General features: G+C 54.8%; 8 protein-coding genes across 26 annotated transcripts; 5 read left to right on the forward strand and 3 right to left on the reverse strand.

Annotated features, from left to right (window-relative positions):
• Positions 1-3366: 3366 nt before the first annotated feature.
• Positions 3367-54515, forward strand: MYO15A (myosin XVA; the record flags this gene model as incomplete). The annotated part of the gene is made up of 64 exons (XM_082708523.1): positions 3367-6966; positions 8987-9069; positions 9672-9735; positions 10313-10422; positions 10767-10841; positions 11103-11193; positions 14879-14982; positions 15110-15173; positions 16262-16375; positions 16811-16972; positions 18259-18372; positions 18831-18889; positions 18980-19103; positions 19339-19434; positions 19860-19991; positions 20441-20566; positions 21193-21270; positions 22070-22218; positions 22333-22378; positions 22583-22707; positions 22978-23095; positions 23375-23550; positions 24055-24139; positions 24794-24847; positions 24944-25025; positions 25111-25241; positions 25732-25827; positions 26799-27034; positions 28384-28565; positions 28850-28922; positions 29130-29321; positions 29631-29782; positions 29889-29983; positions 30441-30561; positions 30784-30851; positions 30926-31003; positions 31163-31343; positions 31464-31596; positions 31928-32033; positions 32174-32246; positions 33553-33674; positions 33907-33966; positions 34426-34501; positions 34848-34963; positions 35048-35166; positions 36175-36316; positions 36943-37054; positions 37140-37214; positions 37657-37835; positions 38453-38568; positions 38842-38914; positions 39174-39246; positions 39485-39558; positions 39807-39889; positions 41349-41479; positions 42514-42608; positions 42789-42866; positions 43185-43281; positions 44478-44638; positions 45029-45162; positions 46774-46907; positions 47218-47351; positions 48556-48696; positions 51496-54515. The coding sequence occupies 64 exons, from the start codon at positions 3367-3369 to the stop codon at positions 51595-51597; spliced, it is 10575 nt and encodes a 3524-aa protein (XP_082564649.1). The 3' UTR covers positions 51598-54515.
• Positions 54516-55866: 1351 nt separating this feature from the next.
• ALKBH5 (alkB homolog 5, RNA demethylase) lies at positions 55867-81683 on the forward strand. The gene is made up of 4 exons (XM_082706864.1): positions 55867-58221; positions 67184-67264; positions 76502-76657; positions 77464-81683. The coding sequence occupies exons 1-4, from the start codon at positions 57452-57454 to the stop codon at positions 77639-77641; spliced, it is 1185 nt and encodes a 394-aa protein (XP_082562990.1). The 5' UTR covers positions 55867-57451; the 3' UTR covers positions 77642-81683.
• A 6858-nt stretch (positions 81684-88541) lies between these two features.
• LLGL1 (LLGL scribble cell polarity complex component 1) lies at positions 88542-105374 on the forward strand. 7 transcript variants are annotated; one of them, XM_082706873.1, is made up of 24 exons: positions 88566-88721; positions 92062-92792; positions 93202-93299; positions 93514-94380; positions 94469-94599; positions 95552-95710; positions 95790-95952; positions 96031-96166; positions 96499-96553; positions 96716-96870; positions 96953-97176; positions 97391-97458; positions 98531-98684; positions 98761-98865; positions 99674-99966; positions 100318-100465; positions 100695-100848; positions 101891-102183; positions 102678-102942; positions 103137-103251; positions 103429-103541; positions 103820-103940; positions 104098-104174; positions 104733-105374. In XM_082706873.1, exons 4-23 carry the CDS (start codon positions 93976-93978, stop codon positions 104171-104173), a joined length of 3333 nt encoding a protein of 1110 aa, XP_082562999.1. In that variant the 5' UTR covers positions 88566-88721; positions 92062-92792; positions 93202-93299; positions 93514-93975; the 3' UTR covers position 104174; positions 104733-105374. The 7 variants fall into 7 exon arrangements, with proteins under 7 accessions (XP_082562997.1, XP_082562995.1, XP_082562996.1 ...); XM_082706875.1 differs by having other exon boundaries at positions 88636-88721; positions 96034-96166; XM_082706871.1 differs by lacking the exon at positions 93202-93299 and having other exon boundaries at positions 88542-88721; positions 92062-92159; positions 94299-94380.
• FLII (FLII actin remodeling protein) lies at positions 105334-119350 on the reverse strand. Of its 3 annotated transcripts, XM_082706867.1 has the most exons (31): positions 119291-119350; positions 118172-118544; positions 116473-116583; positions 116086-116157; positions 114822-114902; positions 114413-114498; positions 114130-114291; positions 113820-113923; positions 113231-113406; positions 112978-113135; positions 112258-112342; positions 111710-111857; positions 111389-111525; positions 110976-111188; positions 110513-110692; positions 109737-109819; positions 109526-109600; positions 109197-109280; positions 108924-109095; positions 108272-108376; positions 107991-108182; positions 107666-107854; positions 107416-107555; positions 107084-107330; positions 106790-106944; positions 106641-106701; positions 106425-106553; positions 106236-106342; positions 106036-106141; positions 105876-105941; positions 105334-105788 (listed from the first exon to the last, which is right to left on the reverse strand). In XM_082706867.1, the coding sequence occupies exons 2-31, from the start codon at positions 118232-118234 to the stop codon at positions 105654-105656; spliced, it is 3822 nt and encodes a 1273-aa protein (XP_082562993.1). In that variant the 5' UTR covers positions 118235-118544; positions 119291-119350; the 3' UTR covers positions 105334-105653. The 3 variants fall into 3 exon arrangements, with proteins under 3 accessions (XP_082562993.1, XP_082562992.1, XP_082562994.1); XM_082706866.1 differs by lacking the exon at positions 119291-119350 and having other exon boundaries at positions 118172-118799; XM_082706868.1 differs by lacking the exon at positions 119291-119350 and having other exon boundaries at positions 111389-111522; positions 118172-118787.
• A 150-nt stretch (positions 119351-119500) lies between these two features.
• Positions 119501-124574, forward strand: MIEF2 (mitochondrial elongation factor 2). Of its 7 annotated transcripts, none has more exons than XM_082706890.1 (5): positions 119501-119740; positions 121734-121888; positions 122076-122256; positions 122533-123627; positions 124055-124574. In XM_082706890.1, the coding sequence occupies exons 2-4, from the start codon at positions 121745-121747 to the stop codon at positions 123585-123587; spliced, it is 1380 nt and encodes a 459-aa protein (XP_082563016.1). In that variant the 5' UTR covers positions 119501-119740; positions 121734-121744; the 3' UTR covers positions 123588-123627; positions 124055-124574. The 7 variants fall into 7 exon arrangements, 5 of the variants coding, with proteins under 5 accessions (XP_082563016.1, XP_082563017.1, XP_082563019.1 ...); XR_014304813.1 differs by having other exon boundaries at positions 119509-119740; positions 122533-123962; XM_082706893.1 differs by having other exon boundaries at positions 119542-119710.
• A 5320-nt stretch (positions 124575-129894) lies between these two features.
• On the reverse strand, positions 129895-157657 carry TOP3A (DNA topoisomerase III alpha). 4 transcript variants are annotated; one of them, XM_082706877.1, is made up of 19 exons: positions 157002-157657; positions 152607-152666; positions 151577-151650; positions 150660-150735; positions 149403-149511; positions 148416-148559; positions 148096-148266; positions 147728-147828; positions 145539-145613; positions 144266-144348; positions 142633-142840; positions 141078-141263; positions 140755-140884; positions 138050-138163; positions 137784-137949; positions 136091-136234; positions 134577-134699; positions 131856-132517; positions 129895-129956 (listed from the first exon to the last, which is right to left on the reverse strand). In XM_082706877.1, the coding sequence occupies exons 1-19, from the start codon at positions 157179-157181 to the stop codon at positions 129916-129918; spliced, it is 2847 nt and encodes a 948-aa protein (XP_082563003.1). In that variant the 5' UTR covers positions 157182-157657; the 3' UTR covers positions 129895-129915. The 4 variants fall into 4 exon arrangements, with proteins under 4 accessions (XP_082563003.1, XP_082563002.1, XP_082563005.1 ...); XM_082706876.1 differs by having other exon boundaries at positions 129895-130583; positions 157002-157641; XM_082706879.1 differs by lacking the exon at positions 151577-151650 and having other exon boundaries at positions 157002-157137.
• On the forward strand, positions 157464-171021 carry SMCR8 (SMCR8-C9orf72 complex subunit). Its single transcript, XM_082706887.1, has 2 exons — positions 157464-160527; positions 165851-171021. Exons 1-2 carry the CDS (start codon positions 158168-158170, stop codon positions 166302-166304), a joined length of 2814 nt encoding a protein of 937 aa, XP_082563013.1. The 5' UTR covers positions 157464-158167; the 3' UTR covers positions 166305-171021.
• On the reverse strand, positions 170834-195706 carry SHMT1 (serine hydroxymethyltransferase 1). Of its 2 annotated transcripts, none has more exons than XM_082706889.1 (12): positions 195610-195706; positions 187256-187370; positions 185243-185388; positions 182144-182259; positions 181624-181784; positions 177907-177988; positions 177032-177244; positions 175477-175593; positions 174306-174428; positions 173049-173165; positions 172419-172529; positions 170834-171883 (listed from the first exon to the last, which is right to left on the reverse strand). In XM_082706889.1, exons 2-12 carry the CDS (start codon positions 187346-187348, stop codon positions 171711-171713), a joined length of 1452 nt encoding a protein of 483 aa, XP_082563015.1. In that variant the 5' UTR covers positions 187349-187370; positions 195610-195706; the 3' UTR covers positions 170834-171710. The 2 variants fall into 2 exon arrangements, with proteins under 2 accessions (XP_082563015.1, XP_082563014.1); XM_082706888.1 differs by having other exon boundaries at positions 195491-195692.
• Positions 195707-202984: the final 7278 nt, after the last annotated feature.

Genomic DNA, 202984 nt, shown 5'->3' on the forward strand with positions numbered 1-202984 from the left:
TCCCAAGAGCTCCTCTAATGGGGTGTTTCCACACACTGTTTCCAATCCTTTTTCTCTCCATTTTCGCTTTTCCTTTTTTCAGATGTTAGTTTTTTGTTTGTTGGAATCAGAAATGCACTCACATGGTTCAGAAATCCAACTGATACAGAAAGATTTACAGCTGGATAACCATTTTCATCAATTTCTTGAATACTTTTCTCAATATTTCTATATGCACATGAAAGCAAATAGCAATGTATATGCCTTCCCCTACACTTGTTGCAAGAAAGAAGGCCTGGGTATGAACCATAGTCAGCACTGTTCTCCACCAGCAGATTCTGGGGATTGTCCCCTATCTGTACACAGAGATCATCTGAGCTCTTTTTTATGGCTGTGTAGTACTCCACAACGGAAGGCACTATAGTGTAGGTACCAAGGAGTAGCTCGGTGTGTATACCGTTCCTGTGTGCGCAACAGGGCTCTGCAGGATGGAGTCCTGGCCATGGGCTCCTCCCTCCCTTTCTTTTTTCTAACAGCTTGAGATACAATTCACATGCCACATGGTTCACCTATAAAAGTGCGTCTGATGCAGTGGGGTCTGATACGTTCACGGGCATGCACGCTCTGTGACCAGAGCATTCCTGGCTTCCTTGTACCTTCTCCCATCAGGCTGGGACGACCCTCACCCCCGCTGCTCCACAGGGACCATCCTATGGTAGCACTCAACTCTCCATCTTTGACCAACATGCCCCGTGTGTCCACTGGGCGCAGCTGCTCTGCCCTCCTCCCCAGTCTACTTTCCCTCTCTTTGTCCCCAACAGTGTAGCCTTGTGGGGTTCATGCCTTCTCCTTCATCTGCACTCATTCCCTGGTGTCGTCCTTTGGAACAGTCCTTCAACACTGCCTAGGTGCTCCTGATGCCTAACTGATGTCGTTAGTCCTGATCTCTGTGGTGCACCCCCACCCATGCCCCCACTGAGTCCCTGGAGATGCCCGATGGACACCTGAGACCAACAGTACAAAGCTGAGATGTCTGGCCATTAGGCCTCTACCTGTTCTGCTCACAGTGTTCCTCATTCAGCCAGTGGCATCTCTATCCTCCCCCTTGGGCAGGAAGGAAACCTCAGAAGTACTCACAACGTCCCTGTAAATCTTAGTGACTGTGCCTGCAAAAGGTACCAACATCCCACGACTACCCTCCAGCTCTGCCTCTGGCCCAGGCTCACCCTAACCACCATGCTGCGGCTTTCACACCAGTCTCCTGCCTCTGCCCTCACCCGCTGCCCTCTATCCACCTGAAGCAGCCAGAGTCATCCTGGGAAGACCAAGGTCAAATTCCACCCCTTCTCTGCCACAACGCTCCCACTGCAACACCCTCACTTGCTGTCAAGGCCAAGTCCTCACCCTGACCTCTGACCTCACCTCTCATCTTCTCCTCTCACTGCACTCTAGTCACTCTGGTCTCCCTGCTTCTCCATCACATCAGGGCCCTCCTGTTCCCCCCCAGGGGTCCCTCCAACACCTCCTGCAGCTCTTGCCACCCCCCCATGTCCCTTCCCAGTGTCACCTTCCCCAGTCCCTATTCAGTGTTGCACACACACAGTCTCTCCCTGCTTTATTTTAACCCACAACGCTCATCACCATCTGAACAATTACAGTCCTTCCTTATCTTCCTTGTTTGTTGACAATCCCCCCACCCCTGTATGTCAGCTCCCCAAGGGCAGGGTTTTTCTGTCTCCTTCTTACCTGTATCCCCAGTGCTCAGCCCATGAATGAACAAACAAACTAGGGCACGCTGGCTACAGCACCTGAGGGACAGAGGCCAGGCTGGCTGAGGAATCCAGGAGGGAGCCCCAAACAGGGACACGGCTGGGCGATCGCTATTGGCATGTCAAGAGATAAGCATCATGGAGGCCTTGGTGCCTGAGGGATGGAGACCTGACTGGGTCTCTGGCTTGGCCAGGGGTTAAAGCAGGGCCTTCAGCATCCCCTCTGGGGTGAGCTCAGTTAAGCCCTTGCCTTCATCTATCAGTAACTGAGGATCTGTCTTCCCCTGCTCTGAGTCCCGTATGTCCTGGTCTTTGATCTTTGGGCCAAGAGGGTAAGAGGACCTGAGGCCTCAGGTTTCAGAGCTGCTGCCCCTGAGTTCACACCCCCCAATGCCCCCTGACACCCACTGTCTAACAAGCAACAACCTATACCACTTATGACGCCAATTCTCAAAAGTGGACTGGTCATGGGCTAGATGGTGGGTGTCTGGCCTTGGGGCCAAATGTCCACACTGGAGCAATGAGCTGCACGCAAAGAAGGCAGCAGCCACAAGAGCATGGCCTTCTCCACAAGGGCAGAAACTGGGAGGAGATTCCAGGGCTGGGGAGGCATCCCAGATACGAGCCACACATGTGGCCCCTCTAGCCACTTATGCTTCCCAGCAACTCCACCAAGTCTTGCTTCCTCATGGAGAAGACAGGGCATGGCTTACCACTTCCATCCTACAGATGAGAAAACTGAGGCCCAGAGAGGATAAAGGGATTTCCCAAGGCCACGCAGCCAGTTGCTGGCAGAGCTAGGAGTCAGAGCCATGACTGACCCGCCCTCTGTTTCCTATCCCAGCCCCCTGGTATGCAGCTTCACAAGGCCCTCCTGGAGTTTCCTGAAGACACCCCCACTTTTTCCTGCCTTCTGAGATGGCTGCCCGTTTCTCCCCAATGCATTATTCATGTTCCCGAGAGCTGTCCAGCTCTGGTTACACTGACCACAGCCCTGGACACCTGCTCTACCCGCTCTCCTCCTCCATTGCCTAGGTCCTCCTGGGTCCAAGGTTCCCGTCCAAGGTAATTCGGTGGGCTTTGAACCTCCCACGCTGGCTCAGGAGAGATGGCTCCCCTCTGGAGCAGGACGCATGTGCCAGGTGGATTCCCACAGGAGGCTTCCCTGCTCTGGGACTCAGAGTCTCCCTCTGTGGAGTGGCAGTGGTCCAAGCATTCACTTTGGTGGGCTGAGGCGGGTGAGCCATAGGGAGGGCTTGACCCCTCAGCTCGGTTGTCCTCCTGGCGATTCTAAAGCCAAGGTGGTCGCCCAGCACAGGCCTGGGCCAGACCTCCCCTGCTGCCCAGTAAACAACACCCACACACTTTCCACCGCCGCTGGGGTGAAACCCAAGGCGGCTCTGGAGGAGATGAATTATGGATCCGCCCTCCCGGAATCTGGTCACAGCCAGAAGCAGCTTGGCTGTCCCTTCCAGGGCCACCCGGGCCAGTGCTGCCTGCTCCCAGCCCGAGGAGGCCGCATGTCCAGCGGCGGGCAGGAGACACAGCGTGTCCCTTTACCTCCAAGTCCCAGAGCGCGTGACACAGGGCGCAGCCCGGTGGGGAGCCGGCAGCCACCATGGCAAAGGAGGAGGAGGATGAGAAGAAAGCTAAGAAAGGGAAAAAGGGGAAGAAGGCCCCGGAGCCCGAGAAGCCCAAAAGGAGCCTGAAGGGGACGTCGCGGCTGTTCATGGGCTTCCGCGACCGCACGCCCAAGATCTCCAAGAAGGGCCAGTTCCGGAGCGCGTCAGCCTTCTTCTGGGGCCTGCACACCGGCCCGCAGAAGACCAAACGCAAGAAGAAGGCACGCACAGTGCTCAAGTCCACATCGAAGCTCATGACGCAGATGCGCATGGGCAAGAAGAAGCGGGCGATGAAGGGCAAGAAGCCGTCCTTCATGGTCATCCGCTTCCCGGGCCGGCGCGGCTACGGCCGCCTGCGGCCGCGCGCCCGCTCACTCAGCAAGGCGTCCACAGCCATCAACTGGCTCACCAAGAAGTTCCTCATCAAGAAGGCCGAAGAGTCCGGCAGCGAGCAGGCCACGCTGGACGCCTGGCTCAACCGCTCAGACTCCCGCGTGGGCTCCCGCAAGCTGCCCTTCCCGTCGGGCGCCGAGATCCTGCGGCACGGAGGTCGCCTCCGGAGGTTCCCCCGCAGCCGCAGCATCTACGCGTCCGGTGAGCCGGTGGGCTTCCTGCCCTTCGAGGACGAGGCCCCGTTCAGGCCCTCAGGCTCCCGCAGGTCGCTGTATGGGCTCGAGGGCTTCCAGGACCTGGGCGAGTATTACGACTATCACCGCGAGGGCGACGACTACTACGACCGGCAGTCGCTCTACCAGTACGAGGAGGAGGAGCCTTACCTGGGCTACAGCGGCTACGGCGGCTACGGCCCCTACAACCCGGCCTGGCCGCCCTATGGAGACCACCCCCACGGGTACCCGCCCGAGGACCCCTACGACTACTACCACCCGGACTATTACGGCGGCCCATACTACCCCACGTACCACTACGGCTATGGCTACGAGGATTACGAGCCCCCATATGCGCCCCCGGGGGGGTACGCTTCCCCCTACAGCTACTATGATGGGTACCAAGGCGAGCCGTACCCGCACGGCTACTACCTGGATCCCTACGCCCCTTATGAGGCGCCATACCTGCCCTACAACCTCCCGTACGACCTCCCGTACGACGTACCCTATTTTGATCCCTACGGAGGGCCCTATGGCGCCCCCTACGCAGAAGGCATCTATGGTGGCGCGGACCAGGCTCTCTACCCTCCGGAAGCGCCCTATCTTTACCCAGAGGAGCCGGCCTTCGCCTACCCGTGGGCACCGCCGCCCATCCTGTCGCCCCACAACCCGTACGCCCACCCCATGGATGACATCGCGGAGCTGGAGGAGCCAGAGGAGGCGGGCGGCGAGCGGCAGAGCACCTCTTTCCGCCTGCCCAGCGCGGCCTTCTTCGAGCAGCAAGGCATGGACAAGCCCGCCAGGTCTAAGCTGTCCCTCATCCGCCGGTTCCGCCTCTTCCCGCGGCCCCAGGTGAAGCTGTTCGGGAAGGAGAAGCTGGACGTGTCCCTGCCCCCGTCCCTGGACATCCCCCTGCCCTTGGGGGATGAGGACGAAGACGAGGACGAGGAGGAGATGCCCCCGGTGTCCCGGGTGCCCTACGCCCACCCCTTCTGGGGCTTCCTGACGCCGCGCCAGCGCAACCTCCAGCGCGCCCTCTCCGCCTTCGGCGCCCACCGGGGCCTGGGCTTCGGCCCTGAGTTTGGCCGCCCCCCACCCCGCCCGGCCACCTCGCTGGCGAGGTTTCTCAAAAAGACGCTGTCGGAAAAGAAGCCCATCCCGCGGCTCAGGAGCAGCCAGAAGGCCCGGCCGGGCGGCCCGGCGGTGCGGGAGGCGGCCTACAAGCGCTTCGGCTACAAGCTGGCCGGCATGGACGCGGAGCGGCCCAGCACGCCCATCGTGCTGCGGAGGGCCGAGGCGCGGGCCCGCAACAACAACAACTCCCGCCGGCCCCCCGCGCCCGCGCCCGCGCCCCCGTCCGCGCCCGCGCCCGCGCCTCGTCCGCCCTCGCACTGGAGCGCGCTCCTCTCCCCGCCCTCAGCCGGGCGGCCCCCCAGCCCCAGCCCCGGCCCCGCGGCCCCGCCGGCCCCGGCCCCGGCCCTCGCAGGCCTGCCCCGGCCCGTGTCGCCCTATGGCTCCCTCCGCCGCCACCCACCGCCTTGGGCCGCCCCAGCTCACGTGCCCCTCACGCCGCCCGCCGGCTGGTGGGCCTTCATGGAACCTCCTCCCGCGAGCCCGGAGGTGGCCCCCGACCCGCTGGCATACCCGCGCCCCCGGCCCTCCTTCAGAGGCTCCCACCGGCTACCAGCGGCCTTCGGCCTTCCCTGGACCCCACTGCCCTCTCCCCAGGCCTCGCTGAGGAGCCTGCCGGGCGTGGGCTACCGCTCGCCCGTGGGGGGCCTGTCGCCTCAGCCATCCCTCCGCGCTCGGCCCTTCCAGCCTCCCTTCTCGCCCCCACCCCGCCGGCCCCGCTCGCTTCGAGAGCCCCTGTCCCCGCGCCGTGGCTCTGGGCGCCTGGGGCCACCGCGCTCGCCAGTGCTGGGCTCCCCGAGGCCGCCCTCGCCGCCCCCTCTGTTGGGCCACAGCTCGCGGTGCCGGTCCCTCAACCTGCCCTCGCGCCTGCCGCACACGTGGCGCCGGCTCAGTGAGCCCCCAACCAGAGCGGTGAAGCCACGGGTGCGCCAGCCCTTTCCCGGGCCTCCCAGTGCTGGGCCCTGGCCGGTGGCCGCAGCTGCCCCTGAGCGCCGGGAGAGCCAGCAGGAGTCTGAGGACTCAGAGACACCCTGGACAGTGCCCCAGCTGGCCCCCAGCTGGGACGTGGACATGCCTCCCGCCCAGCGCCCACCCTCTCCCTGGCCAGGAGGTGCAGGCAGCCCCCGGGGTTTTTCCAGGCCACCCCCGGTGCCAGAAAACCCCTTCCTCCAGCACGTGGGCCCTGTGCGGCCCCCTGCTTCCCAGCCTGAGGACCCAGCCTCGGACATGACCAATGTCTTCCTGTGTAGACACCATGACCCAGGGCCTGGACAGTTGCTAAAGTCAGCCAGCCCAATCCCTGAGAAGCCAGAAGAAGAGGCTGCTCTGGCGGAGCCTCGGCCACCAGCAGAGCCTGAGCCCTCCAGCCTGACACCCCCCAAGGATTCCCTGCCAGAGCGGAAGGCACTAAGGCTCAGCCTCTCCCACCCGCTGGCCACATGTGATAAGATGAGAGCCACGGGACCACCATGGCGCCGCTGGGGGACACTGCCCAGCGCCCCAGCCCCCTTGGCACCCTCTGGAGCCCCAGCACCCCTGCCCAAGGCAGGTGAGCGGCGCCAGGCAGGCCCTGGGCGCTTTGCAGTGGTCATGCCCCAGGTACAAAAACTCAGTGCTTTCCAGCGAGTTCGTCCTGCCACCCTGCAGCCCCCTGTCCAGGTGACCCAGGACCCAGAGTCCCGCCCCAAGCCAATAGCCTGGAGTTTGCTCTTGTCCTGTTTCTCGCTACCGGAGGAGGCCCATCGACCCTGGCCACAAGTGCTTACCAGCCCCCAGTCCTGCCGCCTGGGCCCTGGAGCCAACTGCCTGCCCCATGGGGGCCCCTGGGAAGAAGTTGGCCCCCAAAGCTGGTGGAACAAGGTATGAAAACATAGGTCAGAGGGAGGGTTTGGGGGTTCTGTCCTGGGAAGCAGGACAGGAGACAGCTTCACGATCCTGGTGAGCTGCTGCCTGCTTGGGCCTCAGTCTTCCCATCTGTAACCCGAGGAGAACAGCATTTGGGCTTCCAGAGCTTTTGGAAGATCGAACATGAAGGATGCCCAGCACAGGTGCACAATACAGAGACTCTGGAAACTCCTCCCAGTCATTTTAAAGGGAAGGGATCTTGTCCTAGGCCTCTGGGCAGCCCTGTCCTGGGCCAGTCTAGATGGCGCGTCTGCCGCCAGCAGCCCCTCAGAAATCTTATCTGAGTACAGAACTTCAGGACATGCCTGTCCCCCCTTTCCCATCCTCACATCCATGTTCACACTGTTTCTGTTGCCACCTCCTGACCCTCCCCCGGGCTGGAGTCTTCCTCTTTCAACTTCCTGCTGAAGGGGAGTCCCTTAGGCTGCAGAATTCTGAACTATCCAAGGGTGAGAGGCTCAGGATCCAAACTTGCCGTGTCCTCATGGTATGGGGAGGAAACTGAGGCCCAGAAGGCCACACAGTGGATGAAAGACTGACCCAGGAGTCTGCCTGGGCCCCCCGTGGGGTGCAAGGCAGGTGGCTTGTCTGAAGGGTGCCAAGCTCATGCCTGGCTACCACACGCATGGCGGAACGCGAGCCTGATGCTGGGTAGCCGTTGGTGGAGGGGGGTGGTCACCGGAGACTCCCCCGGGACGCTTGGGGTGGGCGGGGCACGCAGGGCGGCCGGTGTTTCTCAGCCTCTGCACACGGTGCCCCGGGGAGCGGGCGGCCAGCTGGCCTGGCAATGGCGACTGGGGCAGCCTGGCTGCTGGGGGGGCCCTGGCCCCGGCGCCGGGTGCCCCGTGCCGTATGGGCTGCAGCATTGTGGGAGCGGGGCGCGGGGCGCCCAGGGGTGAGGGGCAAGGATGCCTGGGCCCTCCTCACCCTGGAATACGTGAGTGGTTGAATTATTCAGGGTTTGTGGCCACTGGTGCACATGGCCAGACGGGTGGGCGGGAGGCCAGGGCCTGCAGGGTGATACTCTCTGTGCCCTACTTAACAGCCTGGTGACAGGGCTCCCTCCTGGTGTCCCCTTCCCTTGCCCGCTCAGAGGAGGGTGCAGGGAGGCTGGGAGGGCAGGATGCACACACGCTCTCACAGTCGTGTGGGTCACAGGCAGGCCTTTGGACCTGGTACACGTTCTTAGGTGTACTGCAGCCAGGCTTTGAGCAAACGTGGCATCCTTGGTGTCATGAGTGTGCACACAGATGGACATGGTGGAGATCCCACAGCCCACGGAGGGGCGGGGGAGGCGGTGCACAGGATCTTTGTCTTGAGACCCCTGCCAGCTGTGATCGAGAGAGCCCCAGCCCTCCATGCACTTGAGAATGGGTCAGACGGACCCTGAGAGTGTGTGTGTCTTAGCCAGGCAGGCTAGGCCCACGTGCATGTCCACAGACATGTTGCAAGACCACTGGTGTGGGTGAGAGTTGCATGAGCTACGAATGCCTTTGCATATGGGTCTGAGCGCAGGGGTGTACGTGTTTGCCCTGGGCTGGAAGCAGAGGTGTGGTGCTGAGGGGCACAGTCTCAGTGTCCGCCCTCCACCAGCATGTGGATGTTCATTAGATGGTCACATAAGCAAAGATGTGGGGTCCACCCAGGGCCAGGATGTTGTCACTGGGACAGCATAAGGTTGGGAGGACTTCCAAGCAGTCAGAGGGAACAGTATGTGCGTGTGCTCAGCTCCAGGTCAAGGACACGGGAGCACCTGCCACAGGGGACACATGGGCACAGGGCAGGCCTGTGTCCCTGAGTTGCAGGCAGACTCCATGGGCCACAGTATTCCACAGCAGGGAGGCCCCAGGACCCAGTCTGGCTTTGGCCTTGGGGTTCTCTCCTCCCCAGCTGGAGCAGGTCCCAGGGGTGTGCAGGACAGGCGGCCGTGCACAGGTGCCCTCCATCTGGGCTGACCCCAGACTCTCTCTGACAGATGCACTCCATCCGCAGCCTGCCCCCCACAAGGTTCCGCGAGCAGTGCCGGGACGACGGCGTGGAGGACATGACGCAGCTGGAGTGAGTGGAGTGTGGGGGTGGAGGGGTGGCCAGGGGTCACCATGGGGTGGCCCACTCCTGGCCAGGGCGCCTCCTCCTGCGAAGGGGGCCTCTCACCTCCTGGAATGTTTCCAGAGCCTCCACATCCTCACCTGTGAAGTGGGGTCATGTGGCGTCACAAAGCCAGTGTGTGCTTGTCAGAGCTGTGAGTCATACAGGCCTGATCAAATCCCAGGCCCACCACCTCCTGGCTGGGAGACCTTGGGCAGATCGCTTTGCCTTTCTGTGCCTCAGCTTCTCATCTGCAAGATGGGGGTGGGTGGCTGTTACTGTGAGGGTGCCGGCACCTTGGAGGGGCCCAAAATGGTAGGATTGGTGTCATTATCGGTCGCGATGACTCAGCCCTCACATCTGCTTCCCCAGAGGATCCCCTTACCCAGGGAGGTAGAGACAGTGATTAGTATAGACATGGAGAAACCAAGGCACGGAGAAGTTAAAGACCTTGCCCAAGGCCTCACACTGGGTTGGTGTCAGAGATGGGACTCGAGCTCAGGCCTTTCTGACCAAGGCCCTGCCGTGAGGGGGAAGGTGGGCCTTGATGTCTCCTCTTTGCGCCCTCCCAGAGACCTCCAGGAGACCACCGTGCTGTCCAACCTCAAGACAAGATTTGAACGGAACCTCATTTATGTAAGTCCCAGGGCTGGCCCTTTCCTGGGCTCAGAGCACAAAGGTGGCTGCCTCTTGGGACCACAGTGGGAAGCACAGATTTCTCCTGCTGAGCTCCCAATGTAAGGCCTCTGGTTGGAAATGTGGGCTTTCTACCATTTGAGTATAACATGCTAGAGTCTAGGGTTCTAGATGGTGGATGTCACCCACAAGGGCTCTGGCCACCTTAGAATGCCCTGGGCTCCTGACTCCCTCCCCACTCTAAGCAGGAGAGGTTTGACCTCACCTTGAGGCAGAAGTTTCTGGAGCTTAGTCCTGACTATGTATAAATGGAGTACACAACTGCTGACATGGCCACCTTTGCAGATTTCGTGGCTGTGGGGTTTTGCTCACTTGAGCCTTCTCCAAGCCTCAGCCTGGTACAGTGTCTGAAATCCTTCAGCCAGAGTAGAGGACCCATTGAGCTGTCAGAGGGTCTCAGGTGTGAACACAGAGGCTAGGCGGCCAGAGACACCTGGCTCTGTGGAAACAGGCTCCCGGAAGCAAGGGAGGAGGTCTATGAGGAGGCATAGCATTAAAGCCACCGTCTACCCAGCAGACCTACATCGGCAGCATCCTGGTGTCTGTGAACCCATACCGAATGTTTGGAATCTATGGGCCTGAGCATGTGCAGCAGTACAGCGGGCGGGGCCTGGGAGAAAATCCCCCGTGAGTGTCTCTGGGGCTGGGGCAGCAGGGGGTGGGGGGGGGTGCTGTCCTGGGGTCTCCTGGGTCACTCTGCCTGAGCTCGGCAAGTCCCTGCCTGTGCCCAAGCCATGCATAGGGTCAACTTACCTGTTCAGCCCAATGGTCTCTCCCCGAGTCTGGCCACAGTCCTCTCTAGGTCAGAGGCCTCCGTGGCTCCGACCAGAAAGGGTGCAGGGAGCATTTTCCCAGGATGAAGGTAGAGCAGAACTGGCTGCTTGGGTGGACAGAGATGCTCTCCAGCTGACCCCCGAGGGGTTTGAGAGGAAAGGTCCTGTCCCAGTGATACCTGTGGCCTGTCTCTCCAGGCACCTGTTCGCAATTGCAAATCTTGCTTTCGCCAAAATGCTTGATGCCAAACAGAACCAGTGCATAATCATCAGGTGGGTCAGGCTGGGGACCTGTGTGGGGACCGTGGGGGCAGGGTGGAGGATGGGGGAACGTACGGGAGGAATCTCAGATGACAGGTCTGCATCAGGCCAGACCTGCTGTGGGAGCTGGGGTAAATCACTTGGCGTCTCTGGGCTGGGCTGGCCCGCCCACGTCCTCTTATGTCATAGGAGGTCAAAGAAAGGTAAGGGTAGGGGGACCCCAGAAGAGTCTGTGACCTTGTGGATGCTCACTCGGCTCCTTTGCCCGGTCAGCGGAGAGAGCGGTTCTGGGAAAACCGAGTCCACCAAGTTGATTCTGCGCTACCTGGCTGCCGTGAACCAGAAACGAGGCATCACACAACAGGTGAGTCTGTTGCGTGATCTGCCTGAGTCCCCAGGACTCCCGAGCTTAGTGCTCCCCCTGAGATAGGCTCCTAGGCCCCACTTGGAAGATGGGGAGGCTGAAGCCAGGGTTGCACTGGGAGGGCTCCTAGGTCTCTGGCTTTTTCTGCCACCACCCTCCCCACCCAGGGCATGGCTGCAAGGGAGTCCCTTCTGCCCGTGCTCCAGAGCGGCTCTGGTTCCTGCCCTGCCGGGCCTGGCCAGAGTAGAAGCCCCATTTCTCCTGCCTGGCCTCATCTTCCTGGTGGTGTAAGAGACAGGACAGGCCTAGGCATGGGGGTGGGCTGCAGAAGATGCTGGGGCACTGAGGACATGGAATCTGGGAGATGCAGGCTCAGAGCATTGTGGAGCATGCTAGGTCCTCCAAACCTGAGAGTGTTAGGCCCTCAGGAAAACTTTCTCGAGGACATACTGTGTGCCAGGCCTGGGCTAGGAGATGAGGAAGTAGGCAGCAGTGATGCAAAAAAATGTTCCCGCGCTAATGGGAATTTCATTACAGTAGAGGAAACAGAAGGAAAGAAATACACAAGGAAATTACATCTATGTGAAAGGGTGGGAAGTTGTGGACAAAATAAATAAATAAATAAACAGCAAAACAATAGAGGAGGTTGGGGGGGGCTTGGGGGTTTGTAATTCGAAGCATCATGGTCAGGCTCCACTGAGAAGGCGAGGGAGTGGGCCATAAAGACATCTGGGGAAAGAGCAAGCAGATGGAGGGAAGGGCAAGTGCAAAGGCCCTGGGGTGTGAGGAGGTCTGGTGTGTCCACGGGATGGCAAAGTGGCCTGGGGGAGTCCAGGTGAGGGAGGACAGTGGCTTTGACCAGGGAGGTAGTGACGGAGGTGGTGAGCACAGCTGGACCCGGGAGCAGTATAAAGGTCAGCCAATGACTTGCTGAGGGACTAGATTTGGGGTGTGATAGGGGATCGGTCCAAGGGCAACCCCAGGCATTTGGCATGAGCCATAGGCAGCGTGGAGCTGCCATTAGCTGCATGGGCAGGGCAGCAGAGAAAAAACAGGTAGGAGTCTTTTCTCCCGGGAAGTCTGCTGGGCGTCCCTACAGCGGTGGTGGGAAGATGGTGGATATGCCACCAGCCTGGAGCTCAGGGAAGGTGAGGCTGGAGGCAAAGGCCCAGCAGCTCAGACTCCAGAACCTTCCTTTGCCCCAGGCTGGGCTTTCAAATCCTCTAAGTGTGGATTTCTAGAAGGACTGTCTAGGTGGGCAGGGCAACGTGGGCTTTGAGCACCCCTATGTCCAGTGTGATACGGAGTCACACCAGGGCGGCCCAGCAGCCCTGGAGGCAGGTGCGTTTGTGTCCGTTTACAGACTGGGAATCTGGGGTCTGGGAAGGGAGAGCACTTACCCAGAGTCCCAAAGTGTGGGGGTGGAGGAGCTGGGGTTTGAAGCTCAAGGCAGAGAGCTGTCTCGGCAGGGATCGGGAAGGACGATGAGAGTGGTAGGATGTGGCTGGGTCTGGGAGTTTCTGCACCAGGCCTTCCATAGACATGAGGATAGGCCTGCCAGCTGTGATGCTGTGGGCTCATTTCCTAGCTGCTGCTGGCCCCGCTCACATAATCTGAAAGTCCTTACCTAGGGTCGGTTTCAGGTACGGCTGGATCTAGGGTCTTAAACAACGTTCATTGTTTTGGCTCCATCCCCATCTATGGCCATCATTCATTCTCAATCTCTCTCCCACTGATCAGCAAGATAGGGCCACAGTGTGCCACCTGTACCTTCTAATGTGCCAGGAAAAGTCTCAGGGTTCTCTCTTGTTGGACTATTTTGGGCCTTGTGTCCTCCCTGGGCCCAGCTGTGCCTCAATGGGCCACAGCCTGGGCCAAAGTCTCTGCCTCTGGGCTGGGAATGCGACAGGCATTCCCCAGGGTGGAGGGTGGTTGGATTCCACCCAGCCCAAACTTCAGGCCGTCACCCCACCTGCGGTTGAGCTAGGGGGCGCCCCAGGACCCCACGTTCACCCAGCCAGCCCAGCAGTCCTCTTCCCAGCCCCTGACTGTGTGCTAGGGACAGAGGAGTGGCTGACTTCCACTCAGACACCCTCAAGGGGATTCCAGAGTAGGGGATAGCGTGGGCCAACATCCAGGCAGACACCAACTCACTGAACAACCCCAGGCCAGCTCACACTCTTGTCTGGGCTGTGGTCTACTCCTTTGTGCGATGGACATGGTATTTCCTGACTAAACGGGACCATGACCATGAACAGGTGGAAGGAACTGGCGCCTTCCCCCAAGTAACATTTCTGCAAAGAGCAGGCCTTCCAGCTGCTTCTTTCCTAAGAATTCATCCCGAGGAAATGACTCAGCCTGAAAGTGCTGTGTACACAGTTACCCACATGCTTGGCACGATGTTGTGATCTCACTCGTGGGACTCTGCAGTCCCCTGGCTCACACCTCACCTTTCCATGTGTTTCCTGATCTGTGAAACGGGTGCATCAGTACCTACCTCCAGGATGGTTCGCAGCCATATAATTAGGGCCACTAACCCTGTAATTCTGGCACGTGGTAGGTGCCACTGGCTTTGCCTTGGGCAGCTCTGCAGTCCTAAAATGCTGGTCTTCGTGTCGTTCATTCAGCACATATTTTTTGAGGGCCTCTGATGCTCCTGGTCTCGTGTAGATGCTGGGGACCCAGAGATGGCACGCAAAGATTTTTGCCTGTGGGGGCTGACGTTCTAGGGTGGGGGAGACACGATGCAAGGAAGTGAGGGGATTTGCCTGGTGCTGAGGGCTCCAGAGGGAGAGAACCCTGGTCCAGAAGCTGGCGTGGGCCTGGATCAGGAGGGCTTTGCAGGGCGAGGGAGGGAAGAAGTGAAGATGGAGCCAACCAGGAGCTTGGCTGTGCAAGGCTTGGGTTTGAGCCTGAGTGACGTGAAAGCCTGAGGGGAAATGTGACCTAACAGGTGTTCAAAGGACCCCTGGAGGGAGCAGGGCCAGGATCAGGAAGGAGACTCCCCTGGGAGCCCAGGTGATTGACAGGTGGTGATGGTCATGGGGACGGAGTAAAGAGGACATCCCCAGAGCTTTTTGGCAGGTAGACCCAGCAGACTCCCACACCCTGGGGCCACACGGCAGGCCTCATGCCTAGACAGCTGGGGTCTTAAAGATTCTTGGGTTTGCTCTCACCTGGCAACCCCCCTGCCCAGACCAGGGGCCCAAAGGGGCCAGTGGTCGCTCCATGCCCCTGGTGTCCTGGAGGGAGAGGGCTTCAGTCTTATAGGTGACCTGCTTCTGTTCTTATCCCTCTCTCCTCCTTCTCCGTCCTGGGCACTCCTGAAGATAAAGGTACTGGAGTGTGCCTGTGTGCGTGTGCATGTGCATGCGTGTGCGTGTGCGTGTGCGTGCACTCGTGTGTGACGGCAGGATGGGCAGGGAGGGGCATCCAAAACCCTGTCCTGGCTGGAGGCTGCTGTGGGAGGGGCCGGGGGCTGGGAGAGTGTAGCTGTGGCCTGAGTGTGGGGGCTGGCAGCATGAGGGGTGTTGGGGACACTGGGGAGACTCAAGGATTCTACAGAGAGCCCACCAGCAGTTGCGCCTCACATAGGGGGTTCATATCTGGGAAAACCTAGGGGTGGCCCTAGCTATACTCCCTACTCCGGGCCCCCAGAACAATTCCCGCATCTTCTGGGGTCCAGATCCTGGAGGCAACACCCCTCTTGGAGTCCTTCGGTAACGCCAAAACCGTCAGGAACGACAACTCCAGCCGCTTTGGGAAGTTTGTGGAGGTCTTTCTGGAAGGGTAAGTGGGATGGTGGTAGGAAGACCCCGCCCCAAGATTTTGCGGTGCACCACATGTTTTAGTGCAACCCCTCAGAGCCCATGCCGGCCACCACCCTGCGTAAGCTGACTGAGCTCCCCCTTTCCAGGGGCATGATTTCTGGTGCCATAACCTCCCAGTACCTGCTTGAGAAATCCAGGATTGTGTTTCAGGTGGGAAAGGACCTCCAGGGGCCCTTGTGCACTGGGAGGGGCTGGGGGTAGGCAGATATGCAGAGCCTCGCACCTGGTGGGGCTGGGGGAATGTTGAATTAATGAACAAAGACATGTTTCTGTGTGAGCATGTGATCTCCTCTCCTCTCTCACCCCCTACAGCCACACTGACACCTTCTTGTCCCCGAAGCACACCACCCATGATCCTGCCTCAGGACCTTTGTACCTACGATTTCTTCTCTCTGAGCACTCCTCCCCACCAGACACTCACGTGACCCAACCCCCATCTCCTCCAAGTCTCCCCTGAAATGGTACCTGCTTGGGGGAAGCTACCCCATTTAAGATGCAGCCCCTCCACTTGGGTGGCTCGGTGGGTTAAAGCCCCTGCTTTCGGCTCAGGTCATGATCCCCGTGTCGGGTTCTCTGCTCGGCAGGGAGCCTGCTTCCCTTCCTCTTTCTCTGCCTGCCTCTCTGCCTACTTATGATCTCTGTCATAAAATAAATAAATAAAATCTTTAAAAAAAAAAAGATGCAGCCCCTCTCCACCCCTCCCCCAGAACTCCCACCCCCTCCCTGCTTTATTTCTCTCCAGAGCACTCTGTTCTATCTAACATGTCTTATTTTCACTAGCGGTTGGCAGGGTGTCTATCTCCACAGCTAGCAGGTGGGATATCAAGGGCTTCTGTGTCTCTTGTTCCCCACTGGGTCTCAAGGGCCAATAAGAGGGCCTGGGGTGCAGTTAGGGCTCAGCCCCCCAGGCTGAGAAACCATTATGAGGCCCGACATGTGCACCTCTAGGCCTTGGACACAGTACAAGTAGCTGGGTATGCCCAGCGTACACATGAGACCTTGGTCTCATTCCTCCAAACAAAATTAAATCCTGACCAGAGTCCCCTTCCTACCACCATTCCAGGGCTTCTCTGCCCCTGCACCCACCCCCAATCAGAGCCAGGCTGGGGGCTCACTACTCACAGGTGCCCGGTCTCACCTGTATCTGTATGGGCAGGCACACCTGGCCTCGTATGTGTGTGGGGGGGGTCACCAAGGTGGGTGGCTCCCTTCTCTGCCCCTGCCCACCCCCGCTACAGGCCAAAAATGAGAGGAACTACCACATCTTCTACGAGCTGCTGGCCGGACTGCCCGCCCAGCTGCGACAGGCCTTCAGTCTACAGGAGGCTGAGACCTACTACTACCTGAACCAGGTGAGCCCTGGCAGGCATCCGAGGGCCCCCAGGCCTGGTATCCCTGCCCCATCACCCTGGGCAGGCTGAGAGAACCAGCTCATGGTGTCCTGATAGCCAGCGAAGGGGGTGGGGATTGGCGGGGGGAGGGCACAGCTTTGGATTTAAAGTGTGTCTTATCACAACAAGGTGACATGCATCTTTGGCGTCCAAAGTGGGGGTAGAGGAGGCCTACCTGACTTCATTTCTCTACAACCTAAACAAAGATAAGCAGCTGGGAGTTTCGGCACTTCTGGTTTTGTGCCTCAGTTTCCTCATCTGTGAAATGGGGACAGCATAAGACCATGTTTTAGGGTTATAGTGAGGATGAGATGAGCAAATGTATATACATGGGAGTGGGACAGAGTTAGAGTGCCTGCCCAGGGTCCCTGACCCCCCGCCCCTGCCCTTGCCCAGGGCGGGAACTGTGAGATCTCAGGGAAAAGTGACTCTGATGACTTCCGCCGGCTTCTGGCCGCCATGGAGGTGCTAGGCTTCAGCGGTGAAGATCAGGACAGCATCTTCCGTATCTTGGCATCCATTCTGCACCTGGGCAATGTCTACTTCGAGAAGTATGAGGTGAGAGCCCATAGCCTGCAGGTCCTCTCCTCAGAGGTTTGGGGGCCATGGATATTGGCCTTTCAGGGCAAGCCATGCGCATTTCATATGTTCTCTCTCCCACCCCTGCCCCAACCATTGGGGTCACTCCTCTTTTTCTTATTGATTTATGAGAGCTTTTTATATATGAGAAGGAGACCAACTCTTGGTTCCTGGTGGAAACTGCCAATATATTTTCTGGCTTGTCATTTGTATTTTGATTTGTATCGAGGGTGTTTTGTTTTGGCGCTTTCTTTGGTGGTTGGTTGGTTTTGTTTTGTTTTATTTTTTGCTGTGTAGGTTTTTAGAATTATTTTCAGGTATTTTATTTAGGAACATTTTCTTGTATAAATTTTAGACTTTGTATCATTTTTAGAGAGGGACTTATCTCCCTAAATTGTAACAGCTGGGGCACCTGGGCGGCTCAGTGGGATAAACCTCTGCCTTTGGCTCAGGTCATGATCCCAGGGTCCTAGGATCCAGCCCCAAATCAGGCTCCCTGCTCAGTGGGGGGACTGCTTCCCCCTCTCTATCTGCCTGCCTCTCTGCCTACTTTTGATCTCTGTCAAATGAATAAACAAAATCTTAAAAAAAAAATTGTAACAGCTTTCACCCAGCACTTTTTCAAAATGTGTTACAGGGTGTGTGTGTGTGTGTGTGTGTGTGTGTGTGTGTTCACATTTAATCTTCGGTTCATCAGGAGTTTATCCCAGTAAAGCATGAAGTAGGAATCTGGTTCCTTTTTTTTTTTTTTTTTCATGTGGTTACTCAGTTACACTAATACTGTAATTCAAGAAATAGAAATTTATTTTGTACTAAATTCTCACATACATTTATGCCTAGTTCTTCATTTCCTGTTGTGCTTTATTAACTTATGTATTGTGTGTCTATTTCCCACTGTTTTATTTGTTTTTTAAAGATTCTATTTATTTTTTTGAGAAAGAGAGAGAGTGTGTGTGAATAGTAGAGGGAGAAGGAGAAGCAGGCCCCCCACTGAGCAGGGAGCCCGATGTGGAGCTCCATCCCAGGATCCTGAGATCATGACTTGAGCCGAAGGCAGACGCTTAACTACTGAGCCACCCAGATGGCCCTAAAATCCCCCTCAGTGCTTTAATTATTGTAACTTCATAACACATCTCCTTGTGCTCCTCCACTCCCCTTCTATCTCAGAAATTTCCTGTTTTTTCTAGCTTATTTATGCTTTTTACATGAACTTTAAGTCAAGTTATGTAGTTTAAAGCATGTTGCTGTTGATATTTGGCATATAGACAGATGCGCAGGAAACGGCCTCGGTGGTGAGCGCCCGGGAGATCCAGGCCGTGGCAGAGCTGCTCCAGATCTCCCCTGAGGGCCTTCAGAAGGCCATCACCTTCAAAGTGACCGTGAGTCCCAGGACTGCAGGGCTGTCAGAGCCTCCCCCCCCAAGCACCTGGATGGTATGGGCTATTCCTTCTGCCTCGAATGCTATTCCTTCTAGTCCTTCAAGACCTGATGCAAGCATCCCCCATCCAAGGCGCCACCCCTAAGCCCTGGGTGGGTCATTACCTCCCCTGGGGCTCCCACAACTGTTGGCCCTTCATCCCTTCCCAAAGCTATCTCGCTGGGTCTGTCGCCTTATGCATGTGTCTCCGCTTTAGACCAGTGGCCCTGCCCCCACCCGCAGCATAGTCAGGCAGAAGCGGGGGTGAGGGTGTCTTATTCCACCTCTGGCCAGCCATGTGCCTGAGACCAGTCACACCAACATTCCTGCTCTATTCCACGTGCTCCCCCCAATCCTCCCGGGGGCTACCTGGAGGCGGCAGCCAGCCCGCTGCCATTCAAGGGCCTCATCCTTCTGCAGGAGACAATGCGAGAGAAGATCTTCACCCCACTGACTGTGGAGAGTGCTGTGGATGCCAGGTGAGGCCTTGCCCCTCCCTGCCTAACCCCCAGATGCCTGCACCCCACCCCCGCACCTTCCCACCTGTCCCAGCACCATCTCTGCTCCAGGGACGCCATCGCCAAGGTGTTGTATGCACTGCTCTTCGGTTGGCTCATCGCCCGGGTCAACGCTCTGGTGTCCCCTCAGCAGGACACGCTGTCCGTAGCCATCCTGGATATCTATGGCTTTGAGGTAGGGCTGCACGTTGGGTGAGGGGCAGAGGACATTAAGCCAGCTCTCCCTCCCTTCTCTGCTGACAGCCCCCCCCCCCCGCCATCTCCTCTCTCCTCCTTCACATACCACCCGGAGGCTGTGGAAGGCAGGGAGGGCACTGGGCAGCTGGGGCCAGTGACCGGGGCCCTGGGTGGGGACATGTGGGCTACTGGCCAAGGAGGGAGCCGGCCCAGCCTCACCACCCACCTGGCAGGACCTGAGCTTCAACAGCTTCGAGCAGCTGTGCATCAACTATGCAAATGAGAACCTTCAGTACCTTTTCAACAAGATTGTCTTCCAGGAGGAGCAGGTGTGCAGAGCCTCCCTGAGCACTCATGTCCCCTCCTGATGGGCCAGTGGGCCTCCTTGGGGCCAGGCAGGGCAATACTGGTTCTCAAAGGGCAAACTGGAAGTGGTCAGGTGGAGGGGAGGGAAAGGTGTTCTGGGCCGGGGGCCAGCACATGAAGGCTTGTGCTCTGGACACAGAAGATGCTGGGTGCTGAGCTGACAAAAGCCCTCTTGGTGTTGTGGGGGATCCTTCTCCCCCACTGCAGGGCTGTCCCAGGGGGAGGGTGGAACCGGACACAGAGATGGTTCGTGTTGCCCTCCCGGGGAGTGAGCTCTCTGTGGGAGCAGAGGTGCCCCTGGCCAGACCCTTTCACGGGGCTCCAGCCTAGGAGGCAGGGTGGGTGCAGCCTGGGCAGGGGAAGGAGGCTAAGCGCTGTATGCCTACAGGAGGAGTACATTCGGGAACAGATCGACTGGCGGGAGATCACCTTTGCCGACAACCAGCCATGCATCAACCTCATCTCGCTGAAGCCCTACGGCATCCTGCGGATCCTCGATGACCAGTGTTGCTTTCCCCAGGTGAGCCATGGGTGCTGTGTGAGCCTGGTCAGGTTGGTCAACGTCTCTGAGCCTCATGGCCTCATCAGGCCCAGGTCCTGCCTTCTTATCTGCTCTGGCCTGGGGGACAGGAGCTCAGGGCACCCAACCTACAATTCACAACCTGGGTGACGGAGGCTGGATAGGGGGCTGTGGGTGTCCAGAAGAGGGTACCAGCCTGGGAAGTTATGGAAGGCTTCCTGAAGGAGGTGACCTTGAGGCTGGACCTCAGACTTTGATTGGAAGATGCAAGCCAGGGTGGGATTCCGCTTAAGCCTCCCCAGTCAGGGCAGTGGGGCCACTGAGGGCAGCTGTGACTTGCTGCTCCCCAGCGCTCACCCGGAAGCAGTTTGGGCTGGAGGATTTGCCACTAGTCCCAGAATGGGGTGCCCGGCTCCCCTGAGCACCCGCTGACCCCCGCCTGCCCGCAGGCCACAGACCACACATTTCTACAGAAGTGCCATTACCACCACGGCGCCAACCCGCTCTACTCCAAGCCCAAAATGCCACTGCCCGAGTTCACCATCAAGCACTACGCAGGCAAAGTCACCTATCAGGTGAGACCCAGGACAGCCTGCACAGCGTCCGCAGTTGGAGACACAAGCACACCAAGGGCTGCAGACACTCCCCCTTGGTTCTAGTTCTGGCCCCCTGCCGATCCTCAGCTTTGTGACCTTGGGCAAACCGCTTTACCTCTCTGAGCCTATGTGGGGACATCTGGAAAATGGGGCTAATGATAGTGCCCATCTCCTGCGCTGAATGTGATAAGGAGTAGCTGTTACCAGTAACAACGCTGATGCCGTCGTTATCTCAGACATGTCCCTGCCCCGTTTTCCTCATCTGGAGGACAGATAGAGGACAGGGTTCTCCACCAAGGATGGGGCCAAGACCCAGACTGTTTATATGAAGCTATGGCTGGTGCCCCATCCCCGGAAGATGGGAAGGGTATTGGGGGCAGAAGGGGAGGGGACCACAGGAGGGGGAAGGGTCCCCTATTCTCTAGGACAGATAGGGAGATAGAGGCCCGGAAGGGCAGGGACAGAGAGCCCCTGACCCATTGTAGGGAAGAAGGAAGGAGGAGGGGAGCAGACAGACTGAAGCACACTGGGGTAGGTTATCCCTCTGCCCTGCCCCTAGGCTGCATGGGCTCCAACCCAAGCTGCCCCTTGTTACCCCTTTGCAGGTGCACAAGTTCCTAGACAAGAACCACGACCAGGTGCGCCAGGACGTGCTGGATCTCTTTGTGCGGAGCCGGACGCGGGTGAGCAAGCTTCACCTCCTACCGCTCTGTCCCTACCCCCCACACCCTCTACTCCAAGAGCAACCAGCCCACCATCAGGTCCCTCTCTCGGTCCAGGAAATGGGGAGGTCCCCTAGGTACCCAGGTGCTGGCTCTGCCTCTCGCACACCCCAGGTCCAGCCAGGCTCTGACCCTGATCTCAGCCCTAACCCAGAGTCTTGCCTTGCTCTGTACTTTCTCCCATTGCTGGTCCTGACCCCTGAAGAGCCATGCCCTTAGCTGGTCCCACTGGATCACCCTGCCTGTCCCCCGGCCCTACCCACCCAGCCATGCCCTGCCCTGTCCCTTCACTGAGCAGTTTTCCCAAATAGCCCTGTTGTTTCCAGACACCCTCCCCCATTCCCTGGGTGTCCACCTTCTTCTCTGTCAAATGGACACCCTGCTGAGGTTATTGCCAGAGTTCATGACCATGTGTGTGGAAGGTCACCTCAGGATCAGCTGCACAGTCAGACAGAAGGAAAAAAGTCAGCCCGACCACAAGACAGGTCACTTGGAAGGTGCTGAGCACCTTGACTTGAGAGGGGTGTGGTCCAGGAGGACAGGGGCCTTGCAGAGAGGGCAGGGGCCCAAGGAGGTGGTTTTCTGATCCCTGTGGTCTGGAGATTTGGCTCATTTTGTTTTTAACTCCTTTTTCCCCCCACCCCGGTCTCACCACCAACCTCTGTTTCCTTGTTTCTGTCTCTCGGCCCCTACCCTGCCGTGTCTCCCTGTTTCTCGGCACCTGGACCACTGCCCCGGCCTGCTGCCCACCCCTGCTCAGGTGGTGGCACACCTCTTCTCCAGCCACGCCCCACAGGCTGCCCCTCAGCGCCTGGGCCAGAGCAGCTCTGTCACCCGGCTCCACAAGGCACACACAGTGGCCGCTAAGTTCCAACAGTCGCTCCTGGATCTGGTAGAAAAGATGGAGAGGTGAGCATGTAGTGGGGTGGGCATCCAGCTTCACCTCTGACCCACACCACCACCTTTATGGTCAACACTTCCCTCTCTGGGACCTCACATGGCCGTCCTCCTGCCCCTGCGCAGGTGTAACCCCTTGTTCGTACGGTGCCTGAAGCCCAACCACAAGAAGGTATGTGAAGAGCCAAATCCTCTTCCCCATGATGTGTGACCTGGGGCAAGTGGCTGTGCCGGGCTGGGCGGATGCAGGCCCCCTCCCGCCCCCTCTCTGGGCCTCCATCTGCCCAGCCCACTGTGGGGACTGTTTGTAACTGCTAGTGCCTGGGGCACATGGGTGGACTGGTGTGCAAACTCCCTATCTGGGCCGTTCTTACAGGAGCCAGGCCTCTTTGAGCCAGACGTGGTTATGGCGCAGCTGCGCTACTCGGGGGTGCTGGAGACTGTGCGAATCCGCAAAGAGGGCTTTCCAGTGCGTCTGCCCTTCCAGGTGTTCATTGACAGGTACCGCAGTGGGGTGGTTCCTGAGCTCCACAGATCCTTCAGCTCCCCCGCGGCCCCAGAACCCAGGCAAGACGCAGCCTGCCATGCACAGTTGCTCAGGTTGTTCACCACCCAAGCTCATCATCGGCCAGCTATCACAGAGCAGATTTATCCTTCCGCATTTTTTCCTAGTTTCACCGCCTGTGTGTGTGTAGGTTCTAGGAGTAATTTGAAGCTATTACAAGTTTCCAGCAGGTGGCAGTAAAGTGTCTTATTCCACGGGAACCTTAGGTACCGCTGTCTCGTGGCCCTCAAGCACAACCTGCCAGCCAGCGGGGACATGTGCGTGTCCGTGCTGAGCCGCCTGTGCACGGTCCTGCCGAGTATGTACCGCGTCGGGGTCAGCAAGGTGAGCCCCACCCCACGCGCCGCCCCTGGAAGCCACAAGTTCAGGGGCTTCAGAGTGAGACGATGGAATGAGAAACGGCGCGACCGAACATTCCTGACCCAGAGAGCAGCGCGGTGGGGCTTGGTCCCGTCTGGGGACCGTTACTCGGGCCGGGCTCTCCACCCGGTTCCCGGTCGCAGCTCTTCCCACCTCTCCGAGCTCAGCCCGCCCCGCACCCACCCCAGCTGGTCCTCCCCCGCTGCCTCCCGGGAGACCCTCATGGCCGCCTGCCCTCCACAGCTGTTCCTCAAGGAGCACCTGCACCAGCTGCTGGAGAGCATGCGGGAGCGCGTCCTGCACCTGGCGGCCCTCACCCTGCAGCGCTGCCTCCGCGGCTTCCTCATCCGCCGGCGCTTCCGCTCGCTGCGGCGCAAGATCGTCCTGCTGCAGAGCCGGGCCCGGGGCTACCTGGCCAGGTACCCTGCCCTCCCGGGGCAGGGCTCCCCGGAGCGGGGCGGGGTGGGGGGGAGGGTACGACGACGAAGCTCCCTGGCCCCGAGGCGTGCAAGTAAGAGCTGAGCCTCAGCCAGTAGGATGTTCCCACTATGGCTCTGCCTTGGGCCGTCCTGCCCACCGAACCCATGGCCCTCCTGATCTCTCCAGCCAAGAGGGGCCCCAGTCTGCATCTTAGGAGCCCTGGGAGGACAACCCATTGGGGTGGGCCTGCTCCCAGCAGTGTGGTCCTGCTCCCAGCAGTGTGGTCCAGGCCCTGCCACTTAATTGGCTGTGTGACCTTGGCCAAGTCACTGCCCCTCTCTGAGCTGTACAGGGCTCCCATACTGAACCCTGGGTGCTGATATCCTGGCCGGGCTGGTGTGGGCATCTCTGCACCTTGGCCACCTGGTGATCCCAACCCCTGCCTGCCCCATTCCCTCCCCCACACACTTCTTTCCACCCACCCATCCCCCCACTCCCTCCAGGCAGCGGTATCAGCAGATGAGGAGGAACCTGGTGAAATTCCGGTCCCTGGTGCACACATACATGAACCACCGTCATTACCTCAAGGTGCAGGCCGGCCCCTCCACCTGCTCCAGGGAACCAGGCGGCAGCGGGAGGGAGGAGGCACTTAGCACCCAGGAGGGGACTACTGGCCTCACACAGTCCTGGGTTCCAATGCCCACTCTGCCACTCGCTAGCTGTGACCTTGACCTTGCCCATCCTCACTTTACCCGCCTTCCCCAGGGGTTGTGGAGGGGGTTCCGTGAGATCTTGCTCATGAAGGATTTGGCCTGTGCCGGGTTCACAGCAAGGCCTTCAGTCGTCGGGTATGACAGAATTTGTCGACTGAAGTCGCCCTAGATACAGTTTTCCTTTTACTTCAATGCCTGTCTTGGCCTGTTGTCATATAAACCAACGATGCAAAGGACAAATGTAGTCCCAAAGCCTTGAAGAACTACCCGGCTTCTACTGAAGGCTTTGTGAAGGGAGAGGAGGGGACCACCTATGGGTCTTTCCCTTTCTCCCAAGTATTACTCCCTCTGCCTGGTGTCTCTGTCTCTCGCTCTTCCCTTCCTGTTTCTCCGGCCATATCTTTGCCTCCCTCTGCCGCCTGCAAGGCGCCAGCCACCCTCTGGGAGCCGGCTCAGGCTGCCCCCAGCCTGGGGCCTGCCGTCGCCTCTGCCCACCATTCCCCTGCCTTGACCATCTGCTCTCCTGCAGCTGAGGGCAGAGCGGAGGCTCCGGGCGGAGGAGGCGCGGCTCCGGGAGTTGGAGGTGGGTGTGGGCGCTGGGTGGCAGCAGGGGTAAGAAGGGAGGCTGGCTGGCGGGCGTTGTGGCGGGCCTGCCCCTCACTCGGGGCTGTCCCTCCAGGAGCTGAGCAAGCGGGAGGTGATAGCTGTGGGGCACCTGGAGGTACCTGCTGAGCTGGCAGGACTCTTACAAGCCGTGGCAGGTCCGTGAGTGCTGGACCCTGGGGTGGGGGGTGGGTGTGGGTGAGTGCTGGACTCTGGTGCCCAACAACCTCCCTCTCTCCACAGGCCTCAGAGCAGCTCAGGTGCCCCGGGTGGCCCCTGTGCGGACTCCCCGGCTCCAGGCTGAACCCCGTGTCACACTGCCCCTGGATATCAACAACTACCCCATGGCCAAGTTTGTCCGATGCCACTTTAAGGTAAAAGCTGGCGTGGTCCCACGTGGCCCTGGCCAGTGGGCACTGACAGACGAGAAGCCACACTGATGTCAGCCTGGGGCAGGCTCCTGGCCGTGCCCTGCGGCGTGGGGTATGAGCCCTTGAGTTGCTGGATCATGAGGAGGCTGGGGGCTGCGGGGGAGGGCTAGACGGAAGTGGGGGCCCTCGGGGGCTTAGGAAGTGGCTGTTTGCCCACCAGTTGGAACTATTTCAAATGTCTAACAACCGGTCGAGCCACGGGACATCATCCCGTTTTTCATTTCCGACTCTCCAGGACGCTTAGATGGTCTCCACTCCCAGCTTGCTGATGGCCATGGTCTGCCCCCTTTCAGGCCTCAGTAGCCTCATCCACACCCTGGGGAAAGGAGCCCATAGCTCTCTGGCTCTTGTCCCCCTCCCTGGCACAGAGCAGTGTATCCAGATGTGCCCACAAGCCCCAGCTCGGTCCCCATGCCCCGCCCTGTGTCCACAGGAACCTGCCTTCGGGATGCTGACAGTGCCCCTGAGGACACCCCTCACGCGGCTGCCAACAGAGTGCCACGCGGAAGCCGTGAGCGTCTTCAAGCTGGTAAGGGTCCGCCCAGGCCGCCTTTGAAGTCTCAGGCTGTGAGGCTCCTTTTGCTATCCTCGGTCCTCCACTAGCCCAGGCCATTTAGCCCGGGGCTCTTCTTTGGAGAAAAGACTTCTGGTGTGGGATGGAATCTGGGCTCCACTCTGGGCTAGGGCTAATCCCACTCGGGGGATTGGGAGACTTTCTTCTCCCAGCCGTCTTCCTGGCAAAGAGCTTCCCAGGGACACCAAGAATAGATCTGGTTCCTCTCCTCGAGGCCTTCCTAGTCCGAGGGAGAAGGCAGAGTACACCTGACCAGTGACGATTAGCATGGACAGAGGTTGGGCACAGAGGCCAGGAAGTCTGACTGGAGCCCTAATCCCGTTCTGGATGGACAGAATCAGAGAGGGCTTCTTGGGGGGAAAGTGTGGGGTTGGGGGGGGGTGCATCATTTGAGCTCAGAGTCTGCTAGCTGAGACAGATGGAGAAGGCACAGAGAGAAGAAAAACTTGATGTCAACACATCAGTTGGTGAAAGTCAGAAGGGCAGAGGCAGGGAGGGGTCCCAAGGGCCTGTCTGCCAGATCTGGAGCTTGGAGTTCATTCCAAGGGCCCTGGGAAACCAAGGAAGGTGCTTGGTCAGATGTGGTTGTTATAGAGTGCTCTCTGGGGCCTGGAGCAGGAGGTGGGGGCTGGCTGGAGGCCAGGGATGCAGGCTAGAGCTGGGGCTATATGGAAAGTGCTCGTGGAAGCTTCATGAGCATGAGAGAAAGTCAGAATGCACTTGGGATCCCGACCTTTATCGTAGTTGGCACAAATCGCCTGGTCATTTGGCACGGGGCATGGCAATTATACTGTGACACAGGGGGCTGTTATCTGGGCTTTCCAGGAACATGGGGAAAGGATGGGAGAGGGGTGCGTGTTGGGGGTGGTGGGACCCTGGCAGGAACCACCTTCCAAGAGGCCCAGGAGAGTCTGTTTGTGGCCTAGATCCTGCGTTTCATGGGCGACCCCCACCTGTATGGTGCCCAGGAAAATGTCTTCGGGAACTACATCGTGCACAAGGGGCTGGCGATACCTGAACTCCGGGACGAGATCCTGGCGCAGCTGGCAAACCAGGTGTGGCGCAACCCCAGTGCCCACAATGTCGAGCGTGGCTGGTTCTTACTGGCTACCTGCCTTGGCGGCTTTGCACCTTCCTCGCGCCTGAACAAGTACCTGCTCAAGTGAGTGGACCCGGCCAGGGCATGAGGATGGTGATGTGGGCATGAGGACCCTGGGGCGGGATGTAAGAGGTCAGGCCGGGCGGGAGTGAGGTCTCTGTGCTGGGAAGCTCAGGCACTGGGGCTGGACCAGAGGCTGGTCTCTGTCTCCACCGGGCTCGAGCCAGAAACGACTGCAGGTGTTCACTCTGGAGGGTAGGGCTCAGGCAAAACTCAGACGATGGCTGAGACCAGGGTCTGGGGAATTTGGGGAAAAGGCGCTGATCTGTCATGACATGGGAAAAGGGCCAGGTAGTTAGGAGTGGAGAGGCTGGACACACGACAGTCGGGGTTCAAATCCCAGGTTCAACCTATAGAATACTGGATGTGGTGTGTGGGTGTAGGTCTTGTTGGCATCCTGATCATATTGGTGATGCTGATGACAATGATGATGCCAGGTGAGAAAGGTGATTTGCAAAAGAGCGAGCTCAGGCAGGCCCCGGGTGCAAAGCCCAGCTCTGATACTTCCCTGCTGTGTGACCTGGGGCAAGTCAATGCCCTTCTCTGAGTCTCTTTCCTCACCTGTGAATTAGCATTGGTAACAGGACCAATGGGTTGGGGGCTGTGAGCCTCAGTGTGCAGGGCCACTTCTGCTCAGAGGGTCAGTGGGCAGCTCAGAGGGTCAGTCTTGGGAAGCTGGGGCAGCAGGTTAGGACCACTGCCTGCCTGTCTGGGGCTTCCTGTGGGCACAGCTCTGGGTTCCCTCTTGCGGCCACCGTGGGCCTGCTCCACGGCTGTTCCAGCAGCAGGGAGGGAAGGAGCCAGAGAGCCACGTATGTGGGGCACCTACCTCTGGAGGGGATCAGTCTGATTGGGCCTGGGTCAAGTTGAACCCTTTCGGCCATCTCTTGTATGGATAAGAAGCTGGAGGCGGGCTCAGAGGGGGCAGATGACCCCATGGGAGGCTTGGTGAAGGGATGGGAAGAGTGTTCAGAGTCCGCATTCTTGCCCACACCCTGCTGCAGAGCCCACCTTGTCAATGACGTTTTGCTCCAACAAGCTTTGGTGGGCCTTCCTGGAACCTGTTTGGCCTTTCGTTGGACCTCTGTGCTGGCTAAAGATACTTCTGGTTAGCCTGGGACCCTTTCAGCTTAGTCCTGGGACTCTGGGCTCTCAAGGGACCCCTTCAGTGTCATCCCAGAGCTCTGGACTATAGCCGGGGACCCTTCCGAGCCAGCCTCAGAGCTGGGGCCTTGTCAGTTTCACCTCACAGCTCTGGGCTAGCCTAGGCCTCCCTCAGATTAGACTTAGAATCCCCCTCTATCTAGCCACAGTCCCCTCTTCATCCTGGCTCCAACTCCCCTGCCCATCAGGTTTGTGTCTGATCACGGGCAGAATGGCTTCCAGGCTGTGTGTCAGCACCGGCTCATGCAGGCCATGGGCCAAGGCCAACAGCAGGGTTCTGGGGTGGCCCGCACCTTCCCGCCAACCCAGCTCGAGTGGAGAGCAACCCAGGAGAAGGCCAGCATGGCGCTGGACGTGGGCTGCTTCAATGGTGAGCTGTCCTCTCCCCACCACGAGCTGCCTTCCCTAGTCCCTCTCTCCCTCCAGAGGGGCCACTGGAGTCAGCAGGCCCCAGTGCGCCCCAGGGATCAGGAGATGCTGGGGAGGGGCCCTCTGGGTGTGTCTTAGGAGAGAGGTCAGGACCTGGAATGGGGGAAGGGAGCGGGGGCCAGGAGGGTGCAGATCCAGCGTCCAGGACAAGAGCGGGCAAGCAGGCAGGGAAGGAGCAGGCCTGGGCCGCCGATGCATCCTGGCTGAACCCAGCATCTGCCCCAGGCGACCAGTTCTCCTGCCCGGTGCACTCCTGGAGTACGGGGGAAGAGGTGGCTGGAGACATTCTGCGGCACAGGTTGGCTCCTGGAAGGCCCCACCCTGGAAGGCACCCAAGGCTGGTGCAGAAGGAGGGAGGGGGAGGAGCAGGAGACCAGACAACCCCTCCCCCCACCATGGGGTCCACTCTGGTCATGCTTAGGGTCTGGCTCATGTTCCATGGTTTCTCCAGACAGTACCTTTTGGCTCCGCCCCTCATCCCTGCTCCTCCATGTACTGTCTCCAGGGGCCTGGCAGACGGCTGGCGGGGCTGGACGGTGGCCATGAGGCATGGGGTCCAGTGGGCAGAGCTGGCAGGCCACGACTATGTGCTGGACCTGGTGTCCAACCTCGAGCTGCTCCGGGACTTCCCGAGACAGAAGTCCTACTTCATCGTGGGTGCAGAAGGGCCTGTGGCCGACAGGGGAGGCCCCAGAGCGTAGGTGGCTACCCGGGCCCTTCACGCAGATGGCCTCTCCTCGCACACGGTTTTTCTCCCAGCTGCTGGTTCAGAGCTGAGTTCTAAACCTAAGCTTTAAGCAACTTCTACACCCAACGTGGTCTCGCACTCACTATCCCAAGATCAAGAGCCCGATGTTCTGCTGCCCTCTCCAGGTCCCACCTTTAAAGGGAGGGAGTCACCCATTTCCAGAGCCCAGAGAGAACATGGTGGTGGGATTGGGGGGTGATTCAGGGAGAGCCACGATCTTGTAGGAGGGGAGCTGCTCCAGGGCCCCCTTCCCTACAGGTTGTTTGGGAACAGCTGGGACTCGGATGAGGACACAGCCACCAGGCCCCAGGCCCAGGGACACGTGGCCAGAGTAGCTGACTCCGATGGGTACTGCAGCCACAACGAGGACGGTACAAATGGGACCCAGAGAGGGACAGCGAACTACCAAGGCCAGCCAGCAGTGGCCACTGTCTGGTGGGGAGGGATCCTGGAGGCAATGGGGAGATTAGCAGGAGAAAAGAACTTGGCTTTTGTGTCCCCCACCCTCCCAACCAGACTCAGACACCCCGGGAGAACCCTCTGTGCCCCACAAGGGACTGGACGGCTACCTGGACAGCCTCTTCGACCCCGTGCTGTCCTATGGGGATGCGGTAGGGATTGGCGAGGGTGGTGTTTGCAGACAGCTGGGACCACAGGGTGGTTCAGGAGCATCTCACAGCCAGGGCTGAGGGTGTCCCCGAGGCTCAAGATGCTCCAGGCTGACCCCAGAAGGACCCATGGGCCCCTCCTCCACCTCCAGTGGGAGCCAGCCCCCTCAGGCACCCTTGCTCATTCTGGGAACTTCCAGGAGCCCCTCCGTGGCATGATGTGGGCCCTGAGCAGGGCATAGCATCTCCTGGAACCTGTTCATTCACCTGTGGGAAGGGGGATGGGTTTGGGGAGTTTGCACCACTGTGGGAGTACTGACTGGTATGCTGCATGACTGGAGGCTGGGCATGGAGCAGACGCCCCAGGGACAGAGGAGGTGGCTGGTGTCGGGTGCCCGTTGCCTTGGTGTCTGAGGAGCATGACAGTGAGGCAGACACTTGAGCCACCTGCTGCCCCCAGGACCTGGAGAAGCCAACAGCCATTGCCTATCGCATGAAAGGGGGAGGCCAGCCTGGTGGCAGCGGTAGTAGCAGCACTGAAGACCCCCCCAGGAGACCCCCAGAGCCAAAGCCAAAGCCAAGTCAGTGCCTGCCCCCAGGGTGGTTCTGGAGTCGGGCGAGATGAGGGGGGCTCTCCTGCTGGTTCTCGGGGCTCCTCTACCTGCTAGGATGGAGGCAGCCATGGGCCTGGCGGGAGGGGGTGAGGGGGACAGCGGCAGGGTGGGGGGATAGCTGGGGAATTCCTATTTCCCTCTACCTCCCGTCCCTTGGGATCCACGCCCTCCGACTCGGCTCCCCCCCAGTCCCAGGCCTAGATGCCTCCACGCTGGCCCTGCAGCAGGCCTTCATCCACAAGCAGGCCGTCCTCCTGGTGAGTGCCGGATGGGTGCGGGGGGTGCCCTGAGTTTGGGCCTGCCAGTCACCACCGCCACCACCTCTCCCCAGGCCCGGGAGATGACCCTGCAGGCCATGGCACTCCAGCAGCAGCCCCTGGGCCCTACCCCAAGGCCCTTGCCCCCGGAGGTGAGCCTGGCCTGCCCAGCCGAGAGGCGTGCTGCTCTGGGGCATTTTTGTTCCTCTCTGGGGCAGTCGCCCCGCAGCCCATCCTGGGCGTAAATGTGGGGTCCCTAAGAACAGGCGGGTGTGTCCCAGGAAGCACACCCTATCCCCTGTTCTCTGCAGAAACCCCTACCACCAGAGGCACGGCCGCAGTTTGTGGGCACTGGACCCCCAGCCAAGCCTGTGCTCCTCCGCTCCTCTCCAAAGCCTCTGGCCCCTGCCCCTCTGGCCAAGGCGCCAAGACCCCCCACCAAGCCCGTGGCTGTCCCTGTTCTAGCTCAGCACCGGGTTTGTCTAGAAACCAGTGAGTGTCCTATCCCTGTGGTTGGGGGTAGGGGGGGCTTCCCGGGACAGGACTGGGATTGTAGTGTGTCCCCTGGGGCCTCACCCTGTCCCCCACCCCCACCCGCCCCCTTGCCTACAGCTGCACCCTGTCCAGATCTGGTCCGGTATTCCACACTCAACTCAGAGCACTTCCCGCAGCCCACACAGCAGATCAAGAACATCGTGAGGCAGTACCAGCAGCCGCCCCGGGGAGGCCGGCCTGAGGCCCTCAGGTCAGCTCTGCCCCTGTCCCCACCATCCAGCACTCTGGACGGTATGTGGGGGGGGGCCCTCCTTGCTGTGGGCCCGTCCACCTGGGGAGCAGCCCCCTGCCCGGCACCCTGCAGGGAGTGAGTCTGCTCACGCAGATGGTCCCAATGATCCTTCAGCCAGAGGAAGACTGAGACCACTCTCTAGGTTGTGCTGTGTGACCTCAGGCCAGTCTCTGACCCTCTCTGTGCCCTCACGTGTAATGATGGGGGTGGGGCTGGGGGTGGAGGAAGAAGTTCCCTGTTACAGGTATTTGTAGCTGGGAAGAAGAAAAACTCCTATCCAATCCATCAGGAAGGATGGCGGAAAGATGTTTGCGAAGCGGCCAGATCCCCACGAGGAGGCGCTAATGATCCTCAAGGGGCAGATGGGCGACCCAGCGGCAGCAGGGGGCAGCCAGGTGAGGGACACGTTTGGGCTGTGGCCCTGGAGTGCCTCCAAAGCCAGCTGCCCCTATAAGCGGCTGCCCCTGCCACTGCCCCCTTCCTGGCTCCCCGCCTCCGTTCTGCCCCCTGAGCACTCTCTTTGTGGTGGGAACAGGTGCCCAGAGAGGCTGTGGCCTTGGTCAAGCCAGTGACCAGCACACCAAGGCCATCCGTCGGACCCACTCCAGGTGAGAGGCCAGGAGGAAGAAGGGAGAGAGGGGCATGAGGGTCCAAGGGTATAAGCCTGTGTGAGCACAGGGGAGTCCCAGTCTTCATGTCCGTGGCATGTGTGTGTTTGTGTCCCTGAGCCCTTGTGGACCTACTCTGTGCAGATTCATGTAAGTATATCAGCACTTATGTAACACTGATTTCAGGCTAGACCTGCTCTGGCCTCAGTAAATCCCCACTCAAATCCTTCAAGGAAATACTGCTCCGGTCTCTATGTTACAGATGAGAAAACAGACACAGAGAGGTTACGTGACTTGTCCAAGATCACACGGTTCAAAGGGTCAGACCAGGAATATAAACTCAGCCCCCCTAGACTCATAATTGGAACCCTAATCTCTATGTTCTCTGCCTCATGGCAACCACAGTATATCTTAAAAGCTTACATCATGTTGGGGCACCTGGGTGGCTCAGTGGGTTAAAGCCTTTGCCTTCGGGTCATGATCCCAGGGTCCTGGGATCAAGCCCCGCATTGGGCTCTCTGCTCAGCAGGGAGCCTGCTTCCCTCTCTCTGCCTGCCTCTCTGCCTATCTCTGTCTTTGAAATAAATAAATACAATCTTTTAAAACATGTTTTAAAAGCTCACATCATGTCTCTGCCAAGAACTCTCCCATGATTTCTAGGATGAACTCCAGACTTTTCACTATGGCCTATGAGACCCTGCACAATCTGCCCACCTCTACAACCTCATCCCCTCCCACTCTCCCTTTGGTACACAGCAAGCCCACTCCTACCCCAGTGCCTTTGCACTTGCTATACCTAGAATGCTCTTCCCCAGAAGATCTTTGCATGCCTGGCCCATCTCATCATTCAGGTCTTGGCTAAGTGTCATCTCAGAGAGGTATGCCAGGTCACAGAGACTGAAGGACCCTCACAGACAAGCCCCTAGACTTTCTCCTAAATACACAAGATTTATTTCCATCCCAGCTCCTAGAACTGAGACCTTTGTTATTTCTTGCTGTTCCATCAACACCTAACACAAGACTGTCAACACAAGGACAGGAGTTTTGTCTCTACTGTTCACACCCAGCCTCTAGCACAGACCGGCTTCATACACTAGGTGCTCTGTATATGCATCAAATGAAAGACTGAGCCAGAGCTGAGCTGTTATGATTGTTCCTGTGCTCTCATGACTGGTGTGTCCACTGTCAGGGGTGTGGGAAACCTCTTAGCCCTGGTCCCTTACCTGACAAGAGGTCGCCCCCAGTCCCTTCCCTCATCGGCCCTGTGTCTCTGACTCATGCCTACCCGACTCACTGTGCTCCCCAGTGCCGCCTTCGCGGTCTCTGGAGCCCCCTGAGGAACCCCGGCAGACGCGGCTGCACCGCCTAGTGAACCCCAACTTCTACGGCTACCAGGACGCCCCCTGGCGGATCTTCTTGCGCAAAGAGGTACTTGACACTGTTGAAGCCAAGGGAGGGGCTGCATGGGGGGGAAGCCCTCTCCCCTGCAGGGGGCAGGGAGGAGGGGCGGAGCTGGGGCTGGGGCACAAGAACGTGGTCCATGTAAGGGGGCGGAGTCAGAGCCAGAGGATGGAGCCCGCTGTATTTAGGGGATGGGGCCCGGTGGGAAGCAAAGCGAGGGGACTGTCCCAAGGGCCTCACTGGAGCCCCAATCCCACAGGTGTTTTACCCCAAGGACAGCTACAGCCATCCTGTGCAGCTAGACCTCTTGTTCCGGCAGGTGAGGTCTTCTCGTCCCTTTCTGCCTCAGTGTACTCACCAGGGCAATGGGTACATAGACTAGCTGTCTGCAGATTTCATTTCTGTACTCTTGGATATGGGGTCCTTGACCACAGCGAGGATGGGAAGTTGTTCTACTGAATTTCCCACCTCCACTGTCAAGGTCAGTAAGCCCACAATTTGGATTTAACCAGATACACCTGATTTGTATTGGGTTGAGCGGGATGGTATTCAGAAATCAAATCTCAGCCCCAGTAAGTACAGGAGGAAGCTACGGCCCAAGGGCAGGAAGAGAGGAGGAAGGAGAGGGGCCTCTGTAACTGGGATCTGATTCACACAGATGACCCCACTGCCACATAAGTAGAAACCTCTGCATTCCTACTCCCACTAGAACAGTCCAGCCTGGGTTCCCAGCTGGGGGAGTCTCGCCAGCCACCTGCATTGGGGTTCATTCCCACAGATCCTCCATGACACGCTGTCCGAGGCCTGCCTGCGCATCTCTGAGGACGAGAGACTGAAGATGAAGGCCTTGTTTGGTACCATGGGAGACAGGAAAGGACACGGATGGGGCATCCAGCTAGAGTCAGGCTAGCCCCTTCCACAGGGAGATTGGGGATGACGAACCCAGCCCTGATTGCCTCCTGGACAGCTCCCTTGGCTCTGTTTCTGGCATCTTCCCTGGCCAGGTGTCAGGCTGAGTTCAGATTTGCCTAACACACCATGTGTCCCCAGCCATCCTGTCTGTCCGTGGATCTTGGTTCCCCTTGTAGACACTGAGAACACAATTCCAGTACCTTCTTGCCAGGTGTCAGCCTCCCTCCCTGCAATGTGGGCTGGCAGGGGAGGGGAGGGAGGATTCTGACCTGACCTGGCATCCCTTAGCCCAGAACCAGCTGGACACACAGCGGCCCCTGGCAACGGAGAGCGTGAAGCGGGCAGTGGTCAGCACCGCACGTGACAGCTGGGAGGTCTACTTCTCCCGCCTCTTCCCCGCCACGGTGCGAGCCCCCTGCTGGCCCCCACTCACCCAGGGGCTTCAGGGAGAAGACTAGAAGACTCACGTGTCCCTCATCCCCACCCAGGGCAGCGTGGGCACTGGCGTGCAGATCCTAGCCGTGTCCCACACAGGCATCAAACTCCTGCGGATGGTCAAGGGCAGCCGGGAGGCTGGCGGGCAGCTGCAGGTCCTGCGCACGTACAGGTGACCTGGGGACAGGCGGGTGAGAATGGGGCTGGCTGGAGGTGGGTGTGGACCAACAGCAGCCTCTCCTCCCAGACTCTTGCCCCAGCCAACTGCCAGCTGCCTGTGATGTGCCAGGCTCTGGGCCAAGTCCATTTTACAGACAGGGCAACTGAGGCTCTGTGACAGAAGTGGCTTGTCTCAACTCACAAAACCAGGACGTGGATGATGCTAGCAGCCCGCCACCCTGTCCTGCCTCTTAGCCTACACCCCAGACCTGCCCTCCCAGAGCTCACTGTGCAGTGCGGGCGTCTGTGTTGTGAACAGCCGGGAAGGGCAAGGGTGCTCCAGCATAAGACATCACGGAGTCTGCGGACCCCTCCTCTGCCAGCAGCCCCTTTTGTCCTCTGTCACACAAGCCCAGAGAAAGAGCCTCGCTCGCTGGTTGTGTGAAAGCTCCTTGCTTTGAAAGATGCAGAGAATTTGGTCAGTGGGTGAAAGAGAGGCATTTCTGTGGGCAAGACCTAGAAGGCTGGATTAAGAAACAAACAAACAGGGGCACCTGAGTGGCTCAGTCAGTTAAGTGGGTAAGCCTCTGCCTTCCGCTCAGGCCATGATCTCAGGAACCTGGGATAGAGCCCTGCATGGGGCTCTCTGCGCAGCAGGAAACTTGTCTCTCCTTCTCCCTCTGCCACTAGACCCCCCAACTTGTGTGCATGTTCTCTCTCTCAAATAAAATCTTTTTAAAAAGAGAGAGAGAGAGAAAAAGAAACAAACAGAGCAAGGCAAAGTGTAATGAGGGCTGGAGTGTGAGTTCACAGGGGCTAGGAAATGAGCAGGAGCCACAGGCAGGATGGGGTGGGGAGGCTAGGCAGGCTCCCAGGTCGCGTGGGGGCAGGGGGCAGGGGGCTGGGGTGGGACTGGGCTTTGGAAACCATACAGGGCAGGAACAGAAGGACCAGGATGGGATGGGAGGACGGCATCCTCCGGCCAAGGAGCCCTGCCTTGATGACTCTCCCCGTCCTCCAGCTTTGCGGATATCCTCTTTGTGACCATCCCCTCCCAGAACATGCTGGAGTTCAACCTGGCCAGTGAGAAGGTCATCCTCTTCTCAGCCCGAGCTCACCAGGTCAAGACCCTGGTGGACGACTTCATCCTGGAGCTGAAGAAGGTCAGGGTCCTCCTACAGATGCCCTTTCCTGAGGGGCCTGGGGGCAGAGAACAGGGCTCTTCTGCATCATGGACATGCCTGCTGCCCGGCCTGGGAGGCATGGGTGTGAGTGTGTGTGTGTGGGTGTGTGTGCGTGCCCGTGTCCACAGACATCTGGCATCTTTCGGGCCTTTGCATAGGCCGTGTCTGGGACACCTGTTCCCACTTTTGCCAGCTCCCTCAAAGCCTTTCTTAATGCCCTCATCACAGGTGTCACCCCAGCCCCACCCCGAGCCCCAGGGCAAGTACCCACCTCAGCCTCCGCAGCCTCCCTTCCTCCCCACCAGGCAGTCTCAGGCCCAGCAGCTGGCCTCAGTGGGGCACCTTTGGGGGGGGGGTGGGTAAGGCCTGTACACGTCCTGACGGCCACCCAGTGTCCCTCAGACTCTCAGCTCCAGCCCTTCACATTTTAGGAACCCCTTTGACTCACACAGCATCCTTCCCTCTTGCACTCGCGGAATGTTCAGAATGTTGCCCAGGAATCAGGGAGGAATACCTGTGGGAGAGAGGAGCCAGGGCATGGCCCCAGGCTTCGGGGGGGGGGGGCGGGATGAGACCACAGCCCCTCTCCCGGGCCCTCCTCCCAGGGCTCGGACTATGTGGTCGCGGTGAGAAACTTCCTGCCCGAAGACCCAGCGCTGCTGGCCTTCCACAAGGGCGACATCATCCACCTGCAGCCCCTGGAGCCTCCCCGAACGGGTCAGGGCCTTGAGATGCTGGGTACTGGAGGGGGAGGCCGGGCCAGGGGGCTCCTGGCCTGTGCTGACATCAGCTTGACCCCCAGGGTACAGTGCCGGCTGTGTTGTCCGCAAGAAGGTGGTGTACCTGGAGGAACTGCGACGCAGAGGCCCCGACTTTGGTGGATACCCCCAGATTTCTGCCCCCTCCCCGTCTAGCCTCCCTGGCTCCCAAACCTGGAAACCCTAACTGGCTTCATGAGCTGGCACTACACAGGCTCAGTGGGGTTTCTCCTGCCCCAGAGCGGTCCTCCTGGCAGCCCCCTAGCCCAGCCCTCTGTCTTCATGTCAGGCTGAGGGGTCTCTGCAAGTGTTAGTGTTCCCCTGTATGTGGCCTGGGTCTCTCTCTGCCCGAGGGTCTACAAGCACCATGTCTTCTCGTCCACCTCCACTGAGGGAATGTCTTCCCTGTCCCCGTGTCCGCATCTGCAGATAGGCTCCCGGTAGGGCTCCCTCACAGACCCTGGGCCAAGGGCAGGAAGGAGCTCGATTACCCCTTCAGGGGCCCCTTAATCCCAAGACAAGACCCTTCTGTTTGTCTCAGACCCCTTACCTGGCCCCTAGGCTGGAGGTTCGGGACCATCCACGGGCGTGTGGGCCGCTTCCCTTCGGAGCTGGTGCAGCCCGCGGCCGCCCCCGACTTCCTACAGTTGCCAGCTGAGCCAGGCAGGGGCCGGGCTGCAGCTGTGGCTGCTGCCGTGGCCTCCACAGCCGCTGCATGGGAGGTGGGCCGCAGGAGGGAGGTGAGACCTGCTGGGCTGGCCATGGGGCTGGAATGCAGGGGTTGCTCAGCCTGATAGTGGAGGCAGAGGGGAGCAAGGTCAGCCAAGAGTGTGACCAGTTCCAGGATAGGAGAACCTGGTAGGGCTAGCCAGATGTGTGGCCTAGGGGATGGGACCTGAGAGGGCTGGAGGTATGGCCAAATGGGGTTGGGGTGGTGGGGGTCAGCAGAAGGATTGTGATGAGGCCCCTGGAGCAGGACCAGCCTGGGGGCCAGTAGGGGTGGGGCCGGCAAATGAGGCGGGGTTGGGTGTGTGGAATGGAGCTAGCAAGGGGTGGGGTGAGGTAAAACTAAGGAGTGAAGGACAAGGTCAGCCACAACCAGGCAGCTGGGGAAGCTAACCCTGTACTCAGATGGGGGGCGTGGCCAGGTGCAGCAGGGGGCGAGGTCAGCTGGGCCTGTGGAAAGTGGGGCCAGGAGAAGGGCGCCAGGACTACTGAATGGGGGTGGGTTTCGATGGGTGGAGGTTAGGGGTAGCCTGAGAGGCTCAGGACAGAGTCAGCCTGGAGTTGGGTGTGGCAGCTATGAATGTGACCCCGTGTGGCAGGCCAGGACCTCTTAGCTCTGGCCCTCCTGCAGGGACCCCCGGTCAGGGCTGGCTGCCCTGATGGTGCGGAAGATGGCCTGACTCTCCCCCCGTACTCGATGCTTGAGTTTGCCCAGAAGTATTTCCGAGACCCTCAGAGGAAACCCCAGTGAGTGGTGGCCTCATCCTTTATCCCCACTCTGAGGAAGATCCTTCTGGGGCTTCTTACAGCCATCCACGTGGGGGCACCCACTTGTGATGGGGGGGGATGAGAAACCCCGCCAGATGTGAGGTCCTCCTGCAGCCTCTGCTTCTGGGAGCCTTCCTGCCTGGCCAACTGACGTGGGGTGGAGAACATTCTGGGTAGGAAGGGGATGTCGCCAGAGGCTCAGAGGCGATGCTAGTCAGCAGCGCCATCCCTGCAACCTATCTCCTGTTGCAGGGATGGCCTCAGGCTCAAATCCAAGGAAGGCCGGGAATCCAGAACCTTGGAAGACATGCTCTGCTTCACCAAGGTATCCAGCCCCAGGCCTGTTTCCCCAACTGTAAAATGGTGATGGCAAGATTCCCCCTTCCAGGCCCCTCGGGAAAACAGCCTTGTCCTCAGTGGGCCCCCTCCCAGCTCTCAGCACCCCAGCCACCTGATTCCTCCCAGGGGCAGGATCTGTCCCCATTGCCGAGCAAGCCTGGCACCTCTTCTGTGATGTGGACTCTTCCGTCGTGAGACGGGAGGCACCCCCTGGCCCTGACACAGCTCCCTTCCTCCCCTCACAGACCCCACTTCAGGAATCTCTTATCGAGCTCAGTGACAGCAGCCTCAACAAGATGGCCACCGACATGTTCCTAGGTGTGCGGGTGGGATGGAACCGTGGCCAGGCCCCCGGGACCAGCTGGGATCCAGCACCCCGTGACCCTGCCTATCCCACCCCTCTGGTCTTGAGTCTTCCCCCTCCCCTCAACTCAGACTTGGGGCCCCATTAAGCCCCCAGCTGCCTCCTGGGGACGGACCCAACCTTGGGGTGCCATGGGGGTAGAGCGGGCAGCTAGGTGTCTGCTGGCCTCAGTGGGGCAAGTCTTTCTTATAGCTGTTATGAGGTTCATGGGCGATGCTCCACTGAAAGGCCAAAGTGAACTGGACGTGCTTTACACCCTCCTGAAGGTCAGTCCAGCAGACTTCGCCAGATGCTCCCTTTCCAGCTTGTGTGGCTCAGTTTCCCTATCTGTTACCCAAAGTTGCAAGACTTTGGGCAGAGGGGAAGCCCAAAGAGGAGTGCATCCTGCAGGTGGGGAGGGGGCTGGGGAAAGGACACCAGGCCTTTCTCCAAGCACACACCCTGTTTTTTTGTGTCTGGGGTGTGGCACGGGCCCTGGCCTGGCCTTGCCATGTAATGGCCTGCCCGCCTTCAGCTGTGTGGGGACCATGAAGTCATGCGGGACGAATGTTACTGCCAAGTTGTGAAGCAGATCACGGACAACACCAGCACCAAGCCGTGAGTGAGCTGGGCCTTTCCCTTTGTCCCCTATTCCCACGCTGCGTCCTTGCTCCAGGAGTAACCAGTTTAGACTCTCACCCCCTACCCAGGTCTTCCCTCCTAATTCTCTTCCCCTCATCCTCTTCCTCACCCAATGGTTAGAGTACACATGTTTGGAATTGCTTGGTCTGAGACAAGCTGCTGCTGCTCTCTCAGCCTCATTTTCCTCGTCTGTAAAATGGCATTGATCATGTGATAAATCCAGGATCTTGGTTGCAAGTGACAGAAACCCAGTTCAAGATGGTTTAACCAAAAGAGGATTCAGGTGACTGAAAAGCCCAAATATGGCTTCAGGCATGGCTGGATCCAGGTGTCATTGGGAACAGGCTTTCTCTACATTCTAGCCCTGCTGCTCTCCGTGTTGTTAGCGTTCTTTAGTAATATCTCCCATCCACTGGCAAGATACCAGTTCTGAGAAGACATTTGCCAGTCTAGTATTCTTAGGGAAAGCCAGATTGACCCAAGTTTTTAGCAAAAATTCCCAAATCTAGTCTTTTTGGCTTCAGTTAGTCCCATGCCCATCCCTGAACCAACCACAATGACTGGAGGATATGGAGCTTTGACTGGCTAGAACTGGGTCAGATTTTTGTCCCTCAACCAGTCACTGGATCCAAAGGAAGGTTGAACTCTGATTGGCCAGACCAAGATCAACAAACCATCCCTAAACCAATCACTGTGGCCAGGCAGCTACAGTGTTCTAGTTCTAGGCCAGACCTGGCTCCCATGTCTGTCATCAAACCATTGTGAACTGGGGAGGAGTGGGTGCTTTCTTAAAGGAAGCCCAAGTGTTGGCCACAGGCCCCAGCTGGCCCCAGAAATGAAACCTTGCCTGCGGGGCAGTGGGAAGGTGAATGTGTCTTACATGGAACTGGCACAGAGCAAGTGGCCAGCATGGGACGCTCTTGCTATCACCAGATCTACCCTCCTGTCCCCATCTGGTCTACCTCCCCCACTGGCTCTCTACTCCACCCCCAGGACTTTTAGAAGCACTCAGCATATCCTCCTGCCCCTTCCCACCCCCTGGCCCTCCCTGCCATCCCTTGTGCCCAGCCCCAGCAGGGCCTTCCTTCAAGGCCCTCCACCCAGGAGCCTCCCCAGAGAGATTACACCCAGAGAATACTTGTGGGTTTTTTTATTTTGTTTTTTGTTTGTTTGTTTGTTTGTTTTGTGCATGTCTGGCTTGTCCTGTCAAGGGCCTCATCTCCTTCTTTCCCTGTCTCCCACCTTGTCTTCCCAAGCACAATGTACTTTCTACATGGCTCTGGGGCCCCCGCCCTCTCTCCCTGGCTGGGGAGCACCGTCAGCCAACAAGCTGTCTGAGAGCCAGAGACATCCAGCCCCATCCCTAGAGTCTCCCAGCATGGCCCTCCAGGGCTGCGGCCAGCTGTGATGTGGTCCTGTATGCGTTTCCCCATAGGGACAGCTGCCAGCGAGGCTGGAGGTTACTATACATCGTGGCTGCCTACCACAGCTGCTCCACGGTCCTCCAGCCACACCTCGTTCGCTTCCTCCAGGACGTGAGCCGGACTCCAGGCCTGCCCTTCCAAGGTGAGGGGCCAGTGAGTGGCAACCCTGGGTAGTGAGCACACGGAAGGGATTTCTAGGTGGGCCAAGTGGCAGGAGCAAAGGCCTGGAGGTGGCACTGTGTGGCATGCGGGAAAAGGAAGGGGGTAGTGAGGGCCTGGAGTGCTGGGTAAGGCCTCACTTCTCTCTTGGCCATTGAGAATCCCCAAGAGTCTTGAGTGGGTCTGTGCAGGGGTGAGACCCAGCTGGTGGCAGGGTCTCAGCCTTTCCTCCCTTGGAGACTGGAGGAAAGGGGCTTGTCCTCAGCCTCACCCCTACCCTTGTTTCCAGAGCAACCCCTGGGTTCCCCTTAGGAAAAAGGTCATCAGGGACGCCTGGGTGGCTCAGTTGGTTGAGTGGCTGCCTTTGGCTCAGGTCATGATCCCAGCATCCTGGGATCAAGTCCCACATCAGGTTCCTTGTTCGGCAAGGAGCCTGCTTCTCTCTCTGCCTCTACCTGCCACTCTGTCTGTGCTCGCTCGCTCTCTCTCTGACAAATAAATTAAAAAAGAAAAAAATATTTTAAAAAAAGTATTAAAAAAAAAGAAAAGAAAAAGGTCATCATAGCAGTCATGAAGGAGATAGCAGACCTCTTTGTCCACCCCCTGCCGAGTCCTCCTCTTTCATTCGGTTAACATTCCCAAAGAAACAAAGGGTGGCATCTTCTGCACCCAACTCTGGGTGAGGGAGGGGGATTGGGCAAGGGGGTCTCAGCTGACAGGGGAACATACCCCCGGGGCAACAGTGGAGGTGACGGCTGTTTCCAAGGCCCATAGGTAGCTGGGGGACTGTGGGCTAGACAAAAGGCTTTAACCACATGGGCCATGAGTTCGAATGCAGCTCTTGTCTTTGGGCAAATTCCTGCCCCTCTCCGGACTGTTTCCTCAGCTACCACCACGTTGGGGAGTAGATACCCTGTAGATTTTGGAAAGAAACCAGTAGGCTGGTGCTGGTGGCCGGAAGAGCCTCTTTCTTGCACTGCCTACCCTGGGCAAGGCCTTGACTCTCTGTCTCTGCAGGGATTGCCAAGGCATGTGAGCAGAATCTTCAGAAAACCTTGCGCTCTGGTGGCCGTGTGGAGCTCCCCAGCAGTATGGAGCTTCGGGCCATGTTGGTGAGTGTCAGGTGGGGTCAGGAGGAACAGGGGGGAAACAGGAGCCCAGCTCAGAGACGCTGTGGGCACTCAGCCCTCGCCAGTCCAGAGCCCCTTGGCTTGGGCACTTTCGTGGCCGGGGACAATGGCTGGCCCACATCCCAGTACACGGCCTCTCTCGTCTCCTCCTCTCTATTCCAGGCGGGCCGCAGTTCCAAGAGGCAGCTCTTTCTTCTCCCTGGAGGCCTTGAACGCCACCTCAAAATCAAAACATGCACCGTACGTGAGGGAATGTTTCTGGCAGGCAGGGGCAGGAGGGTGGTGGTGGTGGGGTGCCCTAGGGTTCTGAGTACCGCAGGGCAGGACTTATATCTCAAGGAAGCAGACTAAGTCTCCAAGAGGTAAAGGGTCATACTGCCGAGAAAGAATTTGAATTCCAGAAGCTGTGCTTCTTCCTGCATGAGGCCGTTTCTCAGAGGATCCTTCACGGCTCTGCAGAGGGCCTGAGGAACTCTGTGCTTGGCCTTGCAGGGCCTGGGCCACCAGGAGGACAGGGGTCAGCTCAGCTGGTCTGGCCTCACCCTTCCCTTCCTCCAGGTGGCCCTGGATGTGGTGGAGGAGATCTGTGCCGAGATGGCTCTGACCCGCCCGGAGGCCTTCAGCGAGTACGTCATCTTTGTCGTCACCAACCGAGGTGAGGGGCCAGGGGGACTGGGGACGCTGGGCCCAGCCCTTAAGTCCCAGGTCAGATGCCACTTCTTCTGGGTAGTCCGGGCTGCAATGCCTAAGAACTCTTCTGTGCGCCGAGCACCCCAGCTCTGGATGTTGGTTTTGCCTACCAGACTGGAAGTTCATGGAGGACAGTGGCCTGCTTGGCGGGAGCCCATGGGCCCTGCCTTCAAGCAGCTCACATCCTGGGACGTTTCCTTGAGTGGACCCTGGCTTCTGGAGCCCGCCACACATGCATTGCTTCCTGTCTCTCAGGCAGTAGCAGCGGTCTCCCCCAGCCCTTCTCACATGGCCCAAAGCCCCTTCTGTCTGCTGCCCACTCTGGACTGTGGTCTTACCTCCCGCCACCCTGGGCTTGGTGCCAGCCTCCTGCCCCTAACACTTGTGGCTGCCGGGTGGGTTCTGAACTGTGTGTCCTCGGCCCTGTCCGCCTGAGTCCAGCTAACACAGGGGGCAGGGGATGGTGGTAACAAAATCGTCCTCATAACGGAAATGTATGGACCAGATATGGTGTTCCAGGCACAGTTCAAAGCATTTTAATTATAAAAACTCCTGGAGGGGGTCCATTGTTCAGTGGAGGTTAAGGGGTTTCCTGAAGGTCACACCATGGAGATTTGAACCTGGGCACTCTAGCCTCAAGAGTCTGGACTTTATCATCACGCCATACCTCCTCTTTGGTAAAATGTTACTGAAGACCTGGGATGGGCAGCAGAAAAGTCCATGTGAGAAGGAAGAGCTTAACCCTCCCTCAAAGACTCAGAGCTCCCCCCCCATTGCCAGGCCCCCATCTGCCCCACCCCCCACCCATTCCAGGAGCCATTCCAGGCAAGGGGGTCTCCCCTGAAGGAGTTCTGTAGGAAGGCATTCATGGGTCTCAAGCCCTGGGGCCTGTGGTACTTCTCCGAGTCCCCAGCCTCCTCCGGAAAGGGGCTGGGGTTCCTTGAGGCATGACCTGAGGCACTTTCCGAGACCTAGGTGGGCTATAGCTTGGAAGCTTGGATTGGAATTATTCCCACCTCTGCTGATCTGCATTTCAGAGGCACGGGGCACTGTGTTCCATACACATGCTCCCCTTCAGGGAGGACCCCATGTCCTGGAGCAGGGAGGGGCCCTGCCCGGGCTCTGCATGTCTGCTCTGCAGCTACCCCCGTCTCTCCACAGGCCAGCACGTGTGTCCACTCAGCCGCTGTGCGTACATCCTGGATGTGGCTTCAGAGATGGAGCCGGTGGATGGGGGCTACATGCTGTGGTTCCGGCGTGTGCTCTGGGATCAGCCCCTCAAGTTTGAGAATGAGCTCTATGTGACCATGCACTACAACCAGGTCAGCACATGGGCTCTGGAATCTTCTACGCTTGCCTATGTGAAGTTGGACTCCACAGCCTTGGCACCTGAGACCTTCCCGGCTATAGTGACTCTGGTGCAGACTCTGTTTTCAGAAACCCCGGCCAGTTCCCAAATGCCGCAATGCGGATGTCCAGGACACTCTTCTCCCGCCACTGTGGGGACTCCCATGTGGGCTTCCGGGCTATGGCCCTCCCCACTCACCTTCTTGTACGTCTCATCATTCCCCAGAGCCCAGAAGGGTAGCCGGTCCCCCCCAGAAGCAAGCGGGACTGGAATTATTGCAATCGCATGTGTTCACGTGTTCCTCTGAGGAACAGGTGAGTGCAGGGTGACCTACAGCCCCTCATTGGAATTCTCAACCCTGCAGGTCCTGCCCGACTACCAGAAGGGCCTCTTCAGCAGCGTGCCAGCCGGCCAGCCCAGCGAGCAACAGCTGCAGCAGGTGTCCAAGCTGGCCTTGCTACAGCACCGGGCCAAGGGCCACTCCCACCTGCCCAGCGTGTAAGCACCTGCCACCTGTCAGCCCCCCACCTCACCACCACCAAGCTGGTCCTCCCAGGCCCCAGCGCTCTGCTCCTGCACCACTGTCTGCCAAGCTGGCTGGGAAGTGGAGAGCGGTTCTGGCCCTGGGGCAGAAACATTCACTGCGGTACTGCAACCCCAACCCCCCATGATAGGAGATCCCTTAAATAAATCCTGGGTGTCAGGCAGCCTTTAAACTGAGTTCCCCAAAGAGGCGATACATTGGTCATCCTAAGACTTTCGGCCTCAGAACATTTTTACTCTCTTAAACATAGGACCCCAAGGAGCTTTTGTTTATGTGGGTCATACTTACTGTACTGGAAACTGAAATTGAGAACCGCCTTAAAATATGTATGGTTTGAAAAATAAGGATAATGTATTACACATTAATATAAATAACCATATAATAATTGTAGTTCTAAAAACATGTGAGAAGCATTTGTAACTCAAGCAGTAGAAATTAACGTTACGTGCTAATGCAAACAACTTCTAAAAACCAACTGTGCTTCCCCAAAAAGATCTAGTGAGGAGAGTAGCACTGGTTTACATTTTGCACATCTCCTTACCAACTGGCGTAATGGAACACAGCTGGGTTCTCAGGTGTGCTTCTGTGGGTGGGTGAACTGGGACCTCACGGGTCATGGGGTCTCCGGCAAGTTCCACTTGTAAAAGAACCCAAGGGGGAAAAGTTCAACTAACATCTTAGCTCTTCAGATGTTATCAGGGAAATGGCTTTGACCTCCTAGGCCCTCAGCCACACCCTGAGAAGCCGTGGTATGAATAATATAGTAAGATAACATAGGTATGCTCTATGTATTTCCAGGAACTCATAATAAGGTAAGATCTCCGAATATAAGGCTCTTTTTATGTTCTAATTTTAAGAAAAAAGGAAGGATGGACAGCTATAATCCCAATATTGGGGGAAAATAAATCACTGAGTTTTACTTTTTGGAAGGTACTTAACATCTCAGCTAATCTTTATTTTCCCCCTTACAAACAAGGAAACTAAGGCCCAGAGAGGTTACAGGGCTTACCGAAGCTTACCCAGCTAATAGGTGGGAGAACCAGGATCCAAACAGAAGGGACAGAAGTGTAGGGTCTGTTGGCGCAACGGGTTCAGCCTGGAGCCCCACGCTTCTCTGCTCCATGCTCTGACCCACTGCTGGTGGTCGCTTTGCTCCCTGCCCCCATATTTCCCCCACCCTAGTGCATCTCACCCTCATGGCCTGGGCTTCCCCTTGGGGAGCGGGGCTACAAAGGACTAAACCACCTTGGGTTCAAGTCTCAGCCCCACAGTTCACTCAGTCACCGTGTCACCCGGGGCCAGTCAGGGAACTTCTCAGAGCCTCCATCCCTGCTTCCTCATGCAGGGACCCTACTGGTAGCGGCCACGGTCATGGAGTGCCTGCCGTGGACCGGGGCACCGAGTGAGCCCATTGGACAGGCAGCACTGAGCCGTCTAGGGAAGTGCAAAGATCATATCCCTTTGGCCTAACACCTGCCTGGCAGCGAGGATGGCAGAGACTGCATGCAGGGCGTGAGGAGCCTATGATGCCGGGTGCTCAGGACCATCCTTCCTTCCACACACAGGCGAGAGATTCAGGACTACATCCCAGCCCAGCTCTACCGCTCCCTGGCCGGCTCTGCCTGGCTCGGCCTGCTGGGCCAGCACCGACAACAGACACAGGCGCTCAGCCCCCACCAGGCCCGGGCCCAGTTTCTGGGTAAAAGTCTGCAGCTGGGGTGGATAAGCGAAGGGCACCCCACTACGGAAGGGGTTCTAGAGGCAGGGGAGGGAGGCACCTTTTTCTTTGCACAAAGGCATTTTCAGTGTTAGCAGAGCTGAGCAGCTGCCTGGAGAAAACACCTTTCCAAGAAGTTCACCAAGACACCACTGAGGCTCTGGGCAGCTGTGGGCAGATGCAGGGGGGCTGGAGAGGAGGAGGAGCCTTGGGGTGAGGACACAGATGCTGGACACAGCGGAGGGAGGACACAGGCAGCAGGCTGACTGACCACCCCCTCTCCCCTCCCTAGGTCTCATCAGCGCCCTACCCATGTTCGGCTCCTCCTTCTTCTTCGTCCAGAGCTGCAGCAATGCCACGGTGCCAGCCCCCTGCATCCTCGCTGTCAACCAGAATGGCCTCAACTTCCTCAGCACTGAGACCCACGTGAGTGGCCTGAGCCTGGCACCTACCCCCTGTCCTCCGAGCGTACTCCCTGGGGTGGGGGACACTGAGCTGGGCAGCGGTGGAAGCCAGCCCCAACACACCGCAGGCCCGCTCTGAGCCTCACGTGCCCATCCGGAACATGGGTATGATAGCAGAACCCAGCCCTCGGGCTGTCCTGAATGTTAGCATGGTGGGCGCTCACATCTAGCACATGGGTCTGCTCCGCCTGCCTGAGCAGCCGCAGACTGATTTCTCGAGGGTCTGGAGGCCCCAAGCCAGAGAGCAAGGACCTGGTGGGGTTCGTTTCCCCTGAGGCCTCTCTCCTTGGCCTGTATAGATGGCCGCCGGCTCCCTGGGTCCTCACATGGACTTTCCTCGGAGCGCACATCCTTGGTGTCTTCCTCACATCCAAGTTCCCTCTTCTCCTAAAGACTCGGGATGGATCTGAACTATGCCCACCCACCCCGATGGTCTCATTTCAACTTAGTTCCCTCTTTCAAGGCCTTGTCTCCAAATATAGTCACGGTCTGAGGGACGGGGCTTTAGGACTTTATTGGAGGTGATCTAGGAGATGCTGGAATGAGGAAGTGAGACCAGGAAGGGACAGGCTCACGCACCTTGGGAACACACCTTCTGGAAGGTTGTGTGAGCAGCCAGTGGGAACTGGCGCTCAGTGGGGAGGGGGAGGGGGCGGGGCTTGAGACAGTCTGGGACACACCCCTGGCAGGATGTTCTGGGGGTGAGGGAGCTGGGGTGTCTAGGCACCTTGTCACCCCCTGTCACTAATCATGGCATTAACTCCCATTGCCCTGGCTTTCTATGTTTGGGCACAGGGTTTGCTTCTGGGGGCGGAAAGAAAGCTCCAGGCAGAGAGGGGCCGACTTAAGAGGCAGCTTGGGTGGGAAGGTCAGGGCACCGCTGGTTTCTACCGCACTCTGGGATCCCAAGTATTCAGAACAGAGCCCAGCACCATGGAGATGGGTGCGTCCTATTTGTAGAATCAGTTTCACAGGGGAGGAAACCGAAGTCCAGAGAGGTAAAGTGACTTGCTTCATGTCACACAGCAAGTTGCTGGGGAACTGGCACTCCTGCTCCGGGGGTTGGTGGGGGGGTCCTGCCTCCTGCTGATCTGATCTGCAGGGGAGAAGTAAGGGTGGGTGAAACTGTCCCACCCACTGGCCTGTCTCCTCCCCTCTCCCTCCAGGAGCTGATGGTGAAGTTCCCCCTGAAAGAGATCCAGTCAACTCGAACCCAGAGACCCACAGCCAGCTCCAGCTACCCATATGTGGAGATCGCGCTGGGGGATGTGGCCACCCAGCGCACCATGCAGCTGCAGCTAGAGCAGGTGGGCCCAACCCTGGCCCCAGGCCTCAGCCTCCAACCCAGCCCCTCCCTCATTAGTTCTACCCACCAGGACCTCTGCCAGGCCTGCCTCCATGGTAGGTCAGGTCCTGGCCATACCCCCCCCAGGATCATCCAGCCGGGTGCTGGGGACAGAGCTGACCCAGTTAACCCAACTGAGCACAGAACTGTGGGTCATTAGGGTAGTCTGGCAATTAAGCATCTTAGTGGTGGGCTCATGGGAAAGGGCCAGGTTATTTGTAGAAGATTGAAGAGTTTGTTGGGGAACTAGGGAGACACAGCTGTCCTAGGGCAGGTCTTAAAAGCCCTTAAATGTCAAGATAAGACTCTGGGGCATTCCGAGGGCACTAGGGAGCCACAGAAGGTTGGTGAGAGGGCAGGGACACAGGAAGTCTGAGGAAGCTCACCTGGACTGAGGCTTGGAAGATGGATGATGAGGTCTGGGGTTGAGGGTGGAAAGGGTGTGTTCCCATGTGACAGAGGGAAACTGAGGTCCACCTGTCCTGTACCTTCCCATATCTGGAGCAACTTTGGCTGCTTCTTAAAAGGCATGGCTGATCTCTAGACTCCTTTCGAAGTCTCACATCCCTGGGGAGAGAAGATTGAGGCCCAGGGAAGGTCTGGGACCTGAGCTAGGACATGCATGTCTGCGCCTGCCAGCCTTCCACAACCCCCTCAAGATCTGGGCCCATGACCAGCACCCACACCGGGGCCTCCCTTGGAGGGGCTGACCTCCCAGTGCAAGACGGAGGGACTCCCGTCGCCCTGGCCCTGCCTCTGAGGGACACAACAGAGCCCTCCATGTACCCCTTGCAGAGCCTGCAACTCAGGACCAAGCCCCCTGGTCTGCTTCCCACCACACTCCAGTCCCGCTCCTGCCAAGCTCACCCCCAGTCTTGGCCTTCCTTTCTGGCCTGGCCTGCTTCCCAGAACCTTCCTTTCTGAGCTCACACCACAGCAAACTTACCTTCCATATCTTCCTGGGCTCCTTTTCTGCTGCCCCCTCTTCTGGAGGATGTCTAAGTATGGCTGAGTCTGAACCCCTCGCCCCTTCTGGCCCTGAGGCCTCCATCAGTGCTGTGACAGCCCCCATATTTCTGGCTCCTGCCCTCACCCCTCATCTCCCTGGAGACCAACAGTACTTCTCAGAACCCTCACAGGCACTCGGGTCCTAACCCAGGGGCCCTTTCCATCCCTCTTGCCTCCTCTCTCTAACTTTCTGGCCTCTGCTCTCACCCCCCTCCCCTCTGCGCACAGCCCTGGCCTCTTCCAGCACCCTGATGCCAAGCTTGCCCTTGCTTTTCTGCCCCAAACCCTTTGCACTCACTGTCCCGTCTACCTGCAGTGCTCTTCCCTGGTTCATTCCTTCTCTCTATTTGGGTGGCAGCACAAGCATCACCTCTTTCCAGAAGCTTTCCCTGACTCTCCTCCCGGATGTATTACTGTCTTCACCTGGGCAGACCTCCCTATGGCATGTAGATCTGTCACTTGTTTAAATATTGTCTGTCTCCCCAACCAGAACACCAGCCCCCAGAGGCCCAAGCTGTGTCTATTTTGTCCACATTGGGTCCATAGCACAGCCCCTGGCATGTAGTGGATGCTCACTAAGTGGTTGGTACCGTGGATGGTTGGATGGGGCCTTTTTGGCTTTTCCACTTCCTTGCAGACCTCCAACCCTTTTATGCTGCTGCCTCTGCCTCTGGCATGTTTGACTGAGGGGTGGGGCGCGTTCATTCAGCACATAACCATGGAACGTCTCTATGTAGCGGGCTCTGCACTGGCTACAGGGATCCCCTCAGCCCTTACCCCCACCAAGCCCGGAGTCAAAGAATCTTTCCAGCAGACCCCATGATCAGTGCTAAGGACGATGTAGCTGAGCTATCTGGGATGTAATTAGCGAGGGCTTCCAAGAGGAGGTGATACTGAGTATGGTGGCAGTGCAGCCAATAGACCTAGGTCCCTGCCTCGCCCACCTCTGACAGGCTGCTTGAGGAAATCTCAAGGCACCCCCACTTCTTACTGAGCTTCAGTTTCCACATCTGTCAAGTGGGGCCACGGCTCCATGGAGGCCTCGCTTGTGGCACGTGGGTGGGAGGGCTGGCTAGGGCATCGGCTGGCATGGTGTGGACCAGAAGGAATATGGTGCAGGAAGCTTTCAGAATGGTGCCTGGCACACCGTCCCGTTCAGTCAGCATCCTTTCTCTACCTCTGTCAGAGCAGCTCCCGTGGCCCCTTGGAGATCCCTGTGGGGCTACCACCACTGCCTGCGGTCTGAGAACCATGCTCAGGTGGATTTTCCACACTTTCTGCTGCCTCTCCTCCCCACCCCATCTGGGAGCCCTGAGGCTGGCCCATGGCTTATTCTCGGCCCTGGGTGCCAGGTGGTAACCACGGCAACACATCACTAGACGCTGACCATTCATCTACTACACTAATATTTTTTCCTTGCAAAGGGTTTACATGTAACAAAACGTCACAGAATTCACGTGCCCATCCAGAACATGGAATTCTCCCTGCAGCCCTGTGAGGCAGGCCCTGGGAAACTGAGACCCTAGTGATGAGGCCGCTGAGACTCTGAGAGGTGAAGTCACCAGCCCTAGGTCATACGCGTCAGGTGCAGCAAAGCTGGAAGATGCACTAGGTCTTCTGCTTACTGACTCCTTTCAGCCTAGAGGTGGGGACAAGGGTGGGACCTGCCAGTACTCTCCCAACCACACCTCACCCCAAGGCGAGAGCTGGGGAAGTGTTGCTGGGTGCGGGACTCTCACCATCTCTCCTGCAGGGTCTGGAGCTGTGTCGGGTGGTGGCTGTGCACGTGGAGAACCTGCTCAGTGCCCGGGAGAAGCGGCTCACGCTGCCCCCCAGTGAGATTACGCTGCTTTGATCCAGCCCCCAGCCCTCCTGCTGTCCTTTACCAGAAGGCTTGGCCCCAGGGGACTTACTGGGCCTCTGTGGGCCAGTGACCCCTGGAAGGGGCCAGACCCTTGATGCGGAGACCAAGATTGGGTAGGACAAATGACCTAAGTCCCTGGGAACACAAGAAGACAGATCCACAACTGGGATGGAATTGCAGTATGCAAACTTGGGTCAGATAACAGGAAGAACTTTCAAAGGCTGGCCCATGGGGACTGGAGTCACATACCCCATATGGGCCTGGCCCTGACTCACACCCATGGCAGAGAAGCCCCACACCAATGGCCTAGTCAAACTGGACTGTGAATTTGGTTTACCGCAGGTCTGATTTTTTTTTTAAGATTTTATTTATTTGACAGACAGAGATCACAAGTAGGCAGAGAGCCAGGCAGAGAGAGAGGAAGGGAAGCAGGCTCCCTGCTCAGCAGAGAGTCCGATGAGGGGCTCAATCCCAGGACCCTGGGATCATGACCTGAGCCAAGCGCAGAGGCTTAACCCACTAAGCCACTCAGGTGCACCAGGTCTGATGTTCAAGTCTGCCCCAGCCCCACATCTCAGCCCCTCACGTGTCCTCCTTGAGTGCTCCATGCACTGCTGGTCAGCTGGGATTTGGGACCCTTGGTCATGTCTGTGCACATAAAAGATGTGCCTGGCAGCCATCCCCCCCCCCATGCAGTTGCTGAATAGCTGGAAAAGCGGTGTAAGGGAGGAGGCAGGAACTGGAGGCCCAGCTGGGCCCCTGACTCACTGCCCGTGATTACAGCTTCTAGCAGAGACCTGTCCCTACTTCTCCCTGCAGACCCCTGTCCCCCAACTCCACACTCATTAGGTGGCCTCGACCCCAGGGCCCCATTGCTGAATGGCTAACACAAGGTTTGAGGGGTATAGTGGTGGGAGAGAGAAGTTTCATATCAGAGTCTGGGGAGGAAGAAGTCTGGGAAAGGCTTCCTTAGAGAAGGGAACATTGGTGTTGGGTTTTGAAGGATGGGTAGATGTTTGCTAGGAATAGATGGAAGGAAAGTGAATGAACGTTCCAAATAGAGAAAACAGTGTTCGTTCCCTACTGTTATCCCCCCAGAGCCTAGGACAATGCCTATCACAGGGTGGGCACTTAAGCGTTTGTTACACGGATAAAAGAATAAATAAATGTTGATGGAAAGTGTTGGTGTTTTGGGGAACTTGGGGAGGACAGAAGCACTAGGCTTGCAAGAAGAAGGCTGGATAGCTATGTGAGGGCTGGAGCCATGGTGCCCTGAGGACCAATGTATTTACTCATTTGGTACCTATTAAGCACCTGCTGTGTACTTGGCAAATGCCAAGCCCTGGGACTTGCTCACAGTGAAATGGCTATAAACCATGACAAGGTCTGTGAGTGGGACTTAGGCAGGTGAGGAGGGGAGGGAACAGCATGTGGACATTACTCATGGAAGACTTGAGACTGAAGAGGCCAGCGTGGGTGGATGGAGCCAGGCTTGCAGGCTACGCTAAGGATTTAGGATTTCATCCCAAGAGTAATGAGGAGCCTTCAAGGTTTTTCAGTGGGAGAGGGGGTAATCTGCTCAGATCAGACTTTGAAGTGGTCATTTGGACCACAGAGCAGAGAGAACGTAGGGGCCAGGGAGACCAAAGTGGGGGCTGCTGTTGTGTCAGCCAGGGAACTCTGTGGTGTGGACACTGGTGGTGGTGACAGGTGGGGAGAAGTTGGCATCTCAAGGAGATCAGTCAGGCTGTCCTGAGACAGAGAAGGTCAAGGAAGAGCCCTTCATACGCCATGGGGCTGTCCTACTTGTAGCACTGTCGGGCTGGCTTTCCCCAAAGCCAGGCCAGCGCATGTAGCTGATTTGGGAGGTGAGGGAAGTGGAAAGGGGCCAGAAAGAGTGCGTTATCCATCAGGCTACCCCTGCTGCAATTACTCTGTCCAGGTGAGAGGTGAGAGGCCTTCTGGGTTTCAGAATCCAGGTGGGCCATGTGAACATGGCCCCTTGGAAGTGGCTCCTTGAGGTTGAGCAGCCCGGCTAATGCGCATGGAACCAAGAGGAGCCTTCTAGCCCACCCCTGGCTGGGGTGCAGATCTGAGCTGGAAAGGTGACTGAAGGCTAAGTTTTGGGGGTAGTTTGCTATACATAGCATTGGATAACACCAGAGCTTTGGGGATTTCAGGACCTACCAATTCAAGCCCTTGTAAAAGGAGGTCACAATCTCTACAAGGCAGAGAGGAGAGTCAGGGGTGACAGGAGAGTCAGACCCTGCTGTGTCCCTCAGGCACTGTAGGGGTATGACACTGGGTCCTTCTACCTAGACCGGGCCCTAGAAAGGAACTCCAGGTAAGTGTGGGGAGATCCAGAGCAGAAGGGACCAAGCCTTAGGGTCCCTGGTTGAGCGTGTGGTGAGAACCATACAGTAGATAGGTCTAGGTGGCCCGGGAACCCGACAGTCAACTGGTACAGGCTTGAGGTCCCAGATGGGTATGGCAGGAGGCATCATATTTGGGCACCGAAAAGTAACCAGAAGGACTTCACTGCATCCCCTGTGTGGGACAAGTGGCTAGACTTTGCAGGTTCCGGTGTCCACATACTCTCCTTGCTGGCTCCCCCTGCCTGGGGGTGCCACCTGCTGCCCAGAACCCACAAGCCTATTAAGAGAATCTTTGCTGTGGAGCCAGAGAGGACTGTGTTCAAATTCCACATTTCCTGTTTAGCTGTGTGGCCTTTTGTCTCTTGCCCACTCTGAGCCTCTGCTTCCTTCTTTGTAAATGGGAAGCACTGACAGAGGTGTTAGAGCAAATATTTCCTAAGGGGTATTATTATGTCCAACACAGGATACAAATACATGTCTGGGGTGGGGGTGGGGAAGACATTTTTTCCTTTAAAAAGCTAAATCTTACCAAGTTTTTACTCTGCACCAGGCATTTTACATACACTAATGCACTTAACCCTCAAGTACCCCAGTGAGGTGGGTACTATTATCACTGTTTCATAGATGGGAAAACTGAGGCCCACAGAGATGAAGCAGGTAACCACTAAGTGGCCTAGGCAAGATTCGAACACAGGCAGTCTGGTTCCAGAGTCGGTGGCTGTCTCTCACTAAGGCTCAGAGAAGGGAGGGCCCTGGCTCCAGAAGAATCAGAAAGGAGCACGTGGAAGCTTACAATGAGGGGTCTGGGATGGGAGGGGTCGTTGAGACCCAGAGAAGAGGTGATCCTCATCCTTGGCTGGGTGAGAGAAGCTGGTCTCTGCAGAGTCGTCTCTGGAAGGATTTTCTTATGACTGTGTGATAGTGACCTCCCTGTTAAGCAGGTGTGTGGACAGAATCTAGTGCCCCCCCCATGTTAGAGGGCAGTTTAAAGGTGGGTGGGTGCTGGGTTCTGAAGGGCCTGAGTCACCACAGGCCAATTGCTCATTATGCGGGCAAGGGATCCCTGCCAATGCGTTCACACAGCATGGCCCAGGCACAACTGAAACGGGAGCCCCTGGCTGACCACAACCTTGCCCACTGGCCACCTTCTCACAACCTGCAGCTGCCTTCCTACCACCACCACCATCAGCGCCCCCACTACGCTGTGTCAGAAAGGGGCAGGAGCCAAACTTACTATAGGCTTCAGGCATGCCGCATTTTCTGTTGCACCTGCTGCTGCTTAGGAAGGTGGCCCAGCAGGGAGCTTGGGGACAGCTCTAGAGTCCCAGCCATCAAACAGGCCCTGCCAGCCTAGCTTTGCCCAGCAACACAACGCACACTTCCCAATAGCAACTGGCAGGCCCTTCAGTTTGGAAACTGAGACCCTGAATACCGGTGTACAATCCCCTCCGCTCAACATACATGACCTCGTTTAGTTCTCACAACTACCAAATGATGGGGTACTAAGGTTATGCCATTTTACAGACCACTAGTCTGAGGTTCAGAAGCTAAGTCACGGCCCGGGGTCAGAGAGCCCATCCACCCGTCCAAGTTTCAAACCTCTGTCAGTCTGGTGCTTTGGTAAGTTGGGGGTCGGGTGGTGGGTCGTGGTGAGCAGCCGTGGAGAGGATGCAGACACACACGTGGGCTGGGAGCAAAATGGCTAGGGAGGTGAGGCTGAAGGCAGAGGCCGAGGCCAAATCACGAAACCAAAGACGCATCTCATTTTAGTGCGTGTCCGGGAAGGCTGTAGGGAGGTGAGCTGAGGCTCAAAAAAATCAACATGAAGGAGATGGGTGGAAAGGAACTGGCATTTCAGGAGGAAGAAACAGCTTGGGCGAAGGCCAGGAGGTGTGACAGAATTTGTCTGAGCAAGGATGGCGCTCAGAGTTCGCGGGGAGGGTAGAGGGGGCGAGGCCCAAAAGGTCTCAAACAAAGGCTTGGAACGCCAAGCAAAACAGGAGAACTCAATCCCGGGAGCCACGGGAGGTTTTTGAGAAGAAACCCTGGCTGGGGACCCGGCCCTCGCGGAACCGCCACGCCATTGCCCACGCCGCGCACGCTGTCCGAGCGCACGGCTTCAAAACTTTGGAATCGTCCCCGGTAATCAGCTATAGTTTTGCCTTCACCGTGAGTCTACTTGTCCCCTTGAGTTTCCTTCTGTCGTTTCGAAGAGGAGCCCCTATACCCATCTCTAACGCGAAGGAAAACCGACGCCAAATCCCTGCGCGCTCCGCGGCTGCGCACGCGCCCACCGCCACCGGGACGTGACTCGTGGAACGTCCACTCCGGACGACGGGGGTGGGGGGGGCTGGGAGGTGCCCCCTGAGTCCCGCTTCTGCGGCCGTCGCCGTTTGGACTTAGTGCTGGGACCCAGTGCTCTCAGCCCAGCAGTTTGAAAAGTTTCTTCTGGTTTCATAAGTTTCCTAAGGAGTCTGAGGGCTTTTCTCCGTTGGCGTCTACATTCTGGCACTTACATAGCCACCCATTTACCCTTCAGGGGTCCTCGACGCCCTCCACGCAGCTAATTAAGTGACGGACTCAGTAGCCAAGGCGACCGCTTGATCGACAGGCTTGCATGCAAACCAACTTCCGGAAGCTGCAGTCTGGGCCCGCCTGGCGCGTGGCCGGTGACCCAATGAAAGAACTGGAAACGCCAAAGGGGGCGGTGACGGGGCACCCTAGGTTGTGGCGGTTCCCCGGTGGTTGCGCGTTGAGGGCTGAGGCGTTTTCGAGCATTTGGACGATGCCGTGACGCAGCATAGCGACAGCGTTGACAGCGTGAGCGCACCCCTGTGGAGGGAGCCATTCGGTCGCGGAGGTGGCGCGTCAAGAAGGCAGGTTGCTATTTGAGGGTGCTCCCTCGGAGCCCTTCAGTGAGTGGGGGAGGGGCGGCGGACGCCGAGCGGTCCCCGTCTGCGCTTGCGCCGGCGCCTCCGGTGACCCGGCCTACACGGACGCGCATGCCCGCTGCGCGTGGAGCCGCGGTGGCCGGCGGTATTGCGCGTGCGCGCCGAAGAGCCCGCTGAGGAGCGGCGCTGGCGGACGTCGGGCGGACGGCCCGTGACGTCGTGAGGAGCGCTTTAAAGTGCGGGCTGGGCCGGGCGTCTGAGGGTCTGGCTGGGAGTCGGGTCGGTCTTCCGCGGCTGCCCTCCGCGGCATGAGGCGCTGCCGGCGCCTTTGGTCTCTGGGACGTGGAGAAGGTGGAGGAGGAGGAAGCCCTGTTGCTGCCACCGCTGCATGACCCCCCACCCCTGAGGCCCGACCCCGCGCCCGGTCCCTTGACGCCCCCCGCCGGGTCCCCCGGTCTCGCATGGGGGCTTGGCGCTGAGGAACACTTTTTCTCCCGGGGCGCCGGGGCGCGTTCTCCAAGAGCCATGCCCGGCCGCCCCTCCCGCCCCGGAGGACCCTAGAGCAACGTCGCGGGGGCCATGGCGGCCGCCAGCGGTTACACGGACCTGCGTGAGAAGCTCAAGTCCATGACGTCCCGGGACAACTATAAGGCGGGCAGTCGGGAGGCTGCGGCCGCCGCCGCCGCCGCCGTAGCCGCCGCTGCCGCTGCCGCCGCCGCCGCCGAGCCTTACCCGGTGTCCGGGGCTAAGCGCAAGTACCAGGAGGACTCGGACCCCGAGCGCAGCGACTACGAGGAGCAGCAGCTGCAGAAAGAGGAGGAGGCGCGCAAGGTGAAGAGCGGCATTCGCCAGATGCGCCTCTTCAGCCAGGACGAGTGCGCCAAGATCGAGGCCCGCATCGACGAGGTGGTGTCCCGCGCAGAGAAGGGCCTGTACAACGAGCACACGGTGGACCGGGCCCCGCTGCGCAACAAGTACTTCTTTGGCGAGGGCTACACGTACGGTGCCCAGCTACAGAAGCGCGGACCTGGCCAGGAGCGCCTCTATCCGCCGGGCGATGTGGACGAGATCCCGGAGTGGGTGCACCAGCTGGTGATCCAGAAGCTGGTGGAGCACCGCGTCATCCCCGAGGGCTTCGTCAACAGCGCCGTCATCAACGACTATCAGCCCGGCGGCTGCATCGTGTCTCACGTGGACCCCATCCACATCTTCGAGCGCCCCATCGTGTCCGTGTCCTTCTTTAGCGACTCGGCGCTCTGCTTCGGCTGCAAGTTCCAGTTCAAGCCTATCCGGGTGTCGGAACCGGTGCTTTCTCTGCCAGTGCGCAGGGGAAGCGTGACTGTGCTCAGGTAACCCACCTGGGAGGAGGGGGCGGCCCTGCATCCTGCTGCCATAGCTGCCCACCCTCAGCCGCGGGGCAGCAGCAGACAGGAGCCCGCGCTTTACAGTTCTGACCCATTCGTCTGGTTTTGGGGGGAGGAGGGTGTGGAGGGAAAAGGGGTCTGTGTTTAAAACACGTGTAGTAATAAAGTAGGGATCGGTCAGGATAACAGTCTAGAATTTTGTATCCCGAGGGCAGGTTTGTCATGATCACACAGGCTTGACCAAGAATTGATACAAAGGCGTCTTTCTAGAAGGCTGAGATTTAAGGAGGCTGTTTCCGTGTGTGATTTTAGCAAGTCACTTTCCCTTTTTCTGGGTCTCTTTCCAGATCTGTGCTTTTCTGAAAAATAAGTTGAACTCTTATCTGAAAGTCTCTCCAACTCTGCCGTTTTCATGTTTGTTAAAAAACAAAAACAGAAAAACGAAGGACATGTGTGAGGATTTCTTAACAGAGAAAATGTGGAAGGAAGGTCCCTGAGAGTAATAGATGCACATTCTCTCTTCCTAGCACAGGGAGTGACTTCGCTGGAATCAAATAGGTTAGTGGCTGGGGCAGAAATAGGGTGCAGCAGACTCTGAAAATTCAGCCCCTTTTGTCTGCCGAAGAGCCTGTTGGGCCTTTGTAAGAATGTGTTACCTGTTACCGGGGCCCTATGAAACCAAATAAAGCAGATCTCTTTACCTGGTATTTGGCTTTGTAGTTGCATCAGCCGCAGAACTTAGGTTCTTGGCCTATTTTGGGTCTCAGATCTTGCTGAGAATTCACTCAGTACCCTGGCCCCCAAAAAGGTTGCCTGCTGGAACCCCTTTGTTGTTTATATAAAGTGGAATATTTGTTTGGAGGCTGCGTCCTTCCAGCCCTAGAACAAGTAACCTAGCACTGTACTTCAGTAATCCCCAAAACCTCTTAGGAGCTCTAGATTGTAGCTTCTCAGAGCCACTGCTTGACCGCCGAATTCTAGTATAGGATCAGGACATGCTGAGTTTTTGTGATCTGCTTAACCTCTGAAGTCTGTGCCATGGGCCCTGGTCCTGGGGAGAAGCGGGTACCCTGGAGCCCTCTTAATATGAGGCAGGCCACCAGTCTCATTTAACAGCTGAGGCTGCTTCTGTATTTGAGGGTGGCAGCAGAGCCTTGTGATACCCCAGCGTCTCCTCACGGGGAAGTTTGGGAAGTCATTGGTAGCCAAAACAGCCACTTATCCTCAGGTGCCCCTTTGTCATTTGGGCTTCCGAGCTTGTCCTTATCTAAGTGGTGATCCCAGATTGGTGTCTTAGTAGACCCCTTTAAGGTGGGATTTCCAGGGCAGACCCTCACAAGTGGCTTACTCTGTAAGGCAGTTTGGTGTCTGACTTCGTTGAAGGGCTCTTGATGCTAAAAGGACCTCACACAAAGGCCATTTAGTCTCTTAAGGGGATAGTAATTTTCCACATAGTCACAGGTCTTTAAGGTTGTCATGAGCTGTAGCAGTGGTTGGACGTGTAATGGGTGGTCATAAAAAGTAGTTTGTGACTGAGGCTTTCCTGTTCCCCAGCATGCGTGCACACACACATTCCGCTGTATTGAAGAGCAGAAGTTTCAAGTTCTTAAAATGCAGGTCTGCTAGTGATCAGTAACAGGATTGCATCATCAGGAAAATTTTCTTCATCTTTTCCTTGGGATAGTGAAGTCCTAAAGCTTTCCCAGTCTCTTCCAGCTCCCTAATTCTGACTTGGCTGTAGAGTTAATGTGGGAGGCTCAGCCATATCCTAAAAAGTGCTGCCCCAGGCTTTGAATCCAGCTCGGCTGTCATTTGCTTTGGCACCTTGTGGGTGTTCTTTGAGCTGGCTTTCCCGTCTGTAAAGTGGGGGTAATGCCAACTTCAAAACCTGTTAGAACTAAACACGGTGATTGGGTGTTTATACAGAGCCTGGCACGGAGTGGGCTCCTAAATGGATATTTGCTTTCATACACAACCTTTTAATGATCCCTTGCTCTCTTGTTGGGGAAAGGGCTAGGCATTTGGTGGAGCCTACAGCATGGCTCTTCCCTTCATGGAGTTCACAGCCCAGTGGAAGCCACGGGCAGTTACAGCCCAGGTAAGTAACTGCAGGAGTACTTTGAAGGTGGGAGAACCCATTTTGAAGTGTTAGGAGTTTTTAGGAGGAAATAAGGTAGAACTTGAAGGGTGAGTAGAAGTTAGCCAAGCAAAGAAGTTAGCAGGGAGATCACGGAAGCTTTGGTGGCAGTAGCAGAGAGTAGCCATAGGTAAGGAGCGGGGACAGGTAGATGCTAACTTGAGGCTGATGGAATTCAATTTTAGTTCTACCTTTCAACCTGGACATGAAGTAGAGAGTCTGGCGAGGCTTGCCATGGGAAAACACTACATCAGATCTTCTCCGTAGTAATACTGTTGACATATTGGGTTGGCTGATTCTTCGTTTTGTAGGGGCTGGTCTGTGCATTGCAGAATGTTTAATAGCAGCCCTGGTCTTTGTCTACGAAATAGCAGTTTCATCTTCATGGTGACCAAAAATGTTTCCCAAGTATTGCCAGCTATCCTGGGGTAGGTAGGGCTGCAAAAATCCTTCCAATTAAGAGCCACTGCTCTAGGGTTCTGGATGCCCCTACTAATTTTAATTATCTAGCACCTGCTTACTTAGTGTACTCTGTTTACTTGGTATTCAGGTGGGTGAACACCTGTCTGTTAGTAGTGCCTCTTTAAGTGCTCCTTGGGCTTTTCCCCAGGCTGGTAAGAGGGGATGCTTTCTTTGACTTCCGGGTATGTATCCCAGCCCAGAAGTGATAAGCTGTAAAGCTGCAGATTGGAACATGGGGGCTGATGAAGATAGTGGTTCTCTGCAGGTGGGGAGGATTTTTAGTAATTCTCATGTGACTCAGACATTAGTTGTTGGTGGCAGTACAGTCTATACCCGTTCCAAGGCTACATGGCAGGAATACTGTTTTATGTGTAATAGTTGTCAGCGTAGACGTTAGCATGTGGCAAACATTGACTCAGCAGTGTCCAAATGTGGGCATTTAGAGCATTGCCTCACAGACCCCTCTGAAAGTGCTTTAAGTGTCTTTCCAAACCCAGTTTTTGTTGTGGTTGTTTTTGTAACCTTCCCATGTTGGGCCTGGTTGGGTCCCTCTTAATACTGTTCTCCAGGGAAATAAGAATCTTTCACCTCTTTCTATCAGTTCTTTTCACATTCTTTCTCCTGTTTTCTGTAGGGTGAAGGGGCAGATTAAAACACATTTTAGTTGGATTAATTAGAATAATTACCTCAAGACTAATTGCTTACTTGCTGCTACTTTAATCACTGCTCCATGGTCTGTGGTTGTGGCCGCATGCCCAGAGACCCAAGCCTTATTAGCCACCTGTTTGGAAATGACTGTTACCACCCAGCCATGGGACATGCAGAGGTGGGCATAGCCTGTGCCTTCTAGGTAAAAACTGATATTGGGTGGAATGGGCACCCCTGTTCATTCTGGGCTAAGGGCTGATCTTATTCAGCATTTGAAAGCAATATTTAGCTTTCTGGCTTAAAATAGTTGGGAAAGTAGGGCAGATAGGTCCTGGGCCACATCTCTTGTGTGCAGTCTGATTCCATGAAAGGGGGAGGAACCTCAGGATGAAGTCAGGGCTGTGCTCTGCGTTCTTAGGAGGAGCTCTGGGCCAAGGGGATTGGCTGGCTTTGGTTGTGCCAGGCCTAACAAGAAGGCAGCAGCAGCAAATGGAAGGAGGCTAGCAGGTAAACCATGGTCTTAATCATGAAGCTCAGAGCAAGCAGAAAGTAAACAGGCCGCACAGATTTCAGGGCTGGGTGGCCATTTTCGCCTGGGGAGTTGGTGTTCAGCCTTTGCTGAGATACGGTGCTAGCTCTCTGGAGGCATGGGCTCGTCTTTGCAGACTTCTTCCTTGGGGGTGGTAGGTATTAAATGTCCTTTTCTAAGGCCAGTGAGGTCCTCAGGATAGATTGGACCTTGTTACCAGAAAACACAGATGGGCTTTTCTCTCTACACCTTATTACCTACCTCCTCCCCCAACCAAGAAACCAAAAACCAGGATAGCATAGATACTGAAATCAAGAGTTTGATTAGAGTTCCAGCGTCACCACTTTAGCTGTTTGACCTTGGGTAAGTAACTTAACCTCTCCGGGCCTTAGTTTTTCTCTGCAAAATGGACTATTGATGGCATAGAGTTGTTAATGGAGATTGAATTTCACGCTGTTGACTGCTTGAAGTTTAGGTAAAATGTCTTTGGAGATGAGCTACTTTCTGTGCTTAGCTACTCTCTAATTATACCTTGATGTGGAGAGAATTGGGACCTGGAACAGGTTGACCTTCCTTCTGTATTCATTCCCAGGACTTCTCATAAAGCTAGGCCATGTGTCCTCTTAGAAGGTTAGGTCTGGTTATAATGAGCATGAGCTCACAATCCCACCCCTGTGCCCAGGTGGCTGGCCTGCTGTTCCCCAAAGCCCAAGTTTCTTAATCCTCTAGGCTCATTAGGAATGTGAGGCAAGCTTGTGGGGGCTGTCCACAGAGCAGGTAGCTATAGCTGAAGGAAGGTTGTTTGGCAGTGCTAGTGATCTTGGCCAGTCCCTCCACCTCTGGTTCTGTTCTGTCCCGGGCAGGGCACAGAGTGGATGGAGAACGGTCACTGTCTTGGAAATTCGCCTTAACACTGTCTCCAAAACTGTTCCCTAGAGGAGAGATGTACAGTCCTGCACAGTCCCTTAGAGTTTTTCAGACTCATTTAACTTGCACCTAATCCTCTAAGGAAGGATTTGCTGTGAGAACTTTTTTTTGTAGATGTAGGAACAGAATAGTTGAGTCCAACACACATTTCATTTAGTGTCCATTGAGTGCAGAGATGAATAAGGCCTTTGCAGCACTTTGTCTTACAGGGAAAACACAATTTCCACAGGGCCAGACATAGTAGTAAAGGAGGGTGGGTGGGTGGGTGGTTGGTGTGGGGGAAACCCATCCTGGGGGATTTGAGGAAAGCTTCCCTGTGGAGAGGAAAGACTCTTAAGAGTCACTGTAAGGCATAGTGCTAGTGGGTTACAGAGCCAGGTCTGTCACTCTTGATGCTTGTGCTGGTCACTGCTATATGGGGTGGGGGGAATTTGAAAGGGCTCAGCCCAGGCAGGGAGCAGAAGGCTGACCAACATGAAGTATTTCCTCTTCTTTCCCTGTGAAAACAAAGAGCAGGAGGCACTGAAACTTTTCTTCATGCCAAGGGTAGGGCTGGACCCAGGGCATATTAAATTTCAAGCTGGCAGACTGGGACTTGCAGATAGTTTCTCTTGTGGTAAGTAGGTTCCTTAGCAGTAAGTAATCCTCTGTGGTCTCTGCTGGACATTTTCTGTTGAAGTTTAGCCAGAAGAGTTTCCTTGGCCAGGACTTAGAGCCTTTTGCTCCCAGAGGAGCCTGAGATACTGAGGAGGGGTCAGTGGGCCATGTCACAGCTGCTTGGAAGTTCTAGAAGACCAGTGCTAATGAGCTGTTCAGGTGCATTCAGTGACACAGTTATTTCTGGGGTTCCAGGTGGTTTTACCTCCGCACTAGCTCTTTTGAGGCCTGCGTTCAGTGGCACAATTCTGGAGCCCTTGGGGAGTGGGGGCAATTAAGATTTATTTGTTTTTTAATTTAAATTTTAATTTTTTTATTATCATATAACGTATTGGGCAGATAAGTTTTTTTTTTTTTTTAAGATTTTATTTGTTTATTTGACAGAGAGAAATCACAAGTAGATGGAGAGGCTGGCAGAGAGAGAGAGAGGGAAGCAGGCTCCCCACTGAGCAGAGAGCCCGATGCGGGACTCAATCCCAGGACCCTGAGATCATGACCTGAGCCGAAGGCAGCGGCTTAACCCACTGAGCCACCCAGGCGCCCCGGGCAGATAAGTTTTGACAGACATCTGGGTTTACTCCTTCTGCATTAAGGGGAGTGGGTCCTTGCTGAATATGGGAGGTGGGGTCCCCAGTTGCCTATAGCCGTGTCAAACAGACTGATACTTATTAATAGTAGGAAAGATTGCCTGTGGCCAGTACTTCAGGTTCAGGCTTTAGAAATGTGCCTTGGATTACCTTTGGGGAATTGGACTTAGCTCTTTGGGGGAAGTCCTATGTTCATACAGGACTCTCGTGCACCCTACACCTGTATTTTCCCAGTTTAGAGTGACAAGAGCCTAGAATGAGCTCTAGAACTAGTCCTGGCCCATGAGGCCTCCTCTGCTGGCAGATCCCCACAAGAGGAACCCAGATCTCATTTCCTTCGCGTGTACTGAACCCAAGTCTCTAGCTTCCCCCAGGGTGGTCCAGGGCCTCTGGCTTGTGTCCTGTGCTTAGTAAATGGGAATGCTGTGCCAGGCACAGTGCATTATCTAAGTTAATTCTCACAACAGCCCTACAGTTTTCAGGGGGTGCCAACCATGTAGTCATAGAACTCTAATTCTTTCTTCAAGGGAAGAGGCAGTGTCCCCCTTTTTAAAATCTTAAAATTGGGGCGCCTGAGTGGCTCAGTAGGTTAAGCATCTGACTTGATTTCAGCTCAGGTCATGATCTCAGGGTCATGAGATCAAGCTCGGTGTTGGGCCCTGTACTCAGTGCGGAGTCATCTTGGGATTCTCTCTCTCCATCAGCCTCCCCTCTCCACTTCTGTGCATCGCATCCATGGTGTCTCTCTCTCTCTCAAATAAGAAAGAAAATCTTATTAATTGTTAGTGGTCATAAAAGAATACCTAAGTTGTAAAGCATAACAAAATAAACACCCAAAAGCTACTGCTGTCCTTATTACAGATGAAGAAACAGGTTTAGGTGCCCAGCAAGTGAATTCCCTAAGGTCACAACGCTAGTAGGCAACAAAACTCAGATTCTCACTCAGGCCTCTTCAACTCCTCCAGCTCTGTGTGGCATTTTTCACTGTAGGCCTACAGATATTAATAGGTGTTATCTGAGAGAAGGTTCTTTGGTCAGTGCTCAATTAAACAAAGTCAGCAGATTCTTTTGCTGTAGTAATTCTCAGATCTCTTAACATAGTCGTGCTGTTTTTTAACTCTTCAATGTTTTCCACGTTGATTTGATTGTGGACACTTATCCTTAGTCTCTTCTAGGACTTATGTTCACAGAGAAAATTGAAAACCTCTGGTCTAGGAGCAGCTCAGAGAAGGAATCTTTAAAAGTTCTGGGAGCGCCTGGTTGGCTCAGTCAGTTAAGCATCTGCCTTTGGTTCAGGTCGTGATTCCAGGGTCCTGGGATCAGGCCCCATATCAGGCTCCATGCTCAGTAGGGAGCGTGCTGCTGCCCTCCCTGCTTGTGCTCGTGTGCTCTTTCTCTCTGTCAAATAAATAAATAAATCTTAAATACATAAGGGGCGCTTGGGAGGCTCAGTCGTTAAGCGGCCGCCTTCAGCTGGGGTCGTAGTCCTGACCAAGCCTCACATTGGGCTTCCTGCTCCGTGGGAAGCCTGGTTCTCCCTCTTCCACTCCCCCTGCTTCTGCTCCAGCTTTCACTGTCTCTGTCAAATGAATAAATCTTAAAAAAAAAAAAAAAAAAATCATTTAAAAAACAAGCAAGCCACAAATAAATAAATAAAGGTTCTGGGGATGCCAGGGTGGCTCAGTCGATTAAGGGTCTGCCTTCAGCTCAGGTCATGATCCCAAAGTCCTGGGATGGAGTCCCACATCAGTCAGGGAGCCTGCTTAAACTCTGCCTGCCACTCCTTCTGCTCGTGTGTGCACGCACGGTCACATGCATGGTGTGTGTGTGGGTGTGTGTGTCTCTCTCTGACAAATAAATAAAATGTTCAAAAAATAATAATAAAATAAAGGTTTTGTCTCTCCCAGCATGGCCTCAAAGCAGAGGGTTTTTTTTCCCCCTCTTGGACTTATTTTTTTATTTGTCTTGCTTCTAGTTCTTATTCACATTGGGGCAACCTGACCATTTTGAGGAGTTCCTCCCAGGCCTGCAGTGTTTCTAACAGTTACATGGTTGTATTTTTAGTTGCCCTTGAGAAGGGAGCTGATGAGCAGCCTTGGAGAGGAAGATTTGCGGTCTAGGGGTGGCCAGGGAAAAGCTGAGCGAGACCAGACGAGGTGTTCACCTCCCACTATGCCTGTGGCTGAGCGTGGGTCTGGCTGTGTAGAGCCCTGCCTCAGCTCCGTGGAGGAACTTGGGGTGGGAGTGCCTCTTGGGTGACAAGCTCCTGGCGAGGGCATGTGAGGAGGCTCAGGATGCTGAGTTTGCTTCCAGAGTTTCAAATCGGAAAGATGGTAACTGTGAAGAGGACAGTCATCTACCCACATTCATTGGTCTAAGCAGTTTTTTAAATTGTGTAACTTGATGAAAATAAATAGATATTCGAGTGTGATGGGAATTCTTAAAATATCCCAAACACAGCTGTCTTCAAGATTTTTGGATCCCCCCAAATGGAGGTTTTTGAAAGCTTGTTTTCAAGTAGACAAATTGTCTTTTTAAACATTGCAGCCTTAGTTCTCTCTGGTGACTCAGGGCTGTCAGTGTCTGCCTAGGCTTCCTCTTTGTGCTGAAGGGTGGGTGGCGGGGAGAAGAGGAGGAGGTGGAGTTCTTGTCTTCTCACCAAGGTTTGGCCTGAGTCACTCTAGCTGTCTCCAGAGTGATTAAAGGTGTATCTTCTTGGGGGCCCTGTAAAAGAAGGGCTCTTGGCTTGTGTGGAGGGAGAGATTGCTACTGTGGTTTATACCTTCAGGCTTGTCTTTGCCTCATCCCAGGTTTTTTTCTTGACTGGCACAACCTGGATCTTAACAGATGAATTCCCTTTCCATGTAGATCCTTGAACCTCTCAGAATAACATGGCAGCGGTGTCCATAAAACCTGGACCATATTTCTCTCTCTCTACCCTCTGGGAACTTCAGTTGTCTGTTCACTTTCCAAGCTCATATGCTCTGTGTTTATTTTCAGTGGATATGCTGCTGATGAAATCACTCACTGCATACGGCCTCAGGACATCAAGGAGCGCAGAGCGGTCATCATCCTCAGGAAGTAAGTGCCCCGGTGTCTGGCACCTGCAGGCCTGTCTGGAGATGTAGGTCTGGATTCCCTTAGAACTTGGCTCCTCTGTATCAATAGCATAGCAGCATGAAGCCTGGGAGAGGAAAAAGGCTATCAGGTCTCCTACTTTTTTATTTTAATTCTTTGAGGAAAAAGCTGTTTTGTCTTTTCTTCATTGAAAAATTAAGTTCTGTGGTTGTTTAACTAGGGAGTTGGGGGCTGAGCAAAAGCGTATGCTCCCTGTGTTTATGGATACAGTCTTGAGACAAGATTTAGGGACCCCCCTCTTCCAGACCTCCCTTCCCCCTCTCTTTTTCCCCATCTCTTTGGTTCTGATTTGTCACATGTGATCTTGCTGATTATTTTTAGACTGCGCCTTAGCAGCCTGCTTTAAAAATGCCTGGGTTTTCACTTCTGGGAGGAGCAGGGAGTGAGAAGAGGAAACGAAGGTGGGAGGTTAGGCTGCAGTGTTTAGCAGGTGTATAGCTTGTGGCTGTCTCTCCTCTCTGGCCAGGAAGTCAGGGATATATTGACCTATATCACCAGTCCTGGCCTCTTCCGCACTTCTGGTTTTCTGCTCATGGGATGAATGGACTGAACCAAGCGGATGCTGGGTCAAGACAGTCTTGTCTTTAGAGTGGAGTGCAAGAGCCTAGATGATTGTCCAGGGTTGTACAGATGACAGTGAGGAGAGCAGAACCAGTGCCGGGACATCCCCTACCCTACCCTCCGCACCGGCTAGAACACAGTGTCCTATAGCTTGTCATCTTTTTTTTCTTCTTTTAATTTAAATAAACATTATTTTTAGAACAGTTTTAGATTTACAGAAAATCGTAAAAATAGTACAGAGTCTCTGTATTCCAAGCACCATTTCCCTGATATTAACGTCTCGTATCAGTAAGATATGTTTGTCATAGTCCAGAAAGCAAATTGATATATTATTATTAACTGAAGTTCCTATGTATTGGGATTTCCTTAGTCTTCTTGTGACATACTTCTGTGCCGGGACCCCACATTACATTTAGTTGTCAATCACCTTAGGCTCCTCTTGGCTGTCACACTTTCTCAGACTTGCCTTATTCATGGTATCACTGGTCAGATATTTTGTAGAACATCTCTCCATTGGAATTTGGCATTTTTCTCCTGGTTCTACTGGGGCTCGGGGTTTGGGGGAGGAAGACCACGAAGGTGAGGCCCACTCGTCTTCCATCCTATCCAGGGCACAGGACTTCTCACTGTTGACGGCGACTGGGAACACCTGGCTGAGGTTGTGTCCACTGGCTGCGCTCTGCGCTCTAGAGTTGTTGCTTCCCCTGGGGTAGGAGGGAAATCTCCGTGCACAGCTGGCCCATAAGCAGTGGGGAGTTAGCTCCAGCTCCCTGAGTGGGGAGTCGCCGCCCAAATTACTTGGAATTCTGCAAGGAGATTTTGTTTCTTCTTCTCTTGTTCATTCATTATGTCTTTATTCAGTTGTTTACTTACATCAGTATGAATTTATGGGTATTTGTTTTATGCTCCAGTTATGCCAGCTTTGGCCATTAGGAGTTTTTTCTCTTCTTTTTTTTCTTTCTCTCTCTTTTAAGTACATCCTTATTTTCTGGTTTGCCATCTTTTCTTTATTTACTTATTTATTTTAAAGATTGTATTTATTTATTTGACAGCGATCACAAGCAGCAAAACAGCAGGCAGAGAGGGGGGAAGCAGGCTCCCCGCTGAGGAGAGAGCACAGTGTGGGGCTCGATCCCAGGACCTGAGCCGAAGGCAGGGGCTTAACCCACTGAGTCACCCAGGTACCCCTGACTTACCATCTTTTTAGCTTCAGTTTATAACTGAAAGCATCTTGGCCTTTTGGGTCTAGAATGCCAACATAATGTGGTGGATAAAGTCTCTTTGGCATGTCTCTGCCACTTTGTCAAGTCAAAACTTCGAGTATTTGTTGTACCTGTGTAGCATGGAAATGATAGAGACCTTAAGGACGATCCTGGGGTGCAGGTATAATAGCACCAGGCACATGTGGGAGCTGCAGACGGGAGTCTGTACAGGAGCTGGCAGTGTCTTGCCTCTAGCCTACAGATATTCCCAGAATTCATCAGAAGAAGGGTTTTGATCTGCCTTTCTGCTTTCTTTTCCTGTGGTTCCCAGCACAGGCCAAAACCCAGAACATGGAAGTGATGCTGTCCAGAGTGTAGCTCCCTTCTGGCCTCTTCTCCCCAGTCATTTCTTCCTGGGCTGTACTGGCACTTCAGCTACAGCCAGGGATAAGTGCCCCACCTAGGCCAGGAGCTTGGAGAGGAACTCCCAGGGTGATACAAAACCAGAGCAGCAACTTCCCAGGTGTTCCCTGCAAGGCTCTCAAAATAGTTTATCCCAGGGAAATCTTCACTGGAGGTGCAAATGAAGTGGCCATAGCTGGAGTGTCAGATCATTCTTCCAGCTGTTTCCTTCCTCTTTGGCAGTTACTCCCTTACTTGACATCTCAGGCTGGCTGGGTTGGATGCTTCTCAGTAGAGTTAGGAGCCTACACTGTTAATCAGGTCCCCTGGAAGCTCTTTGGCTAGCCGGGCTCCTGGCAGTGGTCTGACTTTGGAGAATGACTGTTGAAAGGTCAAAGAGCATCAGTCATCTACCAACTTGAATGGGCCCAAGAACCAACCACAGCCTGGGTTAGATGGCAGAAGCACAGAGCTTTGGAATGAGGGGGCTGGAGAGGAATGGGAGGATGGCCTTCCGCTTCCCTGGGTCAGCTGAGCTAGAATACCGCCCAGCTATAGAGAGACAACTCAGGACCAGACGAGAGGCCCGGGATAAACACTAGGCTCCTTGTTGGATTTTGCCTGTCCATCCAGCCTAACCTTTTGGAGTTTTCCTTGTTGTCTTGTCCTCCACACTTACGTTAAAGTATTGCAGCTCCTAGTGTGGTCCACGGGCTTGGATCCTTGCAACAGTGTGACCTCTGTTGGAAATGTTTTACCATCAACATGTTCATCTTCCTCCACATCCTACCCTGCAAATGACCCACCTATGCACAGTGAAAGTTGGTTGACCTAGCCATCCCTCAAGGCTCAGGTGCTGACTGTTTTGACACGCAGAAAGCATCAGACACATACCTGTAGCCCTGTCAGTGTATCCCCTCCCTCTTTAGATTGTTAGAGCCCGTATACTTGCCATTGTGAATTTCCAAATCTGCATTTTGTGGGGACGGGGACCCTACTCATCCAGACCCAGCACTGAGGCCCAGCCCAGAGGAGATACCAGAGGGGGACAACGCAGGTGAATGAGGAGCAGCTCCAGAGTAGCTATATGGGCTGTTCTTAGAAAAGGACAAGCTAATGATGGGATGAAAAACGGAGCATCCTGGCCCAGACACTGCCCAGACATTAAGGATGTGGTCCTGATGGGCACCTGGCTGACTTGCTTGCTGGTGAGGCCACATCTGGGTGGGTGGAATCTGGGCATTGAGCCTGGCCCTGCTCCATAGACAGAGGGGATGGAGCCAGGCTTGCTTTCTCTTAACTTTGGATAAAAATTGCACAGGCTCTTGTGGGAGGGCCTAGGGCCAGTCAGAGCTGGGACAGTCCTAAACGCCTCATGGGGGGAAATGGGTGGGTAGCCACCAAGTGCTTTTTGATTCAACACAGTATGGCATCTTTGAATGTGAGTCTTCAAGTGTGTGGCACCATTGTTTGTCACAGAGAAGACTCGAGGCTAGGAGTGATCACCTGAGAGTTTCCCCATGAGTGGAATCCTTGGGCTGCAGCTCAGTGTTAACAGTCCTTTTGGGGTCACAGCCGGTAAATGGCTGAGGAAGACCTTGAACCCGGGTCTGCTGGTGTGTAATGGAGCTGGCATTTTGCATGCTAGTACACCACCATCAGAGTAAACACTGTCTTAAAACCACAAAGTGTATCTGCTGGAGCCCAGCAAATAGATTTAGCAGTTATATCCAGCTTGGTAGGGGTTGGGGATGGGCTGGGACAGGGTTGGTGAATCTGACTCCTGAGCTAGAAATTGCTGGCCAGGCAGAGATGGTAAGCCTGGGACTACTAGGTGGCTCAGCTGGTTAGTGTCTGCCTTCAGCTCAGGTCATGATCCCAGGCTCCTGGGTTCATGCCTAGCACGCATCAGGCTCCTTTGCTCAATGGGAGTCTGCTTTTCTCTCTCTGCTCCTCCATGTGCGCATTCTCTCTCTCTCAAATAAAAATTCTTCAGAAACACAAAAACAGCTCAAAGGCTAGAAGGTACAAAGTATAGAGGATCTCTGTAGTTGCAGGGAGGTGTGGGAAGGAGGTCTTGGATCAACACTTGATCATCAGAGATGGGTTGTGGGCCTTCAGAGCCTTCATTTGGTGGCCAGGGCACCCAGTCCCTTGGCCTTCAGGAGACACCCCGGGCTGCCCTGGTCTGCTTATAAGACCTTATATTCCTGCGCAGCTAATCTCCAGTTAATCAGATAAAGTGGCTCAAGGCAGTGTTAATCGCCCATTTCTTTGCTTTTGGCTAAGTGAGCTCAGCGCAGTGGGTTGAAGCTGGGAAGAGCAGCTAGAGGTTCATTTGCCAAATGTTAACCAAGGCTGGTGTGTGCCAGGAAGCAGTGGGGTGAGGGATTTGCATGAGAGAGATTGTAGGCAGCCGAGCTAAATGGCTTATTTGGTCCTTCAGACCAGGGGTTTGCAGGGGTCAGGGGGAGACTGTTCCTGAAAGCAGAGTAGCCCAAGTATGAGGCTCTGTGATGAGGGGAGGGTGGGAATGGAGGGTGTATTCTGGGCTTCGTCCCTTGGGGCAGGGGTGGCCAGCTCTTGGCTTCCCTGACTTGGCCTGAGATATTGCCCCCATCAAGACATGTGCCATTGTTTTGTCTCCAAGATTCTCATCCCCTGGGCCAAGAGTTAGCCCACCTTAGTTTCCTGGTCCAGTGAGTATGTGTGTACATGTGCATTTATCCTGCACAAGGAGTGGGAGAGCATTAAGACCACCTGGAGGTGAAACTGACTTAGGCTCCTGGCCGGCCTTGCCCTTTCTTCACTGAAGACAAGCTGGTTACTTGAGCCCTGTGTTTTCTCATAAATTGGGGCAGCATTGGTGCTAGGGATGGCTAAATCGAAGAATGCCATGCCTGCTTCTCTGAATTTGATGAGTTAGTGGTAGGGGATGAAGAAGGCTGTGTCCAGTCAAGGTAGGATATGAGTACAGGCACAGCGAATGAGAGGAAAGGGAACCTGGAGATAGGTTGTTTACTGGCCCAGGCCAGGGAAAGCAAGCTTGTTGTCTGACTGCCTGGTGTTGTGGAGGATATCAGTACCTTACCAGGCCTGAACGGGAGCTTCCTGGGCACCCACGATGCTGGCCCTGTTGTCTGGCTATCATCTGTGCAGCACTGGCTTCTGGAGCCCTGAGTTACAAGTATGTGGTATGACATGTTGGTAATCAAGTTGAATGATTTGGAGAGGCCCTTGGGGCCTCGTTATCTTGCAGGCCTGGGTATGGAGGTATTCTGGAAGCCTTGCTAAGACCATGGGCCTTGGGTGCCCTCTCTTTGGGTTATACCCCTCACATGCTTTTTAGACTCTTTGAGACTGGTGTGGAAGCCTGCTAGGGTCAGAACTGCCTTGTAGGCAACAACGTGTGATGTTGGAAGGAGTTTGGTGGAAGATGGGGAGTGGTGGCAGGAGGTCTGAATGCTGTTGCAGAAGAGACAATGGTATAGGTCTGTGCTTTGTGGGAATCTGACACTCTGGTGCTGGAGCTTAGACCTAGAGGCCCAGGTCACTCAGTAGGCAAGGGTTGCTCAGACAGGCTTGCCACACTGCCTCTCTGCTCCATTGGGAATGTCCAGCTTTGTAAGCACAAGGGTGCTTGGTGTGAGGGTGGAGCCAGAAGTTGAAGCATGGTTGGCCTGAGGCGCAGGCTGGTTCCTGGTCTCCTAGAAATGGTGTCTGCCTGGACAGCAATCTGTTCTGTTGCAGTGCAGTGAGCGCACCTTCAGAGGCCTTCATGGGATAGTGGCTGTGTGGTTTAGGCCAACAACTTGGTCTCCAATTAGTATTGCTTTCCCATCCTTACAGTGGGAATAGTCCTCCTCAGCAACTTCTCCAGAAGATTAGAGGATTCAGTGAGTAATAAAGGAACAAGAGGAGAGCTCCTGGGATGGTCAGCCCCCTCTCTTCACCCTCAGGTCACATGTTAATGTGTTAATATTAATGCTCAGTCATCCTCCCTTTGGTTTGGCTTCCTAAGTACCTCTGCCCAATCCCTGCTTTTGTCCTGGGGGTGTCCTGATGCCTGGGTGACCTGGTATACCTGGGGTGCCTTTCTGTAACCCTGTTGACTCAGATCTTAAGCCAGGTGTCTTTGCCTCTTGTCATCTGAGGAGACCCAGGCCCAGCCCTTACTGCTAGAACTTCCTGACTTCAGAAGTTTATGGATATGTTTGCTGACCCTGAGGGGTCTAGCATGCTCCTTGAAAGTTAGCTGCCTTTTAAGTGGCTGTTCTCAGAAATTAAGCTACCAGTGGGCACTGGGTTTGGGATCTTGCTTTAGCCTGGCTTCCTGCAGCATGGTAGCTTTTTGGAAATGGAGGGAGGGCGGAAACTCCTCCAGCTATTCTGAGATGTACTTGTAAAGCCCCAGGAGCACTTTCAGGCCCCAGAACTTATACTGTCCCAGAAGTAGGTACAGGAGGCAGGGATTTTTTTAGTAGGGCCACCTCCTGATCATCTCTTCTCTTGAGGCTGCATCCTGATGGCAGTGGTATTGTCATGTGCAGAACCCCCTTCCCCTCCTTCAGGCAGTGAGAGAGGAGCAGAGCCAGTCTGTGTTCTTGGCCTGACTAGTCTCATACCTGTGCCCCTAACCTCTCCAGCGGCTCTACACCCATAATGGGGGGGGATGAGGCCTGACCTGTTAAAGAGGAGGTCCTTGGGCTCTAGTGATTTCTGATTCCCACCCTTGTGTCTGGGTGTTACCTGGCACCTTCTCTTCCCCTTAACCCCTCTCAAGAATCTTAGACTTGAGGGGTGCCTGGGTAGCTCAGTTGGTTACGTGTGCCTTCAGTTTAGGTCATTACCTCCAGGTCCTGGAATCCAGTCTGGCTTCCTGCTCAGCAGAGAGTCTGCTTCTCCCCCTCCCTCCCTCTTTCTCTCCCTCCCCTCTGCAACCCCTCCCCTTTTTAAGTAAATAAATAAAATCTTTTAAGAAAATATTTTTTAAACTTTTTTTTTGTGATTTTATTTATTTATTTTTAAAGATTTATTTATTTATTTGACAGACAGAGATCACAAGTAGGCAGAGAGGCAGGCAGAGAGAGGAAGGGAAGCAGGTCCCTGCTGAGCAGAGAGCCGGATGTGGGGCTCAATCCTGGGACTCTGGGATCATGACCTGAGCCGAAGGCAGAGGCTTAACCCACTGAGCCACCCAGGTGCCCCAGCGATTTTATTTATTTTGGGGAGAGAGAAAAATGGTGAGCATGAATAGGGCAGAGGGAGTAGCAGATTCCCTGCCGAGCAGGGACCCCGATGTGGGATTCCATACCAGGACTCTAGGATCATGACGTGAGTCGAAGGCACACCGCTTAACCAGCTAAGCCACCTGGGCGCCAACCCCCTGCTTTCTTGAAAGTCCTAGCCTTGAAGGAGGCCACTTGATTTCTAGACTCTTAGAACTGAAGGAGGACCTAGAGACAGCCACATTTCTCCCTACTTTGTTTAGATGGAGAAGGCCCAGAAAAAGATGGTGATTAGCCTGGATTCTAAGTGGCACCATTAGGGTTGGATCTTCTTCCTTTTGCTGCTAGATAGGTCTTGGTTCCCTGAGCCTGGAGGGCTCAGAGTGGAGGCCGAGACTGGTGGGCCAGTGAGTACAGCTGACCGTTCTGGTTTCCCTGTACATAAGGCCAAAGCAGGGAGGCAGGCAAAATTGCTCTGCTGGTCTGCCCACCACTTTGGGCCTGAGGGTGTTAGAATGTTGTTTCCCAGCTAGAAGGCGTCCCCTGCTGGCTTCAGGAGAAAAACCACTGCCTGGCATCAGAGCCCTGTCATTCCTGCTTGTTGGCTTGTTTGGAATCTCACCTGGGCTTAAACTTTTTTCTCCCACGACTTCCAGGACCCGTGAATTACCATAACCTTTGGGATCTAGTTTTCCCCATCTGTTTACAGCAGGTTAGTCAGTTGGGGGTAGGTAGAGGGATCTGTGAGTTTTGCATGCAGTTGTTAAAAGAACACTGTGTGCCTTAGGCCAGGGCAGCTCTTGGATTTCCCTCCTGCTGTCTTCCCTGCAGTGTTCTTGTGAAGGTGCTCTGCTCTGACCACAGCACCTTCCTCAGAACCAAGTGACTACTTTGTGCACAGCTGCCTACAGGAAGGGTGCCGTTAGGGCCTTCTGCCAGATGTGTTCCCATTACTCCCCAAACCAGGCTTCTCCTGCCCCTTGCTGGTACCAGCCTGACTTGCCAGCCTTCTCTGTATCACACAGGAGTCGGGGTTTCTTCGAGGTTTCCCAGGCTTAACTTCCTCTTGGCCTGGCTTTATAAAGGACTCCGATCACTGCCCCGTCCATACTTCCATGTTTTCCCTTTATTGGGCAGCATGTTCCTTAAAACTTAGGCCTAGTGCTCAGCGGGGATTCTGTCTTCAAAAGCCCTTTGGCCTTGACTTAGTTAGCATCCCGTAACCAGCAGAAGCTGCCAGGTGGCTGTAGTGAGATCAGAGCCAAGTGTGTGAATGTTGAGTTGGGCCTGGACTTTCCTGGCTCTCCCATAGCTTTAGTGTTACTGTGTAAGAGAGTAGAAGAGTCTCTTTTCCTTTTGTAGGCCTGGACCAGGTGAACCTTCCTTCCTGTCTTGATATTTCAGGAAGGATGAGGGCATCTGCTGGAGTATTTTGGGGCCCTCAGGACTCTGGCAGGTGGAGTAGAAGCCCCTGGAGAACCTTTGGGCTGGAGTAGGGTGAGTGGGGCTGCTTGTCCAACTGAGAGAGCGAGCCCTGGATCTTTCCCCTGGTGTAGCAGATCCCTATCACTAGAGGCCTCGAAACAGAAATGTTCCTCTTCCTACTCCTAAGCCTGAATATAAGAAGGTAGGTGTTTGCAAGTCAGCCAGATCTATTTGAACTAGGAAGAAACTGAGGCACAGAGCGAAGGCTGCTGGCTCCCCTCTCCCTGGCCAGAGAATGGGTCTCATGGGGCCCACTCCCTTCCCAAGGCCCACTGGTGACCCCATGCGTGTTTCCTTTGCAGGACGAGATTAGACGCACCCCGGTTGGAAACAAAGTCCTTGAGCAGCTCTGTGTTACCACCCAGCTATGCTTCAGATCGTCTGTCAGGAAACAACAGGGACCCTGCTCTGAAACCCAAGCGGTCCCATCGCAAGGCAGACCCTGATGCTGCCCACAGGTACTCAGCTTCCGGACCTTCAACAAGAGCCAACAAAGCAGCCCCATGGCCCGGCTGCAGGGTGAAATAGGTGGGGGAAACCTGGGGTATGTGGTTAGAAGCATGGCATTGACCACTTTTCCAAGCCTTAATGTCTGCTTCTAGGTCAGTGGAATTGGCGGCATTCCCACCTAGCCCGTGACCAGCTGCCTGCACCCTTAGAGAGCAGGGCTTGGGCTGAGATTCTGACAAGTGGGAAGGCTTTGTGGGCTTCCCATGACTTCCTTGTTCCATCCACCCAGACAAACGCTCTCATGAGTACTTAAATGTTAGGAGGGAAGCTCAGGATGTGGAAGATAGCAGACCAGGGATCCATTTCAGAAGGGTTGGGGAAGACTTCTGGGAACGTGTTTAAGCTGTGATGAAAAGGATAAGGAAGCCATACGTGAAGTCCCATCTAGGCTAGAGATACTGGCCTGAAACCCCGAGGCAGGAAGAGCTTGCTGGTCAGGGGCTAGTGGAGTGGGTGAGCAGAGCACGGGGAGGTGATGGCAGGACCAGGCAGGGCCTTTAGGGAAGGCCGCCTCCTGTCTGGCAGCCTTGGTGGTGTCCTCGACTCAGCAGACCCCCCAGGGTAATTGGGAAGTGTTTCCGAGACTAGGTGTGGCTGCTGCACTTAGTGGGCAAAGAGACGATGCCAGTGTTTCTGCCATTACCATCCCTTCTGCAGAACTGCCGAGCTGGAGCGCACCATCCTGCAGATGGTGAGGGCCCAGCACAGACACAGAGGTGTGAGGGAACGCTTCCATCCACCCCTTTCCTTGCAGGCCTCGGATCCTAGAAATGGACAAAGAAGAGAACCGGCGCTCGGTGCTTTTGCCCACACACCGTCGGAGAAGTAGCTTCAGCTCTGAGAACTACTGGCGCAAGTCCTATGAGTCCGGGGAGGACTGCTCGGAGGCGGCAGGCAGCCCCGCCCGCAAGGTGAAGATGCGGAGGCACTGAGGTGTGCTGTGCGCCTCTGGGAACTCTGGTTACTCCTCACGTAGTTGCCCCCTCCTTTTGTTCAGTTCAGTTTTTTGGCGTTTTGTTTTTGTTTTTGTTTTCATTTTTTGGTTTTTGTTTTTTTGATCCTGAATTTTTTTCCTCGGGTTTGTTGCCTGTTAAGGCTGAAGAACAGAATTGGCTGGGACCTGATTCTCGTGTTCTCGGTTTTCCTACGAAATGGAAAGGCTGTTGGCATCTATAGGGGACAGAAGCTCATGCTGGAGTGGCCAGTAGGGATGTGGGGTGCAGCTGTCCTCAAGTGGGGCTGTCAGGCTGGGTTTATTTAAAAGCAACAAAATGTTTTGGTTAAGAAAATTCTTGTTTTGCTTTAAATGTAAATCTTCTCAGTGTTGTAAATGAAGTTCAGTCTTCTGCCCCTTCCCCTCCCACCTGTGTCTGCGTGCTGGGTTGAGGTCTCATGCTCCTTATTGGTTCTGCCGGAGGCCTGCTGTCCTCCCACCTCTCACCTGTTCTCCAGGGCCTGGAAGCCTACACAAGTACCCTTTCCTCCCGCAGCAGAGTTGTTCAGGATGACTGGGTGGAGGTTTAAACAGTCCTCTGCCACCCCAAAGCTATTGGCTGAGCTCCTGGGCTTCATCTGTGTCCACTGGCCTGCTCTGCCCACGGGTCCCTGAGCTGCTGAGGGGCTGGCTACAGTGGTCCTGACCTTTCTTGCCAAGAGCACACGTCTTTGCTGGGTTGCTTCTTTCAAGCATATGCGTGTGATTGTATGGAACAGTTAGACTTACCATGTTGGGGCAGTTTTAGGAATGGTTTCTAGCTAGAGGGACTGGTGTCCTTCCAAGTCTAGCATTTGGGGTATGGAAAATTGTTGTGGTGTGTGGTAGGGTTTTTGTTTTCTTTTGTTTTTGAGTTATTTTTTTCATTTGATCTCCAGACTTTTTCCTAACCCTTTCCTTTCTCCTTCATTGGCCAGCTTGGGCCTTCTCTCCATGTCATCCCCATAGGAAGGTGCCTGCCCACCTGCTCTGTCTGCCTGTAGCATGCATCCAAGGCCAGAGCTCAGGTCTGCAGACTGGGTTGGCGCCTCCTCTGCCTCAGGGGTGTAGGAGCTGGGGAAGGGGCTTTTAAAAAGTAATAAAAGGAAAAAGATAATAAAGTTTTTGGCAGTTCCCACCTACTCAGATCCTTGAAGGTTGCAAGGTTTTGATGATGTAGGTTCATTAGGAATGTCTCCTTGCCAGCCATGGCTGAGACCCGGGCCTGCTGAGAGCAGAGGCTTTCCCAGTCCCCAGGCTGCCACCACCCCAGGGGGCCTTGTCTTACAGAGGCCCAGGCCTGAGGCTGCAGAAGTCTGGGGCAGCCATCATCAAGAAGTCCCCTCTCAGGGGCCAGAACTCCTTTGCCAGCGTGGATTCAAGTCGGACTGCATAACTAAAGCAGTTGCAGGTTTATTTTTCTTACAGCTTTTTTCCCAAAAATGATTTGTAGTTGTGTGTGCAGCACTTTGCCCTGATATGTGTGCTCTACAATAAAAACCAAATCTAATATATTTTGAAACAGTTGTCTGATACTGTTAAAAGAGAGGATTTGCCTTTGGTGCTTCCTTAATCCCCTTATTTTCTTAACTCTGAACCCGGGCTGGGGAGGCCAGACAGAGTCCTTTGCCCATCCAGGTCCTCACAGGAGATAATAGGGCTGAAGGCCGACAGTGAACTTGCCCTCTGCTTACTGTGCTCTCTCCCACTCCAAGGAGGATGGACCAGGTGCCCAGGATGTCGTGGTCCTGCAGGAGCCAGGATCATACCCTGCTGAATTTTGAAGCCCTTCCCCCTTGGTGTGATTAGATAGGGTGTGTGCCAGTGAAGGAGGGACAGGGTGAACAAAGGCAGGGAGAGCCTGGCCTTTATAAAAGATAGGCAAGTGGTTTTGCTCGTTAAGCAAATTCTTGAGTTCCTACTATGTTCTGGCCAAGCCCTCATTGTGGCCTCATCAGTGAGCAAAAGTCTTGGTCCTTGCTTTCAAGATGTGTACTACAGAGTTGTGGGATACAGTTACAGGCTTCAGCCAGATGTGTTTGTGTGGACTGGCATTGGGGCCCAGAGGGTTTTAGTCCCTCCAGGTCCTGGACCTGGCTGCCAGATTCTGTTCAGCTTGGGTGTAGAGTCTCCCTCATTGATTTCCAGTGCCCAAACCAGTCTGGCCAATTCTTTGCTGTGGAGACCTGGCAAGTCACTTACCTGCCCATTTCAGAGAGGAGAAGAGAGACTCTAGAGGGAGCAGGTGACCGGCTAGGGCTCAGTCCTGCAAATCGGTGACAAGATATGAAGGGCACTGGGGGAGAGCCTCCATATGCTTTATAGCTAGTTGGGCCTCCGGGGGTAGACAGGGCCACAGTTGCCCCAGAGAGGAGACATTAGAGCTGAAAGGGATGGTAACTTGCTCAAAGTCATCTAGACTACATGGCAGAGGGGGACACCTCCCACTCTAGGGCCCAGGCCCCTGACTCAGACATAGAATGGGCACTCATATGCAGGCCTGGGGAGCTGAAACTCTACAGTAGCTGTGACAATCACACCTGGGCTCTTCCTAGTTCCAAAAAGGCTCTTTGCTCTGCAGAAATAAGGGACAGAGAGACCAGGGGAAGGGGCTTTGGCCCTTATGGGTCCTGCTGTATCACTGGCTTTAGTCTCTGCCCAGCAGTTCCACAGCATCCCATCTCTGGACTAAACTAATTTTCTGAGTAGTCCCTAAGCCTCTGGGGATTCCGTACCTGACTCCATGAATCTGACTCTGCCCGCACCCCAGTCTTGCACACAGTGGGTGCTCTAACAACATCTGGCACCAGCCCTGCCTTCTTAGGTACCTCATCCCATTCCTTCAAGCCTCCTGTGCTGGGGGAAGTTGAGGCCCAAAGTCCCCTTCATTCAAAAATATGAGTGCCCTACTGTGTGCCAGGCTCTGTGCAGGGTACTGAGGATACAAGACCCGATATAGATCTCTCACACACACGGCTGTTCCAAATTGTGCCAACATGAAAGATGTGTAGCACAGAAATTACGAATAAAATACACAGTACATTCTAGCTCTGTATAGCCAAGTGTTCTTATAGAAGCCTTTTGTTGATCTTTTTTGATAGGTTCTTTTATTTGTAGCATGCCGGTGGTTGTAATTCAACCGTGATACGGCAAATGGAGTTGGATCCCATTGCTGATAATAGTTTTCCAGAGCTCCTGTAACAAATTACCACAAACTTTGTGGCTAAAACATCAGAAATGTATTTCTCACAGTTTGGAGGTCTGAAATCCAAAATTATGATCACTGGGCTGAGATTACAATTCAAACCACGCTCCTTCTGGAGGCTCTAGTCCTTGCCTCTAAAAGCTTCTGGTGGCTGTTGATGTTCCTTGATCGTGGCCTGGTAACTCCTGTCCCTGCCTCTGTGGCCACATGACTGCCTCTTCTGTGGGTACCAGATCCCCTTCTGCCTGTCCCTCACAAGGACACTAGTGATTGGATTTAGGGCCCACATGAATGATCAAAAATAATCTGCCCATGTAATGATCTTCAGTCACATTCACAAAGTGAAAAAATGTACAAATTCCAAGGATTAGGAGCTGAAATCTTTGGCGGGGGGGCACTGTTCAGCCTACTACACTACTCTTTTCCAGATAGTCTGTCACTAAATCTTATACATGGCCTACTGATTTCTCATTGTTGGAACAAACTATGTTAATTGGATTGAAATTTCTCAGCCTCAGCACTGCTATTAAATTTGATCCACATTATTTTCTCTACTGATTTCTTAAATCTAGACCTGTGCTGTCCAATATGGCAGCCACTGGACAGTTTGGCTGTTGAACACTTGAAATGTGGCTGGTTTGAATTGAGATGTGCTTTAAGTGTCAAATACACACTAGAATTTGAAGTTAGTATGAAACAGAATGTAAAATATATCATTAGTTACTTTATATTGATTACGTGTTGAAATGACAATATTTTGGACATACTGGGTTAAATAAAATACACTTTAATTTCACCTGTTTCCTTTTACTGTTTTAAATCTAGCTACTCAGATTTGAAATCACATATGTGGTTTTTACTCTGTTTTTATTGGATGGCACTGGTCTAGAAAGTCAGCAATAAATTCAGCCTGATCCGCGGCATTTGCCGATCTCTGTGGTGTAAACATTCACTTGGTGGCTGACTGAAAGCTGTCAACGTGAGATCACAACACGGAGTCCTGAAGACAGGTGGACAGAGCACATGATTGTACAGGGTCTCAACCCCCCAAATCCCACAGATGGAAGGAATGAAAGTATACAGTCTGTAGCAAAACCTTAACATAGGAAGTGCTTTGTTTTGAATACTATCTTTGTTTTTAACAATATTTTAAGTAATTTTCAAGAACGTTTAGCAAATGAATTGCAAAATTCCGTAAAATTTGACAATTTGACTCTTGCGAGTAACTTCCCATGAGAGGGTTTTGAGCAGAGGGCATGATCAGACATAGGATCCCTCAAGCTGCTATGTTGAAGACAAGTCAAAATCATTAAAAGATTGGTATTGGCAGGAGATTAAGGGGCTCCAAACCCAAGAGCTGCCGCCTACCATGGGGCTGGGAGTCTCCCTGCTGGGTGTCCACATGCTCACCAGTGCAGTACCCCCCCATGCCCACAGGGTGGCAGCAGAGCCCAAGCAACAGTGCTTGGTTGCGGGGTGAGGGGTGGGGAGGGGTTGCAGGGGACTGCTGTCTGGTTGGGGAGCTAAGGCCCCAGAGGCAAGAACTTAGGTTCCCCACTGCATCTGCCTTGCTCTGCCAGGACCCCAGGCTTAATGGGTGTGTGGAGGGGACCCAACTCACCTCACCAGGGCATGATTCTGTGAATCATGTGCCAGTGCCCACTGCCGTCTCTGGCCCCCACCCAGATTCCTCAGGGTTGCCTCTGGGCTCCCCAGACCCCTGGCTGGCTTCAGCACAGTCCCAATTATGCTGTGTGGTCCCACTGCTTCCACTCCAGCCTGGGAGACTAAGACCCAACTCTCCACCCTCTCCTGGACTCTGAGTGTGGCCCTTTACAAGCTATCCCAGTTTATTTTCAACACAAACTCTGATACCTTCCTTGGGTCCTGGGCTCAAATCCTGACTGCTGCATACTAGCTGTGTGACTTTGGGCAACTTACTTAACCTCTCTGGCCTTGGTTTCTTCTTTTGTAAGATGGGCATAGGATTAAATGAACGACAGTAGTGCCTGGCACAAATGAAATACTCAGTGCTAATAAATGGTAGCAATTAATATTTCCTCTGTTCTGCAGGCAAGTAAACAGGCCTAGAAAGGTGCTGTGGCAGAGGCAGGATTAGAACTTGGGGGGCCACAGGAATGAAGCATAGATGAGCCTACCCACAGGGTCAGGCTGAAGCAGGAGGCAGGTGCACGTGAATCCCACTGGCACAGCATGAGCTGAAGAAAAGCCCAGCTCAGGATCCAGGCTCGGAGAGGATCAGGAGTGTCAGGGCTGAGTCCTGCACCCAGAAAAGGAGCCCTGTGAGCCCGTTTCCTCCCTGTAAAATGAGGACAGGCTGAGTCTGCTCCAATACTCTCCCTACTTGTTTGGCCTCTTTCTTTCACGGAGGCCCAGCACACTGTTCGCCTTCTGCGGACTGAGGGCCCCAGATCCGCTGGCCCTTCGCCTGTCCGGCCCCTGAAGAATGGCCCTCAGAGCCAGCTTCATTTTGCATGCTGTGCAGGATGAGGGGGTTTCTCCTCCCCACCTCTAGGCCAGGCTCCCCTGTGGCCTCTCAACCCCCGCCCACCTTTCTCCCACCCTAGGCCCTGCCCACCCTGGGCCCCAGCCCACACTCTGCTCCAGGAATCCTCGGGCCTGCCAGGTCCCTGGAGGGGCCGCCAGGAAGAAGCTGCGTGTGTGGTTTGGGCAGCAGAAGAGGGTCGTGGCCTCAGCCGGGATCTGGGCCAGCTCCTGGAAGGCAGGGCCTGCCTCCCTCAGCCCAGGTTTTCCTCCCCCTCCCTCGCTGCCTCTACTCTGCCTTTTTGGGGCTTTCCCATGTCACCCCTTCTTCCCTCCTTCCCCACTCAGGGTGGCCTTGGGCAAGTCACTTCTCTGACCTTAGCTTCCATTTACACTCAGGGACACCCCTCTTACCCTCCTGCCTCTCCGCATGCCATCCACTGCCCTTTTCTATGGATTTGACTCCTAAGCAGTGTGGATTATTATTTTTTTAAGTTTATTTTATTAAAGATAGAGTGTGGGAGCAGGGAGGGGCAGAGAGAGGAGAGAGAATCCCAAGCGGGCTCCATGCTCCCCAGGGACCCTATCACAGTCCCACGACCCTGAGATCATGACCTGAGCCAAAATTGAGAGCCAGATGCTTAACAAGCTGAGCCACCTGAGCATCCCAAAATCAGGGCTCCTGTGTTTTACCTTTAAAAAAAAATTTATTTATTTATTTATTTAGAGAGCATGAGCAGGAGGGCAGGGAGAGGAGAGAGAATCCAAAGCCAACTCTGCACCAAGCATGGAACCTGACGCAGGGCTCCATCCCATGACCCTGAGATCATGATCTGACCTGAAACCAAGAGCTGCATGCTTACCAGACTGAACCCCCTGAGTGTCCCTGTGTTATATATATATTTTTTTGAAGATTTATTTATTTATTTGACAGACAGAGACCACAAGTAGGCAGAGAGGCAGATAGAGAGAGAGGGGGGAAGCAGTGTCCCTGCTGAGCAGAGATCCCGATGCAAAGCTTGATCCCAGAACCCTGAGACCATGACCTGAGCTGAAGGCAGAGGCCCAACCCACTAAGCCACCCAGGTGCCCCATTTTTTTTTTTTTTAAGATCCTGTGTTTTATATTTTTAATGAATTATTTCAAACACATTGAAAAATACTCGAACAGAGAAGCCACAGGAGCACCCACCGCCCACACACGTTAATATTTTGTTGTACTGGCTTCAGATCTTTTTCAAATTTATTTTATTTACCTATCTATTTGTTTACTTTTTTTTTTAAGATTTTATTTATTTGTTTATTTGTCAGAGAGAGAGAACACACACAAGTAGTCAGAGAGGCAGGCAGAGGTGGAGAGAGAAGCAGGCTCTTTGCCAAGCAAGGAGCCTGATGCGGGATTCCATCCCAGGACCCTGGTATCATGGCCTGAGCTGAAGGCAGTGGCCTAACCCACTGAGCCACCCAGGCGTCCCTTTGTTTACTTATTCTGGGTACAGTGGACACAGCAGTGAACAGAATTAACCAGAAAGACCTTTGGGACCCCTGGGTGGCTCAGTCGGTTAAGTGGCTACCTTTGGTTCAGGTCATGATTCCAGGGTTGTGGGTTCAAGCCCCGTGTTGAGCTCCTTGCTCGGTGGGGAGCCTGCTTCTCCCCTGCCTGCCACTCTCCCTGCCTGTGCTTGGTGCGTGCTCCCTCGCTTGCTCTCTCTGTCAAAAAAATAAAAAACAAAAACCAAAAAAAACAAAACAGCAAGAACTTAGGGAGCTCACTCTCAAGGTGGGGAGACAATATACACATAAAGAAGTCAAGGGTCTCCTGGGTGGCTCAGTTGATTGAGCATCCAGCTCATAAATTTAGGGTCTCGGGTTATGATCTCAGGGTGATGAGATCCAACCCCGATTCTGGCTCTGCATTCAGCGGGAGTCTGCTTGAGATCTCTCTCTCTCTCTCCCTCTTCCTCTACCCTGTCCCCACTCATTCACACTGTCTCTCAAGTAATTCTGTAAAAATGAAAAAGTCAAATAGATGGTGGTTACAAAAAGGTCATCAGAAGAATCAGGCAGAGAAGGGCATCACAAGTGAGGGAAATAGGCTTCTCTGAGCAAATGTTATTTAAATTAAAACCAAAAGGATGTGAGGGATTTGGCTAAGTGAAAACCTAGGGGCAAAGTGTTCCAGACAAGGAATCGGTGAGTGCAAAGGTCCTGTGGCAGAAGCATGTCTAGCATATCTGAAGCATGGTGAGGCATCCAGCAGGTCCTGGAGAGAGTCCTAAAACCAGGTGGCTCACTAAGGTCCAGAACCTACCCCATGCTTAATTCCTGTTTGGAATAATTTCATATAGTCCTCGGTATATTTTACAGATGAGGATGGGGGAACTGAGGCTCGAGCTGGACAAATGGCTTACTTGAGGTCATCCAGATAGCAAGGAGATGTCTTGGGATTTGAAGCAAGACCTGAGTCTCACCTCAGAGCTAGGCTAGGGCCCTGGAGTGCCTGAGGAGGAGGACAGAGGAGGGAGAGGCCACCCCACCCAGGAAATGCCGAGAAGGGAACAGTCCTTCCCTGGCCTGAGGTTGACCCAAGGCTGGAAGATTCCAAGGAGGGACCTGCTTTCCCTTCCAGTGCTCCCAGGATGAATACGGTGCCTGAGATCACCAAAGGTCCTGTGTTCACGCCCTTGCCCGGGCTCCCCAACCTCTGTTTCCTGCATCAAGCAATGAGCTGGGGTGGGGTAGGGGCCCTGTTGCCTTGGGCTACTGTAGTAATCACAGGCCTGTTGCGGAGGAGGCTCTGGGGGAGGGGAGTGACAAAGAGTCATTAGTGCCCCAGGCCCTCCCAGCCTGGGTTGATACCCTCCCTGGTGCCATTCCTAAATGCTGCCCTGTAAGTGGTTAGGCTGGACCAGTCTGCTTGCATCTCAGTTTACCCATTTGTACCCTAGTGGACCCCCTGATCCCCCTTCAAACCGATCGGATGAAGCCAAGCTGGTTCTCAGTCACCTGAGAAAGCGCTAGTTTAAAATCCACATTCTGGGCCCCCACACCACAGGCACTCAAATTTGGGGGACCTAGAATCTGCATTATTTATAAATGTGGAGGGTGCATTCTGACACTTTATGTACCCCTCCTTGCTGCAGGACCCTTCTCTGTCTACCCCCAGACCTCCAGGACACTATCTCAGGTCACTGGGCTCCCGCAGCCCCCACACATTTTCCATCACAGCAGAATAAACCCTGGGTGGTCATGGTCTCCACTCAGCTCTGCACCCCACCCCCCTGCAATTGTGAGTTGGGGGTGGGGTGGGGAGGCATGGCTGCTCACAGCATGATGACTAAGTCCCCTTTCAAAGAGAACAGGAGACTGAGGAAGGGCAGGGACTGGCCCAAGGTGATGAGGGGAAGAGCTCCCTTGGCAATTAGCAAGAACTCTCGGAACTGCTAACACTCAGAGGGCCCTGCCAGTCTGCCTGGAACTTCCTAAGGGCTTTACAAGTCCTAATTCATTTCATCTCCATAGCAACCCCTTGAGGTAGGTACTGATAGTCTCCACATTTTCACAGGTGGGGACTGGAGGCACAGAGAGTTTAGGAAACTTGCCCCAGGCCACACAGCTTCTAAGCAACCTTGTGGGAATGTAAATTAACAACTTCACACTTCCCATTGTGAGGCTTCCATTTTGCGGAGGAGGCAATTGGGGCTCAGGTCTTGTCACTCAGTCAGTGGGGGGCAGGGCAGGGACCAGAACCTGGGCCTCCCAGTGGCCTGAGCAGCCTGTGTTGGGGTGTTCAGTGGGCTCTGCGGCCACTCTGTCCAGCCAGCTCTGCCTACAGCTCAGGTCAAAGCCCCCACTTGCCTTTGCCCATCAGTCAGCTTCTTCAACAGTAAAGCAGGGAATACTGCTTCCTCCCTCACAGATAAATTGAGAGCATTAAGTCAGTTGAAATGAGAAAGGCTTTGGAGTAGTGCCTGCCACCCGGGAGGTACCCTTCAACTTTGTTATGATCATTTTTCCCTGCACTCACCTCCCTGCTCTCCCACCCACTCCTCTTCCAGATGTAGCCCCAAGCCCAGGAAAGGGCTGAGCAGGGCTGCTCTGAGCGTGGGCGGGCGGTGGGGGGACAGCAAGGCTTCAGTCACTTGGCAGCTACTTCGGGGTCAGAAGTCAGGCCTCCTCCCCTGACCCAGCTCTATGGGGCTGGGCCCTGGTCCACCTGTCCCACCTGCTCCTGGGAGTTCCCTCCTGCCTGCCCAGAGCCCAAGTAGCCTATTCTCAGCCTTGGAAGGAAGGATTCAGCCTTGAGGCCATCCTCCAGATGAGAAAAGGCAGGTGGGAGGTGGGTGGGTACAGGCCCAATGGTCCCTCGGAGTCTGGGGGCAGGGTGCAGCTTTGTTTATACCCTGTTCCTGTGCCGGGGTGGCCCTTCCCCCATCTTGGAGCGGCCCAGATCCAATCTCAAGATCGTCCCAAATGCCACTTCCTGAGAAAGGGCCTCTTACCTGCCCCTCTCGTTAGCTGATGGCCTGCCTCAGAATCCCGTGCTGTTACACAGAGCCATTGATGGTGGACCCTGAAGGATGTGTAGGAGTTGCCCAGGGGAGGAGGGCATTCCTGACTGACCACCCAGCCAGAGTGAAACATGGCGGTGGGAGGTGTTCTGGCATACAGGGGAACAAATTGGTGTCCCGTGAAACTATAAATATAACTCGGCAATCACTGAACCGTGTCGTAGATGGGGAAACTGAGGCTGAAGAGTCTGGGAGTTGAACCAGTCGGAACTCTCCTGGCTTTCGGGACAGGTCTGCCTCAGTACCTGAATAAGCACGCTGCTCCTCGTTGGAGGACGGAAAAGTCCTCCTCCAAGTTCGGGAACACCCGCCGGCCCCCTTCGAAGCTCATCCCCAGCCGCCCAAGGAGGCGGCCTGGCTCATGGACTACAAATCCCGGCAGGCCCCGCGCCGCGGCGCATGCTCGGCGGGAGTACTTTCGCGAGCCCGGCCGAGCCCGGGGGCCCAATCTTCCCCCATTGTCTGGCCGGTGGGGGCGGGGCGGACAGCGCACGGGCACACCCATTGGTCGGCCTGCACGTCAGTCGCTGTCTGCGTCCGCCCCCGTGCAGGCCCCGCCTCGCGCGCCCGCGCCCGGGCCGCCTGGCGCCCCGCCCGCGCCTCAGGACCGGCGGGGCCGCGCGGCGCATCCTGCGGGCGGCGGCGGCGGCGGGCGCGGCGCCGGCAGCCGGACGCAAGATGATGAAGTTTCGGTTCCGGCGGCAGGGCGCCGACCCGCAGCGCGAGAAGCTCAAGCAGGAGCTCTTCGCCTTCAACAAGGTGCGGCGGCGGCGGTTCGGGCATAGGACGGGAGAGGGCGGGAGGGGGCGGGCCGGGGGCCCGAGCCGGGGGCCCGGGGGCCGGAGCCACGTCGGGCCCAGAGGGAGGGGGCGCCCAGCTGGGGCGCGGCGCGGGGAGCGGGCCGCGCGCCCCTCGGCGGATCCCACTTCTCGTCTTCTCCCCTGCTCCACTCTCGGACTCTGGGTGGGTCTGGGTCCCTCGCTGACTTTCCAAGTCAGCTCCTCCTGGTCCCTGTGGGCCTCACTGGCCCTGGCTCTGCGGGTCTCTGTGTACTTGGGTCTGTGTGTGTATCTGTCTCTGTGCGACTCTTTGCATGCCTCTGGGTCTCTGCCCGTCTCTGCCCAGGATCACCTCCCTATCCTCAGCCTGTCTGCTTCTGTCCCTGTGTGTCTCTGCGTATCCCTTCTCCGCCTTCCTTCATCTCTTTCTGTCTTTTCATCTCTGAATCTTCGCCTGTCTCTCCTGCGTGTGCCTCTGCCTACATGCATCTCTGTGCAGTCTTTGGGAACTCTCCCCCTGGCTCTTGCTATCTCTTTCTCTCTCTTCCTTTGGGGGAACTCAGCCCCTGCTCAGCCCTTGGGGCAGCCCAGGGCCCCAGTTTGTTTTGTTTTCGCACCCAGGCGGGTGGGGAGGGGTGAGGAATGGAGGCAGATGTTGGGGGAGTGGGGCTGGGAAATCCGGTCCATGTTCTTTTCCTCTCCTCCCCCAAGGCCCTAGGCTGTGCCTTCCAGGGCTCTGACCTGCCCTGCTCTGCTGGGGCCTCCAGGGAAGATGCCTGGCTGTGTAGGCAACTACACTTCAACTCTTGGGGCCTCAGTTTCCTTTGCTATTAAATGGGGCCACCTTTTCCCTGCTGTGGGCTCTGGCTCCCTGTGTCACATGGTGCAACTGACCTATCCTTTGGGCCAGGTGGAGGTGGTTGCTCCTTCCTTTCTTTTCCTTGGTAGGGCAAGAGGGAGCCATGGGAAAGGGGCTGCCTTCAGCTCCCTCCTCTGCCCAGCTTTTGCACTGATGTGTGGTAGATCCAGGCTCCCGCCTTTCCCTTGCTAACTTCTAGGGTATTTCTTCTATCCTCACTTTTATTCCCAACCTCTGATTGCACAGCCCCTCACTGTTCTCAGAGATTAGAGTTATTGTTCCCATTATACGGGTGAGAAAATTGAGGTTCAGAGAGGGATGATGACTTGCCCAAAGTCACAGACTGCGCTGGGGCTCTCTGTCCTTGTGGCCCCTTGTCGACAAGATATGACTTGAGTCTTGAGGGGCAGGGATTTTTGGATGGGCTGCTGTGGTCCTGAGCCAGACGCGAGGAGACCCTTGTTCAGGAGAAGGCTCCGGAATGGCTAGAGGTGAAGTGGCTGAGGTGGGAATGTCTCTCAGGGCAAGCAGGGTTTCCTGGTGGTGGTGGGGCTGCCAGGGCCTTCAAATGTAGTGGCTGAGAACTTGCCAGGGGCCTGGGGAGCCCAGAAGGGTGGCTGGTGTCCAGTTTCTCCCAGCTGGTTCCCTTCGTGCGCTGGGTGACAGTGTGAGTGAGCCCCTGTGAGGTGTGAGGTGGATGGTGGGGACAGGTGAGTCAGGGACTGTGAAGTGGAGACTGGAGATATATGGTGGGTCCTCCTGGCTGGATCTGGGTTGGCAGAAGCCAAGGGCTCCCTGCTCAGGAGAGTGAGGCCCCATTCCGAGTGGCAGCGTTGGTGTAGTTTGGGGCAAGGGGCTTGGTCACAATAGGAGATAGGTGATCACTAGAGAACAAATGGGTCCTAGATCCTGAGTGGTGGCAAGCGTCAGAAGCAAGCGTGGACTTTGGACTGCCTTGCATCCAGATCCCTGTCCTGCCCACACCGTGCCCATGGGATGTCCAGTCTATGTCACTTTATATCCTGAGCTCCTCCTGTGTGAGGGCCCCCTTCTAGGTATTGAGGACACACCACAGTGACCCAAGAGGGACAAATGCCTCTTCACTTGGGGTGCTGAGGTACTTGTCGGGGAGGCAGTGAAAAGCCAAAGCAGAAGAGTGAAATATGCAGCAGTTAGGATGATGGCCAATGTTGGGAATATAATAAAGTAGGGTGAGGGTAGGGAGTGTGGGGACAGGGAGCCGCTAGAGCAGGGTGATTCAGGGAGGGCTTTGAGGAGGTGACTACTGAGCTGAGACCTGAGTAATGGGGAGGAGCCCTCCTTGGGGAATGCTGGGTGAAGCACTTTCCAGGTAGAGGGGCAGTAGATGCAAAGGTCCTGAGGCAGGAGCCTGCCTAGTCAATTGGAGAGCAGAAGGCCGTTGGGCCTGAATCAAGTAAGCTGGGGGAGAGAGAGAGGAGGAGGACAGAGAGGGGCCAGGTGGTGAGGTGGGAGCTCGGAGAGGGCCCTGAGCAGAGGATGGGACTGGCTAGACCTGGTTAGCTCTAATACAGACATGGCGAGGCTGGTGGGAAAGGGAAGGGCACTCCCCCGCCGCCCCCCGCACTGCCAGCCAAATGGGCGACTCTGTCCTCAGGTACCCTCACTGCCCCTAGTGCCCACATGGGAGACTGAGGCTTAGAGAATGTGGTGATCCAAGCAAGCTGCATAGAGGGCGCAGTCTCTGGCCTGGATTGGTTGAGGCAGGAGGGAGGCTGGGGCAGCAGGCCTGGGACCACGGTTTCTTTTGAAATGTGTGCCTTACTGAGGCACTGGTCAGGAGATGCCTGTGCCCACTTGTGGTGTCCCGCGTTGGTGTTGAGGACAGGGTGGGAGCCCCTTCAGGCAGGCCTCTGGGGATGAGTGGGAGTTCCATGGTGGATGTGGGAAGGTGGCCGAAAGCATGAGCCAGTGTAAGGAAAGACTGAGAACCCGGAGGGCTGGAGTCTGCCGTGGGACAGGCCTTGCCAGAAGGAGAGGCCCTGGGGGAGCCGGACGAGCTGATCCCGGGTGTTGCCCTCCGATCTCCAGTCGGGCCCGTGAGGAGTGCCACACACATCATACGGGACCTCAGAAAGCATGGCAGCTCATCTCCAGGAGTGGGGCACAGAGCCCCACTCTGTGAGATGGGTAGGGTCGACTTCTGTGCCTGCACCTCGGGGTTCCTGCTTCTCTCTGTTGTCAGAGCTCTGCACACGGCGGGCCGGATGTGGATGCAGAGGAGGACAAGGCCTTGGCTGGGGGAGGGCCTGTGAGGTGTGGGTTGCAGATGTGATCACCTGTTTCATCGAGATGCTGAGCTCAGATGGACGGGTGCCCGTCCTCACTGTGCAGCTATACTAGTCTGGAGGCTGCCTTGGTGTGGGCCTCAGGTGGGCCGGGGGCTTCATGCCGCTGCCCATGCCCTCCCCTCCCCCCACAGACCGTGGAGCATGGCTTTCCCAACCAGCCCAGCGCCCTGGCCTTTGACCCAGAGCTCCGCATCATGGCCATCGGCACGAGGTCTGGGGCCGTCAAGATGTATCCTTTGCGCACCGAGGCCTTCAAGGCCGGTCGGGACCTCCTGCTCGTAGCCCCCTGTGTGCTGACTCCTGGGGCCTGGCCCACTCTGGGAGGCCACAGTTGGTGCCTGGGTCCTGGTGGAGGTTTGTGCGGCCTCTACCCCTGAGACTTCTTTACAGAAATGGTTGTGGGGGAGGGATCAGCTTGTAGTGGTCACAGCTGTCCCTAGCTGTGTTTCAGCCGATGAGTTACCTAGGTGACCCTGCCACTGCTCCAGCAACTGACCGGGAACACTGGGCCGGGAGACTGGCCAGGCGCAGTACCCAGCAGGGGTGACGAGTGGGCCAGGGTCGCCTAGTGGGCCTTGCCCTGATGACCAGGCACACACGCGTGTGCGAATGTGAAGATACATGTGTGCGGCCGAGGGCCTGGGGGCCGTGCCAGGCTCAGCATGGTGAGCACGGCAGGGCCCCCACCTGGGTGCTGGCGGCTGCACAATGGGCCGTGTGAGCCGCACAAAGCGGGCATTTTCCTGCCAGGACAGGGTGGGGGCTGGGTGGGGGCACGCCGGCAGCTGACTGCCTCCCTGCCTGCTATGGAGGACCCCATCCCTGCTGCTCTCCGGGAAGCCCCTCGAGTGGGGAAACTGAGGTGAGGGCCCACTGGGGGCTGCCTGCTCTTCCCCCCGTGCCCCGTGATCCTCCGGCTCTCAGTACCCTCACTGGGGACGTTGGTTGGCCAAAAAATGAGTCAATGCCTGGAAAGGGGTGGGGTGGGCATGGGGGCCTTCCCACCTCTGGGCCGGTGGCCGGGCAGGGGTGGGGGACTGGGCCTGTAGTTTGCGAGTCTGCCTTCCCTAGGAAGTGTGGTGGGGCCAGGGTGCCCCTCTCCCATGGGCTCCCAGGGAGGCGCTGTGGAGCAGGGAATGGGGTGGGGAGGGGACAGTGCTCAGATCCCTTGCCCTGAACCGCCCCCCACCGGCCCTGGCCTGCTCCCGCCCCTCTGGTTGCTGTTGTACCCTCCCTGCACGTGTATTGTGTTCCCGCAGCCCCTTGCTCAGTCCCGTGTCCAGGCGACTCTGGTAGCCGCTTGAGCTGTCCCTCCATGGTTTTTTCTCGTGCACGGCCTCTGTGTGCTCACAAAGAACCTGATGTACTGGTGAGGAGACAGCCCCAGAGGAGGAGGCTGGGGTCCTCCTCTTTCCCCTCCTTCCTTCCCCCAAGCTACCAGAGCCCTGGGTTGGGAAACTGAGGCTGGCCACAGCAGCTACCCCTCCCCCTCAAGGGCAGCCGTCTCCTTGGCAACCCTGGTTCCCGCCCAGCAGCTCCTGCCCTCTCTTTTGTCCCCTCTTCTTGTGTTCTGGTTCCTGCAGGGAATCCCAGCTCTAGCTCCAAAGCAACCAGCCCCTGTGTTGTTGCTGGGCAACGCTGACCCCTCCCTAGCCCTCCCTCCTGACTCCCCTCCCCCAACTTCGGACCCCTGTCGGACCACTGTCGGACCTGGAGCTGCCTGGAGCTGCCGTGACTCTGGCACTGACCCCAGGGACTTGCGGCAACTCACCCAGCCTTCCAGCCTCCATGCAATGTCTGTGAAATGGGCTGGTCGTGGCCTCTCCCTGATCACAGAAGGGGCTGCTGGCTGCCAGCTGCAGGGGGAGTTTGATGTCCTTGCTTGCAGCTGGAGGTTGGCCTGGAGTTGTGGGAAGAGGCAGCCTGGACTCTGCTGTGCCTCAGGCTTCTGTGCCCAGGCCCAGCCTGCCCTCTCTGCCTGTGTGATCCCAACCTGCGGGGCCCAGCTCCTAATGTACACAGACATGCTCTGAGGCTGACACAGAATGGGAGCCTGGCCACGTGCCAGGCCTGGGCCAAAGGTGCTGGGTGTGTTTGTATTCTCACTTGCATCAGCCCTGCAAGGTGGGAGTGGGACTCAAGCCCATTTTACAGATGAGGAAGTAAAGGTCACACAGTACCAACTTGCAGTGCAGAGTGAAGCCTGCTCTCTGATCCTGGGCATATCTTGGGGGTACAGACTTGTGCTTCTTCAAGGATGGGTGTCCCTCCTTGGACCTTGGAGGGCAGGCCTGACTGGGGTCCGTTGGAGGGTTCTTGGAAGGGAGGATCTCCTATGCCTGCTTCTGCCCTTGACCTCTGCACTCAGCTATGGTGCACCTGGTGTGGAGTTTACCGGCCTGCACCGGGACACAGCCACTGTCACCCAGATGCACTTCCTGCCCGGCCAGGTGAGCCTCTCCCCTCCTCGGCTGCCCCAGCCTCTGTGCCCTGCCCAGCTCCTGCCTAGCCCGGTCTCTGTCTCTGCTCATCCACCAGGGCCGCCTCCTGACCCTGTTGGACGATAGCAGCCTGCACCTCTGGGAGATCACCCACCACAATGGCTGCGCCCACCTGGAGGAGGCTCTCAGCTTCCAGCCACCAAGTCGGCCGGGCTTTGATGGGGCCAGGTACCAGATGACTTGGCTGGGAATGAGCTGTGGGGCCTGGGGGACCCTGGTGGAGGTGGTGGGAGCCGGCCTCTGCTCTGGGCCTAGGGTGGCAGAGTCCATCGAGCTGCGCCTGGGTTCTGGTGGATTTTTCGGGTGTTAAATAGGGGGTCCCGGCTGAGTCTCAGGTGATGCTCTGGTGGCAACTAGAGCCATTCATGGTTGGGGGTGGGGTAATGGGCCGTAAAGTGCATGGCTGACAGGGCAAGTTTGGGGGCAAGGAGGGTCCCACCAGGCTGTGTGAGGTGCCAGAGAGGACCCTCTAGGAGGCAACCGAGTGGGCATGGACCCCCGGTGAGAGTGTAAGGGGCCTCTCGGTCCCCGGCCCTGCTGGCCCTTGCTGAAACTGTCTGTGTGGGCAAGTCCTTAACCCTTCAAGAATCCTGTACTGCCTAAGTGGGCGGCTTGTCCTGCTCCTGCTGAGGGCTGAGTGAGACCCCCCCAGACATCTAGCCCTCCCCCTGGGATGTGTCCCCCAGGGAGGTCTCTCATCTTCTGCAGGCAGGGTCAGTCTGGGGCACCTCCAGTGAAGTCAGGGGGCCATTCGTGGGCTGGTGATTGGGGACCCCGGGTTGGGCTCAGGAGGGTCGTGTGTGTCCTGGAGCCCTTGGTCCTGGCCTGGGCACTGGCCTGGTTCGTGCCTTCCCCTCCTAGTGAGTGGGAGGGGCTCGGGAGTCTGTCTCCAAGACCTGGGGAACCTATTTTTATCCCTCTCCTTCCCAACATCCTGATGAATAATTGAGCTAATTACGAGGCCCGCAGCCGTCACCGTTGCCTTCCCAGTGCGCCAGCCCACTCAAGAACCAGGGCTCTGTGAGCGCAGAGGGGCCATCGTGAGCAGCCCCACCCCATCCATACCCTTCCTTAGCAGGGCCTGGGCTCGCCCTCACCTGCCTCCCCTCCTCCTGTGCAGTGGCCCGCTCAGCCTTGCCCGCGTCACAGTGGTCCTGCTGGTGACAGCTGGTGACATGGCAGCCCTGGGCACTGAGGGCGGCAGCGTCTTCTTCCTGGATATTCCCACCCTGACACTGCTCGAGGGGCGGACTCTTGTCCCAGACGAGGTTCTTCGCAGGTGAGAGGCAGGCGGATTCCCCCGGCAGCCAGTCCAGGCCTGGGGGTGCTCCTGCCAGCTCACATGAGCCCCTCCTCAGCGTGCCAGACGACTACCGGTGTGGGAAGGCACTGGGACCCGTGGAGTCACTCCAGGGACACCTGCGGGACCCCACCAAGATCCTCATTGGCTACAGCCGCGGCCTGCTGGTAATCTGGAACCAGGCGGCGCAGTGCGCAGACCGCGTCTTCCTGGGTAACCAGGTATGTGGGGGAGGCCGGCGGCCCCCGCCAAGGCCCTCTGCTCACACCCCTGCTCACACTCCCCCCTCTGCCCAGCAGCAGCTGGAGAGCCTGTGCTGGGAACGCAGCGGCAGCACGCTGGTCAGCTCCCACAGCGATGGCAGCTACGCCGTCTGGTCCGCCGACACCGGCGACTCCCCGATGACCCAGCCCACAGTGGCCACCACGCCATATGGTGAGTGCCGGGAAGGCCGAGGGCGGCTCCTGCCACCTGAGCATGGGGTTGGCCGGTGACTCCAAACTCAGGCACTTGGGGCTGCCTGGCCTTGGTGGGGATGTCCAAGAGGACTGGTGGAAGGCGGCAGTGCCAAGCGCCATCCTCAAAGGTGAGACCGCTGGGGGCGTGCACGGTGGGATAGTGGGCCTTCCCCTCAGGGAGTCAGGAAGCAGCTGTGAGGTGGGGAGCGATGGAGGCAGACTAGGAATGGGAGAAGCTTGGAGAAGTGTGACCTGGGGCCCTTCCGGTCCTGGCGAGCGAGTGAGCCCGACACTGTCCCACCCCTCCAGGCCCCTTCCCCTGCAAAGCCATTAACAAGATTCTGTGGCGAAACTGTGAATCTGGGTAGGTGGGGAGCGGGTGCTCAGACGTGGGCTGGGGGCTGTGTCTACAGCGGGGAGCAGGGTGGGTGCGGGGGCGCAGGGACGGCCTGCATCGCTCTCCTTGGGCTGGGCAGTGCGCACCTGGGGCCCTGTGGCTCATGCGACTCCCCTGTCGGCCCTGCAGGGACCACTTTATCATTTTCAGCGGAGGCATGCCCCGTGCCAGCTACGGTGACCGCCACTGTGTGAGTGTGCTCCGGGCCGAGACCCTGGTGACGCTGGACTTCACTTCCCGCATCATCGACTTCTTCACGGTGCACAGCACACGGCCTGAGGATGGTGTGTGCCCGCCCTGGCCTGTGCTCCGTGCCCTGTGCCCCATGCCCCCTGCCACTGGGCTCACCTAGCCCTCATCTCGCAGAGTTTGATGAGCCCCAGGCCCTGGCTGTGCTGCTCGAGGAGGAGCTGGTGGTGCTGGACCTGCAGACGCCCGGCTGGCCTGCCGTGCCCGCCCCGTACCTGGCCCCACTGCACTCGTCCGCGATCACCTGCTCTGCACACGTCGCCAATGTCCCCGCCAAGCTGTGGGCCCGCATTGTGAGTGCTGGTGAGCAGCAGAGCCCGCAGCCTGCTTCCAGCTCCTCGGTATGTGCCCGGGGCCTCCTGCGGGGCCAGGGTTGGGTGGGGGATGGAGGATGGCAGTGGTGATCCAGGCTCTGACCAGGCCCAGGCCTGGAGTGGGGAATATGGCAGACATGCATAGGGAACTCAGAGGCAGTTTGGGCCCTGGGTACCAGGCCCAGGGTTAGAAGGCCTTGTCCTGACCTTCCGCTTCCAAATCTCTGCCTCCCTCTCCCAGAGCTGGCCCATCACTGGGGGCCGGAACCTGGCCCAGGAGCCATCCCAGCGAGGGCTACTGCTGACCGGGTAGGCAGACGTGTGTTCCGTGGTCAAGCACAGATGTGACGTGTGTATGTGTGCGTGTGGGGGGGGGGGTGGGTACGTATGCAGATGGGGCCTGGTGTGTGTGTGTGTGTGTGTGTGTGTGTGTGTGTATGCAGATGGGGCCTGGTGCAGACCCCACAGGTGCAGGAGAGCCTGTTTAGGGCCTGGTGGATTCTGATCTGCCTGATGAGCCAGGCCCCGCCCCTGGTGGGACCAGGACACCCCCTCTCCTGCAGGGTGGATTAGGATGAAGCTTCCTAGGCCCTGGTTTAAGGCCCCGCCCTGCCCTGCCTTTTGGTCTGGAACTGAGCGCCACCCACCCGGCCTGCCCTGGGACCGGAAAATCTGGGCTGGCCCACGCGCGGATCTGCCCTGGGCAGGTGCTGCAGAGCCCAGCCTGGGCCTGGCGGGCGCTGACGTGCCCAATGACTCAGGCCCTAGCTTCCTGCCTTGCCTCTCTCTGCTGGAACCCTCAGGCCTCTGGCTCCAGCGTCGCCTCCCCTGCTGGGGAACTGATCATGGCTCTGGAAGTGTCCCAACCAGCCCCTGAGACTCAGGCACCTTTTCACACCCTGGCTCTGGGCTCTCACCACTGTGCGGAGGCCCCTGACGTGGGCCCTGCAGCTGTGTCCTGAGGCTGCACCCCAGATCTGTCTGCTCCTTCCCCCTATTTCCCCTCCCTGCTTCCTCCCAGCCTCCCCAGGCTTCCTGCTGCTCTGCCTACATGGCTGCCTCATGCCCCAGCTGATCCTTCTGCGCTGTGGCTAGCTCCCGAGGGCCTTTCCTGGATGCGCCCGTAGTCCTCTCTTCCCTGCATTTTCTCCTCTACCATCTCCTGCTCATCACACTGGTGATTATTTCCAGGTGCATGGGGTCTGGCATACAGTGGGCGCTCAGTATGTGTTTGCTCGCTGCAGTTGATGTGTCCTTGTGTGCTGTGGGAGTCTGGTCAGTGCTTGGCGTCTGCAGTGGGTGCTCAGTGAGTGGTCGCAGGATGAGTGGCCAGGGAGGCGCAGGGGGACCAGGGGTGGGGCTGATGTCGCCTTCCCCGCAGCCACGAGGACGGGACTGTGCGGTTCTGGGATGCCTCTGGTGTGGCACTGCGTCCGCTCTACAAGCTCAGCACAGCCGGCCTCTTCCAGACAGACTGTGAGCACGCTGACAGCCTGGCCCAGGCCGCCGAGGACGACTGGCCCCCCTTTCGCAAGGTGGGCCCCTCCCCGAGCTCTGGGGACCTGGGCCCTACTCTGCCCTGAGTCCTCACTCCTCCATTCTGCCCCCCAGGTGGGCTGCTTTGATCCCTACAGTGATGACCCTCGGCTTGGTGTACAGAAGGTGGCCCTGTGCAAGTACACAGCCCAGATGGTGGTGGCTGGCACAGCAGGCCAGGTACGGCAGAGGTGGCTTCGGGTTGGGGTCTCCAAGGGCTTTCTGGAGGAAGTAGATCTGACCCAGAGTGGGGCTCCAGGTGAGGGTGGCTGGGTTGAGGCCGGCCAGGGAGGTGGAACCTCTTGGGGGCCTTGAGGCTAGACACTGGCTCTTGGGGAGCCATGGAGGGTTGGGGCTGGGAACAGGAGCACAAGTGTAAGGTGAGCTCTGGGAGAATGGGGACCAGCAGGGCTCGGTCTCTGCGGTGCCCCCAGCACCCCGTGCGATACATATGTGTTCCACGGGCACTTACTGTTAAATGGGAGACTGGTGAGTGGAAAGGAGTTTGCTCCAAAGGCCAGTGGCTCTTGGTTACTGCTTTGTCACTGGCACTCATGCAGTATACAGAAGGTATACTCTGTATACCTTATACTTTGTAGACCTTACACACCTTATAGCTTATACCTTAAGGTATACTTAAGGTATACCTTAATATATATAAGAACATAAGAACTTAGTAAGAAAGTACACTCTGTATACTTTATGCCTTGTACTCTGTATAAACTCTGTGTTTAATGAAGACGGACTTGGGGGGATAGGATACTTGGCTGATAAAAAACAAGGAAGCAGGTTTTGGTTACCATTGTGTTCCCTAGTGCTCAGTGAAGGTCCTGGTATACAGCAGGCATTCAGTAAGTGCTTATTAAGTAGATGAACTAGAGACGATACCACTGGGACCACCCTGACGGCCTTGGCAGGCTTGGGTGGGGCCTGGCTACTCCCATCCGCCTTTATGCTGACCCCTCCGCCACCCTGACTATGGGCTCAGGTGCTGGTGCTGGAGCTAAGTGACGTGCCCTCGGAGCAGGCGGTCAGCGTGGCCAGCGTGGACCTCCTCCAGGACCGAGAGGGCTTCACATGGAAGGGCCACGAGCGGCTGAGTCCGCGTACGGGACCGCTGCCGTGGCCTGCTGGCTTCCAGCCCCGAGTGCTTGTTCAGTGCCTGCCACCAGCTGCTGTCACCGCTGTCACGCTCCATGCTGAGTGGAGCCTTGTGGCCTTTGGCACCAGTCACGGCTTCGGCCTCTTCGACTATCAGCGCAGGAGCCCAGTGTTGGCCAGGTGTGTGGGGGGTGGGGCTGGAGCCTGGTGATGAAGGGTCTGTACTGCCCCCCTTACCCCTACCCCCGACCCCAGCCTCCTGTAGGGGCTCTGATGTTTCCCCACACCTGTCTGGGCCTCGCTTTCCCCTTTTAAGGTCTGAGATGATGGAGATAGGGTGCCCTGAAAGCCCCCTGCCCCTCTGGCAGCCCTGTTCTTAGGGGAAGTGCTGCTGGGGAATTTAAGCCCCAGCTGCTGGGATGGTGGGGCAGCATCCCTGGGCCTCTGGTTCCAGACCCCTGGGGCTGGCGGCTGCATGGTGGCCACTCCCGGAGTCTGCTCTGGACCCTCGCTGATGTAGCCTGCCTGCAGGTGCACACTTCACCCCAATGACTCTCTGGCCATGGAGGGCCCACTGTCCCGGGTGAAGTCCCTGAAGAAGTCTCTGCGCCAGTCCTTCCGGCGCATCCGCAAGAGCCGAGTCTCGGGCAAGAAGCGGACTGCTAATACCACCAGCAAGGTGAGCTGGGGCTCGGCTGCCCGGGTGCCACCCGGCTGCCTCTGCGGGCTAGGCATAGCTGCGGAGCCAGGCCCCAGCCCTGGCCTGGGCCCTGGGCCCTGGGCCCGGTGTCTGGTCGCCACGGTTGCCCCGGCCAGCGTGATGAGGACAGGGCGGGAAGGGTGCCGGGCTGTTGGGCACTGGGCTGTGGGGGAGGCGGCGGGCGTCCTGGAGGCCGCTGCCCCTCCAGTTGCAGGAGGCCAACGCGCAGCTGGCTGAGCAGACGTGTCCCCACGACGTGGAGATGACCCCGGTGCAGCGCCGCATCGAGCCCCGCTCCGCTGATGACTCCCTCTCTGGCGTCGTCCGCTGCCTCTACTTTGCTGACACATTCCTTCGAGATGGTGAGATGGGGGGGTGGGCTGGGGGATGGGCCTCAGCTGGCCATCTAGGCCATGTTGGTGGAGGGCACTGCACCTTCCAGGAAGCAGGAAAGCTGACCGCATGCTTCCCGGAGCTGGTCCCCCATGCACACTTGGTTCCTGGTGCCTTTGTCCATTCATCTCAAGAACACCTCCTTATGCTTGGTGTCGGGTCAGCATCTAGTCAGGCCCTGCTTGGCATCTTTCTTATGGAACTTCCAGTCTCTGGGTTTGCGAGGGGAGCACCCCCTCCTGGTGTCATTTTTATGTCGGGGATCCTATGTCCCGTGGCTCTTCTTACTGGATGTGGCAGCCCTCCTTACCGCGTTCTGCTGTCCCTGTGAGACAGCCGATGGGTCACGGCTTCCTAGCGGCCAGTGTCCCTTGTCAGGGCCTGCAGTGAGCTGCTGACTTTCCCTGGGGGTTTGGCTCCCCCTGATGGCTGCTGCAGAGGCCAGCGGTTCATCAAGTGCTCATGGCAGTGACTGGCACTTCCTGCTGGCTCCTGCCTCTGATTCTAATGGAGGGCCTGTCCCCAGAGTTGCAGCTCACACGGGCCAAGCTGGCGAGACAGTGTCCCCAGGGGCCCCAGTGTCTTCCAGCCCTGGCCTGAGGGCTCCATGTGTGGCTGTGAGGCAGCAAGCACCCCGAAGGGGGTTGGCCGCAGCCAACTGGAGCATGTCTGTAGGGTGAGGGGGTTCTGAATCTGTCGCTGGGACCGGTGATGGTGTACGGTGGCCTTGGGGAACGCTCAGGGCTGGGGTCCCTGGTACGGAGCTGGGGGCTGAGGGTGCCACGGGATGGGGTTTAGAGGCCCGGGTGTATGTGGGAACCTGCATGAGGCCGTTCCCCCTCATGCGAGGGCTGTATCTCAGGCCCCACATTTCATCAGCAGCACAGGGTCTGTGTCTTGCCCTCTGGGGAGGTCTGGGTCAGGAGAGGCGCTTCTGGGGCCTTGGGAGGAGAGAGGAGGCACCCGTGGGGCGCGGCCGGCAGCCCGCCTCACAGGTCGGGCCTCCCACAGCGGCCCACCACGGACCCACCATGTGGGCAGGCACCAACTCGGGCTCTGTGTTCGCCTACGCGCTGGAGGTGCCAGCAGCGGCGGGTGGTGAGAAGCGACCCGAGCGGGCGGTGGAGGCCGTGCTGGGCAAGGAGGTGCAGCTGATGCACCGCGCCCCCGTCGTGGCCATCGCCGTGCTGGATGGCCGTGGCCGCCCGCTGCCCGAGCCGTATGAGGCCTCCCGGGACCTGGCACAGGCTCCTGACATGCAGGGCGGCCACGCCGTGCTCATCGCATCTGAGGAGCAGTTCAAGGTAAGCCCCAGGGAGACACTCCAGGCTCCTGCCCAGACACCATTGGACCCTCTAGAAACTGCCCTGTACCCCTCATCTGCTGAGATCCCTCCCTCTCCCCGAGACACCCCCGGCTAGTACAGGTGCCCCCTGCAGAGCCCAGGTGGCTGTAGTCCCTCAGCACCCTCCTGCCCCCCTGAGTCCCCACCAAGACCCTCTGAGCATTCCTTGGGGCTCTGCCCGGCTGGAGGTTGGGATCTGAGGGGGTAGCAGCCACCTGACCCTCACAAGCCAGTGTGGCTGGTTTGGCCATAGTTGGCGGGGCCCTGGGTCCTCAGCGTGGAGCCTGGGTGGAGTGTGAGCAGAGGGTAGCTGGGGGCGGGTGAGTCCTGGGCGAAGGCGGCCCTGTGGCCAAGCTGCACACGCCCCGCTCTCGCAGGCTGGGTCCAGGGTGGGGGCTGCTGCCTGTGCTTGGGACTCCAGGCTCTGCTCATTGGCTGCCTGCCCGCCTCCAGGTGTTCACGCTGCCCAAGGTGAGCGCCAAGACCAAGTTCAAGCTGACAGCCCACGAGGGTTGTCGCGTGCGCAAGGTGGCACTTGCCACATTTGCCAGTGTGGCCTGTGAGGACTACGCGGAGACCTGCCTGGCCTGCCTCACCAACCTGGGCGACGTGCACGTGTTCTCGGTGCCTGGCCTGCGGCCGCAGGTGCACTACTCCTGTATCCGGAAGGAGGACATCAGCGGCATCGCTTCTTGCGTCTTCACACGCCACGGCCAGGGTGAGGGCAAGGCTTCCTAGGGCGGGCAGCCTGAGCAGGGCTGAGAGGGTCACTGGGGAGTGTTGGCAGAGAGGGGCCCCAGGGCCGGCGCGGGACTGGCCCCAGAGGCTGGGGGGAGGGAGAGTCTGCTGAGGGGCTGGGGTTGGAGTCCCAGTCCTAACTGCATCCCTCTCCTCGCCTGCACCCCTCTCCAGGTTTTTACTTGATTTCTCCGTCTGAATTTGAACGCTTCTCTCTGAGTGCCCAGAATATCACAGAGCCGCTCTGCTCTCTGGACATCAGCTGGCCCCGAGATAGCACCCGTGCCAGGTGCATGGAAGGCCCGGCCCAGGCGGCCTACCATGGGCGCTCTCATCCCTGTGCCCCAACTCTGCATGGAATGAGGGTGGCCCTCCATGGTGGCACCCCTCTCTGTCCCTGGGGCCTGGGAGAGGGCAGGCAGGGTCTGACATGTGTGGGGTCCCCATCATGACCCCGTCTCTGCAGCCACAGGCTCCAAGAGTCACCCAAGCTGAGCCAGGCTAATGGGACTCCAGGCATTGTCCTGGCCTCACGGAGCCGCGATGGAAGCCCGGATCCTGGCCACAGCAAGGGAGCTGGTAAGGGGTACTGGGGTGGGGAATAAAGGTGGCCAGACTCCACACAGCTCAGACCTGGGGGCAGGTCTCCGTGGGAGGCAGTAGCCTGGCCCTGGCTAGAAGCCCAGCGTGGGGCAAGCTAGGTAGGAGAGGGCTGGAGGTCAGCCCGTGGTCCTGAGCCTCACTGTGGGCTGGGTTTGGGTCTGGGTCCTCAGGTCTGTGGGGATGGAAGGTGGAGGGCTGAGGGTGCTTGGTGCCGTGGAGCTCCAGGCAGGGGCCTGACCACTTCATCCCTGCAGACACCCCGGAGCCGCCTGAGGCCATGCTCTCGCCCATGTCCATCGACTCGGCCACTAGTGCAGACACCACACTGGACACGACAGGGGACGTCACGGTGGAGGATGTGAAGGATTTCCTGGGGTGAGACATGTGGACAGGTGGGCGTGCGGGAGGGTCTCCCCAGGCTCCCTAGCCTCCTGCTTGCACCCTCTGGCTTCCCTTCTGTCGGAGCTGGGCACGGAGGTCTGAGGAAGGGCCCAGTGCTAGGACCTTCTGATGACCATCCCTTTCCCCCCAGCTCTTCAGAGGAATCGGAAAACCTGAGGAACTTGGCAGAAGATGAGGCTCGAGCCTGTGCCATCCTGATCAAATAAGGTGCTGACCAAATAAGGCCCTGAGTCGGCCTGCTCCGTGCCGTTTGACAGCCCTGATTTTCATACCTGAGTCTTAGAAAAACAGGGCCAGCCTGTCAGCTCCTGGATGTCATAGGTGGTGTGTGGAACCAGTCCAGAGCAAACAGCTTTGCAGTGCTGGCAGCTGGGAGCTTGGGGGCTGGCTCGGCCAGCACATTTTGCAGATGAGATCCCCCAGGCTCGCGTGGTTGGGTCTAGCACGGTGATCCCGGGGAGCAGGACCTGGATCTGGAGTCTGCGTCTGGGGGGTCCCTAGGTCTGCCCCACCTGTTGGCTGTCTGGTGCCCCCACCCAGTGTGGCCCAGCACTCCAGCTCCCACTTCCTGTTGTTGGGGTTACTGCTGCCAAGCCTGACCCCGGTGGGGCCAGATGTGCGCAGTGCTCCGGCTCAGCAAGCCCGCCTCCAGCTGTCACTGCAGGTCTGGGGGGGTGCAGTCAGCGCGGTGGCCCCTGCAGCTGGGCTGTCGGCCACTCTGGGGCTCTTTGCCTTTCTCTGAGCCCTCTTCTCTTCCTTTACCAGGAAGGCCAAAACTACGTGGCTCCCAACTGCCCTGCTCGGAGCTGGCATCCAGGACTCCCTGGGCCCTTTGCCTAGACCCACATCTGCTAACCTGTGGCCTCCACCAGGACCTGCCTGCCCGACCCCGGGGCGGTGCGGGACTGTGGGCCTAGGGCTCAGCCCTGAGCCTCTGGGGCAGATTCGCAGCAGCCCCTCCTATGGGCACCTGTTGGCCAGCTGCCATGGGGAGAAGACAGCTGGGGCTGGCAAGCCTACACCACCTCCCATCAACACACCGTCCTTTCCCAACCCCTTTGCAAAGAGTATTTTTCTAACGCCTGTGCTGGGCTGGACGGGCATTTCTAAAACTATTTTGGTACTTGCTCCTGGGTCAGCACCCACCTCCACCCCCCAGTCTGTGCACGAGTGCGTGTGTGTGTGTGTGTGGGTGACCGCGTGATTGGGGTCTAGTTAGAGGTGAGTGTATGTGTGTGTACACGTGTGTGTGCACGTGTTGGGAGGGGGGTCAGTCAGGATGGGTTTCCCTGTAGATTGTACCTTGGGGTTTTTTTTTCTTGTCATTTTGTTAAGATTAGCGCTGTTTTAATATTAAAAATACTGATTTTTAATATTGAAAATAAAAGCATTTAATATCTCTTAAAAGGCAACCACACTGCTTTCTCTGTGGTAGGGAGGGGGCATCACACAATAGCTCTCCCCAGAGGGACTCCAGCTGCCCAGACCCCTGAGGGCCTGGGTCGGGGCGTCCCCCCTGGTGCTGCTCAGGCTGTGCAGCTGGGGACCGTGGCACTGGGGGCCGGGTGGCCGAACAGGGGCTGCCACCTGCGCACAGCCTCTGCCACTGGCAGTGGACGGATGGGCCACCCTGGCCCCGAGCTCGGGGCTGCGATGGGGGTGCTACAGATGGGGGCGCTTGCTGTCCTAGGCCAGAGGCTTGCGGAAAGTGCTCCAGGCGTGGAAGCAGCGGGTGAAGGCATGCTGCTCGTTGCCCTTGCGGACCAGGCGCAGGCGGCGTGGCTGCTCATGCTCTTTGGATCGCATGTGCTGGATGTACACCTGGCCAGCCGGACAGGGCATGAGCTGGGGGCAGTCCTCGCAGATGCCCCCCTACCCGGGCTTAGCCCTCCCCACCAGCTGGCTCACCTGGCAGGCCTTCAGACTCAGTTTGATCTCCACCTGGCTTGTCTGGGTCCCCACCCACATGTAGACCTGTAGGGACAGTAGGGCAGGGGGTCTCAGCTTCCCACCTAGCAGTGGGTGGGCCCCCTGGGCAGCCGGATCAGCGGGAGAGGAGGGTCTGCACCTCTTGACCATTGTCCAGCAGCATGATATCGTCATCCGCCAGGTCGTCCTGACAGAAGTCTGAGCACTTCTCTGTTACCGCAAAGTAGCCCTTCTCGTTGGAGCACCTGCAGGTCGAGGGTCAGGGAGAGGCTGTGGGTGGCAGGCACAGCCAGCCCCAGGGGGAAGCTGGGGGTTGTGGGGTCTGGGTCCCAGCCTCACCGGAAGAGCCTGGTGTGCTTCATGTACTCGGCGTCGTCATCGTAGGGCTTCTGGGCCCCGATGCCCACCCAAAAGAAGTTCTCGGGCTCCTCACCCTCATTGATGACCTGTGGGAAAGGGTCTGTCTGGCCCAGGGCTCGGGTCTGCTCCCATAGGACTACCTGCGTGCCCACCACCTGCCCCCGTCACCTGCTTGCTGTAGGAGGCGTCAAACATGGTGTTCAGGATATCTTCTGCCAGCTTGGCCTCATCTGGGTCTGATGCCCGGCCCACCCACGCGTACACGATGCCCTGGTTGTCCTCGCTCTCAAAGGGAACCTGAGAAGTGTGCAGGGGAGTTCAAGTTGGGGCCAGCCCACAACCCGTGACCCTGCTCCACAGTCCCCGCCACACCCACAATCCCACCTTGAGGATGAAGCAGAACTCGGAGTTGAGGAGGCTGGAGTCAGTGTTGATCTGGATGCACCTGCGGGGTGGGAGGTGTCAGCGAGGGGTCCCTGCTGCCCACTGACCCCTGCCTGCCCACCACACGCGCCCTCCCACCAGCCAGGCACCGGGTGCAGAGGGCGCTGCCATTGGTGCGAATCTGGTAGAGGCTGGGCTGCTGGGCAGCCTGAGCCACCTTCCTCTTGCCTCGATGGATGATGAACTTTCTCTTGAAATGGGACAGGAACTTGGGGTTCTCCTGCTGCTGTGTCATGCGTACCACCTGGAGGTGTGGAAGCATTAGGGGCAGCTCCCCGGACACCACCTCCACCCCCCCACCCCTGCCACGCCTCCCCAGTCTTTGCCTGCCTACAGAGGCTATGGGGGCACGGCCTGGAGCAGGTAGGGGCGTGCAGGCACACCTCTAGTTTGCCAGGGAAGAGGCTCTCGAACTTCTTCTGCAGGCTGAAGGTGAAGGTGAGCCAGCCCATGTTGGAGGCCTCCCGGCCCTGCCAGAAGTACACGATACACTGGAAGTCCTCCTCGGGCTGCTTCTCCTCTGCCTCAGCCGCTGCCTCCTCGCCTTCTTTGCCCTCAGCTCCCGCTTTTTCCTCTTCCTTCTCTTCCTTCTTCTCCTCCTCCTCCTCGTACTCCACAGGGACCCAGTACCTGGGGGGTCAGAAGACGGTGAGCGGGGGTGGAGCTCGCACCCCTAGCATCCGCGGAGGAGCCAGGTGGCGCGCCGAGGCAGCACCTGCAGAGGAAGACGTAGCAGTCCTGCGTGTAGAAGTGGCCGAACTCCTCTTCTGGCAGCCTCGCGAACTTCTTGCCCTCCAGCACGAAGCCCTCCATGCCATCCAGGTCCTCATTCCACTCCTCCATCAGCTGCTCCGCCTGCACGGGGCAGCAGCGAGTCACAGGGCAGGGCCCCCGCACAGAGCCCCCTCCCACTACCGCAGGGTCCTGCCCCGGGCCAGTCCGCCCCGCCCCCGGCCCACCCCCACCTCTGCCAACGCCATGGGCGGCTGCCGCGGCAGAAACAGTGCGGTGAGGTCAGCCTTCATCTGATCTTTCTTCTCCGCGTCGCGCTTCACCTTCCCGGTGAGTCCCGGGCCCTGCAGTACAGACTCCGCATTGCGCGTGTAGTCCACCGTCAACACGTCGTCCCAGTTCTTGAACTTGGCCTTGAACACCTGCCAAGCATGGATAAAACTCAAGCTGGCCGGGCGGCTTGGGGGCGGGGCCTCACCGTGGAAGGGCGGGGCCTGGCTGGGCCGAGGGGTGGCTCCCAGGGGCCATAGCCTGTGCCAGCTCGGCTGGACTCCGCACCTGCGCCTCGGTGCCCTCCAGGCTGCGGCTGACCGTGGCGTGGCGCGGCCTGTGCAACATCCCGCACAGCTCCTGGCCCAGCTTGAGGGCGGCGGCGCGCACCAGGCGCGGGGATTTGCGGCCCAGCCAGATGAACACGTCGGACCAACAGTCCAGGATGTATACGCAGCGCGTGTCCAGCAGGCTCTGCAGCTGCAGGGCAAAGGCTGGAGGTCACAGCCCACACCGGGCCACCAGCGAGAGATCCCGGCCCCGCACCCTCTGCCCTCCATGTGTCTCACCAGTCGCATCTTGGGCAGCAGTTCCACCTTGGGACGGGTCTTATGTTCCACAGAGAGCTTGTAGTTGATCTGCGGCAGCTCCAGATAGCCCAGGCCAAGGCCCACCTGGCAGCAGGAAGGGGTGGGCGTGGCAGGGGTGAGCTCCGGAATACAGGAGCCCCACCCCCAGCAACCCCCTGCTTTGAAGTCCAGCCCTTTCCCTGCTGTGGGAGCTCAGGACCAGGGCCTGCTCCTCTTCCGACCTGTTTCCTCCCTCCACTAATGTTTGAAGGACATTCTATCAGTGGAAGGGCTTTTAAATGATGCCTTCCCTGCCTGCCCTCTCCAGGTCCTTATTGTCATTCCCAATTCTCTGTCTTCTTGCTCGCTAAACCCCTAGGGGCTTCCTATCACCTTGAGAATCAAGGCCAGGTTCTCAGGCCTGGCACCCAGGCACGCTGCAGCTTCCCTCTTCCGCCCCACCTTCCTGGAAATGCACAGTCTAACACTACTTCTCCTGGCCTCACTCAGAGCCAGCCTCCTGATCTTTGCTCTATTTCCTGCCCAGAAAGCGGCACCCTCTCCCCACCAAAGTCCAGATGAAGACCACAGCCACCATCATGGTGCCAGCGGAGGAAGTCAGGCCAGCACTGCCTCCCGCACCACGGCTCACCTTATACAGCTTGGGCTGAGGTGGCCAGAAGTCATCCGGCACGTGCTTCTTGATCTCGGAGGGCTCCCCGCCCAGCACTTCCCAGAACTCTGGGGGCTCCTGACCTTGCACCAGCAGTGTGATCTCTGCCTTCCCTTTCCGCTCGTTCTTGTTAATTTTCTCCGCAAAAAGCCTTGTGGGGGGAGTGGGAATATGCAAAGCCTTTAGTGAGTCCCATGTCCCTTCTTAGGTACAATCTGTCTTTGCAGAAAATAGCCCACTGTGTCCTCATACCTGGCCTTGGTAGTGCTACTCAGTGTGGCCTGGGTCCCCCGCCACACGTAAATGTCCAGCCCTCGATCCAGCAGGAAAACAAACCTGGGCAGGAGGGGCAGGAGGAACAGTGATGGACAGGGACAGCGACTGCCCTCATGCCCTTGACCCTGGCCCAAATCCCTCGTTATGGGGTTTCACGCCTTACTGGTCCTGCCAAGCTCAATGAGACAGGGGTTAAAAGGGTTTCTGAAGGTCTTTTTTTGTTTTTCTAGAACCCAAAACTGCTCCCCACTAATGGGGAGGGAGTGTGGGCTCAAGTACTCCCCCTGGAGGCATGGGTGGCCTACCTTGGATCCAGAGAGGACCCCTTGAGAGGCACGGGCTCCAACTTGATGTTCTTTTTCCCATAGACACGGTACATCCTGGGGGCCAGAGCAAGAGTGACTGGGGAGGGGGCCGGGGAGGGGCACAAATGGGCCGATTCAGCCCTAACACCCTCTGGCCCCATCCTTCCCACTGGAGTGCAGGCCAGCGCCAGCCACGCCCACACCCCCTCACCTGGTGATGTAGTGTGTGTCCTCCACAGTGTAGAAGCCACTGGCTGTTCCACCCTCGATGTAGGAGATGTCATTGTCAAACACCTGTGTGTGTGAGGGTGCGGGCCTTCATCACTGAGCCACCCCTTCCCCCACCAGACACCTCCCACCCCCGTCAGAGGGCAGAGCTGTCTACAGGTGCCTCACGAGCTATATATCCGGGATGAAGGTAGGGTAAAAAAAGGAATAAGATCTGTGTCTATAAACAAACACGTTAGAGCGTTAGGATGTGTAAAAATATGTGTTTGTTGGTGTTAAGGTTTAGGAATGCACAGCATGCTTAGATACGCCTGCATCGGGCACAGGACCAAGCAGATTTATGCAAGAGGGCAAGGGGTGAATCAGGGTAGAATCTTGGGTGGATGGGTGTCTACATACGAACAGCTGGCCGAGAGGACAGCACAACTCCCTCACCCTACTCTGACTCAGGGTCCAGCCCTGGGCCCGCCTTCTTGGTGTCCAGCCGGCAGCCCCACCCCCTCGGTACTATAGCCCCAGCTCCCCATCTCTCTCTCGGCTCCCCCTAGCCCAGGCTCCCCACCTTTGGCGGCATCTAGCCCTCCTGACCCTGCTGTCTGCCTGAGGTCTCAACACCCCCCTACCTTTGCGCTCAGCACTGTGAGCAGAGTTCTTCACCCTGCCCACCAGCCCCGCCCACCAGCCCCGCCCCAGCCCTTGCCCACGCCCATTCTCCCACCCCACCCTGCCCCGCCCTGGGCCTTCCCCTCCCACAGGCACCTGCAAGAACTCCTCGCTCTCTTCGCCCATCTCTTCCCGCACAGTGCGACACTCAGCACCCAGGTAGTTGCGCAGGTTCACGGCATGGATGGCAGAGCAAGCCTTCTTGTCCAGAGTGGCCTCCCCGCCGATCCAGTAGTAGATCTCCCAGTTCAGAGAGCCACTGTCATCCAGAAAAGTCTGGGGGCAGGGCACAGGCCGAGTCAGGCCTTGCCATGGGGTCCTGGCTTCCTGGCTCACCCCCAGAGTCCTCTGTAGCTGCCACAGACTGCCCCGCCCTGGGAGGGTGGGGGTGATGCACTGATGCACCCTGGCCTGGGCCACCACCATCCTGCCCCCTGTGCAAAGTCCTCTCTCTCCCACCTTCCCTCAGTGAACAAGAGAGTGGAGCTACAGACTCGGGGTCATCTGAAATAAGGTTTCTGGGGGTCCCACAGCCCACGCCAACATGCCCAACCCTCACCTTGAGCACAATGTAGCAGTCAGCCTCATAGAACTTGCCATGGAAGGCCTCCTCCACCAGCACAGGCACGAAGTTCTCGATTTGCCAGATGGTCAGACCAGGCAGCTGGCCCACGTCCTCCGTGAAGAACTCAGAGTAGTCAAGGCGTGGCTTCTCCAGGCCCTGGTCCCAGCGCCGTGCCTTGCCCCCAGGGGCTCGGGCATCAATACTCTCCTGGGGTCACAGTCAAAGGCATGGCTTGCCTTTATACAGCCACTCAGTCTGGCCTCTTTATTTGCTACCCACCTCAGGACCTTTGCACAGGCTATTCTTGCTACTCAGGACCCACTCTCCCTCTTGGCCTAGGTTGCACAGCCTGTTTTAAGCAGAGCCCAGGATCACTTGCCCCTGTCCCAGCCCCTGGCCTGGCTTACCTCCTGCTTTTTGTTCTTCTCCTGGGCCACATCCGACATGCCCTTCAGCACCTGCTTAGCCTGGTCATCCTGGGCTGAGTCCTTGCGCCTCCGGAGCCGCATCTTACGAGCCAGGGGGTCCTTGGGCCCGCTTCCTGCTTAGTTGGGGAGTAAACGGCTGGACACTAGCTGGGCCCACCCCCTGGGGCATACAGGCAACCAGGGGCCAACCCGATGCACAGGGATCCAGAAGCCATGTATGTCCCACCCAATGTACAGATGGGTAAGCTGAGGTCCGGAGAAGCACCCCCTTGGCATCCCGGCCAGACCTGCTCTGCTTACCAGCTGCTGCTGCTGCCACTGTGGCAGGTGAGGCCCCTGCCAGCCGCAGCTGGTTCTGCAGCGAGAAGTCGATGTTGTACCACTCAGCAGCGCGGTCCGCAGGCTTGGGAGGCATGACCAGGCTGGGGTTCTCCCGCACGTCCAGGACCTGCCTCGCAGGATGAGGCAGAGGGGGCAATGAGCTTGAGATCTACCTCGCAGTCACGCTGGCCCGACTTTCTGGCTCTTGGCAGCCAGGGGCCTGGGCTTGCATCCCAGCTCCATGGCTGGCCCTCTGGGCTCTGCTTTTCCTATCTATTGAGTGAGACCTTGCAGGCTGGCCGCGGGGCTTAGAGGATGCTGTCACGCACAGCATGGACACCGGGGTATGGTTTGCCCTCTTTCTGTGGCACTGTCACCACCTCCAGGGGCCTCTGCCAGATCCACACCCCCCTCCTCAACTGCAGTGACACCGCCTTGTTTGGTTTTTCCCTGAGGGGCCATTGTCACCTCCAGCCTCCCCCTCAGGCCCCTCCTCCCACTCCGCAGCAGCCCTGGCCTGCCCGGACCTCGATCTCCGTCAGGAAGTGGATGGCCTCTGGGAGGGTCACCAGGCGGTTCTTGTTCAGTACAAGTTTCCTCAGCTTTGTGCACCTGTGTGGACAGAGCCAGAGCCTCAGGGAAGTGACAAAGTGTGGGGACAGGCAAGGAGACCTCCAGTCTTGGAGACGGGGGACCAGGGAGGGCCAGAGGAGCTGACAGCCCAGCTAGCAAAGACACCAATGGGTTTAAAGTAGCTGCACATGGAGGGAGAGGCCGTGCAGCTAGAACAGGGTGCCCGCACAGCTGAGCGGCTGGAAAGGACTTTCAGTGACTGCTATGGAACAGCACTTTTCAGAGTGGCCTTCTGCAGAAATAAAGACCCCTGGGTATGAACCACAGGATGCTAAAACACATATTCTATCCTCAGATTAACTTGGAAACCGCTGAAAGGCTCTCTGTTCTGAGTCCTGACGAGGCCAAGCTAGCGGGCACTGTCACCACTAGAGGGAGCTGTACATGGTGCCGTGTCCCAAACTCTCATGGACAGGGAGGCCCTCCCCTGCCAGTGTCCTCCCACACTGTGCTGTGGTGCACCCACATTGGGAATCACTGGCACAGGACTGTGTGGGCTTCCTCCCTAAAGACAAATTAACCCATCCGTTTTGCATGCTGTGCAGCAGGCGCAGGGTGGGCTCTGGCTGAGACGCTGGGGTCTTCTGTCCCCCTGCCCCCACTCGCCCTAGTACCTGCACAGGCTCTCAGGGATCAGCTCCAGGTTGTTGTTGGCGGCCATGAACTCCTCTAGGCTGGTCAGCTTGCCGATGCCCGAGGGCAGCCCGTCGAAATCCAGCTTGTTGGAGTTCAGGTACAGCTTCTTCAGCTTGGTGAGCTTGCAAATGGCGGACTGGAGAGGTGAGCCGGGCATGGGTTAGGGGGGTCAGGGGCAGGAGCCAGGGCAGCTCAGCAGCCTTCCCTCTCCCACCCCAGGCCTGCACGTACGGGCAGCGAGGTGAGCTGGTTGCGGGACAGGTTTAAGGTTTCCAGGTGCACCCACTGGTCGATGCACAGGGACAGCTCAGTGATCTGGTTACTGCTGAGGTTGAGACGGCGCAGGCTGGGGAGGGTGTACAGGCACTCGGGCACCCGCGTCAAGTCATTGCAGGACAGGTCCACATCTGGGGTGTGAGGGTGGGGCACATCACCAGCGGCCCCGTGGCCAGCTCCAGGAGCAGAAGTCCCAACGTGAGCCCCACCTCTGCCCGCTCCAGGCTCTGTGGTCTTGAGCAAGTGACTTAATCTCTTTAAGCCTTGGTTTCTCTGTTTGGGAAAACCCACACACGGGGAGTGGGGGGGGTGGGGGTGGGGGGTGGGGGGGTTGGTGGGGGGGGGGTCGTCTAGGCATCAAGCCAGTGCTTGTAACTTAGAGTTAGCACTAGTTGTCACAGTAATGAAAGAAATGATCATAATGTAACTGTGTACTTTTCCCTCTGGGAGGTGGCCAAGAAAGCAGGGTCAGTGCCTTCCTGCATAAGGAAGCCGGGGACCTGAAGGGGCCAGAGCCTGTGGAGACCACCCAGGGACTGCCCACCTGCGAGGTTGCTCAGGCCCTCCAGGCTGGTAGGGAGGTTGCTCTGGGTGCGCTGTGTGTTCCTCAGGTGCAGGGTCTGTAGGGCCGTCAGAGCCGGAAGCTGCCTGCAGGGAGAGAGCACGGGGCTGAGTGGGGCTGAGAAGCCCAGGTCAGGGGCAGCTGTGGTGTGGGAAGGGGGCTGGGGGACAGAACACCGAACTGAGGTAGGGCCTGACACTTTGGAAGGATGGGGTCTGCCCCCATTGGAGGGGTGGGGGTGGGGTGGGGCCGGGGCGGGCTCTGCAGAGGTGTGATGTGTAGAGGCACCCACCGGAGCTGTGCGTGTAGCAGCGGGTTCCCGTTGAGCACGAGTGTCTGCAGGTGCACCAGGCGGCGCATCTGTGGGGGCAAGCTCTCTAGGCGGTTCTCACTGAGGTCCAGGTACAGTAGGTCGGTGAGGTTGATGAAGAGCTGGTTGGGGATGGTGTCGATGCTGCGGGCGGGTAGGAGTGAGGCAGGCAGAAGGCGTCAGTGCAAGGTGCACAGCTCCGGGCCCAGCGCACCCACTGAGCCACAGTCGTCCCCCCACCCCCACCCCTGCCGCTGACCGGTACCTGTTGTGGCTGAGGTTCAGCACCAGCATGTTCTTGGCGTTCTCCAGCTCCCGCGGGCACTCCGTCAGCTGGTTGTAGCTCAAGTCCTGGGCAGAAGTGGAACAGCCAAGCGAGGGGTCTCAGGCCCAGTGCCACCCTGCTGGGCCTCTGCCAGCCTTGGGGATCAGGAAGAGCACTGAGCAAGGAGTGGATGAGGGGGTTTCAGAGCCAAAGGGAGACAGTTGGGACCCTGGGAGAAAGGGTGCCTGGGTTAGGGCTCTGACGCTGTGAGTGGGCTCGGGCAAGGCACTCTACACCTCAGTTTCTCCATCTGTAAAATGGTATACCAGGGGCTGCAGGGACCACTCTAATAGATGAGGACTGTCTCATGGACCAGCACAGAGGCCAGGTGGGAGGGGAAACCACTGACCAGAACTGAGAGGTCGTCCAGCTTGAAGATGTCATCGGGGACGCCGGAATTCTTCAGGCTGTTAGCTCGAGCCACAATGGCCTGGGAAGAAACCACAAGAGTCTGTGATTTCCAGCTTCCACCCCCAGGAAGCAGCAGAGAGATCAAGGAAGGACAGCATCTTGGGAAACCCACCAGAGGCCCAAGTGCTGTCCCCGCCTGGCCTTTGCTCATAGTCCCTCCACCTGGCGAGCTCTTCCTGGCCTCCTGATGAGCTCCTATCAACACCTCAAAGCCCAGTTCACGTGTGTCCCAGAGCCCAGCATGGGGCCCTCAGGGAACCTGAGGAAGAGCTTCCCCATTCCCGAGGGCTAGATAAGGGAGTAGCTCTGAGGCAAAGGTTCTAGGACAGAGGGAGAGGGGTGGACCATAGTGAACTCAGAGTGTGGACCGAGAGCAAGTCTGTTTTGTATCCTGTCAGGACTAAAACCTCAGAAAGTCTGAAGGGGAGAGAGGACAGGCCACAGGATGATGCCACGACCGTAAGCACCAATGGGGCTGCTGCCACCTTTCCCTCCACCACAGAGTCTGTGTAGGACCACACTGCGGCTTCGTAGCTGTCACCAGCTAAACCCTCCCCAGAACGTGGAAGGAACTTGTCCAAGGTCACACAGCCAGGAAGCAGCGGAGCCCAGATCTGAACTCAGGCCGCCCTGGTCCAGAGGCTGTGCTTTTAACACCTGAGGGCTCTGGCCTTGGATGGGAACAACCCTCACCCAGGCCCAAAAGGTCTAGACGGGCCTGAAGTTCTGGAATGTCAGAGGCTCCGAGGGGCGATAGGACCACCCTGACTACTTTTTGTCAAGGCCAAACCCCACCCTACTCCAGTTCTCCCACTGCATGGCTGCGTGACCTCAGCCTCGGTCAAGTGACCTCGGGCAAGTGACCTGGCTCTCTGGCCAAGCATCTTCATCTGTGATCTTGGTGAAGGTCAGGATTATATGGAATCAACCAGGAGGAAGAATTGGAACCGTGCTCGGCTGGTATCAAATGTTCTTATGACACTTGTCTAAAAGCGGGTGGGAGTTTGGGTTTTTTACCTTTTTTCTCCATGCACTACTGACCATGGGGCATCATGGTATCCCTTCGCCTTTAGAAACAGGCACGAGAATCTGACATTGGACAGGCAGCGGGGCTGGTCCACATGGGGTCTGGACCTGCCCTCACACCACCCACTGGACTCCAGCCCCCACTCCCGGGCTCGACGGCCCATCTCAGCACTCACCCTCAGCGACGGCAGGCTGGACAGCTCCCCGTGAAGCGTAGTCAGGTTGTTGTGGCTCACGGACAAGTGCTCCTGGGCCAGGACAAGGGAGGAGAGGCTCAGCACTGTGGGTAGGGCACTACGGAATCCCCATCCACCACCAAAACCTTGTACCACCCAGGGGGCCCTCAGCCACACAGGCCTAGACCACCATCTGCAGCCTCCTTCCCCTACACAGCCCGTCTTTTCTTGCACATCTCCTGGGACAGGGTGCTCACTCCCTTCCTGCCGGTTCTTGTTCATGGTTGTCAGCGTCTTCCTCTAGGTCATTTCCCTTCTGCGCTGGCTCTGCCCACTTGGCCCAGCCCCATCCCCAGGGTCCCTCCCTGACTGCCCAAAGCCCCTTACCAGCTTCTGCAGGGCGGCCAACTCCTCTGGCAGGTAGCAGAGGCCCGTGCGGTTCAGCTTCAGCCACCGCAGACTGGTCATGGCCTTGACATTCTCAGGAAAGTAGCCTCCCTGGGAGGGTGGATATTATGATGAGACTGGTCTGGGCGAGGGGTTTTCCTGCTCTACCACCCTTAGTGGCCCCCACGCCCATGGGAGCCTTTGGAGGACAACAGAGTCACCTCTCACCAGCTCCCTGGACAGGCCACCTCGCTACTCTGTGCCTCAACCTCATCAACGGAATAGGGCGAATAAAAGCCCCCCATGCCGAAAGTGTGAGGACAGACTAACAATCATGACGGCTGTTGGCCTAAAATCTCTTGTTGGATTCTGACCCCTGAATGGGCCAGGATGGAACTGGCTTGTCCCCAGCTCGGGTCAAATACCTCTGCCTGCCATTCCAGGCCCTCGCTAGGCCACCTAAGATGGGGGTACCCCCGAGCTTCCACCAAGGCCGTGCCTATGCCCCCACCTGGCCATCAGCATACAAGCCGTTCTTGGCAACGTCCAAGCCCATGTGAGGCCCCAGGTCCCCACCCGCACAGGCACAGCCTCGTACATACCCTCATGAACACCTTCAAATGCCCGCTGCGGTACCCCCAGCCCTTAAGGGCAGGCGATCTCATGCCTTTGAGGCCTTTGGCCAGTGTCCCCAGCCCCCTACAGCCACATTCCAACCTGGTGACTCAAGACTCTGGCGAGGTCAGTAAGAGGTCAATGAGACCCCAGGTGAGGACGGTGGGGATGGGGGCAGAGAAAAGTGGCATGTGCACATGTGGGTAAATGCAGGAAGGCCCCACTTGCCTCTTCAGCAGTGGCCCAACCAAACCCCAAGGAAAACCTGGGCCCCCCCACACCTGCAGATCCAGGCTGACCCTCCCTGTATTGGGCCAGCTCTCACTTCCACTTCTGCCCAGCCTGCTCTGGTCACCAGCACTGTTCACCTCATTCCTGCCCCTCTAGAACCGTCTCCTCGACCAGCTGCCTGTAGGCTGGGATCTAGTTCCCAGTGGCCCTCCTCTATCAGTTCCTACCACCTGCCGGAGGCCTCACACCTGCAGGACGGTCTCCACACCAACTAACCCATGCCCACAGCAGGGCTACTTGATTGCCCCTTCACCGGATGAGAAAACCCAGGCTCTGAGAGGGGAAGTGACTTGCCCAAGACCACACAGGATGGAGTGGCGGTGGCAAGGACGGGGCGGTGATGAGTGCGCTTCAGACCCGCCCCCGTCAGCCCGGTAGGAAAGCCGGCCATGAGTCAGGGCCTGGCCTGGGCGTGTGACCTCAGAGGGGCGGGGACGCAGGGCCGGGGAGGCGGGAGCAGAAGCTCGCAGACCCCCAGGCCACTCTCCCGCCCGGGTGGGGCCCAGACCCCCGGACTGGGACTCTGGGTGGGGGCCCCCAGTTCTGCCCAATCCCTGGCGTGTCTCCGCCCGGCCCTGGCCTGCCCCGGTCTTCCCGTGCGGGCCCGGAGCGGAGCCACTGGGGTCTGTTCCCGGCGGGGTCGCGAGCGCCGGGAGGAGCCGCACCCCGCGCCGTCCGCGGTTCAGGGCGGCGCAGGGCCCGGAGGCTGGCGGGACAGGAAGCGGAGACCGGCGCGGGCCAAAGCGGAAGAGGTGGCCTGGAGGGAGGTCGGCCCCACGCCCGGCCGGCTCACCTTGAAGTCGTTGCCGCTGAGGTCCACGCCGCGGACGAACGGCAGCACTCCGGTGGCCTCCATGGCGCCGCTCTCGCTGCGGGGCCGGACAGGGCGCTGGGGGCGGTGGGGCGAGGCGCGGGCTGGGCCAACGCCGGCCCCGCCCCTTTAACCCGCCTCCGTCCGGGCCCGCCCGGCAGGCGGAGCCCGGGCCGCGCCCCTAGCCAGCCCGCGCACCCGCGCGCGGGGGGGAACACCGGGCCCGCGGGGGGCTTTGGGCCTCCTTGGGCGTCAGTGTCCCCGTCTGTCAATTCGCTGGCCGGGGGGCGGGGGGCTCGAAAAGTCCGGGCTCCCTCTGTGCTCCCGCAGCTTTCCTAGGCTAAGTTCCAGCGACCTATGGGGGAGGGGTAGAGTATCAGACCCTGCAGGTCCAAGCACTGTCCCCCGGGCCGCTGCAGCAGCTGGCCACGGCGTTTGGAGAGATTATGGGCCCAGGCCTGGGGGCGCACGGATCCGGGAGTCTCTATCCCCTCACTGGGACCTGCATGGCGACCAGTGGTAGCAGAATGCCTCGGTCCTTGGGTCTTAGGGCTCTGGGCAAACCCCAGGTCGGCTCCTGGCCTGTTCCCTCCTGTGTGAAATGCTTCCTGAGGTTGTGGCCGGAAACAAACGCAGGTGTAGGTCGTGGCATACAGCAGTCACTCAATAAGTGGCATGTTACTATTTCTGCTTAAAGTCAACACTCACCCCCTCTCTATTTCCTCGATCCTCCATCAGCCGGCACATGGTAGTCCCCAATAAATAAACGAGTGAGCCCCAGGTTACAAGCACAATCATCCTTCGTAGGGGAGGAGGGGGCCTGTGATACCCATTTCACAGGAAAGAAAACTGAGGCCAGAATGGAAAAGTGGCCCGTACACGGGCACATGGAGCAGGCGACAGGGGTAGCCTTCTGCGTCGCGCTGTGTGCATGACTGGCCAAAACATAAAATGACAAAGCCCCCATGGCACACTCAGGGTGACTGAAAGGGCCAGGCAAGTGGGCCTTCGGGCCAGGTATCATCTGTTTGCCTCGCCCCGGAAACAACGTAAGCCCAGACTGCTTTCTCTATACCGCTGCCTCACACGCAGCACACGTACCTTCACAACGGGCCCTAGGGACCCACTCATTCTGAACTCGAGTCACCGCCCCCACACCGCCTTCTATCTAGTCCCGAATTCCGCTCTGCGCCTTTAAACCTAGAGTGTGTCCGAGAGTCCCGCCCTCCAGGAACCCTGTTTGTCGGCGAGGGGGCGTGGCCGGCTCATCATTGGTTAATCCGCTCAGTATTTTGGAACGTGGGAGGGGCCTCGGGCGCTCCGATTGGAGCTTGTCTGCGAGCGTCGGGGGTCAGCGGCCACCCGCGGGGCCTCGGTTTTGGGTTCCCGGGTCCTCCGTGTTCCATTCCCTGGCGGGTCTGGGCTCGGGCGCCCAAGCACAGCCGCCGTGTCCTCCGGTCGCTGTGCTGACGCCGCGACGCACGTACAGCCGGGTGTGGCTGGGCTGCCCTGGTTACCCAGGTCCGGACTTGGAGCGTGCGTCGGACGCAGGTCGGGGGCGTGGTCTCCGCCGGGGCCCAGCAGTCGAGGCCGGGGTAGGAGGGAAGGGCTTTGGGACCCAGGCTCGATTTCGAATGTCTAGCCTGCCCCTTCACGTCTTGGGCACATCACCGCGTTCCTCGGGACCTGGGTGCTCTCTCCGTGAACCGGGCCATCACGGGCCCACCAGGGGTTGCTGCGCGGCCTGCGCAGCCCCGGCCCCGGGCAGCAGGTGTGGCGGAGGAGGGGAAGGACGGGAGGCATCTCAGGGCGCTGAGTGGGGTTATTTTTAACCACCCGTGCCCTCTCGCCCTTCCCGGAGTTGGAAGGCTTCAGTTTGGGCCCTGCGCGACCCCGCCAGGGGTTGGGCTGAGTCCGGTTTAGGCAGAAGGTAATTAAAGCGCTTTACAGTTTGCAAGTGGATTCTTGGTTCGTCTTGCAGTATTGATCAGCGATGAGGAAATTAAAAGTGGCTGCTGGGCCTTGGTGGGTCACCCGCACCACCCCCCCAGCCTTTGACCAACCCAGGCCCCAGAGCCCTCCTGTCCTATTTTTAGTCTGGGCAAATTGGGGGCGGGGGTTGGGGCTGAGTCCGGCGATGATTCAGGCTTCAACTGCTCTAGGCATCTCGGCACCTGACAATGGAACCCTAGGCACCCACAGCGGAGCAGACAGAGCACAAGTCCTTGGTGCCTGAGCTGGTCTGAGCCCAGGGTCCTCTGCTGAGGCATCCGCAGACAGACAGCTCTGCCTGGTATCTGACTTTCCCTGAGTTTGCACCTCGGACACCCCCTCCCCCCAGCTCTCAAGGCCGGAGGGCGGAACCTGAGGCTGTAGCTGGTGGCCTCCGCCTGGGAAAGATATCTATCTCCACTTCTCAAGCTCCCCGCCCTGCCCAACTTTACAGTCTGGGCTTCCCACTCGTAAACCCTTTTTCACCACAGCTGTGCCATTTTACAGTTGAAAAAACAGCTTCGGGCTCTCATCTGCCCTTGTCTGTTGCTTGGGCTTCCAGCCTCTGAGGACAGCTGCTTTCCCACTCCCACTGCCCCTGCTATTGTCCCAAACCTTAGGTGCCCAGAGAGTCCCCTGTCCAGAGGTGCTGGGCCAGTTCTCTGTTGGGGGGGGGGGGGAGGAGGGAAGTGTCCTTTATTATTTATTTATTTTAAAATAATCTCTATGCTGAACGTGGGGCTGGAACTCATGACCCGGAGATCAGATCAAAAGTCACACGTGCTCCCTACTGAGCCAGCTAGGTGTCTCGTTGGGGTCTTTAGAGTTAAATAGCTTGCTGCCCCCATAGCCAGGCTTTCAGCCTTGACTGGCATGTACCTTCCTGGGCAGCTTGGGCCCCCTCACCCACCCTATCCTTTGGGTCGATTGCTTTCGACCCTTTGGGTAGCCCCCAGAGGGAGATTTGGAGGGGAGATTGTGGCCCCCTGAGCATCACTGAAGTCCCCTCAAAGGCCTGAGGGGCCCTCCAGGGCAGGCTGTCTGGGACCCCCTGGTTGTGTCTTCTCCAGGCCTTGGTTTCCTCCTGCCTATGCCAGCCCTGGTTAGGAAGCAGGATGAAGCCGCCTGGCAGAGCTAGCTGCAGGCCCTGAGACTGAAATCCGGGAGTGGGCCAGAGTCAGGACGCTTTGCAGTCATGGGTCCGGGTCTCTAAAATGCAGTTAGCAACGATAAGACTCACCTCGCAATCTTAGGTGATGTCAGGGGTCCCTGAGGGTGGGATGGAGAAGCTGGGTCTCCTTTTCTGAACTGCCCCAAGTCTCAGGGCCTTTCTATAGGAGCTCCCCTATCTAGGGTGTGAGTGACCTGTTCACAGGTTTGGGGGAGGGAGCTTGGGCAGCTCCCCATCTCCTAAGAACCCCCTTCTAAGAAATTCCCAGGAGCGCCCTTCACGGGCTCTACCCATGGCAGCCCCAGGATGATGGGGTCTGCCCTGCTGGCCATCCGGGCCGCCTCCCTCCAGAGCTGTCTCTGCACCTGGGCTCTCTTACAGGCAGACGGACCATGGCAGAGTTCTCCCAGAAACGGGGGAAGCAGCGTGACGAGGTGCTGGGCGGCACCGTGGACTTCCTCCTGGCTAATGCCCGCCTGGTGCTGGGCGTGGGCGGGGCTGCTGTGCTGGGGATTGCTACCCTGGCTGTGAAGCGGGTAAGGCTGGGCTGAGCCATGTACCCCTGGGGCTCCCAGAGGAGGACAGCAGGGCTGGGCTGCCACCGGTGGTGGGGACAGGGTGCACACCTGCTTCTCCACCCCAGCAACCTGCTTGACATTGGCCCTGGCTTTGGCATGACTACCCAGACCTCAGAGGCTCTGCTCTGTATCACTCTGCCTGCAGCTAATTGACAGGGCCACCAGCCCTCGAGATGAGGACGATGCCAAGGGAGACAGCACATGCCTGGAGGAGAGCTGGAAGGAACTGAGCCTTCTCAAGGCCACACCACGTCAGCAGGCCCGGAGCCCACCTGCTGCTCTCAGCCAACCCGTGGCACTCCCTGCCCCGTCGCCGGCTGCCCCACGTGAGTGGCACCCCTTCCCCTCCGGCCTGGGTGGATCCCCCTCTGGTAGTCCCATTTGGGAGATGGAACCCAGGTTCTGTATTGACTGATTGTGACCTGGACAAGTCCCTGCTCCACCAGAACTGTGGCCTCTTGGCATGTTTTACAGTGACCTGTTTTCTCTACCCTCCTAAGCTCCGGGGTTGTGCCAAGTCTCCTGCCACTGAGACATGGGTAGAGCTCTCTTGGCTCCTGATGGGGTCTGCTAACGTGGTCCCCGACCCCTTCGTTCTGCAGAGGGGCCCACAGACACCCGTCCTCAGATGTCGCCTCCGCTTAGCTCCCCAGCACCGCTGTGCCTGACGTTCCAGGAGAAGCTGCTGGCATTCGAGCGGGACCACGTGACCATCCCAGCGGCCCACGTCGCTCTGGCCAAACAGCTGGCCGGCGACATTGCCCTTGAGCTGCAGGCTTACTTGAGGAACAAGTTCCCGGAACTGCCCTTCGGGGCACTGGTGCCCAGTGGGCCGCTCTATGATGGGCTGCAGGCAGGGGCGGCCGACCGTGTGTGTCTGCTGGTTCCCGTGGTGCTCGAGGAGGGCTTGTGGAGCCTGGTGCCTGGGCTGGACACTGTGGCCAGGGACCCTCGCTGCTGGGCTGTGCGCAGGACTCAGCTGGAGTTCCGTCCCCGCGGGAGCAGCCCCTGGGACCGCTTCCTGGTGGGCGGCTACCTCTCTTCCCGCGTCCTGCTGGAGCTGCTCCGCAAGGCCCTGGCCTCCTCCGTCAACTGGCCGGCCATTGGCGGCCTCCTCGGGTGCCTGATCCGGCCCAGCGTGGCCTCGGAAGAGCTGCTGCTCGAGGTGCAGCACGAGCGCCTGGAGCTCACGGTCACCGTGCTGCTGGCAGTCCCTGCTGCTGCCACTGAAGATCCCTTCCTTCTGGCCTGGCCCCTGGAGGGGCTGGCTGGGAACCTGTGGCTGCAGGACTGGTATCCCGCAGAGGCTGCCAGGCTGCGGGCCCTGGATGACCGCGACGCCGGGACCCGCCGGCGGCTGCTGCGGCTGCTGTGCGGGGTCTGCCGCGGCCACCCGGCCCTGGGGCGGCTGGACCGGTGCCACCTGAGCCAGGTGGTGCTGCGCTTGGGGGAGGCCGAGGCAGACTGGGCCGAGGCGGCCTTGGGGGAGCGCTTCCTGCAGGCCCTGGAGGCACTCATCGACAGCCTGGCGCGGGCCAGCCTGCCCTGCCACTTCAACCCTGGCGTGAACCTCTTCGGCAGCCTGCGAGCAGAGGAGATCGACGACCTGGGATTCGCGCTGTACAGCGGCCTGCAGGCCCCCGAGTGGCTGCTCTAGCTGGGTGGGGACGGGGCGGCTGGCAGGCGTTCCGACGCGGGTGAGCCCGGAGCACCTCCCCTCCGGGCCTTTGGAGAGCACTTTCCCTCCTGCTTTAGCCAGAGTGAAAGAGGGTGCGTTCTGTGAGCCCATGGGATTAGCATGCACGTGGGCAGCGGTCACAGGAGCCCCCCACTTCTCAGTCCCTGAGAGCTCAGCTGGCTGTCCCCAGAGGCAGCCCGCAGCACCGGCCACGCACACATGTCCCGTCAGCCCTCGGGGCTGCCCCAGGACCTTGGGCCTGGTCCTTCGTCACCAGCAGTGAACGCATGGACAGAACACGGCTTCTGCTGTCCTAAGCAGGGGATAAAGGCAGCTCCGTTTTCTGCCCAGAGGGTGAGTTAGTGCTTTCCTCGGGTGCCAGCTCCAGGCATCTCGAGGCTTCCGGTGCTGGATGCTAAAGACTATGTGTTTGTTTCATCTGCCAGGGGCCGGAGTCACCTGCTACCCTGTCCCCCCACCGGATTGCAGCTCTGGGGCGGATTTGAAGGCTGTGTCTCCTGATGCCACCTGCGTGTCCAGGTGGCTTGTCGCGCTGTTCCCTCTAGCCTGGAGCAGGGCTCAGTCTGACGTGCTGCCCACCTCGTGCCTCTGGGGAAGGCCCTTTTCTCTCCACCTGGGCTGTTGCTCTTTGGGAAGCAGAGGCCCCTGGGGGGATGGAGGGAGCAGAGGTTCCCTGTGCTGCCCATCTTGCCTGGAACCAAGGATGCCCCACAGCCAGGGAGCAGAGGCCATGCCCCGCCCTCCCCACCCAGAGAGGCCACTGGGGCAAGCCTGGCCTCCACAATGCCACCATGAACTGCTTCCTGCTGAGTTCTCACTAAAGCCTGGCATGGGGGCCGGGGAGTTCTGCCTTGCCTCCCAGGTGTCCTTTCTGGCTTTGGTATCCTTGCTGAAGCAAAGCTATGCCTCAAAGAATGTGAGTAAGAATAAAAGGAAAACTTCCTATATCTGTGTGATTGGGGCTGGGCTCTTATACACAGCTCTTTGGAGTTCTGGAAGCTCAGCCACAGGTCTTGGGACCAGCCTGGAGAAGTGAGGGTTTATTTTTAAAATTTTATTTTATTATTTTTAAGATTTATTTGACAGACAGAGATCACAAATAGGCAGAGAGGCAGGCAGAGAGAGAGAGAGAGAGGGAAACAGGCTCCCCACTGAGCAGAGCCCGATGCGGGCCTCCATCCCAGGACCTTGGGATCATGACCTGAGCTGAAGGCAGAGGCGGGCCTTGGTATTCTTTTATTTTAAGATTTTATTTATTTGACAGAAATATCACAAGGAGGCAGAAAGGCAGGCAGAGAGGGGGAAGCAGACTCCCTGCTGAGCAGAGAGCCTGATGCGGGGCTTGATCCCAGGACCCTGGGATCATGACCCGAGCCGAAGGCAGACGCTTAACCCACTGAGCCCCCAGACGCCCCTGGGCCTTGGGTATTCTTGTCAGAAAATGGGGGATTGTGTAATACCAACTTCTCCGGCAGCTCTGTGGCATAAAGACTGGTATGCAGTGTTAGCTCAGTGCCTGGCCCAAAGGAAAACACCCCTGAACCCGACTGTGGGCCCCTGCTGCCTCCCCCACTGACGAGCGTCACAAAGCCTGAGCGTGGCAAGGGACGCTGGTGCCAGGCCTGTGTCTGACCAAGGCCGTGTTCCCCAGGACCCCGGCGAAGGGCTGATAGGGCATGGCCAGGGGCAGCAGTCTGGGAGCCAGCTGGGCCCAGACCCCCACTTCTTTGATGATCATACCCCAACACGCGGTCCCCTCTGTGGGGGCCTCGTGCTTCAGGTGGCTTTGAAGTTCTCAGACCACCATTCCAGTAAGAAAAAATCAGGATGAATTAAAAAGGGAGAGAAAGGAGGCACTTGCAGTTACATCACCTCCCTAAGGTTAATAATGTCTGGGACTTTGGTTTCTAGCTGGAAAACTGGAAACATCATTATTTTGCTAGGGGCTTTTTGGGGCCTTGTGTGCTGGGCCGTCCCATTTGGTGCCCAGAGCAGCTGTTCGGTCCTTTGCCCTTTCCTTTGCCCCTTTAATGCAAGGACGACTCCAAGTCACCATGGTCTCAGCACATGGTGTAAATGTCTTAATACTTAGACTCTGGCCGTGGTGGCATACAAAGGCTATCCATGTCCTCGGTGTAGCTTCTTTACCAAGGGACCCAAAGCTGGGGTACAGCAGAGATGACCCCTGCTCAGAATGAAGGCATCACCAGTACAGATAAAAGACAAGCCCCCCATGGCAAACAGAAACTTACTAATATGAAATACGCCACCACTCGCTCTTCTACCCTAACTCTGGAATAAAATTTACCATGTAGAAAAGGTTTCCTTTCTGTACACCCCTTGTAGGCCCTTCTCTTCCTAGCTGTAGGATAATCTCTCAAGTGGGGTTACTGTTCATTCCCCAGAGCTGGCCTGCCTGGTTGTTCCGATCTTTGCTCCGATGGCTGTCCGCCAACCTGCAGCTTCCCTTATCCGCTGTCTCAGTTTTGCATGGCCAACTGCAGACCAGGAAGAGATGATCCTCCCCATGTATCGTGTCCATAGCAACGCCTCACGCTGGGGCACCACGCGATCAGTCTGCCATCATCCCGCAGGCACTGCGCCATCTCACGTCGCGACGAGGAGTGGATACCGTATGATACGGTAGTTGGTAGAGGGAGAGCCCACGTTCACAAACGTTTTATTACAATATATTGTTATGGTTTTATTATTAGGTATTGTGACTTTCTTACTGTGCCTTATTTAGACATTAAACTTTCTCATTCATATGTAAGTACAGGAAAAGACATAGTCCAACAGTGTATATAGGGTTCGGTACTATCTGCGGTTTTAGGCATCCACTGGGAGTCTTGGGACATATCCCCCAAAGATAAGAGGGGAAAACTGTACTTAAACCAACACACCCTGGGGCGCCTGGGTGGCTCAGTGGGTTAAGCCTCTGCCTTCGGCTCAGGTCATAATCTCAGGGTCCTGGGATCGAGCCCCACATCAGGCTTTCTGCTTGGCGGTGAGACTGCTTCCCTCTCTCTCTGCCTACTTGTGATCTCTGTCAAATAAATAAAACCTTAAAAAAAAACAAAACAAAAAACCAACACACCCTGAAGAAGTCTCTGTGCACACAAACTATGGCACAGACATTCCTGGGAGTGGAAAGTATTCAGTGTCCAGACCCTGAAGGAGCCAAACTGCATTCTGAAAGGACTTCGGTCAACAGGCCAGAAAACGAGCCCGGAGCCCCAGGCGGGCAGGAAGGGGACAGCAGGTGCAACTGAGAGGCAGGAGCCCAGGGCGGTGAAGAGGCAGCCCGTCCACCCCCACCCCTGCCGGCTCCCAACCCCCTTTCTGCAGACTTGACGACTTTGAGCAGATAGTGGAAATTGAGGCACACTCCTCCGAGCTGTGCCTGCTGTCTGCAGCTCGCCACACCTCCCTGGAGTGCAGGGCCAGGGTGGGGCAGCAGAGGGGAAAACTATCACTTTGGCGAGGACCACTGGTTGCCCGAGCTGGCATCTGAGGCGGGCAAGGAAAGCACTGCCTGAGTTTTGGTGGCGAATAGCCCTTCCCCTTCAGACAGGAATTTGGGTAGCTGACCGTGTGGGGTCCAGGGGCTGGGGTGGGGCTGGAATGGCTTTGCTCCAGCTTGGTCCTGCTCTCCCTAAAACGAGGGCCTTCAACCTGGTCCATCACCTGTGGTTCATGCACTGGCATTTACCAGAAGTACACTTTTGGAGTCAGAAAAATAAGGATAATAAAAAAAGAATAACCACCATCCAGCACCATTACAGTTTGGTGGTACTCGACGCAGGGAGAAAGCCGGGAAGGCCGCAGTGGACCAAGCCCAGACAGCACGGTAACGGTCTGGGGAAAGCGCTCTTGGGCCCTCTCCGCATGGGCCCGGGGCACCACCTCCAAAGCAGAACGGCAGTGGTGTCAGGCAGGGATGGGTGCACACATCTGTCCCTCAGAGGGACAGCCAGTGGACAGCAGTGATATCCCCAGGGGGGACCTGCGCCGCCCTGGTGGTCTAGTTCAGGGAACTTGGGCTCCATGATCCCGCAGTCTGAATAGCAGCTGTTGTGGGCTGCAGCAGGCCTCGGAAGAAGGGGCTGTGAGTTCACCCCCACAGGGCAGCAGGGTCTCCTGCTGTCCCAAGAGCTAGGGCCTGATGGGGTGTGGTGCTGTGGGGGGCACAGGGCCTGGTACACGTGGTAGGGGCAGGGCAGGGGGCTGATGTGGCTTGCGGCTGCTTCAAGACCAGTAAGCATCAGAGATGGTTCTCTCCAAAGGCAGCAGCTGGGTGGGGAGGCCCCTCTTGCAGAACTTCAGACCAGGGCAGCACAAGGCAGCAGTGGGGATGTGTGTGCACAGGCCAGGCTTCCTCTTCTCTGGGGGTAGCAGGGGGCTCCGCCCCAGCCAGTGGGCTCCCACCTCAGGTGTAGATTCTCCGGGAGCTTCCAAGGCTGGGCGTGGCAGCTTACATGGGAAAGCATTTCCCGTTGGAGTCTGGGTCTCCACCAGCAGATGGCCCCGGGCACTGCCTCTTGGGGAGGCTGGATGAGAAATGTGGTGCAAGACCCACCTGGCCTGGTGCTCAATAAGCCGGGGTCACTTTCACCTCAGTCCCGCACAGCACAAGCTGCAGACGGGGGTCATTTCAGAGGCTCAAACCTTTCCAGGCACCATTAGGTGGGGGAAGTTTAATTTCTCATCACCAAACGCTGTCAACATTCCCTCACGGGTTCTGCTTGGCAAGTTCTCCCGCCATCGGGCCCAGCCGTAACCTTCTACCAAAGAGCCTCCAGGTGAGGGCCACAGGCCGCTCAGGCTCGGCGGCTAAGGCGCAAACCCAGGGACAGCCAGGACCCGAGGCGGGTCTGACGTCACTATAATCCACCCCCACAGATTTTGGTCTTGGCACGCATGGGAGTTACCTGTGGGAAGACTAAAATCCCCCAATCCATCTAAAATCCAGAACCTACAAAACATAGCAACCAAACCACCCAGTGGGAAAATGGGCGAAAGACAAAAAGATGTTTCTCCCAAGATCCACATGTGGCTTGTCAGTACATGAAGATGCTTGGCACCCGTGGTCATCAGGAAAATACAACTCAAAACCACAATGAGAGAACACTTCTCACCCCTTAGGATGGCGCTAACAAAAAATCAAGGAAAATAGCACTGGCAGGGAGGTAAAGCCTCAGGCACTGTTGGTTGGAACATGAAACAGGGCAGCTACTGGGAAAACTGTTCACACAGAATTATCATTAAGAGCCCGTGGATCTAGTCCCAGGCATGTACCCCAAAGAACTGAAGGCCGCTTTTCAAGTCTTGCACGTTTGTTTATGGCAGCACTGTTTGCAACAGCCATGATGTACGAAGGACCCAAATGCCCACCCAAATGCCCACCAACTGGGAAAACTGTTCACACAGAATTACCATTAAAAGCCTGTGGATCTAGTCCCAGGCATGTACCCCAAAGAACTGAAGGCCGCTTTTCAAGTCTTGCACGTTTGTTTATGGCAGCACTGTTTGCAACAGCCATGATGTACGAAGGACCCAAATGCCCACCAACGGAGCGGTCATCCGCGGGCCTGGGCTCAACTCAGTCGCACAGAGGAATCACACGCCAACCCAGGCTCATGGATGAGCCTTGCAAACGATGCGCAAAGGCAGAAGCCAGGCAGAAGGGCACAGGCTCTGTGATCCCATTTATACGAACTGTTTGGAGAGGTAAAGCCACCAAGACAGAAAGTAGACAAGGGGTGGCCAAGGGCTATAGGAGAGGGGGCTAAAACACAAATGCGGGCCACAAGCCACCCCACTGCTCAGATGCTCCAAGAGCCACTGTGTAACTGGAGGGCACGGGCCAGAGTCTGACAGTGAGGACAGTTCATTTCTTCACCAACCAGCAATGCGTCTTAGGACAACCCACACCCTTTCCTGCTTGTCTCCTAACCAGCAAAATAAGGCCATGTGGTTATGTATCACGGGACTGCTGTAAAGACACACAAGGGATGGGGCCACCTCTGTGCAGCACGGAAGCACGTGGTCTTATCCGGTCCCTGCTCTGCTCTTCAGGGCAAGCTGTCCGTGGGGCTGGGAGCAGCTCGGCTCAGCGCCTGCCGTGTGGACAGGGAGGAAGGGCTGGGGCTGGGAGGAGAGGCCAAGAGGGCCAGAGGTCGGCGAGAGGTCACCCGAGCACGGGCAGTGGTCTGTGCCTGCCCCTCTGCCACCTGTCGCTAGACACTGCACCACACCCACCAGAGCAGAGGGCAGGATTCTTTATTCAGGAACACGAGCTGTGGGGTGTCCTGGCCACAGTAGTGTCTAGGGAAAGAAAAAAAAAAGCTTCTTCGATAGACACGATTTTAGGACAAGAGCCACGTTCTCGACTGCACCCTCCTTTCTCAGAATGTCTGCGAGCGGAACCCTGTCCGGGCTGCCCGGAGCCTGGACCAGGCATGCAGGTCCCTCGAGGGGACCTTCCAGAAGGGAAGAAAGCCCCAGAGGCCACAGTGTGGAATGCACTCAGCCCGCCACTCAGTGCTCCGCAGCGCCAGCAGCGAGGAGCCCCAGGCGGAGGGCCACCATCCACCTGAGACGGATTCTCCCGGCGGCGGTCTGGATCCTGATTCCCCAGCACAGGCAGACCAGGCTCCAAAAGCCACCACTTTCCTCAAGGCCTCCAGGGCAGGGAAGGTTCTAGTGAAAATAGCTTATTCCCGAGAAGAAAGGGGCAGGTCTGAGGAAGCGGCCCTTTCTTCCCTCCCCTGCCTCATCTGTTCTGGGGACAGAAGGGACGGGTGTGTCCAGGCTGGTGGCAAAGGCTGCATTTCCGGGGTTTCTTGGGCATGGACCCTGAGTCTGTGGAACCGGCCCGGGCTCTTTTGCTTCTGGCCTCTGGCCCCTGGGTTCCTCCTCTGCTTCCCGGCCAGCTCAGGGCTCTGAAAGTCCCTGTGGGAAGAGTCAGGGGAAGGCTGAGTTCAAAACAGACACACCGAGGAGGCAGAGTGTCCCCCCAGCCTTTGTGTGGCCGCGACCACCCACAGGCCAGGCTGCCTTCCCTCCTGTCACCTTCGGGGGTCCCGATGCCACTCCCTAAAGAACCCGGAGCCTTTGGGCCACAATCACTACCCTGGTAAGAAGGGTAGTGCCGTCACTTCATGCACCTCTTTTCCACCCACTTGGCAACACCCCGTGACCAACAGACTGCTTTCCACCTTCCGTGCAAGATCACTGAGCTCTGGATCCTTCCAGGCCTCAAACAGGCCTCTTAATTCTGACTGCCCTGTCACCCAGGACAACTGATCAGCTGGCCTGGAGGTCAGACAATGCTTCCTTCCAATGGGGGGACAATGCGCCTGAAGGGAGTGCAAGGCTAAACCACATCTCACACACTTTGAATGTGAGCCTGTCGTGGCAGTGACGCTGTCTCTGTCCCCTTGCCGGCACCGGTAGCCAGCCCTGCGCCTTACCAAGCCTTCTGGGTTCTTCCTGTATGTTCAGAGCTAGCGGCTTGTATGTCAGAATCATAGTCTGAGACTGTCTAATGACTTTAAAAAGACAAGAACCCTGAAAAAGGCAAGCAAGTGCTCATCCTACTGAGCAAACTGGGAGGCCGTGAGGTCAAGCCCTCTGTTCAAGGATCCACAGCCATGCTTTGTGCCCGGGTCTGCCACAAAGCTCCCACCAGGCCTCTCAGCTGCTCTGGCACATGAACTAAGCGTCTGCCGTGCACTGGAGCGGGCAGGAACTGTTTCCAAGGGCCTCTGGGTGCATTATCCACCTTGCTCCAATGTCTGGGGGCAATTCTCACCATATCTGGTTTGGGGGCACCAGGCCCAGGCTGTGGAACCCCGAGCAGGTTCCCAGACATTCCCAGGGCCAGGCTCCACATCTGAAGGAGTGCGGCCGATGACGAGGACCTCCTGAGCCTACGGAGGCTAGAGGAGACCAGGGCTTGTGGGGTCAGGCCGACCTCAGGCCGCGTGGCTATGAGACCCCGAGCACAGGCAGCTCGTTTCCCTGGGCCTCAGCGGCCTCATGGTGCTGAGCTGATGGTGGTGAAGACACACAGCGGGTGTCCTTGGCACACCACCGGGCACCCCGCAGGCTGCTCCAGGGGCTGCCCCAGCCTTTCCTTTGGAACCTCCAGCCCCACCCCTGCCTCCCTCCCTCCCCCGCCTCTGGGCTCTGCCTGGTCCAGGGACCAAGCCCCTGCCTCACCTGGAGCCATGTTCTCGTCCACCCACTGAAAGAAGCCGCACTGCTGCTCCCTGGGCTTGGCGCACGTGTGGAACTGGCGGCCCTTGTTGGGGCCGTCCTTCTGCACAGTCCGGGTGACGGCAGGCTGGCTGCATAGGCAGGACATGCTCCCCCCGCCGCCGCCACCACCACTGTCATCCCCGGGTCGGCCAGACCTGCCCCGGCGGTCCCCTGTGGCAGGCGGGCGGCCCATTGAGCCACCAGGGGGTCTTGAGGCGGAGGAGGGAGGCCCCCCAGCTTCTGGGGGGCTGCTGTTGGCCCATAGGAAGAAGCTGCAGCCGCCACCATTGCACTTGTAGAACTGGCGGCCCTGGTTGGGGCCCTCCTTTCGCACTGTGAGCAGGACGGCCTCCTGGCCGCAGTTGCAGGTCACCGAGTTGCTGCCCCCCGCGGCGGTAGCAGGTGGTGGTGGCATCCAGGGGGTGCTGTCCATTCTGTTTAGGGACTGGCTAGCCTGCAGGTAGTTCGAGGGCTGGCTGGCTGACTGGGAAGCTCTGGGAGGGCCCCGTGAGAACCTCAGGTCCAAGATCTCCCGCAGCGTCTCGTCGCATCCGCCAATGCAGCCGACAAACTCCAGGGGCATGGTTGGGGGAAGGCTGCCGCGTTTGAACTTCAGCTTCAACCTAGCGGGGTCGGAAGATGAGAGAAAGTCTTACTACCAGCCGCAAGCGTCTTCTCCTTGTCCACAGAGGGCTGCACCCACCAGGCACCTGCCAGCCATGAGCCCCTCCAGGTGTCGAGAGCGCGCAGTGGAGACAGAGGAAACAGTAGAAACAGAAGAAATTAATCAGGAGACCCTGATTAATCTCCAGAACAGACAGCTCAGGGTGCCGGGGGGCTCAGTTGGTTAAGCATCTGCCTTCGGCTCAGGTCAGGATCCCAGGACCCTAGGACTGAGCCCCACGTCGGGCTCCCTGCTCAATGGGGAGCCTGCTTCTCCCTCTCTCTGCCTCTCCCCTCTGCTCATGCACATGTAGGCACAAACACTATGTCTCTCAAATAAATAAAATCTTAAAAAACAAAACAAAGGGGCGCCTGGGTGGCTTAGTGGTTTGGGCTGCTGCCTTTGGCTCGGGTCATGATCTCAGGGTCCTGGGATCGAGCCCCGCATCGGGCTCCCTGCTCCGCAGGAAGCCTGCTTCCCTCTCTCTCTCTCTCTGCCTGCCTCTCTGCCTACTTGTGATCTCCGTCTTTCAAATAAATAAATAAAATCTTAAAACAAAACAAAACAAAACAAAACAAAAACACAGAATCCTTGGAAAGGTTCACTTCCTATAACCAGCGGTTCTTGGGCACGTGGACCTTCCTGGTGAGGTCAGAACTATTTTGTAACAAGGCTAAGAAGTTATATCTGTTGTGCTCTCGTCCTCCCATGTTGTATGCATGAGTTTGCAGGAGGCTACAGCCCATGAACCAGCCCAGCAGACTGACTGGGAGCAGACACGAGAGCCAACAGTCTCCAACGAGCCAGATGTTAGACTCAGAAAGATGGAATACGTTTCCTTTCTGTTTTCTGCTTTGCAAGTAGGCATTTTCTTATCTTTCTGCTTTAAAATAGGTAGAAATAACATATTATATATGTTAGTATGCATATTATAAAATTTACAAGTACATTTTTATTTAACAATTGTTAGATTTTATTTATTTATTTGATAGAGCAATAGTGACAGAGGGAACACAAGCAGGGGGAGTGAGAGAGGGAGAAGCAGGCTTCCTGCTGAGCAGGGAGTCCGATGGGGGCCTCGGTCATGACCTGAGTTGAAGGCAGACACTTAACAACTGAGCCACCCAGGTACCCCAGCAATTATCTTTTTAAAATGTTTCCACTTTGGGGCACCTGGGTGGCTCAAGTCGGTTAAGCCTCTGCCTTCGGCTCAGGTCATGATCTCAGGGTCCTGGGATTGGGCCCCTCATCAGGCGCTCCGCTCAGCGGGGAGCCTGCTTCCCTCTCTCTCTGCCTGCCTCTCTGCCTACTTGTGATCTCTCTCTGTCAAATAAATAAATAAAATCTTTAAAAAAAGCCCACAAAAAACACGTGTCCACCTTAATGCAGAATACGGTAGTACTGATAAACTTAACCCACAATGAATGATCTCTGGGTTCCTTCTGTAATGATTTTTAAGAGTGTACGGATCCGGGGCACCTGGGTGGCTCAGTGGGTTAAAGCCTCTGCCTTTGGCTCGGGTCATGATCCCAGGGGCCTGGGATTGAGCCCCACATCAGGCTCTCTGCTCAGCAGGGAGCCTGCTTCCTCCTCTCTCTGCCTACTTGTGATCTCTGTCTATCAAATAAACAAATAAAATCTTTAAAAAAAAAAAAAAAAAGAGTGTACGGATCCTATGACCGAAAGGTTTGAGAACCAGTTGTACAGAGGGCTCTGGGCTCTTGCGAGGAGCTTGGAAACGCTATCCGACAGCAGGATATTCACTTCCCGAGAGTCTACTGGGCAGCAATCTAGCTGGAAAGGTCAGGGAAAGGGCGTCCTCATGGTTCTTCAGATTCGTGGAGGGCGCCTCCTGAGCTGCCCAGGAACCTGTCCCCAGGCTCAGCTTCCACACTGCAAAGGCAGGGATGGGACCCAAACCGATTCGAGACCACCAACGCAGCTGCTGCTGGGCATGGCGAGCACCCCGCAGGCTCAGCTCACCTGTAAACCGGCCAGCTCACCTGGGCCCAGCTCACCTGTAAACCGGGTGCGGCTGACACACTGGACACACGCTCGCGTCCCTGCTGGCCTCCAGCACAGAGTCAGGGAACCACACGGCTGACCGGCATTCTGGGAAGCCCGTGCAGCTGAGGTAGAACCTGGGGAGGGAGCACAGGGAGCGGGGTTGGGCTGGAGCCACCAGACTGCAGGAAACACACATTCCTGGGGCACTGCCCGTCTGGCAAGGAAGCTTTTCACTGGCCGATTAAAGGACACATTAGCTTTTTTGGAGGATATATGAATGGATATATGCAGTCACTGGTACTGAATGACTGAGCAAAACTGGCCTGCATTTATTTTTCATCTCCCTAAGAAAAAGAAACCGCCATTGCTGACTCTGTTTTCTACGTAGAAACCAGCAACCTACAGACCAACTAACTCCTGGGCCATGGCAAGGTCCAGTCCCAAGGGCTCCGTTCAGGCTCCGGGCTGTGTGCTCTCACATGCTCCCTGACTGCCCCACACGACAGAACTTAGGTCACAGCAAGGCAAACAGGCGGGGGGTGGTCTGGAAACCTGCCCAAGGAGGCAGGTGTGTTGGGTGGGGTCGCTGGGAACAGCACCCTGATGACGGGGTCTTCCCTCCTGACACCTGAACCACATTGTTCTTGGCCAATGGTTTATGGCTTCCAGTCATGAACTTTAGAGCCAGAGAAGCCAATGGGAACACCATTTACGACATCCTCTGAGTGTGCCTGGGCATGACTGGACCAGGGAAAACCAACCCACTGAACCTCAAACCCCAATTACTCAAACAGCAAATCTACAAAGTCAGAAATGGAAACTGCCAGATAACCCCCGGAGTGGGAAATCCCCCAGGACAATCTCCAGACCTCCCCGGGTGACCAAGCACTTGGAGCACATACGGGTTAACCCCACAGCCCATGGGTAAGTACTTACACGGGGCTACCGTGCACTGGGCTAAGCCCGCCCCGGCACTGGCTTCTGTGCTTGTGGGCAGCCCAAGCCCCAGGTCAGGCCTACTAAACTCTGGCTTCTGAGAGCCAGGCTGGCCACCTCTGCCCCCGAGCCAGTGATGTGTCGGCAGTCAGGGAACCCAAGGGAGTCAGAGAAATGAAGGGGTGGGAGGACCTGGGATCAAATTCTGCCTTTCTTGACCGGGACACATTTCACTGAATCTTCACCCTTCCCCCGGTAGATATCACTGCCCTAGGCTTATAGCAAAGAAAATAGGGGCACAGTAGCTAAAATCTGCTCTGGGACACAAAACCTGGGTGTGTGGTAGAAGTACACAGGGTAGGTGATGTCCTATCCACAACGGATGCGGCAGTGCCATCATCCCACACCTCCTCTGAATCCCAGAGTGCCTGACGCCTCCAAGGCCAGGTCCCCGTCAGCTACCCTTCTCTCCAATACCTAGTCCAGCAGCCACGGCAAGCCCACCCTTAAATATTGACACAAATGACAGTGTCCAGCCAACCCAACAAGTGCTGGGCAAGCAGACGTACAGTGCAAGTTGGGCACTGACCCGCCATTCTTCTTGGTCTTGAGGACCATGTCCTTGTTGCACTGTGGACACTTCTTGATGGGCTCCGGCATGCTTGGGTAGATGGCTTCCTCCTGGGCCACCTCGGCCCCTTCCCCAAAGTACTGGGCTAACGCTTCATCCAATCTGAAGAAAGAGCAAAACACTCACAATATTCTTTGTGGGTTTTTTTTCTTTCCAATTTTATTTATTGGGATGCCTGGGTGGCTCAGTCAGTTAAATATCTGCCTTCAGCTGAGGTCATGATCTTGGGGTCATGGGATCGAGCCCTGCGTCAGGCTCCCAGCTCAGGAAGGAGTCTGCTTCTCCCTCTTCCTCTGCCTGCCACTTCTGCTGCTTGTGTTCTCTCTCTCTCTCTCTGACAAATAAAATCTTTTTTTAAAAAATAAAGATATTATTTATTTGAGAAACAGATAGCATGCATACACGAGCAGGGGCAGAGGGAGAGGAAGAGGGAGAAGCAGACTCCCCACTGAGCAGGGAGCCCGACGTGGGGCTCTATCCCAGAACCCTGGGATCATGACCCAAGATGAAGGCAGATGCGTTAACCATCTGAGCCACCCAGCTGCCCCTACAATATTCTTATGTGCACATAAGCTGAGTGTGACCAGAGACAGCAGCTGGCTGTTCACCACAGGCCTGATGCAGAGAACAGAGGCAGAAACGGCTGGGTCAGCCAAGCAGCCCTGGCTCCTCTCTGGCCCCCGGCAGCTCCCAGGAGGGACCCAGCTATGTGCAGGTACTTCCGCTTCATCACACCCCACATCAAACAAAACTGTACAGAGTCCCTGCACACGCTCCTGAAGTGTCTGTCTGTCTGGGTTTACATTTAAACGAGCTCATCTGTTTGTTTGTTTTTTAAAGATTTTATTTTGGGGGCGCCTGGGTAGCTCAGTCTGTTGGGCGCCCAACTCTTGATTTCGGCTCAAGTGCTGATCTCTGGGCTCACGCTCTGTGTTGGGACTCTACCCACAGTGTGGAGTCTGCTCGAAATCCTGTCTCTCCCTCTGTCCCTCCCCGCCTTGCACGCGTGCTCGTGTGCACTCTCTCTCAGGCTCTAAAAACAAACAAATAAATAAAATCTTAAAAGATTTTAAGTAATCTCTACCCCCAACCTAGGGCTGACCTCAATCCCCACATCAAGAGTCACGCGCTTTACCGATGCAGCCAGCCAGGCGCCCCTGCTTGTCCATTTCTTTCCCGAGGTGGCACAAGCAGAAAAGGTGTGTTTTCCTGATGGCATGCACACATACTGCCTGCTACACGGCCACCTCCACACACTCCACTGGACACAGTGTCGTACAGCAGCCCTGAGTTTACAGACTTGGGACTGTGTGCCTGTTAACTCAAGACAGAACTAAAATTCAGAGGATGGCATCTCTAGAGCCAGCTGCCTGGGATAACCAGCCCAGACTTTTCTGCTCACCATTTCTAAGCTGCCACGGCTTTCTAGGAAGGAAGAGGACTCAGGAGGAAAAGCGGAAGGGGGAGGAGCTGCATGTGGACTGCCCTGCAGAAGGTGAACTGGGCTGGGGGACAGTCAAGCACCCGCGGGCCCACCACCTGCTTTCTGCTGAATCGGTCCCACCCGCTCCCCCCCTGCTCAGGGAAAGGTCAAGGCCCAGGAGGCAGAGCTGAAAGACCTTGCGTGCAGGCAAGCGGGGTCTGGACTCACTTCTTAGCTTTGGCCACCGCTTCAATGAAAACCTGCTTGTATTTCTGGACTTGCTGCCTTAGAACCACCCACTTGTCCTTCTTCCCTTCACAGATCAGCTTCAGGTCAGCTTCCAGCTCGGCCCGGAGGTCAGGCTTGGACATCTCATAGCCCATGGAGTCATAACCTGCAGGGAGAAAAGCAGTGTTCCGTGGGGCCCCACGCAGCACTCCTCGGGGGCTCCAGCCGCACAGCTCCGCGACCACCCACCTTGAGCTCCTGCTCACCTTCCACGAGCCCCATGCCCAGATGCCCCGGGAGAAACCGCTTGTCCGCAGTGAGCCCAACGTACATCCGGGCCTTGATTGTCTCGATGTGCTCCGCGTGAGTGGCATCAGTCCCTGAAAGCCACTTACGGTTACTCAGGGCCATGCAAACTTTGCCCCTGCTGTCCCATGGGTACCTTCCTCTGCCTGGACTCCTCCACTGCATTGGGCCCACGCAGCAACCGCATCTCCCCTCAGGCCCGCTCACTCACTAGAGCTGTCCACGCCAGCAACGAGCCTCCTCTACGTCTTTCTCCTCTGCTCCGCATGGCAGACCCACGGCTGGAGCCCACATCACGTCCTCTGCATCAGGATAGCGTGCTCGGCCTCCACCTTTCTGGTTCTATCCTCCACCCAACCCCTTTCTTACACTGTGGCTGTAGGGATCTCTGAAAACAAGTTCTGTCATCGAGGAGATATAAAATCAAAACCACGAAGAAATGCCACTTCACACCCACTGGGCATGAAGCATCAGCAAACAGCACAGAGAACAAATGTTGGCAAGAATGCATGGAAACCTCAACCTTCGTGCGTGGCTGGAAGAGCGTAAAACGGGGCAGCCCCTGTGCAGATCGGTCCAGAGGCTCCTCAAAACATAAACCCAGAGTGACCACCGGACCCAGAAGGTCTATCCACGTAAGGGAACTGCAAACCCATCCACACACAAACCTGCACACAAGCGTGTACAACTGCCCCAAACCGGAAATGACCCCAATGTCAATCCACCGATGAACGGAGAAACCAACTGTGGTCTTAGCACACAAGGTAACAGTACAGGGAACGGAATGGAAGCAAGTACTGATTCACACTACCGTGAGCATGTCCCTTGAGAATACATGGTTGAAGAGGCCAGCTACAGAAGACCACATGCCTTATCACTCTAAGTACACAAACTGTGTAGAACAGGCAAATCTACAGAGGCCGAAAGATCAGTGGTTGTCCAGGGCTGGAGGGATGGGAGGGAAGGGGGAATGGGGTGAGACTTCTAAGGGATACGGCGTTTCTTTCTGAGGGGATAAAAACATTCTAAAATTAATTAAGGTGATAGCTGCATGGTTTTGTGACTGTACTGAGCACCGACTGTATATCTTAGATCAGTGAATCGTACAGTACATGTATTATGTCTCAACAACGCCGTTAACATTTTTAAGAAATGTAGCTCTCTTTGCTCCTTTCCTCAGAAATCTTAAATGGCTCTCTGCGAGCCACAGGCCAGCACCCAAGCCCCTCAGGTCAGTGTGCCAGGCCCTGCAGTTGGGCTGCAATCATCTTTCCAGCCTCGCCTTCTGGGACCACCCCATCTGCCCCCGGCCACAGGGACACATGCTCCCAGTCCCTCTGTGCTCCCTCGGACTCTGCCTGTGCTGGGCCAGCTCAGTCCCCAGGAATTCTTACTGTGAGGTTTCAAGGTCCCTGCCCCATCCCTGCAGAGCCCAGCAGGCTGTGTTTGTATTGCTTTCATCGGTTTCTCCTGTGAGATGAGCTCTTAATGGGAACAGGATGCCTAGGCCCTATACCTCACTATGTCCCAGGGCCTAGACCAAGGTTTTAATGAGTACATCCAGATGGGCACACAAACTCTAATTTGACTTAAACAGACAGGCTCTCTGGACAGTGCAACAACAGCCACCGGATTCCAGAAGGGGCCCTTCTTGCCCGGAATGACAAAAGCCACTAATGGGTCGTGAGGGGGCCATGCCCCGGGGAACAGCTTGCTTCCGGGACACGCCCAGGGAGCCCCACTTCCCCTTCCCAGCACTTCCCTCTCCATCATGCTGCTGCCTCTCTGAACTAGGTTTGGCAGAGACTCTCCTCAGCGTCACAATAAAAATGGACAAGGGGCAGCAGATCAGTTACAAGGGACCTGCCTGTAAACTGGGGGCCAGGGGACCTATTGTGGAAAAACAATTCTGGCCCAATTTCTTGTTTAACCTCATTTCAATTTCTAAACAATTAGGGGAAACGCTTTAACAAAAACTCAGAACACAGCCACTTGTGGCTAGCTGCAGGGTGGCTGACCCAGACGCCACAGGGGCCTGACAGGGAACGAGCAGTGAGAGAAGCCAAGTGAGAAGAGACAGGTGTCACCCCAATTCAACCGACTGCTTCTACCTGGGAGGGAAGGCTTGGGCTGCCAGACCTCCCAACACTTCCCAAGACAAAAACACAGACGTTTATGTGGAATCCCTCAAGTTTTAGATATTGGTACCTTATGCAAAATAAAAACAAACCCTTGCATGGGCCCAAAATCCTGAGTCCACGGACAGGACATGGCCAGGGTGCTCCCAGTCCAGACCTCCGAGTTCTGGGACACATCCACATCCCTATCCAGCTGGCGTGGAGCAAAGGTTAAGAGCATAAGTGTGGACTTATTCAGTCCAAGATTTTAATAACTTGTACAGTGGGGCGCCTGGTTAGCTCAGTGGGTGGAGCGTCTGACTCCTGATTTTGGCTCAGGTCACGATCTCTGGGTCACAGGACAGAGCCCTGCACTGGGCTCCATACTGAGTGAAGTCTGCTTGGGATTCTCTCCCTCAGCCCCCTGCCTAAATAAATGAGCCTCCCTTCAGCTGTAGAGGGGGTGAAGAAGAGGACACCTATGGCACAGCTGCTGCAAAGGCCAGAAGTACAAGAGCCACTGGTCACCACGGCAACAGGCTACTGACCAATGCCGTGCTTCTCCATGAGGGCGATGAGGTCGGCTTCGGTGAGCAGCTGGGGTGGGCTGGTCTCCCCGTCCACCATCTCCACAGTGCTGGGCTGGAAGCGGGCGCCTCTCTCGTAGACAGGGAGGGTCTACAGGGAGCAGCAGAAGCGTCAGTCCAATCACTCCTCGTGGCACTGAGGCAAAAGACAACTGCCATTTCAAAGAGCATGGCCCTGCTCCAGTGGACCGCACCAGGGCTGGGAACACGACTGCCTTCCCCTCTCTCTGAAGACCCACGGGGGACGTGAACTCTGACCTCTGACCGGGCCTGCGCTTTATTACCTTGTCACTCCAGTGGTCATACGGGTACACGTCCAGATAGTTGCGGGCCAAAATCACGAGGCCATGAGCCACGAAGCGTTCCTGTGCGATGTCGATCTCCACAGTGGTCTCCTGGCCCTGAGCATCGTGGGAGCAGCAGGCCAGGAAATGGCGCACTATGAACTCATACAGTCGCTGCTCGTCTCCCTAGAAAGACAAGAGAAGAGTCTGCAACTTGCTCCAGAAGGACTGCAGCCTCACTGGTAATCTGGCCTGGTTTACACCACCTTCTTGCCTCGAGCTCTGCACAGAAGAGGGCACAGGGCTCCTATGTAGGTCCTGCACCCATGCAGAGTGCCAGGCTAATCTGTTTATGTAAACCCATTTTTTTTTTAAAGATTTTACTTATTTATTTGACAGAGAGATCACTGGCAGAGAGGCAGGCAGAGAGAGAGGAAGGGAAGCAGGCTGGGAAGAGAGCCCAATGCAGGGCTCGATCCCACGACCCTGAGATCATGACCTGAGCCGAAGGCAGAGGCTTTAACCCACTGAGCCACCCAGGCACCCCATTTTTTTTTTTAAAACTGAGCTCAAGGAGAAAACGAGGAAAAAGCAAAACAGCTAACAAGAGACCCCTTGTATATTAGATGCAGGAAAGTTGTAGGTGGCAGCCCTGGCTCCCAGCGTTTGTGGTGATTTTCTACCAAGTAAGTAATCAAGGGCCTAGTGAGGCTCGATCAGTCACACAAACATTAACTGTCATCATGTCTCAGAATGCTGGAAGCAATTTATTCTTAAAGAACCGATTTGGCAAAATAAATTATGGTACATCTATGCAATTGTTAAGTGTTGTACTTGAAAATATTTCAGCATACGGGCAACGGCAAATGCCTCTTCCTTATAATCTTTTGAATTTCCTAATATATGATAAAATGAACATATCATCACATTTAAAGCCAGAGAAGGACCGTGTGTATTAATAAAAGAAGGAAACAAAGACCAGACAGGACTTAGCTTTGCGCTAAGCCTGCAAATCGGCCCAACCAGCTCGGCCTCATGGAGCGCATCCCCCCGGCCAAGGGCCAGAGCAGGTGAGACGCCTGAGGTCTCTCAGGGCTGCCTCAAAGCCCTGCCACTACTGGCCCGTGACAGGAGGCCACCTGTGTTAGGATGGCAGTGGAACCCGGTCCCGTCTGGGGAGGCTGGGCGGTGGGGGATGCATCTAGTTAACGAGGGGCCGAGAAGACCAAGCAGTTCTGTGGGGGCCCCGTGGGAGCTGTGCAAGGACACGGGGAAGGGGAACCGCCCAGCCCGCTGTGGAGGGTTTGACAGAGCAGGAAGTGCGGCTGGACAGAGTAGAGGCCACCCCGGGACGGGCATGGGAGTGTTCAGGGAGGCCAAGCGGGACGGTGAAGCAGAATTTTGACACTGACGTCTCTTTGCTAAAACAGGAGAGCTGTTTCAAAATAACTTAGTTCCTAAAGTAAGAGCCCGCAAAGTACATTCAAGTGCTACTGGCCCTTTGTTTCCCCTTCCCCTTGCTGGGTTCCAGGAGGCAGGAGTTAGGGAAACCTACCTGCAGGCTGCCGGTGTATTTGGTGGGGTGGATGGGAGGGTGAGCTTGATCAGACTTGTTCCCATTGCGTGGAGTGGGGCCACCCCGTTCCAGAATGCTCTGGGCAAAGGCGCCCCAGCGTGGGTCTGGGATCTGCTGCTCTACCAGCACAGTCAGGTTCAAGTCTTTGGGGAAAATGTTTGTTTCAGTGCGAGGATAGCTGATGTACCTAGAGCAAAGGCAAACAAATAGAAGAAATTGCTACAGTTGCTCTGGAAACAACTGAATTAAACTGGAAACCCCCAGAGACACCTGCCGTGCCCCACCTGCCCTAGCGGGCTCACCTGAAGGCAACCTAGCTTCCCTTTGCTGAGGGAAGTTCTTACATGGGGCCCCCAGTGGAGTGAGCAACGGCAGGGTTGCTTGCTGAAGATACTCCAAGAAGCCAAAGAATAGTGAGAGGGACGGCACGGGACGGGACACACTCCTACTCGGCTCACCAGCGGCTGTGTGGCTGGGGACATGGTTCCAGCCCAGCATCGTTGCTCTGCCAGAGACCTCCACGGCCTCAACCGTGGCAACAAAGCACGTTTCTATGACTTTGCTCTGAGCAAAGAATGAATAATGCTGGGGCGCCTGGGTGGCTCTCAGTTGGTTAAGTGTCTGCCTTCGGCTCAGGTCATGATCTCAGGGTCCTGGGATCAAGTTCCAGGTTAGGCTCCCTGCTCAGAAGGGTGTCTGCTTCTCCCTCTGCCACTCCGCATGAGCCCTCTCTCAAATAAATAAAATCACTAAATAAATAAATAAATAAATAATGCTAAAAGAAAAGACAAAAATAATGAATGCTGCCTAATAAACCATAATGTGGAACCTCCATGTAATTTGACATTTTTTTGTTGGCCACTTAAATGGCATTAATGAGATCATTTACGTTCTTGTTTCCATACAAGTGTTCGAAACCAAATGTGTATTTTACATTTAAAGCACGTCCCAATGAGCACAACTCCAATTTCAAGTGCTCAGTAGTTCCCTGTTGTGAGCAGCTGCCACACTGGTTAGTGTGGACCACACTGTCCCCGGATGGCGTACAATGGGAAACGACTCCTAAAGGTGCTATGTGCCACCGGCCAAGGCCCTGGGGCCAGCTGCTGAGAAGTCAACGGTGGGATGTGAATTTACTCTACGGGCTCGTATTTTAGGAAGTGATTTTGAAATGCCTTTTCCGTATCAGAGAACCCAGCGTCAAAATTCTTCTACTTCAGAGCTCAGGGGATGTCTAGACAGTCTGTATTTCCCCGTAAGCTCTAAAATGTTTTACTCTGGGGCCCCTGGCTGGCTCAGGGGTGGAGTGTGTGACTCTTGATCTCAGGGCTGTGAGTTTAAGCCCCATGTTGGGTGTAGAGATTCCTTAAACATAAAATCCTTTTAAGAATTAAAATAAAGTTGGGGGTATCTGGGTGGCTCAGTTAATTGTTTCTTGATTTTGGCTCAGATCATTGTCTCAGGGGTGTGTTAGGCTCCATGCTGGGTGTGGAGCCTTCTTAAGACTCTCTCTTTCTCTCCCTTTTCTCCCTCCAAAAAATAATTAAAAAAATAAATTATTTCACCTTGACAAAGATGCACTGAATTCTATTCCCAAGTGTGGAATATTTACCCTTGAGTGTAGAGCTTTTCGGCAATCCTCATGGTTTCTTTAGCATTTATTCTCAACTTTCGAGAAGCCAACTTCTCAAGTTCCTGTTAAACGTGTTACAGGCAAGTTAGGGTGTAGTGTGGAGTCAGAAGGCACGACACAGCCACACAACTAATCTACACAAATGCCTCGCCCGTCACTCCGGCTGCTGTCATACAGAGGGGGAAAAGGCTGTGCTGAGGGAAGCTTTCTCGGCCTGCCAGGCAGATCTGATGGGCAGAAAAGCAAGCATTACCCAGGAAGCTGACAGATTCCCAGACCCTGAGCACTGGGGATTCTGACAGAGGAGGATTGGGATTGAGGTGAGAAATCTATATTTTTCAGCAAGCCAGCTAATACCCAGATTCTAATACAGGTAGCCTGGGAACCACACTGTGGGACAACCACCCGGGCCCTAGTAACTTCTCCTGGATGATGAGTACCATTCGTCAAGAACTCTGGGAGGTAACTGGCAGTCCTGCCCTTGGAGACATTCCACCAGTGCTGCTGGCTATATGTCAAAGCATACTTAGCCAGTGAGGAATATTACACTTACATCTGCTATAGGAAATCAATCCATAACTTGTCGATCCAACCACACACACACACACACACACACGTCACAGATAAAGAACACCTTGCCCACCAGTCCCCGCACATTTCTTTTAGCTGCTGTTCTGTATTTTCAATCTCCAGAGTGAATTCCGACAGAAACTATACTCTGAATTTTCCTGCAAAGTGGTCACTGGGAAAGGGCACCCCCCACCCATGGTAGTTAACTCCAAGCTATGTCTTGGAGGGCTCTTCCTGGATCTCAAAATTTGAAAAACTCTTGTTGCTTTTAAGGTAGGCTCTTAATGCAGATCTTTAAAAATGATGCTTACACAGATAACACAGAAACATTAAAAAAAAAATGCTTAGGCAGAAAATAAAAACCAAGCTATTCCAATTACAACGATGTAAAACACAACCCATGTGAAAAAAAACAGAAGACACTCAGAGGGGTGATGGGTCTTCCTCTTTTTGTTTCCCAAACCCCACAGAAAGCAGCTATATTGCATTTATTAACTTAGGGGGAAAAAAGCCAACCAAACAAACCCAGCATTAGAAGACTAAGTGGGCCCTGTTTCGGGGTTTTTGTTCTTCCCAAGCACCTCCCTGCATGGCCCCAGGAAGGGCGATGCTCGCTGCCACCGGGTCCCAACCACGGGAAGTCAGAGCTCCTGCACGCCTGGCGCACTCTTCTGGAACATACCACAGTGTCCAAAGCTTGAGGCCTCCACTTGCTCTTTGCCTTAGACCTGACCTCCACCACGGTTGCCCTGGGATCCTAGAAGCCAGAAAAAGCAGAGGCCATATGAACCTGTTGGTGCACCTTCTCCGGCTTTCCTGGGCAGCCTCAGTTCACCATTCTGGACACCACTAGCAGAGGGCCCTGCTTGGGCGTGAGAGGACCTCGAGGCAGGTCAGTTTGTAGCCCACAGTATGGTGAAGACATCACCCCTTCCTGCTCAAACCAAGGCTGTGAGGGGCGACTGCACCAGCCCTCACAGCAGCTGGTGCATCTCCAAAGAACTGTTTCCTATCTACGCAAGCAGTGGAGAATTTTTTTTTTTTAATTCAGAATTAATACCAAGTTAAACTTAGGAAAAACTACATACTACAAGCTGGAGAACTCAATCTTTTTTTTTTTTTTTAAAGATTTTATTTATTTATTCGACACAGAGAGAGAGAGAGAGATCACAAGTAGGCAGAGAGGCAGGCAGAGAGAGGGGAGGAAGCAGGCTCCCCACTGAGCAGAGCGCCTGATGCGGGGATCGATCCCAGGACCCTGAGATCATGATCTGGGCTGAAGGCAGAGGCTTAACCCACTGAGCCACCCAGGTGCCCCGGAGAACTCAATCTTCAGACTGACTTCGCACTTTTTTTTTTTTTTTGGAGAGAGAGTGAGCAGGGTGTGGCAGGGCAGAGGGAGATGGAGAGAATCTTAAGCAGGCTCCACGCCCAGCGTGTACCCCAATGCAGGGCTCAACCTCTTAACCCCGAGATCCTGACCAGAGCTGAAATCAAGAGCTGGATGCTTAACCAACTAAGCCGCCCAGGAGCTCTGCCCAACTTCACACTTTTAAGAGACTATAAATGGACAAAGAACTCAGCCTAACTGATTCATCGATGAGAACATTTGTGTTTCAAAATCCGTATTTCTCTGCAAATAGGAGTTGGTCCAGGTGCTCTTTATGAGAAACTCAAAATATCCAACTGGCTAGGTTTTCCTGCACCGTATCGCAGTAAAGGAGAAAAAGGACAGCTCTCTTCTATCGAATAGATACATGCACAGTGTCACAGACATGCAGGGTGGCTGTGTGACCTCGAGGGTCAAAGGGTGGTGCGGTGCGGAGCGTGACTCCTGGGAGGCAGTGTGGTCTTCGGAACGGGCTGGAGAGCCTGATACTCTGGGATCCAGCCATGCTCTGCTCCTTACTGGCTGCAGAGTGTCTGGGCACAAGCTACTCACGTCCTCATGCATCACCTGAAAGGTGGGGACAGTACCACTGCACCCACAGGCACCATCTAGATTGAATCAAATTACATAACATATGGAGTGTCTGGCACTGTAGGAGGTGCTCACAAGTTACCATACCCCCCATCAAATAGACAATAAACCTGCCAGAGGCACACGTGACTCATCCAAGTACAGATATTTGAGCTTTCCTTGGCATCACTGCACGCAGCTGCCACGGTTAATGCTGTCAAGTATGCGCTGGCCAGACAGCAGCAGCATCACAGCACAGAAGGTGGGTCTGAGGGCTGCAGCTTGGCCGCTGACTGGCCGGTGGCCCTCTGACGTGCTGCTGCCTCCTGACCCGTGCTCCCCCCAGGCCCTCCTGTGGCTGGCCGCCTCCTGCTAATCACCAGCACCTTCACTGTGAGAGGCCTTCTATGACCACACGCCGAGAACAGTCCCGTCCCTGTTCCCGGGCTCTGTTCCTTTATCCTTTTACTTGCTAGCATCAGTTCCTGCAGGAAATTCTTGTTTGTGACTTTCTTCTCTCTAGATCTCCTCATCTGACCAGTGGAAGAGGGAGCTTGACCAGATACTGTCCAAACTCCTTCCAGCTCTAGGAGTCTCTTGTTCTAGACTGGTCTAGAGGCTTCTGAGTTATCTCTGGTGACAGCATTCTACTGCAGGGAGAGATTGAAGCTATACAGTTCTTAGTTTCTGACTTTATCTAAAAGGTCTACGGACCCTTTACTTTCACACTGTTTAGTGTTTTTATGGACTTCCAGTCTTACTGGTTCCCCAAAAATGATATCCTAAGAAGCAAGCAGAAAGCTTTGGTTCAGTGGGAAAACGGAGCAGGACCACCTCTGCTAAGAGAAGGAGCGGCTTGGGAACCTGCAGAATGGTCTTCCCAGATCATTAAAATTCCAAATATTTCTTACCTCCATGCACAGCTGGTAGAGGACAAGACAAGCCGTGTGGTTAAAGAGACGATGCCTTTTCCAGTTGAATTCTACGACTCCATCTTTATGGTCATGAGTTACTGTATTGGGGACAAACAGGAAGGCCATGACTTACAGAAGCCGCATGATAGGACAGACAGGACAAAGTACATTGCAGTAAAAGTCCAAAGGAATACAAAACATTGCTTTGGGAATATTCTGGGTCTCTAAGAAAACTAAGTGTATTCTGAACCCCGTAATGGGGTGGGAGGAGGGACAGCAAGGCTGAAAGACTCACACATTAGCACCATTTATGCTCCTGGGTCTTGCCGGGCCCTTGGGCTCCATAAACAACTCCCCAGCCTTACCTTTAATTTTGTGGAAGATTTCCGGCACAAAAGCCTGAATGGCTTTGAATCTCTCCACCACGAACCCCAGGGTCGGGAACTGGCAGCTGCCGTAACTGATTAGCTGCTCTGCCAACACCTCGGGAAAAATCCTCTGAAGCCTCAGGGTCTGGAACCTAGTGAAGGCGGCTCCTACAAAGGGAGGAAGAAGGAAGGAGAAAATGGGGGACCACAAGGGCAAAGCCAGCTGCAGGTGCTTACACAGAAACCTCATTCTCAGTTCCATAACCCGACACCCACTGGGCCACGTGGATCCCCAAAGGAGCTAGCTGGCGGCTCACCGATTCTCAGGTCCAGCTCCTGCCTCACGTCCACGGCATCGCTCACTCTCTGATCGGGCTCCGTCAGGTTTTCACAGGCCGCCCGGACGGCTCGGGGGGTGATCTCTGAGAAACGGGCTCTCAGTACCGGCAGATTGGGCTTCACTGTGGAAGTCACCAGGGTCAAAGTCAAATCACGGGGCCATCCCAGCATAAAAGGCTCATTTTTCTTAAACCACCTTGAATGGAAGGTAAACCATCTCGAGATGCTGTGAGGCAACCAATTCTCTGATTAGGTTAAATAAACAGCACGCTAGCCACCAAAGAGGAAAACTCCACCATGACTGCTAAATTTAGTGCAATCAGAAATGTTAACAGTGGTGTGAATTTTAGCAATTCAAGTGAGTTTCAGCTCTTCCCTTGGTGAGCCTCTCAGGATCCTCATCTCACCTGCTCTCTTCGACTTTTATGGAAAATTAGAATACTGTCAATTAAAAGATCCTGGGGGGGAATTTCATGTCCTGGCGTGGAAATATCACAGGACGCCTACACTATCCCTGAAAGTTAATGTACTTAAATTCTCAGGAGTCGTAACAGCTTTCAACACAAACATATTTTGGGAAAATGGAAACCGTCCACTCTCAGAAGCCTGAGAATGGGCTGTGCATCACTTCCTCTAAGTTACCCTAAATCATTGGTCCTGTTCGAGTCATTCAAGTTCATTTCAACAAGTATGTGTTAACATCCCGGCACTGTACAAAGAATACAGCAAACAAACACAACATTCTAGAATTATTCTTTGTGTGTCAGACTGGCCAGACTTTCCAGAAAGCTGAGGCTCCTGGGAGTTTAGTAACTTGCTCCAGGGCACACAGCTGGGGAGAACTGATGGATCCAGGGGTCGGGGGAGACTCTCTGGGGAGGAACTCAGCCACGGCCCGTCCACGCAGGGGAACCATCTACTTCTGTGGTCCCAAACTACAGGAACTCGGAAGCCACAGCACTTACCAGCCCTGCACACGTGGATAATTTCAAACCCGATATTTTCACCTTCTCTATCACAGTCGGTCCAGATCACCAGGGCCTGGCACTGCCGAGTCTCTCGTTCCAGAGTTTTCTGAAATTCCCAGTGGAGAAAGAGCAGTGAGAACACAACTGCAATCACTTGACACCTCTATGCTAAAGAGATTTGACAAAGATTAGGGATGTTCTTGGAATATGGCAACTTGGCAAGACAGAGAGATCTGGGACACTGCTCTTACCTCCTCTAAGGATGCCAAGGCCACTAGTACAATCCTCCAGCTCAGAATCACAGACCTGTAAGCAAGCTTCTAGAAGCCTGAGGGTTTAATACAACTACCCTAGTCTGACAAAACCTGAAACTCAGTTCTAACACACACTTGTAACTCTCACGGTTCTGATAATGTTCTGGTAAAATAAAATAAAATCCCTAAATTGAGTTTTACCCCAAGAAGGCTTCCTAGCCAGCAGTGAACTAATTACAGGCACCCTGAGTGCTTGCTGTCAACTGACCTTTCACACCTTGTTGTCTCTCCATGCTAATAAGGGCTAGAGTCTAGGATTAATAACTTAACAGTATTATCCCCAGGATTTAAACAACTGCTACTACAAAAAGGCTTACTTTAGTTCCTTGGCTACATAGTTTAAATGGCTTCATTTATATGATAAGTGGGAGTAATTTTTAAAATCATGGTACTGGGGCGCCTGAGAGGCTCAGTTGGTTGAGCATCCGACTCCTGGTTTCAGCGCAGGTCGTGATCTCAGGGTTGTGGGATTGACCCTAGAGTGGGGCTCCACACTTGTGGGGAGTTTCCTTGGGATTTTCTCTTCCTCTACTCCTTCCCCCGATCACATTCTTTCTCTAAAATAAATAAAATCTTTAAAAAACATGCTAAAAAGGGGTGCCTGGGTGGTTCAGTGGGTTAGGCCTCTGCCTTCAGCTGGGTCATGGTCTCAGGGTCCTGGGATCAAGCCCCGCGTTGGGCTCTCTGCTCAGCGGGGAGCCTGCTTTCCCCTCTCTCTCTGCCTGCCTCTCTGCCTGCTTGTGATCTCTCTGTCAAATAAATGAACGAAATCTTAAAAAAAAAAACTATGCTGAAAAAATAAATAAAATCATGGTACTAAGAGTGGTGGGAAACTTGATCTCTGAGTTCTAATGCATTCTGAACACAGGAATTGCAGGTCAATTATTTTCTACTCGAAGCTGCTCAACTCCAGCACCACACGTCTTCCAGAACATCCTACCTTGATGTCTACAAAATTCTCCGGGCAATACTTTTCAATTTCTGCTTCAAAGAGGACCAGGGGATTGCAGCTCTGCCTAGAAAAGAAATGAAAACAAAACACATCCAACTTCAGCACGGGACAGAAAGTCTCCCATTTTCATGAGAAAAAATTGCTCCAGTGTCCTCTCTGATAGACCCCCAACAGAAAAAGACCTACATGAGACCGCCAGAGGGGTAAAGGCAAGGCTACTACCCTCTGCACAAAGTATTTTCCGCTTTCTGTGACAACAGGAGTGGCCTATATGAAATTCTGGAACTCTTCTGTGCATGTCTGCAACAGTGTAAATGTAATCCAGTGGCTACGTGAAACAGGTCTGGTTCCTTTAAGGGAAATACACATCCGAGTGGTTGTTCGTTCTAAACGTACAGCAAAAATTCACAATGGTTCAGCTGATCTTAGGCCACCACTGTGGTCTCTATGGTTTGCCCACTCAACACACCCATGTTGGAATCCTAACTCCAGTGTGATGGTGTTAGAAGGTGGGGACTCTCCTAGGTGATGATGTCACTAGGGTGATGGTACCTCATGAACAGGATTAGTGCTCTTAGAAAACAGGCCTCACAGAGCTCCCTAGGTCCTGCTACAGGTGAGGCCACGGTGAAAGGTTAGCAGTGCAATGGGGAAGAGAGCCCTTCACCTGACTGTGCTGGTATCCTGATCCCCTACTTCCAGCTGCCAGAACTGGGAGAAACAAATTTCTATCATTTACGAGCCCCTCGAGTTGATGACATTTTGTTAAAGCAGTCTGAAAGGACCGAGACAGTTGCCCGAGTATTGTAAGCTCTGCAGTGAGATCGACATGCCTCAAAATTCCTGTAGCATTTCGCAACTTACTGTAATAATCAGAAAGTTCTTCCCCCGGGAATTGTACTGACCATTTGCGAAACTGCATCTGGAAATCATGAGCCAGCAAATGTCCAGAAACTGAAGTCATTATCATGGTAACATTCTGAATGGTAACAAAATTCGAGTTAGTCTCCTAGCAACCGTATTTTCCCAAATCATCCAAATAAAAGGGAGAAACATCTATTAAAGAAAAAAAGGCAGGGGGTTGCCAGGGCCTTGGTGGGGTGTGGGGAGGGAACAGACGGAACACAGAGGACTTTAGGGACAGTGGGAATATCCACATGATGTTATAATGACGGATACACGTTACACTTTCATCCAAACCATAGAACGTACAATACCAAGAGGTGACCCTAATGTAAAGTATGGATTTGGCTGCTATGATGTGTCAGTGTAGGTTCGACGGTACAAACACATCGCTCTGGTAAGTGATGTTGATCATGGGGTTGGGGGAGCTGGTGGTGTGTTTTGTGTGTGTGGCGGTGGTGGGCGGGCGGGGGTGGGACAGGAATTCTATAGGGAATCTCTCTACTGGCCTCTCAATTTTGCTCTAAAAACCCAAAATGGCTCTTGAAAAAAAATTCCTTTAAAAAAATAAAACCAAACCTAGTTGATCAATAAGATATGAACATAAATACACTATCTTTGAAGCCAAATACCACAGGAACACTATCACCATTCTGATTCTAGCACTGGATGACTTTGATGGGATTTAAAGTTTCCTCAAACTCTTGTGTATTGGCTTCTTTCTTATTATAAAGAGATGGGACCACATTTAATTAAAAAGTGGGACTTCCATATAAATTATAAAATGGTCACCTGTCATTAGAGATCTTTAGGTCTTAACAGTCATTATTCTTAAAAGATTATGACTTATTCTACAGCGGCCAGGATCATTCTTCTCAATCAAGTAACTCAAGACAGAAACAATTTAGGGATGACCTGTAGTAAACAGCTGCCCTTTTTATAGCCACAACGAAAAACTCCAGAATGTACCCCCAAATGGCCCATGGATCTTAAAGCACATTTCAGCTATATGAGAAATATTACAGCACCTACCTGGCCATATAGATGATAATCAAATTCATAGATCTTGTTGAATTTTGAAAATCCTTCCCTCTATAACAAAACAAAAATATAATAGATCGATTGAAAACAAGAGATTCCTCAGCCTTAAAGGTGAAACAGAGCACTAGTAAGCGGTAAGACTGTACATCCTAAATTACGTCCTAAAGACAAAAACTAGGCTACGTTACTAAGACCATTTATGAAGTAGGTCCTCAAAATAGTTCCAAGCACGACTGGTGGAATCCATGGAGTTTTTACGCTGGAAGGTAACCTTGAGGTCAGCTAACGTCACATCTTCTCATAAGTGAGAATGGAAGTGTCCAAGGTCGTATCACAGATTAAAAGCAGAAGGATTAAGACATAATTCTCTTGACAATTTTCTCCTTCTTCCCCATTTACTTGTACTACTTTCCGGCTGTCCAATTATACCTGACAACTGTGAGCACAAGTAAGTCGTTCGCTTTTCTGAACATCAATTTGTTTTTGAATAAAGTTACCTCTGGGTTCTCCTCTGGCTCTAAAATCCAGTAATACTGGGGCGCCTGGGTGGCTCAGTCGTTAAGTGTCTGCCTTTGGCCTGGGTCATGATGCCAGTGTCCTGGGATCGAGCCCCACGTGTTCGGCAGGAAGCCTGATTCTCCCTCTCCCACTGCCCCTGCTTCTGTTCCCTCTCTCAAATAAATCAATAAAATCTTTATTAAAAAAAAAAATCCAGTGATACTATGAGCCCCAGTCAGAACTGGAACCCAGTCTATAAAACAATTCTTCAGCTTGCAATCATGGATGACTAAGACTCTCTCTGAGTAGATCCCACATTCCTCAACAGGGATATTAACAGTAGTTACACATGTGAGTTTTGCACCAACACTACCCAGAAGATAAGAAAATGGCCTACTGGGAAGTGGAAAAATATTCCAGGGCCAATAAGGGTCAGTGTCGAGAAGATTCTCCTCTGTCTCACTATTTTTTTTTGAGTGGAATTTTTCTGAGTGGAATACTAAATGAGGTTCTCTTTGAGGCATAATCACAATCCTTAGAAAATATTTAATTAATTTATTTATTTGCAAGAGAACACATGAGCAGGGGAAGGGGAACAGGGAGAGAGAACTCTCAAGCAGACTTCCTGCTTGAGGGCCAGACATGGGGCTCGATCCTAGGACCCCAAATCACTACCCAAGCTGAAGGCAGACACCCAACTGACTGAGCCATGTCAGTGTCCCCAGATTGACAAATTTTAAGAGGGAATTTATTTTAGTATCAGATACTTAAGAGTTCACTGGTTGCCAATATCACCAAGAAAAAAAATCCCCCTTTACAAACTCTAGTTGCTAGTTAAGCCTTTTAGTAATAGAGATCAGAAATTGTCTAATCAGTAGTTTCTGACTTTTTTTTTTATCAGAAGCAGTGTCTGCAGCTTTTTTCCCCCAGGAAAGTGGGACTTTTTAAGAAAGTGGGACTTTTTCTGACTTTTTAAGAAAGCTCTGAAGCCTTCCTTAACAAACAATAATATAGACCCTGATATATAACAAGGCTAAAATCTGCTTACTCAGCCTCTCCCCAGCCTAGCCGCAAGTAATTCCTAAAGTGCGCAAACCCATTGTCCCTCGGGTCTCTTGAGAACGCAGACAAAAATACCACTGTTCTAGATACATCTTTCAAGAGAAATAACTTGTCTTATAACATTCGTATGACCCCAAAACAGGGCTCATCCAGGTGGTTTCCTCTCCCAGTGTTAGCCTCGAGGATGTGAAATGCTTTTCCTGAAATTTCAAACCTGCCCCCCAATAATTCCCATTTAATAGAACGCAATTATGTGCAAGTCCCCATTTGTGTGAGGTGCTCAGGGAAGGGTGGATGATCCCAAATTACAGTATTTCTGGAGTCTGGAGAACGAAAAGAAAAAGAAAAAAAAAACAACTGCCTGGTAGACCAAGAATATAGCTTTTGTGCTTTCTTTTGCAGTGTCATCCACTCTGTTAAAAAACAAAAACAAAAACAAATCCTTCTCTAAGTGCACTGTAGGAACTGTCACACTGCTGCCACTAAATGCACCGCAGGATTAAGACTTATCTTTCTGGGGGCGCCTGGGTGGCTCAGTGGGTTAAAGCCTCTGCCTTCGGCTCAGGTCATGATTCTGGGTCCTCAGATCAAGCCCTGTATGGGGCTCTCTGCTCAGTGGGGGGCCTGCTTCCCTGTCTCTCTCTCTCTGCCTGCCTGTCTACTTGTGATCTCTATGTCCAAAAAAAAAAAAAAAAAAAGATTTATCTCTCTGAATATTAAAAAAACATGAAAAAACTGTATACACATAGAAGGTTGTAGTTTTCAATTTGTGGGTATTTTTGTTTGTTTGTTTTAAAATATTTATTTATGCTGACAGAGACATCTAGAGAGGGAACACAAGCAGGGGCAGAGGGAGAGAGAGAAGACTCCCTGCTGAGCAGAGAGCCCAACTCAGGGCTGGATCCCAGGACCCCGGGACCATGACCTGAGCTGAAGGCAGACACTTAACAACTGAGCTACCCAGGTGCCCTTCAATGTGTCTTTTGTTTTTTTTTTAATAGGCAGAGAGGCAGGCAGAGAGAGGAGGAAGCAGGCTCCCTGTTGAACAGAGAGCCCAATGTGGGGCTCGATCCCAAGACCCTGAGATCATGACCAGAGCCGAAGGCAGAGGCATAACCCTCTGAGCCACCCGGGCGCCCCCCCCACGCCATGTGTTTTTGAACGCTATTGTAAACGGAATTGTTTTCTTAATTCTCTTTCTGGATTGTTCATTGTTACTAATTTGTGATCTTATATCCTACAACTTTGCTGAATTTATTAGCACTGATGGTCTTCTGTGGCTTCTTTAGGATTTCTATTCTATAAGATTATGTTGTCTTCAAATAAACATATTTTTAATTCTTTTTAATTTAGATTTCTTTTTCTTGCCTAATTGCTTTAGTTAGAACTTCCAGTAATTTTGGATAGCAATGGTGAAAACAGGCAATCTTGTCTCATTCCTGATCTCAGAGGAAAAGCTTTCAGTTTTTCACCCTCTGGCTAAAGTTAGTAATAGGATTTTCAAAAAATACCTTTTTTCATGAAGGGGATTAAATTTTTATCAAATGCGCTTTCTGCATCAATTAAGACGAACCATATAGGTTTTAAGTGGGGGATTACTGGGGTTGTATCTGTGTTTTATAAAGTCACTTTGGCAATGGAGAATTTCAAGAGTGAAAGGCGAGGGAGAAAACTACTGGAGTTTTCCGTGTGAGGGGTCAGGGGCCTGAACTCTACAGATACAATGGCAGCTCTTGCTCCCACTATCCACGAGCTAGAAATGGAGGTCTAACAACCTTGGGATGTTTAAAGAGAAAAGGGCAGGGAACTTCTTCTGCCCCATACTCTTAGAAATGACCTTCAGAAAACCATTTCACGATCCACCTTATATATATTTTTAAAAGATTTTATTTATTTATGTATTTGTCAAAGAGAGAAAGAGCACAAGCAGGCAGAGAGGCAGGCAGAGGCAAAGAGAAGCAGGCTCCCCGCTGAGCAAGGAGCCTGACAAGGGACTCAATCCCAGGACCCCAACTTGAGCAGAAGGCAGTGGCTTAACCAACTGAGCCACCCAGGCGTCCCTCAGGATCCACTTTAATTGGACAGATTTTTCTGAACAGTTTTGCTGCCTCTGTGCCAACCCGTATACAAAATCTTTTACTTTCCCCTTCCTTTGCACCTGCAGTGTGTCTAGGACACATACTCATTCCTTACTTGCCTGTTCTTGGAGTTTGTACTAGTAGGAATAGGGCTGAGCTTCCCTCTAATCCCAAAAAGCTAGTTAGTTGGTAATGCTCGGACAGGGCTTGACTGCCAAGTTAAAGGACTCTGTTCAGTGGTTCCCAACAACCTGAGTTTTCGAATCACAGGGACCAATGCTAAAATACAGACTTCTCTGGGACACCTGGGTGGCTCAGTGGGTTAAGCCTCTGCCTTCAACTCAGGTCATGATCTCAGGGTCCTGGGATCAAGCCCCATATCGGGCTCTCTGCTCAGTGGGGAGCCTGTTTCCCCCTCTCTGCCTTCCTCTCTGCCTACTTGTGATCTCTCTCTCTCTGTGTCAAATAAATAATAATAATAAAAAAAATACAGACTTCTCTGATCTCACCCCAGACCCACAGAACAGGCAGCGCCCCAGCTGGTTCCGATTATCAGACAAGTTTGGGAACCGCTGCTGTGGACAAGGAGCCACAAGGTTTTCAAGTACACGGGTGAAGCGTCGTCTTAACTATATTTTTGCATGCCTATCACTGGGAAAAGACAGGAAGCGAATGCAATGACCCAGGAGTGAGAGAAGAGGGGTCGGCTCCCGCACCCGCACAGCTGATCGGAAATACGCCTCCTTACCCGCCTCATGCGACCGTTGGACAGCAGGTCGGCTATCCCCTTGGCCGCGTCGTTCTTCTCGGCCACACAGAGAATTTTCCGCACGCCTCGGAAGGCCACCGCCATGGCAGCGCGGGACAAGGTCCGGGCTCCCGGCCGTTCCAGCCAGCGGAGCGCGCAACGGGCGACCGGGAAGATCATCCCTAGGCCCCACGCCCGCAGCCGGCCCCCGGGTGCTCACGCATGATGGAGAAGCCAGACGTGAGATTCACCCGGCGCCCTCCTTAACGAACTGGGGCCTCCGGGAGCCGCCAGCGCCACCTTCCGCGGCCCGTCACGTCTCCTCAGCCTGCCGGAGTTCAGACCCGCTGCCTCTGCCAGGAATCCCGCACCCAAGGCGTCCCGTTTCCGCCCGCCTTCTCGCGCTACATCCGCCGGGCACGAGCGCCCCGGGACTGCGAACTACAATCCCCAGACCTCCCTGCGCCCCCGGGTCCCCCCGCAAGTTTCCGTTCTTCCGCCCCACTTCCTTCGCTTCCCGACAGCGGTTGGTGAGTCGACTCCTCCTTGGGAGAGGCCGCTGGACGGTTCTGCCCAGACCTGTCGCGCGCGCTCAATCTTTTTCTGTCCCGCTCGGAAGCTAGGCGGACGCTTCCGGGTCACGCGGCGCAGAAACCGTGAGTCATGTGACACCAAGATGGCGGCGCCGCGGTAGCTGGCTCCAGGTTGTGGCGTCCGAGGAGCCGCGACGGTTTCTGCCCTCGGGCAGTGGGGGCGACAACGCTTGACTGGTTCTTGCGGCGGCTCGTAGCCCCACATTAGGCACCGGTTCAGAGCTGGGCTGTCGCTGTCGCGGTGGGGTCGGGGGAGTGCCGGTGACCTCGCTGCAGGTGTCCTGCGCTGGACGCTCTCGCCGGAGGAGAAGAAGGAGGAAGAGGGCAACCGGCCTACCTGGTCTTCTGGACCTGCGGAGTCCATGGGCCTCTGAGGGCTCTAGAGGAGCTATACCTCTCGGGACTGTGGGAGTTCGAGGCTTCGAGTCTGTGAGGGGCAGCCTGGTAGCCCTAAGGGCGCGAAGAAGACCGTAGGGACTTTGCTTCCTCTTCCAGAGGCCTGGCTTCCCTGCGTTGATTACCCTTTCATTCTTTCTCACTTCCTCTCAATGTTCTCTCCGTATATCTGGAAATATGATCAGCGCCCCTGACGTGGTGGCCTTCACCAAAGAGGAGGAGTACGAAGAGGAGCCTTACAATGAGCCCCCCCTGCCCGAAGAGTACTCGGTGCCACTCTTCCCCTTCGCCAGCCAGGGAGCCAACCCATGGTCCAAACTGTCCGGGGCCAAGTTCTCTCGGGACTTCATCCTTATTTCCGAGTTCTCGGAGCAGGTGGGACCCCAGCCCTTGCTGACCATCCCCAATGACACCAAAGTTTTTGGTACTTTCGATCTCAATTATTTCTCCTTGCGGATCATGTCTGTGGATTACCAGGCTTCCTTTGTGGGCCATCCCCCTGGTTCTGCCTACCCCAAGCTTAACTTTGTGGAGGACTCCAAGGTGGTGCTGGGAGACTCCAAGGAGGGAGCCTTTGCCTATGTGCACCACCTTACCCTGTACGACCTAGAGGCCCGGGGCTTTGTGAGGCCCTTTTGCATGGCTTATATCTCAGCGGACCAGCACAAAATCATGCAGCAGTTTCAAGAGCTCTCGGCTGAATTTTCCAAAGCTTCTGAGTGCTTGAAGACAGGCAACAGGAAGGCTTTTGCGGGAGAACTTGAAAAAAAACTGAAAGACTTGGATTACACCAGGACAGTGCTGCACACGGAAACGGAGATCCAGAAGAAAGCCAATGACAAAGGCTTTTACTCATCTCAGGCAATTGAGAAAGCCAATGAACTGGCCAGTGTAGAGAAGTCCATCATTGAACATCAAGACCTGCTGAAACAGATCCGCTCGTACCCGCATCGAAAGTTGAAGGGGTCTGCTTCGTGTCCTGGGGAGTCGGAACACACCCAGGATCAGGCCAGCCAGGCAGCCGCTACCTCTAACCTTGATGAGTCTGCTGACACAGACCTTTACACCTGCAGACCTGCTTATACCCCAAAACTCATCAAAGCAAAGTCCACCAAGTGTTTTGACAAGAAGCTGAAGACCTTGGAAGAGCTCTGTGACACTGAATATTTCACCCAGACCCTGGCTCAGCTCAGCCACATAGAGCACATGTTCAGAGGAGACCTGTGCTACCTCCTGACCAGCCAGATTGACAGAGCACTTCTAAAGCAACAGCATATAACAAATTTTCTCTTCGAAGATTTTGTGGAGGTCGATGAAAGGGTGGCAGAGAAACAAGAGAGTGCACCCCCTAGGCCTGGTCCAGGCAGGCCGCCTTCCAGATCTTTGGAGGAATGTCCGATTCCTCAAGTGTTAATTAGCGTAGGTTCTTACAAGTCCAGTGTGGAGTCTGTGCCCATCAAGATGGAGCAGGAACTTGGAGATGAGGAGTACAAGGAAGTGGAGGTGACAGAAATGAGCAGTCTTGACCCCCAGGAAAACTTGGACTACCTGGATATGGATATGAAAGGGAGCATCAGCAGTGGCGAAAGCATTGAGGTTCTAGGCACAGAGAAGTCCGCCGCTGTGCTGCCTAAGTCTGACAGCCAGGCCAGCCTCACGGTGCCACTGAGCCCCCAGGTGGTCCGGAGCAAAGCGGTCAGCCACAGGACCATCAGCGAGGACAGTATTGAAGTCCTCAGCACCTGCCCCTCGGAGGCCCTAATCCCTGACGATTTTAAGGCCAGCTACCCAAGTGCCATTAATGAAGAAGAATCCTATGCAGATGACAGTGACGGAGCCATCCACTTCCGGGCCAGCGTCAGCCCGCCGGAGCTGGGTGAGGCAGAGGAGGGCAGCTTAGAAACGCCCCCGTCACAAATAGACACCTCCTGCTGCATTGGGAAGGAGAGTGACAGTCTGCGGGTGCCCCTCTCCCCTCCAGCCCACATGCCCTTGGACCAGGACGGAGTGGTGAGCATCCCCCCGCAGCGCTATAGGCAGAAGGATCAGGGGTTCCATGTGGACTTTGCATTGGAAAATGCCAACCCTTCCCGAGACGACAGTTCCGAAGGCTTCCCTGCTGATGAACTGGACCCAGATCGCCTGCTGGCGAGCCGGGACGTCAGTAAGACCAGCTTGGACACCTGCTCGGACACTGCCAGCAACATGAGCAGTGTAACCTCCACCAGCTCAGACCGGACTCCCGCCTCCGCTCATTCCAGCGGCTCCTCTTCCGAGAGGCATAAAAAGAGGGCCGGCCAGAACGCCTTAAAATTCATCCGTCAGTACCCCTTTGCCCACCCGGCCATCTACTCCCTGCTCAGCGGAAGGACACTTGTGGTCCTGGGGGAGGACGAGGCCATAGTGAGGAAGCTGGTGACGGCGCTGTCCATCTTTGTCCCCAACCACAGCCGTTATGCCAAACCGGTGAAGCACTGGGTCTCTTCTCCTTTGCATATCACGGATTTTCAGAAGTGGAAGCTTATTGGCCTGCAGAGGTAACTGGTTGCCCGTAGGGGCGGGTGGGGAAGGGCCCCATCCTGTTAGAGACGAGGCTTTGGACGTACAGCCCTCTGGGGGAGGTGCATAGGTTCACGTGGTGGGCCCAGAGTAGGGGGACCTGGCTTCTAGACTGGGCCCTCAACACCAGCTTTTTCTGTAACTTTCGGCAGATCATTCCCTTTCTCTGGTCTTCTGTTTCGTCATCCGTCGTAGGAGGGATTGCCGTTCAGTGCTGGTTGCCAGCCCTGGCCCATGACCTGCTGTGTCAGAATTATTTAGGAGAGTTTTCTAGATCATGGAGTTCTGGGTCGTCTCCCTGCCCCCCACAGAGGTTCTGGTTCAGTTGGTCTAGGGCAAGACCTGGAGTTTCTCTGGTATACGTTAAGGTTTGGGGAGCAACCAGACTTCTAAATTTCAGATTCTTTCTGATTCTCAAATTCACACTCTGGTGTAAATGACTGAGGAGAGGTCGGCTTCTGAGAAAGGGCTGTGATAGTCCTAGAAGATGGCAACCATCACTGTGACAGGGACATCAGGGGACCCCCGTGGCTTTCATTCCACTGTCCTTAGAAAGCTGTCTCGCCCCCCACCTCCAGAAATGCAAGAGCTACTTCTCTGCTTGAATGCTTTCTATTTCATTTTCCCACAATGCTTGTGTTGCAGTAGACTCATTGTGTTTTTTTCAAATACTGCTTGACAAGTTGTCTGGCCCAAGGGTCTCTTTCCCTCGGAGTAGGCACGGTGTTCCGTTTCCTCGTTCCCTTCTCTGCACCCACTTGGCACATCTGTAAGACAGGGGTGCTGACACAGCCAGCCTGTGCTTCCCATGCCCATGGGAAGAGAGAAGGGATTTCTGCCACGCTGCAATCAGCAGTCGTTCGTTCCAATTTTCTGACTCTCCTTTTGCATTGTTCCCTAGTATCAGCGAGGTCACCGTCACTCGAGTGGCCTTGTGTTTGCCCCTCTTGCAGGAGTCACCCCGCCCTCGCTCTAACTCTTGCTGTGTTAGGTTTTCCGCGGGGTCGTGGCAGTGGTGTTTAAGCAGGTGGCGCCTCCACGTACTGCCTTGGCTCACTGGTTGTGCTGGTGGGTGCTGGGGCGTCGTCTGGAGGTGCCTGAGCAAGGGAACTGGCCTGGAGGAATTCATAGTTCTCCAGGGGAGATGGGTGACAGGAAGGGGAGTGCCAACAGCAGGTGCATCGTGTGTTTTAAGGAAACAGAGGGGGAGACTGAGTGACGTGTGGGAAGTGAGGGAGGGGCTGCCTGGGGAAGGCTGGGGGTCTTCGGCTGAGGCACCAGGAGGACGAGCTTGCCAGTGTGGGAAAAGAGTGATGACATGGGGACTTGGTGTGACATGGCCCAGACCCCTGGAGCAGCCCCTTCTTCGGGCCGCCCAGGAGACCGAGCAGGGCCCTTACTTATGGGCGCAGACACAGGCTCGGGAGTGAGAGGCTGCCCCGGGCGCCCTTGCAGACTGTGTCCTTCCTCCCAGGATCTGGTCCCTCTGCTGATGCCAGCTCTGTGCTCAGGTGTAGCTTGTCTGTCCCAGCAAGGCAAGGGCTTTTCAGGGATCGCATTTGCCCCTGATCTTGGTGGAAGAACGGGTTCTTGTCCCTTGCATACACATACCACTTCTCCGAGTGTCTCCCCTCGCCCCAGCCCTGACCCTTTTCCCTTTTTCTCCACCAAAAGATGGAGAATGTAAAATGCACTTCAGTCTGTTGTCAGCTGGTTTATCCAGGACCAGGCTCACGACAGTCTTGCCCTTCCCAGAGGCTTTCCCTGAAATTCCCTCCTTAAAACAGGCTGGGATGGCAAAAGAAGTAATCTTTTCTGCCAGCTCCGTTCCGTCAGGTACCCAGCGGGAGTACGGCGTTGAGGGTTCTGAGGCCTGAGCGGGGCTGCCTTGGGAAGCCTGCTGTGGTCAGTTTATAAAGTCTGTGGCTGCAAGAGAGGGTAGCTGGTGGGTGGGCTCCCTGAGGTGGAGGAGAAGGCAGGAGGTGGTCTGAGTCCTGGGCCAGTAGTCAGCCACTGTGGGCACATGAACAAGTCTCTCCTCCACTATGAGAGGGTTGGATCCCTGGATGATCATTACCCAAATATTTATAGAGGACTGTGAAACGCTAGCCCCTCAGCCCACAGCCAGAATCATAAGGTGAGTCAGCCGTGGTGCATCCCCGTGACAGGCCGAGCACCGTCTTCGGGGTTGGGGAGCGTCCCTCACACCAGTCCCCGCTCTGTCACCATACTGTCAGCTTGACGTCTGAGGCTCTTTCTGTCTATAGACGGAGTTGCCAAGACCTGTCTCGTGAGAGCGGGTGTGGAAAGGCCCATTGCATCTGGTCTGTGTCTGATCAGTGAGAGCGTGTCTCTGATAACCTGGCGGGGATGCACACAGGCTGAAGGGAGGCTGGCCAGGGCCGCCGATGCTGAGTGGGGCCCTCACCAGCCCACCTTCAGAGCCTTTAGCCATCCCTCTGAGGAGGCGAGAGGCCCATCAGAAGTGACAGACGAGAGCATTGCAAACAGTCCCGAGAGGGGGAGCGTCTCCCAGTGCTCACCTTCCCAGACCTTCTAGACGTGCACAGGTGTTGGGGAATGGCAAGGGCTGCCTCCAGAGGGTCCTGCTCTGGTGTAAGATAGTGTGCGGGGGCTCTAGGCCTTGTTCGCTAGGGGGCATGTCACTGGAGTGGGGACTGGATTTGCCACAGCTCTCCTGAGGAAATCCTGGGAGGTAGGTGGCAGACACCATCTGAATGTATCCAGAGACAAAAGCCGTGGAGTTGTGGCCCAGGGCAGGTAGGGAGGGGCGCTGTGGGTTCTGATGCTTCCACGATCGGCCCTGTGGATTTTTGGACCAGGCCTCTTCTGTCTCTCATTCACCCAGCAAAGCTTGTTGAACGCACCTGTGAGCCGGGCTTCCCAGGCTTCATGTGTGGAGAGCTGCAGGAAAGGGTCACGTCTGGAAAGAATGTAACATCCTTTGCTGTGCTCGCCCTTTGAGGAAGTGCTCAGAGCTATGGGTATCAGTGGTGAGTCACCCCAGCTGGCAGAACCAGTGCTGAAACTGGGAGGCAGGAGGATGCCCATCTGAGGATGGGCATTAAAGAGTCATAGTAGAAGAGGGGCCTTTGTGTGGCCGTGAACTTCCTTGCCCAGCGTGGAGATGGGAATGGGGGGAGCTCCGGTCTGCGGGAGCTGGGTTAACCTGTGTGCTAGGTTAACCTGGAATCTGAGAATTGAGACCCAGGAGAGTCTCTCCCCACTCAGGTGCTCTGGACTGCAGTGAAAACCAGCTCTGATGATGAACCATTTTTAAAGACTCCCCCCTCCATAGCTGCCAGCTGCATTAGTGCTTGACTTTTTTCCCCCTAAAGTAGGCCTTCTGCCTGGAGATGCTCATGCATTGGATCCATCACTTGTGGGTACGCGATGGGCAGATAACCATGTTGGTTTCCCATTATTTTACATCAGAATGAAGGAAAATTGTATTGCTTGCCAAGTTGCAGGAACAAGCCCTGGACAACTCAGTACGGATGGGAGGAGGTGCTAGGAGGTGGGTCAGAGGCCCTGGTTGAGTCCTGCCTCAGCCACTTTGCAGCTGGGGGACCTTGCGTGAGTCACGGTCCCTTTCTGGGCCTCGGTGTTCGCATCCACCCAGAGCCTACCCCCGGCATTGGGACGGATGTTAAGGAATCTAAGGTGTGGGAGGTGAAGCCGGAGGCTCTCAGTCACCTTGCAGTGTCACTGGGACCAGAGGTGTGGGCTTGCCGCTTTCCATGCTGCCTTGCCCCCTGGTGAGGAGTGTTGTGGGAAGACACCTGTGGGGAGATGTAGGGTGCCAGAGCTCCCTGGGGACGGCCGGGCCTGAGGCCGGGTGTTCAGCATGAAGGGGGCTGGAGTGGAGGGGCAGGAGCATGGGGAGGGGAGGCCTGGCTTTGCCACCGCAGCAGAACCTCGGAGGGGCCAGATGTGCCCAGCTCAAGGGGGCATTTGGCATTTGGGGGCATTATGGACGGGGCCCCTCCTGGGGTGGAGGTTGCCTGAGCACATTGGTAGTGTGGCTGAGGAGGCCTGGGTCCCCGAGAAGCCAGGGAGCCGCCTGGCCTCATCACCCATGTGACGAGGGCCATAGCCCACTGCTCGCCTCGTGGTTTCCAGGACACATGGCCTGTGTGGTTCTCTGTCTTTTCGTCTGTGACCCTGCTCTTGTGTGGTCCGGATGCCATCCCAGGTTCTCGGAGCCCACTTTTGTTATAAGGCCCGTTCCTCCAGAACCTTCCTGGCCCTGGTGCTCCCTCTTTCTCTCGGGGTCCCCTGGGCATGTTTTATCTTCCCAGCCGACCAGGCTCATCCCTCACTCCCTCCTCTGCCCCCAGGTTGCTGCCTGGCACACAGCAGATGCTGTTAACTGTACAAGGACATGACAACACCCAGGAAGGAAAAAATATAATGAGATTGCCTTGGTCCCCCAAGTGCCTGTCATTCCTCTGTACGCAGTACCTGAGACCTAACACAAGCTGTGAATTCCAGACGTGTGTTGGTCTGAAATCTCTGGTCAGCCAGACCTTTGCCAGACTGCAAGGCCGGCCGACTCTGGCTTCTCTGGGAAGACTGATCTAGAGGGTTTTAAAGAGCTGCTTACTAGGGTGGGTCACCCTGATCCCTTCCCTCCCTGGGCTAGCCTTGCCTGCCTGTGCTCTGTGCGTGCCGTAGCGGACACTGGGCCTGAGGCAAGTTCAGCCAGTCCCGGCCCGCAGAGTCGCCTTGGGGTGGGAGAGACAGGAGATAAATGGCCGTCCCCATATTGTTCCGTGCTAGGCTGTCGAGACTGAGGGCCAGGCACTGTCCTAAACAGGACCAATTTTGTCTGTGCAGTGACCGCGTGAGGCAGGACTGGTTATCCCTGTGTTACAGATGGGGCTCAGAGGGGGTAGGGAACTTGGCCAAGGTCACAAAGTAAAAAAGTAGAGAAGCTGAGGGAGGGGATCAGGAGTGGCTGGGTAAGGTTTAAGTTGGCGTAGAGGCAAGGACAAATGGGAGGGAAGGGTTCCCTGGGCAGAGCCTACAGGCCCGGGGTTTTGAGGCCCTACCGAGGGTGTGGCATGGCTTCCAGGAAGTCATCGTGGAAGTCACAGATGGGGTTTGAGAGGCCCGTGGGCCACGCCCAGGCACTCAGACTTGATTGCAAGGGTGGTGAGGAGCCCTTTGAAGGGCATCAGGGTCAGATTTGCCTTCCAGAAAGAGCGAGGGAGCGTTGGCTGGTGGGAGCCAGCCGGGCCTAAGCCTTTCCTCCTGACGCTGGCCTGTGTGTTTCAGGGTGGCGTCCCCCGCCGGCACCAGCAGCCTCCACGCCCTGAGCCGCTATAGCCGCTACACCAGCGTCCTGGACCTGGACAACAAGGCCCTCCGCTGCCCCCTATACCGGGGCGCCCTGGTGCCCCGGCTGGCCGACCACCGCACGCAGATTAAGCGGGGCAGCACCTACTACCTGCACGTCCAAACCGTGCTGACCGAGCTCTGCTCCAAGGCCTTCCTCTACACTTTCTGCCACCACCTGCACCTGCCCGCACACGACCAGGAGACCCCGGACGTGGTTGCTGGACGCCAGGCGAGCTTTCTGAAGCTGACCCTGGGCCTGGTGAACGAGGACGTGAAGGTGGTCCAGCACCTGGCCGAGCTGCTGAAGCTGCGCTACACGCAGGAGGCTCCCGGAACCGGACGCCCCACGCTCAGGTTCGACTACGTGCCCAGCTTTTTGTACAAGATCTGACGTCCGCCCCAGCTACTGTGACCGAGACCTGTGACCCAGGGTACAGGGAGGGGAGGGGTGGGCGTGAGCGAGCACGCCTCTGAGCTTTTGAGACTTCTGGTGTCATCGGGGGAGGGAATGCAAGGTGGCAGCCGGGTGGCGTTGGGTGGGCTGGGAGGTGGACTCAGGCAGAGGTGGGTGCCTGGTTCTCGGCGTCAGTGAGGACAGCGACAGACCCGACTCCACCTAGCAAGGAGTGACTCCTGCGGTCGGGATGGGGGCTACTTGGCTTCCTGAGGACTGGGCAGCAGGCCAGGAGGGAGCCAGCACTCTCTCGATGGGGCGGGATGAAGGGCAGAAAGGTGAAACCCAGACAGGAGGGGCATGCTGGCAGGGTCAGCTCCCAAACACTGGGTGGCCAGATCAGGGGAAGCACTCCGTTCCCTGGAACAGTTTAGTGGGGGACAGGACGACAGACCATCCATTGCCTCATCCAGATCCCACCTGGGGTCCTTCCCTCCGGCCCCCTAGAGCCCACCATCCCGGAGGAGGCCCCTGGATGAGTGAGGTGGAGGGAGGCAGTTCTGCCTCAGCTGGGCGCTGGCAGACATGGAACCTTCTGGGCCCCGAGGCTGTAGGGAGAGCGAGCATTACCCTTTCTGGTCCTGGCTTCCACACTAGGCACAGAAGTGCCCTTGGGTGGTCTTTGCCGCTGCTTTTTCTGGGGCAGCAGGAGTGGCTAGAGTTAGGCACTCGTCTTTGCTTGTGAGAACCACACTCGTAGCTAGAGAGCCTGGGAGACGGGCAGGGCCGCGAGGCCTCGAGGCCGTCAGCACTGTGCAAGGGTTGGGGAGCCAGCAGGCCTCTGGGAGGCTGGAGGCCATGAGGCCACACTGTGCTCTTGGGGACGGTCGGCAGATGTGCTGGGTCTCAGCCGAGGTCCCCCTCCCTCCCCCAGTCCTCTACCCGCAGCAAACCTTTGCAACCACTTCACTACCTCTTGCAGGGTCTCCTGGGCATGGTGACAGTGGGGTTCTGCCCAGCTGGTTGGTCTGGGAAGGCAGCCCAGCTGGCGAGAACCCAGGGCCAGGGTCTTCTCCGGGAAGGAGGAAAGCCTCCTTGCATGGCTGTCTTCATGGACCTGGCCCATGGGAGCCTCCCCACTGCTCACTTCTGCCCCCGCGCCGCCCCCGCAAATACACAAACCTCACCCCTGTTCACTCCCGCCGCACTCGGGCCCCCCAGGTATGGTTACCTCACCGCGGCCACTCACCTTGCAGCAGCTCACTCCCAGCCCCACGTGAGCCCTCCCCCCAGGGAAGGAGACAGTCCCCACTTCACTCGCCGTGACCTCCCTAATGCCCCTGACACAGTTGCTGTTGGTTTGTAGATGGAGGATTTCTTGCAACCTTGCAATTTTTATACTCTTTTTCCCCCGTTTTTTTAATGGCTGCTTTTTTCCTCCAAGTAGGGAAAACCCTTAGTATGACAGCTTTTTAACGTGGTCCGAGAGAATTGTGCAGCAGACCCGGACCCGGACTGGCCAGAAGGCGGTTGCTCCTGGGCGTGCACGTCTCCGGGCGCTGCATACTGTGTCCTTGGGGTCTTGCTGTCGAGATCTGCCTCCCCGGCAGCTCCGTGGTGCACCACGGAGGCCGTGTAGGGCAGGCAGGGACCCGAGACGAGTGTTCGTGTCATGTCACTCCTGTGGCCCCTTCCTTGCCCAGCTCCTCCATTGGCTCCCGGCAGTCGGCTTCTCTCAGGGCCCCCAGTCCTGGAAGGAGGTGTGTGATTTTGCTTCTGAGCCTGGGATTGAGAAAGAACCTTCTGTGGCAGACGGTCTGTCTACATCCCATGGGTTTTCTTTGTACCTGTGCCCGTTGCATATGTTCCCACGCAGAAGAGTCGCCAGGAACGACTTGGCAGCTTCGAAAGGCGAAGCTTGTGTTTGCACGTGGTGAAGGCTGTGTAGGAAGCCTGTTTCTCTCCGTGGCCTCCCCGCTTCATCGCTGCCTCCAGTGTCCCTCATGTTCAAGATGCTGTTTTGTTCTCTAACTGGGTGGCTCACTGTTGTCTGCTCATGCCTCCAGGGACATGACCTTACGACACTTTATCTCCATGGCACGGGAAGGTCTCTGGGGTCCACTGACGAGACTGAAAGTAATCATTGGTACCTTTGTTAACTTTTCTTTTCTGTGTCACACCATCGTGGACAGCACAGTGGTGTCACCGTGCTGTCACCCAGGAAACTGATCAAGGCAGGTCAGTCCTCCGTGGCATTCCAGCAGCAAAAGCCATCACTACAGTGCTCTGAAGTAGATGTCACTTTGGAGGGGGTTTGCGTGGAAGCTCTGTCTCAGGGATGGTTACAAAGGCCCAGGAGGCTGAGGCGAGGGACCAGGCGGGGGTGAGCAGAACAGGCGTGTCCTGTCCTGGGGCTGGCCTCCGGCTCAACTAAGGAAGGATTTTCTCCCTAACCTTCCTGCATGGCTTCACGGACCAGTAGGTAGATTCTAGGTTTTAAATTTTGGTTAAAGTCTAACTTTCCATTGTGGCCATTTCAAAGGATGGCTGGATGCCAGGGGTGTTTCTTTCCAGAGGGATTTCAAGGTGGTGCTGGGACAGAGCCAGATTGGGAGGCGCTGGACACCGTGGACCTGCACTTCCCAGACCCCCTCCACTTTGGAGAACCCACTGGGAAGTCCTTCATCTCAATCTGAAGGTGGGGGGAGCCCTATACAGTGGGACTCCTCTCTTTATGAATTTTCATTTGAGTTTTGTCTCAAATAAAACGTGTTAAAAACACTTCGCAGAAAATAGAGGACATCTGTGCCTCTTACTACTTTGTCAGTCCTGACTCCCTTTGAAGTCCCAGGCACCAGAAGTGTGTATGGGGTTTATTTTGGCTTTAATTCTCATCTAGTCACACTTCCTGCCCCACCCCCAACCCTTTTTCAAGCAGGTCCAGGCCGAGAGCAGGCTGATCAGCTAGTGGTCCTGCGGCGGTGATTTCTAGAAACTCCACGTGACAGTCATCAGAGTCTTTGTAGCACTGGGGCCCTTGGGATGCTCTGACCTGAGCCGCTGTTTCCTTAGGGATCTTGCTCCTTTGGTAGAATCTTCAGATTTTAGAAATCGTGACTTATCCATGATTTACTGTAGTGGCTGAAGTTACATGACTTGCACCAGAATTTGGAAATGAACCATGGTCCCCCCCCCCCCCCCGTCATTTCCCATCCAGCTTTTAACTTCTTTGTTGCTATATTTAAGGTACAGTAGGTTTCCACCTCAGACAAAGAACACAGCCCAGTTCAAATACCAGGAAGGTCAACAGATTGTACCCCAAGTGCCAGGGTTGCTACAGTTCCGTGATGTGTTTTGGAGGCTGAGAGCAGCAAGAGCTCGCCTACACACTGACCACCCACTTCTGCCAGTGCTGGATGCATGCCCCCACCTCCCTGGGGGTGTTGCAAGGCAGGGCAGCGTCTCATGCTACTGCCCAGCTGGTAACACTCAGCTGGTGGAGAACCCATCCGCAAGTACTGATCACCTTCCGAGGAACCCATCTCCCAAGCCAGCAATCCGGTTTTACTTCCCATCTCCCTAGAAAGCTCAGAAGAAAGTGCCTTGGTTTGTGCTCTGAAGCCCACCAGCCAGCCCTCTGGCTCTTCCCCAGTCCCGTGATAGAAAGTGATGGAACTGGAATCTTCCAAGGAGATACGGTATTAACAGACCTCGAAACAGAAAAAGCATCAAATTTTTGCCTCTGGCTGGAAAGACCACCGGTCTCAGCTGCAAAAGTCTGAGCACACCAAGTGTTCCTGAGCCCTCAGAGAAAGCTGTGAGCCTTCACTTAATCTGATCTTACCTGTCAAGGTTTGGTTATGGCTGTGGGGAGGAGGAAGTGGGGGCTGGGGCAGAAGGGAGCCCCGTGCAAGCACTTTGCAGTGAATTAAACTGCTGCTAGGGAGCCCCAGCTTCCTGGGAATAATTGTTCAGCTCCAAAATGGAGGCCACGTTGCGAGGGGATATTGGAGGTGGTGTTTATCTTCAGTTCCAGAAACGGGGAGCCAAGACTGGCTTGGCAGGATCATGGCTCCCAAAGTTAAGGCAGATGGGGACTGGTGTGTCACCCACCCGCCATGGAGTCTGCAAGCAGCCCGTCCCCACTCGTGCTGGAGTGAACGCCAAGAACATGCTGGACCCCAGGCCCCAGGGGCGCCCTCCAGGCAGGACTATGGGGTGCCTCGCTCACTGACTGCCCAATGCTGGCTGGCTGTACAGCTTGGGCTAAAAAAAAAAAATGCCACCTTTTAAAAAGGCCACAGTGAAAAGCGTAGTCTGTGATGAATTCGTATCTGTTATTTTTGGAGAGCTATTTTATTACTGCATGTTCCTTTGTCCACGCGTGTGAACGCTGAGTCCCACCACCGCGTGAGCTGCGCTCGTCCCAGCACGCGCCCCTTGGACACCCGCGTGACTGCAGCTCCTGGGTGGGGCTGCACCGGAATTTAACCAGAGTCAATGCCAAACAAATAGTCTGAGAAGTGTACTTTTTAAGGAATTAATTTATTTGAGTTCAGATATTTTTGAAATATAAAAATTGGTTGTATTTTTTAAAGCTATAATTCTTGTAGACATTCTGTGGTTACAAATTTGATTGTGCTTATTATTAAAAATGGTCATCTATGTTTTGCACTTCAGCTTTGTGAAAAATAAAGTTTCTCTGGGAAGGTGACATTTGGTTTCCTGATTATAGGAGGGAGCTGGTTATCCTGCACAGGGCAGGGAACCCCCCCCACTGCCGCCACCGCTGGTTCTCACCCTATAAGACCTAGCAACCCCCGCCCCCAGGGGTGGGGGGTGAAGGAAGCTGTTTCCACAATGTCCTGAGCCGCTGTGGAGAAACTCCTACAATACTGGGCAGCACCTTGTAGAACTCACCAGAAGCTTCAAAATTTCTCAGTTTTGACAGCCGTCAGTCAGTCCTACTTTGGCAGCCCTCCACGTAGTAAGATACCAAGAAGGGGCAGCTCTGAATTTGAGTGGTTGTCTATCGCAGTGTGGAGGAACCCAGTAACTCAGAGAAGGGTGAGTACACCTACTGAGGTCTTTCCAGTCGCCTACCCTGAACCCAGTCTAAGTATTTCATTTTTCCATAAGAACTATTTATACAACTGAGAGAAAGGGTCAGATGTAAACACCTTGAAAATGTCCCAAAATTACTAAGTTACTAACAATGGGTCTTAAAAACAAATTTTGATTCATGAATTCATGAAGGAGGTTAATTTGAGGAAAGCCCAAAAAGAAACCCCCTCAGAGGGCATGGAGAAGTTGATGCAGCTGGGTCCTGCATGGGGCCAGTCTTCGTCTCGACTCAGAAGGGCACCAGGTTCCTGGGCAGGTGTGGGCAGGCGGGCAGCTCCTCTAGAACTCAGGCAGGCCAGGCAGAGGGAATAGAGACGCAAAGCTCTCCACTTCCTCCCTAAGCACCCTGATGGCCCGTTGGTGCTTCTCGTCCCCTGCCAGTTTCTCTCTGAACTCCTTCAGGGTGGCCTTGGCCCCAATGTCATTCTGTATCTGCAGAGTCAGTTCTATTCCTGTGCCAGCAGAAGACAAAACGAGTCCTGTGTGGGCTGGCAGATAGCCACGATTTTGTCCCCATCTATGCCTCCAGAATCCCTTCATTTCTAACCCCAGAGCCCAACTACCATGCTAGAACTTTGGCCTAAGAAATTTAACACGGGAGAGGTACAGAAGGAAAGAGCAGCAAGGATTCTTACCTGGACAGGTGTTCTGATCACAAGCAATAGAACAAGCTTCTAGAACTGTGCTGTGCTGCAGCTCAGTGGGCCCAAGAACACACCTGAGGCTCAACTATCGATGTGTGCCCAGCAGCCGTAGGTGTGAAGCTGGACCTCAGAAATGATTCTCGTGTGCCTTATTCCTGGGGCAGGACGAGTGTACCGCCCTCTCAGACTAAACGGTTTCTTAAGGTGATTCTTACTATCTTTTGTCCCCCACACTCTGCCTGAACATGAACTGCCCTTCAGCGGCTGGGTCTCAATTGCTCGGTCCCAATCAGAAACCCTGGACGCAGATCGGAGTGGCTGACTTCCAAACCTTTATCCTCACCTCGGTGAATAAACTGGGCTACTTTCTGGAACTCTTTTTCCAATAGTCCTCTCGATGTCAGGGCTGGAGTCCCCAGACGCAGTCCACTGGGCCGCAGTGCACTTTTGTCACCTTCAAGATAAACAGGCTCTGTCCCTGGGCTGTACCTGACTCCCCACTGACCACTGTGCATTTAAGACTCTTAGCCAAAAAAAGTGGCCTGTGGATGGCGGCTGTTTCTAGGAAGCAGAGTGCTGCCAACTGAAATGCCAGAGACAGGAACAAAGGCACAGGAGAGAGCCGCGCATTTTGGCCACTGTACTGAAACAGGAGGTTGCTTTCCGTGTCAGCCCTTGCAATGCAAAGCAAGGTTAGCATCTGTGTTAGGTGCATCACCCACATTCTTACAACCCCCCGAGACATCTAGCCTGTCCCAGAGGCCCCTGCTTCCCTTACCCCAGCCCGTCTCAGTCCCTCCCTGTCACCAGGAGGGTTTGATCTATGTCGGAAAGAATAGGCTGGGAGACAGCCACGATGTTGCCCCCATGTATGTACCCCCTCCAAAATCCCTTTGTGTCTGTCCCCTGAGCCCAATTACCATCAACTAGAATTTTGGCCAAAAGAAATGTATTTGGCCAGGAAGATTCTTACCTGGACAGGTGTTCTTATTACAGGCAATAGAACAGGCTTCTAGAACCTTCTCAGCCCTTCCGCCATCTGTGCCTTTGGAACGGAGATCCACGAGGATCAAATGGTTGTCAGAACCACCTAGAAAGCCAAGTCGGACATGTATGAATAGAGAAACTTGATTCCATGCCAAGTGAAGGAGTCTCCCTCTTCCTAAGAAGCAAGGGTTAAGGCTGAAGGAGGCCCAAGAAGAGGTCAGGAAGGTGAGCACCCCACCATGTGTGCTGGAAGGCTTTAATCCCCTGCTAAACAAAAGATGCTCCAGGGCTGAAGGGTACAGGCTAAGGGGAACCCCCAGTGGCTTTCCAAGCCCACTGCTGTGCCCCTGCACCTGGCACAGGACAAGGGCCTGGCAGCTTGTCTGGGCAGTGACAGCTTATTTAGTGCCACTGGCAGATCCCACTGGCTCTGACAGATCACTTGGAGTTCCCCATGTGTCCTGGAACTCCATCTGCAAGAACCCCTCAAAGGCAGCCTCAGATAGCAAGGAGTGGCTGACTTTGCAGAGCACACTGGAAGTGCCAGGCTCTGCTGGGCTGCCTTGCATTTTATCCCTAATTCCGCCAGGTTGACAATGTTTACACTGTTATCAAAGCGGTACAGATAAGGGGTGCCTGGGTGGCTCAGTCGGTCAAGTGTCTGACTTCAGCTCAGGTCATGACATCAGGGTCCTGGGATCGAGCCCTACATCGGGCTCCCTGCTCAGCATCTGCCCCTCTCCCTCATACACACACAATACCTCTTTTGCATAAATGAATAAACTCTTTACAAAATACAAAAAAGTAATAAAGTAAAAGCCATAATTCGCCAGGCTATTGCGAAGTTTCAATATGGTGCCATCTGTAGCCCCCCACAGACCAGGTTATCACAAACTCTGGCTTACGAGTCACCATTATCTACTTCTGCCATCTGCACTGTGTCCTCAGAACAGAGTGAACTAGGGGTGTGGGCAGGCCTGGGAGCTCAGGAAGGTGGAGACGTCTCTCCTGAGACCCCTGTGAAGCCTTGGGCAGCGTTGGGCTGCCACGTGCCAAAGTTTGTAGCCAGAGGGAGTCTGGTCTACAGTCAACCCCGAGACTTCCAGGGCTTTCTTACTGACAGACATGGAGGACAGAGGAGAAAGGAAAGAAAGGAAGTGCAGAGAACCAGAGAAGAGTGCGCCCCAGGATTGCCGAGGAGCTGGGGGCTGAGGCTTCAGCACCACCCCAAGGAGCAGGGTACCTGTTACCACTTTGTAGCCCAGCTCCATCAGGGTCTGCGCCAGCACCTGGCAGTTGGCCACCACCTGTCGCTGGTAAAGTCTGAACTCGGGAGTCAGAGCCTGCTTCAGGGCCACAGCGACCCCTGGTGGGAGGAGAGGATGCGTCAGAAAGGCAGGAAGGGACCAGGGGGTCCAGGCAGAGCTAGCTGGAGTCAGAGGACACCCCTTGCTTCCACTCAGGCCTCCTTGTCAGTGCCCCCCAAATGGTATCTATTTTTAACCCTACAACTACCCGTCTAACCCTGCAGACCTCTCCTTTTCGAGGAGCATGGAAGTTTCATGCTAATATGATTACCACAGGGAAGCTGTTCTGCAAGATGGATTTTACCATCCTTTTTAAGCTCAGTGTATGGACACGAGAACTCAGCTGCCCCAGATGCTTCTGCTCTGGGGCCAAATTATGCAAATCTCCCTTCTAGAGGTCAGGGGAGAGGTGCCAGCCTGTTCTACCTGGGCATCCAGACTCCTTTGTCTGGTCCCTTGTTCAATCCCAAGGGCCGCTGAAGGGGGCACAGTCGTGAAGGAGAAGGCAAAGTAAGCATTGCCATGTGCGGGTCCCGAAGCCACTTGTCAGTGTTGGTGGAAATGACTAGAAAAGGCCCAGAGTGGCTGGAGAGCGGGTGATCCCATCACCCAGAGGTTGGAGAAACCAGACTCAGGGTCTGGAGGCGTAAAGGGGGACTGGGAAAACACCCTGTGGGAAATCCGCAGGAAACCCTCCCGCCCCCTCCCCACGTCCCCTCTCCCCTCTTAAGAAACACCAGGGCTTCTCAATGGAGGCCCTATGTCTTCATCCTGGGCTTCTCTACCAAACCACTCTGTTCTACGGAAGATGCTAGAACGACTCTGAGATCACCACACATCTCTTAAGCCATTTGTACAGAGAAGGAGCAAGTCACTGGCAGCCTACTGGGAGATCTCAGTCAGCGGTGCTAGGGGTGGGATGTCAGGACAAGGTGACTTGTCCTCTCAGGGTTCGCACACTAACCGCTCACCCCATCTGCTGTGTTGCCTCCCAATTGTTTAATTCCTTTCCTGCTGTTTCCTGAATAGGACAGTGCCATGGATGATGGTGCTCCCTACCCCCAAGCGCCACCTGAGGCCTCAGGGTTGGCTCTGGGGACGTTTTACCAGCAATGGCGTGGTTGTGGGGACCACCCTGCAGGCCTGGGAACACAGCAGAGTTGATGAGCGACTCTAGGTTGTACAGAGTCTCTTTACCCGTCTTGGGATCCACGCTGCGCACTCCTGGATGAAGGAAAACAGCAGAATGGGAACATCAGCCGGGCTGTCACCTGTTTCCTCCCCACCGGGACTCCAACTCACGCCGGCTGCGGGGCCCTAAGCACAAGCTTGGTCTCTAGTCCTGAGGGCGAGGCCTGGTCCCTCATGCTGTAGAGCTCAGGGGCCCTTTGCTTGCAGAGCAGTCCTGACCACCCTTTCCTAGATGAACCAAAGGATAAAAATTTCCCTCCACCAAGACTTTAACAAAGACTATGCCTCGGGCACATTTCCTCAAAGAGGCATCCAAGATAGCAGTCTTCCCAGATGATGACTTTGAAGGAGAGAAAACTCATTTGCATAATGATATATATTAATTATATAATAACGGCTCTAATGGGGACTGGGAGTCCTTTCAGAAAAAAATGTTAATGCGCTGTAGTAACTAATGTCTCTTACAGAGCTTCTTGGGAGCGATGAACCGCTTGAGGCACTTTACATAAATTAATTAATGAATGCTCCCAGCACTGGTCTGAAGGGACGGGTGCTCTTATTAGGATGCCCACTCTGGAGGTGTGGAAATGAGGCACAGAGAGGCTGGACAACGAGCCCAGGATCACACAGCGTGGACGTGGCAGATGCAGGAGTCACTCAGGCTAGCCACACACCAGCGGTCCGTGGGAAGGAACACACTTCCCAGCCACGTGGGAATGGCTACCTGCCTCAGAACTGTTGACACAACAGAAAAAGGTCCTCAGAGACAACAGTGCACTAAGAAGGCTCCTGGGCACGTGGGCATATCCAGCCCCAGGGAAGAGGGCCAGACAAGGAGACCGCAGGGGAGAGAGACTCCATCGCGCGGGGGGGGGGGGGGGGGGGGGGGGTTGTGTTTCTCTGTGGGTGGGCATGTATCCGGTCTCACCACAGGCCAAATGATCTGATCAGAACCTGGCTTTCCCAGGTGTGGGGATCCCAAAATAAAGGGAGTTCTTAGACCTGTGGGCTACAGGCATTCAACTGAGAATCCTCACTAAAAGAACTACAGTGGTAACTGTAGTTTATACATCAGTGTCTTATGGTTTGTTTACTGTGAGTCATCCTCTGCAAAATGCATGCTCTACCAGCGTTAAGTTTGCCAAAGTACGGCTGCACCGTGAGGGCTCTCGTAGCCCCTGGCCAGCCATGCACACCCTCCATTCACCTCTTTTAGGAAGGACTAGTTGACCCACAGCACAATACCTTTCCTCTTTCCCCAGCACCAGCCACCCAAAGAATGAGGCAACAGCTGTGCTCAAAGCTTGCTTCTAGATCTCCTCTGCAGCCCTGCCACTGCCCTCTCCTGTGTAGCTCCTGCAGGAACCCTTCAAGGGATCCCGGTTTTCTTAGCTTCCCAAACTGAATATGAACCCCAGAGGAGAAAGGCCAACACCAGCACCCTGCCAGTACCTCACCCCCTGGAGCCCACCTTTCCTGTAGAAGATCATGCCGGCTCGGCAGCCTCTCAGGGTTTTGTGGGTGGTGGTGGACACCACGTGGCAGTGCTCAAAGGGTGAGGGCACCACACCAGCTGCCACCAGCCCGCTAATGTGCGCCATGTCCGCCATGAGATACGCCCCATTCTCATCTGCAATCTTCCTCAGTCGAGCGTAGTCCAGGTTTCGGGAATAGCAGCTGGTTCCTGAGACAGCAGGGGTGACACAGTCAAGACCTACGCATGGCCAGCCGAGAGTCGCCCGAAGTGCAGACCTGCAAAGCGGCCTCTGGATAGGCATATCCGACAGCCTGGAAATTTCTCCCTCTAACATCCCTGAGAACGGAAATGGAAAACCACCTCCCCAAAACATCTTGGTGCCAAAGGCCACCACTCTGACCTGCTTTTGAGGTCAGAGGCCTCTTCACGGTGGTTGGGACAGCCGCTAATTATTATTACCTCCACCAATTAGACGGGGGTTAACATTTCTAGATGCTTCTAACAGTGATATTTATCCTGAAAGAAAAGAATCTACTTAGACCCCAGAAGGCCAGCCCTTCGGACAGGGACTAGCAGTGAGTCAGGGAACATCTCCACGTCTTCATTTAGTAAGAGGCATGAGGGGCGCCTGGGTGGCTCAGTCACTGGGCATCTGCCTTCAGCTCAGGTCATGATCCCAGAGTTCTGGGATTGAGCCATGCATTGGGCTCTCTGCTCAGCGGGAAGCCTGCTTCTTCCTCTCCCACTCTCCCTGCTTGTGTTCCCTCTCTTGCTGTGTCTCTCTCTCTCAAATAAATAAAATCTTTCAAAAAAAGTAAGAGGCATGGGAGCTGCTGACAAAGGCGGTTCCTTTACCCCCCACCCATCACCTGCGATAATGAGCTTCGGGTGGAAGAGGCGGGCATTTTCCTCCAGTTGGTCATAGTTGATGTAGCCAGTGTCTGGGTTCACCTGTGGGATGTCACAGAGACCGGGGGCTCAGGCAGCGTCCTCTGCCACACTGGGCCTGCCCTCCCACTGGAACTTGAGCAGGCTATCAAGGTAAGATGACTTTCTGCACCTGCCCAAAACCTGTTTGCTCCCCTCCACCACGGATGCAGGAAAGCGGTCCCAGGATGGGACTCAAGGACGAGATGGGGTACCAGTGTGTCTGGCCTGCACAAGTAGTGTTGACAACCAGGCATCGCTCACAGGGGCAGGATGCCCTGAGGGGTCCCCAGAGGAAAAGTGAGCTCCTAGCCTAGGGCTCTACCCGGGAGGACAAGGAACTAAAAAGCCACCATGGAATAAAAGAGGAACAACAAACATGCACCAGGCAATGCGGATGCTGAAACGCCATTACCTTTGGGAAAGAGACAAGCTGCTGCTAACAGCTCTTCTAGTCCAAGTACAAAGAGGCAAGAGAAAGAAAGAAAGACACAAAGATCAGAAGATGTGAAAAGCTGACATTACTCACAGATAGCATCACAGCATGCCTGGAAAATCCAAGCTTCTGGTGGCACACTATTAGAATTAGTAACTGAATTTAGCAGGGTCCCTGGATGCTGGTCAAAACCCCAAAATCAGTTACATTCATGCATATAAGCAACAAAAAGTAAGAAATGAAGTGTTAACAACATTAGTTTCAAAAGCCATGAAATATCGAAGCTATATAAAACTTCCACACATAACATTTTTTTAAAGATTTATTTTAGAGAGAGTGAGTGTGTGAGCAGGGGGAGGGGTTGGGTGGGGGAGAGAAGGAGACTCCCCGCTGAGCACAGAGCCCCACCTGGGGCCTGATCTCATAACTCTGAGATCATGACCTGAGCCAAAATCAAGAGTCAGATGCTTGGGGCACCTGGGTGGCTCAGTGGGTTAAAGCCTCTGCCTTGGGCTCGGGTCATGATCCCAGAGTCCTGGGATTAAGCCTCTCATCGGGCTCTCTGCTCGGCGGGGAGCCTGCTTCCCCCCTCTCACTCTGCCTGCCTCTCTGCCTACTTGTGATCTCTCTCTCTGTCAAATAAATGAATAAAATCTTAAAAAAAAAAAAGTCAACCAACTCAGCCAGCTAGGTGCCCCCACACAAAATATTATTCAGAGAAATTAAAAAACACATAAAGTTATAGTGATTAAGGCAGCACATGTTTGTGGAAGGACAAGAACAGAAGAGAGCCCAGAAACAGGACACCTAGTGACAGAGGGTCATCTGATTGAGGACAACAGTGATGCTGCAGGGAACGGTTGGTCTTCCAAGACGTGGAACTAGGTCCACAGGACATCCACGTGGAAAAATGTTGTCTGGATGCCCACCTCACTGCTCCCCACAGAAATCAATTTCAGACAGGCTGTGGATCCACGTACCTGTGAAACATCAAACATTTTTCCCCTTTTTGGCAACACGTGTCTTAGTAAAATCAGCGTATTGAAGATGCATTAAAGCATTTGTGCCAAGGGGAAGTAAAAATCAAAGGCAAAGATTTTAGGGGTGTGGGGCATGGGAGCTCTCCAGAGAGGAGGTGGTGGGACGAGCCCCTGCCCCCGGGGGTTTCAAGGCTCGGGTCCCGTGGCCACCCTCTCCAGTGAACATCATTACGGAAGCTTGTGTGCAACCAAGACCTCACTGGAAAGGCAGGCAGAAGGACTGGCTGTGGTTCTGTTGCAAAAGGAATGAACTGCTTCTTTCCAGTCACCTGCACTTGGCAGAGAAACTGTTACCTTGCAGAAAATCAACAGCTGACCCGCAGTGAAAAAAACAGACGTAATTCTAAAAAAATTTTTAGACATAATTACCTACCCCTCAAAATGTGTTGCTACTCTCCCTACCACATTCTACTTTTTAAACTTAAGGGATTTAAAAATTTTTTTTTCTTTTTTAGAAAATGCTAAATATTTGACAAAAGAAAACTCCGCTCCAAGGAAAACTCATGGGCATTTGTCAGAAACTGCAGAAGGGCCGGAGTGGTGTAGAGGGATGGGACGAGGGCCTCTCTTCTTTCACTTAGGACCTTCAGGGAGGGGACTACTTGGACAGGAGAGACAGGGGGACAGAAGGTTTGAGGTGCTGTTTCCCCACGGAGATGAAATGCCTAGCTATGTGTAGGAAAGTTGTCTGGAGGGTGAGAGCCCGCTGAGAGGCCGGGCAGGGAGGCAGGTTCGGGGGCAGAGGTGAGGCGTGGCAACTGCTGCTGGAGGCCAGGCAGGTCTGTGTCTCCTCCCTGCACACGGCCGGTGCCCCTTTGGCAGGTGAGCTGTGTCTCCTGCTGCCCAAGCTGGCCAAGCTCCCAGCCACTCCGCACCCCTGCAGACCCACCATCGCTGAACCTCCAGGCTGTACCCAAGAGACTCTTGGGAGAAGGGGGTCTGGGTGGCTCAGTGGGTTAAGCATCTGATTCTTGATCTCAGCTCAGGTCTTGATCTCAGGGTCAAGAGTTGAAGCCCCACAAAGGGCTCTGCTGGGCATGGAGCCTACTTTAATTAATAAGGACATTGGGCTAGAGAGTAAGGCTGTGTGAGGCCTCATCTAAGATCAGAAAACAAGTCTGTGATTCCTCTCTGCCACTGTTTTTTCCACAGTGAAAAAAACTGTAGAAACCAGCTTTTGAGGGGAGCCTGGGCAGCTCAGTCGGTTAAGCATCTGCCTCCGGCTCAGGCATGATCCCAGCATCCTGGGATCGAGCTCCACATTGGGCTCCCTGCTCAGCGGGGAGTCTGCTTCCCCCTTCCCCATGTTCTCTCTCTCTCAAATAAATAAATAAAATCTTAAAAAAAAAAAAAGGAACGAAAGAAGGAAACTGGCTTTTCTGTTATACATGCAAAGGCTGAGCACTGTGTCATTACTGTCATGTTTCAAAATCCACCTTCAGGGTCAGAGCTGGCTGACGAGGATACCTGTGGCCAGAAATGCCTGGGCTTTCCAAGAAAAGCAGCGAACCGTCACTTGCACACAAAAAGCACACATGCAGTTACAAGGACCGAGCCAAAGGCCGACAAGGGTACTCAGCACAGGCCACAGGATGCCAAAATTGAAGGAACACTGGCTTGCTTTCCCTAAAGGAATAAAATCCCGTGTCTGACCCTCAGCCAAGCTCAAGGAAGTGCTGCAACCTTTGCACCTCATGGGACCCATGAACTAGCTGGGGACGGCCCATGGGACAACAAACGGCAGGAGGAAATGGTTTCTGGACACAAGGGAGAGTCACCATGCACAACGGCTTCCCCATAACTGAGTCTGCAGGTTACTGCCTTTGCCCCCATCCCCAGCATCAAGTTAAACACATCAGTCCACACATCGTCCGTATGCTGTTCCAACCCAGCTGTTTGTAATGACGAAGGCCCCACATGACTACGTGAAAGTTGCAGGCCGCGCCTGTGGCTCATAAAGGCTGTGGTTCACTGACAGATCTATGAGGGGTGGTAGGGTCCCGAGCACGGGGGTCAGCCTGCAGCTAAAATCTCCCCAACCCACCTCCCTGGGCTTCCGCTGCCCCCCCCCCCCCGCATGCTCCAAATGCCTGAGGAGTCCCAAGGGCAGGAGGGGACAGATAGCAAAAAGCAGGGACTTCCTGGAGCATCTCAGAACAGGACCACCTAGAGACCCCACTTACCTTATAGGGCATAGACTCAAAAAAGATGGACGTGGCAGAGATTTTCTTCTTGTCTGTCATGAACCCGTGGGTCAGGTGGCCACCGTCGGGCAGGTCCAGGCCCATGATGCGCCCATGCGGCTCCACTAGGGCGGTGTACACCGCGAAGTTGGCAGGGGAGCCTGGAAGGCCAGGCCAGAGGATGTCCTGGGAGGCCCCGAGCAGGCCCCCAGAGCTTGGCCACTAGGCCGTCAACCAGGAGTGGACAGAACAGGCCTGGCCCCCCACTGTGCAGCCAGCTCCCCAGAGATTCCCCCGCAGCAAACCCCAAGAATACAGGACAGGTGTGTTCAGGAGGGGTGGATTGGGAGGCGCCAAGGGCGATGGAGAGAGAAGCACAGACCCATCTGTGGGTCTCTAAGCCCCAGTAGGGGCTTGGCCCATTTTTCACTTCCGTTTAGGGGCTGTCCTTTTTGGGACTGCCCTCCGTGAACGCCAGCAGGCAGGGGACAGCCCAGGCCCGTCTGGATGTGGCAGTTACCTGAGTAGGGCTGGACATTGACCCCCCAGCTCTTGGGATCCAGACCATAGACCTGCAGCGCTCGCTTTTGACAGAGGATTTCCAGCTCATCGATGAACTCGGTCCCGCCATAATACCTGCAGAGAAAGCCGGCTTAGGCCCCCTGTGGCCCTGATCCTCTGTGCTTTGTAGAAAGGCCAAAGAAACTTCATGCTGGGACAGAAGAATGAAAGCTGAGGGGCAGTGAGAACGAGTCCCCCGAGACCCCACGCCACTCATCTTCCATCCGTGCCCAGTCGGCTTCATGACGGAGCGAGTACCTTCTCGTCTACAAGAAATTCCGACAGAGGCTGCATGGATGAACCCTGAGGACCTTGTCATCACGCTGAGTGACATCAGGCAGTTACAACCATGCGATCGCCCTTGCATCAGGGTCCAAGAGCAGTCAGAGCCCCAGAGCCAGAATGTGGAATGGGGCTTCCTCCAGGCTGGTGAGGAAGGAAAGGTTCTCCTGTTTTCTGTTTTAACAGTTCTAATAAAATTTTACTTGCTGTTTAATAATTAGTATGGAAATTTGTATGTTTTTTCTCTGAATTTTAATAATCGTAGTAACAACTCAGTAGACATTTTTAACCACGATGCCTTGTGGTTGGAGAAAACCTTAAAATTTTAAATTAGATATATATACTCTTTTTGGGGCACCTGGGAGGCTCAGTCAGTTGAGCACCTAACTCCTGATTGATCAGGTCATGATACTGGGGTCATGGGATCAAGCCCCGCATCAGGCTCCCTGTTCAGCAGGGCGTCTGCTTCTCCCTCTCCCTCTGCCCCCCCCAACCCCACCCTGTGCTGGCTCACACTCACTCTCTCTTGCTTTTGGGATGCCTGTGTGGCTTAATTAAGCGGCTGCCTTCGGCTCAGGTCATGATCCCAGTGTCCTGGGATCGAGTCCCACATTGGGCTGTTTGCTCTGCAGGGAGCCTGCTTCTCTCTCTGCCTATACCTGCCATTCTGCCTGCCTGTGCGCTCTCTCTGACAAATAAATAAAATCTTAAAAAAAAAAAAAACAGATAAGTCTTTTAAGAACACATACACACACACACATACTCTTTTCATCCTAGTAAAGAACACACAGCACAGAATTGATATCTTAACCCTTTTCAAGCCTAGTCCAATAGCATTAAGTACCTCACGCTGCTAAGTATATTACCAGTGTTGTGCAACAGACTTCTAGAACTTTCTCACCCTGCGAAACTGAAACTCGACACCCGTGAGGCAGCAGCTCCCACTGCCTCCCCACAGCTGTTAGCAACCAACGATCTCCGCCTCGCGATGGTCTTGACAGTTCTAGACAGCTCTCAGTGGCATGAGGCATTATGCACTTTGGAAACTGGGTTACTGCACACAGCACAAGGACCTTGTGGTTCACCTTCCATGTAGCATGTGACAGGAACTCTTTCTGTTTTAAGGCCGAAGGGTGGTCGGTTATATGGATCATCACGTTTTGCTTATCCATTCATCCACCCACGGACTTGTGGGCCCCTCCCAGCTCTTGCTATTGTGAATAATGCAGCCACAACAGAGTGTGGGAACTGGGAGGGGCTTCATGGAGGGATCTGGAAGGTCCCTTCCAGCGTTACATTCTCTGCTTTGTCACCAAAGAAAGATGTGGTGTCCTCCGAGCTTGAAGTAGAGCCACCCATGACTGGGGAAGGGTGATGGACTTTCAGGAAGGTCAGGGCTGCCAGGGGACTTAGCAATTAGCCATTTCCCAGGGAAGCAAACACAGGATGGGGATTCATGGTCACGATGAGACCCCAGTGCCCCTGCCTGCCTTGCCCCAGATCCCTGCAGAGGTGGCAGGGAGCTCTGGAAAGACCGTGCAATCCTGGTTCTGCTCTTTACCGCAGGACTTGGAGCTGCCTCCTTCACCTGCCAAGTCCGATCCTTATCTGGATAGGGGGTGAGAGGGCTGACTTTGCAGTCAGGCTGCAGGATACACGAACATGACTGTGGTCACGCTCAGCCTGATGCCTAGACCACAGCACTGACTTTCACTCTCCATTTGAAGGCCACTGTTATCTCTCCCATTGCCAACAAAGACAGAAGCGTTTTCGATGAAATGATGAGATGGGGTCAGTCAGGTTAGGGTTAGAATTAGCGCCAATGCCCCAGGCTAAGGACTCACGTTCACGAGTCCATCCACACTTCACCCACCAGCCACAAGTCCTGAGCCACCCAGGCGACCCAAACCACTGTCCCCCTTGGCCACAAATTTGGGGGTCCCTACAACCTCCTCTCAGGCTCATTCATTTCACCAGAATAACTCACAAAACTCTGGAAAGAAGTCCCTGAATGTCAGTGAGTCTCTGCCTCCTCATCTGTACCACGTGGAAAACAGCCCCCCCTTGGGGCTCTCACGAAATCCCATGAGCTACTGGTTGTGAAAACACCAGGGGAACCCTCCAAGGCACAGAGGAGAAGGTAGTTATTTAGGGCAGGAAAAAGACTGTGTCTTCAACCTTGGCCCTTCTCCCGAGAGCTTCAGGGGCATCTCAGTGTTGAGCGGCAGGCAGTGGGCTGAGGGGGACCCTTCTTTTCCCGTGTGCTTTGGGACACAGATATGCAAATATGCAAAAACCATACATCAGATTCTGTGATCGCCATCTTTGCTGATGACTATAAAAAACCAAAAATGACTAGAACTTCTTGTGGTTCCCAGGGGGAAGGAACTGACCAAATCCAACATTTCTAACACAGCCATGATGGAGTCTGGTGTTGCTTCCCAGTCACCCCTGACAGAAACTCCATAACTCACAGAGCCACAGCCACCTTCCATGACACCCCTCACAGCGCTGACCTTTCTCTAGAGCCTCAACAATGGCCCAGCAGCTCCAGACTCCTTAGGGACTGGCCTGTTATTCTAGAAAGCCCCACAAAGGGACTGCTAAAGACAACGAGGACAGCTGCTCCAAGAACATGGGCGCTGCCACATGCTGGGAATTGCAAATGAGTTTCGGCAGGAGCGGAACAGGAATCCCCTTGTTTTAGTAGGCTTGAGACTGACTCAGTAGTTCCCATCACTGTGTCAGAAGCAGGCCTGTGATGGTACTCACATACCTCTGGCCTGGGTACCCCTCAGAGTACTTGTTATTTAAGCAAGAGCCTAGGGCCTCCAAAACTGCCCGGCTGGCGAAATTCTCTGAGGCGATCAGCTCCAGCCCAACCCTCTGCCGGTTACTCTCTTTCTTGATGATGTCGTAAACCTGATGAGAGAAAAGGGAAGGTGAGCAGTGAATGTCTGGCTGATTCAGGTTAGCATTTTGCTCTGATCCAAGCCATAACCGGGGGCACCTGGGTGACTCAGTGGGTTAAGCCTCTGCCTTCAGCTCAAGGTCATGATCTCAGGGTCCTGGGATGGAGCCCCGCATCAGGCTCTTGGCTCAGTGGGGAGCCTGCTTCCCTCTTCCCCCTGCCTGCCTCTCTGTCTACTTGTGATCTGTCAAATAAATAAATAAATAAAATTTTTTTAAAAGCCATAACCTAGTAAAGAGATGGGACACTAGGACAGATTCATATTTTGCCTACAGAAGCCAACCGAAACCCAAACAACCCAGCTGAGAAGACTCCCACAGCACTTAGAGAGCCCAATGCGGGACTCAATCCCAGGCCCCTGGGATCATGACCTGAGATGAAGGCAGAGGCTTAACCCACTGAGCCACCCAGGCGCCCCTCCCACAGCACTTAGAGAAGAGATGAAATCTTCCTTGGATGTTAGCACTCAGGGAGGAATTCACAGAAGACAATGAATTAAGGGAAACAAAATGACTGAAGAGAAAATGCTCCTTCAAATAAGCATCCCACTGAATTTTTCATTTTGCACCCTCTTGTTATTTTCATCCCTACATTTCACCAAGGTTCTCCCTCCCGGAAGTTTATTCCTTGTTCTTCATCCTTCAGATAAAAGTAGCTTTGGTAAACCCCCAGAGGCAGAAAGTAGGCCAGCAGTGGCTGTGGGTTGGGGAGTTTGGGCGGTGGGGGGCAGTACAGTACTGCTTATGGGTTTTGGTTTCTCTTTGCAGGGGGATAAAAATGTTCTAAAATTGACTGCAGAGGCGCCTGGATGGCTCAGTGGGTTGAACCTCTGCCTTCAGCTCAAGGTCATGATCTCAGGGTCCTGGGATCGAGTCCTCCGTCGGGCTACCTGCTCAGTAGGGCATCTGCTTCGCTTCTCCCTCTCCTCCTGCTTGTGTTCTCGCAAATAAATAAATAAATAAATAAACAAACAAAATCTTTAAATAAATAAATAAAGTTGGTTGTGAACATATGAAAACCACCAACATACGCACTTTAAGTGGGTGACTTACATGCTAAGCGAATGATCTCTCACCTCTAAAGCTGTTATAAAAACACATGAATAAGGAGTGCCTGGCTGGCTCAGTGAGGTAAAGCCTTGCCTTTGGCTCAGGTCATGATCCAAGGATACTGGGATAGAGCCCCGCCATCAGGCTCGCTGCTCAGCAGGGAGCCTGCTTCCTCTTCTCTCTCTCTCCCTGCCTCTGCCTACTTGTGATCTCTGTCTATCAAATAAATAAATAAAATCTTTAAAACAAAACAAAACCAAAAACAAACCACACAAATTAAAAGATGCTTCTCGATGTCTAGATACCTGAACTGGAAGGAAAGGGTCAGATGTCAGTGGCCCCTCCAATGGCCCTTTCCTCCGGAATAGCCAGAACAGTGCTCTGCCCTCTGTGGAAACCCAGAAATATGCCTATTCCCCACAGCAGGCTTTTAAAGATTTTTAAATTCTTATTTATTTTAGAGTGTGTGTGTGAGAGACCAGGGCAAGGAGCAGAGGGAGAAGACAGAATCCGAAGCACACTCCATGTTTGGCGCAGAGCCGGACTCAGGGCTCCATCCCACGACCCTGAGATCATGACCTGAGCCGAAACCAAGAATGGTACACTTAACCCGCTGAGCCTCCTAGGCGTCCTCCCACAGGGGACTTTTGGCCACTTTGTCAGCCACGATCCCTACACACAGCATTCTTACACTACCCGCAAGGCTGTCCTCAGTGGGGTTTACTTAGGAGTAGACCAGCAGACCTAAGTAAGACTCCCGGCGCCTCACCTCAGTGTCGCCGTCTTTCAGGGGCTGCGCCAGCATTTTATTATGCGAGGACCACAGGTCAGCATCCTTGTGAGTCCCATTGACTTCTGCCATCGTCGCGCTGGTTCAAAGTTGCCTGAAAATGGAAACACTCCCAGCATTAAATTTAATTAAAGCTGCTGGTTCTCCGGAGTTGCTGAAGGACTGACGCGTTTTATGGCCTTTCCCTCACACGTCCTGGTCAACAGGATGGCCTTCTATTGCACAACCACTGCGTGGAACTTCTGGTTCCTTCTCAAAGTGTGGAGGTCAGCGGGGGATCCCGTTAGTAGTGAGAACTCCCCGCCCTCCCTCTGAGGCCTGCCCAGCCTAGAGAGCCCGCTACCCGTCTTCCCAACTCTACCTTTCCTGGTTATGGGGAAGCTCCCCACCTAAACCAGGGGTCTTGAAGGCAAGAACCCAGTGTTACTCTTTTTATAAAATCCCACACAAAATGCCAGCCTGGCCATATATATTTGCCAAATGGCTGAATAAATGAATTGCTGATTTCAGTGTTATTCTTCCCATTTTTTTTTCTTTCCTTTTTTTTAAAAGATTTTATTTATTAATTTGACAGAGATCACAAGTAGGCAGAGAGGCAGGCAGAGAGAGAGGAGGAAGCAGGCTCTCTGCCGATCAGAGAGCCCGCTGGTGGGGCTTGATCCAAGGACCCCAAGATCATGACCTGAGCCGAAGGGAGAAGCTTTAACCCACTGAGCCATGCAGGCGCCCCGCCCCCCGCCATTTTTCAAGTAATGAAAATGAGACTCAGAAAAGAAAAAATCTCTCAGCCCCAGGCCTGCACAGCAGCTCAGCCATGAAGGATGGGCTCAAAACCCCCAAATACACATTCTGAGTGCCCCCAAGACTTCTTACTGTAGGAACTATGAGTGAAGGCACACACTGTTGCTTAAACAGACACCTTCCGGTAAAAACCACAGCTCAGATTGACACGTCTGTCTTTTTCATCAGAAAATGGCATCCCATGGGTGCCTTTGGCTCAGGTCATGATCCCATCATCCTGGGATCGAGCCCCGCATTGGGCTCCCTGCTCCATGGAGAGCCTGCTTCTCCTTCTCCCTCTGCCTGCCGTTCTGCCTACTTGTGCTCTCTCTGTGTCAAATAAATAAATAAAATCTTAAAAAACAAAGAAAAGAAAAAGAAAAGAAAATGTCATCCTGTTAAAAGAGCTGAGAGGAAAATGCAAGCTTCTGTACCCTAGGTTTCTGCAGAGGACGACAATTTGTGGGCAGTGGCACACCTACCAGTGTGAATGTTTAAATATTGACAGGAATCAACTTCCTTTAACCAATAGTTGGCAGCTTTTCAGGGCTTTTTCCATCAGTTTGCTAAGCTGTCATTTCAGGACACTCATTCACTGGCTACTTACTGAGAACCTTCCTGGAGGCAGTCACAGGGTTGTTACTGGGCACACAGTGGTGACCAAAACACGCAGGAGCCCTGCCTGGCAGCGAGCCCAACAGGTGACTTAACACAGTGAGCTAAAACGAGGAGAGCGGCATGGGGGACGAGAACGGGGTACTGGCATGAGCAGGATCACTGTGGACAGCCGGGTCAGGGGGGCCCTAGTGGAGGAGACAAACCCAGAGAATATCTAGGCTGAGAAAGAGCCAATCAGGAGGCAAGAGTCCATCGTCCAAGAGTACTGTAAATTAATAAGAAATATACATCCGTCTCTCCTCCTAAACCCCTTGCGATTTCCTGGGTGATAAGAGTGCCTTTTGTTCTACTTAGCTGACTCTAGGTGGGCTCCTGGAGGGTCCACAGAGACGGAGCAGGATCAGAAGCTTGGAATTTTCCATCCAGACTCCTCAATCTCCAGAGAGGGGAGAGGTCTTAGAAACGGAGTTAATGAGTAACCTAGTGTAGGGGAGGAAGCCTCCCTAAGAATCCCCGAAGCATGGGGTCTGGGGGGCTTCCCTGTACCCAGAGGGTGGCGCACCCCAACTCCAGGGGGACAGAAGCTGTCACACGTGGGACTGTCCCACCCCTCACCTAAGTATGTCTTTATCCGGTTGTTTATCTGTATCCTTCCTTTATGCTGTTTTTTTACTATATGATGAACTGGTAAAAGTAAGCAAATGTTTCCCCGAGTTCTACGGGCTGTCTTAGCAATGACTAAATCCAAGGAAGGGAGGGGGCTCGAGGGAACCTCCAATTTGTAGCCAAGTCCTACAGAAGCTGCAGGTAATGGGGAGACCACCTACTTGTGGATGGTGTCTGAAATGGGGGGCTGTCTTGTGGGACTGAGCCCTTAATCTGTGGGGTCCACGTTAACGCCAACTAGTACCAGAACTGAACTGTGGGACCCCCCCCAAGCCAGTGTCCCAGAATTGCTGACAAGCAGCAGCAGAAGTAACTTTCCCTATGCAAGCCCACATGCACACTCTCACTTGCTAGACAAACACACCCACTAAATAAAACAGCCCAAAAGTCCCAAGTCACAGTGATCCATCCCCCTTAACCTCCCTAGAGCTCGCAAGAAGGAACTACCAATAATTATTAACTGGGAAATTCCTCACTGGGGCTTTCAAAGCAGCCATGATTTTAAGTCCAGCACAGAGGGTTAGGAACAAGCCCCATCTGCAAGCACTTCGGCTTCATTGTAACACATGCTTCTGCAGCAACATCTGGTCTAACTTGCCAAGGGCAGGCAGGCAGCCTGGGAAGTGACCGGCCACGTGCCATGCTGCTGTCCCAGGGGGAGATGGGGAAAATGGTTGTGGCACTCTGCCACTGTTTTTCTCCGTTCTCTGTGATGATCCCTGCACTCAAGGATGGCCAGGACAACCCAAGGCTCTCTGCATCCGCCCACACACATGCCCTCCACAGGTGGTAACACCCCCCCCCCCCAAAAAAGCACAAGAGCCAAAACAGGCATTCTGGTTCTAAAATCTCGAAGACCAAGTTTCTTCTAAATATGGATTACTCAAAGAGGATTTGAAGGTTGTGGAGGCCAAGAAAAACAAGATTGTACCCACCTCGAGTCTAGCTCTGACATAAGTATAGCCATCTTGGCAAAGTGGAGGCTGGCACCTTGCACCCCCTCTCCACCCGCTCCCCTCCCCTTGGTAGTATGTGTGACATTCCTCGGCCACCCCCTGGCTGCCCTAAAAGAACAACAAATGGTTGACTTGCAGAGATCACAATCTTGCGGGACAGGAGTCTCCCTTGGTTTACAAATGTCCTTGAGATTTACAACAAAGAAGCTATCTTTTCAATAGCCCAATTTCCAGAAACAAATTATTCAGTTCCTTAAGCCCTAATGTCACCCTCCCCTCCATAAACAAAACTGAAGGAGGCTGAGGTAGAAGGAAAAGTAAATAAAGTTAAATTTCTTCTAAACTCAAATCTCACTAACAAGGACGCTTGATAGCAAGAATGTGACATTCCACCAGGAAACTCCCAATTGTCTTCATGCTAGTGCCTCATTAAAGGGAAAAATGGCCTTGGCTTGATAGTAGCCAGGCCTTCAATATCCTGACAGTCTTCTTGACCCTGATAGCCCTTCTGAACACCCACTTTGTCCTCACCCACCGCCGAGTCCACCCCTACTCTGCTTCTAAAAACTCTGACTAGAATCTGGCTCGGGGTCCAAGTCCCTACTCCGCTCTGTCGGGTATACTTGGGCCCAGGCTTAAGCTTGTCAAATAAACCCTCGGGTGATTCCATCGGTGCTTGGCTCCTTGGTCTCTCGGACACAAAAACTCGGGCCTAAGAAAGGTGACAAGCAACACAGAGAAGATATTGCTCAAACGCCAGATAACTAAAGTCCACGTGGAGCCCTCCTCCAAGGCAGGTCAGATCTAGTCATTCTGGGAAAGGCAATCCCTGGCACCCTGCTCAGGACAAGGAACAAAGTCCCCACCTGCAACTCCCCGCTCACTGGCTTCCCTTGGGCAGAACACTCAAACTATAGCTCTGGCTGCAAATCTTTTTCTTAGGGGAGATGCTAATTCTGAGTCAGTTACCTCTGAAACCCTGTGGGAGAGCAGCAGGCCGGGACATGACCCCCCCACCCCCCCATCCCCCCACCCTACCCCCGCCCTGGCCCAACCTAGGGGGAGGAGTTTTCTACCAATACAGAGCACTTAGTCCACGCCCTTCTTAAGCCCATACTCTATTTTTTTGTTTTTGTTTTTTAGATTGTATTTCTTTATTTCAGGCAGGATGGAGGCAGAAGCTAGCTACTGCAGAGCAGGGAGCCCAATGCGGGAGTCTCCCAGGCACCCCGAACCCATCCCTTTCTTGAGTCCAGATGAACCTTTTGGTTTAATCGTGAAAAAAAATTTTTTTTTTAATATTTTATTTATTTATTTATTTATTTATTTAACAGAGATCACAAGTAGGCAGAGAGGCAGGCAGAGAGGGATGGGGGTGGGGGAGCAGGCTCCCTGCTGAGTGGAGAGCCCAATGTGATGCAGGGCTGGAGGCTCGAGGCTCAATCCCAGGACCCTGAAATCATGACCTGAACCAAAGGCAGACACTTAACCCACTCTGCCACCCAGGCGCCCCAATCGTGAAGTTTTAATTCTTTATCCAGAGAGTTCAGGGCGCCTGAGTGTTACAGCTGGTTATAGGTCTGCCTTCGGCTCCGGCCATGATCCGGATTCAACTCCGCATCCGGCTCCCTGCTCAGGGGAAGCCAGCTTCTCTCTCTCCCTCTGCTTGTTCTGTCTCAAATAAATAAAGGAAATCTTAAAACAAAACAAAAAAACACAACAGAGTTCAAGATTCTGTTAAGCCAATTAAACCTACTACAGATAAAATCTATTGTCTACTAAGTCAATTAGACCTACTCTGTCCTGGGGCGATCTGAATTCCAGTAAGAAGGACGAAGACCTGGGATGTAAATAGCTAATTTATGGGTCAACTTGACCAGATTTACTGATAACCTGCGGGCTGATGAAACAAGAAACAGATCCTCACCCTGTGTACCTATTAAAAAGCAGAGGGAAAAGCATCCAAAAAGCTAATATATTTAGGCAAGAAATACTTCACATCTTCTCTTGAGATTTGGAGTTTGGCTGAAAAATAACATACCTTGAACTTTGTCCTCATTTGTTTTTGAACTCTGATAAAAGACACATACCATTTACCATTTTAACCATTTTTAAATTAAAAATCATATTTAATTTTTTTCCTATTTCACCCATTCACATCCCCTCTGGCAACGATCAGTTTATTCTATATTTAAGAGTCTAATTTTTTTTTCTTTGCTTGTTCGTTTTGTTCCTTAAATCCCACTTACAAGTGTAATCACTATAGCATTTGTCATTCTCTGCCATTTTGACCATTTCTAGGTGCAATTCAGTGGCATTAAACCATCACCACCACCTGTCCCCCAACTTTCTCCTCGCCGCAAACCGCAATTCTGGGCACCTATTAAACACCTCTCCATTTCCTTCTCTCCAAGCTGGTGGTAACCTCTCCTACTTGCTATGAATTTGACCATGTAAATGGAATCACACAACAGTCACGCTTTTGTGTCTGGCTTATTTCATGCAGAGTGAGGTCTTCAGAGTTCATCCATGTGGTAGCACATGCCATCTCCCTCCCTTTTAAGTCAGGATAATATCCCACTGTCTGCAGACACCACACACTACTTTCTTTAGACATTTTTTCATTATTGACATTAGGCTGCTTCCACCTTTAGGTCACTGTCAATGATGCAACCACGAACTTGAACAGATACCAAGTCCCTGCTTTCAATCCTTCTGCGTATAGACCCAAAGAGGAGTTGCTGGACCATAGGATAATTCTATATTTCATTCAAAACAAGCTTTTGATAGTTAAGAGATCCACTCTACTACTAGTATTAGCCTACAGTGACTTCATTCATTCCTGCAACACATATTTACTGAGCAACTCCTATGTCCCAGGCACTGAGGAAGGAACTAAGAATACGTGGGTCAGAAAGACAGAGGCCTTGCTTTTGTGAGGTGAGGACTAATAAAAAAGTAAACAACAAATATACAAAATAGGGTGCCTGGGTGGCTCAGAGGGTTAAGCCTCTGCCTTCAGTTGAGGTCATGATCTCAGGATCCTAGGATGGAGCCCCACATAGGGCTCTCTGCTCAGCAGGGAGCCTGCTTCCCCCGCTCTCTGCCTGTCTCTCTGCCTACTTGTGACCTCTCTCTCTGTCAAATAAATAAATAAAATCTTTAAAAAAATATATACAAGATAATCTAAGGTGGTGGTGACTGCCATGAGGCCAGTAAATGAGGGGAGGGCTTCTTTAGGCCAGGCCATGAAAGGTGTCTGAGCTAAGATCTGAATTGGGAAAGATCCAAGCTTCTGAGATCTAGGGTAAGAGCAAACATACCTTATCTTCCTAAATCATCCCTCACCTTTATCACCTTTAGCGCAAAGGCCCTAAAATGGTTAGAAGTTTGACTTGCTGAGGGCCAGAAATCAGGCCCATGTGGCTGAAGATTGGGGAACAAAGCAGAGACACAAGAGATGATACTCAGAAGCAGTGAGAGCCAGGATGGGAGAATAGATTCTTCCCTTTGACCGTGCATATTTGACAAGTTTCAAATGTGTTCTAGAAATCTTGGTCTTAAGCCATTTCTTAAGCCATCTGTGAAATCTGAAACTAACAACTAGAGAAACACAACCGGGGGAGATCAAGGCTCCCTGTGCCAAAAAGCAGGCGGGGGACACCTCTCCAGCTGGACCCCTCCAATCCTCCCATGTCCCAACAGTGAAGACCACACCCCAGGAAACTCCTAAAGCCAGCCTGACGGGTTCAATCCCACTCTCCACTTCCTAACGTGCAACCCCCCAGTTACTGACACCTGTTTCTCAGTCCCCTCATGTAAAACCCGGGAGTGAAGACTGTTCAGAGTGGTCAGGGAGAGTTAAAAGACACTGGACATACATGAGCACTCAAAACAGCGCCAGGCACACAAGGCACACAGTAAGTACCTAACTATCAGCTACTACAAAAGAAACGGAGGGACCTTTCAGCCATCTTTGTTACCACTCAGGCATCTGGGCTGAGCACCACGGGGAGGACACAGCCCACTGCAGCCGTGACTATCATTATAGTGCTGGATATTTCTGTTGGGGAAATTGTCACTCACGCATGGCATGATATTCGCCTCAACCCCATGGAAAGAGGCCTGGAAAGTGAATTTACTTGCCAAGGTCATCAGCCTCCCCACGGCCCCCAATCTTCCCTGGGCCTTTGTCACACAAGTGGAACCAGCCAGAAGTCTCCTGAGGGAACGACCCTGCTGAATGCCACCTGTGTGTCCCATGCGCAGATTTTGTGTTGCCCGATTTACAGAGGAGGAAACTGAGTCAGAGCGTTAAGTGGTCTAAGGTCCTACAATGTAGTCAGAATCTTAACTCCGGTTTACTTTTAGTTCCAAAGCCCTTTCCGTGACCCTGCTGAATTAAAGCACAGACTGCCCACCTCCAGGGCGTGTTCCCTCAAGTAAGAAATTTAAAATATGATTCCCTAAGAACCTGAACTGGCGTTTCCAGTCTGGCAGCTGCTTGACTAAAGACACATGTGGTGTGCTGGCCTCAGCAGATCAAGGGTCACTTGACTTCCAGGACCTGGAAGCACAGGGCACGGGGCCAAGAACCCCACAGTACAACGCTTGTCTCCTAGCACGGGGAGGGGGGTGGTGTGTGTTACAGATTGCAGACAACAGGCGCAGCTGCTCCCCCGCAGGAAGTTGTTCGCACTCCCAAAAGCAGAGCGACCATATATGCAAGGCAAGAGCGCGCACTCTTGGAGAGCTTCCGTTGGATTCCGGGCTCTGCCATTTTGCACTCTGCAGGGTCGCGCCTAAATCGGGTCCTCTCGTCGAGCCTCACCTTCCTCATCTGTAAAATGGGCTACGTGATAGCACTCCACCTACAGCTCGGTTGAGGGCATTCTGTAGCCCCGTGAAGGGCGCGCTTGAACTGAAAATGCTCTGCGAGAAAAGGGCTCAGTGGGGAGCGGCTACCTGATCAGCTGTAAGCCTCCACATCTGTGTCAAAGGCTGAGCCCACCACCCCTACCGCACCGACCCGTGACCAGGCACCGGGCATCCGGCCTTGCCGCCCTCCCGCCCCACACCTTTTCCGGCTTCTCAGTGCTGCGGGGGAAGCTCGGCGGCAAGGCGCACAAAGAGAGCGCACACCCGGAGAGCGTCGGGGACACCAACGTCCTGGCACCCGAAGCTGCCCACCTACCGGAACAGGGTCCCGCACACCAGCCCAGCGACCCTGAGGCCCCACGCTGCTGCCGCCACGGCCAGAGTCCGAGACCCACCGGCCTGCGCTCGACTAGGTGCCCACCACGTGACACCTACCCCGCGAGTCCGGAACCCAGAACTTGGCGCGCCCAGGGTTCGCGAACCACTCGGTGCCGGGCGCTCGCAGCCCGGTCCCGCCCCCGGAGGTGCCCAATCAGAGCGGCAGCCCCGCGCCCCCAGGCGCTGGCGCTACTGGTTGCAGCGGAGCGGTGGGCGGGGCTTCCCGGGACGGGGCTGCTCCTCCCCGCCCCGCCTGCGCGAGGTTGCACAGGGCAGTTGCTGACTTAATCCTGGTTTCGGCCTGGGGGCAGGGGTTTCCAGGGTATCCGCAAAGGGCCTGTCCCAGTGGATCTGGGTAGGCCGCGGAATTATATTTGACATTTGCATTGTCCTATTTGCAGTTTCGCGCAGTGATCATTTAAATAGGACAAACGTGGGTTCGAATTCTGATCCTATTACTACGTATGAAGTCCTATACCAGTCATTTTACGGGAGTTTCATATTTCTTAACTTCGAGTTGGACATAATTTCATCCGCCTGACAGGTCTCCCAGGAGGATTAATAGACATATCTGAAACCCTTAACATTGTACCTGACATAAGGTTTCAACAAGCATTAGCCATTTTTAAGAATAATAAAAACCACGGGGCTGCACAGTATAGGGAAAGGAGCTGACAAAGATTCTCTCATTGGCCGAATTCTAGTCACACCCTCCTGAGAGCACACTCTTTTGCAACTAAGGCTTCTGGGCTTCTGTGTCCAATTTTAGGAAGAATTCAGCTAAGTCAGTTTAACCAGAACGCCCCGCCTTCACTGCTAACCTTCCATATCTGGATTCCCTGTCCTCCACCATTCTTAGTGATGTCAGAGTACCCTGGCCTGATTAGTTTAGCCAGATTCCCCCCTTAGCCCTGGTGTTTGCTCTTGTTAATTTACCACCCACTGACATCACTTCCGCCTCCTTGGCTGTACATTCCTCATTGCTCAGGCTATATTCAGAGTTCAACCATCTCTTTCCCCCACTGCAGCTGACCACCCAGCAAATTTGGTTTCTGGTAAGGGCTCTCTTCTTGAATTGTATAGGGCTACCTTCTCACTATGTCCCCTCACATGGCCTTCCTTTGCCATATGTGTGCGCTCACGCACAAGGAGAGAAAGCGCAACACCTCTGGTGTCTGGTTTTATAGGGACACTAATTCTATCAGATCAAGGCCCCTCCCTTGTGCCTTCTCTTAACCTTAATTACCTCTTAAAGACCCAGATCTCCAAATACAGTCCAGTTGGAGGTTAGGCTTCCAACATAAGAATGGGCCTAAGGTGGGGGGGAGAGGGCAGGGAGGATGACCCAATTCATTCCATAGCAATCAGAATGGCTAAAATTAAAAGGTCATGCCAATGCCAAAGGCTGGAGAAGAAGCTAAGAAACTAAATTATCCGTCTCTGGTAGAGATGTAAAAGGGTACAGCCACTCTGGAAAAGTTTTTCAGCATCTGAACAAACTAAACTTACACACTTTCCATGTTACCTAGCATCCATACTCCTGGGATTTTACCCAGAGAAATGAAAACTTTAGTCTACATGACCTATACATAAGTGTTCACAGCAGCTTTATTTGCAATACCTGCAAACTGGAAACAACTCAAATGTCCTTCATTAGATGAATGGTTAAACCAACTGTTGTGTGAGCTATTCATTTTTCCATTCCCTACTTACGGAAGTCAAGATTCTAAAACCAGCAGGCTTCCAAAATCGATCTGTCTTGTCCTACAGAGAGTGATAATAACCTAAAAATCTGCTTCAGGGGCACCTGGATGGCTCAGTGGGTTAAGTCCTCTGGCTTCGGCTCAGGTCATGATCCCAGAGTCCTGGAATCGAGCCCCACATCTGGCTCTCTGCTCAGCAGGGAGCCTGCTTCCTCCTCTCTTTGACTGCCTCTCTGCCTACTTGTAATCTCTGTCTGTCAAATGAATAAATAAAATCTTAAAAAAAAAAAAAGCAGCTTCAAAGAAATGAAGAGGGTCATAATGAAGGAGATAACCAAGAGATGAGCCAGACAAACAAGAGGGAAATGCAGTTGAGTCAAAAGGGAATATTTTTGCTAACACAGGAGTCCCATCAGCCTCTGATTCTAAAGAAGAAGGAGACGATTAAGAAGGTGAAAAGAAGGGGCACCTGGGTGGCTCAGTTGGTTGAGCAACTGCCTTCAGCTCAGGTCATGATCCTGGAGTCCCGGGATCAAGTCCCACATGGGGCTCCCTGCTCAGCGGGAAGTCCGCTTCTCCTGCTCACCTCTCTCCTCTCATGTGCTCTCTCTCTCAAATAAGTAAACAAAATTAAAAGAAAAAAAGGTGAAAAGAAGAGGGGCACCTGGGTGGCTCAGTCGGTTAGGCGTCCAACTCTTGGTTTCAGCTCAGGTCATGATCTCATGGATTGTGGGATTAAGCCCCACATTGAGCTCCACTTAAAAAACAAAACAAAAAAGAAACAAACAAAAGAACTGAGCACTGAACAACATGTAATCTACTATAATGAAAATAAATCTTTTTTGTTCAATGCACTAATTCAGTGGCCAGAAAGAGAATACAAATAGAGCAAACAAGAGATAGAAACCTTGAGACAGATTCATTTACTGAACACTCTAGAATCTAAATTGAGGACTTCATTGTCAATAGCATTATTCCCGTGTTATAACTGTTGTAAAAATTTCCCAGTACACACTATGTACTGAGGCATGCCATCATCCTGTTTTGTTTTTTTTTTTAACCAAGCTTAAGATAAAGCTATGTGTTTGAAAGTTATAAGTTCTGAGGAAGACAGAAATTGTACATTATTTCACTTAGAAAAAATAAAAATTTATTTTGTCTGGAAGCTAGGTGTCAAGCTGGAAGAGCTAAATGTGACCCCAGAAATGGGCCAATTGTGTCCTTCCACTGACATTCCTTTGTTGTGTAATTCTTTTTGTTAAAGATTTTATTTATGTATTAGACAGACAGAGATCACAAGTAGGCAGAGAGGCAGGTAGAGAGAGTAGGGGAAGCAGACTCCCCGCTGAGCAGAGAGCCCGATGCAGGGCTTGATCCCAGGACCCTGGGATCATTATCTGAGCCAAAGGCAGAGGCTTTAACCCACAGAGTCACCCAGGTGCCCCTGTTGTGTAATTCTTGAGAATCCCAATACCCAATAATGTTGTTTTTTTTAAATCCTAAGGGATTAAATGGTAGACTTGGAAGAAAAAGAAATCTGTGCTGGAATACCAGCCAGCAACAGAAAGTACTGAGCTGTTGATACACATAACAATTTGGATGGATCTCTATAGTTATAGAAGATGTGGCCATGAGAGAAACTGGGTGAAGGGTACATAGGCCCTCTTTGTACTATCTTAGAAATTTCCTGTGAATTATGATTATTTTGAAATAAGAAAATAACTTCTAGGAAAAGTCTCAAAGAGATCAAGCAGATCCACAAGTAACTTAACTATCTTCCGGAACAAAGTTCAACACCTTTAAAAAAAAAAAAAAGACAACAAAGTCTAGATAGTCAACCAATACCATCCACAGTGTCCTGTATCCAATCGAAAGTTAAGAGACATGCCAAGAAGCAGAAATATGTGACCTATAACTAGGAGAAAATATCAATGAATAGAAACAGATGCAGAAATGATAAAGGTGTTGAAACATGCAGATAAGAATAAGAAAACAGCTTTTATAATTGTGCCCAAGGATTTAAAAGCATACATGAATACAGTGAGAAGGGAAATCAGTATAATCAAAAGGTTTAAAAAAAAAAAAAAAGGTTTAGAAAAATAAAAAAATTGGGGCACGTGGGTGGTTCAGTTGGTTCAGTGTCCCACTCTTGATTTCAGCTCAGGTCACGATGTCAGGGTTGTGAGATCAAGCCCCAAGTCGACCCACTTGTGCTTGGTGGGGAATCTGCTTCAAGATTCTCTCTTTTCTACTTTCCTTTACCCTGGGCTCTCTCTTGAACAAATAAATAAATCTTTCAAAAATCCAACAAAATTTATAATGCTTTACCTAGAATAATCAAGAAAATAAGAGAGAAGGTAAAAATTACATGACTACATACCGTAAAATTGTTGAAATAATAGTAAGAGAATTAAACAAAACAGACAAACTCCCTCAAAGACACACATCACCAAAACTCACTTAAGAATAAACATAAATTATGAATAATCTTATATCAAGTAAAGACCTTGAATTCGTATTTTTAAAAAGTTCCCACAAATAAGACTCCAGGCCAATGTAGTTTTCCTACTTATCAAACATTTAAGAAATAATGCCAATTCTATACAAAGTTTTTCAGAAAAATAGAGAAGTAGTAAACACCTTCCAACACATTTCATGAGCCCAGCATTACTTATTAGAAAAACTAGACAAAAATCATTAGAAGATAACTACAGCCACCCAGGCACCCCAGTAAGTATAACTTTTTAGTAAACTGCCAACATAGTTTCCAAAGTGGCTGCATAAATTTGCACTTCTTTAAATAAGAATGAGAGTTAGGGGCACCTGGGTAGCTCGGTGAGTTAAGCCTCTGCCTTCCGCTCAGGTCATGATCTCAGGGTCCTGGGATAGAGCCCTGCATTGGGCTCTCTGCTCAGCAGAGAGCCTGCTTCCCTTCCTCTCTCTTCCTGCCTCTCTGCCTGCTTGTGATCTCTGTCTGTCAAATAAATAAACAAAATCTTAAAAAAAAAAAGAATGAGAGTTATCATTTTTTTACATTCTCATCTGCATAGCAGTTCCCCCCTCATTCCCATGGTCTGTGATCCAAGACCCAGTGGATGCCTGAAACCATGGATAGTACCAAACCCTATGTATACTGTGTTCTCTAAATGTCTATACCTATGATAAAGCTTAATTTATAAATTAAGCACAGAAAGGGATTAACAACAATAACTAATAATAAAGTAGAACAATTACAATAATGGACTATAATAAAAGTTATGTGAATATGGTCTCCCTCTCAAAATATCTCATTGCAATATGTTCACTCTTCTTGTGACGATGTGAGAAGGTACATGCCTGTGGGATGAGACAGAGTGAGGTGGATGACATAGGCATTGTGATGGAGTGTAGGCTACTAACCATCAGGGGATAGGATGCATAGGAAAGAGTATCATCTGCTTCTGGATGACCCTGAGCAACTGAAACCCTGGGAAACAAAATGATGGTTAAGGGGGAATCTATTGGATTTGGTTTTGTCAGCGTTTTGGATTTTTTTTAAGGTGGAGGGAGCAGGGAGAGACAGAGGGAGAGAGATGATCTCAAGCAGACTCCCTGCTGAGTGCTGAGCCCACCTCGGGGCTCAATCTCAGAACCCTGAGATTGTGACATGAGCTGAAATCAAGAGCTGGTTGCTTAACTGACTGAGCCACCCAGGTGCCTTTATTTCTTTTTCTTGTCTAATTGCACTGACTAGAACCACTAGCATAATGATGAATAGTAGTAGTGAGAGCATATATCCTTTTCTTGTTCTTGATCTTAGACGGAAAGGATCTAGTCTTTTTTTTTTTTTTAAGATTATTTATTTATTTATTTGAGAGAGAGGGAACACAAGCAGGGAGAATCGGAGAGGAAGAAGTAGGCCGCCTGCTGGCCAGGGAACCCAGTGTGGGCTTCGAAACCAGGACCCTGGGATCATGACCTGAGCCTAAGGCAGATGGTTATCAGCCTGAGAAAGTTCACTTTTCCTCCTAGTCTGTTGAATGTTTTTATCATCAAAGAGTTTTGGGCTTTGTCAGATTATTTTCCTGCATCTTTTGAGATTATTATGTAATATTTAAAAAATTATATAGTCTGTATAATACATTAATTTGTTCTTGAATGTTCAAACAACTTTGGATTTTGGGGATAAATCCCACTTGGTCACAGTATATAATTCTTTTATATGTTGGTGGATTCAGTTTGCTAATAATTTGTTAAGGATTTTTTTCCTATATTCGTGAGAGATGTTTATAATTTTCTTTTCTTTCTGATGTCTGGTTTTAGCACGAGCATAATACTAGCTTTATAGAATGTAGAATGGGCTGGAAAGTGTTCCTCCCTCATCCATTTTTGGGGAGAGATTGTGAGGAATTATTAATTCTTCTTTAAATATTTGGTCAAATTCACCAGTGAAGGCTTTGGGCTTACATTTTTCTTTGTGGGTGGAATTTTCTTTTAAAGATTTTATTTATTTATTTGACACAGAGAAAGACAGAAAGCACAAGAAGGCAGAGAGGCAGGCAGAGAGAGAGAGAGAGGGGAAGCCGGCTCCATGCCGAGCAGAGATCCCGATGCAGGGCTCGATCCCAAGACCCTGATATCATGACCTGACGAAGGCAGAGGCTTAACCCACTGAGCCACTTAAGACGCCCCTGTGGGTGGAATTTTGAGGACTAATTCAGTCTCTTACTCATTATTGACTTATTTGGAATCTTTATTTTTTCTTCTATCAGTTTCAGTAGATTAGTTTCTAAATATTTGCCCATTTTATCTAGTTATCCAATTTATTGGCATACATTTCTTTCAGCCATTATTTCTTTTCTTCTTCTCTCTCTCCTCTCCTTCTTGTACTCCTGTTGTACATATGTTGGTGCATTTAATGGTATTGTAAATTTCTCTGAAGCCCTATTCACTTTTCTTCATTCTTCTCCTTCTCAATCCTTGGATTGTGTAATCTCTATCAATCTATCTTCAAGTTCACTAGCTTTTTCTTCTGCTATTTCTTCCTATTTTGGGGAATCAATAGGGAATCTTTCATCTCAGTTATTGTACTTTTCAACTTGAGAATCTCCATTTGGTTCTTTTTTAAAAAAATAACTTGTATTTTTTATCAATAGTCTTTATTAAATGTTACATTGCCATTATACCACTTGCTTTTTAATTATGATCTTCCTTAGTTCTTTAAACATATTTATAATGTCTAATTTGAAATATTAGTTAAATTTAACATCTAGTCCCTCTGAGTCAGTTTCTTTTTTTTTTTTTTGACACTTGTAAAATTTAAATTCAATTAGCCAAGGTAGAATACATCATTAGTTTTTGATATAATGTTCAATAATTCATTAGTTGAGTATATCAACCAGTGCTTATCATATCACAAGCCTCTTTAATGCCCATCACCCAGTCACACTGGTGAAATCCAAATAAAGCATGCAGTTTAATTAATAGAAGTGTACCAATGTTAATTTCCTAGTTTTAATCATTGCATTGTGGTTATGTAAGTTGTTATCATTAGTGGAAGCTGGGAGAATGGTATATGGAAACACTATTTTTTTTATTGTAGTGAAATATGCAGAACATAAAAGCATTGAATATTTTAACCATTTTTAAACATATAATTCAGTGGCATTTATTACATTTACTATATTATGCAATCATCACCAACTAGAGTTCCAGAACATATTTATCAACCTAAAAGAACTCTATTTTTT

This window comes from Mustela nivalis, assembly GCF_964662115.1.
Source record: "Mustela nivalis genome assembly, chromosome: 17".
Classification (NCBI taxonomy): domain Eukaryota; kingdom Metazoa; phylum Chordata; class Mammalia; order Carnivora; family Mustelidae; genus Mustela; species Mustela nivalis.

Bases quoted from the DNA above. Each gene is read 5' to 3' on its own strand.
- LLGL1 (XM_082706874.1), top strand. From the start codon at position 93,976: ATGGGAGCCTGGCCACGTGCCAGGCCTGGGCCAAAGGTGCTGGGTGTG. The intron at 100,466-100,694 runs GTGAGCTGGGGC...CTGCCCCTCCAG, and splicing joins CTGCTAATACCACCAGCAAG to TTGCAGGAGGCCAACGCGCA. The intron at 103,252-103,428 runs GTGCATGGAAGG...CCGTCTCTGCAG, and splicing joins CGAGATAGCACCCGTGCCAG to CCACAGGCTCCAAGAGTCAC.
- FLII (XM_082706867.1), bottom strand. From the start codon at position 118,234: ATGGAGGCCACCGGAGTGCTGCCGTTCGTCCGCGGCGTGGACCTCAGC. The intron at 111,526-111,709 runs GTAAGCAGAGCA...TCCCCAACTAAG, and splicing joins AGTGGCAGCAGCAGCAGCTG to CAGGAAGCGGGCCCAAGGAC. The intron at 109,281-109,525 runs GTAGGCCACCCA...CCTCCTGCCCAG, and splicing joins GGGTCCTCTCTGGATCCAAG to GTTTGTTTTCCTGCTGGATC.
- TOP3A (XM_082706876.1), bottom strand. From the start codon at position 157,181: ATGATCTTCCCGGTCGCCCGTTGCGCGCTCCGCTGGCTGGAACGGCCG. The intron at 151,651-152,606 runs GTAGGTGCTGTA...GTTACCATTCAG, and splicing joins ATTATCATCTATATGGCCAG to AATGTTACCATGATAATGAC. The intron at 147,829-148,095 runs GTAAGGCTGGGG...TCCCCAATACAG, and splicing joins AATCTTCCACAAAATTAAAG to TAACTCATGACCATAAAGAT.
- SHMT1 (XM_082706889.1), bottom strand. From the start codon at position 187,348: ATGGCAGAAGTCAATGGGACTCACAAGGATGCTGACCTGTGGTCCTCG. The intron at 177,989-181,623 runs GTAAGTGGGGTC...GACATCCCACAG, and splicing joins TTGAGTCTATGCCCTATAAG to GTGAACCCAGACACTGGCTA. The intron at 172,530-173,048 runs GTAAGAATCTTC...TTTATCTTGAAG, and splicing joins TAATAAGAACACCTGTCCAG to GTGACAAAAGTGCACTGCGG.
- MIEF2 (XM_082706890.1), top strand. From the start codon at position 121,745: ATGGCAGAGTTCTCCCAGAAACGGGGGAAGCAGCGTGACGAGGTGCTG. The intron at 121,889-122,075 runs GTAAGGCTGGGC...CTCTGCCTGCAG, and splicing joins CTACCCTGGCTGTGAAGCGG to CTAATTGACAGGGCCACCAG. The intron at 122,257-122,532 runs GTGAGTGGCACC...TTCGTTCTGCAG, and splicing joins CCCGTCGCCGGCTGCCCCAC to AGGGGCCCACAGACACCCGT.
- SMCR8 (XM_082706887.1), top strand. From the start codon at position 158,168: ATGATCAGCGCCCCTGACGTGGTGGCCTTCACCAAAGAGGAGGAGTAC. The intron at 160,528-165,850 runs GTAACTGGTTGC...TGTGTGTTTCAG, and splicing joins AAGCTTATTGGCCTGCAGAG to GGTGGCGTCCCCCGCCGGCA.
- ALKBH5 (XM_082706864.1), top strand. From the start codon at position 57,452: ATGGCGGCCGCCAGCGGTTACACGGACCTGCGTGAGAAGCTCAAGTCC. The intron at 58,222-67,183 runs GTAACCCACCTG...GTTTATTTTCAG, and splicing joins GGAAGCGTGACTGTGCTCAG to TGGATATGCTGCTGATGAAA. The intron at 67,265-76,501 runs GTAAGTGCCCCG...TTTCCTTTGCAG, and splicing joins GCGGTCATCATCCTCAGGAA to GACGAGATTAGACGCACCCC.